The sequence below is a fragment of the Bacillus rossius genome, chromosome 3 (assembly GCF_032445375.1).
Source record: "Bacillus rossius redtenbacheri isolate Brsri chromosome 3, Brsri_v3, whole genome shotgun sequence".
NCBI classification, from domain to species: domain Eukaryota; kingdom Metazoa; phylum Arthropoda; class Insecta; order Phasmatodea; family Bacillidae; genus Bacillus; species Bacillus rossius.
This window is the reverse complement of record NC_086332.1, coordinates 118,310,135-118,598,492: the sequence shown is the minus strand read 5'-3', so window position 1 is coordinate 118,598,492 and position 288,358 is coordinate 118,310,135. Positions and strand designations below refer to the sequence as shown.

The window sequence follows — 288,358 nt, the reverse complement described above, 5'->3', positions numbered from 1 at the left end:
ACATGTCTGCAGTGTTACAATGGTTGTCAACAATTCCAGTGCCATTGATAAAGGAAGGAGCATCCAGCGGTGTTCCATCACCCGGCTGCACGTACTGTGAGAAGATCAAAAACTTGGAATTACGGGATCATGTAATACACGATTGTAGTAATAACTCTGAACGCATTAAATATCAGTGCAACAGGTGTTTAAGCAAGTTTTTACAATATGGAAGATTAAAACGGCACCTCAGGAATTGTGATAGACTGACTGTACATTCATCGGAATCAACCTGTATATTTTGTAACAAAACATTGGCAAATATTCAAAGTGTACAACGACACGAAATATATCACTGTTCTTTTAATGAAGTCGATAATTCGTCTTTGTGTGAAAATTGTGGTGTACCAATATGTCGACCTGATAAACTGAATAGACATTTACGAACATGTAAAAGACTTACTTCATCCATTAAGAAGACCATTTGAATCGAGGAATCCACAAAACTTTAGTACTTTGACTGTGTATTTTTTTTTTACTTATAGTAGTGTAGTACTTATGTAATAAAAGTTTTTTTAATAGAACTTGCGCTGTTTTTATTTTCTCAAACCTAACACTTTAGTGGTACTTTTTTAAAATATTAAAGTTGTTTTGTATCGGCCAGGGATCAAACCAAGGGCCTTAGTCGATCTATTCAATCAGTATGTAAATTAATGAGTGATTTATTGATGAATTTTGGAATTTTTCCCGAATCTCTAGCATTAAAATTACGAATATCCAATATGGTGGTCTTGATGTCTGATAGGATGATGGTAGTAGAGGATTTAAAGTCTCTTTACGAATGTTGAACATGGTTAATTGAAATTATTATTTTTTACATAAAATTAAACATTATTGCATCGATCGGGTATCGAACCGAGGACAGAAGCGGATCGAATCAATATGTAAATTAATGAGTGATTTATTTAATTAATTTTGGATCTTTTCCCGAATTTCTAGCTAAATAATCACGGATTTTCAAGATGGCGGCCAAATTTCAAGATGGCGGGTGTCACAGCAATAATAATAAATTATTACTGCACTCTAGCGGATAAGAATTAAACTAACATGGCGTCAGCGCACTCTCGCCGACGGTACAATGATGATGGCTTCCAGCATCGAAGACAAGATGTCGGACATGACGTCATACTAGGTGACGATATATATGCTTTGAAAAAAAGTGGTGGGAGTCAGTATGCCAGCAGCCACCGCGGGGGAAGGATCGGTCGTCATTTTTATTTTTTTGCCCTCACCGGGTTTGAACGGCGGACTCCGAGCTATGTGTCGTAAATGTTTGTTTTTTATAAAAACTTTATTACATTTTATTATTTGAATTTTTTTATAATTTTTAAAATTTTTTTTGTTAAAATCGGATAATAAATAAATATTTTAAAGATGGCGACCGTAACGGAAATTGTAACGGTGACGTCATCATCCAATATGGCGGAACACACAACGTCGGCATGTTCGAGAACAAAAATTGACGTCATCCAAAATGGTGGATCCAAAATGGCCGCCGTGATATAATTGTCCCGTTACAATGTGTCCTGTTACACGGTGTCCCGTTACACTCCTCCAAGATGGCCGCCGTGACGTCAGAGATGGACGTGACGTCAGAGATGTGGCTCGGCTCTCGGCTCCACACCCAGAACCCAGGGCTCGGAGCCCCATTTACACACTACTACTTTGAATTTTGACCTTAAACGTTTACCTCAGTCGCCATCTTGAATTTCGCCATATTGATATCGAGCACCCCAATCCCCAAATGCTGCACTTTTCGTTATGGTCGTCAATTTATATTATGATGCCACGTCCGCCATATTTCATCTGATACCACAGTCACTTTTTTCAATTCTGATGACACAACCATCATCTTGTTTTCGTATGCTGGAGACCAACATCTTGTTGTTTATGTTCTGCTGGAGGCCGCTATATTGGATACCAAGATCTTTGTTTCGGCTTTTTGTTCCTAGAGAGCACCAGCATCGCTCTGTCTCAAACACGTAACGTCGATGTCCCACCTTTGTTGTTCTGGGACTTATCTACATATTTAATTAGGTTTTTTTATACGAAATACATTGAAACCGAGGTGATTAGAACCATGACATGTTGGACCTCAGGGTTGGAAAACATATGCCTTTGAACACAAGGCCATCAGGTTATTTATCAGATGTAACCCTTGTTTGCAAAGACGTTGGGTTTTCCAAAACATTTGCAAATGCTAATATTTTTTTTTTAAAACGAACAGATTAAATTTTATTAATGCTCTAGTTTTGTAAAATATTATTTTTATTTTTTTAGTTATTAATTTTTCGTTTTTCCATACACCACAAAAAAGACATCACCACGAATAATAAAAAAAACAACAAATCTATATACAGGCCAAGCGAATACTAACCAAAAGATATTTTCGACGATAGAAGGCGATGTTCAATGTCAGGCATGTCTCCAAAGCACGAGGCCAATAATGGCTTGTCTAAAGTCTTGACTACGCACATTTACCGAAAATGACACACATTCAACAAAATAAAATTACACTCAATACCCACATTGGACACATAATGGACATTGCAATGCACACATTGGATACACAATGCTCAAGTAATGAACATGCAATTCTCACAATGGACATGCAATACACTCATTGGACACGCAACACACCCACTGTACAAGACTCGCACACGCAATGGACATACAATTTAACACTGGACATGCAGTGCACACGCAATGGACATGCAATTAAAACTGGACATGCAATGCACACGCAATAGACACGCTATGAACATCAATGGACATGCAATGCACCACTAGAAAGGCAATGGACACGCAATGGACATGCAATGCACGCACTGGACACACAATACACACACTGAACACGCAGTGAGCAAGCAATGCACACCCAAATACACACACTGGACATGGAATTGACACCAAAATACACATACTATTCACACAATGGTCACGCAATGCATACATTAGACACGCAATGAACATGCATTGACAAAACGGACACACCTTTGAGGCCTAGATACACAGTCAAGAGAACTCTGTCTTAGAAATCAGATTTCGAGAGATAACACAATTATTTTTGAAATCCAAAATATAACTTTTTTAATTTTTGTACTCTTGCAGGTCAAACAAGTAATTATTGCATGTCGGCTGCATATTTTAATTCACGAAGCATGGTGGCTACTTCGTTGAGGTGTGAGTATATGCCTGACATTGAACGTGTCCTGTTTAAAATGTTCACTTTGTATCGTCGAAAAATTCCTCTTGGCTCGGATTCTCTTGGCCTGTATGAAGATTTGTTGTTTATTATTATTCGTTGCGATTTATTTTACGTGGTATATGGTGGTTAGGGTTAGGCTTGATTTTAGATCACATGCCCCAAAAAGTTTTACGGTGCGCAAATGTTACTTTGGTAGGCACGTTTTCAACTTTTGTTCCTTTTTTTTTTTTTTTTTTTTTTTTTTTGAAGCGAATCCAACACGTAATTTTCAATTACTGGGTTATACTGTAAAATACGTTTATACTGTTAGCGGGACGGCCGGAATAACGCCCTATGTGACTTTAGCGAGCAGTCAGCTGGTCTTTTGACGTTTCTGCAAGCTTGCAAACCTCTCCCCGCGCGCATGCAAGGTCTTCCTGCACGCGCCGGCAGTTGGGGCCTTCGCTTGGCTTCGTTCAGCCTCTGCCTCTGCCTCTCGCCTTGAGGGCTTTTAAAGATCTTTGTGGTTAACGTGCTTGAATTTAGGTACTTTGACTAGATGTATGTGAATACATTATTTAACTTCGCGTGTATTCGAAGTTATTTTCTACGCAAAGCAAATATGAAATACTAAGTTTGTTCTATGCTTGAGGTAGGTTCTATCTAACACAATGTCCTTACCACACCAGTGACTGTCAGTTTGCATGTGCTAACTTCTTTCTCCCCTGTCCTGCTGTTGCATGTTATATTGATTTTTTTTTAGTTCTTGTATCCCGGATCTTAGACTGTTTAATATATAATAAACCAATATAATAAACTCTGCACTGCATGGTATTAAACGCGGACAGGAATCAATCTAATGAAACCGTAAATATCCTGCTGATTTATTTATTAATTTTTTAATTTTTCCCAATTTCCACATGGTGGCACTTATGACATAGTCTTACTGGAGGTTAGTATTTGAGAAATTTAAGGTTTTTTTTGTATTTTTAGTCATTTTATTAATAAGTGTTTATTTTTATCTAAAATTAAACTTTTTTGGTCGTCCAGGGATTGAATTATGTGTTGTAATGGGTGACGTAAATAATAATTTTAATAAGCAAATTTTTGATGGTTTTTGGATTTTTTTCCCAAACATTTCGCTAAAAAAATTATAGAATTTCAAGACGATGGCCAGACGACCGATAAGGTGGCGACACGACGGTAATAACTACTGCTGCACTCTAGCAGGAAAAAATTAAACTAATATGGCAGCAACGATCTCTTGTGGGTGTATAAGTGAGACTAGAGCTCTTTGTATGAATTACTGAAACAAGATGGCAGTAGTGCTCTCTAGAAGACGATGTGTGCACTAATGCCTCTTGTATAAATTACTGAAAACCAGATGACGACGGCACTCTCTAGCAGGTGATGTGTGTTAACTTTCGCTCCTGGTAGCAAGTATTGAAAATAAAGATGATGGCAATGCCCTCTAGCAGAAAATGCTATTATTCCTTTATTTAAAAATAATTACCACTCCGAATAAGTGCACCTTTTTATTTTTCTCGTTTTGGTAAATGTCGTGATGGCCGTACGGTGAAAGTCCATCCTGTTTTCCAACCCAGAGGTCCGTGCTGTCATGTTTCGATTCACCTAAAGTCCAATGATTTTTTATTAAAAAATTAATTTAATATCTCAATAAGGACCACATCAATATTGGTAGGTAATGGAACATAGACCTTACGTGCATTAGAAAAAGCGATGCTGGTGCTCTCTCTAGGAATAAACCGGCGAAACAAAGATGTATGTATCCAATATGGCGGCCTCCAGCAGAACATAAGAAAAAAAGATATCTTGACGTCATCCAACATGGTGGCTTTTAGCATGTGCCGGAAATTAGGTATTTCGGCACGTTTTTTTTTTAAATAGTTATTTTAATTTTAAATTGTTTTTGGAAATTTTATTCTCTACATAATTTAGTTAAAAAAATTGATTTACACTTTGTTAGGCTGGTGTACTCTACCTTGTTTAACTTTGCGCCAGTGGAACGAAGCACCTTTTCTCAGGGACCTATCTGATATTTTGCAAGTCGAATGTAGATGTTAGCAGCCCATATGACATTTCTCACACTTACAGTCACGTCCCCGGCCAATAACATTATTTCCCTGCGTGACTAAAACTCCATACAACAGCTCTGGACGAGTTGTTACCATTTCTCAGAGACGAGCTTACCATAGCTTTTACCGTCACGCATACCTCTTAGGTTCTCTCCTCGAAAGTCACGTTAGGAGGCTCGTTCCCAGCCTGGTTGCGTTTTCTGTCCCCCATTAGTCCACCTTCACCACCCCTTGATTCTAAGAATTTAGCCCAGGACCATTGACCTGACGTGAACCCCGCCAAGCGCTGGCCGACTTCAAGGACATTTTGCCATAGAAAAAATATGTGCAAGGATGGACCACCCACGACATCTAGTGGCAGAAACTGTAACGTCTTCTCTTGTCGCCAGCTCGTGGAGCTGACGCCCACGACATCTGGTGGCAACTTCGCTAACCTCCCAGCTACCTTCCCCTGGAGGCCGCCAGAGTACAGGCCCTATGCTTCCTCCTCGCGGCCTGTAAAAGTCGATTGTATGTTGCTTTCTGTGCCTGCCGGTAGAGACAGCAGCAGTCGCCCTTCGGCGTAAACAACTGAAGTCGTGGCTACGAACACCTTCGGTCACCTCCGAAAGTGTTCGGTCTAGAGCCGAACCTTCCCCCTGTTTTCCCTAGGGCCTACCACCCATTTTAATTAGGAGCTTTGTCCGCCACTGCGGCACTTAGCACTCTGACTTCGGCTACATACCGCGTCATCTCGGCGTCCTCTGTTTAAGAGGCTTTTCGCGGCAATGACGAACTCGTTCGAATCAGGAATGTAGTCAACTGTCTTAAGGGATGTGATCCCAGCTTGAAATTTCTGTAGTAGCCAGTCAGTAATAACTATTAGAACACAAGTCATTTCTTAGTTTAAAGTTTATTTAAATTTTTTTATCTTTCTAAGTGATGATTTCTGCCGCGTCATCCGCGCAATTCTCGGTCCGCGCCGTTCTGATGTCGACGCGAGACATCTCCTGAGCCCTGGAGCTACACCCTGTTTGGTGAGTTACTTCGGTTTATTTTTCCTCCCCGAATTCCCGTTTGTTGGCCTTTTCGCGCCGACGTGTTTGACTGTCTCGAAGCAGGTCTAATTCGTTTGGAATTTGGCTTGTGTTTCAGACAGGGTCCAACATTTGGGCACCGAAATTGCACCCATCATGTTGTCCAGGACCTCCGCCCACTAATACCAATGTATATATTATGGCAACTAGTAGGTATAACTTCACATACGCCATCTTGTTTTCGTCTACTAGGGGCCACCAACTTGGATTTGTAGATCACAGCAGCCATCTTGTTTTCAATTTCTGGACGCCGTCATCTTTAATCCACCATCTTGTTTTCATCTGCTGGAGACCACCATCTTGGATCAAGACATCACAGAAATAATCAGTTTTAGTCTGCTGGAGGCCGCCAACTTCTTTAAGTCTGCTGGAGGCAGCCATATTTATTTTTTTGCTACCAGGGAAGCTACTAGTTCTACTTATTACACACATCATCCGCCAGAGTGCACTGTCACCATCTTGTTTTCAGTACTAGATGGCAGGAGCACTCGTGTCACATAGTGCATATTCCATTTGCTAGAGGGTACCTCTGCCATATTTATAAAAAAAATTCCTGCTAAAATTCCAATCACCAGACCATATTAACATCCACCAACTTGTCGGCCATCTTGGCCGCCATTTTGAAAATCTGTAATTACAAAGCTAGAAATATTGACAAAATTTCAAAATTCATGAAATAAATCGCTCATAAATATGATTGATTCGATGGATTTCTGTTTTTGATTTGATATTTGATCGATACAAAAAAAATTAATTTTATGTAAAAATATAAATTTAAAAAATATGGTAGAAAATCATTAAAAAAATGTTTAAATTCCCCTAATTGCAGCCTCCAGTAAGCAGATAGTAACATATTGACCATTGTCTCGGAAATTTGCAGTTATTTAGCTAGAATTTCCGAGAAATGTAATAAAATCATCAAATACACTCACTCATTAATTTACCGAATGATTGAATCGATTCCTGAAATCAGGAGCACACTGAGAAATCCAAGAGAAGACTTTAAAAACCCTATTCAGTTAAAACATTTAAATGTGTACTTACATATGCAATTTTGTAACAGATATATTCTAAGCATATTATTATGCAGGCATATTATTATGAGCTGGACTTTCAAGTCTTCTCTTGGTTTTTTTCCCGAGTGTTGCTGATTATTTCTGGCAAGAATGCTGGTGCTCTCCGTGTGCTTCAAGTTATTGCTAAGAAAATAATTGTTGCATGCTTTTTTTTAATGAGACATGCAAGGTTATTCAGAGTTTCATTTGATTGTTTAAATCCAATACTAAATCAGCACAATATTTTTTTTCATCATGTGAAATACAAACGGAATAAGATACATTACTGAGTAGATCACTTTGCCTTGATATCGTCATCGTGGGCATATACAGGACGGTACTGTGACATTTCGTTCACTTATACCAGGCATGCTAGACGTCCTGAGAAAGGTAATTGTGCAGAGAGTCCTTTGCGGAAAATTTTACGTAGCGATAATTGCGGCTTTCAGTTTGAACTAAGTGATAAATTAAAATCAAAATCATCAGAATCTGTGAAGGTAGAATTTATTCCCCTACTGAGAAAAACTCAGTGTTTGGACCGAATGTATTTGGAGTTGGCATAAAACATCACACTTAGACTTCTGCATTGTCTGCATTGAAATGTAATGAGATTCCAACATCGAAGAAACTGAAACAAGATATCGTACTACAGGAAGAAAATGATGACAAGATTCCTAAGATGTGTAAATAAGGATTTGATCTTTCCACGGAATCCGCTGATGGATTTTCTGTAACTAGGGCTGAAGAATAAAATAATATTACTGGAAACGATGACAGCATCTACAGCTTTTCAGAAAATAAGAAAAAATTATAGAAATTTCGATTCTACAAAGCAGAAGATTGTGATGATGTAGTAAGGTCTAAACGATGGAAACGACTTGTTAAACTAAATTTTTCTGATCAAGTTTATCATGGTCACTGGGGTGATGATTATGGTGACTATAAGGCTGGTGTTGAAACGTAGACTTCAGAAATATTTAAAATAATAAACATTAATTGATCGATCGTCTGAGACTGTTGGTGGCATCGGTTCGTGGAGGAAACTACTTGCACATCAACGAAGTAGCCTCCAAACTCCGTGAACTAAGAAATGCAGGCTACATAATTAGTGTATAAATGGGGCTCCGGGGACAGGCTTCAGGCTGAGGATTGAGGGTGGGGTAAATGACCGATTGCTCTGACGTCACGGAAACCATTTCCTCAAAATTCTTCAAAAATTACACAAAATTTAACAAAAATTCCTAAACATTTTCCTTATTTCGCGGGAAAAAATTCTCGTTTTGAGAGAAAATTTCCAGTTTCTGTCCTTAAAAATGTCAACGGCTTGAAATGTCCATATTGAGGCTTAAGAATCCATATATACAGCCTCCGTTAAGCCTCTGACGACATAATGGATTATATCATAACCGTTGCAGTTTTCGTTACGGCCGTCATCTGTAAATCCAAATATTTTATGTAAGAAATTTAGAAAAAAATTTAAAAATATAAAAAAATAAATTAATCAAATTTTAATAAAATATTGTTTATAAAAAACACTTTCGTCATGGAGTGCGCGGTTCGAACCTGGTGAGGGCAAAATACAAAAATGGAGACAGTTCCTTCCTCCATGGAAGCTGCCGGCAGACTGATCTCACACCACTTATTCAAAAGTATATATATCGCCAGCTAGTATGACGTCATATCCGCCATCTTTAAAATCTGTAATTATTATCATATTTTAAAGGGAAAAATTTAAAAATTTATAAAAAATACTTAATTCATCTAAATTTGATAAGATATTATTTATTTATTTGCAAATTTTGTTATGGTCACCATATTGAAAATACATCATTTTTATGCTATAAAATTAAAAAAATATTAAAATTTATAAAAATATAAATTATCAAATTTTGATAACATATTATTTAAAACATTCACGATTTCCTAACTTCGAACCCGACGAGGGCAAAAAATAAAAAATGACGACAGATCCTTCTCCCACAGAAGCTACCAACAGACTGTCCTCCCATCACTAATGCCAAGAACACAAGATCGTCAGATAGTATGACGTCACGTACGCCATCTGGTTTTAGTCTGCTGTAGGCCACCACCATGTATTCAATACTTGTTACTAGGAACGATCGTGTCTCGTAGTACACATGTCATCTGGTAGAGTGTATTACCATCATGCTAGTTTAATTCTTAGCCACTAGGGTGCAGTATTATTTATTAACAGTCAGTTATCTCTCACGGTATCCGCCATCTTGAAATTTGAACGACATTTTGGAAATCCGTTATTAGTGACCTATAAATTCAAGAAAATTCCAAAAAACATTAAAAAGACATTTACTGAAATAATGATTGACGCGATTGCTTTACCTCTTTGTTCTATCCTTGATTGGTGCAAATCAATATAATTTCAGGTAAAAGAATACTAATTTAATTAAAATTATCATAAAGGTTACATGTTCGAGAAAAAAAGCAAAACAAATTCAAACAAAAAATTTATTACATAACTTCCACAAATACAAACAAGTAAATTACTAGCGTTTCTCGCTTTCTACAGTCTTCTTAGAAGGCGAAGCAGCCCTTTTCATACATTTACGTGTGTTTTTCAGTGAATTATACATAACAGTTGATAAACCAGGCATGCCTTATCAGTAGCCAGGCTCGTAATAGGCGGCCAGGCACATCCAGTCGGTGGTTAGGCACATTCAGTCCGTGGCCAGGCACGTATTTCAAGGTCAGGCACGTTCAGTAGGTGCCAAGGCTCATCCAGTTATTGGCCAGACATGTATATTCAGTGGTCAGGCATGGATGTAGCGTACAACCATATGCAGGCTTTAGGCTAGACATGTTCAGTTAGTGGTTAGACACTTCCAGATTGATGTCAGGCTAACACAATCTAGTGATCAGGCACATCCAGACACATCCAGTAGTTGTTGGGTACACCTCCAGTCTGTGGCCAGACATGTATATTCAGTGGCCAGAAAAGCACATCCAGTCGGTGACAAGACGTATCCAGTTGATAATTAAGCCTTTCTATTCACTATCCAGACACTTAATCAGCGTCCAGGTGCATTCAGTTTGTAGCCGACATGTCCAGTTATCAGCTAGGCATGTTGTTACACTCTGTCTCTACATTGGTGTAACGTAAATGTCTCCCTGGAAACATTTTGGGAGAATGTAGATATATTTAGTTTTAAAAGAATAAATGATAACAAATGCATGTTTGTCTATTACTGTGCCTCTATTTTTCTATCATAGTTACTTGGACAAAAGTAATCAAAATGTTATCTTAATGATCACAATTTGGTTTGATAAAGGAGATGATTACCTAGAATATATAATTGGACTAATACATTAGAAGTTACAATTTATAATAAAGATTAATACCTTTATAAATTAAAATTTTATAATAGAGCCGGCCCGTGCCAAATTATTAAGAGGTGCCTTACACCATAGCTAAAAATAATAATAAACAATCCCAGAGTGATAATTATAAGAATGTAGCATAATTAAAGTCCTGTACTTCCCACTTTAGTTTTCACATAAATAGTACAATATATTAGCTGGCGCTTAGAAATAACATAACACTGGCACGCTGTGTAAGTCTCGGGGATTTGGGGGTCGTATAGATGGAACTTGCTGGTCGGGAGTGATACATCATACTGTATCTGGGTTGCCAGGTGGTGTCTCAGTAGTTTCCAGATATTGAAGACGAGGAAGAACATTTGGCCGCAATTTCAGCGCCGGCTCTGAGACTCGGGGACTTTGGGATACCAATTATTGGACCCTGTCTGTGAACAAGCCAAATCCCAAAGAATTAGACCTGCTTCACAGCCAGTCGTTAAACAGGCAAAAATGCCCACAAAAACAGGGATCGTCGGGGAAGAGAAAGAGGGTATTGAAAACTCACCAAAACAGGGTGTTGTTCTTTATGCTTCAGGAGTGGTCCCACCGGGGTGCGTGTGAAATCCTGACCGACACAAGCGTGGTGGACGCGGAAGCACTCATAATTTAGATTTATTACAATTTATCAAAATATAAAAGTTTCTACATTGAAGCACAAACAAATTACTATCTAAAAACTTAGGGAAAACATCCTTTGACATGACGACTACATTCTAGTGGGTGTGTCGAAGTTGAATTTTGCTAGGGTTTGGCCCAGAAACGAAGTAGTCTGTCTGACGTTGCGCTAAGAAGTCCCTAGTAGGTTCGTGTGACGCTTAATTAAAAACAGGTGCTTTATTTAGAAAGAAAGGAATATATTTCGGTTTAAGGCCGAAAGGTTCCGAAAACTTCCAAGTTAGTCGTCGATAAATACCTGCTTCGATATCTCGACGTTTCTTCTGGCGCCTGATGGCAGCGCTATTTATTGGAACGTGGCCGAATCAGAAAATAAATCGACTCGCACATGTCGCACGAGGCTGCTTCTACAGCAAGGGGGCTGATGGAGGAGACTGGTGGAGCGCTCTTGTGGCTAAGGAAAGAACGACCGAAGAATGTTGGTTGCGTGAGTCGCTAGGGGGCAGGATGTGTTTGGCCAAGACACAGAGTAGTTGATACTTTGTTGCTAGAGGTCAGAGGCGGTGCATTTGAACACACGTGTCCAGACCTTGAGATCCACCATCGCTGGCTAGGGTTAAGCACTGTTCAATGCTCTGGGCGGTGATTTTTGAAAAAGAGTGTAAGGGGGGGAATGCTGGGTCGTGAGAAATGTCTTTCCCGGAGCGCCTATACGTGCTCGGGAGCTCTGGAACTGTAGAACCGAGCATGACAGTAAGTGCTCGGAGAGCTCTGAGAAACTCGGGGCCCTGGGAAGATGCAGGGATAAGCGGTCCTGATCATGGCGACAGGCCGTGTTTCAGTGACCAGTCGTGCACTGAAGCGAGGATAAGATGAGCCTGAATGCTGGCTCGAAGAGGGTTGGCAAAAATCAGATACGGCACTGGGAACGAATTCAGCTATCAGTTTAAATTTTATTATTTATTTTGTAGTGAAAGTTATACAAATTATCAAATATGATGGCATTTGGTTCTAAATTTCTTGCATGTCTACGTATTTAATTCAAAAGTCTCTGTTGGATTGGAATTTGATAACATCTCTCATGGAAATGAACTGAACATATGCGAACTGAAATTAAATCATAAGCACACTTATTAAAAACATAGTAAAAATTACCCGAGAAACTCATTTTAAAAACATAATTTTGTTCGGGTCTGAAAGGTTCGTATTCCTCAACTAGTTTTCCTTGCAGCTATTGTGATATGTCATTCAAATTTTCCCATGATGCACGAAGACATGAGCGGAGCAAATTTGTCAAGAATCCTACTCGTACGAAGTTTCGCTCCGATGAGTACCATGTTTGGTTTACTCGAATTAATCATTTGCGTCAACATGCAAAAAACTGTAAACGTGATGTCCGTCTGCCTACTGTTTAACGACCCGCAGAAATTACGATTCCTCAGTTCAGGTTGAACACTCGTGAGTGTGCAAGCAAAAAAAAACAGTTGAGCAGCAACTGACTGCTATGATCCCTGAACATGAAACTAAACTCAAGACCGTATTCGGTGCATTACAGGTGAATGGTAATGGCTTCTACTTGGTGCAGTCTGCATTTCGTGGGACATTGAAAGACTACTATTATCCAAACACAATTACTGAGTCAAAAGACATTTGTAATTTTCTTGAGGATATCAGGCAGAATATAATCAATGAGCTTACTGATGACGTAGTAGCAACAAAAGTTCCTTTAAAATCTAACTTGTGGCTGGACTGTGTATATAGCAAACCATATCCGTTCGATGACAAAGTGAAGACGTGTGCATTCAAGACATCGGCTGCAGTAATTTACAGTTCTAACGATGTGTAGCTAACTGTTAAACACGGTGTCCAGAAACTCTGCCAGGAATATGGTGACTATGTCAGTAAAGGTTCTGGCTGGTCTCTGGGCACTAGTCAACTTGTAAATTTTGAAATGACAACAGAACTGGAAATTATATTGAAAATTTTGAACAAAAAGAAATAGTAATAAAGATTTTAAATGTATTGCAGGGTAAATTGAATATCGATTTCGGAATAAATATACCCATCTTTGGGTAATCAAATCAGTGAAAATGAACTAGCAGACTGGCTACATCTCATTTCACGAAGAAGTTTATTGTATCCATATGAAGAGCTGATGACAGTTACAGCACAGCTTGAAACAGTGTTATAGTATACGTGGTAAAAATCTTTTGAATACAGATTCTTTATTTGACAAACAAACAATGGACGGTGCGTGACGTCAGTGGCCGTGCGTGGCGCGCATCTTACGTTCGTAACAATATATACCCGTTTTTAAGTCACAAAACGAGCTTTTAAACACGAACGAGTCACCGAAATCTGTTTTTGCGCGATGCTCGAACAAACAAACAGGCAGTGTTATAGGTAGAAGACTGCTGTAGTATCGCCGTGACTGCAGGACCAGAGGCCAAGCGCGCAGCCGCAGCACGCAGGAGACTGCAGAGTGCCGCTAGCAGCGCTGGCGCCGCTGTGTGGCCACGGTACACTGGCCTCAAGACTCGCTCTCACGCGCCACGTCCAGGTCATCATTAACTCGCCATTCTCGTCATTGAGGGACTACAAATAACATCCCTGAACTTGTGGTTCTGCAACAAACATTGTTAACAGATATTCACTAATTGGTGTAAAAAAAATCTCGTGAATTCTCGTAATTATAATCAACCGTGTGACTTATTACACCCATTGTATTAGGCTTAGAAAATATATGTTTAAATATTTGCTAAAAAAAACTACAAATACAAAGGAAGCGTCCAAATAAAATTTTAAAAATGGCCTCTAACTAATATGTCGAAAGAATAAAAGTATATGTAAATGTATTATTTGGCACAGGCGGCAGGTGGAGCATTGAAGATTGTCGATGCCATTTCGGATTTGCAACGTCACGGGGAACATGTTCGATGTCCTTGACCTTGAAATTTGACCTTGACCGTGACCTTCAAAATTTGCCCCAAATTCACTAAAATCCGCCAAATTTTCCAGTTTTTTGAAAAAAAATTCCGCCAAAAAATTTAAAAAAAAAATGGAGCATTCAAAAATTTCGAATTCTAAAAACTCTCAAAAGACCATTTGCCTTAGAAAAAACACAAAATCCTAAAAGTGGCTTAAAAGTCCTGAGAGCTAGCCGCTCTTAGTCGTCGAGGTCATGACCTTGAAAATTAGGATTACTTGTCCGTCATTTTGAATTCCGACATTTTTAATTATGACGTCAACGTTGAAATTAATATTACTCGACCATCTTCAAAATCTTTATTTATTTTCCCATTGTAATGAAAAAAATTCTCAAATTTATATAAAAAAAATTTAATAAAAATTCTCAAAAAAAAAAGCACTTACGCCTTGAAGTCCTCGATTTGAACTCAGTAAAATCAAAAAAATAAAAATGGCGACAAATCCTTCTTTCATGGAAACCGCTGGCAGACTGACCTACCACCAACAATACCAAACTGTTTAACATCATCTAGTATGATGTCATGACCGTCTATTGTTTACATCATCTGGAGGCCACCATCTTGTTTTCATCTGATACAGTGCGCTGCTACATGTTAGTTTATTTCTTGTTTGCTAGAGTGTAGTAATCATTTATTATTGCTGAGGCTTCCGCCATCTTGAAATTTGGACGCCATATTGTAATTGTGTAATTATTTATCTAGAAATTCGGGAAAAATCCCAAAATTCATGAAATTTATTTTCAATCAATTTATTGATTGATTAGATCGATTCCGGTCTTTGGTTCATCACCGGATAATGCAAAAAAATTAACTTTAATTTAAAATACCACAAAAGTGACAGGTTCAAGAAATAAAAAAAAACAGAAGTTATTTTAAAAACAAAAATTTATTACATAAATTCTACACCATTACAAATACAAATAAACACAAGCAATTTATTTAAGTGTTAAAATTTCTAATTTTAAACAGTCTTATAGTACGAAGTGTTCTTTACATGACATTTAATGTCTTTTCAGTTTATCAAAACCACATTTTGGTGCACCACATTTTTCACACTGAGAAGAATTATCGATTTTATTATAAGGACAGTGATATATTTCATTTCGTTTTGCACTTGGAATATTTGCTAATGTTTATCCACAGAATATACAGTTTGATTCTAATAAATACACAGCCAGTCTATCACAATTCCTGAGGTGTCTTTATAACCTTCCATCTACACTAATATTATAAAGAGGAAAGATAAGTATTTTTGTGTGTATGTTTGTAATGAATAAACTCAAAAACTACTGTGCCGATTTCAAAAAATTTTCACCATTATAAAGCTACATTCACCCAGAGTAACATAGGCTATATTTATTGCTAGAAATATAAGGAATCCTTACTAAAACTTTAGTAACGTAACACAAGGTGTAAAGATAATGTCATAAAACATCTTACATCACATGCGCTGCGGAAACTATTGGTGATAGAACTAAAGTATGTCCTACAATATTAAAGAACATATCAATAACTACAATAAACTTTGCGGTACTATATGTCCAACTAATATCGTTATGTCACAATAACCTCTTTTTAAATTTTAAAAGTTGATAGACCATGTTATTCATACTTCTGTTTAAAACGCTTTAATTGTTTTGCCATGGAGGTTGGAATGTCGCCTGGTACAGCCATGCTCGCGACGCGCGCTATGGTTATCTATAGATGATAGGTTTGTTTACGTTTGACGTGGCACGAGGCTCTTCCTCTTTATAATCTACACTACTAGCCGCCCGTCCCGTCTTCGCACGGGTGGACAAGGTTTTTTTTTAAATATGTTTACCTTTTATTTATATTTTTTGTTGTTTCATTTCTATATTTTTTTTTTAACACAGTAGGTATCACATTATCTATGTATACTTACAATCCGAATTTGTTAATTTTTTTTACTAAAGTAACTTATTTAATCTTGAGGGAGACATTTTACTTAGTACTTTTTTATTTACATTTTTACAACATTTTACATTTTTATCTGATCCTACCTAATTAAATTTCCTAATTTTTTTATTAATATATATATATTTTTAATTTTATTTGTTGTTTTAGGTTTGTGTATTTATTTTAAAGAGTTTTTCTAAGTCATTGTAATTTTTACATTTCTGTACTTACATTTTTATTTTAAACCTTTATTTAATTTTATTGGTTCTTACTTTTATTTTACAAAACGTCTACCTTAAAGCTTCACTGTACACTATGTTGGCAGTGGTATTTGTAGGTGATAACAAAACTTATTGATTTTCAGTAGATCATACTCGAGAAAGGACAACATATAATTTCCCATGAGAGAAGCACTCTTTTCTTAAGTCGATGCCAACAATCGAAAAAGTTTGTCCCTGTGATTTATTTATCGTAAGGGCAAACGATATCTCCACAGGAAACTGTAACCTTTTAAAGGATATAAGCAAATATTTTGGAATCATCGGGATTCGCGGAATGTGTGCGAGCTGTCCGGCCGCGGGCCCAGTGATGATTGTTGCTACAATCACATTGTCTCGTAATTCCTTTATCAAAAGTCTTGTGTCATTAAACATACTGGGAGGGCTTAAATTTCTCAATAGCATAATGGGAGTACCTCCTTTTAATTTTAGTTCGTGGGGTAGCAAGCCGGCAGGATTAAGGGAATTTAAAAATTCTTGTGGGCAGTGCATTGTATCTTCGATGTTGCACACGGTGTTAATAGATTTGTAACATTTAAAACCACCTGGTACTTTTTCCATAATAATTATTTTATCTCATTTACTGAATCGTTTCTCGGTGACACTATCGCCCTCGAACAGAGCCAATTGAAATTTCTTTCTCTGAGATTTTCGATGTCGGGATAGATTGTATCTATCATAATTTCTAGACTGTTAACAGCTAATCCATTGTCCGACAATACTTGGGGGCTATGTAAAATGTTGAAAAAATGTCAATAAAAAATACTAAGTAATATGTCTCCCTAAGATTAAATAAGTTACTTTAATAAAAAACGATGAACAATGAGGATTTTAAGTATACATAGATGTGATACTGTGTTAAAAAAATTATAGAAATGAAACAACAAAAAAATATAAATAAAAGGTAAAAATATTTACAAAATCATGTCCACCCGTGCGAAGCCGGGACGGGCCGCTAGTATTGTATAAACTGGTTACAACACCTGTTGCACTGATATTTAATGAGCTCAGAATTAATAATACAATTGTGTATTACATAATCTCGTAATTTCAAGTTTTTGATTTTGTCACAGTTCGTACAGTTAGGTGATGCAACACCGTTGGATGCCACTGGCACTGTTGACTACCATTGTTACTCCGCTGAAATGTTAACTTCGGAAGTCCTCAAGGTCTGCTCTGTGGAAGATGTTGCACCCGTTGAAATCTCCTGCTGCGCTGGGAGAGAAGATGTAACTGTTGACGTCGTTGTCATTGGGCTCTGCACTGTTGATGGAAGGCCTTCCATCGAGGTCGGTGTTAATAGATGTAATGATGCCATCGAGTTCTCAAGAATAGCTAGATACTGGTGTATTATGTTATACAAGTCTAACTATCCATTCCGCATAGCTCCACAGCCAGAGACGGACTGAAGTTCTCATCGTCCGGACCTCACTTATATTTTCTCATTGGCTGGTTCAATACATGTGTCCAAACAACAACCATGTTCATTATGCTTGCGTTAAACTTTCAAGGAGCATTTTTTATAATGTCAATGTAAGCTAACGAGACGTAAAATTAGTTTATTGCACTTGATGCACTGAAACAGTATTCTTTGAGCATTATTCGGACACCCACTTTTTTCATGTCTGCAAGCATTTGTAGGTTTAGAAAATGATGCACCAATGTATTTTCACTGTCACGATGAACGCTCGTCATTCATTAAAATCTGCAATGTTGATGTCAAAACTTCATTCGATGGAACACCACAAGTCTATACCGGTATCACAGTTTTCACCGAAATATCTGCAGTTGGTGGTACCTGCGACGTCAGGATCTCCGCAGCTGCCGACACCGCAGCCATTTAGCTCTCCGATGTCGCTGTAGTCGCTGTTGTATTCGTCGGTGCCATCAGGGTCCGTGATGTCAAAGATAGATCGTTCATCAAGGTCGACATAAGAACAGTAACTAAATCTGACGAAACGTACTGAAGAGAGACTATCTGTACTCCACCGCGACCAGAGGTGGACTGAGGGTCTTGTCAGCTTTAGGTGCTTCATTAAAGTCTTTGCTTTTGTCATCAGCGTCACAGTCTCCGTCGGCATCACCGTAGAAGGCATTGTCTTCAAAAAGATAACTGTAAGAATATAATATCGTTGATGTCGAAGCTTCCTCATCACCTTCAAGAAGGAGTCCATCATGTTTACAAATTACGAAAGAAGTAGAATGTTAAGTTTCCTCCTGCGCCAGGCTCCAGGCGGTGGTGCCATGGTGCCGACCGCCATATTGGAGAGTGACACCACGGCGGCCACTTTGGATGACCGTGACCTTGACCTTGACATTGACCTTTAAACTTTGACCTTCAATATTGGCCAAAATCTGCCCAAAATTTCCAGTTTTTTGGGGGGGAAAAAATCTCAAATATTTGAAAAATAAAATATTTCTCTTTCGGAGGGCAAAATTCCTGTTTCGAAATAAAATTTCCCGTTCTTAGTTCTCAAAACTAACATTGTATTGAAATGACCCATAGTGGCTTAAGAAACCATGTCTAATGCCTCCCATAAGCCACTGGTGAAGAGCTTTTACCTTGACCTTGGCGGGCATATTGGATTCAAGATCTTTGCACATTTCGTTACGGCCACCATCTTGAAAATATTTATTTTTCATCGGATTTTAATGAAAAAAAATAAAATTAAAAAAAATTAATTAAATTTTCATAAAAAATATTTTAAAAACATACATTTACGACATGGAGCTCGGAGTCCTCGGTTCAAACCCGGTGAGGGCAAAAAAAAATGGCGACTGATACTTCTCTCATGGAGGCCAACAGCAGACTGACCCCCACCACTTTTTTCATAGCATATATCATCAACTTTCCCACCCCCTACTTTTATTCTTAAAATTTGTTTTATTTTTTATCGTAACCCCCCCCCCTACCCGGTTACTAATGTAGTTGTTCTCCCACCCTTCCAAGAAAAAAAAATGTTCACCCCTCCCTCCCTCTGTTTACCGTCATTCCAAACCCTACCCCATCACCCATATATATATATATATATATATATATATATATATATATATATATATATTTAAGGTATAAATACTGGATGCCGGATCCAAGAAGTCTTCAGTTACCTGCAGTTCCTCGCGCGCACCAGTCGTCTACTGAGGGTGGCAATGTTTGCTTGTTGTGCGAGCGGAGCAAAGATACTTTCGGCAATCGTGGCGTACGGTAGAGTTTGCCCCTTAGGAGGTCTGGACTATGAGACTCTTGTAAATTCCTAATTATTGAGCTAGAAATGCGGGAAAAATTCCAAAATTCATTAAATAAATTTACAATCAATAAAATGATTGATCCGGTCAGTTCCTATTCTTAGTTAGATACTTGATCGAAAATTTTTTTTTTTATTTTATGTAAATAATAATTTCAATAAATCATGTTCAAAATTCTTAAAAAGGCTTAAAATCTTCTACTACCATCATCATATAAGCATCATGTCCACCATTTTGGAAATTCGTAATTATTTACCGATAACTTGGGAAAAAGTTAAAAATTCATTAAATAAATTTCCAATCAATAAACTGATTAATTAGGTCGACTAAGGTCCCATGGTACGATCCTATATGATGAAAAAAAATATAACAACAATTTAACATAATAGTGATAAGTTCGAGAAATAAAACAAGTTATTTCACAAAACAAATGTTATTACATTATTTCTATTCTACTACAGGATCACTTGCGAAGGTTAGTAATCTTATAAACATTTAGGTCTGCATAGGCGTGAAATGACTAATTCTTAGCTCCAATCGGTTTATACTAGACAGAGTTCAGCCAGAACCTTTACTGACATAGTTCTCCTCCTCTCGACAGAGTTTCTCGCCAGAATTATAAATTACTGCAGCCAATGTCTTGAATGCATACTTCTTCACTTTGACATCGAATGGATACGGCTTTCCATATATACAGTCCAACCTAAATTATATTTTAATGGATCGTTTGTTGCTACGTCATCAGTAAGCAGATTGATTAGGCCTCTCTGATATCATCAAAAAAATTACAAATATCTTTCGATTTACCTAACGTATTTAGATAATAGTAGTATTTCAATGTTCCACGAAATGCAGACTGCGCCAAGTAGAACCCATTATCATTCACTTGTAATGCACCGAACACAATCTTAGGTTTATTTTCATGTCCAGACGTCATAGCAATCGGTTGCTGCACATCGGTTTTCTTGCTTGTACGCTTACGAGTCTCCAATCTAAAGCGAGGAGTCGAAATTTCTGCAGTTAGTTCAGCAGTAGGCGCACGGACTTCACCTTTACATTTTTTCACATGTCGTCGCAGACTGTTAATATGTGTAAATCAAACATGACACACATCGCAGTGAAACTTCATACGAGAAGGATTCTTCATGCATTTACTCCACTAATGTCTTCGTGCGTCATGTAAAAATGCGAACAACATATCGCAGTAGCTGCATGGATGTCTAGTTGATGAAGTCGAACCTTTCAGACCCGAACTAGATGATGTTGTTGCAGCAGTTGTAGCAATTCCCGGTGTACTCTTGTGCACATCGATGCATCGTTGTTGTGTAGAAACCTTTACTTTCTGCCGCGCAGCAGGACCTCTGCATGTCTTCAAGTGTCTTTTCAACTTATCTTGCCTTGCAAACTGCTTGCGACATTGGTTACAGCTAAACATTTTGCGAGGAGGATTCTTAGCGCATTCTCTCCTCTCGTGTCGTCGAGCATTGCTGTTGTTTGAGAAAATCTTGTAGCAGTAACGACACCGAAACACGTTAGTTTTTGCCGAACCACCAGCCATTGAAGTCTCCATTGAGGGCGAAACAGCGTTTGTCGAGGTTTCCTGTGCAGCCAGCACTGCCGGTATAAGGACTCTTCTGCTGTTGATACCACGACTGTTAAAGACTCTTCTAGTGTTGTCGACGACGTTGTCAACGGGATCTGATCCATCTTCGACGTCGCTGACGTCAGGGTTCCCTTAGTCGTTGGTGCAACCTCCATCGAGTTCGACGTTAAAGACGGTAAAGATACCATCGAGTTCACAAGAACAGGTAATTACACGACTTATGCACCAGATGAAGAAAAAAACTAGAGGTGATCCTTACTCCGTCGACGACAGTAAAAAACTGAAAGTCCCATCGTTTAGGGGACTCGCTTATATACCTGAGACCGATCGAATAATTTAAAACAAGATCCATTTCCTTTAATATTCGAGTCCAGACAACATTTAAAAAAGAAGCACTCCAAAATAAGGTAACACATTTGGAAGCAAATTCGACAAATGAAATGGACACGCAATGCACGCACTTGCAGCTTTTATCACAAAGTTTACATTTAAATTTCATTTATAGCGAAGTATCAAGCCAATGTCACAACATATTAACATCCTTTTGGTCATACTATACACAAAATTTTACAGTCTTATCAATCACATCAGTTATAGAAGGACTTATAGTTTATAACACATATCATTTCAGTCATTGATCGTTAACACATTCGAATTAAAAAATGTAAAATAAAAGTACTTGTTAAATCGAAGAAACGGGTTTGCTAATAGGTTATATACTCCATGAGCACTGTAGGCACAAAAACCTTGAAAGCACATAAGTCAGAATGATATTTAATAAAAGTCGTACAAAATTGTATGTTATCAAATCAGCGCTTAAAATTTTTTTATCAGGTTTAAATAAAACAAAAACAAAAGTTCGTTAATCAGACGATTAGCAAGTCTTGAATCCACTGAGAAACACTATCACACACGAAGATTTCCCTTCCCATTGAGTTCTAGCGAAGCCCTCCTTCTGTTGCGATCGTTAGGGAGCATCCCGCATCCCACACAAAACATTGACTGCTTATACAGACAACAGAGACTGCCTATACAGAAAACTGATACATGTTGGTTGCTAATATTTGAATAGATTAACATGTGATTCTGGCTAGGACATGATATTATTCACTAATTTTTAAATGAGGTCAATGTTCTTCCTCTTGATATCTAGTGAAGCACACCTTTTCAACAGTTAGTGAGTGAGCATTCCGCAACCTACGACAAACATCGGTTGCTTTTACAACACATTGCATGAGGAAACATGGAGGTGAGTAGTAAAACTACTTGGGGCATGATTATTTCAAAATTTTAAAATTGTATATTTCTTCCCAACAATATACCTCACATAAAGAAATAATTCTTAGCAATGTTTCTTAGATGATGTTTAAATTTTCAGCATTTTGTGAACCAAGTAGAAATTTTATCACATACACCATACGTTCGGATTGTCTTTTGATGTACAATATGTCTCTTGTGCTACTAATTCCATCCTCTTTACATATGTGTTATTAATATTCTTAAAATCCCCGAGCTGATGTAAATATCACAGTTTCAAAGTCATCATTATCATTGTAGCTGTCAACAATATTATCATTAGTTGCATCAATATCACTCATTTTATGATATCGTTTCCACATTTCAGTTGTCAGAGATTTACCACAATCTATGATCTTGTGAGCTTCTCAATATCTCTATTGTTTTTAGACATGGTTAGCTCCATTCACATTTTCTTTAAAATCCTGTGTCCTGTTTTATTATTTAATCCTTCAACCCATCATCCCAAACACAATTAAATCATCGTAGTATATAGAAAAAAAAACAAAGTTCCTTTCATTTAATCTTAGGAACCGCATCATCCTTTCCACTTATAGTATAGTTTCTTGAGCGGAAGAGTCTTTCATTATATACCATGCAGTGTTTTTCAAGATATGTGGTATATTTTACTGATTTTACTGATACAGTCCATCCGGTGTACTAGCATCTTCGATAGTTCGGTTAATCGGTTACCATATTTATCGTTAATATCACCATCATAGTATACTTTGATATATGTCAGACTATGATTTTAAGGTCATACAATTCCGAGAGGTCTATTAGTTTTATTTCGAGGAGTAATAAATTATCTCATAGAAACAATAATAAAACAAGTTCCTATCAGGCTTGCTCTAATGCTTCGTTATTACCTGTTCCATCACTTTACCAGCTTCATCACACATTCACACAAAGTACATGCTTAACACTTGAGCCATAAATCGTCATATTCTCCTGGCTCATCTTTAGGCTTACCATAATTTAAATAAAAATATTAAGTATTTTTTTTCTGTAGCCATGTTACAGCCTATCAAATTTTTTATCCCAGGATTGTACTCTCCTACTTAATTTTGTCTCCGGCTGTTTCATCCACGGGCTCCCACACCACTCAAGTCCTGATTAAGCATCGTGTCATGTCTCCCCGCTCCTCTGCACGTACATGAGTGAAATTTCGCACCCCTTCAGTGCTCTGCGCACGTCCTGCAACAAGCTACCTAAGCTTCCGTCAGCCCTCTTAGGCACACCCGTAGCTCAAGCTACAGTTGACCGAAGCAACTTTGGTCAGGTTCGCCGGCACAGGTTACAGTCGGTCCCGACACGCCTCGGGAGTCCTGTAGGCGGCCTTTCCCACTACGCAGCACTACCCCCCCCCCCCTTCTCTTTTTTCCCCTTTATCCATTCCAGATCCTTCCATCTGGATAAACTCCCTCCCTCCTTCCTGATCTCTATAACAGACCCCAGGCCGGCGAACGGACAGCTTGCGCCATCTCCCGGCGGCACGGCAAACTAAAGTACCTTCTCTTAGGCGTCGGAGCGAGCGCTCTGGCGGCCGCGACCATACTTAATCTAAGTTCCTTTCCTCCCCGACAGAGCTCGCACCAAGAGGGCTCCATATGGTACTACCTTTCGCTAGTTCCCCCCGCGGGACTCTTGCAGACCAACACAGTCAGTTCCTGTTGTCCCCAACAGAGCGCTCTGCTTTGCACCTCTGAGGCCCATTTAAGTTAGTCAATGAGCCCTCTTCATATCTTTTTTTTGGAGGGCGGAGCAAGTACTCCGCCGGGCTTATTCTAGCCAATCAGAGGCCACTTCTCCCAATCCCTTAGACTCCGGGCCTCTCGCTCGAACTTAACTTCATGTCACCTGGAAGAGCAGGAGATTCTTCCTTCAGTGGTCACCGCGATAGCATCTCGGGCCGGAGCTGCATCGCCCGCGCCGTTTACGTATTCACCGCCGCAATCTAGTTAAGAGATGTGATCTCTCAAGTTCGGGAGTGTTCCCTAACATTTTTTTTTTTATTCTTCTGGTTGGCTATTTGCCATTAGTTTAGGCAAGTAGTAATTTCGCACTATGTTTCGCGACAGTTCACCGCGACTACCCGCGCCGCCTCCCTTCGGGGAGTGACTTCACTTCCCTTCACTTCACTTCCCTTCAACCCCAGATCGGTAAGTGGAAAAGTCAACGTCCTGTTTGACAATTGTTGCCTCCCAGTAGTATAATATAGGGCATACTGGGACAGGGTCCAGGGTGAGGTGCCGAGGTGCCGACCGCCATATTAGATTGTGACGTCACGGCGGCCATCTTGGATGGTTGTGACCTTGACCTTACACCTTGACCCCGGCGGCCATTTTGGATCCGCCATCTTGGATCCGCCATTTTGGATGACGTCATTGTGTTCTCGAAAATTCCGGCGATGTGTTTTCTGCCATATTGAATTATGACGTCACCGTTGCAATTTCCGTTACGGCCGCCATCTTTAACTTTTTTATTTATTATCCGATTTAAATGAAATTTTTTTTAAAAATTATAAAAAAATTAATTTAATAAAATTTTAATAAAATACTTATAAAAAACAAACATTAACGACACGGTGTTCGGAGTCCTCGGTTCGAACCCGGTGAGGGCAAAAAAAATGGCCACCGATCCTTCCCTCACAGTGGACGCATGCAGACTGACCCCTTCCACTTATGTCAAAGTATATATATCTTCACCTAGTATGACGTCATGACCGCCATCTTGAAAATCCGTAATTTTTATGTTAAAAAAACGGGAAAAATTTTAAAAATCATTTAAAAATTCAAATAATAAAAATTTAATAAAAAAAATAAAAAAAACTAAAAATGTTCCCCATAGTGGCTTAAATTCCCCATGGTCAAGCCGCTCTAAGCCGCATGCTGTGGGAAGCTTCGATCGCGACCTTGGCGACCATATTGGATTCTAGATCATCGTTTCATTTTATTACGGTCACCAACTTTAACTTGTTTATTTATAATACGATTTTAATGTAAATATTTTTAAAAATTATAAAAAAAATCAATTGATAAAATTTTAATAAAAAATAAAAAAAAAACTAGAAATGTTCCCCATAGTGGCTTAAATTCCCCATGGTCAAGCCGCTCTAAGCCGCATGCTGTGGGGAGCTTCGATCGTGACCTTGACGATCATATTGGATTCTAGATCATCGCCCATTTTGTTACGGTCACCATCTTTAACTTTTTTATTTTTTATCCGATTTTAATGAAATTTCTTTTTAAAATTCATAAAAAAATTAATGTATTTGAATTCTGTTTGATTATATCGATGTACGTCTTTGGTTCGATTCCCGACGAGAGTAAACAGTCGATCCTCCCTCCATGAAAGCTACCTAGACTGATCTACCACCACCAGTACCAAGGTATATATCATTAACTGGTATGACATCATGCCCGCCATCTTGTCTTCATCCGCTGGAGACCACCATCTTGTTTTCGTCTGCTAGAGTGTGCTGATACCATGTTAGTATAATTATCTGGTCACCATACTTTTGTCCTCAACTGTCGACATTGAACATTGACCTTGAAATTTGACCTTGACCTAGAACTTTGACCTTGACCTTGAAATTTGACATTGACATTGAAATTTGACCTTACCTTAAAATTTGACCTTGACCTTGAAATTTGCCCTTGATCTTGAAAATTGACCTTGACCTTAAAATTTGACCTTGACTTTGAAATTTGACTTTGTCCTTGCCGACCATCATGGTTCCGACATTTCAGTACATGCTACCAAAAGCTACCACCTGCTAGTGCTCATTGCCACCATCATGTTTTCGTCTGCTGGTGGCTACCATCTTGTGTGTACTAGTCTTACCATCATTACCATCATTACCTTCATGCTAGTTTTATTCTAACCCGCTAGAGTACGTAATCATTTATTATTACTGAGGTGCCCCCGCCATCTTAAAATTTGGATGTCATCTTGTAAATTCAAAATAACTAACACACAAAATAGGGTATAATACCAAAATTCATTAAATAAATTTACCAACAATAAACTGATAAATCAGGTCGACTTAGGTCCTTGGTACGATCCTAGTTGATAAAAAATTAAATATAAGAACGATTTAAAATAATAGTGACAGGTTCGAGAAATAAAACAACACAAGTTCTTTCACAAAATAATCTTTATTACATAATTTCTACTTTACTACAGGATCACTTGCGAAAGCCAGCAATCTTATAAACATTTAGGTCCGCATAGGCGTGAAATGACTAATTCTTAGCTCCAATCTGCTTACACTAGAAAGAGTCCAGCCAGAACCTTTACAGACATAGTCCTCCTCTTCGTGACAGAGTTTCTGGATACCATTTTTAACAGTTTGCTTCACATCGTTAGAACTGTAAATTACTGCCGCCGATGTCTTGAATGCACACTTCTTCACTTCGTCATCGAATGGATACGGCTTTCCATATATACAGTCCAACCACAAGTTATATTTTAATGGACCGTTTGTTGCTACGTCATCAGTAAGCTGATTGATTATGTTCTGTCTGATATCGTCAAGAAAATTACAAATGTCTTTCGACTCACCTAACGTATTTAGATAATAGTAGTCTTTCAATGTTCCACGAAATGCAGACTGCGCCAAGTAGAACCCATTATCATTCACTTGTAATGCGCCGAACACAGTCTTATGTTTATTTTCATGTTCAGACACCATACTAATCGGTTGCTGCACATCGGTTTTCTTGCTTGTACGCTTACGAGTCTCCAATCGAAAGCGAGGAGTGGAAATTTCTACAGGTAGTTCTTCAGTAGACACACTGACTTCACCTTTACATTTTTTCACATGTCGTCGCAAACTGTCAATACGTGTAAACCAACCATGACACACATCGCAGCGAAACTTTATACGAGAAGGATTCTTTTAGCATTTACTCAGCTCATGTCTTCGTGCGTCATGAACAAATGCGAACGACATATCACAGTAGCTGCAAGGATACCGTGGTGATGAAGACGATCCTTTCAGACCCGAACCAGATGATGTTGTTGCAGCAGTTACGCCATCTCCAGGCATACTCTTATGCACATCGATGCATCGTTGTTGTATAGAAACCTTTACTTTCTGCCGCACAGCAGGACCTCTACATGTCTTCAGGTGTCTTTTCAACTTATCTTGCCTTGCAAATTGCTTACGACATTTGTTACAGCTAAATATTTTACGATAAGGGTTCTTAGCGCATTCTCTCCTCTCGTGTCGTCGAGCATTGCTGTTGTTTGAGAAAATCTTGTCACAGTAACAGCACCGATGTTCGTTAGTCGTTCTTGAATCACCAGTCATTGAAGTTTCCATCGAGGACGAAACGAAGTTCGTAGAGTTTTCCTGTGTAGCCAGCACCACCGGCATTAAAGTCTCTCCTGCTGACGGTATCACGACTGTTGAAGTCTCCTCTTGTGATGACGTCTTCGTTGCCGACGGGATCTGTACCTTCTCCGCCATAGCTGACGTCCGGGTTCCCGTAGACGATGGTGCGTCGTCCATAAAGTTCAGCGTTTTAGATGGTAAAGATGCCATCGAGTTCACAAGAACAGGTAATTACGCGTCTTATGCACCAGAAGAAAAAAACTAGGTGATCCTTACACCGTCGTCGTCGCCAGTAACAAACTGAGCGACCTGCTGTCTAGGACTCGCTTATATACATGCACCGGTTTGAATAATACGCTAGTCAAATCAAGAACCAATTACTATAATACTCGAGTCAAAACATCATTGAAAGAAGAAGCACACCAAAATTAGGTAACACTTTTGGAAGAAAATTCGACAAATGAAATGGACACGCAATGCACGCACTTGCAGCTTTCATCTCAAGGTATCATTTAAATTTCATTCAAACAAAGTATCAAGCCAATGACACATCATATTTACATGCTATTGCTCATATCATCATATTTACATCCTATTGCTCATATCATCATATTTACATCCTATTGCTCATATCATCATATTTACATCCTATTGCTCATACCATCATATTTACATCCTATTGCTCATACCATCCTCAAAATTTCCCAGCATTATAAATCACATCAGTTATAGAAGGACTTATAGTTTATAACAAACATCATATCAGTCATTGTTCCTTAACAAAATCAAATTTAAAAATTCTAAATATACACGTTAAACAAAAAACCAGGTACGTAAATATTTTATATACTTTATGTACACTGTAGGCGTCAAGAGCTTGAAAGTACATATGTAAGAATGGTATTTAATAAAACTCATAGTAAATTGTATATGTATTCCCAACAATATACATCAGATCAAAAAAAATTAGGTTTTATTCTATAAACCATGCCTTTCTTAGTTTATGTTTCTTTGAGGACGTAAAAATTATCATCATTTGGATTGACTCTCGATGAACAATTGGTCTGTCATGCTACGGTTCCCATCGTCTGTACATATATGTTATTAATAGTCTTAAAATCTCCGCGTTCGTGTCACTATCACAGACGCAAAGTCACCATCACCGTAGTGACCAGTTATAATACCAGGAGCTGCATCAATATCACACATTTTATGATATAGTTTCCTCATTCCAGTTGTCAGAGATGTACCACAATCTATGATCTTGTGAGCTTTACAATATTCTCTATTGTTTTCTAGACATGGTTAGCTCCATTCTCATTTTCTTTAAAAGCCTATGTGTCCAGTTTTTTAATTAATCCTTCAACCCATCATCCCAAACTCAATTAAATTATTTAATTATATAGAACAAAAATCATCAAAGTTCCTTTCATTTAATCATAGGAAACACTTCATCCTTTCCACCTATAGTTTAGCTTCTTGAACCCAAAAGTCTTTCATTATATAACATGCAGTGTTCTTCAAGAGATGTGGTATGCCACCATTTCTACATACAAATCCATCCTATCAATGATTTGTTTACACATAAAAAAACCTTCACGTTATTTCTACGTGTTTTATTAAATTATCTCTTCGACTAAAATAATTACCACACATAGTAATTTCTACAAAGGACTCTTTAAACAAGATATTTTAACCATAATCTTTCTGAAAACAACCATGTATCATCTATATCACAAAGTAAACGAGGGTTAGTGGAGATAGTACACGCTACAAGTACCAGTCACCCATAGGGTAAGGATCAGGTGTTCGATACCTATCCAGACATTGAAGCAACTCTGTATTTTTCTTACCTCACGTAGAAAAATATCTTCCTATACATACGTTTTTAAAATTATTCACGTACGACTAAGCAAAAGTACCTAAATTCAAGCACGTTAACCTCAAAAAAATTAAAAAAATTCTCAAGGATAGAGACAGCAGTTGTCGAATGAGACATGGAGACAGGCAGCCGCAAATAAACATTGACCCCTCGCGCAGGAGTTGCAAGCTTGTTGATTGCGTCGACAGTCATATATTTGCTCGAGTCATACACACATCACGTCGCTAGCGTTCCAACACATTACACGTAAAACTCCAGTGAAATCGTAATCCAGCATACGTAAAGTACTTGCTGGAATCAGTTTAAAAGTGCTAAACACGGATCCAGAGCAGAAAATCAGCCCTAGAATGTATAACTCGATACCTACAAAAATAAATGTGTAGCACATATACGAGAGGAGTCGATTCCTACATACCATACTCAATACTCTGAAAATTATAAGCGCCAAATATTTTAAATCATGACCCCGGCTAGTATACATTTTTTTCGTGAACCCTAAATTCATGTTGGCAAGCAGCAACGAAGGAGTGAGTAAGTTGGACGAAGAACCGCTTACCAAGTATCCAGAATCTTACTGTTACAGCCCAGCCAGTGCACCAGATTACTTCGAAGTGTACGCAATTGATTAACATTATTCAATTTTTTAATATCACCACCATAGTGTACACCAATATATGACAGGTTACGATTTAAGACCATAGATTTCCCACAAGTATGTTATGTTTATTTCGGGGAGTAATAAATTAATATTTTAGAAATAATAAATCAAGTTCCTATCAGATTTTCTCTAATGCTACGGCATTACCTGTACCTGCACTTTACCAAAACATCTCCCATAAAAATCTTAAGATTACAGATGGCATACTCAGACTGAAATAATTTTAGCAAAAAAAAAAAAAACTGTCTTCAGCAATATTGGTAAACAAAATAATACTCACAAACAAGACAAAACGGACATTACAAATCCGACCTAAATTACGTGTCACATGTAGTTTAATACATTAAGATAAACGATGTAGGTTAAGAAAAATAAATAAAAAAAATTCTTTAATTCAATAATTTATTTTAAATTCTACATTCATACACAATAAGATCTGACACTGTATGTATATATATCGTATACATTTTCTCAGTCCTTGCAACATTCATTTCTATTAAAATAAATTATTATATTTCGTTTTAAGAGTGACAAAATACAACTAATTCATACAGATCACGATACATCAGATCAGGAGTGTAACACCTTAGAGGACCAGAGATGATGCTAGAAACCCATCTTTACAAAATTTATAATGTTTTTTCAAGTAAAATTTTCGTGTAACCTGTACACCGCACTTCTCACACAGAAATTTTACACGGTCAAGATTTCTTCTGCAGCCATTATTTTCATGGATGCGTGTACTTCGTAGTCGTTCAAAATGTTTACCACAGTAGCGGCACTGATACAGATATTTATCACAATTATCATCGCTTCCTCGATGTTCAACTTGCAAATGAACTTTGCTTTTACAATGCCTAATCAAATTACTTTTGTTTGTGAAATGTACACCACATGGGTCACACGGAAATTTCACACGATTAGCGTTTCTTCTACAGACATGATTTTCATGTCTTCTTGCATGTTGACGGTATTTAAAACTTTTTTCACAGTAACAGCACCTATGTTCGTTAGTCGTTCTTGAATCACCAGTCATTGAAGTTTCCATCGAGGACGAAACGAAGTTCGTAGAGTTTTCCTGTGTAGCCAGCACCACCGGCATTAAAGTCTCTCCTGCTGACGGTATCACGACTGTTGAAGTCTCCTCTTGTGATGACGTCGTCGTCGTTGCCGACGGGATCTGCACCTTCTCCGCCATAGCTGACGACAGGGTTGCGGAGTCGATGGTACAACATCCATCAAGTTCGTCGTTTTAGATGGTAAAGATGCCATCGAGTTCACAATAACAGGTAATTACACGTCTTATGCACCAGAAGAAACAAACTAGGTGATCCTTACACCGTCGTCGTCGCCAGTAACAAACTGAGCGACCTGCTGTCTAGGACTCGCTTATATACATGCACCGGTTTGAGTAATACGCTAGTCAAATCAAGAACCAGTTACTATAATACTCGAGTCAATACATCATCCATTGATATTACTAAAAAAAAAAAAGGAATTTCAAGGAATAAAAGTTTAAATTATATATTGAAACAACTAATCTCTCATCCTACATACACGGTTAATTAAGACTTAATAGAGGAGCAAGAGTCTGTAATCAATGGAACTTTCAGAAACCAAACATAGTTTCAACTACTGAAATTTAAATTTTATTATGTACAGCTACACATAACCTCCAACTGACTCCAAATGTCTACAACACATTTCTAAAATAATTTATACGATACCGGGCTAGGTCCAAAGTCAATTATTTTTGTACCTCTCATCTACAGTTCAGGAGTCCTTCAGTGTTGATATAGCTACAGACAAGACATGTCCAGTACCATACATCTTCAAAGCCTTCAGAGTCGATCCTTGTTAAGCCTTATGACAAAAGTCTCCGAAACAAGAGTCCTACTCTACAAGTTTACTATACACTTTTATGCTTTTCATAGCACACATCGATAAATATCTTCGTAAATAACCCAAAATATTATCAGACCACTAGCATTCGATTTATGCACATACAGTAGGACACCAACATATCCATCAACACAAGTCCATTCTACATTAAGCTCCTCACTTATTTTCATCAGTCTACACTCAGCACACAAAAACTAAATGAAGTCAATTAACAACCTAGTATTTATATACATCCAGTCATTTAACAGCATACCGATGGCTAGTTAAATAAGATTGACAGTGATCATGTTAGCAAAGTTTAAATTTATATAGGACAAGGGACCCATTGAACCTTCAGAACCGAGCTACACATACTCAGTGCTGGATACAAGTTAATTCTACACTCATTTGCCATCACTCATATTACATCATCGTCACTCAATTTGACACACATTTTCCATAATCGACTCTCTATTCGACACCCATTTTACATAATCGAAACACATTTTCCATCATCGACACGCAATTCAACACTCATTTTCCATCACCGACACACAATTCAACACTTATTTTCCATCATCGAAACTCAATTCGTCACTCATTTTCCGTCATCGACACTCAATTCAACACTCATTTTCCGTCATCGACACACAATTCTGCATACTCTTTCCTTCTTCAACACTCATTTTCCTTCATCTTCATAAAATAAAATGTAAACTTTCCAACACCCACACACATACACACACACATAAATATATATTAAAATATTCATCCGCAACTAAATTCTTTAATGTAGAAAACACATGAACTTTATTAGGGCATGAATAACGACACATTTTAATATCAATTCTTAAAATTATATTTATATCAAAAATACAAAAGTATAAAATTTCATCAGTCAATACACATTACTAACTTATTATATATACCCTGAAATTCTAAGTTCATCAAGAATAGTCCACGTTTCTTTGATAACTGATACAATTTCGTCATCTTGCGAAACAAGTAAAAGTCGCAACCTGTTCGTTAACACGTTCGGGTCTTTCCACGATATATAATCAATTTCACTTGATGCCACCATCTTCTTCGAATGGTTGCTGAACATATTCTGAAAATCGTTGTAATAATGATTATGATAATTTGTATCATCATCATCGGTGCTGTTCACATCTTTATCAAACACACTGACATCTTCATCTTGCATATCCCAGTATTCCGAATTTTTTGACATTGGAGTACCATCATTGGTATCAAGCGTACTTGCTAATTTTTCAAAAAAATATTCCAAAGTCCGTAGAAGTCTACTATAAAACGACTTGTCACTTTTTCTGGAGATGTTACTTTCATTATCTTCTACCTTACTTATATCTTCAACACCAGTTAAGCTATTTCCTTCCTCAAGACCTGGAGATATTTTAACACAATCGCTTTTAAGACTAGGTAGATCAATTTCATTGTAAGACATACTGTCCCCGAGCATAGCGTCTCCATCTACGTACTTTATCTCCTGCGCGAGCTTGGCTTTACAAGTTTTATCATGTCTTTTTAAATTATCTCTTCGTGTCAACCGTCTTCCACACTTGCCACAAATTAGTATTTGACGGTATGGGCTTTTAACACATTCGTTCTTTTCATGTCTACGAGCATTATAGATGTTATCAAAGTATTTGCTACAGTATGTACAATGTCCTCCAGATCGAGATCGATATTTGTGTATCGTACCTTCACTAGTCTGTACGTACTCCATAATGGTTGAATAGCAACTTAAAGTATTTTTTAGGCACTTCGTATTTTCATGTATGAACATTCATCAATTATTTACGAAAAAAGATTTTTTTCTTCTCATATTGAAGAAAAAATCATGTTCCACGTAGTTTTACTACCCACCTTCATATTTCCTCATATGTTATGTTGTAAAAGCAACCAAAGTTGGTTGTAGGTTATGGAATGCTCACTCACGATCTCTTGAAAAATGTGTACCTCCCTAGATCTCAAGAGGAAGAACATTGACCTTATTTAAAAATTAGTGAATAATATCATGGTCTAGCAAGAATCACAAGATAATCTATTCTCATATTAGCAACCATCATGTATCAGTAGTCTGTATAAGCAGTCAATGTTTTGTGTGGGATGCAGGATGCTCCCTTACGATCGCAACAGAAGGAAGGCTTCGCTAGAACTCAAGGGGAAGGGAAATCTTCGTGTGCGATAGCGTTTCTCAGTTTTTTCATGACGTAGTAAAGGTCTGATTAATGATCTTTTGTTTTTGTCTGATTTCCACCTGTTAAAATTCTTTTTTAAGTGTTGATTTGATAATATGACTTCGGAAATTTATACGAAACTCTGAATAAAATTACCTGTCTTAGACACCAAGAACAATACAGTTTGTCCTTCATGTTAATGCTTATCAGCTGTCTCAAAGCATATTATTTGTCTGAGTAAGGTTATTATTTTTTAAATCCACCTGATAAAAATATTGTATGTGCTGATTTATTGACAGAATTTTACTAATTAAATGTAACTCTGAATAGAAATGTCATGACTCATTAAGTAAAAAAATTCTTCATGCAGAGATAGATTTCTCACAAATAATCAGGAGCACTCGGAGAAAACCATCAGATGTCTAGCCAGGAATAATCAGAAACACTTGGAGAAAGCCATCAATAAATAATAACAAGAATAATCAGAAGCACTCGGAGAAAACCCTAAGATGTCTAGTCAGGTATAATCAGGAGCACACGGAGAAAACCACCATAATATTGACAAGAATAATCGGAAGCACACGGAGAAAACCGCCACAAGTTTTCTTTGATATCATAAAATTTCAGGAAAAAATAATAATAAATAAAAATTAATTAATAAAAAATTAAAAATAAAATACAAAAAATACATAAACAGATTCTGCTAGCTTGTACTAGAACTATATCTTTGCTCAACAATGAGAAGTTCACAAGCTAGCAGAATCTGTTTATGTATTTTTTGAATTTTATTTTTAATTTTTTATTAATTTATTTTTATTTATTATTATTTTTTCCTGAAATTTTATGATATCAAAGAAAACTTGTGGCGGTTTTCTCCGTGTGCTTCCGATTATTCTTGTCAATATTATGGTGGTTTTCTCCGTGTGCTCCTGATTATACCTGACTAGACATCTTAGGGTTTTCTCCGAGTGCTTCTGATTATTCTTGTTATTATTTATTGATGGCTTTCTCCAAGTGTTTCTGATTATTCCTGGCTAGACATCTGATGGTTTTCTCCGAGTGCTCCTGATTATTTGTGAGAAATCTATCTCTGCATGAAGAATTTTTTACTTAATGAGTCATGACATTTCTATTCAGAGTTACATTTAATTAGTGAAATTCTGTCAATAAATCAGCACATACAATATTTTTATCAGGTGGATTTAAAAAATAATAACCTTACTCAGACAAATAATATGCTTTGAGACAGCTGATAAGCATTAACATGAAGGACAAACTGTATTGTTCTTGGTGTCTAAGACAGGTAATTTTATTCAGAGTTTCGTATAAATTTCCGAAGTCATATTATCAAATCAACACTTAAAAAAGAATTTTAACAGGTGGAAATCAGACAAAAACAAAAGATAATTAATCAGACCTTTACTACGTCATGAAAAAACTGAGAAACGCTATCACACACGAAGATTTCCCTTCCCCTTGAGTTCTAGCGAAGCCTTCCTTCTGTTGCGATCATAAGGGAGCATCCTGCATCCCACACAAAACATTGACTGCTTATACAGACTACTGATACATGATGGTTGCTAATATGAGAATAGATTATCTTGTGATTCTTGCTAGACCATGATATTATTCACTAATTTTTAAATAAGGTCAATGTTCTTCCTCTTGAGATCTAGGGAGGTACACCTTTTTCAAGAGATCGTGAGTGAGCATTCCATAACCTACAACCAACTCTGGTTGCTTTTACAACATAACATATGAGGAAATATGAAGGTGGGTAGTAAAACTACGTGGAACATGATTTTTTCTTCAATATGAGAAAAAAAAAATCTTTTTTCGTAAATAATTGATGAATGTTCATACATGAAAATACGAAGTACCTAAAAAATACTTTAAGTTGCTATTCAACCATTATGGAGTACGTACAGACTAGTGAAGGTACGATACACAAATATCGATCTCGATCTGGAGGACATTGTACATACTGTAGCAAATACTTTGATAACATCTATAATGCTCGTAGACATGAAAAGAACGAATGTGTTAAAAGCCCATACCGTCAAATACTAATTTGTGGCAAGTGTGGAAGACGGTTGACACGAAGAGATAATTTAAAAAGACATGATAAAACTTGTAAAGCCAAGCTCGCGCAGGAGATAAAGTACGTAGATGGAGACGCTATGCTCGGGGACAGTATGTCTTACAATGAAATTGATCTACCTAGTCTTAAAAGCGATTGTGTTAAAATATCTCCAGGTCTTGAGGAAGGAAATAGCTTAACTGGTGTTGAAGATATAAGTAAGGTAGAAGATAATGAAAGTAACATCTCCAGAAAAAGTGACAAGTCGTCTTATAGTAGACTTCTACGGACTTTGGAATATTTTTTTGGAAAATTAGCAAGTAAGCTTGATACCAATGATGGTACTCCAATGTCAAAAAATTCGGAATACTGGGATATGCAAGATGAAGATGTCAGTGTGTTTGATAAAGATGTGAACAGCACCGATGATGATGATACAAATTATCATAATCATTATTACAACGATTTTCAGAATATGTTCAGCAACCATTCGAAGAAGATGGTGGCATCAAGTGAAATTGATTATATATCGTGGAAAGACCCGAACGTGTTAACGAACAGGTTGCGACTTTTACTTGTTTCGCAAGATGACGAAATTGTATCAGTTATCAAAGAAACGTGGACTATTCTTGATGAACTTAGAATTTCAGGGTATATATAATAAGTTAGTAATGTGTATTGACTGATGAAATTTTATACTTTTGTATTTTTGATATAAATATAATTTTAAGAATTGATATTAAAATGTGTCGTTATTCAAGCCCTAATAAAGTTCATGTGTTTTCTACATTAAAGAATTTAGTTGCGGATGACTATTTTAATATATATTTATGTGTGTGTTTATGTGTGTGGGTGTTGGAAAGTTTACATTTTATTTTATGTAGATGAAGGAAAATGAGTGTTGAAGAAGGAAAGAGTATGCAGAATTGTGTGTCGATGACGGAAAATGAGTGTTGAATTGAGTGTCGATGACGGAAAATGAGTGACGAATTGAGTTTCGATGATGGAAAATAAGTGTTGAATTGTGTGTCGGTGATGGAAAATGAGTGTTGAATTGCGTGTCGATGATGGAAAATGTGTTTCGATTATGTAAAATGGGTGTCGAATAGAGAGTCGATTATGGAAAATGTGTGTCAAATTGAGTGACGATGATGTAATATGAGTGATGGCAAATGAGTGTAGAATTAACTTGCATCCAGCACTGAGTATGTGTAGCTCGGTTCTGAAGGTTCAATGGGTCCCTTGTCCTATATAAATTTAAACTTTGCTTACATGATCACTGTCAATCTTATTTAACTAGCCATCGGTATGCTGTTAAATGACTGGATGTATATAAATACTAGGTTGTTAATTGACTTCATTTAGTTTTTGTGTGCTGAGTGTAGACTGATGAAAATAAGTGAGGAGCTTAATGTAGAATGGACTTGTGTTGATGGATATGTTGGTGTCCTACTGTATGTGCATAAATCGAATGCTAGTGGTCTGATAATATTTTGGGTTATTTACGAAGATATTTATCGATGTGTGCTATGAAAAGCATAAAAGTGTATAGTAAACTTGTTGAGTAGGACTCTTGTTTCGGAGACTTTTGTCATAAGGCTTAACAAGGATCGACTCTGAAGGCTTTGAAGATGTATGGTACTGGACATGTCTTGTCTGTAGCTATATCAACACTGAAGGACTCCTGAACTGTAGATGAGAGGTACAATAATAATTGACTTTGGACCTAGCCCGGTATCGTATAAATTATTTTAGAAATGTGTTGTAGACATTTGGAGTCAGTTGGAGGTTATGTGTAGCTGTACATAATAAAATTTAAATTTCAGTAGTTGAAACTATGTTTGGTTTCTGAAAGTTCCATTGATTACAGACTCTTGCTCCTCTATTAAGTCTTAATTAACCGTGTATGTAGGATGAGAGATTAGTTGTTTCAATATATAATTTAAACTTTTATTTCTTGAAATTCCTATTTTTTTTTTAGTAATAACAATGGATGATGTATTGACTCGAGTATTATAGTAACTGGTTCTTGATTTGACTAGCGTATTACTCAAACCGGTGCATGTATATAAGCGAGTCCTAGACAGCAGGTCGCTCAATTTGTTACTGGCGACGACGACGGTGTAAGGATCACCTAGTTTGATTCTTCTGGTGCATAAGACGTGTAATTACCTGTTATTGTGAACTCGATGGCATCTTTACCATCTAAAACGACGAACTTGATGGATGTTGTACCATCGACTACGGGAACCCTGTCGTCAGCTATGGCGGAGAAGGTGCAGATCCCGTCGGCAACGACGACGACGTCATCACAAGAGGAGACTTCAACAGTCGTGATACCGTCAGCAGGAGAGACTTTAATGCCGGTGGTGCTGGCTACACAGGAAAACTCTACGAACTTCGTTTCGTCCTCGATGGAAACTTCAATGACTGGTGATTCAAGAACGACTAACGAACATAGGTGCTGTTACTGTGACAAAAGTTTTAAATACCGTCAACATGCAAGAAGACATGAAAATCATGTCTGTAGAAGAAACGCTAATCGTGTGAAATTTCCGTGTGACCCATGTGGTGTACATTTCACAAACAAAAGTAATTTGATTAGGCATTGTAAAAGCAAAGTTCATTTGCAAGTTGAACATCGAGGAAGCGATGATAATTGTGATGAATATCTGTATCAGTGCCGCTACTGTGGTAAACATTTTGAACGACTACGAAGTACACGCATCCATGAAAATAATGGCTGCAGAAGAAATCTTGACCGTGTAAAATTTCTGTGTGAGAAGTGCGGTGTACACGTTACACGAAAATTTTACTTGAAAAAACATTATAAATTTTGTAAAGATGGGTTTCTAGCATCATCTCTGGTCCTCTAAGGTGTTACACTCCTGATCTGATGTATCGTGATCTGTATGAATTAGTTGTATTTTGTCACTCTTAAAACGAAATATAATAATTTATTTTAATAGAAATGAATGTTGCAAGGACTGAGAAAATGTATACGATATATATACATACAGTGTCAGATCTTATTGTGTATGAATGTAGAATTTAAAATAAATTATTGAATTAAAGAATTTTTTTTTTTTTATTTTTCTTAACCTACATCGTTTATCTTAATGTATTAAACTACATGTGACACGTAATTTAGGTCGGATTTGTAATGTCCGTTTTGTCTTGTTTGTGAGTATTATTTTGTTTACCAATATTGCTGAAGACAGTTTTTTTTTTTTGCTAAAATTATTACAGTCTGTGTATGCCATCTGCATTCTTAAGATTTTTATGGGAGATGTTTTGGTAAAGTGCAGGTACAGGTAATGCCGTAACATTAGAGAAAATCTGATAGGAACTTGATTTATTATTTCTAAAATAATAATTTATTACTCCCCGAAATAAACATAACATACTTGTGGGAAATCTATGGTCTTAAATCGTAACCTGTCATATATTGGTGTACACTATGGTGGTGATATTAAAAAATTGAATAATGTTAATCAATTGCGTACACTTCGAAGTAATCTGGTGCACTGGCTGGGCTGTAACAGTAAGATTCTGGATACTTGGTAAGCGGTTCTTCGTCCAAGTTACTCACGCCTTCGTTGCTGCTTGCCAACATGAATTTAGGGTTCACGAAAAAAATGTATACTAGCCGGGGTCATGATTTAAAATATTTTGCCGCTTATAATTTTCAGAGTATTGAGTATTGTATGTAGGAATCGACTCCTCTCGTATATGTGCTACACATTTATTTTTGTAGGTATCGAGTTATACATTCTAGGGCTGATTTTCTGCTCTGGATCCGTGTTTAGCACTTTTAAACTGATTCCAGCAAGTACTTTACGTATGCTGGATTACGAATTCACTGGAGTTTTACGTGTAATGTGTTGGAACGCTAGCGACGTGATGTGTGTATGACTCGAGCAAATATATGACTGTCGACGCAATCAACAAGCTTGCAACTCCTGCGCGAGGGGTCAATGTTTATTTGCGGGTGCCTGTCTCCATGTCTCATTCGACAACTGCTGTCTCTATCCTTGAGAATTTTTTTAATTTTTTTGAGGTTAACGTGCTTGAATTTAGGTACTTTTGCTTAGTCGTACGTGAATAATTTTAAAAACGTATGTATAGGAAGATATTTTTCTACGTGAGGTAAGAAAAATACAGAGTTGCTTCAATGTCTGGATAAGTATCGAACACCTGATCCTTACCCTATGGGTGACTGGTACTTGTAGCGTGTACTATCTCCACTAACCCTCGTTTACTTTGTGATATAGATGATACATGGTTGTTTTCAGAAAGATTATGGTTAAAATATCTTGTTTAAAGAGTCCTTTGTAGAAATTACTATGTGTGGTAATTATTTTAGTCGAAGAGATAATTTAATAAAACACGTAGAAATAACGTGAAGGTTTTTTATGTGTAAACAAATCATTGATAGGATGGATTTGTATGTAGAAATGGTGGCATACCACATCTCTTGAAGAACACTGCATGTTATATAATGAAAGACTTTTGGGTTCAAGAAGCTAAACTATAGGTGGAAAGGATGAAGTGGTTCCTATGATTAAATGAAAGGAACTTTGATGATTTTTGTTCTATATAATTAAATAATTTAATTGAGTTTGGGATGATGGGTTGAAGGATTAATTAAAAAACTGGACACATAGGCTTTTAAAGAAAATGAGAATGGAGCTAACCATGTCTAGAAAACAATAGAGAATATTGTAAAGCTCACAAGATCATAGATTGTGGTACATCTCTGACAACTGGAATGAGGAAACTATATCATAAAATGTGTGATATTGATGCAGCTCCTGGTATTATAACTGGTCACTACGGTGATGGTGACTTTGCGTCTGTGATAGTGACACGAACGCGGAGATTTTAAGACTATTAATAACATATATGTACAGACGATGGGAACCGTAGCATGACAGACCAATTGTTCATCGAGAGTCAATCCAAATGATGATAATTTTTACGTCCTCAAAGAAACATAAACTAAGAAATGCATGGTTTATAGAATAAAACCTATTTTTTTTTGATCTGATGTATATTGTTGGGAATACATATACAATTTACTATGAGTTTTATTAAATACCATTCTTACATATGTACTTTCAAGCTCTTGACGCCTACAGTGTACATAAAGTATATAAAATATTTACGTACCTGGTTTTTTGTTTAACGTGTATATTTAGAATTTTTAAATTTGATTTTGTTAAGGAACAATGACTGATATGATGCTTGTTATAAACTATAAGTCCTTCTATAACTGATGTGATTTATAATGCTGGGAAATTTTGAGGATGGTATGAGCAATAGGATGTAAATATGATGGTATGAGCAATAGGATGTAAATATGATGATATGAGCAATAGGATGTAAATATGATGATATGAGCAATAGGATGTAAATATGATGATATGAGCAATAGCATGTAAATATGATGTGTCATTGGCTTGATACTTTGTTTGAATGAAATTTAAATGATACCTTGAGATGAAAGCTGCAAGTGCGTGCATTGCGTGTCCATTTCATTTGTCGAATTTTCTTCCAAAAGTGTTACCTAATTTTGGTGTGCTTCTTCTTTCAATGATGTTTTGACTCGAGTATTATAGTAATTGGTTCTTGATTTGACTAGCGTATTATTCAAACCGGTGCATGTATATAAGCGAGTCCTAGACAGCAGGTCGCTCAGTTTGTTACTGGCGACGACGACGGTGTAAGGATCACCTAGTTTTTTTCTTCTGGTGCATAAGACGCGTAATTACCTGTTCTTGTGAACTCGATGGCATCTTTACCATCTAAAACGCTGAACTTTATGGACGACGCACCATCGTCTACGGGAACCCGGACGTCAGCTATGGCGGAGAAGGTACAGATCCCGTCGGCAACGAAGACGTCATCACAAGAGGAGACTTCAACAGTCGTGATACCGTCAGCAGGAGAGACTTTAATGCCGGTGGTGCTGGCTACACAGGAAAACTCTACGAACTTCGTTTCGTCCTCGATGGAAACTTCAATGACTGGTGATTCAAGAACGACTAACGAACATCGGTGCTGTTACTGTGACAAGATTTTCTCAAACAACAGCAATGCTCGACGACACGAGAGGAGAGAATGCGCTAAGAACCCTTATCGTAAAATATTTAGCTGTAACAAATGTCGTAAGCAATTTGCAAGGCAAGATAAGTTGAAAAGACACCTGAAGACATGTAGAGGTCCTGCTGTGCGGCAGAAAGTAAAGGTTTCTATACAACAACGATGCATCGATGTGCATAAGAGTATGCCTGGAGATGGCGTAACTGCTGCAACAACATCATCTGGTTCGGGTCTGAAAGGATCGTCTTCATCACCACGGTATCCTTGCAGCTACTGTGATATGTCGTTCGCATTTGTTCATGACGCACGAAGACATGAGCTGAGTAAATGCTAAAAGAATCCTTCTCGTATAAAGTTTCGCTGCGATGTGTGTCATGGTTGGTTTACACGTATTGACAGTTTGCGACGACATGTGAAAAAATGTAAAGGTGAAGTCAGTGTGTCTACTGAAGAACTACCTGTAGAAATTTCCACTCCTCGCTTTCGATTGGAGACTCGTAAGCGTACAAGCAAGAAAACCGATGTGCAGCAACCGATTGGTATGGTGTCTGAACATGAAAATAAACATAAGACTGTGTTCGGCGCATTACAAGTGAATGATAATGGGTTCTACTTGGCGCAGTCTGCATTTCGTGGAACATTGAAAGACTACTATTATCTAAATACGTTAGGTGAGTCGAAAGACATTTGTAATTTTCTTGACGATATCAGACAGAACATAATCAATCAGCTTACTGATGACGTAGCAACAAACGGTCCATTAAAATATAACTTGTGGTTGGACTGTATATATGGAAAGCCGTATCCATTCGATGACGAAGTGAAGAAGTGTGCATTCAAGACATCGGCGGCAGTAATTTACAGTTCTAACGATGTGAAGCAAACTGTTAAAAATGGTATCCAGAAACTCTGTCACGAAGAGGAGGACTATGTCTGTAAAGGTTCTGGCTGGACTCTTTCTAGTGTAAGCAGATTGGAGCTAAGAATTAGTCATTTCACGCCTATGCGGACCTAAATGTTTATAAGATTGCTGGCTTTCGCAAGTGATCCTGTAGTAAAGTAGAAATTATGTAATAAAGATTATTTTGTGAAAGAACTTGTGTTGTTTTATTTCTCGAACCTGTCACTATTATTTTAAATCGTTCTTATATTTAATTTTTTATCAACTAGGATCGTACCAAGGACCTAAGTCGACCTGATTTATCAGTTTATTGTTGGTAAATTTATTTAATGAATTTTGGTATTATACCCTATTTTGTGTGTTAGTTATTTTGAATTTACAAGATGACATCCAAATTTTAAGATGGCGGGGGCACCTCAGTAATAATAAATGATTACGTACTCTAGCGGGTTAGAATAAAACTAGCATGATGGTAATGATGGTAATGATGGTAAGACTAGTACACACAAGATGGTAGCCACCAGCAGACGAAAACATGATGGTGGCAATGAGCACTAGCAGGTGGTAGCTCCTGGTAGCATGTACTGAAATGTCGGAACCATGATGGTCGGCAAGGACAAAGTCAAATTTCAAAGTCAAGGTCAAATTTTAAGGTCAAGGTCAATTTTCAAGATCAAGGGCAAATTTCAAGGTCAAGGTCAAATTTTAAGGTAAGGTCAAATTTCAATGTCAGTCAAATTTCAAGGTCAAGGTCAAAGTTCGAGGTCAAGGTCAAATTTCAAGGTCAAGGTCAAATTTCAAGTTCAATGTTCAATGTCGACAGTTGAGGACAAAAGTATGGTGACCAGATAATTATACTAACATGGTATCAGCACACTCTAGCAGACGAAAACAAGATGGTGGTCTCCAGCGGATGAAGACAAGATGGCGGGCATGATGTCATACCAGTTAATGATATATACCTTGGTACTGGTGGTGGTAGATCAGTCTAGGTAGCTTTCATGGAGGGAGGATCGACTGTTTACTCTCGTCGGGAATCGAACCAAAGACGTACATCGATATAATCAAACAGAATTCAAATACATTAATTTTTTTATGAATTTTAAAAAGAAATTTCATTAAAATCGGATAAAAAATAAAAAAGTTAAAGATGGTGACCGTAACAAAATGGGCGATGATCTAGAATCCAATATGATCGTCAAGGTCACGATCGAAGCTCCCCACAGCATGCGGTTTAGAGCGGCTTGACCATGGGGAATTTAAGCCACTATGGGGAACATTTCTAGTTTTTTTTTTATTTTTTATTAAAATTTTATCAATTGATTTTTTTTATAATTTTTAAAAATATTTACATTAAAATCGTATAATAAATAAACAAGTTAAAGTTGGTGACCGTAATAAAATGAAACGATGATCTAGAATCCAATATGGTTGCCAAGGTCGCGATCGAAGCTTCCCCCAGCATGCGGCTTAGAGCGGCTTGACCATGGGGAATTTAAGCCACTATGGGGAACATTTCTAGTTTTTTTATTTTTTTATTAAATTTTTATTATTTGAATTTTTAAATGATTTTTAAATTTTTTCCCGTTTTTCTAACATAAAAATTACGGATTTTCAAGATGGCGGTCATGACGTCATACTAGGTGAAGATATATATACTTTGACATAAGTGGTGGGGGTCAGTCTGCATACGTCCACTGTGAGGGAAGGATCGGTGGCCATTTTTTTTTTGCCCTCACCGGGTTCGAACCGAGGACTTCGAACTCCTTGTCGTTAATGTTTGTTTTTTATAAGTATTTTATTAAAATTTTATTAAATTAATTTTTTTATAATTTTTAAAAAAAATTTCATTAAAATCGGATAATAAATAAAAAAGTTAAAGATGGCGGCCGTAACGGAAATTGCAACGGTGACGTCATAATTCAATATGGCAGAAAACACATCGCCGGAATTTTCGAGAACACAATGACGTCATCCAAAATGGCGGATCCAAGATGGCGGATCCAAAATGGCCGCCGGGGTCAAGGTCAAAGGTCAAGGTCACAACCATCCAAGATGGCTGCCATGACGTCACAATCCAATATGGCGGTCGGCACCTCGGCACCTCACCCTGGACCCTGTCCCAGTTTGCCCTATTCTATACTACTCCTCCCCGTTATCCTTTTGCCCTAACTTAATTAGTTTACTATTCTTGACCACTGGATTCCCTTTTGGTTCCAGTGGGGTTCAAGACTTGAGTCAAGAAATGTTTCAAGACTCGAGTGAAGTTTCCTTTCAAGACTTAGTCTGCAAAATTTACGCCGATCCTTCGGAGATTGAAGCCCAGAACCTCCTAATTATGCTCCGCCAGTGAACAGTCCGTTATACAACATTTTGAATATTTACTCCAGCACCAATCAGAGCAATTAATGTTTTTTTATAACTATTAAATTTATTAATGTTAAAACTATTATGGTTATTTTCATAGTCTCATTTATGAAATGTATCATAAAATTGTAACTAATGACTTCAAATGGCCCGGGCCCCCCTTTAAAATTATTAATTATTAATTCCAATAATGGTAATTTTGTAATTTCAAAGAGCATCAAAATAATATAATGTAGATTTTAATTAACAATAAAAAGGGTAAACTTTAAGCAAACATATTTGTTTTTCACTTTAAATACGATCCTTCTTCCTAGTTCCCATTGTGAGAACTATCTAATATTTTTGGTTGCTCCCTTGTGTCCTCTGAGTATACAGTTGTTACTGTTTCACCCTCTTCATACAGCTTCCAGTATTTTCATAACCATACATAAAGTTTCTTTATCTACACAAGGGGCACAGATTGGTAGCAGAGCGTGGTTTTAAATGCATTTAGAAAGGTTTGCTTATAAGTCTACCCTAGCGTTGAAGTACTACAAAAAATTAATAATAATTTTAAACCCAGATTTTTTTTTTTAATCTTTTAATTTTTTTTAATTGTAAACTGTGACTGGCAGATAACATTTTCCTTGGTGATACTAGATTTAACTCCCATACATAAAAATAAAACATAAAAAGATAGGTTTCTACTTATAAAAAATCGTCTCTTGTCTTCAAATTTTGGCGAATTTTCTTCCTAATTAGTAGGCCTTCTAAATATTTACGCTATCAACTCCCAACTAATGAGAGAGAGTTGACCTTTTTAATACAGTTGAACATGATTTATTGAAATTATTATTATTTACATAAAATAAAAATATATTTTTCGATCAAGTATCTAACTAAGAACAGGAACTGACCGGATCAATCAGTTTATTGATTGTAAATTTATTTAATGAATTTTGGATTTTTTCCCGCATTTCTAGCTAAATAATTAGGAATTTCCAAGAGTCTCATAGTCCAGACCTCCTAAGGGGCAAACTCTACCGTACGCCACGATTGCCGAAAGTATCTTTGCTCCGCTCGCACAACAAGCAAACATTGCCACCCTCAGTAGACGACTGGTGCGTGCGAGGAACTGCAGGTAACTGAAGACTTATTGGATCCAGCATCCAGTATTTATACCTTATAAAAAAAAAATATGGGTGAGGGGGTAGGGTTTGGAATGACGGTAATCAGAGGGAGGGAGGGGTGAACATTTTTTTTCTTGGAAGGGTGGGAGAACAACTACATTAGAACCGGGGGGGGGGGGGGGTTACGATAAAAAAAAAATAAAACAAATTTTAAGAATAAAAGTAGGGGGTGGGAAAGTTGATGATATATGCTATGAAAAAGTGGTGGGGGTCAGTCTGCTGTTGGCCTCCATGAGAGAAGGATCAGTCGCAATTTTTTTTGCCCTCACCGGGTTCGAACCGAGTACTCCGAGCTCCATGTCGTAAATGTATGTTTTTAAAAAAAAATTATGAAAATGTAATAATTTTTTTTAATTTTAAATTTTTTCATTAAAATTCGATGAAAAATAAATATTTTCAAGATGGTGGCCGTAACGAAATGTGCAAAGATCTAGAATCCAATGTTGCCGCCAAGGTCAAGGTCAAAGCTCCCCAACAGTGGCTTATGGGAGACATTTGACATGGATTCTTAAGCCACTGTGAGGACAATTCAAGACAATGGTATTTTTGAGAACTTAAAACGGGAAATTTTATTTCGAAACGGGAATTTTTCCCTCCGAAAGAGAAATGTTTTATTTTTCAAATATTTGAGTTTTTTTTTTGTTTTTTTCCAAAAAACTTGAAATTTTGGGGAATTTTGGGCAAATTTGGCAAATATTGAAGGTCAAGTTAAAAGGTCAAGGTCAAGGTCACGGTCATCCAAAATGGCCGCCGTGACGTCACAACCAAGATGGTGGTCGGCACCACGGCACCACCGCCTGGAGCCAGGCGCAGAAGGAACCAAAACATACTACTGAAAGATCTACTTGAATTCGGCTTGAATGTATTCTCACTTTTCACGTTAAGGATTATTCCATAGTCTTCATTCTTCCATAAATCATCAACGTCCTTCAATTTAAGTTCTTTGTCGAGATCGAAGAACCATTATTATAATCTCTTCCAAGACAAGGAATATTATTGACGTAATGCAGATCTCTCTTTTTAAGATTAGTAGAATCATCGTTGGCCTCTAGCTTGTACGCAGGCTTTACGATCCAAGTTATATGATTTTTTTTTAAGCTGTCTCTTTACATAAACGACTTGTTACATCGAACACAACTTATCATATTGCGTAGTGGATTTTTAACACAGTCATTCTTCTCGTGTTGTCTTCTAATATTTCTCAAGATAAATTCTTTGCTGCAAAACGTACACCTGTGTCCTTTCTATACAGCGACAGACACAGAATCAGGATCCAAATTGGTTACTGAGACTAATGTCGGATGCAAAATGAGAGTTTTAAATGATATCAATTACTTAATAGAACTTTTTAATATTTCATCAGCGAGAGTTAAGTTATATTATGCTAAAGAACGTGTTGCAAGTAGTCCCGATTCTTGTCAACATATGACGCCACGTGTTTCTTGCAGGTAAATATTATTTAGTTCTTTTATGTGGGATGCGGGATGCTCACTGACGATCGCAAAAGAAGGATGGCTTTGATATACACCAAGGAGAAGGAAGTTCTCCTTACATGTTAGTGTTTCTCAGATGGCTCAGAGCTTATTATTTGACAGAGTAATGGATGTTTATTTTTTGAATTCCACCAGGTAAAAATATTGCAAGTGCTGATTTAGTAGCAGAAATTCACTAATTAAATGTAACTCTGAATTAAATGTCATGTCTCATTAAGTAAAAAATCCTTCATACCGAGATCTGTTTCTCAGAAATAGCCAGAAGCACTTGAAGAAACCACAGGAATAATAATCAAGAACTCACGGAGAAAAAAAAAATCAAAATATTGACAAGAATAATCGGGAGCACACGGATAAAACGATGATAATATTACCAAGAATTATCAAGAGCACACGCAGAAAACCATTACACGTTGTACTTAAGGGCGTATGTCCCATTCCAGGTCATGATTTTAGATTTATATTAATCACTGATCAACTTTTAGACATTTTCAATCTTTTAACTTTCACGAAATGAAAAATATATATAGTTGCATACTTTTTGCATAATTAGCTCCCAAAGTTATATTTTTAACCTTTTTGGGTTGTACAAATAAGGAGAATTTAATTTATTGCAGAACGGAAACTTTTTAGGATTAACTGCAATGCCACTGGCTACTTCAAGAAATGGTTTGCATTTCTATCACAAAAACTCATTTCATGTTTCTTGGCTGTCAAGATCATAAAAATTTTGAGAATTTTGAAATATCAGGTAAAATTAATTAATGTTTTCTGAAAGAAATGCAAACCATTTCTTGAAGTAGCCAGTGGCATTGCAGTTAATTCTAAAAAGTTTCAGTTCTGCAATAAATTAAATTCTCTTTATTTGTACAACCCAAAAAGGTTAAAAATGTAACTTTGGCAGCTTATTATGCAAAAAGTATGCAACTATATATATTTTTCATTTCGTGAAAGTTAAAAGATTTAAAATGTCTAAAAGTTTATCAGTGATCAATATAAATCTAAAATCATGACCTGGAACGGGATATACACCCTTAATAAAATCACCACAGAAAAAATTTAAAATAAAAACAAAAAAGATTAAAAACTACAATAACAGTTTCCGCCAGCTTCTGATCTTCTCCGTTGTGGAGAAAAAAGATAGAGTTCTAGTACAAGCCTGAATTTTTTGTGAGGCTGATGAAAAAAGCAAAAACTGTGATGAAGCACCTAAAGCTGACAAGATCGAAGACTGTGATTGTGTCCTGAGACGGAAACGATAGAAACGTCGTAATAAAATAAATTATCATGGGCGATCTTAAATATATTAGTAACATACATTCCAGAAAGATGACGATAGTAGATCAGATTACAGTACACTCCCGATTATCCGCGAAAATAAGTGGCAGGGCCACCGCGGATAGTGAAAATCGCGGATAATCCGCAAAAGAGCCGAAAATGGGAAATAAAAAAAGGAAGCATTAATTTCAACTTAAAAATCTAAAAACGTATGTAAAGTAAAAACAACAATTAACAGTAAAAAAGTTTTAAATTATGCTAAAATTTTAGTATTTTACTGAATAATTAACATGCAATACATTTCAGTAATGTAAACATAAAAATGCTCGGTACTTACTTCCTCTTCAGTATGTTTCGTGAGATATAGTTACTGTTCCAATGTCGACCTTGATGAACGATCTATCATCAACATCGCGGACCCTGATGGTACCAACGATGACAACAGCGACTACAGCGACGTCGGAGAGCTCAATGGCTGCGTTGTCGCCAGCTGCAGATATCCAAGTTCTATTTTTTAAATGTAATGTCGATTCCTTCCTTATATTTGTTGTTTTACTGCCAATATTTATAACAAATATTAACTTATTTAAATTCAAGCTTTTTAAAATTAAAAGGCAAAATTATTCATAGTTTTTCAACATTTTTCAACTAAATGAATATCTATGAAAATATTTGTGGCAGAAGAACAAATGCAAGCTAGGTATTGTAATAGTAGCTAGTATTAGTATTAGCTACTCTACTATTTACATGGCGTGTTGTGTACTACTTTTTTGTAATAATACTACTCTTGTGGTAGTTGTAGTAGTGTAACACTGTTCACTTTGTGTACTCTTTTCCTCTATAATTTTGTTCTCCTTGGGAAATTTTATTACTGTAGTTATTTTTATTGGGCGCCTTGGTTTTATAATTATTTATCAATACTGACTTGCTAGTGATGTAGTATATTGGTAGTATTGCAAGACCCAGGAGATAAATTTTAGATGAGTGAGACAACTAACATAAATTTAACATAAACAAAATAAAACTGAGGATAAATGATCATAGGATGTAGTGTATAAATGTTGGAGAAAATGTATCAGGTAAATATGTAGAAACGTAATAACAAATATTATGATTTTAGGGCACAAAACACAAAACACATTTAATATCACAAGAACACTAAAATGACACATACATATACCCTTACACTATAACAAGATTAAATATACACACAAAAACACAATAATAAATGCAGTTAGCTTGATATGGAAAGAAGTTAAGATAATAAATAAAAATAATATGGATTTAATTTGGGGGTTATTAAGGCAGACCTGGTGATGTTTATCTGAATCAAACGTCTGGATTTATGGTGGGATACATTATTCAACAGTTCATTAAATGTATGTAAAGAAAAATAGTCCAAAAACGATTTCCTCAAATTTAAATGTTAAATGTTTTATTTTATGTCGTTGTATCTGAAGTGAACTTTAAATATTTACCGCGACTAGTTCGTTCATCGGGAGCATGATCCCTAGACACGCAGACCACTGGTATATTATTCCAGCTAAATTACGTAATTAACTCAAATATTAAATAGTCAGTGCTATTATAGACGAAATTATAATTATTCTGACACGTCGCACAGCTCGTGTTGCAAACAAAGTCTCCAACAAAGTTATGAAATATTATGTGGTCTTAGGAATCTGATCGTAGAGAAAATGTCGATGGCGTAAGCGTCATTCTAATTATGGTAATAACTTATTACCAACAATATATTTCCTGTCACATTTACTCACGGCACGCCCCGGCAACATGTAGAATTGGATGCACTATTATTTATTACCACTAGTAATAAATTAATTAAAATATATAAAAAATTGCTACACGTCGGCATCGGGCTAAGCCTTACGTCGGATGCCTCAGACATTTCTTTCTTCTTCTTTTTTTGCTTTCTCACTGTTGTACTAAAGTCTCATTGTTACCTTCAAAAATCAGATTAATGATTGGCTGATGTAACAACATAACATTAGGCCTTCGTACACATGTACGCAGCAAGATACAGGTAATTGAGATAATTATAATGAATTAATAATAAATAACAATCAAATATTAAAATATCATAAACAATTCCAAACTAATTCAGTTCAGGATAGATTTCAAATGATGTGCTGTAAGAGATGTAATGTCTATTGTTTATGAAATTGGAAATTAGAGTTTCTATTGTTCGTGGCTGTAGATTATTGACACTTATTAACCAATATTATATAACTATGACATTACAATAATAAAATATTACAATACAACAATTAATTAGACAATAATAATAAACAAAAATCTGAACAACTGTTGTTATCGTACAGTATAAACATACGATTTTTTAATAGTCCTTAAAGGAATATAATAATAAAAAAAGAAGAAATTTCAGCGAGACTGTGAGTACTTTCCAGTGATAATATGTAAATATATCTAACCTAGGAAACGAGCCAATTCATGTGTTCTGATGATACAAATAAACCTATCATATGAAACCCGTACACCATATTTAACATAGAATTTTTAAAAAAGTGTGATAAATATATGGAAAAAGAATTCATTTTAGGGAAAATCTGTAAAACATTTTTTCCCCTTTTTAAAACCTAGCTACAATTCCGTTTAACAATATGGTTCTATTAATTTCTCAGGGATAGCTGAATAACAGGAGTACCGAACGTGTCTCATGAAAAAACCCAAACGTTGAACCTGTGAAATTTCTTCCTATACCGGACTTATCATTGCCTGCGTATTTGAAGATATCCTTTTCTAGGAGGGTTGAGGGTTCAATTTTAGTATGCGCCAGAAATGCAATGAAGTAAGCGTGCTTTATTTACTCAACAAAAATTTTACATTTGGAAAGTCCAATGGGCATGCGTGCAGAAACTGCTATGGCCACGAACCGAAGTCGTCAAGATGGCTGACCCACGTGTGGAAACTTGCACCCGAACATGTTTGGTGACTATTGGAGGATGTACTAAGAGCATGGTGATGAAACTATTTTGGAATACATTTTGTTAACTTGAATAGTCTTGAGAAAATATTATAACAACTGTAAAAAAAACTGTTACGAAAGAGGATGACAAGGACGCTTGCGCGCCAGGCACCTGACGATCCCGCATGGCCAATGACGTCACGCACGCATTCCTTCGGAGATTACACCGGCCTGACCATTAACCCCCCCCCCCCCCAATTTCTGTCGCGCGCTCTTCTTCCTCTGCACTGTTATATATCCCCTGGCGCCCTGGAAATTCCGCGTGGAATGGAGTGAATAAGAGTCATTATTCTGGATGCTTCGGGTCGGCCCGGGATGATGCGGCACGTCAAAACCACTACAGCGAGTCCCAGAAAGACGGCCACGGGTATAAAAGCGGTGACGCCGGCCTCCGCGGGAGTTCCGGGAGTTCCAACAGGCGAGTGGAGTGAAGTGCGAGTTCGGTGAGGAGCACGAGAGACCCCCATTGCGAGTGGCGCGACGTGGAGTGACGGGGCCGTGCGAGTGCGACCGAGTGGCGCGAGGCTGTGAGTGGACTGGTGCGAGGTGAGGGGCGAACCACTGTTGAGCCTGGCTCCAGTGAGGAGTGCGAACTGTGGACTCGACAGATATTTAGTGATTAATGAACGTACTTTTTGAGTGCGAGTGATTTGAGAACAGACATTAAGTGTGGCGATATAATCAGTAATGAAAATATTAATAGTAAATAAAACTGCATAAATATAATTGGGCTATCATAACGAATCCGTTTTCCCCCACTCTTATAATTTGGTGTCACAAGTAACGATTTTGGATTAATTTACATAGACCTAAAGATAATAATAACCCTTAAAATTAGAATTTAGAGTTTCGAAATTTAAAATAGTGTAAGGAAATTTAGTTAGTTTGGAGTGCAGTTTTAGTAAAGTTAGTGTTAGTTTTGAGTAGAAGTTTAGGTTAGCTCATAGGTGAAATTATACTGTAGTAATAGGTCAGAAGTGATAGTGACATATTAATAACGTATGTGGACAATGAAGATGGCTGCCGACGAACCTAATAACATAATGGCACTCTTGGCCGAACTGAAGAGTGGCCAAGATCTTATGAAAATTTAAATGAAGCCAAATGAAGAACTGCCAAGAGGAGATGAAGAATAAAATTTATAATAGCCAAGAAGAGATAAATAATTAATTAAGAATGAAATGAAATACCGCCAAGAAGATATGGAGAATTCCATGAATACCGAGACATAAGGCATAAAGAAGAACAGAGAATAAATTAAGAAGGGACAGGAAGAAGTGCGAGACGAATTTTTAGCTGCTCGAGAGGAATTAAAGAAGATGGATTAAACCAGTATTTAGTTGGAAGGGAAAGAGCAGTTTTTAGAACAGAATCATGCCCAACAGAAGCAACATCTAGAAGAACATGAGGAACTGATGGCGCAACAGCTTGCTCTCAACTCTAGCAGGCCACCGAACAGCGAGTAGCGGCGGTAACTGAAGAATGCCAACGAATGATCAAGGAAGCTACATCTGCTACGAAACGGAGGAGTTCTTCTGGGGAAGTGTAGGTGGAAGGCAGCAAGTGCTGCAAACAGCTACCCAAAATTCAAGCCATCCACCTTTGATGAAAAATTGTCGTGGTTGTGTTTATTTTTTGCTCTGACAATTTTAGTCCACCAAATATATCCCAGGATGATTTCACTATCATAGAGTTTAGTTTGGCAGACCAAAAATTTTGGTATGTCCCCTAATATTGACGAAAGTGACAATATACGGGTTTATGTTGCTACACGTGGGTCCACCATTTTGGTTACACAATTCCGTTCATCAACTTCCGTTCCATTTCCACGAAATGAGTCCTAGGGAATGCGGTGATACCGAGGGCTAAGATGTTGCAGATGAATGGCGTGCGAGAGTGAGTCTGGGGGTGGAGGGAGGGATCTCGCCGAGGAGACGTCATGATTAGTCTCCGGCTGACGTGACTGCCTCGCCGGGGGGGGGGAGGATGGGGGAGGGGAAGTGGGACACGGCCGCTCGCCGCGTGGTGGCCGCGGGCAAGGCCGCGCGGCCAGAGCTGGCGGGCAGTCGCCTCGCCGCAGCCCCTGCAGCTGCCTGCCCTCGCTACCACCCGCACTGCTGGCTGCTCGGCGCCGTGCTCTTGCCGAGGACTCCCTGGGAACCCAGTTGCAGGTAATACTGCAGCTATGATATTGAAGCTTTGTAAAACACGTGGCTATGATTAGTTTTGCATACATTCAAAACGTTTCTCTAGATAAAACTGAAAAGATAAAATACGAAAATTGACGCATAATTATACCTTTTAATTGAATTTTCAATAAAGCACAAAATTTTAAGTAATAGAAACGCTAAACGAAAATTCTATAGTTTTACTTTATTTTGTTTTATTACCGTTATTAACGTGCGTCGTTAATACTGAGAAGCTATTCAGGAAACATCACTACATAGTATAAAACAATGTCGCTTCCCGCTGTCTGTCTGTCCCTATGTATGCTTAGATCTTTAAAACTACGCAACGAATTATGATGTGGTTTTTTTAATAATAGATAGAGTGATTCAAGAGGAAGGTTTATATGTATAATACATGCATATTATAGTAGATAAACACTGATAATTTTAGAGGTTTCTAATGTGATGTAAATAAACACTTTTTTTCCCCCTTACATTGCAAAAGCTGGCTGAACCCTACGAGATAGATCAAAATAATGTACTACAGTGTTGAACACCGTAAAAAGGTCTACAAAAAAAGGAACGCGATGGTATATGTATATCTCTTAGGGATAACCCACAATAACCATTTTTTATCCTTCACTTTTTACGAGAAATAATGGCTTATTTACGAATGATTTTAAGCAATGCAGCATTATTCCTTATCCAATAAGGTACCTTAGATACATTGTGCATTTAATATAGATCAATATGGCCCTTTACAGCATGTAATTTAATTGAATATTTTCGAAGATATTGCAGGGTTTCAAATGCAGGGACATAGCGGTTGCGGTGGTACCGGCCGGGGGGCCGGTGTATAAAGACATTCTGTAGTATATTTAGTATCAGCATTGCACCCGTGCGAAGCCGGGGCGGTTCGCTAGTTTTACATATAACTTTAATTATTAAAGGTACTGGAACAACACAAAGTATAAATACCCGGGTAAAAATGTGAACCCAGTATTACAGCGAACACTGTTTTGTAGTGATACAGTTGTTTTCGTGAAAATGTACGAATTTACAAATATTTAAAAATTTTCCTGAATGTTTTTGTTAAATTTACAAAAACAAATACGGTGTTTATCATGAACCTGTATTTTGTACACCGAAAGGTCCTGGACATAACAAAAATATTACAACACAAACAAATTATCTCAAGCCCTGAGGAATTTTGTGGAATTTTATTTTTCTATTCAACTAACGATCATTATTCATTATTGCATTTCAGGATCTATCGACGTACTAAATATAAAATCAGTAAAGAACGTTTTACTACAGAATTAATGTTTACAAACTTATGCCATAAGGATCAATGGATTAACTTGGATATACTCTTTTCTCAAGCACAGCGTAGTAGGTATTATACACACCAGTTGAACTACATGTAATTCAATTGTACTTTGCGATAAGCATTTATTCAAGCCCAGTTTTAGTATTAAATAGAGTAATCTTTAGGTTTAGCTTTTGGTTAATTCTATGATATTGTTAAAAGCAATATATATATATATATATTTATTTATTTATTTATTTATTTATTTATTTGGTTGGTCAGTATATCTGAACATCCTACTACGTGCTCATTTGAGAACTTTACTAATAATTAAGAAAATGCTTGGTTTGACTAGATTTTGCCTAATATTATTTTATTTTGTTTATTATTTTCGCATCACGTAATTAAGATATAATCATCACGGCCTGATATCCGATGGAGAAAAAATTTACTTCTATATTTTATTTTGTAATTCCTGTGACATTATGAATTTTTTCTGTTAATTATATTTTTTCTTATAATTAATCACTACCAATTACAGTATCATTAATTTGACATAGGCTAAAACAACCAAAACAAACAAAGGAATTAGTGTAAGGGGTATTAGGCTCGCCATCTTCCAATTCAAAGTATGTTGATACTGTTTGCAGTAATATTCCGTGCTATTTTTTTTTGACATACCATAGAACTTAGCTTTAGTTACTTGATAAAGTCAACTCTTGTGAACTGAGTTGATAATCACGATAGTTGTAGTTGCCGGCGTGAAAAATAATTTATTTCCTCCCGGCGTTTACAGATTATATACATTGTGGCAACCATACATTTTCTAGGTCGTGGTGATAAAATTTATGCCTTGGTATGTCAAAAATTATTATATATAGCTCAAAATTAGAATTATAACAAAAAGAAGTAAAAATCCATGATGGCAGGGCCTAATCCCCTTTATGATTATGATTGTTGTAGCCAAGTCGCTGTGCTAGTTTTGTGTTTTGTAATTGCTTATCTATGCAACTGTCACTATGTTTGATTGAGGCAGGGCGTTTACCTGCAATGCGCTAGTTCAAACTTTGGTTTTATTAAGATAACTAAATACAACTACCTAGGCCACATAAAGGTTTTGCGAGAAAACCTGACTTAAATTTAACTTTATCCAAAATATCGAAAAACTAACCCATAGTAATGATAGTGACAGATATATTATTGTCTCCTACATAAAAGGCCAATTAGGACATACTTTTTTTCAAAGAAAACAGTTAAAACCAACTGGTGTTAACATTATCATGTGTGTTTGTTTACAAATATTTCTTCGAAGATATGATTTGATAAGAAATTTTTTTAATATAATTATTTATTGAATTTAAACATGGATATAGAAATTGCTATGGGATTATATAATCTCAATGACATGCCATTCGTACCCATTGTTACACCCGCTTTTATAGTTAGTTTTGCCAATAAGCCTATAGTGTTGGCAGGGGCGCATCAACTAAATTTCCAAATGGGGGTGCAATATACCTTTTTATAAAGAATCATCGATCCCCCCTATTGAAGCGGAGGGTCCGGGGGTCCTCCCCCGGGAAAATTTGTATTTCAAGGTGGAAAATGGTGCTATTTAAGCAGTTTTATTATCTAAAAATTGATTACACAGCACTTTTTTTGCCCCGTTTGCCCCCACTTCAAGGTTTCAGAAAGGGGGGGGGGGCAAAATACCCTTGCCCCCCCCTGTTGTTGCGCCCCTGAGTGTTGGATACATGTTGTGCTGTGAAGCTTGCTACGCATTTCAGCTCCATCAAAGATTTATTTAAAGTTATATCACTGGAGTTATTGAAAATGACAATGGTGGCTCACAGGAGATCGGCCTGAGCTGTCAGATGGGGAAACATTCAGTGGAATCTTTGCAGTTAATCAAATTTCTGAATACTTTTCAACGTATATACTTAGAAGTATGTGTAATTATGTATATTTAAATTAGACATTTACATAAATATTAGTTCTTCAAAGTATACACTATACTCTACAAATTAATTTAATAAGAGAGTGTGAGTTTTTGTTTCTAGGCTGTAATTTTGAAATTCATGGGCCGTTTTCAAAAATTTTGTAACAGTTTTAAAACTACATTATCTGAATCTGTGTTGTATTTTAAAAAAAAATTATACTGTTGGCTAAAACTATAAATCTATTCAAAAAAGGAAATGAACGAACAAGTTGATTATTTTTACTTACGCTGTCCAGGCCGTTATAGACACAGATATAGATCTAGATACGTTATAGATATAGAAACGCCAGTACATGGTAGGTGCGCATGTGGTTGGACACTTCTCGTAACTATGTCCTAACGTACTGCAACAAAAATAACTTAAATAATTCTAATGAAACATGTTTATCATAAAGTGGAAAAATGATTTGTAATCATTTTTAAAATGATTTATAATACATTTTTACTAACATATATTGCTATAGGTTATATTTTTCGTTTCATTTCTACGTGGTTCACATGGAGGTCTGGTGCTTGCATCAAGTGTAGTCGGCCTAACGTTGCAGTTTTACGAGAGGTTTAAGGAAACCGGTACCGCGGTAGATCTACGTCTCACTTTTTACGTCATTAGTATTGCTTTATTGCCATTCCAACGGATGTTTTACGATATAAGCATTTAGATTTGATTTTTCAGTGACTTCTTTGCAACAGATAAAATATATATATTATTTCCTATGTGTAAAAAGTAAGAAAATTAATCAGTATCATAACTTTTGCACTTTAATAGTTGGATCATGATCACTAACTGGGAATTTATTTTTAGTGTTTTACACGGATGAGTATTGTAGTAAACTTTACTTCTTTTGTTTTAATTATTTCTTTATAACTTTCTATAATAAACACAAATAACAGGAAACACCACTAGCTGGTGTGTCCGATCGTTAATATGTATTCACTATATTGTGTGTACTGGTGATCTTACACGCAACTTTTAAAACTCGCCTGTCCCAACAGAGATTCCGTGGAATGATAATTTTACTTTTTTACTACATTTTAATCTAAATGTTTTCTTATTAATTTTTCTATTTTGTATATATTTTATATTAATTTTTTGTAACTTTCGGCTGCCAATTATATTCACTGACCAATAAACAAACAACAAAACTGAACGTGTTGCCAGGGAATCTGTGATGAATGTCTCTCGCGGAGCAAACCGAGCCACGTGCTGTCAGTCGCGGCAGCCAGCGACCCGTCAAGTGAGAGTCTAGTAGCCTCGGAGAGTGCAGTCCCCCATCAAATAAAAAAAAAATTGGCAGCTTTGATGAAAAATCTTCTCAAAGATCAACTAAGTGGGCAGATAAGCATTTATAGTGTCCGACATAATATCTGTGCTATCATTGAATGAGTCTAAGTCACTAACGAAACCAAACAATAAAAACAACCAAGTCCACCACAATACTTTAATGGGCTAAATAAACACGCATCATTAAATTTTAATGTAAATATCCAACACTTAGAAACTATTTAAGTATTTTCCGTACATACTTTAAGTTTGCACCAGTCTCAAACGGGCTGACAGAACAGAAGGTAATTGAATCTTTGAACATTAAACGATAATTTAACTCACGTACAAATCAAGCAAAGTATATAAACACTATATCAGAGTCGCAATTTATTTCAGTAAATTGTTTTTGTTTACAGAATTGTTGAACTCATGTATTTTATGTGTTATATTTTTCGTATTATTAATTTTATATTTTTAGTTTAATTTTTCTTTAAGATTTTTTTTTTTCGTTATGGACCCACAAATTACCAGTATTATTACAGATTTCATTACATCCATTACTTTTCGAGTTATATTTAAAGAAAAAAACTTTATATTCACAACAGCAACAGAAGTGAACAAAATATATGAATGATACAAAATAAGATGAATTGTAAAACACTCTTGACTATATCCCTTGTCGGTTGGTGAAGCCAGTTTTAACAATACGGCTGTTGAGTGAAGTCGGGGGGGAGATGTCGGACACGAAATGTTTGTCGAATTCTTTAAAATAATGTATGGCGTGGTAAATATAAACACAAGTAAAGACTATATTTCTTGACGCGAATCATACGTAGTTTCCACGCCCGCCACTAGAATTCGCTGCCAGAGCAGCTACGTCCATTATAGAATCATTCTATTTGAGAGTGAAATGTTAAAATATAAAATGAAAAGGCTCTGATAAAAGTGAAAAATACTTAAAAATTACTAAACCCTGGATTTGGACTTAATTTTTGACAAGGTTTTTTATTAAAGGACTGTCCATCATGTTAAAATTCATTAAACGGTTAATACTACAAAGTTTCCCTTTGACATTGTGAAATTAATTTCGCGCCATCTGCCACAGTTGGCAGCAACGTAGTTAAAAATTTCCGTTCCATATTACTTCTGTTCCATTCACAAAATTTCTCCTACAAATGCCGTATACCATAGCGTATGTACCAAATATTGCTCTGATGTCGCGGCGCTTAAAGAAGGTTTTGAATTGAAACATATTTACGGCCGATTACAGATGACAGCAGCAGCAAATGATTTCGTTTTAGTTTTGCTAAGACACGATATATATTATCTGAAAATTCAGCAAAATTTTTTAATCAGTTAAAATGTCTACTGCCTGCACAGCCAAAATCCCCAAAACGAGACCAGAATTGCCATAGCCGTGCAAACAGACAGATCAAGCACACTTTATAAAACCTATCCTGTAATAATCATCTAGTACATGTTATAACAGGAAGCAAATATTCAAGATAAACTAAAGATATAACACGTAAGATCACACATTTTCGCTATTGAAAACCTTTTCTGAACAAAACGTAATTTATTGATTAAATATTTTAAATGTACAAACAAAAATAATATAAGTAAAAGTTAACTATTTGCTAAAATATATGGCTGGAATATTCGTGGCTTTCTTTGATGTAATAGTTTATTAAAATTTCATCACTTTATGATAAAGCAGTAACCTGTAATTATGTTTGAATTTATTTTGTAAAGTATTAGTTCTAATAAAGAATATACATCTGATAGCTGGGCCTAATGCTCACTTATTTACATGAAGTCCTAATCCTTTTTAACTTTTTTTTTTCTTGAGATTCTTTTCGGTTCTTGTGCTTCTAAAATATATTTGGGTTCTCTACATTTCATTTTCATGCAGCTATCTATTATTTCATAATCATGCATTCTAAGTAGAATCGCGTCAGCTTAGGTAGCATCTTGTTCAGCCAAAACTATTCATATTTGAAAACTCTTTGAACAAAAAACATAATTGCTGTTGTAGTCCACGAGATCACAATACTTCTTGTTTTAAATGATTAATTTTTCACTGAATTTGGTGATGGAAAATGAACCGTATCTTACGCCAAGTTAAATTAGCTTTTTAGTCTCCATGTCAATAATCACAATCTGTAATAATAATGTTAGTATAAAACATTTTGTGATTTATAAAACACAATACGAACTGTCATAATACTATTTTTGAGAGAAAAAATTAATACTTTAAAGGCTGTTTAATGTGTGCTACTTTTGGGGACAGAATTGATTATGTTATTAAAAATTGTGTATTGCAGTTTATTTGGATAAGCGTTAAAAAAAAGTACTTGGTAACATGGCTTGATTCTAAAAATGTATTTTCAGCAGGAACTTGTTGCTATAGTATTTTTTATTTCTAAATATAGTCAACATTACATGATTAATAATTTTATTCACATGATTATTGAGTAGAACAACTTATTTTACTAATATTAATTTGCAATTATAGCTTTAAAGTCATTAAAATGAGTCTGACAAATGCTAGTTTACTAGTCTCAGCAAGAAAAATAATTTCGAGATTACCGAGTTCAAGGTGACATTGTCTTCACAATAACAGCTACAATTACCATTCGTCATACATCAATAATATCATTTATGTCAACACGTTTTCATAACATTGTAGCGACCTGCTGTTTTATTAAAATTGGATTGGATGATTAGATACTAATGACACATAGATGGCTGCAAACTAGTCACATCAATCCAATGTAAGCATGGATGTAGCTAAGTTTTTGTTATAACAGCGGGAAAAACATGTATAGGAACATGACACATATAAAATACTGAAAAGGAGGGAGGGGGAGACACATGTATGTGGTTTCCGACACCCATCTACCTGGTTAATTTCGATGACATGCCTTAGCAAAGATTGTAGTCTCCAGATTCAACACACACGTTTTGTAAACACGTTTTGTTTCTACCTTTAGTTCAAATAGTTCTGTATAGTTTCCCCTTCTGGCTACTACTTCCATGATTATAAAGTCTTAGAATTCTTTTTGTCCATCCAAATAGGAAATTAACGTCACACACAATATCATTTATATCCATGTTGTTTGAAAGGAAGATAAATCCATCTTCAACGTACCCACGTTACTTGATGCACGTTACTTGATGATGTTATTTGTGCACTCCCATTGCACAAATCTTTCAAAGATAGTACCCACGTTATCTGAGTGTATTACTTGGGTTTATAAGCTGCATTGCTTATTATAATGGTTTACATATTAACTTAAGTTGATGACCACAAAACAACTAGTCCCAGCTGGAATTCGAACCAGCAACCTCTCGCACCATTAGCTGGCATTCGACCGAGTACGCAATGATCGCCAGGCTCAGCATACTTATACAATTGTATTCATTACATGTAAAATTGAACACACATAGCTACAGTAAACAACAAAGCGAAATGCCAACTGAAATTTATAATTTAACACTTTTAAAACCGTATGGAAAAATAAGCTCTCACCTCAAAGTTTGAAGAAACACATTTCAATATTCAAATTCTTTAATATGTGAGTTTAACTTTACATTTTCAAACCAAGTTCGCATTCGGGAAGACACTGACTTCAATTTTTTTTTTTTAATTCTTACTTCGACAGAAGTCAAGCACATAAAATATAAATGTATTACTTCAAATATTTAACTGTATTTTTAATTTAAAATAAAATGTTATGTTATTTTTATTAATCTCAGCTTTTTAATATGTTTTAGCTAGATTCTTATTGTCAATATTAATTGCTTTTCTTCTTTTCCCTCATATCTCGTTCGCAGCTTTCGCATGTTTGTTTTGCTTTGTGGACGAAAAGCCCGAAGTTTACCCAAAATGTGTTTAACAATTAATACTTTAATTTATTTCAAAAATAATAAATTTTTATGAGTAATCTTAATACATAAAATTAAAATTGAATTTATTTCCACAAACTTCATATAACTTCTTCACTAATGTTCATTCTAAACTTGAACCTTGACAAGTTGTTTTGTGGCCCACCTTCAAGGTCAGAAACAGCTCGCCGCCCGAGAGAGAACAATTCCGCTTGGACCGATTGGCCAAGGGAAGAATGTTGCAGGCAAATGAAATAAAGTAAACTGAGTGTTGCAAAACTGGATGTTTTTTGGGTATTGTAAATTACTAGACAAACAAATAAAAATTTATTTCCAGATTAAGTTTCGAACTATAAACTAAAAAGATAAAAAATATTCTACCGAAATGTTGTTTGTGATTTTACCTTTATATTAATACCTAATTCAACGACACTCCGTACTACAACACACATTTTGCAACTGATTTAGGCTATCGCTTTCATTATATTTTTTGTTCTGCAATCTTTCATGTGTAATATTATGAAAATAAAATATTTTTCTTAAACATCTACGATTTTTAAGCATACTTGTACATCTCTTTTACATAGAAAAATATTAAAAAAAAATCTGTGAAATATGGTCCACCGTATTTCCGTTACGTTATTTCTTCCCATATTATTCAAATAAAATTATTGTCCTGATACTCCGTTAAAGATGGATTACATAAAATAGGTATTTCCTGTACTAAACATACTTATCAATCTGCATCTAGATCCAAACTGAGGAAAAATAAATTAAAATACTTTACAAAATTATATTTACATAAATAAAAGTAAAGATTAAATAAATATTAGTTTTAAAAACTAAAAAACACGCTTTATATATAAAACCAAACTAAAAAATAGAAAATAAATTTAAATAAATTTGAATTATGAATATTGTAAAAAAATTTAGTAAATATAAATTAAAAATAGTGTATATAAGAAAAAAATGTATTTTATTTATAAAAAAAGCGTGGGGTGCTTTTTAAGATATTATCGAAATGATAATCCTTCTACTCATATATGTTAATGAATTATTTATAACTATTGACACCATGCACCCCACGCTTTATTTTAAAAATAATTTTTTTTTTCTTATATACACTATTATAAATTTATATTTATTAAAAAAATTTACACTATTCTTAATTCTAAATTTATTAAAATTTATTTTCTTTTTTGGTTTGGTTTTCTATACAAAGCGTGTTTTTTTAGTTTTTTAAACTATTATTTATTTTCTACTATTTAGTTTGGTTTATTTATAATTTAAAGTGATACTTCTTTATCGATGTATGCAAGAAATTTTACAACAATGGAAAAAAACTTGATAGTTAATACATCAATTTACTATTAAAGAAGGTTTTGAATAGATTTTGGCTGCAGTTAAAATAAAATCGATAAATATTGTTTTATCTCAGAAGTGTCTCTAGATGTGGCTCAATTTTTTGTTTATTATATGACTTTGCTATTAAAATGAATTTGAGTAGATATTGGCTGCTTCTAAAATATATATCCAATATAGCGTGTTGAAGAACTATAGTACTCAATAATTTCAATATCCTGCTATGAAAATCAATATATTCGGGAAGTCATTGATGTTTATTCTAAGTCAGCATATCTGATGGGTGACCATACTTTGTTTGCAAATGTATCACTAAAAAGTTTCTCCCATTTGTTCCAGTCCGATTCCACTAAAAGTTTCCATTGCATACAGTTGTACCAAACTACACTGGAGTATTCTAAGAAACATTTTAACATTTCTATTTTCTTTTTGTCTTCTTTGATTAGGAAACGTTCACATTCCTTGTTGAAATCTTTAATCCACTGGTAAGCATTTGAGTTTCTGCCCGTGAATTTCTCAATCATAAAATCTTTTGCAATTTTCCCTAAATTTTGAGTTTCAGGTATAGTTTTTTTCCTTCAAGTAATTTTTCTAACAGTTTTTCTAATTTTTTATTTGATCTACTAGCTATAGATTCAGCACTTTTTTTTTCCTCAATTTCTTCCAGGTAAAAATCCTTGAACTGTAAGTTTTGCTCTCTATCCAAATATGTTTTGATATATCATCTGTCAAACTTAGCCATATTTTCCGTGTTTTAAGTCCTTTATTTAATGATTTACTGACCTTGGCATTTTTTGGAGTATTTGTAACTGCTTGGTGTAGATTTGCAGGTTGGTGTTCGAGTGGAATTTGAAAAATCTGCCCATCAGGTGTAGCTAATGAGGTTATGCATATGGTGTTTGATTTCCCATCTGCTGTTGGTTTCACAGCAAAATCAAACCTCAATTTTTCCATGTTTAGTGGAATATTTGCAGAAAATATTGTTTTATAATAATGTTTCAGTTAATTGGTAAAATGAAACAAAGACGTAATTGTGTTTCTCTATTTAACGAAAGAAACAACATTTAAAGCCCTTATTTTAGGTTTTTTTCTTCAGATTTTTACAAATATAGATAATATTCTCATCAAGAAAGTATATTGTTCACAATAATCATAACCCACTATCACTTTTCATTTAATTAAATGTCACAATATTTAGTAGGCTTTGTATATATCGCGCCAAAGACAAACTGAAAGAAAAGAGTTCGCACATTGTAAACAAAACCATTTCGGTCATGTGCGAACTCTTTTCTTGTGAAATCATATAAATTGACAAAAATCTTATTTTGCTAATTTAATAATGGAATAATCTTATTGTGCTGAAACATGACTGTCCCACGCACAGAAAGTGTTTTGTTTTATTTAAATAACATTTTTAATTATTATTATTATTTGTTGAAATTTTTATGTTTTGCTCTGTGGTTATGTATTTGGACGTATCTGCAACTACCATTCTCTATGGTGTAATCTGAGTGACGTCGAAGCTCAATTAGCAAGACCCCTCTAGGGAGCAATGGACTTAAACGGCAAATTGAACTTTTTATTCATAATTTGCATAACAAAACTTTCATTGTTGAAAAATCATATTTTAAATTTAAGGCATTTTTGTGTATTAATCTGTATTGTATATTGTCTGTGTTTGATTTTGACGTAGTAATTAAGTCAACAATCTTAGTGTCTCGGCCAATCAGAGGCCGTGTTACTTAAGATAAGCGTCACTACTGAATTAACGGTAAAGAGTCTTGGAATAACGGCGATGATGGCTACATAGCCCGGGTTTAAATCCCCTCAAAAATCAACGGAATTAAATAGCTGGGTAGATCATCCTACAACTAGGATGTTTAAAACGTCGTATGAACCTATATTACATGTTGTTTAATTAGGGCACGTCCCAATTGACGTGTATTTAGGAGTGATTTACCGTGAGTAAAATACCGACTCATGATGCTATCCTAATTGAACTGTTTTCCTACTTACAAGCATCGATATATTGATAACGAACTTATAAACATTCCATTTTATTGTTGAGCACGTTAAAGAACCTATTGAGACAAACATTTTATTAAAAACAATTACGTATCCTGTTTCTACACTTGATTTAGTTCAAACACCCAGAGGTGAACTGAGACAGATTTCTCACGATGCTTTACCGCAATCATCTTTTGAGTTCAGCCGCGGTATATAAAAATTAACTTTAATCACGAACACAACAAATAAACATTATTTTTCTCACGCTAATTTCTGATTATAAATCGAGATTTCAACAGGCATAATTAATTTGAACTATATGAACTTTTGTTTTATTCCATCATGTGTGCAACATAACTCCAGTAATTTCAGAAAATACGAATGGTATACCACTGGTCCAACCATAAATTAATTCTATTATTATTTGATTAAAGGATATTTGTGTTAACCATATGTTACCGTGTTGTTATTTTTCAGTGCATATGTATGTTTTCCCTATGATTTCCATTTGTCTGTTGTTTATTCTCATGCCCTGTTTAAAGATTTAAAGTGTGAGAATATTTAATCTTTCTCTTATGTACCACACTACATTAGCCTTGACATATTAGGAAATTAAGTCGTACATAAGGGTGGCGCCCAGATATCAATTTCAAATATTATATATATATATATATATATATATATATATATATATTTGACAGAGCAATAAATAGCTAAAGAGAACTATTTATTATTTAAACCTTATTACACTGAGAGCCTTTCGACAGAATGTAGGAGAGTGTATGAAATCTAAGAAATATTATTATTAAAAATAGTAAAAGTAAACTATTGTTCTCCCTAACAACAGCTCTTTATATCATTCTACCATTTCTTCTTTCCACTATATATACATATTCATTATCAAATCTACAAAGTTTGAATGAAATCTGGCCTTTTAAAGTGGGTCAAAATCGCACCCAAAGGAGTCGGTTACAAACATACAAACAAACATGCAGGTGAAGCTAATATAAAGCGTGTAAAAATATTACCTAACAAGTCATCTATTAACACACCACCATGGAGATAATAAGGGTATGGACAATATGGCATGCCTTTGGTGACAAATGTTTTATACTTGCTCATGCACAGAACACTGCAGCCATCAGACAGTCTGCCCGCGACGAAGTTGGGGCAGTTGTTCCATGTCGTCGCCTCGTGTGTGATCGTCACAGTTTAGTAGACTTGTGTCGCGCTGATTCTGTGGGTATGATTTTCATGTACATACATGGAGGTCAACTGCTATCAGACAAAATGTTTCGTGCCTCGTTCTGCGTGTGCCGGCCTTGTCAGCGGTGCTGCTGCGTGTGAGAGCCTTCAAGGACGCCTGCTAACGATCTGGTAGTTCAGGGACTGACAGCTGTATACCATGATTATCATACACACTATAATTACTTTCCTGTCCTAGCTTTAATGCTGCTTACCAACCAGCAGGCGCGGATAGAAGGTGAAAAAAGGGAAGAAATGAAGGACGCAATTTTTCAATCTCCATGGATTCAAAAAAAACTTATTAATTTTTACAATTAAATATCAGCTCGCATTAAAATTTTAAAGAATACAAATTTTTAATTTTTCCAGTCCCGAAGGAAAATTCCTTCGGAGGAAAAAGTTTGACATAAGTCATTACTACAGTAAAACCTCATTATAAAGTACCTAAAATGGATTTGTCATTTTAAAGTATACATTTTCAGGTCCCAACAAAATGTTTTAAAATTTAGTAACATTTCAGTATAAAGTACTTTCATCATTAAGTACGAAAAAGATAAAAAGTTTTTTTTTCCAGGTAAGTTTTAATGAGATTTCGCTATATCATTCGAATGAAAATTTAAAAATATATATATAATATCAAAAAATTAATATTTTTATGGTAAAAATTTGTTTTAAGTGTTTCCAATTTAATGTTTTTGTATACGATGAAAAATAAATAAAAAGTTTGTTACATAATTTGTTACTATATATATTTTTTTTTTTCCCGTACGCTCTCTGCTAAAAAATCATTTGAATGTGCTCTTTATGCTTTAATAAATAATATCCCTACAATTTTCACGATACAGAAGTACAATTTGACTTTAAGATGGTGAAAGTAATAGTGAATGTAGACGCTATTGACAGTGGTAGCAGTATTGATAGCGCAGTCTCGTCGGCAGAGGGAATGGATAGCATCGCACAACTCGCCAAGCACGAGTACAATATGTAAGTCAGCAAAGTAAAGGTTTCCTATGATCGTGCAGAGTCTGAGGCCCCCTTGCCGGGCCGCAACAGGCCAGGTCACTGGACGTGGCGTGCTCCAGCTCACAGGGGAGGCACGACAGGGCAATGACTTTGGCTTATAGTCCAAGATCCCGCCGCGAGATTACTACGTCCATCTGTTTTTTAATCCAACTACAATGTTTATTGTTTATTAATAGAAAAATAGGTTATTCTGGGTTGCCTCTAAAAATATGGCCGCAAGTATGTATTATTAATTTTTTTTAAATTTTTTAATTATTTCGTTTAATTATTATATAAATATTATATCATTCTTTCAAAGAGAAGTATGTAAAGAACGAAAAAGGTTTGGGTTGCCGCTTCTCAGTTGGCCGCAACCTCTTGTCAATCAGGTTTAAACACGTGTAACAACCTTGAATTTATACGTTCAAAACGTATTTGAATGAATCGTATATCAAATTACAGCTTTTTTTTCTCTATATGGTTGCCTGTGTAAATGTTCCCGCAAATAGGGGTTGCTAACTGTTAAAGCTACGTAAGTGCGAGTAAGAGTATGCGCACCACACTACTACAAGGAGACCATCTGTCGGTCGTTTCAAAACTAATCATGCAAATGCGGCGATAGGTTAGGTGCTCAACTTAGGCAGAAGCAGTAAGAATGAATTTAAAATACTCCAAAAAATAATAATCTTTTTTTTTCATTTGCATTCGAAATCATATCAGGATAATTAAATAAATGTTCAAGTCATGTAGTGTGAACTTACAATTAATAATTTCATATCAAAATGAAGACAATATAATGTTTATTACAAAATATATTAAACAACACATAGTTTCCATATTATGAGGCTCTTCAAGGATTTCGTGATAGAATTGTTAGATAATAGTGACCGTATCGTGTAAATTATTGATGCAAATGAAATGTGGGAAATAAATGTGTTCGTAAGGTATAGCCTAATTAATTAGTACAATTTTATTTTTTACTAGTGTGTACACAATTAATTTAATTAATGCACTCAAGATTTCTGTCCACAACAGTTAGTCTAACACTGGTCGTTGAAACATTAACACATTCCACTGCAGCTTGGCTCGACAGTGGTTCGCTCTTCTGTCCGCCTCTGTCCGCTTCCTTTGCACACTCACCCACCGCGCCGCAGTACAGTCGCCAACTATCGCTCGTCGCACCCGACTGGCTCACCAGGACTTCACCCGCAGGTATCGCCTCCCGATAGGTCCGGTTCGCTCAGCAAGGGCCACTTGCCCTCTTCACCTCTCGCTGATCGCACGGGTATCGCCAGTATCACTCCCCGAAGGGAAACTCCCTTCCCTACTCTTACAACTCTCCGAACCCTCGGAACTTTCGCGGAGGCCGGCATCGTCGCTTATATACCTGTAGCGTCCTTCTCGAACGGACGAGAGTGGCTGTGACGTGTCGCGTCATCCCGGGCCCACCCAACGCCCGAAACATCCAGAACAGTGACGCGTATTCACGCCACTCCTCGTGGAGGGTTCTGTAAGCCCGGAATGGACCACTTGAGGTTACCCGCTCTCTGACGTCATGGTGTCACGTAACACGCGAGGCGAAGGGTGTAATGTTTGAAACAAAAGAATCAGTCGCTGCCTAATGCTGCATATGACCGCAAGGAAGCATTAATTTTTTTTTCGTTCAAAAATTTAAATAATGGTACAGTTTTTGTTTCATCACTCGTAAAAGTTCATGTTTTACGCCTTAACCATCATTTCACACCATAAAAAAGAAAGTTTTATGTAGCGAAAATTTAAGTTTGCAGGGACTATATCTCAAGTAAAATTCTCAGTGCACGTGCGTGTGTGCTCTAAACACTTCGTCACTGCAGATTACAGAAAAGTTAATTGTAAAGTTAAATTATTATAGAATAATTCCATTCCCAGTACTTTTACATTCACAACGCCTAAAAAACTAAATCAACCCACGCAAAAAAAAATATTTTTTACAGATCAAATTTAAGTGGGCCTAGAACGTGAAAAAATAAGTTCTCAAGTCCGAGAACTATTTATTAAAACAAGACAGTATCATGTTATTACGGGATATTAACATTTATATCAATGAAGATTAATACAAGTAAAATAAAATCCGTGGTTTATACGGACAACATAAAGGACTTGCCACATTCGCACAGTCGCGTCTGTGCTAACTATCTAATTATATATAAAACATTTCGGTAATAAACAAAACCATTTTAACAAATAAGTTTGCAAGGTTTGAACGTATTTTTTATAGATCCTATAATTATACAGTGCATCAGCCGCATAAAACACAGCTAAATCGTGAAAATTGTACATGATGGATACCTGCAGCGCGACATAGGAGTTGTAAATATGAAGGGTACCGTCTTTTCCGTAAACCTAGAGATAAGTGGGTGAATAGTTTTTCTGAGTTCAATGTTACAACGCTTAGAATTATATTATTTTTAAATATTTTTCTCGTTTATAATGTTTTTACTTCAGTATCTCCCTGGACTTTATTGCCCTCCACACTTTTAGTATTTCAGAATCCACTAGGAATTACAACACCCATTTTTTTTTTTTTGGTGTTGGGGGGGGGGGGAAATCGAATAAGATTAGAAGAACACAGATGTTCCTTATTTCGTATTATTTTCTTTGGAAAGGCCGTGAATCTCTTGAATTACCTTATCATATTATATAAGTGCCTGCAAATTCACAACGGACAACGGGTAAAACACATTAAAATTGTGTAATAACATGCGCTTATCAGTAAACAAAATTATTGCAGGCAACATATTTGAGATATCAGAGCTAACTTCACTATAGAAGGCATACAGGTATTCTGAAATATTTACTGGCTATTTATTTTCAGTTTAGTAACAGACAAACCTATTTATTGTTTCTGGCTGCTGGTTGAAGTGATGTATCAGCCCGTTTAATCGAGCCTCAAAACGATCATCCTACTTGGTGGATGAGATACTGTTTTGCTCGTTTAATCAGATGTACTGGGTTGTTCGTCGGAAGCTATTGTACTCGGTTGTTCAGTGAAAGTAGGTGTTCTTGACTGTTCCTGGAAAGTACATTTAAAGCATTAAAAATATTATTTACAAAGTGGCTTAAATATTTACATATTTTTTTTTAATAGATTATCCCAAGATATACTAACTAGGTCACTTGTCAGAGTAGATGTGCTTTGTTCATAATGCTCCAATAGGAGACTAGGTACCTGTAAATAACAACAAACACTGCTTTAAAACTAAATGTAGTATGATAATTTAAGGACAAAACGTGAACAATAATTCCTGTATCATAATATTACTAACTAGCGTATGCCCGGCATGAGTTGCAATGCATCTTTGTAATTATTTTCTGTATTTTTTTAAGTTTGTACACACATACAAAGCATATATAGCTTTATCTCTCTGTAACTATATATATATATATATCTATTAATATCACTTTATCTCGTTTTATCATCACTCCATATCACACAATATCTCTCAATCTCTGTATCTCTGTACTTCATTGTTAGGGACTGGAAAAATTCGCGGGTTCAATGACCTGCAGGATGAACTCCATAGTTCTACGTACACTAGGTCAAATGCCACCCACTCATTGGCTGCTGTCTTGTGAGACGTTACAGCTTAGCAGCCTGTGATTCGATAAAGCTTTGGTTGGGTGTTTCTCATTGGCCCAGAGTCATCCAGGTGAGTTGTGAACCGCAATAGCAGAGGCAGCACTGAGGTATAACGATTTGTATTTTAGCCTATCGCGAAATGAATTCGCGAATTGTTCCTGTCTCTATTCATTGTATACCCATATCGGTCTATATATCTATATGTTTCTTTACGTTTCTCTTTATCTCTATATATTTTTCTATCTTTAGATAAATATAGCTGTATAATTCTCTATATCTCTAACTCTTCATCTTTATCTCTCTCATATATATCGTCTATGTATATATAAATATTCTCTTTAACTATATATATATATCACTCTATGTATCTCTCTAGTCCTATACCTCTTTGTATATCTCTATATCTATATCTCTCTCCATCACTCTGTATTTCTCTATCACTCTATGTATCTCTCTAGCCCTATACATCTTTGTATATCTCTATATCTATATCTCTCTCCATCACTCTGTATTTCTCTATCACTCTCGCTATCTCTATCTATCACTATCTCACTCAATCACTCTATGTCTCGCTATCTTTCTATCTCTCATCTCTAAATCTATCTTTCTTTATCTTTCTATATATATATATATCTCTCTCGACTCGCATGCCACCATTATTATTCTGACCATAGAAAAGAGTACTGACATAATATACTAACTGGTAACCATCCGATCCTACTAGCGCGCCACCTTAGTTTTGCTTGAAGGGTTGGTATTTTCGAAATCTCACCCTATCCGTGACCTTCGAGTTTTAAACAAGTTGGTAAGTAGTAAGGGAGTTGATGTATACAATCTTTGCCATTCTATTACTTGAAGTAAAGAAATGAGAACGACATGTAATCCCTTTTTTTTATTCTGCCTAGAAAACAATTTTGGTTTTAATGACATCCAAACATAATTTCTTGCAGACGTGTTTGTATTATGTTTATTTAGCAATACTCACTACATGATGGCGTATTTACGATTCTTCCTAGCGAGTTCTTTTCAAGCTTTTAAACAAATGTATGGTATATTAGCCATTATACAGCTACGATTTGTTTTGCTACCCAATTGCTAACCATTTGACTTAAACTCAGAACAGACAACCACATAGAGATCGGATGAACGATGCGTTATCAATGCAATGACGAAATTTTATCAAGAATTAATATTTTCTTTAGGATTGGTTTTATCAGAATCTCACCTATACAGTACGGTAATTACCATTACAACGATTTCCCGTCCATATATTCAAATGTTTCGTTCCCGCCAGTAATAAGTTAAATGTTATTTTTTATATTTTTTTCGGTGTAAGTTGTTGCTTATAAACTTCTTTTTTCCGTATAAAAAGATGTATTTTAAAGTCTAAAACTATTATTTGTAGGATATTACCAGTTATTTAATTAACAGAAATACGAAGTTAGCGATGTGTAAAGTTTCTTTCAATGACGTTTTCAATCGTATAGTCTTTATATGCAGCGTATTCATATTTGTTTAAGTTGATTACTGTATAGAGTGCGCTCGCATAGTCCAATATCGATATCGATAGCTCGCCGATTGCATGCAACACGCACGCTCTGTCTCGTGCCGAGTGTACTACATTTAATAGCCCGAATTATTTCGTGGTTAGTCTGTACTACGACAATGGAATGGCGAGATTTTACCAAGAATAATTAAATAATGCTTTAGGGCTTTGTTTTATCGAAATCTCACCTAGACAGTGGCCTTCCCGTTGTTTCGAAGGTCAAGTGTGCAAAGTTTCAACTCTATAGGGTGAACAATGCGCGAACGCATAGAAGACGAACACACAAACATTCAATTATATTATATTTATGCAAAAGATTGAAAATCAGCACCTTTTCAACGATAAGAATAAATAGAATTAGAATACAAACTTTAAGCCATACAATTATGATCTGTTGCACATAAATAAACAAAACAAAAGAAAATGTCATACTTTATTTAAACTGAATGTAGTTTGCAATAAAAGATTATATATGATAAAATTATGTATAATATAACATTATATATTATATAAAAATTGTAGAGAATGGGAAGGTGTACAAAGAAAATTAGTTATTGTTTTTCTATCTATGAAAATAAAATTTGATAGCCTTTAGGAATTTTATAATAAAGGATTTGAATACATTTGTAATAGCAAATCGAGAATTTACTTTCATATTTGAAATTAAATTTGCAACAAATTATAAAAATTTGAAGCATAAATTATTTTCTTATTATTGAATGTTTAAAGTAATATTGTGATTATTTTGATATTCTTACTTTATTAGTTTATAAATTAAATATAATTATTTAATTAAAAAGTTTAGTAATAAACTACAATGTAATAGAAACATAAACTATATTTATAATTAAATAATGAAATTGTTTCAACTAAATGTACTAATTGTTTAAATAATTTTTAAATCATTAACATTGAATTATTGGAACTAGACGCAACGAAATATATCGTTTAAGTAGTATTATGAACATAACCTATTTTACGTTTCGTTGACTTTATATACTGTTTGAGTTTTGCTAAAATCTGCCAATTATTATGTTTTTTAAGAGCTGTTACTTTTTTGAAACATTGTAGGCTAAGTCATAACTGTAATTTTTAATAGATTCCACTATTAATTCTATATCATGAAACATATATATTTTTTCCCGATGAAACAATGTCATTAGTAACACGTGTTAAAGGATGCATCACGAAAGTCATGAACATTGCCCTTCTCACGACATAACAAAAATACTTCTTCATTTGGTTTTATTGTTAACTTTACTTTTATATATTTTAAGTTTCATTGTTAACTTTACTGTTATGTATTTAAGTTTTATTGTTATTAATTTTTATATACTTAAGTTTTATTGTTAACAATATATTGTAAACAAAACAGCTTGGTGCATTAAGAGCTGGTGGAGCACCTTACCTATCGACGCATGCGCATTATTAGTTTCGAAACGACGGACAGATGGCAGACTAAATTGGCTTTAATTTGATATGCTGTAAGCATACGGCTAACTATAACATGCCCCAAATTATGGTAACCAAATTGCTCTGTACTATAATGAGCATACAATATTTAATAGGAATGGGCGATTTGTGTTATGATTAACATAACCTACTGATAATAAGTACCACATTAAAATAAAAATAACATTTATTTTTAAAGAATACTTGACAAGAATAATATACATCAACACAGATTTCTCTAATATGTCCAAAATAAAACAAATTTTGTCCAAATCTATGTTCAGTTAAGTTGGGCACATGTATATTAATTTTCAAAAGTATATTTATTATTTGCCTCCAGCTAGTCAGACAATAGACTAGGACTCCTAGGACTAGTGGACCTGTGTGCGACAGTTTGATGAAATAGTTCGTTGTTTCTAATAAAATTATTGAAAACACATTGATACTAATTACGTGCGTGATATTAATAGTGTTCACTGGGACGGAGCTATCGACTCACGGCGCAAACATCTCTAAATGATGGTGCAGCCAGCCATACCTGAGTCCTGGTACAAGGGAATTTCTCAACCTTATAATTCGCGGCAAAGTCATCGATGCGCGCTGCCCTCATTTGCTGACTTCCGTAGTTATTCGTTCTCGCGTTTAACTACACCTTTGTAGTCAAACACGACGCTGATCTGCTTCAAACGTCCAAATTCCGCACGGGAATTCTCGCCGAAACACGCCATATTCCCGGCGTCAGAAGCACCTTTTTCTTAATATTTAAAATTTTACATTGTCGGTATTATCCGGCCAATCCAAACGTAGATGCTAGGCGTCATTATTACAAGCGACCAATTATAATGTTATTGTTTCGAACCACGACCGAATGTTGTTGATTTCATGTGTCGTTATGGCAATGTCCGAGGCCGCTGACGCTTGTGGCCACGCCAAACAAAACACTGCCGAAAGTCCGGGAACGAAACAAAACAAAACAAATGAGCATTAAAAAAATAGTTGCAGTGAACATGTAAATGCCGTAGTTTTACAATGCAATTCATTCAAATACGTTATAAAGTATAAATTCGAGGTTGTTACACGTGTTTAAACCTTGTTGACAAGAGGTTGCGGCCAAGTGAGAAGCTACAAACCAAACATTTCGTGTTCTTTACATACTTCTCTTTGAAATTAATTATGTAAAATTTATGTAACAAATAAAATAAATAGTTAAAAATAATGAATAAAAATAAATAAATATATTTGCGACTATATTTTGATAGGAAATCCGGCTTAACCGTTTGTTCTGTTAATAATTATCTATAAATAATTGTATTTTGATAAAAAAAAAAACAGATGGACGTAATAACCACATGGTGGGGCCTCGTACTATTAATAGTAGGGGAGGGTGTTGTACCTTGGACCATTTATAATAAAAATCGGAATTCTCGAGTTGTAAATACGACCTTTGCTGTTTTCTTGGACGCAATTAACTCTTCAATGTGTTTTAGTTGTATCTGCATCGGTATGAACCCACGATCTATGCACAAAATATTTCCAGGAACAAAACAATAATATGTTGCATAGTGGACCATGGTACACGATGCTCGTGTACCTTGGGACAACCATCCTGTACCTTGGGCCACATTAATAAAGTAATAAATAGCCGAGCCTATATACCTAATGTAATATATTAGAACTGTAATAATTATAGTTAATTATTAATAATTATTATTTCATATACCTACTGTAGCAAAAAACAATACAAAAACACAAATAAAACATTTTACAAACATAGTGTTCCTTAAAAGTAAAACAAAATGCATTCAAAACAAAGTATTGCTTTCACTGTTAGTTAATCAAAGGCACACATCCATAACAGTAATGTAAATAATGTCACAAAATATACAAAGAAAAATTCGGAGAAGTATCCTTTAGGTTACCTTAAACAATTGTAAAAAAATGGCTTTAAAATTTTGTTTGAGAAGCTCTTATTTATATGACTAGGTCCTACTGTTAATTAAACAATGATAAACCTACAAAAATAACATACAAATAGGTCATTAGGTTTTAACATGAAACACAATAATCACAACCTATATTTTCCAGTCGTTGCCTTCTACCCCAGTGCACAGGAAATGAGCCCAGTGACGACATTTAATTCATTTGCACTACTTTTCGCCACTACAGTCAGCCTTCTAAAGACATTCTTCGTCAGCACTGTTCACAGTTGATTTATCGGTAGATTGTCCTACGTAAAGCACAGTGTCTTCATCTCCACTTTCAGATGACAATGGATCCAGTAGTTTCAGCTTCTTCGCCTTGTGTGGAGGTATCGATATCGATATCTTCTCAGAATGTTCGCTTTTAATGGCTGGCTTTAATTTAAGCACATCGCTTGAATCCTAGGCAATTTTAAAAGAACTTATGTGTTTTTTTCCTTTGCTGTTTACCTTTATGTTGCTTTATAGCTTATTTTTTTGGAGTGTCCGTAGCTATCATCGTCTTTCTAGATCTTCTTCCTCTGTTTGATATTTTCCTTGGTGCGGCCTTCGGATATGGCTGGATGTCTTCAGGGGTGACCAATTTTCTTTTCATCTCTTTTCGTGTCAGGTGTAACACAGTGAACACCATTATTATGAGTCACATGATCTGCTGGGTTTTGGTTCATTGAAAGCTGTAGAGGTTGATGCTTCCCGCCCCCTTGATTCCGTAATTTGGTTCTCTGATGTAGTCGTAAATTTTTCTGATGACGGGTTTTCTATGGCCCGATCAGTATCATATGCACTCAAAAAGTCGTAATCGGAGAAGATTCTTGAGTTTAATGGAAATATTCCTGATTTTCTAAACCCAAACAAAATGTTATTTGGTGTAAATGCTATTGGCTAAGCCATCCCCAAGGCATCTGCTACTATAAAAATTTCAAATGTTTTTCCCTTGTTGTTATACATCCATTCACTGACAGCCTGATTGTTATAGGTCTTCATTCGGCCAAATACAGATAGGCCTATGTCCAATAGCTGGAGCTTGTGAAATGTGTGTGGGGGAAATGTTACCATTGTTGGGATGCTGCAACCCCACACACGAGCATTTCTTCGCCATTAATGGTAATCTCTTGTACCATGGACCACTAATCCAAGGTACAAGATGCATTTGTGGCCCAAGGTACATGATGATGTATTTTTTAACACGAATGGCTACTGTCAGTCTAAAACACGACAGAAAGATAAATGCTTATCATTTTTCACTCGCCAAATAACGAGTTATTCAGTAGTGGTACACAACACAATGTTTATACATGTAGTTTCAATAAAAAACACATTCAACGGGAAACGAAAAAAATTACTTCACACAGCTTAAAAAAACATTTTACTGCAGTACGCGCGATTCTTATGCTAGAGCATTTCTACTCAACCTGGCGGGTGAAATCGTCACTAAGAACGACAAACTTCATCCAGACATCGATAGGTCGCAGGACAAGCACAATAATCAAACTGGCCCAAGGTACACCATGGTCAAGGTACAACACTAGTAGTTATATAATAAGGGCTCCTGAAACTGGCGCTGGCGCGTGGATCCGTAGCCGGTGTCCGCCATCTTGGATTGTGACGTCACGGCGGCCATCTTTGACTCAAAATTCCTCAAAATTCCTCAAAATTGACTCAAAATGACTCAAAATTTCCCGTTTTCGAGGGAAAATTTCCCGTTTTCGAGGGAAAAATTCCCGTTTCGAGGAAAAATTAGGATTTCGAAAAACCACAAATGTCTTTTGCCTTAGAAAGAACACAAATTCCTGATATAGGCTTAAGTATCCTTAACTACAGCCTCCGATAAGCCTCTTTTAGGATTATGACGTCACCGTTGCAATTTTCGTTACGCCCGCCATCTTGAAAATCCGCAATTTTTATGTTAGAAAATCGGGAAAAATTTTAAAAATCATTAAAAAAATTATTTGATCGAATTAAATAAAAATCTTAAAAACCACTGTTGCAGTTATCGTAATGGTCGCCATCTTGGATTATATAAATTTTGCATATTTCGTTAAACCCGCCATCTTGGTTAAGTACTATACCATCGTTACAATTTATGTTACGACCATCATATTGGATCCTATAAATGTTGCAATTACCGTTATGGTCGCCATCTTGAAATTTAGACGCCATCTTGGAAATCTGTAATTTTTATGTTATAAAATCGGGAAAAATTCCAAAATTCATCAAAAAATTAACTTATTAGAATTTTGATTGATTATATAGATTACCGTCCTTGGTTCGAAACAGGTGAGGGCAAAAAATAAAAAAAAAACTCAGATCCTTCCTCCACAGAAGCCACCTACAGACTGACATACCACCACCAATAACAAGGTATTTACCATCAGCTGGTATGACGTCATGTCCGCCATCTTGCCTTCGTACGCAGAAGACAGCCATCTTGTTTTCGTCCGCTAGAGTGTGCTGATACCATGTTGGTATAATTACCTGGTCACCATACCTTTGTCCTCAACTGTTGACATTGAACTTTGACCTTGACCTTGAACTTTGACCTTGACCTTAAAGTTTGACCTTGACCTTGAAATTTGACCTTGAACTTGAAATGTGAACTTGACCTTGAAATTTGCCCTTGACCTTTAAATTTGACCTTGAACTTGAAATTAGACTTTGTCCTTGAAATTTGACTTTGTCCTTGTCGTCCATCATGGATCCATCATTTTATGTTTAGTACATGCTACCAGGAGCTACCGCCTGCTAGTGGTCATTGCCTACATCTTGTTTTCGTCTGATGGAGGACGCCATCTTGTGTGTACTCATCTTACCATCATGCTAGTTTTATTCTAACCCGATACAGTGCAGTAATCATTTATAACTGATTTGCTCACCATCTTGGAAATTCGTAATAACTAATACATAAATTCGGAAAAAATTCCAAAAGGCTGCGAAAAAATCAATTATTAATTTACAAATTGAATCGATGGATTCGTGTCCGCGGTTCGATTCTTGACCAGTGACAGTTGTAACTAATTATTAAATAAATTTTAGATTCTGTATTCCATTACCTTTCGCGGAGTTTATTGTCCATTCACTCCTAAATTCACCTAAAAAATCACCCATTCAAGTAATGATTGATTCGATACTTGGTTCGATCTATGGTCAAAGCTAAAAATAAATTTAATTTAAATACCAGATAAGTGTAAGGTTCGAGAAATAAAACACCGCAAGTTCTTTTACAAACATAATATTTATTAAATCATTTCTATTCTACTACAGGATCACTTGCGAAAGCCAGCAATCTTATAAAATTTAACCCTGCATAGGCGTGAAATGACTAATTCTTAGCTCCAATCGGTTTATACTAGACAGAGACCAACCAGAACCTTTACTAACATAGTTCTCCTCTTCTTGACAGAGTTTCTGGATACCGTTTTTAACAGTTTGCTTCACATCGTCAGAACTGTAAATTACTGCAGCCGATATCTTTAATGCACATTTCTTCAATTTGTCATCTAACGGATATGGCTTTCCATATATACAGTCTAGCCACAAGTTATATTTTAATGGTCCGTTTGTTGCTACATCATCAGTAAGCTGATTGATTATGTCCTGTCTGATATCATCGAGAAAAGTACAAATGTCCTTCGACTCACCAAACGTATTTAAATAATAGTAGTCTTTCAACGTTCCACGAAATGCTGACTGCGCCAAGTAGAAGCCATTATCATTCACCTGTAGAGCACCGACCACAGTCTTAGGTTAAGTTCCATGTCCAGATACCATAGCAATCGGTTGCTGCGCATCTATTTTTTTGCGTGTACGCTCACGAGCCTTCAACCTAAACCGAGGAGTTGAAATTTCTGCAGGTAGTTCTGCAGTAGGCGCACGGACTTCACCTTTACATTTTTTCACATAACGTCGCAAATTATCAATTCGAGTAAACCATTCATGACACTCATCACAGCGAAACTTCATGCGAGAAGGATTCTTCATGCATTTGCTCCGCTCATGTCTTCGTGCATCATGGGAAAATGCGAACGATGTATCACAGTAGCTGCAAGGATACCGTGGTGATGAAGACGAACCTTTCAGACCTGATCCAGATGTCGATGTTACTACGATTTTACCATCTCCAGGCATACTCTTATGAACATCAATGCATCGTTGTTGCACCGAAACCTTTACTTTCTGCCGCACAGCAGGACCTTTGCATGCCTTCATGTGCGTTTTCATATTATCTTTTCTAGCAAACTGCTTATGACATTTCTCACAACCAATCATTTTACGATAAAGGTTCTTAGCACATTCGCTCTTCTCGTGTCGCCGAGCATTGCTGTTGTTTGAGAAAATCTTGTCGCAGTAACAGCACCGATGTTCGTTAGTTGTCAAATCAGCATCCATTGAAGTCTCCATCGAGGTCGAATCGTCGTTCGTCGTGGTTTCCTGCACAGCCAGCTCTGTAGTCATTAAGCTCTCTTCTGCTGGTGGTACCACGACTGATGAGGTCTCCTCCAATGTTGTCGTTCTCGTTGCCAACGGGATCTGCACCTTCTTCGTCGTCGCTGACGTCAAGGTTCCCATAGACGATGGTACAACGTCCATCATGTTCGTCGTTAAAGTCGGTAAAGATGCCATCAAGTTCGCAAGATCAAGTAATTACGCGACTTATGCACCAGATGAATCAAATTAGGTGATCCTTGCAACGTCGTCGTCAGTAACAAACTGAGCGACCAGATGTCTAGGACTCGCTTATATACATGCACCGGATGGAATAATACGCTAGTCAAATGAAGATCAATTTACTGTAATACTAGAGTCAAATCATCATTAAAAATAGAAGCACCATCAAAAAGTAAGAACATTTTGGACGCGTCGTCAATAAAAAGGAAGCACATTCTACAAAACGATAGCTCATTTAACGAAAAGGAGGTACATTTGCACTTACATTAAACTCGATAGGATGCGATCGTCAGTGTTAGGCTAGGATATAATGTCTCCATCAGTCTATGATTCCTCCAGTTAGTAGTTCTATAAGTAATTGGCATCAACAGTCTTTTGGCTCCAATATTCATTGTCTCCAATATTCGTTGACTACATTATTCATTGTCTCCAATATTCGTTGACTACAATTTTCGTAGGCTCCATATTCATTGTCTCCAATATTCGTTGGCTACAATTTTCGTAGGCTCCAATATTCGTTGGCTCCAATATTCGTTGACTACAATTTTCGTAGGCTCCAATATTCATTGTCTCCAATATTCGTTGGCTACAATTTTCGTAGGCTCCAATATTCGTTGGCTTCAATATTCGTTGTCTCCAATATTCGTTGTCTCCAATATTCATTGGCTCCAATTTTTGTTTGCTCCAATATTCGTTGACTCCAATATTCGTTGGCTCCAATAATCTTTGGCCCCAATATTCACGAGCTCCAATATCAATTGGCTCCAATTACTCAAATGCTCCAACAGGATCCAAAAGGCTCCATCAGTCTTTTGGTTCCAATATTCGTTTGCACCAATATTCATTGGCTCCATTATTCATTGACTCCAATATTCATTGGCTCCAATTTTCATTGGCTCCAATATTCATTAACTCCAATATTCTTTGACTCCAATATTTAGTGGCTCCAATATTCATTGGCTCCAATTTTCATTGGCTCCAATATTCATTAACTTCAATATTCATTGACTCCAATATTTATTGGCTCTAATATTCAATGGCTCCAATATGCATTGGCTCCAATAGACATTGGCTACAATAGACATTGACTCCAATAGTCATTGGCTTCAATATTAATTGGCTCCAACAGTATTTTGGCTCCAAAAGTCATTGGCTTCTAAAGTCATAGGCTCTAACTGCTTTTTGTCTCATCAGCACCAAATATATTTGGCTAGAATGCTACGAGTCTAAGAGACTATGAGCCGCAAGACTACAAGTCTAAAAGGATCTAGCTGGTTACGAGTTATACATGCCTGCGAGGCTACAGAGCTACGAAGCTTCTAGAACTCAAGTTTAAGTGACCGCGAGGATACAGGACTTCAAGTCTGCATGAGTACTTGACTACGAAGCTACTCATCTACAAGGCTCCAATTACCGCATCTGTCTTCGTCGGAATTATCTCTTTTGATCCATCTGCTCCAACAGCATTATGTTATAAGCATTACAAGGCTACTTCATTACGTAGCATCTAGTCTACAAGGCTCCATTGCATCATTACTACGAGACTACAAGCCATGAGGTTACGAGACTATGCGATTGCAAGTCTTAAAGGTTACGTGATCGCGAGGCTATAGGACTACGAAGCTTCCAGAACGCATGGTCACGAGACTGCATGACTAATTGGCCGCGTGGCTACGAAACGTCATGTCTCTAACTGACTACAATAGCAATATTCAGTGGTGAGAGTTAATTTATCTCATGCAAAGGTACTTGGTGCAAGTAGTTCCGCTTTTCAACATCAGATGACGTCACGTGTTGCTTGCAGGTAAATAATATTTCCTTTATGCGGGATGCGGGATGCTCACTATCGATCGCATAAGAAGGATGGCTTCGATAGTCTCCAAGGAGAAGGAAGTTCATCCTTCCTGCTAGTGCTTCTCAGATTTCTCACGGTCCGCCATATTGGAATGCAACGTCACGGCGGACATCTTGGATGGGTGTGACCTTGACCTTTGACAGAAACCGCAAGCTTGATCGCAAGCACACGGATTAACCATCAAAATATTGATAAGGATAATCAGGAGCACACGGAGAAAACCATCATAAAATTGGCAAGAATAATCAGGAGCACACGGAAAAAACCATCATAAAATTAGCAAGAATAATCAGGAGCACACGGAGAAAACCACCAAAATATTGTCAAGAATAATCAGAAGCACACGGAGAAAAACGACACACGTTTTCTTTGTTATCATAAAATTACAGGGAAAAAAAAATATTTAATAAATAACAAATAAATTAATAAAAAATTTAAAATGACAAAAAAATACCAAAAATACATAAACAGATTCTGCTAGCTTGTGAACTTCTCATTATTGAGCAAAGATATAGTTCTAGTACAAGCCAGAATTTTATGTATTTTTGGTATTTTTTGTCATTTTAAATTTTTTATTAATTTATTTGTTATTTATTAAATTTACTAATTTACTCCAAAGGTCATTGGCTAAAACAGTCATTGGTTCCAGTAGTCATTAGCTCCAGCAGTCATTGACTCCAACGGTTATTGGCTCTAACATTCTTTGGCTCCAACAATCTTTTGGCTCCAATGTTCAACAGCTACAACAGTCATTGGCTCCAACAATCATTGGCTTCAATAGTATTTTACTTCAAAAAGTCTTAGGTATAGCTGATATTTAGCTACTAGACTAGGAGGCTAAGAAGCTACGAGACTACATGACTACTAGACTACATGGTTTCAACAAGCTACGAGACTGCAAGTCTAAAAGGTTACGAGACTATGTAGATACAAGTCTACAAGACTGCACGTTTACGAGACTACATGGCTCTTAACTGACTTTGGCGTTGCTATTTGTTGTTCTGTCAGAAATATTTTCAACAGGCATTTTAACATAATGGGTGTAAAAATTCGCGCAAATGTCCATAATTATTATCGAGCGTGACCTTTTACAGCCCTGACACCGCCCTGACACGGCCCTGACACGGCCCTGACACAGCCCTGACACGGCCCTGACACGGCCATGACACAGCCCTGACACGGCCCTGACACAGCCCTGACACAGCCCTGACACGGCCCTGACACGGCCCTGACACAGCCCTGACACAGCCCTGACACGGCCCTGACACGGCCCTGACACAGCCCTGACACGGCCCTGACACAGCCCTGACACAGCCCTAACACGGCCCCTACACGGCCCTGACACAGCCCTGACACAGCCCTGACACGGCCCTGACAAGGCCCTGACACAGCCCTGGCACAACCCTGACACATCCCTGACACGGCCCTGACACGGCCCTGACACAGCCCTTACACGGCCCTGACACGGCCCTGACACAGCCCTGACACGGCCCTGACACAGCCCTGACACGGTCCTGACACGGCCCTGACACGGCCCTGACACAGACCTGACACGGCCCTGATACAGCCCTGACACAGCCCTGACACAGCCCTGACACAGCCCTGACACGGCCCTGACACAGCCCTGACACAGCCCTGACACGGCCCTGACACTGCCCTGACACGGCCCTGACACGGCCCTTACACTGCCCTGACACGGCCCTGACACGGCCCTGACACGGCCCTGACCCGGCCCTGACACAGCCTTGACACAGCCCTGGCACAGCCCTGACACAGCCCTGACACGTCCCTGACACGGCCCTGACACGGCCCAGACACAGCCCTGACACAGCCCTGACACAGCCCTGACACAGCCCTGACACACCCCTGGCACAGCCCTGACACGGCCCTGACACGGTCGTGACATTGCCCTGACACAGCCCTGACATGGCCCTGACACGGCCCTGGCACAGCCCTGACACGGCCCTGAAACAGCCCTGACACGGCCCTGACACGGCCCTGACACAGCCCTGACACGGCCCTGACACAGCCCTGACACGGCCCTGACACGGCCCTGACACGGCAATGACACAGCCCTGACAAAGCCCTGACACGGCCCTGACACGGCCCTGACACAGCCCTGACACGGCCCTGACACGGCCCTGACACGGCCCTGACACGGCCCTGACACAGCCCTGCCACGGCCCTGACACAGCCCTGACACGGTCCTGACACGGCCCTGACACGGCCCTGACACAGACCTGACACGGCCCTGATACAGCCCTGACACACCCTGACACAGCCCTGACACGGCCCTGACACAGCCCTGACACATCCCTGACACGGCCCTGACACAGCCCTGACACGGCCCTGACACGGCCCTGACACGGCCCTGACAGAGCCCTGACACAGCCCTGGCACAGCCCTGACACGGCCCTGACACGGCCCTGACACGGCCCTGACACGGCCCAGACACAGCCCTGACACGGCCCTGACACAACCCTGACACAGCCCTGATACGGCCCTGGCACAGCCCTGACACGGCCCTGACACTGCCCTGACACAGCCCTGACACAGCACTGGCACAGCCTTTGACACAGCCCTGACACGGCCCTGACACAGCCCTGACACAGCCCTGACACGGCCCTGACACAGCCCTGACACAGCCCTGACACGGCCCTGACACTGCCCTGACACGGCCCTGACACGGCCCTGACACTGCCCTGACACGGCCTAGACACGGCCCTGACACGGCCCTGACACGGCCCTGACACAGCCTTGACACCGCCCTGGCACAGCCCTGACACGGCCCTGACACGTCCCTGACACGGCCCTAACACGGCCCAGAAACAGCCCTGACACAGCCCTGACACAGCCCTGACACAGCCCTGACACACCCCTGGCACAGCCCTGACACGGCCCTGACACGGTCGTGACATTGCCCTGACACAGCCCTGACATGGCCCTGACACGGCCCTGGCACAGCCCTGACACGGCCTTGACACAGCCCTGACACGGCCCTGACACGGCCCTGACACAGCCCTAACACGGCCCTGACACGGCCCTGACACGCTCCTGACACGGCCCTGACACGGCCCTGACACAGACCTGACACGGCCCTGATACAGCCCTGACACAGCCCTGACACAGCCCTGACACGGCCCTGACACAGCCGTGACACAGTACTGACACGGCCCTGACACAGCCCTGACATGGCCCTGACACGGCCACGACACGGCCCTGACACAGCCTTACACGGCCCTGACACGGCCCCTACACGGCCCTGACACAGACCTGTCACAGCCCTGACACAGCCCTGACACGGCCCTGACACGGCCCTGACACAGCCCTGACACAGCCCTGACACGGCCCTGAAACGGGCCTGACACAGCCCTGACACGGCCCTGACACAGCCCTGACACGGCCCTGACACGGCCCTGACACGGCCCAGACACGGCCCTGACACGGCCCTGACACGGCCCAGACACAGCCCTAGCACAGCCCTGACACGGCCCTGACACGGCCCTGACACGGCCCTGACACGGCCCAGACACAGCCCTGACACGGCCCTGACACAGCCCTGACACAGCCCTAGCACAGCCCTGACACGGCCCTGACACAGCCGTGACACAGTACTGACACGGCCCTGACACAGCCCTGACACGGCCCTGACACGGCCACGACACAGCCCTGACACAGCCTTACACGGCCCTGACACGGCCCTGACACGGCCCTGACACAGACCTGTCACAGCCCTGACACAGCCCTGACACGGCCCTGACATGGCCCTGACAGAGCCCTGACACAGCCCTGACACGGCCCTGACACGGCCCTGACACGGCCCTGACACGGCCCTGACACGGCCCAGACACGGCCCTGACACGGCCCTGACACGGCCCAGACACAGCCCTAGCACAGCCCTGACACGGCCCTGACACGGCCCTGACACGGCCCTGACACGGCCCAGACACAGCCCTGACACGGCCCTGACACAGCCCTGACACAGCCCTAGCACAGCCCTGACACGGCCCTGACACGGCCCTGACACGGCCCTGACACGGCCCAGACACAGCCCTGACACGGCCCTGACACAACCCTGACAGAGCCCTGACACGGCCCTGGCACAGCCCTGACACGGCCCTGACACGGCCCTGACACGGCCCTGACACGGCCCTGACACAGCCCTGGCACAGCCCTGACACAGCCCTGACACGGCCCTGACACAGCCCTGACACAGCCGTGACACGGCTCAGACACAGCCCTGACACGGCCCTGACACGTCCCTGACACGGCCCTGACACGGCCCAGACACAGCCCTAACACAGCCCTGACACAGCCCTGACACAGCCCTGACACACCCCTGGCACAGCCCTGACACGGCCCTGACACGGTCGTGACATTGCCCTGACACAGCCCTGACATGGCCCTGACACGGCCCTGGCACAGCCCTGACACGGCCCTGACACAGCCCTGACACGGCCCTGACACGGCCCTGACACAGCCTTGACACGGCCCTGACACAGCCCTGACACGGCCCTGACACGGCCCTGACACGACCATGACACAGCACTGAAAAAAGCCCTGACACGGCCCTGACACGGCCCTGACACAGCCCTGACACGGCCCTGACACGGCCCTGACACGGCCCTGAAACGGCCCTGACACAGCCCTGACACGGCCCTGACACAGCCCTGACACGGTCCTGACACGGCCCTGACACGGCCATGACACAGACCTGTCACAGCCCTGACACAGCCCTGACACGGCCCTGACACGGCCCTGACACAGCCCTGACACAGCCCTGACACGGCCCTGACACGGCCCTGACACAGCCCTGACACGGCCCTGACACAGCCCTGACACGGCCCTGACACGGCCCTGACACGGCCCTGAAACGGCCCTGACACAGCCCTTACACGGCCCTGACACAGCCCTGACACGGTCCTGACACGGCCCTGACACGGCCCTGACACAGACCTGACACAGCCCTGACACAGCCCTGACACGGCCCTGACACGGCCCTGACACAGGCCTGACACGGCCCTGACATGGCCCTGACACGGCCCTGAAACGGTCCTGACACAGCCCTGACACGGCCCTGACACAGCCCTGACACGGTCCTGACACAGCCCTGACACGGCCCTAACACAGCCCTTACACAGCCCTGACACGGCCATGACACGGCCCTGACACAGCCCTGACACAGCCCTGACACGGCCCTGACACGGCCCTGACACAGCCCTGACACGGCCCTGACACAGCCCTGACACAGCCCTAACACGGCCCTTACACGGCCCTGACACAGCCCTGACACAGCCCTGACACGGCTCTGACACGGCCCTGACACAGCCCTGGCACAACCCTGACTCAGATCTGACACGGCCCTGACACGGCCCTGACACAGCCCTTACACGGCCCTGACACGGCCCTGACACAGCCCTGACACGGCCCTGACACGGCCCTGACACGGCCCTGACACGGCCCTGACACAGCCTTGACACAGCCCTGGCACAGCCCTGACACAGCCCTGACACGTCCCTGACACGGCCCTGAGACGGCCCAGACACAGCCCTGACACAGCCCTGACACAGCCCTGACACAGCCCTGACACACCCCTGGCACAGCCCTGACACGGCCCTGACACGGTCGTGACATTGCCCTGACACAGCCCTGACATGGCCCTGACACGGCCCTGGCACAGCCCTGACACGGCCCTGACACAGCCCTGACACGGCCCTGACACGGCCCTGACACAGCCCTGACACGGCCCTGACACAGCCCTGACACGGCCCTGACACGGCCCTGACACGGCCATGACACAGCCCTGACAAAGCCCTGACACGGACCTGACACGGCCCTGACACAGCCCTGACACGGCCCTGACACGGCCCTGACACGGCCCTGACACGGCCCTGACAGAGCCCTGACACGGCCCTGACACAGCCCTGACACGGTCCTGACACGGCCCTGACACGGCCCTGACACAGACCTGACACGGCCCTGATAAAGCCCTGACACACCCTGACACAGCCCTGACACGGCCCTGACACAGCCCTGACACATACCTGACACGGCCCTGACACAGCCCTGACACGGCACTGACACGGCCACGACACGGCCCTGACACGGCCCTGACACTGCCCTGACACGGCCCTGACACGGCCCTGACACGGCCCTGACACGGTCGTGACATTGCCCTGACACAGCCCTGACATGGCCATGACACGGCCCTGGCACAGCCCTGACACGGCCTTGACACGGCCCTGACACAGCCCTGACACGGCCCTGACACGGCCACGACACGGCCCTGACACAGCCTTACACGGCCCTGACACGGCCCTGACACGGCCCTGACAGAGCCCTGACACAGCCCTGGCACAGCCCTGACACGGCCCTGACACGGCCCTGACACGGCCTAGACACGGCCCTGACACGGCCCTGACACGGCCCTGACACAGCCTTGACACCGCCCTGGCACAGCCCTGACACGGCCCTGACACGTCCCTGACACGGCCCTAACACGGCCCAGAAACAGCCCTGACACAGCCCTGACACAGCCCTGACACAGCCCTGACACACCCCTGGCACAGCCCTGACACGGCCCTGACACGGTCGTGACATTGCCCTGACACAGCCCTGACATGGCCCTGACACGGCCCTGGCACAGCCCTGACACGGCCTTGACACAGCCCTGACACGGCCCTGACACGGCCCTGACACAGCCCTAACACGGCCCTGACACGGCCCTGACACGCTCCTGACACGGCCCTGACACGGCCCTGACACAGACCTGACACGGCCCTGATACAGCCCTGACACAGCCCTGACACAGCCCTGACACGGCCCTGACACAGCCGTGACACAGTACTGACACGGCCCTGACACAGCCCTGACATGGCCCTGACACGGCCACGACACGGCCCTGACACAGCCTTACACGGCCCTGACACGGCCCCTACACGGCCCTGACACAGACCTGTCACAGCCCTGACACAGCCCTGACACGGCCCTGACACGGCCCTGACACAGCCCTGACACAGCCCTGACACGGCCCTGAAACGGGCCTGACACAGCCCTGACACGGCCCTGACACAGCCCTGACACGGCCCTGACACGGCCCTGACACGGCCCAGACACGGCCCTGACACGGCCCTGACACGGCCCAGACACAGCCCTAGCACAGCCCTGACACGGCCCTGACACGGCCCTGACACGGCCCTGACACGGCCCAGACACAGCCCTGACACGGCCCTGACACAGCCCTGACACAGCCCTAGCACAGCCCTGACACGGCCCTGACACAGCCGTGACACAGTACTGACACGGCCCTGACACAGCCCTGACACGGCCCTGACACGGCCACGACACAGCCCTGACACAGCCTTACACGGCCCTGACACGGCCCTGACACGGCCCTGACACAGACCTGTCACAGCCCTGACACAGCCCTGACACGGCCCTGACATGGCCCTGACACAGCCCTGACACAGCCCTGACACGGCCCTGACACGGCCCTGACACGGCCCTGACACGGCCCTGACACGGCCCAGACACGGCCCTGACACGGCCCTGACACGGCCCAGACACAGCCCTAGCACAGCCCTGACACGGCCCTGACACAGCCCTGACACGGCCCTGACACGGCCCAGACACAGCCCTGACACGGCACTGACACAGCCCTGACACAGCCCTAGCACAGCCCTGACACGGCCCTGACACGGCCCTGACACGGCCCTGACACGGCCCAGACACAGCCCTGACACGGCCCTGACACAACCCTGACAGAGCCCTGACACGGCCCTGGCACAGCCCTGACACGGCCCTGACACGGCCCTGACACGGCCCTGACACGGCCCTGACACAGCCCTGGCACAGCCCTGACACAGCCCTGACACGGCCCTGACACAGCCCTGACACAGCCGTGACACGGCTCAGACACAGCCCTGACACGGCCCTGACACGTCCCTGACACGGCCCTGACACGGCCCAGACACAGCCCTAACACAGCCCTGACACAGCCCTGACACAGCCCTGACACACCCCTGGCACAGCCCTGACACGGCCCTGACACGGTCGTGACATTGCCCTGACACAGCCCTGACATGGCCCTGACACGGCCCTGGCACAGCCCTGACACGGCCCTGACACAGCCCTGACACGGCCCTGACACGGCCCTGACACAGCCTTGACACGGCCCTGACACAGCCCTGACACGGCCCTGACACGGCCCTGACACGGCCATGACACAGCACTGAAAAAAGCCCTGACACGGCCATGACACAGCACTGAAAAAAGCCCTGACACGGCCCTGACACGGCCCTGACACAGCCCTGACACGGCCCTGACACGGCCCTGACACGGCCCTGAAACGGCCCTGACACAGCCCTGACACGGCCCTGACACAGCCCTGACACGGTCCTGACACGGCCCTGACACGGCCCTGACACAGACCTGTCACAGCCCTGACACAGCCCTGACACGGCCCTGACACGGCCCTGACACAGCCCTGACACAGCCCTGACACGGCCCTGACACGGCCCTGACACAGCCCTGACACGGCCCTGACACAGCCCTGACACGGCCCTGACACGGCCCTGACACGGCCCTGAAACGGCCCTGACACAGCCCTTACACGGCCCTGACACAGCCCTGACACGGTCCTGACACGGCCCTGACACGGCCCTGACACAGACCTGACACAGCCCTGACACAGCCCTGACACGGCCCTGACACGGCCCTGACACAGGCCTGACACGGCCCTGACATGGCCCTGACACGGCCCTGAAACGGTCCTGACACAGCCCTGACACGGCCCTGACACAGCCCTGACACGGTCCTGACACAGCCCTGACACGGCCCTAACACAGCCCTTACACAGCCCTGACACGGCCATGACACGGCCCTGACACAGCCCTGACACAGCCCTGACACGGCCCTGACACGGCCCTGACACAGCCCTGACACGGCCCTGACACAGCCCTGACACAGCCCTAACACGGCCCTTACACGGCCCTGACACAGCCCTGACACAGCCCTGACACGGCTCTGACACGGCCCTGACACAGCACTGGCACAACCCTGACTCAGATCTGACACGGCCCTGACACGGCCCTGACACAGCCCTTACACGGCCCTGACACGGCCCTGACACAGCCCTGACACGGCCCTGACACGGCCCTGACACGGCCCTGACACGGCCCTGACACAGCCTTGACACAGCCCTGGCACAGCCCTGACACGGCCCTGACACGTCCCTGACACGGCCCTGAGACGGCCCAGACACAGCCCTGACACAGCCCTGACACAGCCCTGACACAGCCCTGACACACCCCTGGCACAGCCCTGACACGGCCCTGACACGGTCGTGACATTGCCCTGACACAGCCCTGACATGGCCCTGACACGGCCCTGGCACAGCCCTGACACGGCCCTGACACAGCCCTGACACGGCCCTGACACGGCCCTGACACAGCCCTGACACGGCCCTGACACAGCCCTGACACGGCCCTGACACGGCCCTGACACGGCCATGACACAGCCCTGACAAAGCCCTGACACGGACCTGACACGGCCCTGACACAGCCCTGACACGGCCCTGACACGGCCCTGACACGGTCCTGACACGGCCCTGACACGGCCCTGACACAGACCTGACACGGCCCTGATAAAGCCCTGACACACCCTGACACAGCCCTGACACGGCCCTGACACAGCCCTGACACAAACCTGACACGGCCCTGACACAGCCCTGACACGGCACTGACACGGCCACGACACGGCCCTGACACGGCCCTGACACTGCCCTGACACGGCCCTGACACGGCCCTAACACGGCCCTGACACGGTCGTGACATTGCCCTGACACAGCCCTGACATGGCCATGACACGGCCCTGGCACAGCCCTGACACGGCCTTGACACGGCCCTGACACAGCCCTGACACGGCCCTGACACGGCCACGACACGGCCCTGACACAGCCTTACACGGCCCTGACACGGCCCTGACACGGCCCTGACAGAGCCCTGACACAGCCCTGGCACAGCCCTGACACGGCCCTGACACGGCCCTGACACGGCCCAGACACAGCACTGGCACAGCCCTGACACAGCCCTGACACGGCCCTGACACAGCCCTGACACGGCCCTGTCACGGCCCTGACACAGCCCTGACACGGCCCTGACACAGCCCTGACACGGCCGTGACACTGCCCTGACACGGCCCTGACACGGCCCTGACACGGCCCTGACACGGCCCTGACACAGCCTTGACACCGCCCTGGCACAGCCCTGACACGGCCCTGACACGTCCCTGACACGGCCCTGACACGGCCCAGACACAGCCCTGACACAGCCTTGACACAGCCCTGACACAGCCCTGACACAGCCCTGACACACCCCTGGCACAGCCCTGACACGGCCCTGACACGGTCGTGACATTGCCCTGACACAGCCCTGACATGGCCCTGACACGGCCCTGGCACAGCCCTGACACGGCCTTGACACAGCCCTGACACGGCCCTGACACGGCCCTGACACAGCCCTAACACGGCCCTGACACGGCCCTGACACTCTCCTGACACGGCCCTGACACGGCCCTGACACAGACCTGACACGGCCCTGATACAGCCCACACAGCCCTGACACAGCCCTGACACGGCCCTGACACAGCCGTGACACAGTACTGACACGGCCCTGTAACAGCCCTGACACGGCCCTGACACGGCCACGACACGGCCCTGACACACCCCTGGCACAGCCCTGACATGGCCCTGACACGGTCGTGACATTGCCCTGACACAGCCCTGACATGGCCCTGACACGGCCCTGACACAGCCCTGACACGGCCCTGACACAGCCCTGACACAGCCCTAACACGGCCCTGACACGGCCCTGACACTCTCCTGACACGGCCCTGACACGGCCCTGACACAGACCTGACACGGCCCTGATACAGCCCACACAGCCCTGACACAGCCCTGACACGGCCCTGACACAGCCGTGACACAGTACTGACACGGCCCTTTAACAGCCCTGACACGGCCCTGACACGGCCCTGACACGGCCCTGACAGAGCCCTGACTCAGCCCTGGCACAGCCCTGACACGGCCCTGACACGGCCCTGACACGGCCCTGACACGGCCCAGACACAGCCCTGACACGGCCCTGACACAACCCTGACAGAGCCCTGACACGGCCCTGGCACAGCCCTGACACGGCCCTGACACGACCCTGACACGGCCCTGAAACGGCCCTGACACAGACCTGGCACAGCCCTGACACAGCCCTGACACGGCCCTGACACAGCCCTGACACACCCCTGACACGGCCCAGACCCAGCCCTGACACGGCCCTGACACGTCCCTGACACGGCCCTGACACGGCCCAGACACAGCCCTGAAACAGCCCTGACACAGCCCTGACACAGCCCTGACACACCCCTGTCACAGCCCTGACACGGCCCTGACACGGTCGTTACATTGCCCTGACACAGCCCTGACATGGCCCTGACACGGCCCTGGCACAGCCCTGACACGGCCCTGACACAGCCCTGACACGGCCCTGACACGGCCCTGACACCGCCCTGACACGGCCCTGACACGGCCCTGACACGGCCATGACACAGCCGTAACAAAGCCCTGACACGGCCCTGACACGGCCCTGACACAGCCCTGACACGGCCCTGACACGGCCCTGACACGGCCCTGGCACAGCCCTGACACGGCCCTGACACAGCCCTGACACAGCACTGGCACAGCCCTGACACAGCCCTGACACAGCCCTGACACGGCCCTGACACAGCCCTGACACAGCACTGACACGGCCCTGACACTGCCCTGACACGGCCCTGACACGGCCCTGACACTGCCCTGACACGGCAGTGACACGGCCCTGACACGGCCCTGACACGGCCCTGACACGGCCCTGACACGGCCCTGACACAGCCTTGACACCGCCCTGGCACAGCCCTGACACGGCCCTGACACGTCCCTGACACGGCCCTAACACGGCCTAGACACAGCCCTGACACAGCCCTGACACAGCCCTGACACAGCCCTGACACACCCCTGGCACAGCCCTGACACGGCCCTGACACGGTCGTGACATTGCCCTGACACAGCACTGACATGGCCCTGACACGGCCCTGGCACAGCCCTGACACGGCCTTGACACAGCCCTGACACGGCGCTGACACGGCCCTGACACAGCCCTAACACGGCCCTGACACGGCCTTACACAGACCTGACACGGCCCTGATACAGCCCTGACACAGCCCTGACACAGCCCTGACACTGCCCTGACACAGCCGTGACACAGTACTGACACGGCCCTGACACAGCCCTGACACGGCCCTGACACGGCCACGACACGGCCCTGACACAGCCTTACACGGCCCTGACACGGCCCTGACACGGCCCTGACAGAGCCCTGACACAGCCCTAGCACAGCCCTGACACGGCCCTGACACGGCCCTGACACGGCCCAGACACAGCCCTGACACGGCCCTGACACAACCCTGACAGAGCCCTGACACGGCCCTGGCACAGCCCTGACACGGCCCTGACACGGTCCTGACACGGCCCTGACACAGTCCTGACACAGCCCTGGCACAGCCCTGACACAGCCCTGACACGGCCCTGACACAGCCCTGACACAGCCCTGACACGGCCCAGACACAGCCCTGACACGGCCCTGACACGTCCCTGACACGGCCCTGACACGGCCCAGACAAAGCCCTAACACAGCCCTGACACAGCCCTGACACGGCCCTGACACGGCCCTGACAAAGCCCTGACACGGCCCTGACATGGCCCTGACACGGCCCTGAAACGACCCTGACACAGCCCTAACACGGCTTTGACACAGCCCTGACACGGTCCTGACACAGCCCTGACACGGCCCTGACACAGCCCTGACACAGCCCTGAAACGGCCATGACACGGGATTGACACAACCCTGACACAGCCCTGACACGGCCCTGACACGGCCCTGACACAGCCCTGACACGGCCCTGACACCGCCCTGACACAGCCCTAACACGGCCCTTACACGGCCCTGACACAGCCCTGACACAGCCCTGACACGGCCCTGACACGGCCCTGACACAGCCCTGGCACAACCCTGACACAGATCTGACACGGCCCTGACACGGCCCTGATACAGCCCTTACACGGCCCTGACACGGCCCTGACACAGCCCTGACACGGCCCTGACACAGCCCTGACACGGTCCTGACACGGCCCTGACACGGCCCTGACACAGACCTGACACGTCCCTGATACAGCCCTGACACAGCCCTGACACAGCCCTGACACGGCCCTGACACGGCCCTGACACGGCCCTGACACAGCCCTGACACAGCCCTGGCACAGCCCTGACACAGCCCTGACACGGCCCTGACACAGCCCTGACACAGCCGTGACACGGCTAAGACACAGCCCTGACACGGCCCTGACACGTCCCTGACACGGCCCTGACACGGCCCAGACACAGCCCTAACACAGCCCTGACACAGCCCTGACACAGCCCTGACACACCCCTGGCACAGCCCTGACACGGCCCTGACACGGTCGTGACATTGCCCTGACACAGCCCTGACATGGCCCTGACACGGCCCTGGCACAGCCCTGACACGGCCCTGACACAGCCCTGACACGGCCCTGACACGGCCCTGACACAGCCTTGACACGGCCCTGACACAGCCCTGACACGGCCCTGACACGGCCCTGACACGGCCATGAAACAGCACTGAAAAAAGCCCTGACACGGCCCTGACACGGCCCTGACACAGCCCTGACACGGCCCTGACACGGCCCTGACACGGCCCTGAAACGGCCCTGACACAGCCCTGACACGGCCCTGACACAGCCCTGACACGGTCCTGACACGGCCCTGACACGGCCCTGACACAGACCTGTCACAGCCCTGACACAGCCCTGACACGGCCCTGACACGGCCCTGACACAGCCCTGACACAGCCCTGACACGGCCCTGACACGGCCCTGACACAGCCCTGACACGGCCCTGACACAGCCCTGACACGCCCCCTGACACGGCCCTGACACGGCCCTGAAACGGCCCTGACACAGCCCTGACACGGCCCTGACACAGCCCTGACACGGTCCTGACACGGCCCTGACACGGCCCTGACACAGACCTGACACAGCCCTGACACAGCCCTGACACGGCCCTGACACGGCCCTGACATGGCCCTGACACGGCCCTGAAACGGTCCTGACACAGCCCTGACACGGCCCTGACACAGCCCTGACACGGTCCTGACACAGCCCTGACACGGCCCTAACACAGCCCTTACACAGCCCTGACACGGCCATGACACGGCCCTGACACAGCCCTGACACAGCCCTGACACGGCCCTGACACGGCCCTGACACAGCCCTGACACGGCCCTGACACAGCCCTGACACAGCCCTAACACGGCCCTTACACGGCCCTGACACAGCCCTGACACAGCCCTGACACGGCTCTGACACGGCCCTGACACAGCCCTGGCACAACCCTGACTCAGATCTGACACGGCCCTGACACGGCCCTGACACAGCCCTGACACGGCCCTGACACAGCCCTGACACGGCCCTGACACGGCCCTGACACGGCCCTGACACGGCCCTGACACAGCCTTGACACAGCCCTGGCACAGCCCTGACACGGCCCTGACACGTCCCTGACACGGCCCTGAGACGGCCCAGACACAGCCCTGACACAGCCCTGACACAGCCCTGACACAGCCCTGACACACCCCTGGCACAGCCCTGACACGGCCCTGACACGGTCGTGACATTGCCCTGACACAGCCCTGACATGGCCCTGACACGGCCCTGGCACAGCCCTGACACGGCCCTGAACAGCCCTGACACGGCCCTGACACGGCCCTGACACTGCCCTGACACGGCCCTGACACAGCCCTGACACGGCCCTGACACGGCCCTGACACGGCCATGACACAGTCCTGACAAAGCCCTGACACGGCCCTGACACGGCACTGACACAGCCCTGACACGGCCCTGACACGGCCCTGACACGGCCCTGACACGGCCCTGACAGAGCCCTGACACGGCCCTGACACAGCCCTGACACGGTCCTGACACGGCCCTGACACGGCCCTGACACAGACCTGACACGGCCCTGATAAAGCCCTGACACACCCCTGACACGGCCGTGACACTGCCCTGACACGGCCCTGACACGGCCCTGACACGGCCCTGACACGGCCCTGACACAGCCTTGACACCGCCCTGGCACAGCCCTGACACGGCCCTGACACGTCCCTGACACGGCCCTGACACGGCCCAGACACAGCCCTGACACAGCCTTGACACAGCCCTGACACAGCCCTGACACAGCCCTGACACACCCCTGGCACAGCCCTGACACGGCCCTGACACGGTCGTGACATTGCCCTGACACAGCCCTGACATGGCCCTGACACGGCCCTGGCACAGCCCTGACACGGCCTTGACACAGCCCTGACACGGCCCTGACACGGCCCTGACACAGCCCTAACACGGCCCTGACACGGCCCTGACACTCTCCTGACACGGCCCTGACACGGCCCTGTCACAGACCTGACACGGCCCTGATACAGCCCACACAGCCCTGACACAGCCCTGACACGGCCCTGACACAGCCGTGACACAGTACTGACACGGCCCTGTAACAGCCCTGACACGGCCCTGACACGGCCACGACACGGCCCTGACACACCCCTGGCACAGCCCTGACACGGCCCTGACACGGTCGTGACATTGCCCTGACACAGCCCTGACATGGCCCTGACACGGCCCTGACACAGCCCTGACACGGCCCTGACACAGCCCTGACACAGCCCTAACACGGCCCTGACACGGCCCTGACACTCTCCTGACACGGCCATGACACGGCCCTGACACAGACCTGACACGGCCCTGATACAGCCCACACAGCCCTGACACAGCCCTGACACGGCCCTGACACAGCCGTGACACAGTACTGACACGGACCTGTAACAGCCCTGACACAGCCCTGACACGGCCCTGACACGGCCCTGAAAGAGCCCTGACTCAGCCCTGGCACAGCCCTGACACGGCCCTGACAAGGCCCTGACACGGCCCTGACACGGCCCAGACACAGCCCTGACACGGCCCTGACACAACCCTGACAGAGCCCTGACACGGCCCTGGCACAGCCCTGACACGGCCCTGACACGACCCTGACACGGCCCTGAAACGGCCCTGACACGGCCCTGACACGTCCCTGACACGGCCCTGACACGGCCCAGACACAGCCCTGAAACAGCCCTGACACAGCCCTGACACAGCCCTGACACACCCCCTGTCACAGCCCTGACACGGCCCTGACACGGTCGTGACATTGCCCTGACACAGCCCTGACATGGCCCTGACACGGCCCTGGCACAGCCCTGACACGGCCCTGACACAGCCCTGACACGGCCCTGACACGGCCCTGACACCGCTCTGACACGGCCCTGACACGGCCCTGACACGGCCATGACACAGCCGTAACAAAGCCCTGACACGGCCCTGACACGGCCCTGACACAGCCCTGACACGGCCCTGACACGGCCCTGACACGGCCCTGGCACAGCCCTGACACGGCCCTGACACAGCCCTGACACAGCACTGGCACAGCCCTGACACAGCCCTGACACAGCCCTGACACGGCCCTGACACAGCCCTGACACAGCACTGACACGGCCCTGACACTGCCCTGACACGGCCCTGACACGGCCCTGACACTGCCCTGACACGGCCCTGACACGGCCCTGACACTGCCCTGACACGGCCCTGACACGGCCCTGACACGGCCCTGACACGGCCCTGACACAGCCTTGACACCGCCCTGGCACAGCCCTGACACGGCCCTGACACGTCCCTGACACGGCCCTAACACGGCCTAGACACAGCCCTGACACAGCCCTGACACAGCCCTGACACAGCCCTGACACACCCCCTGGCACAGCCCTGACACGGCCCTGACACGGTCGGTACATTGCCCTGACACAGCCCTGACATGGCCCTGACACGGCCCTGGCACAGCCCTGACACGGCCTTGACACAGCCCTGACACAGCGCTGACACGGCCCTGACACAGCCCTAACACGGCCCTGACACGGCCTTACACAGACCTGACACGGCCCTGATACAGCCCTGACACAGCCCTGACACAGCCCTGACACTGCCCTGACACAGCCGTGACACAGTACTGACACGGCCCTGACACAGCCCTGACACGGCCCTGACACGGCCACGACACGGCCCTGACACAGCCTTACACGGCCCTGACACGGCCCTGACACGGCCCTGACAGAGCCCTGACACAGCCCTAGCACAGCCCTGACACGGCCCTGACACGGCCCTGACACGGCCCAGACACAGCCCTGACACGGCCCTGACACAACCCTGTCAGAGCCCTGACACGGCCCTGGCACAGCCCTGACACGGCCCTGACACGGCCCTGACACGGCCCTGACACAGTCCTGACACAGCCCTGGCACAGCCCTGACACAGCCCTGACACGGCCCTGACACAGCCCTGACACAGCCCTGACACGGCCCAGACACAGCCCTGACACGGCCCTGACACGTCCCTGACACGGCCCTGACACGGCCCAGACAAAGCCCTAACACAGCCCTGACACAGCCCTGACACGGCCCTGACACGGCCCTGACAAAGCCCTGACACGGCCCTGACATGGCCCTGACACGGCCCTGAAACGGCCCTGACACAGCCCTAACACGGCTTTGACACAGCCCTGACACGGTCCTGACACAGCCCTGACACGGCCCTGACACAGCCCTGACACAGCCCTGAAACGGCCATGACACGGCCCTGACACAACCCTGACACAGCCCTGACACGGCCCTGACACGGCCCTGACACAGCCCTGACACGGCCCTGACACCGCCCTGACACAGCCCTAACACGGCCCTTACACGGCCCTGACACAGCCCTGACCCGGCCCTGACACGGCCCTGACACGGCCCTGACACAGCCCTGGCACAACCCTGACACAGATCTGACACGGCCCTGACACGGCCCTGATACAGCCCTTACACGGCCCTGACACGGCCCTGACACAGCCCTGACACGGCCCTGACACAGCCCTGACACGGTCCTGACACGGCCCTGACACGGCCCTGACACAGACCTGACACGTCCCTGATACAGCCCTGACACAGCCCTGACACAGCCCTGACACGGCCCTGACACAGCCCTTACACAGCCCTGACACGGCCCTGACACAGCCCTGACACGGCCCCTGACACGGCCCTGACACAGCCCTGACACAGCCCTGACACAGCCCTGACAAGGCCCTGACACAGCCCTGACACAGCCCTGACCCGGCCCTGACACTGCCCTGACACGGCCCTGTCACGGCCCTGACACTGCCCTGACACGGCTCTGACACGGCCCTGACACGGCCCTGACACGGTTCTGACACAGCCTTTACACAGCCCTGGCACAGCCCTGACACGGCCCTGACACGTCCCTGACACGGCCCTGAGACGGCCCAGACACAGACCTGACACAGCCCTGACACAGCCCTGACACAGCCCTGACACACCCCTGGCACAGCCCTGACACGGCCCTGACACGGTCGTGACATTGCACTGACACAGCCCTGACACGGCCCTGACACGGCCCTGACACGGCCATGACACAGCCCTGACAAAGCCCTGACACGGCCCTGACACGGCCCTGACACAGCCCTGACACGGCCCTGACACGGCCCTGACACGGCCCTGACACGGCCCTGACACAGCCCTGACACGGCCCTGACACAGCCCTGACACGGTCCTGACACGGCCCTGACACGGCCCTGACACAGACCTGACACGGCCCTGATAAAGCCCTGACACACCCTGACACAGCCCTGACACGGCCCTGACACAGCCCTGACACATCCCTGACACGGCCCTGACACAGCCCTGACACGGCACTGACACGGCCACGACACGGCCCTGACACGGCCCTGACACTGCCCTGACACGGCCCTGACACGGCCCTGACACGGCACTGACACGGCCCTGACACGGTCGTGACATTGCCCTGACACAGCCCTGACATGGCCCTGACACGGCCCTGGCACAGCCCTGACACGGCCTTGACACGGCCCTGATACAGCCCTGACACGGCCCTGACACGGCCACGACACGGCCCTGACACAGCCTTACACGGCCCTGACACGACCCTGACAGAGCCCTGACACATCCCTGACACGGCCCTGACACAGCCCTGACACGGCACTGACACGGCCACGACACGGCCCTGACACGGCCCTGACACGGCCCTGACACGGCCCTGACACGGCCCTGACACAGCCCTGACATGGCCCTGACACAGCCTTGACACGGCCCTGACACGGCCCTGACACGGCCCTGACACGGCCCTGACACGGTCGTGACATAGCCCTGACACAGCCCTGAAATGGCCCTGGCACAGCCCTGACACGGCCCTGACACGGCCCTGACACGGCCCTGACACGGCCCAGACACAGCACTGGCAAAGCCCTGACACAGCCCTGACACGGCCCTGACACAGCCCTGACACGGCCCTGACACGGCCCTGACACAGCCCTGACATGGCCCTGACACAGCCCTGACACGGCCCTGACACTGCCCTGACACGGCCCTGACACGGCCCTGACACGGCCCTGACACGGCCCTGACACAGCCTTGACACCGCCCTGGCACAGCCCTGACACGGCCCTGACACGTCCCTGACACGGCCCTGACACGGCCCAGACACAGCCCTGACACAGCCCTGACACAGCCCTGACACAGCCCTGACACAGCCCTGACACACCCCTGGCACAGCCCTGACACGGCCCTGACACGGCCCTGACACGGCCCTGACACAGCCCTATCACGGCCCTGACACGGCCCTGACACTCTCCTGACACGGCCCTGACACGGCCCTGACACAGACCTGACACGGCCCTGATACAGCCCACACAGCCCTGACACAGCCCTGACACGGCCCTGACACAGCCGTGACACAGTACTGACACGGCCCTGTAACAGCCCTGACACGGCCCTGACACGGCCACGACACGGCCCTGACACAGCCTTACACGGCCCTGACACGGCCCTGACACGGCCCTGACAGAGCCCTGACACAGCCCTGGCACAGCCCTGACACGGCCCTGACACGGCCCTGACACGGCCCTGACACGGCCCAGACACAGCCTTGACACGGCCCTGACACAACCCTGACAGAGCCCTGACACGGCCCTGGCACAGCCCTGACACGGCCCTGACACGGCCCTAACACGGCCCTGACACAGCCCTGACACAGCCCTGGCACAGCCCTGACACAGCCCTGACACGGCCCAGACACAGCCCTGACACGGCCCTGACACGTCCCTGACACGGCCCTGACACGGCCTAGACACAGCCCTGACACAGCCCTGACACGGCCCTGACACAGCCCTGACACACCCCCCTGACACACCCCTGGCACGGCCCTGACACGGCCCTGACACGGTCGTGACATTGCCCTGACACAGCCCTGACATGGCCCTGACACGGCCCTGGCACAGCCCTGACACGGCCCTGACACAGCCCTGACACGGCCCTGACACGGCCCTGACACAGCTCTGACACAGCCCTGACACCGCCCTGACACGGCCCTGACACGGCCCTGACACGGCCATGACACAGCCGTGACAAAGCCCTGACACGGCCCTGACACGGCCCTGACAAAGCTCTGACACGGCCCTGACACGGCCCTGACACAGCCCTGACACGGCCCTGACACGGCCCTGACACGGCCTTGACACAGCCCTGACACGGTCCTGACACGGCCCTGACACGGCCCTGACACGGTCCTGACACGGCCCTGACACGCTCCTGACACGGCCCTGACACGGCCCTGACACAGACCTGACACGGCCCTGTTACAGCCCTGACACAGCCCTGACACAGCCCTAACACGGCCCTGACACAGCCGTGACACAGTACTGACACGGCCCTGACGTGGCCCAGACACAGCCCTGACACAGCCCTGACACAGCCCTGACACAGCCCTGACACACCCCTGGCACAGCCCTGACACGGCCCTGACACGGTCGTGACATTGCCCTGACACAGCCCTGACTTGGCCCTGACACAGCCGTGACACAGTACTGACACGGCTCTGACACGGCCCTGACACAGCCCTAACACGGCCCTGACACGGCCCTGACACGCTTCTGACACGGCCTTGACACGGCCCTGACACAGACCTGACACGGCCCTGTTACAGCCCTGACACAGCCCTGACACAGCCCTAACACGGCCCTGACACAGCCGTGACACAGTACTGACACGGCCCTGACACAGCCCTGACACGGCCCTGACACGGCCACGACACGGTCCTGACACAGCCTTACACGGCCCTGACACGGCCCTGACACGGCCCTGACAGAGCCCTGACACAGCCCTGACACACCCCTGGCACAGCCCTGACACGGCCCTGACACGGTCGTGACATTGCCCTGACACAGCCCCTGACATGGCCCTGACACGGCCCTGGCACAGCCCTGACACGGCCCTGAACAGCCCTGACACGGCCCTGACACGGCCCTGACACTGCCCTGACACGGCCCTGACACAGCCCTGACACGGCCCTGACACGGCCCTGACACGGCCATGACACAGTCCTGACAAAGCCCTGACACGGCCCTGACACGGCCCTGACACAGCCCTGACACGGCCCTGACACGGCCCTGACACGGCCCTGACACGGCCCTGACAGAGCCCTGACACGGCCCTGACACAGCCCTGACACGGTCCTGACACGGCCCTGACACGGCCCCTGACACAGACCTGACACGGCCCTGATAAAGCCCTGACACACCCTGACACAGCCCTGACACGGCCCTGACACAGCCCTGACACATACCTGACACGGTCCTGACACAGTTTTGACACGGCACTGACACGGCCCACGACACGGCCCTGACACGGCCCTGACACTGCCCTGACACGGCCCTGACACGGCCCTGACACGGCCCTGACACGGTCGTGACATTGCCCTGACACAGCCCTGACATGGCCCTGACACGGCCCTGGCACAGCCCTGACACGGCCTTGACACGGCCCTGACACAGCCCTGACACGGCCCTGACACGGCCACGACACGGCCCTGACACAGCCTTACACGGCCCTGACACGGCCCTGACACGGCCCTGACAAAGCCCTGACACAGCCCTGGCACAGCCCTGACACGGCCCTGACACGGCCCTGACACGGCCCTGACACGGCCCAGACACAGCACTGGCACAGCCCTGACACAGCCCTGACACGGCCCTGACACAGCCCTGACACGGCCCTGACACGGCCCTGACACAGCTCTGACACGGCCCTGACACAGCCCTGACACGGCCGTGACACTGCCCTGACACGGCCCTGACACGGCCCTGACACGGCCCTGACACGGCCCTGACACAGCCTTGACACCCGCCGTGGCACAGCCCTGACACGGCCCTGACACGTCCCTGACACGGCCCTGACACGGCCCAGACACAGCCCTGACACAGCCTTGACACAGCCCTGACACAGCCCTGACACAGCCCTGACACATTCCTGGCACAGCCCTGACACGGCCCTGACACGGTCGTGACATTGCCCTGACACAGCCCTGACATGGCCCTGACACGGCCCTGGCACAGCCCTGACACGGCCTTGACACAGCCCTGACACGGCCCTGACACGGCCCTGACACAGCCCTAACACGGCCCTGACACGGCCCTGACACTCTCCTGGGCCCTGACACGGCCCTGTCACAGACCTGACACGGCCCTGATACAGCCCACACAGCCCTGACACAGCCCTGACACGGCCCTGACACAGCCGTGACACAGTACTGACACGGCCCTGTAACAGCCCTGACACGGCCCTGACACGGCCACGACACGGCCCTGACACACCCCTGGCACAGCCCTGACACGGCCCTGACACGGTCGTGACATTGCCCTGACACAGCCCTGACATGGCCCTGACACGGCCCTGACACAGCCCTGACACGGCCCTGACACAGCCCTGACACAGCCCTAACACGGCCCTGACACGGCCCTGACACTCTCCTGACACGGCCCTGACACGGCCCTGACACAGACCTGACACGGCCCTGATACAGCCCACACAGCCCTGACACAGCCCTGACACGGCCCTGACACAGCCGTGACACAGTACTGACACGGCCCTGTAACAGCCCTGACACAGCCCTGACACGGCCCTGACACGGCCCTGACAGAGCCCTGACTCAGCCCTGGCACAGCCCTGACACGGATCCTGACACGGCCCTGACACGGCCCTGACACGGCCCAGACACAGCCCTGACACGGCCCTGACACAACCCTGACAGAGCCCTGACACGGCCCTGGCACAGCCCTGACACGGCCCTGACACGACCCTGACACGGCCCTGAAACGGCCCTGACACAGACCTGGCACAGCCCTGACACAGCCCTGACACGGCCCTGACACAGCCCTGACACACCCCTGACACGGCCCAGACCCAGCCCTGACACGGCCCTGACACGTCCCTGACACGGCCCTGACACGGCCCAGACACAGCCCTGAAACAGCCCTGACACAGCCCTGACACAGCCCTGACACACCCCTGTCACAGCCCTGACACGGCCCTGACACGGTCGTGACATTGCCCTGACACAGCCCTGACATGGCCCTGACACGGCCCTGGCACAGCCCTGACACGGCCCTGACACAGCCCTGACACTGCCCTGACACGGCCCTGACACCGCTCTGACACGGCCCTGACACGGCCCTGACACGGCCATGACACAGCCGTAACAAAGCCCTGACACGGCCCTGACACGGCCCTGACACAGCCCTGACACGGCCCTGACACGGCCCTGACACGGCCCTGACACGGCCCTGACACGGCCCTGACACCGCTCTGACACGGCCCTGACACGGCCCTGACACGGCCATGACACAGCCGTAACAAAGCCCTGACACGGCCCTGACACGGCCCTGACACAGCCCTGACACGGCCCTGACACGGCCCTGACACGGCCCTGGCACAGCCCTGACACGGCCCTGACACAGCCCTGACACAGCACTGGCACAGCCCTGACACAGCCCTGACACAGCCCTGACACGGCCCTGACACAGCCCTGACACAGCACTGACACGGCCCTGACACTGCCCTGACACGGCCCTGACACGGCCCTGACACTGCCCTGACACGGCCCTGACACGGCCCTGACACTGCCCTGACACGGCCCTGACACGGCCCTGACACGGCCCTGACATAGCCTTGACACCGCCCTGGCACAGCCCTGACACGGCCCTGACACGTCCCTGACACGGCCCTAACACGGCCTAGACACAGCCCTGACACAGCCCTGACACAGCCCTGACACAGCCCTGACACACCCCTGGCACAGCCCTGACACGGCCCTGACACGGTCGTGACATTGCCCTGACACAGCCCTGACATGGCCCTGACACGGCCCTGGCACAGCCCTGACACGGCCTTGACACAGCCCTGACACAGCGCTGACACGGCCCTGACACAGCCCTAACACGGCCCTGACACGGCCTTACACAGACCTGACACGGCCCTGATACAGCCCTGACACAGCCCTGACACAGCCCTGACACTGCCCTGACACAGCCGTGACACAGTACTGACACGGCCCTGACACAGCCCTGACACGGCCCTGACACGGCCACGACACGGCCCTGACACAGCCTTACACGGCCCTGACACGGCCCTGACACGGCCCTGACAGAGCCCTGACACAGCCCTAGCACAGCCCTGACACGGCCCTGACACGGCCCTGACACGGCCCAGACACAGCCCTGACACGGCCCTGACACAACCCTGTCAGAGCCCTGACACGGCCCTGGCACAGCCCTGACACGGCCCTGACACGGCCCTGACACGGCCCTGACACAGTCCTGACACAGCCCTGGCACAGCCCTGACACGGCCCTGACACGGCCCTGACACGGCCCTGACACGGCCCAGACACAGCCTTGACACGGCCCTGACACAACCCTGACAGAGCCCTGACACGGCCCTGGCACAGCCCTGACACGGCCCTGACACGGCCCTAACACGGCCCTGACACAGCCCTGACACAGCCCTGGCACAGCCCTGACACAGCCCTGACACGGCCCAGACACAGCCCTGACACGGCCCTGACACGTCCCTGACACGGCCCTGACACGGCCCAGACACAGCCCTGACACAGCCCTGACACGGCCCTGACACAGCCCTGACACACCCCTGGCACGGCCCTGACACGGCCCTGACACGGTCGTGACATTGCCCTGACACAGCCCTGACATGGCCCTGACACGGCCCTGGCACAGCCCTGACACGGCCCTGACACAGCCCTGACACGGCCCTGACACGGCCCTGACACAGCTCTGACACAGCCCTGACACCGCCCTGACACGGCCCTGACACGGCCCTGACACGGCCATGACACAGCCGTGACAAAGCCCTGACACGGCCCTGACACGGCCCTGACAAAGCTCTGACACGGCCCTGACACGGCCCTGACACAGCCCTGACACGGCCCTGACACGGCCCTGACACGGCCTTGACACAGCCCTGACACGGTGCTGACACGGCACTGACACGGCCCTGACACGGTCCTGACACGGCCCTGACACGCTCCTGACACGGCCCTGACACGGCCCTGACACAGACCTGACACGGCCCTGTTACAGCCCTGACACAGCCCTGACACAGCCCTAACACGGCCCTGACACAGCCGTGACACAGTACTGACACGGCCCTGACGTGGCCCAGACACAGCCCTGACACAGCCCTGACACAGCCCTGACACAGCCCTGACACACCCCTGGCACAGCCCTGACACGGCCCTGACACGGTCGTGACATTGCCCTGACACAGCCCTGACTTGGCCCTGACACAGCCGTGACACAGTACTGACACGGCTCTGACACGGCCCTGACACAGCCCTAACACGGCCCTGACACGGCCCTGACACGCTTCTGACACGGCCCTGACACGGCCCTGACACAGACCTGACACGGCCCTGTTACAGCCCTGACACAGCCCTGACACAGCCCTAACACGGCCCTGACACAGCCGTGACACAGTACTGACACGGCCCTGACACAGCCCTGACACGGCCCTGACACGGCCACGACACGGTCCTGACACAGCCTTACACGGCCCTGACACGGCCCTGGCACGGCCCTGACAGAGCCCTGACACAGCCCTGACACACCCCTGGCACAGCCCTGACACGGCCCTGACACGGTCGTGACATTGCCCTGACACAGCCCTGACATGGCCCTGACACGGCCCTGGCACAGCCCTGACACGGCCCTGAACAGCCCTGACACGGCCCTGACACGGCCCTGACACTGCCCTGACACGGCCCTGACACAGCCCTGACACGGCCCTGACACGGCCCTGACACGGCCATGACACAGTCCTGACAAAGCCCTGACACGGCCCTGACACGGCCCTGACACAGCCCTGACACGGCCCTGACACGGCCCTGACACGGCCCTGACACGGCCCTGACAGAGCCCTGACACGGCCCTGACACAGCCCTGACACGGTCCTGACACGGCCCTGACACGGCCCTGACACAGACCTGACACGGCCCTGATAAAGCGCTGACACACCCTGACACAGCCCTGACACGGCCCTGACACAGCCCTGACACATACCTGACACGGTCCTGACACAGTTTTGACACGGCACTGACACGGCCACGACACGGCCCTGACACGGCCCTGACACTGCCCTGACACGGCCCTGACACGGCCCTGACACGGCCCTGACACGGTCGTGACATTGCCCTGACACAGCCCTGACATGGCCCTGACACGGCCCTGGCACAGCCCTGACACGGCCTTGACACGGCCCTGACACAGCCCTGACACGGCCCTGACACGGCCACGACACGGCCCTGACACAGCCTTACACGGCCCTGACACGGCCCTGACACGGCCCTGACAGAGCCCTGACACAGCCCTGGCACAGCCCTGACACGGCCCTGACACGGCCCTGACACGGCCCTGACACGGCCCAGACACAGCACTGGCACAGCCCTGACACAGCCCTGACACGGCCCTGACACAGCCCTGACACGGCCCTGACACGGCCCTGACACAGCCCTGACACGGCCCTGACACAGCCCTGACACGGCCGTGACACTGCCCTGACACGGCCCTGACACGGCCCTGACACGGCCCTGACACGGCCCTGACACAGCCTTGGACACCGCCGTGGCACAGCCCTGACACGGCCCTGACACGTCCCTGACACGGCCCTGACACGGCCCAGACACAGCCCTGACACAGCCTTGACACAGCCCTGACACAGCCCTGACACAGCCCTGACACATTCCTGGCACAGCCCTGACACGGCCCTGACACGGTCGTGACATTGCCCTGACACAGCCCTGACATGGCCCTGACACGGCCCTGGCACAGCCCTGACACGGCCTTGACACAGCCCTGACACGGCCCTGACACGGCCCTGACACAGCCCTAACACGGCCCTGACACGGCCCTGACACTCTCCTGACACGGCCCTGACACGGCCCTGTCCACAGACCTGACACGGCCCTGATACAGCCCACACAGCCCTGACACAGCCCTGACACGGCCCTGACACAGCCGTGACACAGTACTGACACGGCCCTGTAACAGCCCTGACACGGCCCTGACACGGCCACGACACGGCCCTGACACACCCCTGGCACAGCCCTGACACGGCCCTGACACGGTCGTGACATTGCCCTGACACAGCCCTGACATGGCCCTGACACGGCCCTGACACAGCCCTGACACGGCCCTGACACAGCCCTGACACAGCCCTAACACGGCCCTGACACGGCCCTGACACTCTCCTGACACGGCCCTGACACGGCCCTGACACAGACCTGACACGGCCCTGATACAGCCCACACAGCCCTGACACAGCCCTGACACGGCCCTGACACAGCCGTGACACAGTACTGACACGGCCCTGTAACAGCCCTGACACAGCCCTGACACGGCCCTGACACGGCCCTGACAGAGCCCTGACTCAGCCCTGGCACAGCCCTGACACGGATCCTGACACGGCCCTGACACGGCCCTGACACGGCCCAGACACAGCCCTGACACGGCCCTGACACAACCCTGACAGAGCCCTGACACGGCCCTGGCACAGCCCTGACACGGCCCTGACACGACCCTGACACGGCCCTGAAACGGCCCTGACACAGACCTGGCACAGCCCTGACACAGCCCTGACACGGCCCTGACACAGCCCTGACACACCCCTGACACGTCCCAGACCCAGCCCTGACACGGCCCTGACACGTCCCTGACACGGCCCTGACACGGCCCAGACACAGCCCTGAAACAGCCCTGACACAGCCCTGACACAGCCCTGACACACCCCTGTCACAGCCCTGACACGGCCCTGACACGGTCGTGACATTGCCCTGACACAGCCCTGACATGGCCCTGACACGGCCCTGGCACAGCCCTGACACGGCCCTGACACAGCCCTGACACGGCCCTGACACGGCCCTGACACCGCTCTGACACGGCCCTGACACGGCCCTGACACGGCCATGACACAGCCGTAACAAAGCCCTGACACGGCCCTGACACGGCCCTGACACAGCCCTGACACGGCCCTGACACGGCCCTGACACGGCCCTGGCACAGCCCTGACACGGCCCTGACACAGCCCTGACACAGCACTGGCACAGCCCTGACACAGCCCTGACACAGCCCTGACACGGCCCTGACACAGCCCTGACACAGCACTGACACGGCCCTGACACTGCCCTGACACGGCCCTAACACGGCCCTGACACTGCCCTGACACGGCCCTGACACGGCCCTGACACTGCCCTGACACGGCCCTGACACGGCCCTGACACGGCCCTGACACGGCCCTGACACAGCCTTGACACCGCCCTGGCACAGCCCTGACACGGCCCTGACACGTCCCTGACACGGCCCTAACACGGCCTAGACACAGCCCTGACACAGCCCTGACACAGCCCTGACACAGCCCTGACACACCCCCTGGCACAGCCCTGACACGGCCCTGACACGGTCGTGACATTGCCCTGACACAGCCCTGACATGGCCCTGACACGGCCCTGGCACAGCCCTGACACGGCCTTGACACAGCCCTGACACAGCGCTGACACGGCCCTGACACAGCCCTAACACGGCCCTGACACGGCCTTACACAGACCTGACACGGCCCTGATACAGCCCTGACACAGCCCTGACACAGCCCTGACACTGCCCTGACACAGCCGTGACACAGTACTGACACGGCCCTGACACAGCCCTGACACGGCCCTGACACGGCCACGACACGGCCCTGACACAGCCTTACACGGCCCTGACACGGCCCTGACACGGCCCTGACAGAGCCCTGACACAGCCCTAGCACAGCCCTGACACGGCCCTGACACGGCCCTGACACGGCCCAGACACAGCCCTGACACGGCCCTGACACAACCCTGTCAGAGCCCTGACACGGCCCTGGCACAGCCCTGACACGGCCCTGACACGGCCCTGACACGGCCCTGACACAGTCCTGACACAGCCCTGGCACAGCCCAGACACAGCCCTGACACGGCCCTGACACAGCCCTGACACAGCCCTGACACGGCCCAGACACAGCCCTGACACGGCCCTGACACGTCCCTGACACGGCCCCTGACACGGCCCAGACAAAGCCCTAACACAGCCCTGACACAGCCCTGACACGGCCCTGACACAGCCCTGACAAAGCCCTGACACGGCCCTGACATGGCCCTGACACGGCCCTGAAACGGCCCTGACACAGCCCTAACACGGCTTTGACACAGCCCTGACACGGTCCTGACACAGCCCTGACACGGCCCTGACACAGCCCTGACACAGCCCTGAAACGGCCATGACACGGCCCTGACACAACCCTGACACAGCCCTGACACGGCCCTGACACGGCCCTGACAGCCCTGACACGGCCCTGACCACCCCGCCCTGACACAGCCCTAACACGGCCCTTACACGGCCCTGACACAGCCCTGACACGGCCCTGACACGGCCCTGACACGGCCCTGACACAGCCCTGGCACAACCCTGACACAGATCTGACACGGCCCTGACACGGCCCTGATACAGCCCTTACACGGCCCTGACACGGCCCTGACACAGCCCTGACACGGCCCTGACACAGCCCTGACACGGTCCTGACACGGCCCTGACACGGCCCTGACACAGACCTGACACGTCCCTGATACAGCCCTGACACAGCCCCTGACACAGCCCTGACACGGCCCTGACACAGCCCTGACACAGCCCTGACACGGCCCTGACACAGCCCTGACACGGCCCTGACACGGCCCTGACACAGCCCTGACACAGCCCTGACACAGCCCTGACAAGGCCCTGACACAGCCCTGACACAGCCCTGACCCGGCCCTGACACTGCCCTGACATGGCCCTGTCACGGCCCTGACACTGCCCTGACACGGCTCTGACACGGCCCTGACACGGCCCTGACACGGTTCTGACACAGCCTTTACACAGCCCTGGCCCCTGACACGGCCCTGACACGTCCCTGACACGGCCCTGAGACGGCCCAGACACAGACCTGACACAGCCCTGACACAGCCCTGACACAGCCCTGACACACCCCTGGCACAGCCCTGACACGGCCCTGACACGGTCGTGACATTGCACTGACACAGCCCTGACACGGCCCTGACACGGCCCTGACACGGCCATGACACAGCCCTGACAAAGCCCTGACACGGCCCTGACACGGCCCTGACACAGCCCTGACACGGCCCTGACACGGCCCTGACACGGCCCTGACACGGCCCTGACACAGCCCTGACACGGCCCTGACACAGCCCTGACACGGTCCTGACACGGCCCTGACACGGCCCTGACACAGACCTGACACGGCCCTGATAAAGCCCTGACACACCCTGACACAGCTCTGACACGGCCCTGACACAGCCCTGACACATCCCTGACACGGCCCTGACACAGCCCTGACACGGCACTGACACGGCCACGACACGGCCCTGACACGGCCCTGACACTGCCCTGACACGGCCCCTGACACGGCCCTGACACGGCACTGACACGGCCCTGACACGGTCGTGACATTGCCCTGACACAGCCCTGACATGGCCCTGACACGGCCCTGGCACAGCCCTGACACGGCCTTGACACGGCCCTGACACAGCCCTGACACGGCCCTGACACGGCCACGACACGGCCCTGACACAGCCTTACACGGCCCTGACACGACCCTGACAGAGCCCTGACACATCCCTGACACGGCCCTGACACAGCCCTGACACGGCACTGACACGGCCACGACACGGCCCTGACACGGCCCTGACACGGCCCTGACACGGCCCTGACACAGCCCTGACATGGCCCTGACACAGCCTTGACACGGCCCTGACACGGCCCTGACACGGCCCTGACACGGCCCTGACACGGTCGTGACATAGCCCTGACACAGCCCTGAAATGGCCCTGGCACAGCCCTGACACGGCCCTGACACGGCCCTGACACGGCCCTGACACGGCCCAGACACAGCACTGGCAAAGCCCTGACACAGCCCTGACACGGCCCTGACACAGCCCTGACACGGCCCTGACACGGCCCTGACACAGCCCTGACATGGCCCTGACACAGCCCTGACACGGCCCTGACACTGCCCTGACACGGCCCTGACACGGCCCTGACACGGCCCTGACACGGCCCTGACACAACCTTGACACCGCCCTGGCACAGCCCTGACACGGCCCTGACACGTCCCTGACACGGCCCTGACACGGCCCAGACACAGCCCTGACACAGCCCTGACACAGCCCTGACACAGCCCTGACACAGCCCTGACACACCCCTGGCACAGCCCTGACACGGCCCTGACACGGCCCTGACACGGCCCTGACACAGCCCTATCACGGCCCTGACACGGCCCTGACACTCTCCTGACACGGCCCTGACACGGCCCTGACACAGACCTGACACGGCCCTGATACAGCCCACACAGCCCTGACACAGCCCTGACACGGCCCTGACACAGCCGTGACACAGTACTGACACGGCCCTGTAACAGCCCTGACACGGCCCTGACACGGCCACGACACGGCCCTGACACAGCCTTACACGGCCCTGACACGGCCCTGACACGGCCCTGACAGAGCCCTGACACAGCCCTGGCACAGCCCTGACACGGCCCTGACACGGCCCTGACACGGCCCTGACACGGCCCAGACACAGCCTTGACACGGCCCTTAAACCCTGACAGAGCCCTGACACGGCCCTGGCACAGCCCTGACACGGCCCTGACACGGCCCTAACACGGCCCTGACACAGCCCTGACACAGCCCTGGCACAGCCCTGACACAGCCTTGACACGGCCCAGACACAGCCCTGACACGGCCCTGACACGTCCCTGACACGGCCCTGACACGGCCCAGACACAGCCCTGACACGGCCCTGACACAGCCCTGACACACCCCTGGCACGGCCCTGACACGGCCCTGACACGGTCGTGACATTGCCCTGACACAGCCCTGACATGGCCCTGACACGGCCCTGGCACAGCCCTGACACGGCCCTGACACAGCCCTGACACGGCCCTGACACGGCCCTGACACAGCTCTGACACAGCCCTGACACCGCCCTGACACGGCCCTGACACGGCCCTGACACGGCCATGACACAGCCGTGACAAAGCCCTGACACGGCCCTGACACGGCCCTGACAAAGCTCTGACACGGCCCTGACACGGCCCTGACACAGCCCTGACACGGCCCTGACACGGCCCTGACACGGCCTTGACACAGCCCTGACACGGTCCTGACACGGCCCTGACACGGCCCTGACACGGTCCTGACACGGCCCTGACACGGCCCTGACACAGCCCTGACACATCCCTGACACGGCCCTGACACAGCCCTGACACGGCCCTGACACGGCCACGACACGGCCCTGACACAGCCTTACACGGCCCTGACACGGCCCTGACACGGCCCTGACACGGCCCTGACAGAGCCCTGACACAGCCCTGGCACAGCCCTGACACGGCCCTGACACGGCCCTGACACGGCCCTGACACGGCCCAGACACAGCCCTGACACGGCCCTGACACAACCCTGACACAGCCCTGATACGGCCCTGGCACAGCCCTGACACGGCCCTGACACGGCCCTGACACGGCCCTGACACAGCCCTGGCACAGCCCTGACACAGCCCTGACACGGCCCTGATACAGCCCTGACACAGCCTCGACACTGCCCTGACACGGCCCTGACACTGCCCTGACACAGCCCTGACACAGCCCTGACACGGCCCTGACACTGCCCTGACACGGCCCTGACACGGCCCTGATACAGCCCTGACACAGCCCTGACACAGCCCTGGCACAGCCCTGACACGGCCCTGACACGTCCCTGACACGGCCCTGACGTGGCCCAGACACAGCCCTGACACAGCCCTGACACAGCCCTGACACAGCCCTGACACACCCCTGGCACAGCCCTGACACGGCCCTGACACGGTCGTGACATTGCCCTGACACAGCCCTGACATGGCCCTGACACGGCCCTGGCACAGCCCTGACACGGCCCTGACACGGCCCTGACACAGACCTGACACGGCCCTGATACAGCCCTGACACAGCCCTGACACAGCCCTAACACGGCCCTGACACAGCCGTGACACAGTACTGACACGGCTCTGACACGGCCCTGACACAGCCCTAACACGGCCCTGACACGGCCCTGACACGCTCCTGACACGGCCCTGACACGGCCCTGACACAGACCTGACACGGCCCTGTTACAGCCCTGACACAGCCCTGACACAGCCCTAACACGGCCCTGACACAGCCGTGACACAGTACTGACACGGCCCTGACACAGCCCTGACACGGCCCTGACACGGCCACGACACGGTCCTGACACAGCCTTACACGGCCCTGACACGGCCCTGACACGGCCCTGACAGAGCCCTGACACAGCCCTGGCACAGCCCTGACACGGCCCTGACACATCCCTGACACGGCCCTGACACGGCCCAGACACAGCCCTGACACGGCCCTGACACAACCCTGACCGAGCCCCGACACGGCCCTGGCACAGCCCTGACACGGCCCTGACACGGCCCTGACACGGCCCTGACACAGCGCTGACACAGCCCTGGCACAGCACTGACACAGCCCTGACACGGCCCTGACACAGCCCTGACACAGCCCTGACACGGCCCTGACACAGCCCTGACACAGCCCTGACACGGCCCTGACACTGCCCTGACACCGCTTTGACACTGCCCTGACACTGCCCTGACACGGCCCTGACACGGCTCTGACGCGGCCCTGACACGGCCCTGACACAGCCCTGACACAGCCCTGGCACAGCCCTGACACGGCCTTGACACGGCCTTGACACGGTATGACACGGCCCAGACACAGCCCTGAAACAGCCCTGACACAGCCCTGACACAGCCCTGACACGGCCCTGACACAGCCCTGACACAGCCCTGACACGGCCCTGACACTGCCCTGACACCGCTTTGACACTGCCCTGACACTGCCCTGACACGGCCCTGACACGGCTCTGACGCGGCCCTGACACGGCCCTGACACAGCCCTGACACACCCCTGTCACAGCCCTGACACGGCCCTGACACGGTCGTGACATTGCCCTGACACAGCCCTGACATGGCCATGACACGGCCCTGGCACAGCCCTGACACGGCCTTGACACGGCCCTGACACAGCCCTGACACGGCCCTGACACGGCCACGACACGGCCCTGACACAGCCTTACACGGCCCTGACACGGCCCTGACACGGCCCTGACAGAGCCCTGACACAGCCCTGGCACAGCCCTGACACGGCCCTGACACGGCCCTGACACGGCCCTGACACGGCCCAGACACAGCACTGGCACAGCCCTGACACAGCCCTGACACGGCCCTGACACAGCCCTGACACGGCCCTGTCACGGCCCTGACACAGCCCTGACACGGCCCTGACACAGCCCAGACACGGCCGTGACACTGCCCTGACACGGCCCTGACACGGCCCTGACACGGCCCTGACACGGCCCTGACACAGCCTTGACACCGCCCTGGCACAGCCCTGACACGGCCCTGACACGTCCCTGACACGGCCCTGACACGGCCCAGACACAGCCCTGACACAGCCTTGACACAGCCCTGACACAGCCCTGACACAGCCCTGACACACCCCTGGCACAGCCCTGACACGGCCCTGACACGGTCGTGACATTGCCCTGACACAGCCCTGACATGGCCCTGACACGGCCCTGGCACAGCCCTGACACGGCCTTGACACAGCCCTGACACGGCCCTGACACGGCCCTGACACAGCCCTAACACGGCCCTGACACGGCCCTGACACTCTCCTGACACGGCCCTGACACGGCCCTGACACGGCACTGACACGGCCCTGACACGGCCCTGATACAGCCCACACAGCCCTGACACAGCCCTGACACGGCCCTGACACAGCCGTGACACAGTACTGACACGGCCCTGTAACAGCCCTGACACGGCCCTGACACGGCCACGACACGGCCCTGACACACCCCTGGCACAGCCCTGACATGGCCCTGACACGGTCGTGACATTGCCCTGACACAGCCCTGACATGGCCCTGACACGGCCCTGACACAGCCCTGACACGGCCCTGACACAGCCCTGACACAGCCCTAACACGGCCCTGACACGGCCCTGACACTCTCCTGACACGGCCCTGACACGGCCCTGACACAGACCTGACACGGCCCTGATACAGCCCACACAGCCCTGACACAGCCCTGACACGGCCCTGACACAGCCGTGACACAGTACTGACACGGCCCTGTAACAGCCCTGACACGGCCCTGACACGGCCCTGACACGGCCCTGACAGAGCCCTGACTCAGCCCTGGCACAGCCCTGACACGGCCCTGACACGGCCCTGACACGGCCCTGACACGGCCCAGACACAGCCCTGACACGGCCCTGACACAACCCTGACAGAGCCCTGACACGGCCCTGGCACAGCCCTGACACGGCCCTGACACGACCCTGACACGGCCCTGAAACGGCCCTGACACAGACCTGGCACAGCCCTGACACAGCCCTGACACGGCCCTGACACAGCCCTGACACACCCCTGACACGGCCCAGACCCAGCCCTGACACGGCCCTGACACGTCCCTGACACGGCCCTGACACGGCCCAGACACAGCCCTGAAACAGCCCTGACACAGCCCTGACACAGCCCTGACACACCCCTGTCACAGCCCTGACACGGCCCTGACACGGTCGTTACATTGCCCTGACACAGCCCTGACATGGCCCTGACACGGCCCTGGCACAGCCCTGACACGGCCCTGACACAGCCCTGACACGGCCCTGACACGGCCCTGACAGCGCCCTGACACGGCCCTGACACGGCCCTGACACGGCCATGACACAGCCGTAACAAAGCCCTGACACGGCCCTGACACGGCCCTGACACAGCCCTGACACGGCCCTGACACGGCCCTGACACGGCCCTGGCACAGCCCTGACACGGCCCTGACACAGCCCTGACAAAGCACTGGCACAGCCCTGACACAGCCCTGACACAGCCCTGACACGGCCCTGACACAGCCCTGACACAGCACTGACACGGCCCTGACACTGCCCTGACACGGCCCTGACACGGCCCTGACACTGCCCTGACACGGCACTGACACGGCCCTGACACGGCCCTGACACGGCCCTGACACGGCCCTGACACGGCCCTGACACAGCCTTGACACCGCCCTGGCACAGCCCTGACACGGCCCTGACACGTCCCTGACACGGCCCTAACACGGCCTAGACACAGCCCTGACACAGCCCTGACACAGCCCTGACACAGCCCTGACACACCCCTGGCACAGCCCTGACACGGCCCTGACACGGTCGTGACATTGCCCTGACACAGCCCTGACATGGCCCTGACACGGCCCTGGCACAGCCCTGACACGGCCTTGACACAGCCCTGACACGGCGCTGACACGGCCCTGACACAGCCCTAACACGGCCCTGACACGGCCTTACACAGACCTGACACGGCCCTGATACAGCCCTGACACAGCCCTGACACAGCCCTGACACTGCCCTGACACAGCCGTGACACAGTACTGACACGGCCCTGACACAGCCCTGACACGGCCCTGACACGGCCACGACACGGCCCTGACACAGCCTTACACGGCCCTGACACGGCCCTGACACGGCCCTGACAGAGCCCTGACACAGCCCTAGCACAGCCCTGACACGGCCCTGACACGGCCCTGACACGGCCCAGACACAGCCCTGACACGGCCCTGACACAACCCTGACAGAGCCCTGACACGGCCCTGGCACAGCCCTGACACGGCCCTGACACGGTCCTGACACGGCCCTGACACAGTCCTGACACAGCCCTGGCACAGCCCTGACACAGCCCTGACACGGCCCTGACACAGCCCTGACACAGCCCTGACACGGCCCAGACACAGCCCTGACACGGCCCTGACACGTCCCTGACACGGCCCTGACACGGCCCAGACAAAGCCCTAACACAGCCCTGACACAGCCCTGACACGGCCCTGACACGGCCCTGACAAAGCCCTGACACGGCCCTGACATGGCCCTGACACGGCCCTGAAACGACCCTGACACAGCCCTAACACGGCTTTGACACAGCCCTGACACGGTCCTGACACAGCCCTGACACGGCCCTGACACAGCCCTGACACAGCCCTGAAACGGCCATGACACGGGATTGACACAACCCTGACACAGCCCTGACACGGCCCTGACACGGCCCTGACACAGCCCTGACACGGCCCTGACACCGCCCTGACACAGCCCTAACACGGCCCTTACACGGCCCTGACACAGCCCTGACACAGCCCTGACACGGCCCTGACACGGCCCTGACACAGCCCTGGCACAACCCTGACACAGATCTGACACGGCCCTGACACGGCCCTGATACAGCCCTTACACGGCCCTGACACGGCCCTGACACAGCCCTGACACGGCCCTGACACAGCCCTGACACGGTCCTGACACGGCCCTGACACGGCCCTGACACAGACCTGACACGTCCCTGATACAGCCCTGACACAGCCCTGACACAGCCCTGACATGGCCCTGACACGGCCCTGACACGGCCCTGACACAGCCCTGACACAGCCCTGGCACAGCCCTGACACAGCCCTGACACGGCCCTGACACAGCCCTGACACAGCCGTGACACGGCTAGACACAGCCCTGACACGGCCCTGACACGTCCCTGACACGGCCCTGACACGGCCCAGACACAGCCCTAACACAGCCCTGACACAGCCCTGACACAGCCCTGACACACCCCTGGCACAGCCCTGACACGGCCCTGACACGGTCGTGACATTGCCCTGACACAGCCCTGACATGGCCCTGACACGGCCCTGGCACAGCCCTGACACGGCCCTGACACAGCCCTGACACGGCCCTGACACGGCCCTGACACAGCCTTGACACGGCCCTGACACAGCCCTGACTCGGCCCTGACACGGCCCTGACACGGCCATGACACAGCACTGAAAAAAGCCCTGACACGGCCCTGACACGGCCCTGACACAGCCCTGACACGGCCCTGACACGGCCCTGACACGGCCCTGAAACGGCCCTGACACAGCCCTGACACGGCCCTGACACAGCCCTGACACGGTCCTGACACGGCCCTGACACGGCCCTGACACAGACCTGTCACAGCCCTGACACAGCCCTGACACGGCCCTGACACGGCCCTGACACAGCCCTGACACAGCCCTGACACGGCCCTGACACGGCCCTGACACAGCCCTGACACGGCCCTGACACAGCCCTGACACGCCCCCGACACGGCCCTGACACGGCCCTGAAACGGCCCTGACACAGCCCTGACACGGCCCTGACACAGCCCTGACACGGTCCTGACACGGCCCTGACACGGCCCTGACACAGACCTGACACAGCCCTGACACAGCCCTGACACGGCCCTGACACGGCCCTGACACAGCCCTGACACGGCCCTGACATGGCCCTGACACGGCCCTGAAACGGTCCTGACACAGCCCTGACACGGCCCTGACACAGCCCTGACACGGTCCTGACACAGCCCTGACACGGCCCTAACACAGCCCTTACACAGCCCTGACACGGCCATGACACGGCCCTGACACAGCCCTGACACAGCCCTGACACGGCCCTGACACGGCCCTGACACAGCCCTGACACGGCCCTGACACAGCCCTGACACAGCCCTAACACGGCCCTTACACGGCCCTGACACAGCCCTGACACAGCCCTGACACGGCTCTGACACGGCCCTGACACAGCCCTGGCACAACCCTGACTCAGATCTGACACGGCCCTGACACGGCCCTGACACAGCCCTTACACGGCCCTGACACGGCCCTGACACAGCCCTGACACGGCCCTGACACGGCCCTGACACGGCCCTGACACGGCCCTGACACAGCCTTGACACAGCCCTGGCACAGCCCTGACACGGCCCTGACACGTCCCTGACACGGCCCTGAGACGGCCCAGACACAGCCCTGACACAGCCCTGACACAGCCCTGACACAGCCCTGACACACCCCTGGCACAGCCCTGACACGGCCCTGACACGGTCGTGATATTGCCCTGACACAGCCCTGACATGGCCCTGACACGGCCCTGGCACAGCCCTGACACGGCCCTGAACAGCCCTGACACGGCCCTGACACGGCCCTGACACTGCCCTGACACGGCCCTGACACAGCCCTGACACGGCCCTGACACGGCCCTGACACGGCCATGACACAGTCCTGACAAAGCCCTGACACGGCCCTGACACGGCCCTGACACAGCCCTGACACGGCCCTGACACGGCCCTGACACGGCCCTGACACGGCCCTGACAGAGCCCTGACACGGCCCTGACACAGCCCTGACACGGTCCTGACACGGCCCTGACACGGCCCTGACACAGACCTGACACGGCCCTGATAAAGCCCTGACACACCCTGACACAGCCCTGACACGGCCCTGACACAGCCCTGACACATACCTGACACGGTCCTGACACAGCCCTGACACGGCACTGACACGGCCACGACACGGCCCTGACACGGCCCTGACACTGCCCTGACACGGCCCTGACACGGCCCTGACACGGCCCTGACACGGTCGTGACATTGCCCTGACACAGCCCTGACATGGCCCTGACACGGCCCTGGCACAGCCCTGACACGGCCTTGACACGGCCCTGACACAGCCCTGACACGGCCCTGACACGGCCACGACACGGCCCTGACACAGCCTTACACGGCCCTGACACGGCCCTGACACGGCCCTGACAGAGCCCTGACACAGCCCTGGCACAGCCCTGACACGGCCCTGACACGGCCCTGACACGGCCCTGACACGGCCCAGACACAGCACTGGCACAGCCCTGACACAGCCCTGACACGGCCCTGACACAGCCCTGACACGGCCCTGACACGGCCCTGACACAGCCCTGACACGGCCCTGACACAGCCCTGACACGGCCGTGACACTGCCCTGACACGGCCCTGACACGGCCCTGACACGGCCCTGACACGGACCTGACACAGCCTTGACACCGCCCTGGCACAGCCCTGACACGGCCCTGACACGTCCCTGACACGGCCCTGACACGGCCCAGACACAGCCCTGACACAGCCTTGACACAGCCCTGACACAGCCCTGACACAGCCCTGACACACCCCTGGCACAGCCCTGACACGGCCCTGACACGGTCGTGACATTGCCCTGACACAGCCCTGACATGGCCCTGACACGGCCCTGGCACAGCCCTGACACGGCCTTGACACAGCCCTGACACGGCCCTGACACGGCCCTGACACAGCCCTAACACGGCCCTGACACGGCCCTGACACTCTCCTGACACGGCCCTGACACGGCCCTGTCACAGACCTGACACGGCCCTGATACAGCCCACACAGCCCTGACACAGCCCTGACACGGCCCTGACACAGCCGTGACACAGTACTGACACGGCCCTGTAACAGCCCTGACACGGCCCTGACACGGCCACGACACGGCCCTGACACACCCCTGGCACAGCCCTGACACGGCCCTGACACGGTCGTGACATTGCCCTGACACAGCCCTGACATGGCCCTGACACGGCCCTGACACAGCCCTGACACGGCCCTGACACAGCCCTGACACAGCCCTAACACGGCCCTGACACGGCCCTGACACTCTCCTGACACGGCCCTGACACGGCCCTGACACAGACCTGACACGGCCCTGATACAGCCCACACAGCCCTGACACAGCCCTGACACGGCCCTGACACAGCCGTGACACAGTACTGACACGGCCCTGTAACAGCCCTGACACAGCCCTGACACGGCCCTGACACGGCCCTGACAGAGCCCTGACTCAGCCCTGGCACAGCCCTGACACGGCCCTGACAAGGCCCTGACACGGCCCTGACACGGCCCAGACACAGCCCTGACACGGCCCTGACACAACCCTGACAGAGCCCTGACACGGCCCTGGCACAGCCCTGACACGGCCCTGACACGACCCTGACACGGCCCTGAAACGGCCCTGACACAGACCTGGCACAGCCCTGACACAGCCCTGACACGGCCCTGACACAGCCCTGACACACCCCTGACACGGCCCAGACCCAGCCCTGACACGGCCCTGACACGTCCCTGACACGGCCCTGACACGGCCCAGACACAGCCCTGAAACAGCCCTGACACAGCCCTGACACAGCCCTGACACACCCCTGTCACAGCCCTGACACGGCCCTGACACGGTCGTGACATTGCCCTGACACAGCCCTGACATGGCCCTGACACGGCCCTGGCACAGCCCTGACACGGCCCTGACACAGCCCTGACACGGCCCTGACACGGCCCTGACACCGCTCTGACACGGCCCTGACACGGCCCTGACACGGCCATGACACAGCCGTAACAAAGCCCTGACACGGCCCTGACACGGCCCTGACACAGCCCTGACACGGCCCTGACAAGGCCCTGACACGGCCCTGGCACAGCCCTGACACGGCCCTGACACAGCCCTGACACAGCACTGGCACAGCCCTGACACAGCCCTGACACAGCCCTGACACGGCCCTGACACAGCCCTGACACAGCACTGACACGGCCCTGACACTGCCCTGACACGGCCCTGACACGGCCCTGACACTGCCCTGACACGGCCCTGACACGGCCCTGACACTGCCCTGACACGGCCCTGGCACAGCCCTGACACGGCCCTGACACGTCCCTGACACGGCCCTAACACGGCCTAGACACAGCCCTGACACAGCCCTGACACAGCCCTGACACAGCCCTGACACACCCCTGGCACAGCCCTGACACGGCCCTGACACGGTCGGTACATTGCCCTGACACAGCCCTGACATGGCCCTGACACGGCCCTGGCACAGCCCTGACACGGCCTTGACACAGCCCTGACACAGCGCTGACACGGCCCTGACACAGCCCTAACACGGCCCTGACACGGCCTTACACAGACCTGACACGGCCCTGATACAGCCCTGACACAGCCCTGACACAGCCCTGACACTGCCCTGACACAGCCGTGACACAGTACTGACACGGCCCTGACACAGCCCTGACACGGCCCTGACACGGCCACGACACGGCCCTGACACAGCCTTACACGGCCCTGACACGGCCCTGACACGGCCCTGACAGAGCCCTGACACAGCCCTAGCACAGCCCTGACACGGCCCTGACACGGCCCTGACACGGCCCAGACACAGCCCTGACACGGCCCTGACACAACCCTGTCAGAGCCCTGACACGGCCCTGGCACAGCCCTGACACGGCCCTGACACGGCCCTGACACGGCCCTGACACAGTCCTGACACAGCCCTGGCACAGCCCTGACACAGCCCTGACACGGCCCTGACACAGCCCTGACACAGCCCTGACACGGCCCAGACACAGCCCTGACACGGCCCTGACACGTCCCTGACACGGCCCTGACACGGCCCAGACAAAGCCCTAACACAGCCCTGACACAGCCCTGACACGGCCCTGACACGGCCCTGACAAAGCCCTGACACGGCCCTGACATGGCCCTGACACGGCCCTGAAACGGCCCTGACACAGCCCTAACACGGCTTTGACACAGCCCTGACACGGTCCTGACACAGCCCTGACACGGCCCTGACACAGCCCTGACACAGCCCTGAAACGGCCATGACACGGCCCTGACACAACCCTGACACAGCCCTGACACGGCCCTGACACGGCCCTGACACAGCCCTGACACGGCCCTGACACCGCCCTGACACAGCCCTAACACGGCCCTTACACGGCCCTGACACAGCCCTGACACGGCCCTGACACGGCCCTGACACGGCCCTGACACAGCCCTGGCACAACCCTGACACAGATCTGACACGGCCCTGACACGGCCCTGATACAGCCCTTACACGGCCCTGACACGGCCCTGACACAGCCCTGACACGGCCCTGACACAGCCCTGACACGGTCCTGACACGGCCCTGACACGGCCCTGACACAGACCTGACACGTCCCTGATACAGCCCTGACACAGCCCTGACACAGCCCTGACACGGCCCTGACACAGCCCTGACACAGCCCTGACACGGCCCTGACACAGCCCTGACACGGCCCTGACACGGCCCTGACACAGCCCTGACACAGCCCTGACAAAGCCCTGACAAGGCCCTGACACTGCCCTGACACAGCCCTGACCCGGCCCTGACACTGCCCTGACACGGCCCTGTCACGGCCCTGACACTGCCCTGACACGGCTCTGACACGGCCCTGACACGGCCCTGACACGGTTCTGACACAGCCTTTACACAGCCCTGGCACAGCCCTGACACGGCCCTGACACGTCCCTGACACGGCCCTGAGACGGCCCAGACACAGACCTGACACAGCCCTGACACAGCCCTGACACAGCCCTGACACACCCCTGGCACAGCCCTGACACGGCCCTGACACGGTCGTGACATTGCACTGACACAGCCCTGACACGGCCCTGACACGGCCCTGACACGGCCATGACACAGCCCTGACAAAGCCCTGACACGGCCCTGACACGGCCCTGACACAGCCCTGACACGGCCCTGACACGGCCCTGACACGGACCTGACACGGCCCTGACACAGCCCTGACACGGCCCTGACACAGCCCTGACACGGTCCTGACACGGCCCTGACACGGCCCTGACACAGACCTGACACGGCCCTGATAAAGCCCTGACACACCCTGACACAGCCCTGACACGGCCCTGACACAGCCCTGACACATCCCTGACACGGCCCTGACACAGCCCTGACACGGCACTGACACGGCCACGACACGGCCCTGACACGGCCCTGACACTGCCCTGACACGGCCCTGACACGGCCCTGACACGGCACTGACACGGCCCTGACACGGTCGTGACATTGCCCTGACACAGCCCTGACATGGCCCTGACACGGCCCTGGCACAGCCCTGACACGGCCTTGACACGGCCCTGACACAGCCCTGACACGGCCCTGACACGGCCACGACACGGCCCTGACACAGCCTTACACGGCCCTGACACGACCCTGACAGAGCCCTGACACATCCCTGACACGGCCCTGACACAGCCCTGACACGGCACTGACACGGCCACGACACGGCCCTGACACGGCCCTGACACGGCCCTGACACGGCCCTGACACGGCCCTGACACAGCCCTGACATGGCCCTGACACAGCCTTGACACGGCCCTGACACGGCCCTGACACGGCCCTGACACGGCCCTGACACGGTCGTGACATAGCCTTGACACAGCCCTGAAATGGCCCTGGCACAGCCCTGACACGGCCCTGACACGGCCCTGACACGGCCCTGACACGGCCCAGACACAGCACTGGCAAAGCCCTGACACAGCCCTGACACGGCCCTGACACAGCCCTGACACGGCCCTGACACGGCCCTGACACAGCCCTGACATGGCCCTGACACAGCCCTGACACGGCCCTGACACTGCCCTGACACGGCCCTGACACGGCCCTGACACGGCCCTGACACGGCCCTGACACAGCCTTGACACCGCCCTGGCACAGCCCTGACACGGCCCTGACACGTCCCTGACACGGCCCTGACACGGCCCAGACACAGCCCTGACACAGCCCTGACACAGCCCTGACACAGCCCTGACACAGCCCTGACACACCCCTGGCACAGCCCTGACACGGCCCTGACACGGCCCTGACACGGCCCTGACACAGCCCTATCACGGCCCTGACACGGCCCTGACACTCTCCTGACACGGCCCTGACACGGCCCTGACACAGACCTGACACGGCCCTGATACAGCCCACACAGCCCTGACACAGCCCTGACACGGCCCTGACACAGCCGTGACACAGTACTGACACGGCCCTGTAACAGCCCTGACACGGCCCTGACACGGCCACGACACGGCCCTGACACAGCCTTACACGGCCCTGACACGGCCCTGACACGGCCCTGACAGAGCCCTGACACAGCCCTGGCACAGCCCTGACACGGCCCTGACACGGCCCTGACACGGCCCTGACACGGCCCAGACACAGCCTTGACACGGCCCTGACACAACCCTGACAGAGCCCTGACACGGCCCTGGCACAGCCCTGACACGGCCCTGACACGGCCCTAACACGGCCCTGACACAGCCCTGACACAGCCCTGGCACAGCCCTGACACAGCCCTGACACGGCCCAGACACAGCCCTGACACGGCCCTGACACGTCCCTGACACGGCCCTGACACGGCCCAGACACAGCCCTGACACAGCCCTGACACGTCCCTGACACAGCCCTGACACACCCCTGGCACGGCCCTGACACGGCCCTGACACGGTCGTGACATTGCCCTGACACAGCCCTGACATGGCCCTGACACGGCCCTGGCACAGCCCTGACACGGCCCTGACACAGCCCTGACACGGCCCTGACACGGCCCTGACACAGCTCTGACACAGCCCTGACACCGCCCTGACACGGCCCTGACACGGCCCTGACACGGCCATGACACAGCCGTGACAAAGCCCTGACACGGCCCTGACACGGCCCTGACAAAGCTCTGACACGGCCCTGACACGGCCCTGACACAGCCCTGACACGGCCCTGACACGGCCCTGACACGGCCTTGACACAGCCCTGACACGGTCCTGACACGGCCCTGACACGGCCCTGACACGGTCCTGACACGGCCCTGACACGCTCCTGACACGGCCCTGACACGGCCCTGACACAGACCTGACACGGCCCTGTTACAGCCCTGACACAGCCCTGACACAGCCCTAACACGGCCCTGACACAGCCGTGACACAGTACTGACACGGCCCTGACGTGGCCCAGACACAGCCCTGACACAGCCCTGACACAGCCCTGACACAGCCCTGACACACCCCTGGCACAGCCCTGACACGGCCCTGACACGGTCGTGACATTGCCCTGACACAGCCCTGACTTGGCCCTGACACAGCCGTGACACAGTACTGACACGGCTCTGACACGGCCCTGACACAGCCCTAACACGGCCCTGACACGGCCCTGACACGCTTCTGACACGGCCCTGACACGGCCCTGACACAGACCTGACACGGCCCTGTTACAGCCCTGACACAGCCCTGACACAGCCCTAACACGGCCCTGACACAGCCGTGACACAGTACTGACACGGCCCTGACACAGCCCTGACACGGCCCTGACACGGCCACGACACGGTCCTGACACAGCCTTACACGGCCCTGACACGGCCCTGACACGGCCCTGACAGAGCCCTGACACAGCCCTGACACACCCCTGGCACAGCCCTGACACGGCCCTGACACGGTCGTGACATTGCCCTGACACAGCCCTGACATGGCCCTGACACGGCCCTGGCACAGCCCTGACACGGCCCTGAACAGCCCTGACACGGCCCTGACACGGCCCTGACACTGCCCTGACACGGCCCTGACACAGCCCTGACACGGCCCTGACACGGCCCTGACACGGCCATGACACAGTCCTGACAAAGCCCTGACACGGCCCTGACACGGCCCTGACACAGCCCTGACACGGCCCTGACACGGCCCTGACACGGCCCTGACACGGCCCTGACAGAGCCCTGACACGGCCCTGACACAGCCCTGACACGGTCCTGACACGGCCCTGACACGGCCCTGACACAGACCTGACACGGCCCTGATAAAGCCCTGACACACCCTGACACAGCCCTGACACGGCCCTGACACAGCCCTGACACATACCTGACACGGTCCTGACACAGCCCTGACACGGCACTGACACGGCCACGACACGGCCCTGACACGGCCCTGACACTGCCCTGACACGGCCCTGACACGGCCCTGACACGGCCCTGACACGGTCGTGACATTGCCCTGACACAGCCCTGACATGGCCCTGACACGGCCCTGGCACAGCCCTGACACGGCCTTGACACGGCCCTGACACAGCCCTGACACGGCCCTGACACGGCCACGACACGGCCCTGACACAGCCTTACACGGCCCTGACACGGCCCTGACACGGCCCTGACAGAGCCCTGACACAGCCCTGGCACAGCCCTGACACGGCCCTGACACGGCCCTGACACGGCCCTGACACAGCCCTGGCACAGCCCTGACACGGCCCTGACACGGCCCTGACACAGCCCTGACACGGCCCTGACACGGCCCTGACACCGCCCTGACACGGCCCTGACACGGCCCTGACACGGCCATGACACAGCCGTAACAAAGCCCTGACACGGCCCTGACACGGCCCTGACACAGCCCTGACACGGCCCTGACACGGCCCTGACACGGCCCTGGCACAGCCCTGACACGGCCCTGACACAGCCCTGACACAGCACTGGCACAGCCCTGACACAGCCCTGACACAGCCCTGACACGGCCCTGACACAGCCCTGACACAGCACTGACACGGCCCTGACACTGCCCTGACACGGCCCTGACACGGCCCTGACACTGCCCTGACACGGCACTGACACGGCCCTGACACGGCCCTGACACGGCCCTGACACGGCCCTGACACGGCCCTGACACAGCCTTGACACCGCCCTGGCACAGCCCTGACACGGCCCTGACACGTCCCTGACACGGCCCTAACACGGCCTAGACACAGCCCTGACACAGCCCTGACACAGCCCTGACACAGCCCTGACACACCCCTGGCACAGCCCTGACACGGCCCTGACACGGTCGTGACATTGCCCTGACACAGCCCTGACATGGCCCTGACACGGCCCTGGCACAGCCCTGACACGGCCTTGACACAGCCCTGACACGGCGCTGACACGGCCCTGACACAGCCCTAACACGGCCCTGACACGGCCTTACACAGACCTGACACGGCCCTGATACAGCCCTGACACAGCCCTGACACAGCCCTGACACTGCCCTGACACAGCCGTGACACAGTACTGACACGGCCCTGACACAGCCCTGACACGGCCCTGACACGGCCACGACACGGCCCTGACACAGCCTTACACGGCCCTGACACGGCCCTGACACGGCCCTGACAGAGCCCTGACACAGCCCTAGCACAGCCCTGACACGGCCCTGACACGGCCCTGACACGGCCCAGACACAGCCCTGACACGGCCCTGACACAACCCTGACAGAGCCCTGACACGGCCCTGGCACAGCCCTGACACGGCCCTGACACGGTCCTGACACGGCCCTGACACAGTCCTGACACAGCCCTGGCACAGCCCTGACACAGCCCTGACACGGCCCTGACACAGCCCTGACACAGCCCTGACACGGCCCAGACACAGCCCTGACACGGCCCTGACACGTCCCTGACACGGCCCTGACACGGCCCAGACAAAGCCCTAACACAGCCCTGACACAGCCCTGACACGGCCCTGACACGGCCCTGACAAAGCCCTGACACGGCCCTGACATGGCCCTGACACGGCCCTGAAACGACCCTGACACAGCCCTAACACGGCTTTGACACAGCCCTGACACGGTCCTGACACAGCCCTGACACGGCCCTGACACAGCCCTGACACAGCCCTGAAACGGCCATGACACGGGATTGACACAACCCTGACACAGCCCTGACACGGCCCTGACACGGCCCTGACACAGCCCTGACACGGCCCTGACACCGCCCTGACACAGCCCTAACACGGCCCTTACACGGCCCTGACACAGCCCTGACAGAGCCCTGACACGGCCCTGACACGGCCCTGACACAGCCCTGGCACAACCCTGACACAGATCTGACACGGCCCTGACACGGCCCTGATACAGCCCTTACACGGCCCTGACACGGCCCTGACACAGCCCTGACACGGCCCTGACACAGCCCTGACACGGTCCTGACACGGCCCTGACACGGCCCTGACACAGACCTGACACGTCCCTGATACAGCCCTGACACAGCCCTGACACAGCCCTGACATGGCCCTGACACGGCCCTGACACGGCCCTGACACAGCCCTGACACAGCCCTGGCACAGCCCTGACACAGCCCTGACACGGCCCTGACACAGCCCTGACACAGCCGTGACACGGCTAGACACAGCCCTGACACGGCCCTGACACGTCCCTGACACGGCCCTGACACGGCCCAGACACAGCCCTAACACAGCCCTGACACAGCCCTGACACAGCCCTGACACACCCCTGGCACAGCCCTGACACGGCCCTGACACGGTCGTGACATTGCCCTGACACAGCCCTGACATGGCCCTGACACGGCCCTGGCACAGCCCTGACACGGCCCTGACACAGCCCTGACACGGCCCTGACACGGCCCTGACACAGCCTTGACACGGCCCTGACACAGCCCTGACACGGCCCTGACACGGCCCTGACACGGCCATGACACAGCACTGAAAAAAGCCCTGACACGGCCCTGACACGGCCCTGACACAGCCCTGACACGGCCCTGACACGGCCCTGACACGGCCCTGAAACGGCCCTGACACAGCCCTGACACGGCCCTGACACAGCCCTGACACGGTCCTGACACGGCCCTGACACGGCCCTGACACAGACCTGTCACAGCCCTGACACAGCCCTGACACGGCCCTGACACGGCCCTGACACAGCCCTGACACAGCCCTGACACGGCCCTGACACGGCCCTGACACAGCCCTGACACGGCCCTGACACAGCCCTGACACGCCCCTGACACGGCCCTGACACGGCCCTGAAACGGCCCTGACACAGCCCTGACACGGCCCTGACACAGCCCTGACACGGTCCTGACACGGCCCTGACACGGCCCTGACACAGACCTGACACAGCCCTGACACAGCCCTGACACGGCCCTGACACGGCCCTGACACAGCCCTGACACGGCCCTGACATGGCCCTGACACGGCCCTGAAACGGTCCTGACACAGCCCTGACACGGCCCTGACACAGCCCTGACACGGTCCTGACACAGCCCTGACACGGCCCTAACACAGCCCTTACACAGCCCTGACACGGCCATGACACGGCCCTGACACAGCCCTGACACAGCCCTGACACGGCCCTGACACGGCCCTGACACAGCCCTGACACGGCCCTGACACAGCCCTGACACAGCCCTAACACGGCCCTTACACGGCCCTGACACAGCCCTGACACAGCCCTGACACGGCTCTGACACGGCCCTGACACAGCCCTGGCACAACCCTGACTCAGATCTGACACGGCCCTGACACGGCCCTGACACAGCCCTTACACGGCCCTGACACGGCCCTGACACAGCCCTGACACGGCCCTGACACGGCCCTGACACGGCCCTGACACGGCCCTGACACAGCCTTGACACAGCCCTGGCACAGCCCTGACACGGCCCTGACACGTCCCTGACACGGCCCTGAGACGGCCCAGACACAGCCCTGACACAGCCCTGACACAGCCCTGACACAGCCCTGACACACCCCTGGCACAGCCCTGACACGGCCCTGACACGGTCGTGATATTGCCCTGACACAGCCCTGACATGGCCCTGACACAGCCCTGGCACAGCCCTGACACGGCCCTGAACAGCCCTGACACGGCCCTGACACGGCCCTGACACTGCCCTGACACGGCCCTGACACAGCCCTGACACGGCCCTGACACGGCCCTGACACGGCCATGACACAGTCCTGACAAAGCCCTGACACGGCCCTGACACGGCCCTGACACAGCCCTGACACGGCCCTGACACGGCCCTGACACGGCCCTGACACGGCCCTGACAGAGCCCTGACACGGCCCTGACACAGCCCTGACACGGTCCTGACACGGCCCTGACACGGCCCTGACACAGACCTGACACGGCCCTGATAAAGCCCTGACACACCCTGACACAGCCCTGACACGGCCCTGACACAGCCCTGACACATACCTGACACGGTCCTGACACAGCCCTGACACGGCACTGACACGGCCACGACACGGCCCTGACAAGGCCCTGACACTGCCCTGACACGGCCCTGACACGGCCCTGACACGGCCCTGACACGGTCGTGACATTGCCCTGACACAGCCCTGACATGGCCCTGACACGGCCCTGGCACAGCCCTGACACGGCCTTGACACGGCTCTGACACAGCCCTGACACGGCCCTGACACGGCCACGACACGGCCCTGACACAGCCTTACACGGCCCTGACACGGCCCTGACACGGCCCTGACAGAGCCCTGACACAGCCCTGGCACAGCCCTGACACGGCCCTGACACGGCCCTGACACGGCCCTGACACGGCCCAGACACAGCACTGGCACAGCCCTGACACAGCCCTGACACGGCCCTGACACAGCCCTGACACGGCCCTGACACGGCCCTGACACAGCCCTGACACGGCCCTGACACAGCCCTGACACGGCCGTGACACTGCCCTGACACGGCCCTGACACGGCCCTGACACGGCCCTGACACGGACCTGACACAGCCTTGACACCGCCCTGGCACAGCCCTGACACGGCCCTGACACGTCCCTGACACGGCCCTGACACGGCCCAGACACAGCCCTGACACAGCCTTGACACAGCCCTGACACAGCCCTGACACAGCCCTGACACACCCCTGGCACAGCCCTGACACGGCCCTGACACGGTCGTGACATTGCCCTGACACAGCCCTGACATGGCCCTGACACGGCCCTGGCACAGCCCTGACACGGCCTTGACACAGCCCTGACACGGCCCTGACACGGCCCTGACACAGCCCTAACACGGCCCTGACACGGCCCTGACACTCTCCTGACACGGCCCTGACACGGCCCTGTCACAGACCTGACACGGCCCTGATACAGCCCACACAGCCCTGACACAGCCCTGACACGGCCCTGACACAGCCGTGACACAGTACTGACACGGCCCTGTAACAGCCCTGACACGGCCCTGACACGGCCACGACACGGCCCTGACACACCCCTGGCACAGCCCTGACACGGCCCTGACACGGTCGTGACATTGCCCTGACACAGCCCTGACATGGCCCTGACACGGCCCTGACACAGCCCTGACACGGCCCTGACACAGCCCTGACACAGCCCTAACACGGCCCTGACACGGCCCTGACACTCTCCTGACACGGCCCTGACACGGCCCTGACACAGACCTGACACGGCCCTGATACAGCCCACACAGCCCTGACACAGCCCTGACACGGCCCTGACACAGCCGTGACACAGTACTGACACGGCCCTGTAACAGCCCTGACACAGCCCTGACACGGCCCTGACACGGCCCTGACAGAGCCCTGACTCAGCCCTGGCACAGCCCTGACACGGCCCTGACAAGGCCCTGACACGGCCCTGACACGGCCCAGACACAGCCCTGACACGGCCCTGACACAACCCTGACAGAGCCCTGACACGGCCCTGGCACAGCCCTGACACGGCCCTGACACGACCCTGACACGGCCCTGAAACGGCCCTGACACAGACCTGGCACAGCCCTGACACAGCCCTGACACGGCCCTGACACAGCCCTGACACACCCCTGACACGGCCCAGACCCAGCCCTGACACGGCCCTGACACGTCCCTGACACGGCCCTGACACGGCCCAGACACAGCCCTGAAACAGCCCTGACACAGCCCTGACACAGCCCTGACACACCCCTGTCACAGCCCTGACACGGCCCTGACACGGTCGTGACATTGCCCTGACACAGCCCTGACATGGCCCTGACACGGCCCTGGCACAGCCCTGACACGGCCCTGACACAGCCCTGACACGGCCCTGACACGGCCCTGACACCGCTCTGACACGGCCCTGACACGGCCCTGACACGGCCATGACACAGCCGTAACAAAGCCCTGACACGGCCCTGACACGGCCCTGACACAGCCCTGACACGGCCCTGACAAGGCCCTGACACGGCCCTGGCACAGCCCTGACACGGCCCTGACACAGCCCTGACACCGCACTGGCACAGCCCTGACACAGCCCTGACACAGCCATGACACGGCCCTGACACAGCCCTGACACAGCACTGACACGGCCCTGACACTGCCCTGACACGGCCCTGACACGGCCCTGACACTGCCCTGACACGGCCCTGACACGGCCCTGACACTGCCCTGACACGGCCCTGGCACAGCCCTGACACGGCCCTGACACGTCCCTGACACGGCCCTAACACGGCCTAGACACAGCCCTGACACAGCCCTGACACAGCCCTGACACAGCCCTGACACACCCCTGGCACAGCCCTGACACGGCCCTGACACGGTCGGTACATTGCCCTGACACAGCCCTGACATGGCCCTGACACGGCCCTGGCACAGCCCTGACACGGCCTTGACACAGCCCTGACACAGCGCTGACACGGCCCTGACACAGCCCTAACACGGCCCTGACACGGCCTTACACAGACCTGACACGGCCCTGATACAGCCCTGACACAGCCCTGACACAGCCCTGACACTGCCCTGACACAGCCGTGACACAGTACTGACACGGCCCTGACACAGCCCTGACACGGCCCTGACACGGCCACGACACGGCCCTGACACAGCCTTACACGGCCCTGACACGGCCCTGACACGGCCCTGACAGAGCCCTGACACAGCCCTAGCACAGCCCTGACACGGCCCTGACACGGCCCTGACACGGCCCAGACACAGCCCTGACACGGCCCTGACACAACCCTGTCAGAGCCCTGACACGGCCCTGGCACAGCCCTGACACGGCCCTGACACGGCCCTGACACGGCCCTGACACAGTCCTGACACAGCCCTGGCACAGCCCTGACACAGCCCTGACACGGCCCTGACACAGCCCTGACACAGCCCTGACACGGCCCAGACACAGCCCTGACACGGCCCTGACACGTCCCTGACACGGCCCTGACACGGCCCAGACAAAGCCCTAACACAGCCCTGACACAGCCCTGACACGGCCCTGACACGGCCCTGACAAAGCCCTGACACGGCCCTGACATGGCCCTGACACGGCCCTGAAACGGCCCTGACACAGCCCTAACACGGCTTTGACACAGCCCTGACACGGTCCTGACACAGCCCTGACACGGCCCTGACACAGCCCTGACACAGCCCTGAAACGGCCATGACACGGCCCTGACACAACCCTGACACAGCCCTGACACGGCCCTGACACGGCCCTGACACAGCCCTGACACGGCCCTGACACCGCCCTGACACAGCCCTAACACGGCCCTTACACGGCCCTGACACAGCCCTGACACGGCCCTGACACGGCCCTGACACGGCCCTGACACAGCCCTGGCACAACCCTGACACAGATCTGACACGGCCCTGACACGGCCCTGATACAGCCCTTACACGGCCCTGACACGGCCCTGACACAGCCCTGACACGGCCCTGACACAGCCCTGACACGGTCCTGACACGGCCCTGACACGGCCCTGACACAGACCTGACACGTCCCTGATACAGCCCTGACACAGCCCTGACACAGCCCTGACACGGCCCTGACACAGCCCTGACACAGCCCTGACACGGCCCTGACACAGCCCTGACACGGCCCTGACACGGCCCTGACACAGCCCTGACACAGCCCTGACAAAGCCCTGACAAGGCCCTGACACAGCCCTGACACAGCCCTGACCCGGCCCTGACACTGCCCTGACACGGCCCTGTCACGGCCCTGACACTGCCCTGACACGGCTCTGACACGGCCCTGACACGGCCCTGACACGGTTCTGACACAGCCTTTACACAGCCCTGGCACAGCCCTTACACGGCCCTGACACGTCCCTGACACGGCCCTGAGACGGCCCAGACACAGACCTGACACAGCCCTGACACAGCCCTGACACAGCCCTGACACACCCCTGGCACAGCCCTGACACGGCCCTGACACGGTCGTGACATTGCACTGACACAGCCCTGACACGGCCCTGACACGGCCCTGACACGGCCATGACACAGCCCTGACAAAGCCCTGACACGGCCCTGACACGGCCCTGACACAGCCCTGACACGGCCCTGACACGGCCCTGACACGGCCCTGACACGGCCCTGACACAGCCCTGACACGGCCCTGACACAGCCCTGACACGGTCCTGACACGGCCCTGACACGGCCCTGACACAGACCTGACACGGCCCTGATAAAGCCCTGACACACCCTGACACAGCCCTGACACGGCCCTGACACAGCCCTGACACATCCCTGACACGGCCCTGACACAGCCCTGACACGGCACTGACACGGCCACGACACGGCCCTGACACGGCCCTGACACTGCCCTGACACGGCCCTGACACGGCCCTGACACGGCACTGACACGGCCCTGACACGGTCGTGACATTGCCCTGACACAGCCCTGACATGGCCCTGACACGGCCCTGGCACAGCCCTGACACGGCCTTGACACGGCCCTGACACAGCCCTGACACGGCCCTGACACGGCCACGACACGGCCCTGACACAGCCTTACACGGCCCTGACACGACCCTGACAGAGCCCTGACACATCCCTGACACGGCCCTGACACAGCCCTGACACGGCACTGACACGGCCACGACACGGCCCTGACACGGCCCTGACACGGCCCTGACACGGCCCTGACACGGCCCTGACACAGCCCTGACATGGCCCTGACACAGCCTTGACACGGCCCTGACACGGCCCTGACACGGCCCTGACACGGCCCTGACACGGTCGTGACATAGCCCTGACACAGCCCTGAAATGGCCCTGGCACAGCCCTGACACGGCCCTGACACGGCCCTGACACGGCCCTGACACGGCCCAGACACAGCACTGGCATAGCCCTGACACAGCCCTGACACGGCCCTGACACAGCCCTGACACGGCCCTGACACGGCCCTGACACAGCCCTGACATGGCCCTGACACAGCCCTGACACGGCCCTGACACTGCCCTGACACGGCCCTGACACGGCCCTGACACGGCCCTGACACGGCCCTGACACAGCCTTGACACCGCCCTGGCACAGCCCTGACACGGCCCTGACACGTCCCTGACACGGCCCTGACACGGCCCAGACACAGCCCTGACACAGCCCTGACACAGCCCTGACACAGCCCTGACACAGCCCTGACACACCCCTGGCACAGCCCTGACACGGCCCTGACACGGCCCTGACACGGCCCTGACACAGCCCTATCACGGCCCTGACACGGCCCTGACACTCTCCTGACACGGCCCTGACACGGCCCTGACACAGACCTGACACGGCCCTGATACAGCCCACACAGCCCTGACACAGCCCTGACACGGCCCTGACACAGCCGTGACACAGTACTGACACGGCCCTGTAACAGCCCTGACACGGCCCTGACACGGCCACGACACGGCCCTGACACAGCCTTACACGGCCCTGACACGGCCCTGACACGGCCCTGACAGAGCCCTGACACAGCCCTGGCACAGCCCTGACACGGCCCTGACACGGCCCTGACACGGCCCTGACACGGCCCAGACACAGCCTTGACACGGCCCTGACACAACCCTGACAGAGCCCTGACACGGCCCTGGCACAGCCCTGACACGGCCCTGACACGGCCCTAACACGGCCCTGACACAGCCCTGACACAGCCCTGGCACAGCCCTGACACAGCCCTGACACGGCCCAGACACAGCCCTGACACGGCCCTGACACGTCCCTGACACGGCCCTGACACGGCCCAGACACAGCCCTGACACAGCCCTGACACGGCCCTGACACAGCCCTGACACACCCCTGGCACGGCCCTGACACGGCCCTGACACGGTCGTGACATTGCCCTGACACAGCCCTGACATGGCCCTGACACGGCCCTGGCACAGCCCTGACACGGCCCTGACACAGCCCTGACACGGCCCTGACACGGCCCTGACACAGCTCTGACACAGCCCTGACACCGCCCTGACACGGCCCTGACACGGCCCTGACACGGCCATGACACAGCCGTGACAAAGCCCTGACACGGCCCTGACACGGCCCTAACAAAGCTCTGACACGGCCCTGACACGGCCCTGACACAGCCCTGACACGGCCCTGACACGGCCCTGACACGGCCTTGACACAGCCCTGACACGGTCCTGACACGGCCCTGACACGGCCCTGACACGGTCCTGACACGGCCCTGACACGCTCCTGACACGGCCCTGACACGGCCCTGACACAGACCTGACACGGCCCTGTTACAGCCCTGACACAGCCCTGACACAGCCCTAACACGGCCCTGACACAGCCGTGACACAGTACTGACACGGCCCTGACGTGGCCCAGACACAGCCCTGACACAGCCCTGACACAGCCCTGACACAGCCCTGACACACCCCTGGCACAGCCCTGACACGGCCCTGACACGGTCGTGACATTGCCCTGACACAGCCCTGACTTGGCCCTGACACAGCCGTGACACAGTACTGACACGGCTCTGACACGGCCCTGACACAGCCCTAACACGGCCCTGACACGGCCCTGACACGCTTCTGACACGGCCCTGACACGGCCCTGACACAGACCTGACACGGCCCTGTTACAGCCCTGACACAGCCCTGACACAGCCCTAACACGGCCCTGACACAGCCGTGACACAGTACTGACACGGCCCTGACACAGCCCTGACACGGCCCTGACACGGCCACGACACGGTCCTGACACAGCCTTACACGGCCCTGACACGGCCCTGACACGGCCCTGACAGAGCCCTGACACAGCCCTGACACACCCCTGGCACAGCCCTGACACGGCCCTGACACGGTCGTGACATTGCCCTGACACAGCCCTGACATGGCCCTGACACGGCCCTGGCACAGCCCTGACACGGCCCTGAACAGCCCTGACACGGCCCTGACACGGCCCTGACACTGCCCTGACACGGCCCTGACACAGCCCTGACACGGCCCTGACACGGCCCTGACACGGCCATGACACAGTCCTGACAAAGCCCTGACACGGCCCTGACACGGCCCTGACACAGCCCTGACACGGCCCTGACACGGCCCTGACACGGCCCTGACACGGCCCTGACAGAGCCCTGACACGGCCCTGACACAGCCCTGACACGGTCCTGACACGGCCCTGACACGGCCCTGACACAGACCTGACACGGCCCTGATAAAGCCCTGACACACCCTGACACAGCCCTGACACGGCCCTGACACAGCCCTGACACATACCTGACACGGTCCTGACACAGCCCTGACACGGCACTGACACGGCCACGACACGGCCCTGACACGGCCCTGACACTGCCCTGACACGGCCCTGACACGGCCCTGACACGGCCCTGACACGGTCGTGACATTGCCCTGACACAGCCCTGACATGGCCCTGACACGGCCCTGGCACAGCCCTGACACGGCCTTGACACGGCCCTGACACAGCCCTGACACGGCCCTGACACGGCCACGACACGGCCCTGACACAGCCTTACACGGCCCTGACACGGCCCTGACACGGCCCTGACAGAGCCCTGACACAGCCCTGGCACAGCCCTGACACTGCCCTGACAGTCCCTGACACGGCCCTGACACGGCCCAGACACAGCACTGGCACAGCCCTGACACAGCCCTGACACGGCCCTGACACAGCCCTGACACGGCCCTGACACGGCCCTGACACAGCCCTGACACGGCCCTGACACAGCCCTGACACGGCCGTGACACTGCCCTGACACGGCCCTGACACGGCCCTGACACGGCCCTGACACGGCCCTGACACAGCCTTGACACCGCCGTGGCACAGCCCTGACACGGCCCTGACACGTCCCTGACACGGCCCTGACACGGCCCAGACACAGCCCTGACACAGCCTTGACACAGCCCTGACACAGCCCTGACACAGCCCTGACACACCCCTGGCACAGCCCTGACACGGCCCTGACACGGTCGTGACATTGCCCTGACACAGCCCTGACATGGCCCTGACACGGCCCTGGCACAGCCCTGACACGGCCTTGACACAGCCCTGACACGGCCCTGACACGGCCCTGACACAGCCCTAACACGGCCCTGACACGGCCCTGACACTCTCCTGACACGGCCCTGACACGGCCCTGTCACAGACCTGACACGGCCCTGATACAGCCCACACAGCCCTGACACAGCCCTGACACGGCCCTGACACAGCCGTGACACAGTACTGACACGGCCCTGTAACAGCCCTGACACGGCCCTGACACGGCCACGACACGGCCCTGACACACCCCTGGCACAGCCCTGACACGGCCCTGACACGGTCGTGACATTGCCCTGACACAGCCCTGACATGGCCCTGAAACGGCCCTGACACAGCCCTGACACGGCCCTGACACAGCCCTGACACAGCCCTAACACGGCCCTGACACGGCCCTGACACTCTCCTGACACGGCCCTGACACGGCCCTGACACACACCTGACACGGCCCTGATACAGCCCACACAGCCCTGACACAGCCCTGACACGGCCCTGACACAGCCGTGACACAGTACTGACACGGCCCTGTAACAGCCCTGACACAGCCCTGACACGGCCCTGACACGGCCCTGACAGAGCCCTGACTCAGCCCTGGCACAGCCCTGACACGGCCCTGACACGGCCCTGACACGGCCCTGACACGGCCCAGACACAGCCCTGACACGGCCCTGACACAACCCTGACAGAGCCCTGACACGGCCCTGGCACAGCCCTGACACGGCCCTGACACGACCCTGACACGGCCCTGAAACGGCCCTGACACAGACCTGGCACAGCCCTGACACAGCCCTGACACGGCCCTGACACAGCCCTGACACACCCCTGACACGGCCCAGACCCAGCCCTGACACGGCCCTGACACGTCCCTGACACGGCCCTGACACGGCCCAGACACAGCCCTGAAACAGCCCTGACACAGCCCTGACACAGCCCTGACACACCCCTGTCACAGCCCTGACACGGCCCTGACACGGTCGTGACATTGCCCTGACACAGCCCTGACATGGCCCTGACACGGCCCTGGCACAGCCCTGACACGGCCCTGACACAGCCCTGACACGGCCCTGACACGGCCCTGACACCGCTCTGACACGGCCCTGACACGGCCCTGACACGGCCATGACACAGCCGTAACAAAGCCCTGACACGGCCCTGACACGGCCCTGACACAGCCCTGACACGGCCCTGACACGGCCCTGACACGGCCCTGGCACAGCCCTGACACGGCCCTGACACAGCCCTGACACAGCACTGGCACAGCCCTGACACAGCCCTGACACAGCCCTGACACGGCCCTGACACAGCCCTGACACAGCACTGACACGGCCCTGACACTGCCCTGACACGGCCCTGACACGGCCCTGACACTGCCCTGACACGGCCCTGACACGGCCCTGACACTGCCCTGACACGGCCCTGACACGGCCCTGACACGGCCCTGACACGGCCCTGACACAGCCTTGACACCGCCCTGGCACAGCCCTGACACGGCCCTGACACGTCCCTGACACGGCCCTAACACGGCCTAGACACAGCCCTGACACAGCCCTGACACAGCCCTGACACAGCCCTGACACACCCCTGGCACAGCCCTGACACGGCCCTGACACGGTCGTGACATTGCCCTGACACAGCCCTGACATGGCCCTGACACGGCCCTGGCACAGCCCTGACACGGCCTTGACACAGCCCTGACACAGCGCTGACACGGCCCTGACACAGCCCTAACACGGCCCTGACACGGCCTTACACAGACCTGACACGGCCCTGATACAGCCCTGACACAGCCCTGACACAGCCCTGACACTGCCCTGACACAGCCGTGACACAGTACTGACACGGCCCTGACACAGCCCTGACACGGCCCTGACACGGCCACGACACGGCCCTGACACAGCCTTACACGGCCCTGACACGGCCCTGACACGGCCCTGACAGAGCCCTGACACAGCCCTAGCACAGCCCTGACACGGCCCTGACACGGCCCTGACACGGCCCAGACACAGCCCTGACACGGCCCTCACACAACCCTGTCAGAGCCCTGACACGGCCCTGGCACAGCCCTGACACGGCCCTGACACGGCCCTGACACGGCCCTGACACAGTCCTGACACAGCCCTGGCACAGCCCTGACACAGCCCTGACACGGCCCTGACACAGCCCTGACACAGCCCTGACACGGCCCAGACACAGCCCTGACACGGCCCTGACACGTCCCTGACACGGCCCTGACACGGCCCAGACAAAGCCCTAACACAGCCCTGACACAGCCCTGACACGGCCCTGACACGGCCCTGACAAAGCCCTGACACGGCCCTGACATGGCCCTGACACGGCCCTGAAACGGCCCTGACACAGCCCTAACACGGCTTTGACACAGCCCTGACACGGTCCTGACACAGCCCTGACACGGCCCTGACACAGCCCTGACACAGCCCTGAAACGGCCATGACACGGCCCTGACACAACCCTGACACAGCCCTGACACGGCCCTGACACGGCCCTGACACAGCCCTGACACGGCCCTGACACCGCCCTGACACAGCCCTAACACGGCCCTTACACGGCCCTGACACAGCCCTGACACGGCCCTGACACGGCCCTGACACGGCCCTGACACAGCCCTGGCACAACCCTGACACAGATCTGACACGGCCCTGACACGGCCCTGATACAGCCCTTACACGGCCCTGACACGGCCCTGACACAGCCCTGACACGGCCCTGACACAGCCCTGACACGGTCCTGACACGGCCCTGACACGGCCCTGACACAGACCTGACACGTCCCTGATACAGCCCTGACACAGCCCTGACACAGCCCTGACACGGCCCTGACACAGCCCTGACACAGCCCTGACACGGCCCTGACACAGCCCCGACACGGCCCTGACACGGCCCTGACACAGCCCTGACACAGCCCTGACACAGCCCTGACAAGGCCCTGACACAGCCCTGACACAGCCCTGACCCGGCCCTGACACTGCCCTGACACGGCCCTGTCACGGCCCTGACACTGCCCTGACACGGCTCTGACACGGCCCTGACACGGCCCTGACACGGTTCTGACACAGCCTTTACACAGCCCTGGCACAGCCCTGACACGGCCCTGACACGTCCCTGACACGGCCCTGAGACGGCCCAGACACAGACCTGACACAGCCCTGACACAGCCCTGACACAGCCCTGACACACCCCTGGCACAGCCCTGACACGGCCCTGACACGGTCGTGACATTGCACTGACACAGCCCTGACACGGCCCTGACACGGCCCTGACACGGCCATGACACAGCCCTGACAAAGCCCTGACACGGCCCTGACACGGCCCTGACACAGCCCTGACACGGCCCTGACACGGCCCTGACACGGCCCTGACACGGCCCTGACACAGCCCTGACACGGCCCTGACACAGCCCTGACACGGTCCTGACACGGCCCTGACACAGACCTGACACGGCCCTGATAAAGCCCTGACACACCCTGACACAGCCCTGACACGGCCCTGACACAGCCCTGACACATCCCTGACACGGCCCTGACACAGCCCTGACACGGCACTGACACGGCCACGACACGGCCCTCACACGGCCCTGACACTGCCCTGACACGGCCCTGACACGGCCCTGACACGGCACTGACACGGCCCTGACACGGTCGTGACATTGCCCTGACACAGCCCTGACATGGCCCTGACACGGCCCTGGCACAGCCCTGACACGGCCTTGACACGGCCCTGACACAGCCCTGACACGGCCCTGACACGGCCACGACACGGCCCTGACACAGTTTTACACGGCCCTGACACGACCCTGACAGAGCCCTGACACATCCCTGACACGGCCCTGACACAGCCCTGACACGGCACTGACACGGCCACGACACGGCCCTGACACGGCCCTGACACGGCCCTGACACGGCCCTGACACGGCCCTGACACAGCCCTGACATGGCCCTGACACAGCCTTGACACGGCCCTGACACGGCCCTGACACGGCCCTGACACGGCCCTGACACGGTCGTGACATAGCCCTGACACAGCCCTGAAATGGCCCTGGCACAGCCCTGACACGGCCCTGACACGGCCCTGACACGGCCCTGACACGGCCCAGACACAGCACTGGCAAAGCCCTGACACAGCCCTGACACGGCCCTGACACAGCCCTGACACGGCCCTGACACGGCCCTGACACAGCCCTGACATGGCCCTGACACAGCCCTGACACGGCCCTGACACTGCCCTGACACGGCCCTGACACGGCCCTGACACGGCCCTGACACGGCCCTGACACAACCTTGACACCGCCCTGGCACAGCCCTGACACGGCCCTGACACGTCCCTGACACGGCCCTGACACGGCCCAGACACAGCCCTGACACAGCCCTGACACAGCCCTGACACAGCCCTGACACAGCCCTGACACACCCCTGGCACAGCCCTGACACGGCCCTGACACGGCCCTGACACGGCCCTGACACAGCCCTATCACGGCCCTGACACGGCCCTGACACTCTCCTGACACGGCCCTGACACGGCCCTGACACAGACCTGACACGGCCCTGATACAGCCCACACAGCCCTGACACAGCCCTGACACGGCCCTGACACAGCCGTGACACAGTACTGACACGGCCCTGTAACAGCCCTGACACGGCCCTGACACGGCCACGACACGGCCCTGACACAGCCTTACACGGCCCTGACACGGCCCTGACACGGCCCTGACAGAGCCCTGACACAGCCCTGGCACAGCCCTGACACGGCCCTGACACGGCCCTGACACGGCCCTGACACGGCCCAGACACAGCCTTGACACGGCCCTGACACAACCCTGACAGAGCCCTGACACGGCCCTGGCACAGCCCTGACACGGCCCTGACACGGCCCTAACACGGCCCTGACACAGCCCTGACACAGCCCTGGCACAGCCCTGACACAGCCCTGACACGGCCCAGACACAGCCCTGACACGGCCCTGACACGTCCCTGACACGGCCCTGACACGGCCCAGACACAGCCCTGACACAGCCCTGACACGGCCCTGACACAGCCCTGACACACCCCTGGCACGGCCCTGACACGGCCCTGACACGGTCGTGACATTGCCCTGACACAGCCCTGACATGGCCCTGACACGGCCCTGGCACAGCCCTGACACGGCCCTGACACAGCCCTGACACGGCCCTGACACGGCCCTGACACAGCTCTGACACAGCCCTGACACCGCCCTGACACGGCCCTGACACGGCCCTGACACGGCCATGACACAGCCGTGACAAAGCCCTGACACGGCCCTGACACGGCCCTGACAAAGCTCTGACACGGCCCTGACACGGCCCTGACACAGCCCTGACACGGCCCTGACACGGCCCTGACACGGCCTTGACACAGCCCTGACACGGTCCTGACACGGCCCTGACACGGCCCTGACACGGTCCTGACACGGCCCTGACACGGCCCTGACACAGCCCTGACACATCCCTGACACGGCCCTGACACAGCCCTGACACGGCCCTGACACGGCCACGACACGGCCCTGACACAGCCTTACACGGCCCTGACACGGCCCTGACACGGCCCTGACACGGCCCTGACAGAGCCCTGACACAGCCCTGGCACAGCCCTGACACGGCCCTGACACGGCCCTGACACGGCCCTGACACGGCCCAGACACAGCCCTGACACGGCCCTGACACAACCCTCACACAGCCCTGATACGGCCCTGGCACAGCCCTGACACGGCCCTGACACGGCCCTGACACGGCCCTGACACAGCCCTGGCACAGCCCTGACACAGCCCTGACACGGCCCTGATACAGCCCTGACACAGCCTCGACACTGCCCTGACACGGCCCTGACACTGCCCTGACACAGCCCTGACACAGCCCTGACACGGCCCTGACACTGCCCTGACACGGCCCTGACACGGCCCTGATACAGCCCTGACACAGCCCTGACACAGCCCTGGCACAGCCCTGACACGGCCCTGACACGTCCCTGACACGGCCCTGACGTGGCCCAGACACAGCCCTGACACAGCCCTGACACAGCCCTGACACAGCCCTGACACACCCCTGGCACAGCCCTGACACGGCCCTGACACGGTCGTGACATTGCCCTGACACAGCCCTGACATGGCCCTGACACGGCCCTGGCACAGCCTTGACACGGCCCTGACACGGCCCTGACACAGACCTGACACGGCCCTGATACAGCCCTGACACAGCCCTGACACAGCCCTAACACGGCCCTGACACAGCCGTGACACAGTACTGACACGGCTCTGACACGGCCCTGACACAGCCCTAACACGGCCCTGACACGGCCCTGACACGCTCCTGACACGGCCCTGACACGGCCCTGACACAGACCTGACACGGCCCTGTTACAGCCCTGACACAGCCCTGACACAGCCCTAACACGGCCCTGACACAGCCGTGACACAGTACTGACACGGCCCTGACACAGCCCTGACACGGCCCTGACACGGCCACGACACGGTCCTGACACAGCCTTACACGGCCCTGACACGGCCCTGACACGGCCCTGACAGAGCCCTGACACAGCCCTGGCACAGCCCTGACACGGCCCTGACACATCCCTGACACGGCCCTGACACGGCCCAGACACAGCCCTGACACGGCCCTGACACAACCCTGACCGAGCCCCGACACGGCCCTGGCACAGCCCTGACACGGCCCTGACACGGCCCTGACACGGCCCTGACACAGCGCTGACACAGCCCTGGCACAGCCCTGACACAGCCCTGACACGGCCCTGACACAGCCCTGACACAGCCCTGACACGGCCCTGACACAGCCCTGACACAGCCCTGACACGGCCCTGACACTGCCCTGACACCGCTTTGACACTGCCCTGACACTGCCCTGACACGGCCCTGACACGGCTCTGACGCGGCCCTGACACGGCCCTGACACAGCCCTGACACAGCCCTGGCACAGCCCTGACACGGCCTTGACACGGCCTTGACACGGTATGACACGGCCCAGACACAGCCATGACACAGCCCTGACACAGCCCTGACACACCCCTGGCACAGCCCTGACACGGCCCTGACACGGCCCTGACACGGCCCTGACACAGCCCTGACACAGCCCTGGCACAACCCTGACACGGCCCTGACACGGCCCTGTTACAGCCCTGACACAGCCCTGACACAGCCCTAACACGGCCCTGACACAGCCGTGACACAGTACTGACACGGCCCTGACACAGCCCTGACACGGCCCTGACACGGCCACGACACGGTCCTGACACAGCCTTACACGGCCCTGACACGGCCCTGACACGGCCCTGACAGAGCCCTGACACAGCCCTGGCACAGCCCTGACACGGCCCTGACACATCCCTGACACGGCCCTGACACGGCCCAGACACAGCCCTGACACGGCCCTGACACAACCCTGACCGAGCCCTGACACGGCCCTGGCACAGCCCTGACACGGCCCTGACACGGCCCTGACACGGCCCTGACACAGCGCTGACACAGCCCTGGCACAGCCCTGACACAGCCCTGACACGGCCCTGACACAGCCCTGACACAGCCCTGACACGGCCCTGACACAGCCCTGACACAGCCCTGACACGGCCCTGACACTGCCCTGACACGGCCCTGATACAGCCCTTACACGGCCCTGACACGGCCCTGACACAGCCCTGACACGGCCCTGACACAGCCCTGACACGGCCCTTACATTGCCCTGACACGGCCCTGACACGGCCCTGACACGGCCCAGACACAGCCCTGACACGGCCCTGACACGGCCCAGACACAGCCCTGACACAGCCCTGACACGGCCCAGACACAGCCCTGACACGGCCCTGACACAGCCCTGGCACAGCCCTGACACGGCCCTGACACGGCCCTGACACGGCCCAGACACAGCCCTGACACAGCCCTGACACGGCCCTGACACAGCCCTGGCACAGCCCTGACACGGCCCTGACACGGCCCTGACACGGCCCAGACACAGCCCTGACACAGCCCTGACACAGACCTGACACTGCCCTGACACGGCCCAGACACAGCCTAGACACAGCCCTGGCACAGCCCTGACACGGCCCTGACACGGCCCTGACACGGCCCTGACACGGCCCAGACACAGCCCTGACACAGCCCTGACACAGACCTGACACTGCCCTGACACGGCCCAGACACAGCCCTGACACAGCCCTGGCACAGCCCTGACACGGCCCTGACACGGCCCTGACACAGCCCTGACACAGCCCTGGCACAGCCCTGACACGGCCCTGACACGGCCCTGACACGGCCCAGACACAGCCCTGACACAGCCCTGACACAGACCTGACACTGCCCTGACACGGCCCAGACACAGCCCTGACACATCCCTGACACGGCCCTGACACGGCCCTGACACGGCCCAGACACAGCCCTGACACGGCCCTGACACAGCCCTGGCACAGCCCTGACACGGCCCTGACACGGCCCTGACACAGCCCTGACACGGCCCTGACACTGCCCTGACACGGCCCTGACACGGCCCTGACATTGCCCTGACACGGCCCTGACACGGCCCTGACACTGCCCTGACACGGCCCTGACACGGCCCTGACACGGCCCTGACACAGCCCTGACACAGCCCTGACACGGCCCTGACACTGCCCTGACACAGCCTTACACGGCCCTGACACAGCCCTGACACAGCCCTGGCACAGCCCTGACACGGCCCTGACACGGCCCTGACACGGCCCAGACACAGCCCTGACACAGCCCTGACACAGCCCTGACACGGCCCTGACACGGCCCTGACACAGCCCTGACACGGCCCTGACACGGCCCAGACACAGCCCTGACACAGCCCTGACACGGCCCTGACACGGCCCTGACACGGCCCAGACACAGCCCTGACACGGCCCTGACACGGCCCAGACACAGCCCTGACACGGCCCAGACACAGCCCTGACACGGCCCTGACACAGCCCTGGCACAGCCCTGACACGGCCCTGACACGGCCCTGACACGGCCCAGACACAGCCCTGACACAGCCCTGACACAGCCCTGACACAGCCCTGACACATCCCTGACACGGCCCTGACACTGCCCTGACACGGCCCTGACACGGCCCTGACATTGCCCTGACACGGCCCTGACACGGCCCTGACACTGCCCTGACACAGCCCTGACACGGCCCTGACACGGCCCTGACACTGCCCTGACACGGCCCTGACACAGCCCTGACACGGCCCTGACACGGCCCTGACACAGCCCTGACACGGCCCTGACACTGCCCTGACACGGCCCTGACACGGCCCTGACATTGCCCTGACACGGCCCTGACACGGCCCTGACACTGCCCTGACACGGCCCTGACACGGCCCTGACACTGCCCTGACACGGCCCTGACACTGCCCTGACACGGCCCTGACACGGCCCAGACACAGCCCTGACACAGCCCTGACACGGCCCTGACACAGCCCTGACACAGCCCTGGCACAGCCCTGACACGGCCCTGACACGGCCCTGACACCGCCCAGACACAGCCCTGACACAGCCCTGACACAGACCTGACACTGCCCTGACACGGCCCAGACACAGCCCTGACACATCCCTGACACGGCCCTGACACGGCCCTGACACGGCCCAGACACAGCCCTGACACGGCCCTGACACAGCCCTGGCACAGCCCTGACACGGCCCTGACACGGCCCTGACACAGCCCTGACACGGCCCTGACACTGCCCTGACACGGCCCTGACACTGCCCTGACACGGCCCTGACACGGCCCTGACATTGCCCTGACACGGCCCTGACACGGCCCTGACACGGCCCAGACACAGCCCTGACACGGCCCTGACACAGCCCTGGCACAGCCCTGACACGGCCCTGACACGGCCCTGACACAGCCCTGACACGGCCCTGACACTGCCCTGACACGGCCCTGACACGGCCCTGACATTGCCCTGACACGGCCCTGACACGGCCCTGACACAGCCCTGGCACAGCCCTGACACGGCCCTGACACGGCCCTGACACAGCCCTGACACGGCCCTGACACTGCCCTGACACGGCCCTGACACGGCCCTGACATTGCCCTGACACGGCCCTGACACGGCCCTGACACTGCCCTGACACGGCCCTGACACGGCCCTGACACTGCCCTGACACGGCCCTGACACGGCCCTGACACAGCCTTGACACTGGCGGGACCAGTGTGGCCTTCCCCCTCATCACCAGCGCTCCGCGCCCTCGACGGAGCCTCGGGGGCGCTCACACGCTCACACAGGCACACAGGCACACACATAATACAGTTTTCTGTACTTGTACAAAATATTCCTTTGGAAACCAGTTGTAATACTACAAGAAAGACATTGTAACTTTGTACATACATGGCTATGTTTAATTTTGATATATGAAATACATTTTTCGAGTTAATACTGAATATTTCTTACAAAAGTTTTCTCATAATTTTATATTGTAATTGTGTTTCATTCATACATTTTTTTAACAATGGTATTATTGTACTTTCTTTTGTGCTCATTAAAGTGTGTAGTTAATACTGGAGTGATATTCAGGGATCGGTTTACAAATTGCTTTAACTGTTGGCGGCACTGGGATAACAGAAAGCTTCAATGTCCGGGTAAGAATCCGAACCCAGTATTACTGCGAACTCTATTTTGTAGGCATGCAGTTGTTTCTACGTAAATGTACAAATGTACAAATATCTGTAACTGTTGATGAATACTTCTGTTTCATTTACAAAGCAACTGACAGTAGGGCGAGCGCTGCGGCGAGGGCAGTCTCTGATGGCGGCGATGAGCGAGCGGGAAGGTGAAACGTCTGTCATTAAGGGAGATGAGATGGACCGAGTCTCGTCGCTGGATTCTGCGCTGAGCGCTGCACCGCAAATAAGAGGCGAGGAAGTGGTCGCTGCCTTCGCTTTCCCTTCAACCGCACAGCCGAGGGGAGGCGGATCAAACTAGGATCCTTATGAAGGAACCGTGATGTGCAAGCTAGAAAGTATTAAATTATAGTTTCCGAACTTAACAAAACGCCTCGTGGTTACAACATAGGAATCTAATTTATTCTTCAAAGTTACATATTTTTTGCTGATACCTTGATATTTTTATTTTCAATCAGCAACAAGATGCGTTTTTTTTCTTTAATTTTTTTTTGTTGCCGATCGTCAACTTTGAAACAGCAAATAAAAGTATTTTATCATTCTAAGTGCAATGTTCTTAATGAAGCTATTATTAATAAACTTTGTTGTTTATTCGTTCATATTTACGTCTACAAAATTGTTTGCAGAAACGCAGAAGTCGGTAACCTACGCAGTTGAATAATGAAACACACGACCTGTCGAAATGTTGATGACCTGTTGAGAAAACGAGCGGTCTGGTCGGCTGAAGGCCGACAAAAGTGGCCAGTGTAAGTGAGCCCCGAGGCAACACAGATGTTGGCGCGTGGCCTCAAATCATCCGACTGAGTTATGGTTAGTGCCTCGTCCCGCCTAGTTCGGCCTGTGATATTCCGCACATTTCCAGAGTTTACACGGTTCATTTTCATTAAGGGAAAAAAATGTCCCCGCCTTAAACAAGGAGGTTTAGCGAGGAACGGCTAACATACAAACTCTAAAGCATTCGGGACCGCGACTTTAGTGAAATGGTCGAGTTCTCTCTCCTAACAACCGGGACCGACCGATGGATGACATTTCCACGAGTTTCTGAAACACGCTGAGGTAATAATGTCACCGATCTGCCACACGGGAGCATCGCTCCTTAGAGAGGAAATAATAAAAAAAATTCATGGTTTCTCTATTACAAGGAACCTCAACGCACTCTTAAATACAAAACTGTTACAAAACTGTGAATAAGTTAAACTACCCTGATTTTCCATGTTTTAACAGTTTTATTTATAGAAGGTACACATAAAAAAATATTTACTCCTTTGTTTGTGTTTCACTTCTAAATATATGTCAGCAACTTAAATGATACATATATAAGCCATACTAGATTCTTTGAACAGCTGCGTAGACCAATCAGGTAGTCATTGAAGTGCAAAATATTCTATAAATTATACAAACAACATTTACGAAGAACGAAGCCTGTGTAAAATTTGTTTTCAGTGCAAATTAATACTTATGAGGCCTGCAGCAAAGGAGCTTTATGCAACTATGTCGACATTTCTGAACACTTTATAACCGCAATTATGAAAGTTTTTGAACAACCTTGTAACTTTCAATAAAATTCAGGAATATTCTGGAAACTTTGTGCATAAAATATTTGGCAAGTTCTCGAATATTCTATGCATTTTTGCGTTTTCCTTTGCAGCAAAAATAATTCGAATATTTGCTATTAACTGCATGTAGCATTTTCGTATGTTTACAAGAATATTCTCGATAACAATGACATGGTCATGAGCTTGGCATTGACCCGCGCAGGCAGCTGGGGTCGCTAGTTGATGCTCTCATGCAAATCTCTTAACCATTTACTCCTATTGGTTTAGCATTCACTCTTTATACTTCATTTTGTACCTCTGAGAAATGTATCAGCTAAAATATTTTAGTACCGAATATTTACAACACTTACAACAATTTTAAACAAGCTCAATATTATGCGTATCTACTAAGAATAATGATTTTTTATTCTAATTTACTTTAAGTCGCTTCGTAGATATAAGTTTTGGGTATTAAATTTTGTTTCAGAAATATGTATTAAGTAACATTTAAAAGGTTTAAAAATAACTTTAAAAAATTTTTTACCACATGCGTCATTCGATCTGAGTATGAGATAAAAACAATAGCAAATTGTGTAGAACTGTGCCGTTGTGTATCAAATTTGAGAGTAAATGCTACAAAAACGGCGGTGTTGCAGATGGGTGTCACAGAAGAAATTTTTGAACATGTACGCCCTTTAGATACATGGATAAGATTAAAATACTAGGTGTGTATTTTCAGGCGATATAGCTCGTACTGTGCAACATAATTGGGACGTCGTCACAAATAAATTGCGCACTAGTAAAATAAGCATGTGCTACCGACGTACGAAAATATTGCAAAGGGTATCACTAATAAATACCTTTTTACTTGCAAAGAAGTGGTATGTGTCACATATGTTTCCTCTACCAAGAGAATATAATGCTCGTGTTCTATCGTACGCAGGTTAACTTCTCTGGAAATCGTATATTTTTAAGTTAGCCCGGCCACAACTCTACCTACCTACAAACCAAGGGGGGCTGGGACTTGTTGATCATAGCGCAAAATGCGAAGCAATTTATCACGCAACAGTTATCGTCACTGTATTACGACAGACGGACATGTACGCTAATCTCCAAAAAGAACAGTCTGGGCGGAAAGAGGTTGACTGCCGCTCATATATCGAAGAGCACAAGAAGCGCTTGCTACTGTCGTACAAGCCATGCCTGAAGACTCAAATGCCTCAGTCAAAAATCTGTATCTCCGAACCGTACAATCACGAGAGATGGTGCCAGCTATAATAAGTCGCAAACAAAGTATCCACTGGATGAGGATTTGGAGGATTATTGCGGACAACAATATTTCTACAGATTTACGATCGGCAGCGTACAGTTTCTACAATAATCTCACAGCCACTGCAATGCGAAAGTACAGGATTCATCTAACAGACGACCCTACATGCGCGCTCTGTGGTAGTATTGATACAGGCTTGCACAGTATAAGAGACTGCACGTATGCGGTGCCGATATGGCACTAGAGTGCGACGACTAATCAAAGATGGGCAAGGTGACGTCAGCGACTGCACTGCGACTTCTTGTTTCCGTCAGTGAAGAGAAGAGCGGCGGCAAGATGTCCACTTCCTGAAGGACGTCACAGGGCCGGTGACTCTGCGAGACTTCGTGCAAGTCCTGCGACAGGAGCGGTGGAACATGGCCCGCCGGGGCACGCTCCGAACATGGCTTGGAACATTCTTATTTTCGTTTTGAAAGAACGTATGTAGTTCCATCTATCTCTTGACTGCATAAAGAACGACAAAATATAAGTTTATTTCTGTATTTCTGTCGATCTTTTTCACATTATTATATGTATTTTTTATTAAAGAACTAACTTGAAGTTCCATTTAATGATATTTAATTTATTTAGACTCTGTATGAATTTTTGTCTGAAAGTATTAAAATTTTTGATGTATTTTCTTAAAAAAATTTTTTTTTAACATTTTAAACGATCTTTTTTTTTTATTTTTTGGCACACAGGGAAAGCATGGAGTATGTAGTCAAACATGTAATAGAAAGTTTAAATTTGTGTTTGTCTGCATTATTTGTAACTAAATCTAAATAAATCCTATATAAACATTTTAAAAAAAAAGATGGCTGAGTGGACCAACGTATGTATGTTTTCCAGCCCAGTGCTCAAGCTGTTGTAGTTCGAATCACTTGGATTACAATGAATATTGGATAAAAAATTAAATGTTATATGTCGATATGGACCACAATAACATTGGTAGGTAATGGAATACCACCTTATGTTAATGATGCTGGTGCTTTCTAGGAAAAAACCGCGAAAACAAAGATGATGGTATCAAAGATTGCGTCTTCTAGCAGAACAGATAAAAAAATATGGCGGTCATGATGGCGTCCAAGATGGCGGACATTACGTCAGAATCGAAAAAGTGACTGTGATGTCATATCCAATATGGCGGACGTGATATTAGAATTAATTTTGGCCACCGTAACTAAAAGTGGTATGTTCGGGCTTAGAAGCACATGATGTCAAGATGACCGAAGCCAAGTTGGCCGCTGCAGTCAAAATCAAAGACTAAGGTCACGGTAAAATTCATAGGTCAAGATCATCCAATATGGCTTCTGTGACGTCACAATCCAAGATGGAGTACACCAACACCTCACTCCTGCTCCAGCGTCAGCAGCCGCTTTTATATACTATTGTCGCCATTGCTATTTTGCGCTTAATATCATAGTGAAAACTCGAAGTACGTACATAAAAAGAGGAATACACAAGCATTAATAGCAGATTCTTTCCCGGGCATTTAAGCTTTATGTTGTTCCAGTACCCCCAATAGTTAAATTTATTTTGTAAACCGTTCCCTTAAAAGCTTTCCAGTATTAACTGCGCACATTATTATTAATATTGATACATAAAAATAAAGTAAAATGGTTGAACATTTTATTTTATTTCCTATGGTTTAGAATAACATAGAATGAAGCAGATATATCATAATATAATATTATGTGCCAATTTTATTACAGAAACACTCAGTATTATCTCAAAAAACGAATTTCATATTTGCAAAAATAATCATAGCGATGTGTTGTAAACATTTACAATATATTACTTGTAGTGTTACAAAGAATTTTATGGCACCTGGTTTCCGGATGAATCTTTTTTAAAAGTACAGAATTTTGTTTCTGTGCAGAGTGTACTGCCACGAAGGAGAAGTTGATGAGCCAGGCTCGCAGCTGGATATCATCGTGCCCACCGCGGATGTAATCTACGGACCTCTTGAGAAAATTACAGGTGCCAGCTTTAAACAGCGTGTCATGAGCAGAGGCACCCTGTGTTGCAGCTTGTTTCGGGTCATGTTTACGTCAAAATAATACTTTCTCTCCCCAGAGAGAGAACTCTTTCGCATTATTTATTTGTTTAGGTTGGTGTGCACTCTCTCCATCACTCTTTTCCCATTTCGGTAACTGCTTCTCTTAGGTTAACAAACAAACGAAAATTGGATACGGTACAACAACTTCTGCAATATTTTTGAAAATAAAAAAAATTCCATGCACGCATTACAAAATCCAAAATCAGAGCTCCAGGGATGCTTCAACCTAATTTCAGAGTTTTATTTCAGTCGCTAAGGAATGATCGCACCAAAAAAAAGTGTTTATTATATTCTGTAAGTTTAAATAGGTGACACATAGGTTCTTTAAATTAAATTTTATGAGTTCGTGAATGTGAGAAATTGTTAAAGTTTATTCCACGAGTTCAGACTAGTTGTAACGCTGTGAAGTCAGAGTCACAACTATTAACTCTTTCCAGCAGCTAATATCGCTATTTGGCCACAAATAACCCAGTATAAATTTTTTCATCATATTCCAACTTCTGTCTAACTCTATAGCACTGGCTCTCTCATTTTCTTTTAGATGATAGGTTGACCTGCAGAGCTGCATATGACTATTGCTTCAAACTTCAACTATCATTGGTTCGAGGCGTCTGTGGTTTTGGATTCATGTCAAGGCAGTGAGTGTTGTTTAAAAAAAATTTTATAATATGTTCATCTTGCCTTACAAATCATTAACAGCGAGGATTTTAAGAAGCCCAATAAAAGAATCTAAATTGCATTTGTGCATATTAAACACATTAATTATTTTTTGTTAAATCATCGCATAACACAGAGTAATGAAAAATTCAAAGAGTACATTTTTGGGACGCTATATTGCAGCAGTTTTCTAGAATATTACTACACAGAAGCAAAATTTTGTTTCAGTTTCTTTATGCTACTCACAAATAAGTACAAACCAAAGCAACAATCGAAAATTTATGTTTGCAACAACTTGTATGTTTAAATTATAGACAGTAGTATAGTTTGGGGGCTCCGAGATCAGGCGCCAGGCGGTAGTGGTGGTGTCGGTGTCCGCCATCTTGGATTGTGACGTCACGACAGCAAAAATTCCTCAAAATTCCTCAAAAATGACTCAAAATGACTCAAAAATTCCCGTTTTGAGGAAAAATTTCCCGTTTTCGAGGGAAAAATTCCCGTTTCGAGGGAAAATTAGGATTTCGAAATACCACAAATGTCTTTTGCCTTAGAAAGAACACAAATTCCTAAAATAGGCTTAAGCATCCTTAACTCAAGCCTCAGTTAAGCCATTTCTAGGAATAAGGATATCATGGCAGCCATCTTGGATTCTGACGCCACGGCGGCCATCTTGGATAAGCATAACGTGACAATGTGCGTAACGTGACACTTTTTCGTGCGTGCAGCCGGCGTAACGGTACACAGTGTAACGGGACAAAACGTAACGGGTCAAGTATATCACGGCGGCCATTTTGTATCCACCATTTTTATTACGTCATTGTGTTCTCGAAAATTCCGGCGATGTGTTTTCCGCCATTTTGAATCATGACGTCACCGTTTCAATTATCGTTATGGTCGCCATCTTTAACTTTTTTATTTATTATCCGATTTTAATGCTAGAGATTCGAGAAAAAATTTAAAATTCATAAAAAAATTAAATATTTAAATAACAAAAAATCCTTTAAAACCACCGTTGCACTTTTCGTGACGGCGACCATCTTGTCTTCATCCGCTGGAGATCACCATCTTGTTTTCGTCCGCTAGAGTGCGCCGATGACATGTTAGTTTAATTATCTGGTCACCACACCTTTGACCTTGACCTTGAACCATGAACTTGGACTTTTGACCTTGAACTTGAACTTTGACCTTGAACTTTGACCTTGACCTTGAACTTTGACCTTGACCTTGAACTTTGACCTTGACATTGAAATTTGACCTAGACATTCAAATTCGAACTTGACCTTGAAATTTGACCTTGACCTTGAAATTTGACCTTGACCTTGATATTTGAACCTGACCTTGAAATATGACCTTGACCTTGAAATTTGACCTTGACCTTGAAATTAGACCTTGACCTTGAAATTTGACCTTGACCTTTTAATTTGACCTTAACCTTGAAATTTGACTTTGTCCTTGAAATTTGACTGTCCTTGTCGACCATCATGGATCCGAAATTTTATGTTCAGTACATGCTACCAGGAGCCACCACCTGCCGGAGTACGCCATCTTGTGTGTACTTGTATTATAGAGTACATTTCCATCTGGATAATTTTATTCTAACCCGCTACATTGCAGTAATCATTTATTACGGAGGTGCCCCCCGCCATCTTGAAATTCGGCCACCATCTTGAAATCAAGTATTAATGTAGCTAGAAAAGCGGGAAAAGTTCCAAAATTCCTTAAATAAATCACTCATTAATTTACATATTGATTCGATCGATTCCCGTCCTCGGTTCGATACCCGATCGATGCAATAATGTTAAATTTTATGTAAAAAATAATAATTTCAATAAACCATGTTCAACATTCGTAAAGAGACTTTAAATCCTCTACTACCATCATCCTATAAGCCATCAACACCACCATATTGGAAAATTCGTAATTGTAATGCTAGATATCCGGGAAAAAGTTCAGAAATCATTAAATAAATTTCCGATCAATATACTGATTAATTAGATCGACTAAGTTCCTTGGTACGATCTAGGATGACGCAAAAAAAATTAAATATAAAATCAGTTTAACATAATAGTAACAGGTTCGAGGAATTAAACACCGCAAGTTCCTTTACAAACATAATATTTATTGCATAATTTCTATTCTACTACAGGATCACTTACGAAAGCCAGCAATCTTATAATCATTTAGTTCCGCAGCGGTGTGAAATGACTAATTCTTAGCTCCAATCGGTTTATACTAGACAGAGTCCAGCCAGAACCTTTACAGACATAGTCCACCTCTTCTTGACAGAGTTTCTGGATACCGTTTTTAACAGTTTGCTTCACATCGTTAGAAATGTAAATTACTGCAGCCGATGTCTTGAATGCACACTTCTTCACTTTGTCATCGAACGGATATGGCTTTCCATATATACAGTCCAACCACAAGTTATATTTCAAAGGTCCGTTTGTTGCTACATCATCAGTAAGCTGATTGATTATCTTCTGTCTGATATCGTCAAGAAAATTACAAATGTCCTTCGACTCACCGAACGTATTTAGATAATAGTAGTCTTTCAACGTTCCACGAAATGCAGACTGCGCCAAGTAGAAGCTATTATCGTTCACTTGTAATGCTCCGAACACAGTCTTAGGTTTAGTTCCATGTTCAGACGTCATAACAATCGGTTGCTAGGCATCTGTTTTTTTGGTTGTACGCTTTCGTGTCTCCAATCTAAAGCGAGGAGTCGAAATGTCGGCAGGTAGTTCAGCAGTAGGAGCACAGACTCCACCTTTACATTTTTTTGCATGATGTCGCAAACTGTCAATTCGAGTAAACCATTTAAGGCACTCATCACATCGAAACTTCATGCGAGAAGGATTCTTCGTGCATTTGCTCCGCTCATGTCTTCATGCATCATGGGAAAATGCGAACGACGTATCACAGTAGCTGCAAGGATACCGTGGTGATGAAGACGATCCTTTCAGACCCGATCCAGATAAAGGCGTTGCAACAGTAGTACCATTTCCAGGCATTCTCTTATGCACATCGATGCATCGTTGTTGCGACGAAACCTTTACTTTCTGCCGCACAGCAGGACCTTTGCATGCCTTCATGTGCGTTTTCATATTATCTTTTCTGGCAAACTGCTTATGTCATTTCTCACAAACAAACATTTTACGATATAGGTTCTTGACACATTCGCTCCTCTCGTGTCGCCGAGCATTGCTGTTGTTTGAGAAAATCTTGTCACAGTAACAGCACCGATGTTCGCTAGTTGTCAAATCAGCATCCATTGAAGTCTCCATCGAGGTCGTATCGTCGATCGTCGTGGTTTCCTGCACATCCAGCTCAGTAGTCATTAAGCTATCTTCTGCTGGTGGTATCACATCTGTTGAAATCTCCTCCAATGTTGACGTCGCCGTCGTTGCCAACGAGATCTGCTCCACCATTGTCGTCGCTGACGTCAAGGTTCCCGTAGACGATGGTACAACGTCCATCCAGTTCGGCGTTAAAGTCGGTAAAGATGCCATCGAGTTCTCAAGAACAGGTAATTACGCGACTTATGCACCAGATGAAATAATCTAGGTGATCCTTACACCGTCGACGCCAGTAACAAACTGAGCGACCTGCTGTCTAGGACTCGCTTATATACATGCACCGGATGGAATAATACGCTAGTCAAATCAAGAATCATTTACAATAATACTAGAGTCAAAACAACATTAAAAATAGAAGTACCATCAACGAAAAGGCAGCACATTTGGAAGCACCGACAACGAAAAGGCAGCACATTTGGAAGCACCGACAACGAAAAGGCAGCACATTTGGAAGCACCGACAACGAAAAGGCAGCACATTTGGAAGCACCGACAACGAAAAGGCAGCATCGCTAACGAAAAGGAAGCACATTTGGAAGCACCGACAACAAAAAGGCAGCACCGCCAACGAAAAGACAGCACATTTGGAAGCACCGACAACGAAAAGGAAGCACCATCAACGAAAAGGCCGCACCATCAACGAAAAGGCAGCACCGCCAACGAAAAGGAAGCACATTTGGAAGCACCAACAAAGAAAAGGCAGCACCGCCTACGAAAAGGAAGCACATTTGGAAGCACCGACAACGAAAAGGCAGCACCATCGACGAAAAGGAAGCACATTAATTTGTCATTGACTCCAATATTCATTGGCTCCAATATTCATTGGCTCCAATATTCATTGGCTCCAATATTCATTGGCTCCAATATTCATTGACTCCAATATCCATGAGCTCCAATATCAATTGGCTCGAATTGCTCCAAAAGGTTCCATCAGCCTTTTGGCTCCAACAGTCTTTTGGCTCCGATAGTCATTGGCTCCAATAGTCATTGGCTACAATATTCATTGGCACCAATAATCATTGACTGCAATATTCATTGGTTCCAATATTCATTGGCTCCAATATTCATTGGCTCCAATATTCAATGGCTCCAATATTCATTGACTCCAATATTCATTGGCTCCATCAGTCATTGACAACTACAGTCTTTTGGTCCCTAAAGTCTTTTGGCTCCAAATATATTAGGCTAGAATTCTTCGAGTCTAAGAGACTATGAGACCACATGGCTACGAGTCTAAAATGATCTAGCTGGTTACGAGTTATACATGGCTTGCGAGGCTACAGAGATACGAAGTTTCTAGTACACAGGTTTACATGACTGTGAGGATACAGGACTACAAGTCTGCAAGAGTACTTGACTACGAAGGTACTCGTCTAAATGACTCCAGTTACCGCATCTGTCTTCGACGGAATTTTCTCTTTTGCTCCAACTGTTCCATCAGCTTTATGTTATAAGATTACAAAGCTACTTGCTTACGTAGCTTCAAGTCTACGAGGCTCCAATACATCATGACTACGAGACTACGAGCCATGAGGTTACGAGACTATTCGATTGCAAGTCTTCAAGGTTACGTCATCGCGAGGCTATAGGACTACGAAGCTTCCAGAACGCATGGTTACGAGAATGCATGACTAATTGGCCGCATGGCTACGAAACTTTATGTCTCTAACTGACTACAATAGCACTATTCAGTGGTGAGAGTTAATTTATTTCATGCAAAGGTACTTGCTCCAAGCAGTTCCGCTTTTCAACATCAGATGACGTCACGTTTTGCTTGCAGGTAAAATAATATTTATTTATTTTATGCGGGATGCGGGTTGTTCACTATCGATCGCATAAGAAGAATGACATTGATAGTCTTCAAGGAGAAGAAAGTTCGTCCTTCCTGCTAGTGCTTCTCAGATTTCTCACGGTCCGCCATCTTGGATTGCGACGTCACGGCTGCCATCTTGGATAGGTGTGACTTTGACCTTTGACCGAAACCGCAGGAATGATCGCAAGCACACGGATTAACCATCAAAATATTGATAAGAATAATCAGGAGCACACGGAGAAAACCATCATAATATTGGCAAGAATAATCAGGAGCACACGGAGAAAAACGACACATGTTTTCTTTGATATCATAAAATTACAGAAAAAAAATATTTAAAAATAAAAATAAATTAATAAAAAAATTTAAAATAAATACAAAAATACATAAAATTCTGGCTTGTACTAGAACTCTATCTTTGCTCAACAATGAGAAAAGATAGAGTTCTAGTACAAGCAAGCAGAATCTGTTTATGTATTTTTGTATTTATTTTAAATTTTTTTATTAATTTATTTTTATTTTTAAATTTTTTTTTTCTGTAATTTTATGATATCAAAGAAAACATGTGTCGTTTTTCTCCGTGTGCTCTTGATTATTCTTGCCAATATAATGATGGTTTTCTCCGTTTGCTCCTGATTATTCTTATCAATATTTTGATGGTTAATCCGTGTGCTTGCGATCATTTCTGCGGTTTCGGTCAAAGGTCAAAGTCACACCTATCCAAGATGGCAGCCGTGACGTCGCAATCCAAGATGGCGGACCGTGAGAAATCTGAGAAGCACTAGCAGGAAGGACGAACTTCCTTCTCCTTGAAGACTATCGATGTCATTCTTCTTATGCGATCGATAGTGAACAACCCGCATCCCGCATAAAATAAATAAATATTATTTTACCTGCAAGCAAAACGTGACGTCATCTGATGTTGAAAAGCGGAACTGCTTGGAGCAAGTACCTTTGCATGAAATAAATTAACTCTCACCACTGAATAGTGCTATTGTAGTCAGTTAGAGACATAAAGTATCGTAGCCATGCGGCCAATTAGTCATGCATTCTCGTAACCATGCGTTCTGGAAGCTTCGTAGTCCTATAGCCTCGCGATGACGTAACCTTGAACACTTGCAATCGCATAGTCTCGTAACCTCATGGCTCGTAGTCTCGTAGTCATGATGTATTGGAGCCTCGTAGACTTGAAGCTACGTAAGCAAGTAGCTTTGTAATCTTATAACATAATGCTGATGAAGCAGTTGGAGCAAAAGAGAAAATTCCGTCGAAGGCAGATGCGGTAACTGGAGTCATGTAGACGAGTATCTTCGTAGTCAAGTACTCTTGCAGACTTGTAGTCCTGTATCCTCGCAGTCATGTAAACCTGTGTACTAGAAACTTCGTATCTCTGTAGCCTCGCAAGCCATGTATAACTCGTAACCAGCTAGATCATTTTAGACTCGTAGCCATGTGGTCTCATAGTCTCTTAGACTCGAAGAATTCTAGCCTAATATATTTGGAGCCAAAAGACTTTAGGGACCAAAAGACTGTAGTTGTCAATGACTGATGGAGCCAATGAATATAGGAGTCAATGAATATTGGAGCCATTGAATATTGGAGCCAATGAATATTGGAGCCAATAAATATTGGAACCAATGAATATTGCAGTCAATGATTATTGGAGCCAATGAATATTGTAGCCAATGACTATTGGAGCCAATGACTATCGGAGCCGAAAGACTGTTGGAGCCAAAAGGCTGATGGAACCTTTTGGAGCAATTCGAGCCAATTGATATTGGAGCTCATGGATATTGGAGTCAATGAATATTGGAGCCAATGAATATTGGAGCCAATGAATATTGGAGCCAATGAATATTGGAGCCAACGAATATTGGAGCCAATGAATATTGGAGTCAATGACAAATTAATGTGCTTTCTTTTCGTCGATGGTGCTGCCTTTTCGTTGTCGGTGCTTCCAAAAGTGCTTCCTTTTCGTTGGCGGTGCTTCCTTTTCTTTGTCGGTGCTTCCAAATGAGGTTCCTTTTCATTGGCGGTGCTGCCTTTTCGTTGATGGTGCGGCCTTTTCGTTGATGGTGCTTCCTTTTCGTTGTCGGTGCTTCCAAATGTGCTGTCTTTTCGTTGGCGGTGCTGCCTTTTCGTTGTCGGTGCTTCCAAATGTGCTTCCTTTTCGTTGGCGGTGCTGCCTTTTCGTTGTCGGTGCTTCCAAATGTGCTGCCTTTTCGTTGTCGGTGCTTCCAAATGTGCTGCCTTTTCGTTGTCGGTGCTTCCAAATGTGCTGCCTTTTCGTTGTCTTTGCTTCCAAATGTGCTGCCTTTTCGTTGTCGGTGCTTCCAAATGTGCTGCCTTTTCGTTGATGGTCCTTCTATTTTTAATGTTGTTTTGACTCTAGTATTATTGTAAATGATTCTTGATTTGACTAGCGTATTATTCCATCCGGTGCATGTATATAAGCGAGTCCTAGACAGCAGGTCGCTCAGTTTGTTACTGGCGTCGACGGTGTAAGGATCGCCTAGATTATTTAATCTGGTGCATAAGTCGCGTAATTACCTGTTCTTGAGAACTCGATGGCATCTTTACCGACTTTAACGCCGAACTCGATGGACGTTGTACCATCGTCTACGGGAACCTTGACGTCAGCGACGACAATGGTGGAGCAGATCTCGTTGGCAATGACGGCGACGTCAACATTGGAGGAGATTTCAACAGATGTGATACCACCAGCAGAAGATAGCTTAATGACTACTGAGCTGGATGTGCAGGAAACCACGACGATCGACGATACGACCTCGATGGAGACTTCAATGGATGCTGATTTGACAACTAGCGAACATCGGTGCTGTTACTGTGACAAGATTTTCTCAAACAACAGCAATGCTCGGCGACACGAGAGGAGCGAATGTGTCAAGAACCTATATCGTAAAATGTTTGTTTGTGAGAAATGACATAAGCAGTTTGCCAGAAAAGATAATATGAAAACGCACATGAAGGCATGCAAAGGTCCTGCTGTGCGGCAGAAAGTAAAGTTTTCGTCGCAACAACGATGCATCGATGTGCATAAGAGAATGCCTGGAAATGGTACTACTGTTGCAACGCCTGTATCTGGATCGGGTCTGAAAGGATCGTCTTCATCACCACGGTATCCTTGCAGCTACTGTGATACGTCGTTCGCATTTTCCCATGATGCATGAAGACATGAGCGGAGCAAATGCACGAAGAATCCTTCTCGCATGAAGTTTCGATGTGATGAGTGCCTTAAATGGTTTACTCGAATTGACAGTTTGCGACATCATGCGAAAAAATGTAAAGGTGGAGTCTGTGCTCCTACTGCTGAACTACCTGCCGACATTTCGACTCCTCGCTTTAGATTGGAGACACGAAAGCGTACAACCAAAAAAACAGATGCCTAGCAACCGATTGATATGACGTCTGAACATGGAACTAAACCTAAGACTGTGTTCGGAGCATTACAAGTGAACGATAATGGCTTCTACTTGGCGCAGTCTGCATTTCGTGGAACGTTGAAAGACTACTATTATCTAAATACGTTCGGTGAGTCGAAGGACATTTGTAATTTTCTTGGCGATATCAGACAGAAGATAATCAATTAGCTTACTGATGATGTAGCAACAAACGGACCTTTGAAATATAACTTGTGGTTGGACTGTATATATGGAAAGCCATATCCGTTCGATGACAAAGTGAAGACGTGTGCATTCAAGACATCGGCTGCAGTAATTTACAGTTCTAACGATGTGAAGCAAACTGTTAAAAACGGTATCCAGAAACTCTGTCAAGAAGAGGTGGACTATGTCTGTAAAGGTTCTGGCTGGACTCTGTCTAGTATAAACCGATTGGAGCTAAGAATTAGTCATTTCACACCGCTGCGGAACTAAATGATTATAAGATTGCTGGCTTTCGTAAGTGATCCTGTAGTAGAATAGAAATTATGCAATAAATATTATGTTTGTAAAGGAACTTGCGGTGTTTAATTCCTCGAACCTGTTACTATTATGTTAAATTGATTTTATATTTAATTTTTTTGCGTCATCCTAGATCGTACCAAGGAACTTAGTCGATCTAATTAATCAGTATATTGATCGGAAATTTATTTAATGATTTCTGAACTTTTTCCCGGATCTCTAGCATTACAATTACGATTTTTCCAATATGGTGGTGTTGATGGCTTATAGGATGATGGTAGTAGAGGATTTAAAGTCTCTTTACGAATGTTGAACATGGTTTATTGAAATTATTATTTTTTACATAATATTTAACATTATTGCATCGATCGGGTATCGAACCGAGGACGGGAATCGATCGAATCAATATGTAAATTAATGAGTGATTTATTTAAGGAATTTTGGAACTTTTCCCGCTTTTCTAGCTACATTAATACATGATTTCAAGATGGTGGCTGAATTTCAAGATGGCGGGGGGCACCTCCGTAATAAATGATTACTGCACTGTAGCGGGTTAGAATAAAATTATCCAGATGGAAATGTACTCTATAATATAAGTACACACAAGATGGCGTACTCCGGCAGGTGGTGGCTCCTGGTAGCATGTACTGAACATAAAATGTCGGATCCATGATGGTCGACAAGGACAGTCAAATTTCAAGGACAAAGTCAAATTTCAAGGTTAAGGTCAAATTAAAAGGTCAAGGTCAAATTTCAAGGTCAAGGTCAAATTTCAAGGTTAAGGTCAAATTTCAAGGTCAAGGTCAAATATTAAGGTCAAGGTCAAATTTCAAGGTAAGGTCAAATTTCAAGGTCAAATTTCAAGGTCAAGGTCAAAGTTAAAGGTCAAAGTTCAAGGTCAAGGTCAAAGATCAAGGTCAAGGCCACAGTTCAAAGGTCAAGGTCAAATATAAAGGTCAAGGTCAAATTTAAAGGTCAAGGTCAAAGTTCAAGGTCAAGGTCAAAGTTCAAGGTCATGGTTCAAGGTCAAGGTCAAAGGTGTGGTGACCAGATAATTAAACTAACATGTCATCGGCGCACTCTAGCGGACGAAAACAAGATGGTGATCTCCAGCGGATGAATACAAGATGGTAGCCGTCACGAAAAGTTCAACGGTGGTTTTAAAGGATTTTTTGTTATTTAATTATTTAATTTTTTTATGAATTTTAAATTTTTTCCCGAATCTCTAGCATTAAAATCGGATAATAAATAAAAAAGTTAAAGATGGCGACCATACCGATAATTGCAACGGTGACGTCATGATTCAAAATGGCGGAAAACACATCGCCGGAATTTTCGAGAACACAATGATGTCATAAAAATGGTGGATACAAAATGGCCGCCGTGATATACTTGACCCGTTACGTTATGTCCCGTTACGCTGTGTCCCGTTACGTCGGCTGCACGCACGAAAAAGTGTCACGTTACGCACATTGTCACGTTACGCTTATCCAAGATGGCCGCCGTGGCGTCAGAATCCTAGATGGCTGCCATGATATCCTTATTCCTAGAAATGGCTTAACTGAGGCTTGAGTTAAGGATGCTTAAGCCTATTTTAGGAATTTGTGTTCTTTCTAAGGCAAAAGACATTTGTGGTATTTCGAAATCCTAATTTTCCCTCGAAACGGGAATTTTTCCCTCGAAAACGGGAAATTTTTCCTCAAAACGGGAATTTTTGAGTCATTTTGAGTCATTTTTGAGGAATTTTTGAGGAATTTTTGCTGTCGTGACGTCACAATCCAAGATGGCGGACACCGACACCACCACCACCACCGCCTGGCGCCTGATCTCGGAGCCCCCAAACTATACTACTATAGACCTTTGCACATTCTACGTTATATACGGTGAAAGGATATAATATAACGACTTGAAAATAAACGTAGACGAGGGCTGCTGAATCTTCGGTGGTGTTGGTAGCTAACGCGCTACGCTGTAGGGGAGACCGGGGCTGGTTGTTTACACTTTTTACAATTCAAATTTTTATTTCATTTTCGTAAGTAATAATGACGTGATCTTATAGGAAAACAAAAATATGAACTTTTTCACATCTTATGAAAAATAAGCATCTTTCTGTGAAACTTTTAAGGCTAAGAATTTTTAATTTAAAAAAAAAAAAATTGTGGCGTGTGACTTCCGACCCCACCCTGGGGATTGTTGTCTCAAGTGTCGGGGTTGGTTGTCCCAACTTTTTTTAATACAAGGAAAATCAGAAAACACAAACAAATTATGTTCTTAACATTGTTAAAATAAAAGGTAAGGGTTTAATAATGATCTTAAAACATTAAGCATGAATTATTTATTATTTCACTAAAATACATAATATTCCCACATTCCAGATACTTATATTGTGAACATATTTATCTATGCAGTAGCAAAAAAATATAAAATTGAATAAAATGTCTGCAAAATATGAATATCATACACAATACTGGGTACTTTATTGCAATTAAAGTATTTTAAAATATTTTCCAACATTTTTAAAAATTTAAATTTGGTATATTTATAAATTTCAGGCTGCTCCTAATTATCACCACTTGACACATCAGAAAAACAGTTACGACATGTGTAAAAAAGATTTACCGAGGTACATTTTTCATGAGACCATCCCTGGCATTCTACACACTGGACCCACGTGTCTTGCGGCTTACTTTAGGAAAATGGCTCGATGCAGACTAGGCAAAAACATTCTCGCGGCACTCGCTTGTATCCCTACGCCGCTTGCTAGTTGTATTTTTTTTAGTCACGTTTTGAGCTTGGTTTTCTTTGAATAGTGGCCTTTTGGAACATGTCACCTTCTTGCTTTTTTCTTCTTCTAATAATCTCTTTACTGGCGTGTCTGTTAAAATCGACGTTTCCCTTTTTTTAGCATTGTTGCGGACTGTTTTTCTCGCTCCAGCCTTAGGAAATGGCCGAATGACTTTGGAACTGATTGTTAACGCTTTGCTCATACCACTGCAAGAAGGGACTTTATCAGCCTGATCTTGGTGCGCTACTCCTCGTTTGTTGGCTTGTATTTCTTCAACATCTTCACTGGTGCTGGTTTGACGATTTGTTTTTGTTGGAGTTGGCGTGACTTCATCAGCGACTTGGTTGCTAGGATGTGGCCGATCGGTGATGAAACTGGGTGCAAAATAAGATTCTGTAAAAATGTCTCGGTTGAAGGGGAAAATTCCCGTGCTTCTAAACCCTGCACAAATATTACTGGGAGTCACCGCGAGTTAAAAGAACTGGCTTATCACGCCAGGAATATCATAAATCGTCATGGTCTTACCTGCATTATTTATGATCCAACTATCACAAGCTGAATTTGTGAATTTCTTTAATGGCCCATAAACTGACCTGTCCAAAGGTTGCAATTTGTGACTGCAATGCGGCGGGAAAGAAAGCATTACAATACCATTTTATTTTGCATAATTTAAACCTTCAATGCTAAAATGAGTGTTATGATTATCTAAGAGAAGCAAAACTGGCTTCTTAGGAGTAATATGGTTACCGATTGCTGACACCGCGCATGCGACTGTCACAAGACTACCCCTCTCAGCAGAAACAATACTACCAATCTGTTTAAATCCTCGTCGAGCTACAAATTTGTCGGGGACCTGCACTGTTGTAACTCCGGTCTCGTCCATATTCCATATTTCATGAGCATGGAAATTATGGCGTTACATGACTCCACCCAAATTAGAGAAAAATGATTCCACATTTGTTATATTAAAACCAGAGGCTCTAGCAAGACTAGTTGCTTCAGGTGTTCTAAGTGACATTGTTCGATGGCGCTGTAAAAAACTGGAAAACCAATCAGCGCCCGCCATTTTAATTTCAGCCCAAGATTGTGGAATTTTTATGCCATTTGCTAAATCTACCTAGTATGCAAGTTTTCTTACTTCCTTGGGAGATAGGCCAAAGTAAATGTCAGATGCTTGTAGTATATAACATACAAGCTCCTTTTCCTGAAATTCATTGAATACCTGACGATTTCTTTGGTATCCGACAGGAATCGATGGGAAAATTTGCTGGTCATCATTTAATTCTCTTGGGGGAATTTTTTTTGCAATATCTAGCAAGCGTATGGTAGTTGATTTCAAATTCTCTTGCGGCTTGCTGATAGACTTGTGTTCTCGAAAAACAGATCTCGCTGCTGCCAACATTACATTGGCTGTAACTTCTCCACGTTTAGTTTTTTTTAAAGTTCCGAACCATTTTTCGTGTGTCAGAATCTGTAAAGAAAAAAACGAAACTTCATTGGGGTTGGTTGTCACATGTGACAACCAGCCCCTTCTTACTTGAGACAACCTGCCCCGTTCCGCCATTTTATGTTCATAGTGGTGTATGATTTGAACTAAATACCTTAACCTGTACATAATTATCGCAAACGGTAACAAACAGCACCCAGTTTACTACAATACATCTTCTATCAGTAAAATACTACAGACAATATCACAGGGAAAAAAACCTTGATTGATAAATTTTACTCACCGACCGACTTTGTAAAATTTCACTTATAACTGCCAGAAAACTCGTATTACCTTCGCTCCAACAACAACAAACTACTACGTATGAGGGCGAACGACAGTAGCGCGTTAAACTGCCTGTGAGCTCTAGCGGCGTAGAAATGAACTTTGTGACAACCCGCCCCGGTCTCCCCTACGTGGTAAGAGTCGCAGGTTCTAACCCTGTCCTCGCAGCGTATATCCGTACCCTAGGTTGGCTCGCCGACACGTGCCTGAACTGCGCTCTCATTGGCCTCACATCTGGCGGGAGAGAGGAGGGTATCTAGACGAACCGTGCAGAGGAAGGGAAGGGGTTGGGTTGGTCACAAGAAGGGGATCGAGTAGGAGCAATATGACATGAAAGCGAGAATTTAACAATATTTGTGGTTGTGTATGTGTGCTCTTTTTTATTTTTACTTATTTACAGGTCATATGTTAGTGATCTCTAGGGTCATGTCGCCAGCTCCCCCCCCCCCCCTTCCACCCCCCCCCAAACCGCCGATCACGATTAAATTTTGTCAGTGCTTTGTGCTGAGTTTGTGCTAGTTTGTGCCGCAAATTTAAGAGTTTGTACTAGTCTGGTTAATGAGATACTAATTAATTAAAGTGGGGGCTGGCGACAAACTAGCACTCCCACCTCCGTCGATCTCGATTAAATTTTGTCAGTGGTTTGTGCCTATTTTGTTCTAGTTTGTGCCGCAAATATTAGAGTATTTGCTAGTCTGGTTAATTAGCTATTAATTAATTAAAGTTGGGGTTGGTGACATGTTAGCGCCTCCCCCCTACCCCCTTCCTGGCCAATAAAGATTAAAATTTGTCAGTGATTTGTGCTCAGTTTGTGCTAGTTTGTGCCGCAAATGTAAGGGCTTTTGGTAGTCTGGTTAATGAGCTATCAATAAAGAATTTTTTTCAGTGATTTTTTTCTCAGTTTGTGCCGCAAATTTCGCAGTTTTTCCCTGTCTGGAAGACTTTTAATCATGCGTTGATTGTAGATATTCTAGTGTATGACAATGTCTTTAAGGGATTATAAGAATGAATCAATTTGTTTATGATAGCTAAAAAAATATATTAACTCTATTGGAAATTTCTATAATACTGTCACAATTTTAATGTTAACACGGACCCAACTTTAGAGTTGCGAATTACGAGTTGCGATATTATGAGAAAGAAGACAAAAGTATGCATTCATATGAGAAAGTATGTAAACGTTTACAAAAGTATTTTAAAATATATGAAATCATATGCTTCAAGGCGCGTTGATGATAACCCTTTATTGGCTATTGGTAAACTTAAATATTCAGCCGAGTATCACAGCAGTATAGTGGAAATGTTTATTACTGGACACCAGCACAACTTTTGGTATACCAAGAGTACGGCAAAATTAGTTCGAACCCATCAAATATGACAGATGCAACAGAAGGGTTAGTAAGTAAACTTCAGCGCCCGTTTGGAAATGTTTCAGGTGTAGTGTTGCAGTTCATGACTCCACAGCTGGTTCGCAGTACACAGTTGCAAACATGCTTTCAGAAAGTCATCATAATTTGAGAGTTCAACATTTCCTACAAATTTGGCTACGAAGTGGTGCTCCGACTCCAAAAGAAACTATCAGTGATCACTGACTAGCCCTTCGGTCTGGACTAGTACAAAGCTTCACTCATTTCGGTTCTCTTGCAAAATACGTGGAAATCTGTTTTAACAGCATTTTTTGTTCCGGCTATTATGATATTCCTGACTGTTTCGTACGTTGTGATGTAGCGCACACAGTAGTATATAATAGTTCCTCCGAGATCTGGAGTCGGAGTGTGGTTGTGGTGTGTGACGTCACCGCAGCCATCTTGGACTCAAAAATTCCTCAAAATTCCTCAAAAATGACTCAAAATGACTCAAAAATTCCCGTTTTGAGGAAACATTTCCCGTTTTAGTCCTTAAAAATACCAGCAGCTAGAAATGTCCATATGTAGGCTTAAGCATCCATGTCTACAGCCTACGATAAGCCTCTGACGTCATCATGGATAATGACATCACCGTTGCAATTTCCGTTATGGCCGCCATCTTTAATATCTTTATTTATTATACGAATTAAAAAAAAATTAAAAATTATAAAAAAAATTCAATTAATAAAATTAAAAAAAACATAAATCTACGACACGGAACTCGAGGTCCTCGGTTCGAACCCGACGAGTGCAAAAAAATAAAAATGGCGACCGATTCTTCCTTCCGTGGTGGGTGCTGGCATACTGACCCCCACCACTTATGGCAAAGTATATATGTAGTCAGGTAACATGAAGTCACATCCGCCATCTTGTCTTCATTGCTGGAAGCCATCATCATCATTGTATCTTCGGCTAAAGTGTGCTGACGCCATGTTAGTTTAATTCTTACCCGCTAGAGTGCAGTAATCATTTATTATTACTGTGACACCCGCCATCTTGTCATTTTGACGCCATCTTCAAAATCCGTGAATTTAATGCTAGAGATTCGGGAAAAAGTTCAAAATTCATTAAATAAATCACTTATTAATTTACAGATTGATTTGATCGATTCCTGTCCTTGGTTGGATACCCGATCGATGCAATAATGTTTAATGTTATGTAAAAAATAATAATTTAAATAAACCATGTTCAAAATTCTTAAAGAGAATTTAAATCCTCTACTGCCATCATCCTATCAGATAGCAAGACCACCATATTAAAAATTCGTAATTTTAATGCTAGAGATTCGGGAAAAAGTTCAAAATTCACTAAATAAATTTGTAATCTATATAATGATTGATTAGATCGACTAAGGTCCTTAATTCGATCCCTGGATGATGTAAAAAAAATTAAATAGAACAACAATTTAACATAATAGTGACAGGTTCGAGAAATAAAACACCACAAGTTATTTCACAAACATAATATTTATTATTACATAATTTATATTCTACTACAGGATCACTTGCGAAAACCAGCAATATTATAATCATTTAGTTCCGCATCGGTATGAAATGACTTATTCTTAGCTCCAAGCGGTTTATATTAGACAGAGACCAACCAGAACATTTACGGACATAGTCCTCCTCTTCTTGACAGAGTTTCCGGACACCATGTTTGACAGTTTGCTTCACATTGTTAGAACTGTAAATTACTGCAGCCGATGTCTTGAATACACACTTTTTCACTTTGTCATCGAACGGATACGGCTTTCCATATATACAGTCCAACAACAAGTTATATTTTAATGGTCCGTGTGTTGCTACGATATCAGTAAACTGATTGATTATATCATATCTGATATCATCAAGAAAAGTACAAATGTCCTTCGACTCACCTAACGTATTTAAATAATAGTAGTCTTTTAACGTACCACGAAATGCAGACTGTGCCAAGTAGAACCCATTGTCGTTTACTTGTAATGCACCGAACACAGTCTTAGGTTTATTTTCATGTTCAGACATCATAGCAATCGGTTGCTGCACATCTGTTTTTATGCTTGTACGCTCACGAGTCACCAATCAAAACCGAGGAGTCGAACTTTCTGCAGGGAATTCAACAGTAGGCGCACGGACTTCACCTTTACAGTTTTTCGCATGTTGGCGCAAATTATCAATTCGAGTAAACCATTTATGACACTCATCACAACGAAACTTCATGCGAGAAGGATTCTTCGTACATCTACTCCTCTCATGTCTCCAAACATCATGCGCAAATGCAAAGGTCATATTGCAGTAGCCACAAGGATGCCTAGTTGAAGACAAACCCGAACCAGATGTCGATGTAACTGTAGGTGTACCATTTCCAGGCATACTCTTATGCACATCAATGCATCGTTGTTGTGTAGAAACCTTTACTTTCTCCCGCACTGCAGGGCCTTTGCATGTCTCCAAGTGATGCTTCAAATTAGCATTTCTTGTAAATTGATTGCGACACTTAATACAACCAAACATTTTACGATAAAAGTTCTTAGCACATTCTCTCTTCTCGTGTCGGCGAGCATTGCTGTTGTTTGAGAAAATTTTGTCGCAGTAACGACATCGATGTTCGTTAGTTGTTGACGATTCACCATCCATTGAAGTCACCATCGAGGGCGAAACAGCGTTCGTCGAGGTTTCCTGTACAGCCAGCACTACCGGCATTAAAGTCTCTTCTGCTGGTGGTATCACGTCTGTTGAAATCTCCTCCAATGTTGACGTCATCGTTGCCAACGGGATCTGCTCCTTCTCCGTCGTAGCTGTCGTCAAGGTTCCCGTAGTCGATGGTACAACCTCCATCGAGTTCAACGTTAAAGTCGGTAAAGATGCCATCGAGTTCGCAAGAACTGGTAATTACGCGACTTATGCACCAGAAGAAACAAACTAGGTGATCCGTACACCATCGATGACAGTAAAAAACTGAGCGACCTGCTGTCTAGGACTCGCTTATATACATGCACCGGATGGAATAATACGCTAGTCAAATCAAGAACAATTTACTATAATACTAGATTCAAAATAAACATTAAAAAAATAGAAGCACCATCAACAAAAAGGAAGCAGATTTTTGAAGCCCAATAAAATGGCAGCCTATTTGTAAGCACCATCAACGAAAAGGCAGAACATTTGGAAGCACCATCAACAAAAAGGCAGCACATTTCAAAGCACCATCAAAAAAGGCAGCACATTTTGGATGCACCATCATAAAGGCAGCACATTTTGGAAGCACCATCAAAAAAGGAAGCAAATTTGGAAGCTCCATCAATAAAAAGGCAAAAAGGAAACAGAAGTTACAAAAACTAAGTCTTAGTTAGAAATCAGAATACAAGAAATAAAAACATTAAATATTTATAATTTAAATTATTTATTTTATTTCTTTACATTATACAAATGCAAGTAAAACAAGCCATTATTGTATGTAGCCAACTTCCCTCAGTTCCTTGAGTATGAAGGATATTTCTTTGATGCACGAATAGTTTCCTGCACAAAGCGAACCATGTAGAAGTCTTAGCCGGTCAACCAATATGTTTGGATCTTTCCATGATGTGTAATCATTCTCTTCTACCACCATCTTCCTTGCACCTTTATAATAAATATTATGATCTCTGGTGTCTACCGTTTTACCACCAACCTCAGGGTAACTTTCATGTTTGAGACGGTGATCATCACAAGCTTGATCAGATTTATTTAATATATCACGTCGTCTCCACCGTTTCGGTCTCAGGACACCGCCACATTCTTCGATCTTGCCTGCTTTAGGTGCTTCATCACAGTCTATGTGTTTGTCAACAGCCTCAGAGTCACTGTAACAATCACCGTAGAAGGCATCGTCTTCACCCAGATTACCGTAAGAATTCGATGTTGATGATGTCGAAGTGTCTTCATCGTCTTCATGCTTCCTTTTTAGGAGTCCATCATTTTTACAAAGTAGGAAAGATCTACTTGAATTCGGCTGGAATATATTCTCACTTTTCACGTTAAGGATTCTTCCATTGTCTTCATTCTTCCATAAATCATCAACCTCCTTCAATTTAAGTTCTTTGTCGAGATCGGAAGAGCCAGGAAAATTATTGTCGTAATGCAGATCACTCTTCCTTAGTCTAGTAGATTCATCGTTGTCCTCTAGCTTGTACACAGGCTTGGCGTTACAAGTTCTGCCATGTCTTTTTTAACTCTCTCTACTCGTAAACGTCTTGCTACATCGAACAGAACTTATCATATTGCATAGTGGATTTTTAACACACAGTCATTCTTCTCGTGTTGTCTTTTATTCTTTCTCAAGATAAACTCTTTGCTACAAAACTTACACCTATGTTCTTTCGATACAGCGTCATATCCCAAATTGGAATTCATATTTGTTACTGAGACTAATGCCAGATATCAATTGAGTGTTTTAAATTAGATCCATTACTTAAATAGAATTTTTTTCATATTTCATCAGCGAGAATTCATATATCTCATGCAAAGGTACTTGATGCATGTAGTTCTGCTTTTTAACAACAGATGTCGCCACATGTTGCTTGCAGGTAAATAATATTTAGTTCTTTTATGTGGGATGCGGGATGCTCAATAACGATCGCAAAAGAAGGATGGCTTCGCTAGACTCCAAGGAGAAGGAAGTTCGTCCTTCCTGTTAGTGCTTCTTAGATTTTTCAGATATTATTATTATTTGACTGAGTAATAATATTTTTTTTTTAATTTACACCTGATAAAAATATTACAAGTGTTGATTAAGTAGCAGAAATTCACTAATTAAATGTAAGCTTGGATAAATTAACATGTCTCATTAAGTAAAAAAATTCTTCATGCAGAGATCAATTGCTCATCTGTAACCAGAAGCACTTGCAGAAAACCATCAAAATATTGTCAAGTATAATCAGGAGCACACGAAAAAAAACATCAAAATATTTACAAGAATAATCAGGAGCACACGGAGAAAACCACCATAATATTGTCAAGAATAATCGGGAGCACACGAAGAAAACCACCATAATATTTGACAAGAATAATCAGGAGCACACGGAGAAAACCACCATAATATTTACAAGAATAATCGGAAGCACACGGAGAAAACCACCACAAGTTTTCTTTGATATCATAAAATTACAGAAAAAAAATTAATAAAAAATTAAAAAAAAAAATCACAAAAAATTCAAAAACTGATTCTGCTCGCTTGTGAACTTCTCATTGTTGAGCAAAGATAGAGTTCTAGTCAAATCTTGGAAGTCAATTTTAACCTACTTCTAATTGTCGTGTCACTTTTAAACTTTGCAAGTATATGTGATCTGGTTGACAATACAATAATTTAATGACTTTGACAAAGAAATCAAAAGGGGGGAGGGGCAAGGGGCAAAAAAAAATTTTTTTCTATGGGCAATAACCATGCTTTTTGTATATCCATAAGTCCGGGACATGGCAGGAAATTTATCCGAATTTAACTGCCCCCCCCCCCCCCCCACCCTTAATTGTGAAAAAAACGGGGGGATATGTCAAAACCCAAAAAATTTTGAAAATGGATTATTTTTCGATTTGGGGTGTTTCCAAGCCATTCAGGGTCCTCAAATCCCCCCCCCCCCCCCCCGCAGAAGAGAAGTCATTTTCCCTCGATTTTTTAAAAGTCTAGACAATGAAGATACGTTGTTAATTTTGATTATAATTGTCGTATGGATTTGAAACTTTGCAAGTATATGTAATTCAGAAGACAATACAATTTTTTTCGTGACCCGAAGAGTGAGGTATACACAAAAACACTACATTGGTGCTATGAGCAATAACCATGCTTTTTATATATCCGTAGGTCCGGGGCATGGTGGGAGATTTCTTTGTCAAAGGTCGACTGCCCCCTCAATTGGAGTGAGGGGGAGGGGGTAAAAGCCCAAAAAATTTGACAATTACAAAAATTTATTATTTTTTGATTTGTAATGTTTCCAAGCCATTCGGAGTTTTCCGTTTCCCAATCCACCATCCCCCTCAGAGAAAATGTCATTAGAACCCGATTTTTTAAAGTTGGGACAATGAAAGTACATTAATTTTAATGTGCTTCCGGGGCCTTCGGGCACTATTGGACTTCATTGGTTGGTGAGGGGTGGATTGCCTCCGAAATTTTCGGAACTTTGAAAACATTTTTGTAAGCATTTCAAGTAATTTATAAAAAAAAATTAATTAAATTTTAACTAAAAAGTAAAAATAAAATTATAGTTTTAAAAACTAATAAAACACACTTTCATTAGTATCTACATTAACCAAAAATTAATAAAAAAATTTAATTTAAGTATGTTATTTAACAGCGACAGAATGAACTACAACTCTGTTTTACGAAAAAAATTTAATAAGCTTAAAATAAGATTCAAGAAATAAACCAAACAATGAATTTTAATTTTAAAAAAGGCGTAGTTGTCATTAATTGTTTACCTTTAGTGTCTATTCGTTCAGGCAAGGTCATTATAAAATGAAAAAAAGAGAGCACCCCGGGCTTTTTTTCATTAAAGTTCATTGTTTTATTTATTTCGTGATTCTTATTTTAAGCTTATTAAAAAAAAATTATGATACATAGCTGTAGTTAATTCTGTCACTGTTAAACAACAAACTAAAATTTAAAGAATATTTTTACGTTTTAGTTCATATTTAATGAAAGCATGTTTTATTTAGTTTTTAAAATTTAATTTAATTTTATCGATATTATTGCCAACATCCATTGCAATTAGCCACGCTGCAATTAAACGATATTTGTATTTAATAATTAATTAATAGCTCATTAACCTGACTAGTACAAACTCTGATATTTGCGGCACAAACTAGCACAAACTGAGCACAAACCACTGACAAAATTTAATCTAGATCGGCGGTGGTGGAGGGACTGGCGACATGCACCTGTGATCTCTGTAGCTTTACGGTAACAGGATAGATTGCCTGGTTATGTTCGGTGTTCAGACATTGACCAATATTACAAGCTACTTAAAACCATTTTAAGTGATTTATTCATGTATGCCCCAGCATTAATGTAGCAGTTTAGCACTGAACTAAATGTAGTATTTCAACGCACAATATTTCAATTTTCGAATGAACTAATCACCGCAGGCTTCATGAGGGCCGAGCTCCCTCGCTGCCAGCACAGCCCTGCCGCGACTCCATTCCTCCACAGAGTAGCTGGCTGTCAGCATAGAGGCCTGTCATTACGCTTAGCAGCAGTCTCAATGAGCAACAATTACCGCAATTATAGTTAGAGGTTACGAGTAGACAATTGGTTCTGTAACTCATTCAAATACCACTTACACAAAATCTTAATTCTGTACCCAATATACAGACGTCTCAATAGCGTGATTGTTGCAAATTATTTCTTGTAAACCAAACTGCCACAGTTTTAACTCAAAGCGCGCCAACTGGGTTGTCGTGGTGTAAGCTGACTACTTCATAGAATTTACTTGAAATATTTAGAACGAATGTGTTCAATAACTAATCCAGTGTCTTCTTTCAAAATTATCGATCTCGTATTGTAAACAAACATCTGTTCGCAGTTAATAGAATTTTTTAAAGAATCGTATTATTTTAGGATATGGTGTTTTGTTAACTGTCCCTGTGATTGGTATTGTTTTAAATGATTTTAAATGTTTTAATATGTAATTTTTAGTACTACACTCCCTGTAGGCGACTAAATTGCCTACATATGATTGATGACTTGACCCATGGGAATATCTTATAATAAGTTTTATGTGTGTACACGTTATAATTTACATCACAAAATATTTTTGTTAGACTTGATGGCAGTAATATAACTAATTAAAATAATAATTTTAATTGATATATACTGCTATTTTGCATGTAATTCAAAGGTAACATTTTATATTCTGTCAACAAACACGCCAAATTGAACTGAAAATTTATTTATGAATATAGGATAATAGAATTGGTTAATGTTGTGTTTTTCCTGTCTTGTCAACATCTTTGTTACCCTTCACCTTCCAAGATCAAAACAACCGTTACCATCATAAACTTGGCCAGGGCGCCACAGCCTTCCCTCTCCAAGGTCACCCGAGCCGCCACGTCACTCCTCCTCCCCCCTCCCCCAGCCAGAACCAATCCCAGCGGGCTGCAGGGGGTAGTCAGTGAGTCAATCTAGGGTAAGGAAGTACGCGTCCTGGCAGCACTCGCGGTTTTAAACACCGAGTCTGGTTGGGAGGGTAATGATCTTATAGCACTACTTATTTCTTTCTTTCCAAGCTATTCACCTAATTTCACCACTTAAGAAAACTGGTCCTTTTTTTATCCCGAAAAAATATTTGTCTGTACTTTTACAAAAGGTTCCTTTGGAAACAATTTGCCAAGCAATAGTTTGTAATACTATAAGAAATATATTGTAAATATTTACAACACATAGCAGTTATTTTTGCATATTTGATATACCTTTCTTTGAGATAATACTGAGTATTTCTTATGAAAATTGTATTAAAGTTTTATATTTTAATCTATGTTTCATTCGAGCAAAATTATTTATGCATGGAAAGGATAATAGTTAATATAATAAAATAGGTATATAATAAAATATCCAAAAGTTTATATTCATTTTGTTGTATCAGGATTATTATGCGCGTAGTTAACACTAGAAAGCTATTCATGGAACGGTTTTTAAATAACTTTAATTATTGGAGGTACTTGGACAAATAAAAGCATAAAGGCCCTGGTAAGAATCTGAATACAGTATAACTGCAAACACTATTTTGTAGTGATACAATTGTTTTCATGTAAATGTAAAAATTGCAAATATATGTAATTTTACATGAATATTACTGTTCCATTTACAAAAAAAAGTTCAACATCTCATAAAACATTATCCCTTATTTGGCATTTTCTTGTCAATCATTGTTATTAACAAAATAAAAGTAACGGAGTGAGAATTTCGGAACCCAAAATTATGGTTTCTTTGATATAAAAATTACAGTTGAATAAATGACAGACGTTTGAAAATAATTGGGTATTTATCAACATAGTAACATATAATTTTAATTTATATCTAAACATTTTAAATTCTTACTTAATTATCGCCTTTTCTAAGCTCAATAATACCTGTTTTATTAAACTTGGCATACTATTAATAAATCCTTTTGAAATGAAAGTCACTAGTTTATGTAGCTACTTGCGAAGACTTAAGGAATTATTTTTTTTCCTTCTCGACATTACAAAACATACAAATTTACCGTTTGCTTGCTGCAATTCTATTTTATATTTTTAAAAAGTACAAACTTACAATGGCAAATATGAAACAAAAGTAATTGCAATTAATTTTTTTTACATTTACATGTTACTTAATACATAATTTCACACATTGTATTTCTCACGTAACAAATGTGCGTTTAAAATAAGATTATGCTCAAAGGATATTTTGTTAACTTTTTTCTTTCTTTTTGAATTTAATGTCTCATTTAAATTAATTGTATTTTAGCCACTTTATCTCAATAGATCAGGTCAGCAGCGAATTACTGCCCATTCTAACTCAGCTCTCGCGTTAAAGACAGTTTGCGCTATTATCTGACCAAATACCTTAGAATCTCTCTGAAAATTTTTAACAAGTCTAGCATGACCACTTACCCTAACTTCGAAATAAGGTCACTATAAAAAGTTCTTGCGCGGACCCCCAGTGATGCCAAAATACTTTGTTTAAATGTGAACCAGCTGCCAGCCGATCAGCATGACAGCGTAACATAAGCAGAGGGTAGAGTGCACGGTGACTCGCCCACAGTTTGTTTTCAAGCCCTCTTCTCTCTTGCGAGGAGTAAAAAACACTTTCGCAACAGTTCATTTAAGCTCATACGAAAACGTTTGTAAAAAATCACTGCTCATAGACCGTGAATGAAATAAATTTCTCACGAGCTGGCATACAAAATGTTAGGTTGGCAGTGCGTCACGAACATAGTTCTTATCTTTATTTTGTCTTTCATAAAGTTTTTGTTTTTGAAATTTATGCCTTGTAAAATTAGTTTATTTACGCACATTAGAATAAGACGAAGTCCGATAGCAATATTTAATGTTTCCAAAGATGTAAGTTTTGCTTTGCCTTACGCAGGCCCAGAGTTCACTAGTTACGTGATAATGCTATATCGGTGTAAGATAGTTGAGTTCCCAATCACACTAATTTAATCACTTACCAGCTCCAGATATAGCAGTCATTTAATCAAGTCAAAAATGCATGCAACTCATAATGGATTTTAAAGGCGAAAGTAAAGTTTTATGTCATTCGTTTAGGCACAAAGGCTTAAGGCGCCGGCATTTGGAGACTATGTCTGTCTGCAAACTACTGAGACAGAGAGTTAACACCAACACATTGGAGAAACGTCTCTGGTTAAAATCGAACTTGTGACAATCACCATGCGAGGGTGTCACGTTGCGGCCAGACAGGACATGGTTACTTTTTATATAAGTTCATTTAAGGTAAATCCGGAAGATATGACGCACCTTTTAATTTATGACTTTTAAAAATACAAAATTAATTATACCTTAACACAAACACGATGTAAAAAAGTTAGTAGTTTTGTCTATTTAAAAACAAATTATAAAAATAAAATTATGATGCTAACGTAGTCAAAAGCTGAACACATATCTCATATCATAGCTGGCCATATCTCCCATGGGGATGGGTGATTTTGTGATGAATGGATGGGAGATATGGCTTATGGCTTAACAATGTTAAACTTCTCTACTGCAATAGAAATTTATTTTGAACTTTAATTTTCTATTTGGTTTACTTGTGTAACAAAATAAAATTGTTCTATAAACTGATATATATTTATATTCTGCTTCCTTCACTATTCTCACAAACTTCAAAACAGACTTTTAAATACAAGATCTCAGGAACACATTAGCCACATAAACAACAACACACTAATGAAATCCAAAACAGAGGATGATATGCAGAAAATGTTTAACATTTTTTGCAGTTCTTCGCATTTATTATGTTAATTTTTTCTTGCACTTTTTTTCTCTCTAATTTACCACACATGTTGCAAATTTGGCCATAAAGGTTTCGTGTTTCATGTAGCCAGCTATTACATACTGTACATTTAATCCAATCAGCTCTTGATAAAGTGTCTCCATAGTTCTCAAAACATTCACAGCACTCATCTTCATTATAACTGTCAGTATCTTCACTTGAGGCATATTCCACCATGTCACTATTTTCTTCACTGGAAGATGAATAGTCAAGTGGTTTTTTTGTAGATTGTTTCGATACACATTTACGCGTATTGCGCTTCTTAGGCCTATCCAAGTCCTTTGTTAATTTTTTTTCATCCTTTCCAGCAGTACGTTTTTTTCGCATCCACCCTCTTCCTTTTCTTCTCTTTTATTACACCAGGACTGGTAACTAGTTGCGTACGTTGTTTTCTTGCTGGTAGTTGTCCTGGAGCTCGGTTTGGTATGGGAAATACCACATGTAGAAATTTGGTTGGTGTCATATCTTGTCTGGGGATGCAGGGAGCAGGAGAAGCAGGAAAAACAGTGGCTGTTGACCTCGGTTTGAAAGCAGAAGATGTGGAAGGATAATCATTGGATGTGGAAGGACGTTCAGTAAGTTCGCGTACCGAATGAGACTGGGCAGTAGCAACACCTGCTCGAAGTTGTGGGATACCATTGTCCTCCATAGGAAGAGGATCGTCATGACCACTTTCGAAGGAAGCATTACTTTCTTCAGGAAGGAGCTGGTCAATTGGATCAGACTGTCGTAAATATGCATAATCTGGAATGGCTGAGGGGTTCAGCGGTACTATCCCTGTAGCCCTGAATCCTGAAACATCATTTTCTACAGTAGCGAGCCGAGACCAAGCACTCTTCAGGAGAACTCCGAAGTGGTGGCGTTCAATGCTGGTATGACTTAGCATCCAGTTGTTACATGCATCTGCCCAATAGGCCTTCAATGGTTTGAAGAAGCTCCGATCAAGAGGCTGGAGGTAGTGTGTTGTGTGGCTTGGCAGACACAGAATGGAAATATCTTTATAAACAGCTTTTTGAAGTATATCTGGAGAGTTGATATGCGAACCGTGGCATCCAAAAGAAGAAGACATTTCCCTGCATTCTTGCGTGGAATAAAGTGGTTTTCAAGCCAGTCCATGAATATGTATGCAGATTTCTTCCTCATCGTTATGACTCCTCCAGGTGGCATACTTTCTTCCCAAATTGCATTCTTGTTTACCCATTTGAAAATGCAGTAGGGTGGTAAAAATGAGCCCTCAGCATTACAACATGCTAGTACAGTTACTGTTTCGCCCCTTTCCTTTGCTTTTCTTACATGAAAGGTTTTTACTGCCTCGCTCAGCAACAACGTTTCCTAGCTCATTCGTTAATGATAAACCCGACTCATCCATGTTGTAGATGTTGCTTGGTTTACACAATAGATGATCTTCTGTGAAGGTTTTCTGCAGTAGCTCAAAGTAGGCTTTAACGTCTTCCTCGTTCATCCCTTCTGCACGATTGTTTGATATGCCTTGAGATTTTCTAACACATAAATCTGTGTTTCTCTTCATAAATGACTTGTACCAATAACCGCCTGCCAACCCCGTTTCCTGGTTGAATCTCTGTGCCTTATTCATTAAAACCGCTAAATTATATGCGATTCTTCTAAGGTTTTTCCTAGTTGGAGCGAAACCTGCTGCCTGAAGCTTTTTTACATGGCTAGAAAGCTTCCCTTCAGCATCTTCCCCTAACAATGGAGGTTCACCATGTTTCCCTTTTACGAAACGTCCTGTGGTTAATCTAGTGTGCAGTGATAGCCTTGTCAAGGTCTTTCTGTGTCCATGCTTCCCGACTGCTTTTCCTAGGTCCATAGGTCGTAGGCATTTTCAACCATTGGAACTGGAAAGAGAGAGAAAGAATATAATTACTTACCAGTCCAAATACTTTTAAGTATTTGTACTTATTTTTAACAAAATTAAGAGAACTGTCTACTTTACCACTTTTAAGACAGAATATCTAATAATTTCTTAGCAGCAAGCACCCCGAGTAACGTAACCTAGAATAATGTAAGCACTGACAAATATACAGACGAAAATCGTGGTAGCATTGTCTCTATTACTAGCACACGGTACACAAGTGTGTGGCTCACATCTGCTTAGCTGTCCGTGTAACCTTGACAGCCATAAGTTCACTAGCGTGTCTATTACACAAATTACTAAGTGACATATCATTGTCATGAGAACAATTTTTGTTTTAGGACGTTTTTATGCTTCGTCATATATGATTTTACTCATTATTAAGTAAGAACGGTAAATAGCATCAAATGACTATTCATTTATTATGCACTGCATTAAATTATATGATGTAAATATTGCGTTTGAATGTAATTTTTGTTTTTAAATTTACGCACATGTGAACTATCTTATATTGTTTCAACTGTACAACACATACCAAAACATTTAATTATATGCACTCCACTTTAAATATTTCAATTTTAAAATCGGCTTTAAGTAGGCATCATCATAAAATTCGACTCAAAGCAACATACGAGTTACGCAGATGATACCAAAACATTTTTGAGTGCGTCGGGATGTTATTGCATATAGATATACCAAAGCAAAAAATATTATTTAAATTAACACTGCGTCATATCTCCCTTTCACTGAATGCGTCGTATCTCCCAAAGCAGTGGGAGATATGATGCAACCCGTAACTGTGGTTTAAAATGGCGGAAATTGCACGAGGCGGCGTGAACACAAGGTCAGTTAATACTCTTCCGAACCACACACCACAACTTTCTTCAAATTACATAAATAGTGGATATAATATATTTGAGCTAGAGCACGACGAAACTTTCAGTACTGACCAATGGCGAATTCAGCAAGAAAGTGCTGTACTATTTTAAAAACAAGCAGGAAATACTCGAAAACCCACACGTACACTCCCACAGACTAATGGAGACTGGTGCGCGCGATGACTGGGCACCGGCTGTTTTCCTTGTATGGAATTCTGGGAACGCGTCATATCTCCCGCCGCGTCATATCTCCCGGATTCACCTTATCTCGCAAGTTCCACTGTTTTATAAGAAATTATTAAATCAGCGCACCACAATAATGTAGTTTTTCATCTAAATGAAAGCCTTTTGCAGCTCAGAATCCTAGTTACGTACCCTGAGCAAGGAGCTAGACAACGCAACCTTGTTACGTCTCATCAATAGCGAGACTGTAAAACAGACAATTATGTACAACACAATCCATTGTGAGACTATCGCATAATCTTCTGGGGATGACAAATAAAAAACATGGAGAATATCAGTCAAAATTGAACCACCAAGATTCAAAGCCAGGATTTTCCGAATGTAAGTAAAATACGCTTTAGGAATAGCTCCAAGCAAAAAACAAAGACTTAGCGCATCCTCGCTCGCATCCCGTCATGCTCAAGGCACGATAGCATCATCCTGCACAACACAGTCTCGGCTTTCAAGGTTAGCTTCAGAGCGATACTGTGTGTCGTGTTTATCAACATTAAACAGAAAGTTAGGTACTGTGAAAAAAACCAAACAGGTTTAGGAATTTGTCTGTATACGATCATTCACAAAGCAACGTGGAAGGCCGATAGATTTTGTTCATTTGAAAAAAGATTAAGTTTTATTTTTATTTTGTAATGCGTAAAAGATCTAAACAAATTGTAATATTTCTTTCTAAAAATTCTAACTGCTAACGCACTGCAAAGTCACAGAGTCTGCTTTTGAAGTTATTTTGTTTCAGAAATATTTGAAATTGTTACAATTTTTAACAAGAGTGGTCTATATATAGTTTTCCCTTAGAGTCATGTGGTAATGTAAGTATCCTATTACTACCTGACCTTATGACCTTTAACTTGTCAGTTACCACAGTTCTTCGGAAAACACGTTTGTGCAATTTAGGTAATAATTATGTAGCCTGTGAAACTGACAGAAACAAAACAGATGTTAAATCCTATTTATAGTTGAGCTCATAACTGACTTAATGATCACGTAATGCTGTAGGCTATAAAAATTTATTGCTCTTTGCTAACCTGTTCCTCCTAGCATTGCTGCTGAGTCCGTGGCGCAATTCTGTTTTCAAGCGCTTACAGCGTTAAAAATTGCATTGCTCTTTGCTAACCTGTTACTCTAGCATTGCTGCCGAGTCCGTGGCGCAAATATATTTTGAACTAGCTGACCCGGCGAACTTCGTACCGCCTTAGCGTAGCAATGATGCACTACTTTATTTTGTATAGCTGACCTATCTTAGGTATGAGTACCTATTCAATTTGCTCTGAACTGTAATCAATTGCCACATTATAACTGAATGCAGCTCTGTGGGGATTAAACACAACATTCCTATCTTGATATCGATTCCGTTCAAGTTCATTTCGCGCTTCGCGTTGCTCATCACTTTGATTTGCTCGTATATTTCTTTGACTTGCCGTATTTCGAGTTCTGCGGCCTAAGCTTGTACGTCTGGTTGGTGGCATTGTTAAAAACGAAAATCCAACTGAAAATAAAAAGCTCTCATACATTTTCTGTATAACCATGTATACCAAATTATAGTATTGTGTAGTCACCAAAAAGTTCTAAAAATCAATATGAAGCTGTGAACTTACCATGATTAACAAACACTTATTAACGAAAAAAAATCTTCTTAGTCTTTAAAACAATTATATGTCAAACGACATAAAGTTACATTAAAAAAGTTCAAAAATGAAAATTCAACTGTAAATTAAAGAAAACGGTTGTATTCTTCTTTATAAGCAAGTATATCACACAAAAACAAACATAGAAAATGTTTACATAATGTATTGATTTGTTTTTCTATTTTTAAACTGCAACACAGTAATAACGAATTATGGCATGACAATGGCCTAGGCAGAATGTACACAGCCAGAATAGCCTGCGCCAGCAGCTCTGTACCGAATGTACCGGTACAATATGTAGTAAAACGTTAATGTTGATAAATATTTCCTAAACGATACAGTTTCTTTACATCCTCTTTGAAGATATTTGCAGCAAACATTCTTTCAATTCTATGTCAAACGTCATAAGGTTACTTTAAAAATATTTATATTGTACAAAGTGTTGGGTTAGTTTGGAAATAATTTTATATATGGTGGTTCAGTATTCTTAAATTTTCTAATTTTCCGTGAAATTTTTTCTTTCATAAGAACCTTCTCGTGACAATAACAAACACAACAAAAAAAGAATTAGTGAAATCGGTTCAGTCATTTACGCGTGATGGCGTGACCAAGGGAAATAGGAATTCATTATTCTTAAATTTTCTAATTTTCCGCACAATTTTCTTAATTTTTTCTTTCATAAGAACCTTCTCCTGACCATAGCAAACACAACAAAAAAAAATTAGTGAAATCGGTCCAGCCGTTCACGCGTGATACCGTGACCAAGGAAAACGGGTTTCATTTTTATATATTGTCACGATCCACCTTCAGAAGGGGGGGGCGAGAATCGTAGCTCTTTACATAGAAACAACTCGCTTGGCATCAACTAGTCTTAACTTCATAAAATACTTTACTGTACCTAGGATCATAGGTTCGTCATCCCGTACAGGATGTCTGGTGAGAGCTGAACTAAGGAGATTTTGCAAAATAACATAATACTTAATTAAAATTATTTTATTCTTAAAGTCAAATACTCAACATCATTTTAAAGAACATTTAAATAGCGGGATTACAATTTAAAACAATAATCTCTTTACTTCCTTAACGATTGAACGACCTTACAAGAGAGAGAATGAGAGAACTTCACTAAACACTTCCCTAGTCCTTCCGAATACCTCAAATCATAATTAATACTTAAAATTAAAACAAAGATAAGTCCATACTCACATTTTCCGAAAAGCCTTTCTTGATCGATTACTTAAAACTAACGTAGGGGCCTCTCCTGCCCTTAAAATCCGAACGAACATTACATTTTAAAAATTATAACTAAACGACTAGTGACGAGGGCCATTGCCTCCGCCCGAAAGCTTGAAGATGACTACATTATGACCTAACTTAAATTAAACGACTCGTGGCCTCTGGCGTCGACCATAGCTTCCGCCCGAAAGCTTGAATTCCTACATCACGAACGAACTAACAACTCGTGACCACAGGTGAGACGCATAGCCTCCGCCTGAGTGAGCCCCGAGTCACCAATCACTTGCGCTTAAATTCGCGCGCCCTGCCGCGCCTAGCATAACAAAAGCTCGTTATTGAAGTCAAATTTACTAAACAACTAACTAGAACATCTGGGAAGACTACCCCCCCTCTACCCCGATGTGCAGGCCACACCGCGCGGCTTGTTACGACAGCGCGCCCCAGTAACTGCGGCCCGTGGCTGCGCCAGCGCGCGGCCAAACAAACAAACAAAATTCTGCAAGCCCGCAGCGCGCCGCGCCGGCCCCGTGCCCCAATTACATGGTCACGCCACTTGCGCTGACGAGTGAACAGAGCAGCCAGCCCAGAGTCCCGTCAGTAAAGTCCCTAAATTTGATTTCAACAACCCTGCAAAATTTCAACCCGCGACATAACCCTCCCCTCACAGAGCTCGAGCCCCATCGAGCTACCTCAAAATTACAAATTGTCTTTTTCCATTAAACCATAACTATAAATTCCTCATTTCACAAAAATAATAATTTTCTTAGTTCCTTGCTGTCTGAACATACATCTAGATTCTGCATAAGATTTATTTTAAAACAACAAGTATTCATAAAATTAAATGTAAAACTTTTATCTGGTTTGTTCTCACAGGAACCTTCAGAGGCTCGAGTTCTCAATTCAAAAAAAATTGTTCTGTTAGTGAAGCTCTCTTTACAAATTAAATTACTGTTCTTAGTTTCTCAGTATTCGTTAAACAATGTGCAAATTCTTGATAATTATTATTATTTTTTTTTTTCGGTTTCCGTTTATTACCATACTTCTTTCGTTCTTCAAAAAAAATTAAGTGTCCTTACAGTGTTTCAATTAATTAAACTCTTATCTCGTGAAGGTTGGTGCAACTCCTCGAAGTCAGTGTTGTCGAGAAGAGTAGCTCCCTGGGCTGGCCATCAGCAAACACCACTCAACTCCAACAGCTACTGGACTGGCTTCCAGGGCAGCTCACAACTTCTCCCCACATCTGCTTCGGAGTTGTGCCATCCTCATCACGAACAGATTACAATTCTGAAACATCATCAACAGGCATTACCATCACGCCTGACAAATACAAAACTAACTACTAAACTGCAATCGATGGGCAAGGATGCAAACACACAAAAAAATAAAATTAATTAATTCAACTGCTAACATAAAGTATCCCACCCTTAGCATAATCTAATCAGGCAAATAATTTGATAGGAAAAACTTAAGGAAGGGAAACATGACCTCCAATAATTTTCCCTAACTCTTGAGTCTTGATCTTCTCTATACAGCAAATAGTCCCCACGAAGTAACTGGGTTGAAGGTCAGTTCACATGACCCACCCATAACCTCTTCTACTCTTCTTTTCTTCTGGGGGCAACCACAATGCCCACCAATCTCTCTCCATGGTGCCGAACCAGCTATCCCATGAGAGTAAACAACGTAGTCAATAGGAGCGCAGAGGGGAAACACCAATCTCTGGCTTGTCGAGTCATAAAACTGCTTTATCTTCTTCTTCTTCTTCTTCTGAGTAAAACATCTGATTAATCTTGCTACTATTCTTCCCAACAATAAAAAAAAAGTTCATCAGGTATCTTCATAAAAAAACATTCTAACTAATAATAAGTCTTCTTTTTCTTCTTTTTTTTTTCTGTTAGATGTAATAGAAGGCCATGTTAGGGAGGTTATAGGGAAAAAGAGTGGCCAATTCCCACCCCATCACCCACCTAGATCATGACTAATTAACTTTTAAACTTTCTATTTCAAACAAATAAAAAAAAAACATTTTTTTATTCAAACTTTTAAATTATAATTACTTTTACTTCATAACCTCAAAAGCTAATCAATAATTCTAAATGAAATTGTGATTTACTGCATCCTTGTTCCATCCGATCTGTTTGTTTATAACCTTTCTTGTAAAGTATAAAATTTTCAAACATTACTAATTCAAAAAAAAAATTAAATTCTGGTGTCCTTTGAGTTACAATTAACTTTACTATTTCTTAGCTTGAAATAATTTAAGTTTTCAGAACTATTTCATTGTCTAATTCACAACACCTAAAAATCAACTCAAAACAACAAATCATCAAAATCAATAAGATCATCTGACCTACCTATCAGTACTGTGAACTTGAACTGTTCGTACACATTTATAATAAGCTATTGTATTTAAATTCCAACCTAAATAAGGTTTAAAAAAAACTACTAATCCCTCTGTAAATTAAGAAAATTAACTTTAAAAATTAAACTTAAGGTATTAGTTCTTTTTGACAGCTACCACAACTCACTAGTTCCATTACATTACTATAACCTAAAAAGTTCTGTAAATAATGTTTATAACAAAAAAAAACTCCAGTTACTGTCTTCCATAAAAAAAATAAAACTTTACATGACCTTATTAATCTCCACTTGTAAGTCCATGGCTGCCAGCTTTCTCTTCTCTTGAATCTTCAGTCTTGGCTCTTGTTTCAGTGATCTTGTATCTTGTCTCTCGAACTCTTGTCATCTTGTAAACTGGACTGCTGCTCAGCTCATCTTAAGGAATCTGTAACAGTTTCAAAAATACATGTTAATTTAAATTACATAATTCCTGTTCTTTGGTCCTAAAAAAAAAATTGTATTATTAGTACACATTACCCTGAAACAACATTATTATTCATTGTTTATTACTTAAAAAAAATGCTTTACCATAAAATCCTTTTTTGTTCTTTTCATTAGGCCTATTTATTTTCCTTCTTCTTAATTAAATTCTGCTTCAAATGTTAATCCTAACTTAAGACCTACCATCTATTTATTATTCATTACCTACATTATTTATGTTACCCTAAACTTCCCATAAGTTTCTAATACTTCCTATCAAAGACATTCTCTCTAAAAAAAAAATTTACTTGTGACTCTTAACTTAACAAACTTAAAAAAAAACTTTTACACTAGACTTAACTTATTATTCATTCTTAGTTACTAAATTTCTATATGTAAACTTTAGTACTTACAAACAAAAACTGCCTATTTCTCTCTACCTCTTAATCTCTTTCAATTATTACAATAATAATGTTACCTTGCATCTTTAAACTTTCTTCTTTTCAATTAAATTAGACATCTCATAACAATAAAAATTCTGCCTATACTCTTCTTATGGGTGTACAAACCAACAACAAAATTTCAAATTCTCAAGTTTCCTTATATTTAAATTATGCAATACAAATAACCTCTGTGGTGCCTGTACCCTTTAGGCCTACCACCTTCTCCTCTCACAGCATAACTCTTATTCCTCGGGGTCTGTATTCACTGTTCCAAATCAAATATCTCAAATAAATTAAAAACAAATTTATTATTTTAAGAAAACAAAAATTTACATTGAATTTACTATGGAGCCTGGAAATCTTAATGTCTCACAGCAGCTAACATGACTAAATCCCATGGAACCCCAGGTTTACATAACCTGTGCCCAAAAATTTAAGCATACCAGGCTTTCTCTGCACTGGTTTTACAGCATCACACACTATTTAGGGCCCCTGATCTGCCATCAGTCCCAAGGAGTTTTCCCACAACCCCTCTCTACACAAGCGCCTACCGCATTCCTCTCAATTGGCTATCGGTTTTACGGCATTCTTTTGGGATCCGACCATCAAGTTAGGGCTAATCGAACACTAAACCTCCATACTTCCAAACTAATGTAAATCAATTAAATTTTCTCTGTAATTTCTTAAAATCCAAATAAAAATTATTCAAACATGCCCAAGAAACTTTCAAAAAAAATTCATAATCTTATCTTCAAACCATTAAAATAAAAATAAATAGATTACTCTGTTTTCTCCTTAATAACTGTAAACTGTCAACAAATATCATGTCGTAAATTTTAACTATGCTTACTGACTCTTAATCAAAAAATCTCATTTGTCCTAATTAATAAACAACCGATTTCCTTAAAATCTCACTGTATCTCTCACACTCAAACTTCACTGGCTGAATATCTCAATAAATTCAAAAACAATTATCTAAACTCTTAAAGAAACTCCTCCCCAATTATTCAAATTACTTCACCTTATTTTATTTCATTACTTAAAACACCTTACTCAAAAAAAAATTAATTAATTATCTAGCTATCTTCCATTATTATTTATTTACCGAACAAAACTTTCTCCTAAATTAATTTAGTAAAATTCAATTTCACATTAGGCAAGTACACTAACTCTCTACAGCAATGTTTCTCATTTCCCTCCTTCCTAACTGAATCCAATCTTACTTAACCTCCAGGGAATTTACCTCACAAAATAACCAAATTCACTGTAGTGCCTATCTGCTATAGGCCCACTACACAGGGGGCTCTAACCCCACCAACAAACTTCATTGAAATGGTACCCTATCCCATACAGGATAGCCACTTCGGTACTACCATGGGGAACTCCTGCCCCAAACTACTCACAACTCTCAGGATTCTCCTGACCCTTAATTCCGTAGTCAGCCCATCTCCTATGGTCTGCGCTACAATTCCCTTTCTTCCCAGGGACACAACGCCTCACCTTAGGGTCCCTCGCCCTAATGAAAACATTAATTTTGTCTCTCTGTTCTTTTGGAGTAAATTCCCTCTACACACAAAATCTAGCCTTCCCAGTTTTCTCAATGCTTATCGATTTTATAGTGTACCTCCTTAATAATGTTTACAAATCCCAAAAAAATATTTTTAAAACCGAGGTAGAATTTAACTAACAAAAACATAAACAACTTACAACGAAACACTTCTAGCCTATACATCATACACTTCTTAAAATAAATTACTTACATACTGAAAGTTCCTCTTCTTCTAAAACACACTTAAATTTAAATTTATTTAACCAATAGTCTATTTTCTTATCGCTAAGTTACCGTACAGCTGATCAAAACAAGGTCACGGCCGTCCACGGTCCCCGTATGAGCCCGTGACGTCACCGAATTCCATCAGGTGCGCCAACCCTCGCTTGCGGTTCCTCCGTTCTCCGCTAGGTCTCAGCACCTCCCCGTCACGTGTTCACTCTGCCACGTCCACTGACGTGTCGTTCTGAAACAACTCTCAACATTTTTCTAATTAAAACAAAACATCACTATAAATTCTATAACTCTCTTTTACATAAACTCTCGTTTTCTTTTTAATTCCTTTCTAACGTTTATCCTTCCCTCGACTGATTTAATTCGTACGTCTCGTCTCCTAAGCGCACGACAGCAAAACAAACTTGACTTGAAAATAATTCCTATTTACGAAAAAAACTTTATTTTAAATTTTAACTCTCTTAACCTACAATCTTAAAATGAACTTCAATTAAATTAAACCACTTGCATTATCTCTAATAAGCATTTAACTTATAACGTATTCTCCTCACGTAATAATCCCCGATATAAATCTACAATAAATTCAACGACTTAAAACAACTTATCACTATAAACTTTATCCTTACAATTATCCTCAACTAAACATCTGTTACGTCAAAAAAAAAATCTCAAAGACTTCCTCCACTTAGATTAAATTCCGTAATCCTCTCCTCAAGTAAACTCTTAATAACCTGCTATCAGAAGCTGAAACTAACTTAATAATAAACATAAAAATCTACCTCTCTCTCTCTCCAGAAATAGAACCTATCCGGCGAACTCTACCATTTCTGTCACGTGCACCTAGCCGGTGCCACCGCCATTTCTGTCACGATCCACCTTCAGAGGGGGGGGCGAGAATCGTAGCTCTTTACATAGAAACAACTCGCTTGGCATCAACTAGTCTTAACTTCATAAAATACTTTACTGTACCTAGGATCATAGGTTCGTCATCCCGTACAGGATGTCTGGTGAGAGCTGAACTAAGGAGATTTTGCAAAATAACATAATACTTAATTAAAATTATTTTATTCTTAAAGTCAAATACTCAACATCATTTTAAAGAACATTTAAATAGCGGGATTACAATTTAAAACAATAATCTCTTTACTTCCTTAACGATTGAACGACCTTACAAGAGAGAGAATGAGAGAACTTCACTAAACACTTCCCTAGTCCTTCCGAATACCTCAAATCATAATTAATACTTAAAATTAAAACAAAGATAAGTCCATACTCACATTTTCCGAAAAGCCTTTCTTGATCGATTACTTAAAACTAACGTAGGGGCCTCTCCTGCCCTTAAAATCCGAACGAACATTACATTTTAAAAATTATAACTAAACGACTAGTGACGAGGGCCATTGCCTCCGCCCGAAAGCTTGAAGATGACTACATTATGACCTAACTTAAATTAAACGACTCGTGGCCTCTGGCGTCGACCATAGCTTCCGCCCGAAAGCTTGAATTCCTACATCACGAACGAACTAACAACTCGTGACCACAGGTGAGACGCATAGCCTCCGCCTGAGTGAGCCCCGAGTCACCAATCACTTGCGCTTAAATTCGCGCGCCCTGCCGCGCCTAGCATAACAAAAGCTCGTTATTGAAGTCAAATTTACTAAACAACTAACTAGAACATCTGGGAAGACTACCCCCCCTCTACCCCGATGTGCAGGCCACACCGCGCGGCTTGTTACGACAGCGCGCCCCAGTAACTGCGGCCCGTGGCTGCGCCAGCGCGCGGCCAAACAAACAAACAAAATTCTGCAAGCCCGCAGCGCGCCGCGCCGGCCCCGTGCCCCAATTACATGGTCACGCCACTTGCGCTGACGAGTGAACAGAGCAGCCAGCCCAGAGTCCCGTCAGTAAAGTCCCTAAATTTGATTTCAACAACCCTGCAAAATTTCAACCCGCGACAATATATAGATAGATACATGTTGGTGTTGGGTAAGCCATTTTCCTGCACATCATCAGTGAGTTAATTATCTTAAATGTATGATTCTATATGTTAATTGATTTCTAAAATTCTGTTTGTGAATGATTTTGTGTTTGACCATTATCTTCTCATATATATGAAAATTATTTTTCCATATTTATGCCCATTATCTTCCCTTATGTCGTTCTGTCATTGAATGTTTAATGGTCTTCACTTATTTGGGTATCACCTTTATATGCAACGAACTAAGAAATAGATTTTTTATTCCTCAATATAACTTCACACGACCAAATATATGTGGCTTTGTCACAATTAAGATTTGCAAGTCAAGTGAAAGTGTATATTGAATCCATTAACAGCAAGGAAGATAATTGAATCACCGGAGAAAATTTATGCGAAATTTAGATTTTGAAAAGGTTCTTCATTTTAAAACATTTTTTGTAATTTTTTTATAATTTGATAATATATGACAATAATTTTTTTTATATATATTAAAATAATTTAAAATAAATTTAATTGTTAGAAAATATTTATTTTGTATTAAATTAAAGTGGTTTTTATAATCATCATTTTTCAACGGATGCCTTAGGTGCCTTACAGATAACTAAAATTACGTCGGAAATTAAATATTAAATTCAAAATAATCTAAATGTTTTTTTTTAATTACACTTCTTTGGGCGCATTATTCAAAAATAAGAGACAAAATTTTTATGATGAGCGCGTAGCATGCAAAAAAAAGGTGAAAACAGACTACATAAACTTATACATAAGTGAGGTTATGTTATACTACTTTACGCACGTTATACGATGCGTGCGTTGAATGCAACGAATAATTGATAACTTGAAAAATAGGCTACTTACCATTTAAATAAAAATAGATGTGATTTTAAATCATGTACCTGTTTTAGTAAATGATATTGAATACCGGTCCAAATAATTAAAAGCATTTAATAATTGTGAATATTAGTGATAGAAACTGTGTTTATGATTTATTTAAGTGTATTTTTAAGGGTATTTATAGTGAGTTTATGTTGTTACCGTAAGTATAATTTATTTTCATTAGTAATTATATATTATTACAGTAGTAAATTATAATTCCTCCGGGCACTGGGTTCTGGGTTGTGGAGCTGGAGCTGAGCCGCCATCTTGGATTTGTGACGTCATGGCAGCTATTTTTGACTCAAAAATTTGTCCAAATGACTCAAAATTCCTATAACTCCTAAAAATGTCCCATTATCGGGGGATAAAGTCCCGTTTTGAGGGAAAATTTCCAGTTTTCGTCTTTAAAAATGACAACGGCTTAAAATGTCCACATTGAGGATTAAGAATCCATCTCTAAAGCCTCCAATTAGCCTTTTCAAGATGGCGACCGTAACGGAAATTGCAACGGTGACATCATATTCCATGATGACATATTCCATTATGATGTCAGAGGCTTATCGGAGGCTGTAGACATGGATGCTTAAGCCTCTATATGGACATTTCTACCGCTGGTATTTTTTAAGGACTAAAAACTGTACATTTTCCCTCGAAACGGAAATTTTTCCCTCGAAAAGAGAAATTTATTATTTTTCAAATTTTTTGTAATTTTTTGGCGGGATTTTTTTCCAAAAAACTGGAATATTGGCGAATTATGGTGAATTTTGAGCCAATTTTGGCAAATTTTGAAGGTTAAGGTCACTGTCAAGGTCAAAGCTCAAGTTCAACGTCAAGGTCATCCAAGAATGCCCCCGTGACGTCAGAGAGGTCGGTCACTGACCCGGCTCACGGCTCCAGCGCCTGGCGCCTGTGCCCGGAGGTACTATTACATACTACTCTTGGTGGTATCAAAAATGGTTTAGATAAACTTTTTGATAATATTGTTAATATTTACAATCAATCTTAACGGGTTTAATAGCGTACCTAATAAGGAAGATATCATTTTTTTGTCATTCAAACCTTTTTTTCTCCTCCTCCCTTTGCTATAATTGTTAGTCTTTTAAAAATTATTTCAGATGAAAGCTGTATATAATATATTAAGGTTTCACACTGATAGGAACGGATTTAATAATGTACACTTTGTACGGAAACTATGATTTTTTTAATCTACAGTTTACCAACCATTATAGCGAATTCGTTAGTTGTTTACTAATGGAGGTTAGGACGAATTGTTTTTCCTTTAACCCTTTTTATCCCATCCTTTTCTATAATTGTTGGTCATATGAAAAATTATTTCGAACAGAAGTTGTAGATTATATTGTAAGGTTTTACAATAAATAATAATGGATTAATAATATATGTAGTACACGAATTGAAAATCTATATATTTTAAAATAATACCTTTTTATTCATCCAGTTGCTGCAATGGTTCATTTTATCAAAAATAGTTTCAGACAAAAGTTTTAACCAAAAATAATACGATTTTGAAACAATTCAAATGGATTCAATGGTGTGCGCACCAAGGAAGTTATTATTTTTTGGTACCCCAACCCTATTTTTTTCCACCCCTTGCAGTTATGGTTGTTCGTATCAAAAATGTATTTATACAATTTTTTTTATATTTCTCCAACGAGTTATAATACGTTCAAACGGATACGGTATTTGTCATGTAATGGGAGTTATAGTAATTTTCAGTTTTTTCAAAACACCTTCATTTCTACCCCTGCGTAGAATTTTGCCCATTAAAAACTCGACCGAAATGTTTCATTACTTTATTTTATGTGTCATTTTGTAAGTGAATTGGCTAAATTACGGCAATTATCGTGTCCATAAAAATGTGATATATGGGTATATATATAAACCTTTTTTGTGTTGACAATGATTTTTGGGTCAGTGGACCATGAAACAGAAAACTATATAAAATGTTTCCGGAAGTCGCACCATGGTAACGGCTACAACAGGTAGTCTTTCTTCGAAATCTACCTAAAAGTATGCTTTGAATATTTTGGTGTAGAAATCGATCATCAAGAAAAATGTTAGAGTCCTCACAAGGTTTATGTTTGTGTCGAGAATCTCAGGAAATGTCTGAAACAGAAAAAAAAACGCTTTTATACTTTCAGTATCCATGGTATGGAGAGAGCAAAAAAAAATAATTCAAATAATTGTTATTTTTGCAGCGTTGATGTTTCTGGACGTAAATATAAAATCTTCCTGTCTTGAGCCACCTCAGTCTATTGATGACGTTTTCAGTCCAGTGAATTCGAGTCTAATGAAAGTGAACCAAGCGAAGATGCGTTCCAATGCTGTACAGAAAATTTAGAATCTTAGTTGATTACACTAGCTGAGTTAAATGATTTCGTAAGTGATATGGGTTTGGCTAACGAAAAAACTGAATTGCTTGGTTCTAAGCTGAAAAAAAAAAACATTTATTGGCATCTGGAACATTTATATACCAATATTTAACAATAGATCAACATTTTACTCAGTTTTTCAAGAAGGAAGAGGATTTGGTTTATTGCCATGATATGGATAGTATAACGAACGAATTCGGCATATAGTACAAGAAGGAAGATTGGAGGCTTCTTATTGACTCTAAAAATATTTTAAAAGTAGCTCCTTTACACAATGGAAATACTTATGCTTCACCGGATGTTCTTAATTCATTCCATATGAAGTAAATTTACAAAAATATTGATATAAGTTGTTTGCATGATCCTTGGTTAACAAATAAATTCACAAAGTTTCAGTGTTTTATATGTGAATGGGACAGCAGAACCAGGTATCTACATTGGTCCACAAAATAACGTTCCGTAAGAAAAACTTCAACACGTGGCGAGAAGAACATTTTGAATAACACTTTAACAGATCCAAAAATAATTCTTCTATCACCTCTACACATCAAGTTAAGCTTAATGAAACAATTTATAAAAGCCGTGCTTAAAAATCGTGAATGTTTTAAATAACAGTGTGAATGATTTCCCCCACTTATCAGAAGCCAAATTCATATAAATGGTTGTCGTTGGACCTGTTATTCATAAAATTATGTTCGATTCCAACTTTTAAGTAAGACTGATTACAATATAAAAATGAGGCTTGGATAGCATTTAAGAAAGTTGTAACTAAGTTTTTGGGCAGTGTGAAAGACCCAAACTTTGAGCTTAGCGCAGCTAATATGAGAGACGAATATAAAAATCTGAGAGGTTTTATAAGCCTTAAAGTTCACTTCTTGCACAAAATATCTTAACTTTTTCCCTGAAAACTTGAGCGATGTAAGTGAAGAGCAGAGGAAATGATTCCATCATGACGTAAAGGTGTTAGTGAAATGGTACCAGGGACGGTGAAATATCAACATGATATGTGATGAATGTTGATCCTTTCATCGAGAACAACAAAATGTATCGTATCGAAAAAAATTTGAAATAAAAAGCTTTATAGACAAAAGGGAAAGAAAATAAAAATATTAGCACCTAAATTGTTGTATAGAAGTGGTATGTTATAGTAAATAAAAGTCTAGTCTTATTAAATAAAAGTCCGTTTTGAGTAAAAAAATTTCATATGTATAAAATATTCCCCTTTTTTAATAAAAAAAAAGATGTCATATTCTGAGAGAATTGTGGGTGATACAAAAAAAACTGATACCAAATACGGCTTCAGCACCCAAAAATACATAAGAGTTAAATGTAGATGTTAAAAAGTTTTTTGCAATTTTTTTTTTTTGCGTTTGTAGTTTGTAACTCTGGCCTAGAGCAAACTCTCTTCTACTTTCAAAAGTGTGTATTTTAATTCGTCATATGAAATAATTAACGAAGTTAGAACAACAAAAAATAAAAAATTAGCAGAATGTAGGAAATTTTAGACATGTAGGAAATTTAACATGTGATTATCCCGAAATAACTTAAATTAACGACTTTCATTAAGGAGTTACATTTAATTATCACAAGCTTTAATTACTCTTTGGGGGAATAAATACGAAAGTTTGTTTCTAAATAAAAGATAAAAAGGAATTAAATGACGAAATAAACACCCAATCACATATCGTGAATGAAAAGTATAAAAATAATAAAAGAATCAAAAATATATACCATAATATTTTGAACGTGTTACAGAAATTGTTGCTTACGAATAAGTTAGGTTTTTTTCAAAGTAACTCAATTAAAGTAAAACTTTTACACAAGACAGTATATTCCCAGATATTCAATCTATAAAAATAATAAACAGTAAGATTTTATGCAAGGAATCGTTTTCCAAATTAATGTACTGCATTCTTACTCTTCCGATTCTTCCTGCATAAATTCGAGTGAACTAAGCTTAAATAAATTCGATGTTTGTGTGTAATTTCTGCATGAATTCTTACCTGCGTGTGTGAACAGATAACATTACAATAGCGCGCGGGTCTGTGCTCTGCCCGCAGGACCCTGAGCAGAGATGAAGGACCTCAGCAAGAAGTCGAGGCAGCCGTTCCTGCACGGGCTGCCGCAGGTGGACCTGCCCAAGAGCCGACAGGACAACATGGAGCATGTGCGGAGCTGGCTGGATTTCCAGCCTCACCTACCAGAACTGACAGGTGAGCACGGCTCCGGTGCGCCATGTGTTTTAACCGGGCCTCTTCTGCACGTCGAAGCAGAGATAGGCATATGTTCGTTTTTTTTTATGTTTAGAGTGATGCATTAAATATTTCCAACTAATCCTCTTCCGCTCGTGTAGAGAATACCTAAGCATTACTGTCTTAGCTATTAATTAACTTGGCTCCTCTTATTAAAAATGCAGTAACCCTGCCCAAGGCTTTCATTATGCCTGTACATGCCTTGTCAGAACACAGTACAATGCCTGGCTTTGCGATTAGAAGAATCAGTAGTTGTCCCCTAGGTAAATCTTCAGTTATAAAAGAACCAAATGCATCCATACAACTATAAATTCTTTCTATGAGCTCTAGAATTGGTTTAATAACTAAGAACTATAAGGTAAAAAAAATTTGGATAGCCCAATAGTGGTCTATAAACAAACACCGATTAAAAATGTTAATCCATAAATATTCATTAATATCTGAGTTTAAGAGTAGATAGTAAATGAGTATAGGCACCTTATTTAAATAATAATATTAACTTTGCTTATAAATTTTTTAATAAATTAAAATATGTAATTTTTTGTAAACAAACAAGCTCTCTCTATATTTTTTTAAGTAGGCTAAACAATGCAAAAAAAATACTTTCCTAACCATTTTGCATTCTTTCATCTTAATAATTCGTTTAATTAATGCATATTTGGATAAGAAACTTTTGTTAATTTTTCATCTTCATATATTTCCGATTCAAAATTGCATTTTGTGTAGTGCGAGTCGCCCTCAAAACACTGAAGATGGCATAATGCTAGGCGAGAACGCCTCACGAAGTTCCACGTCTCACCGCAAGGATGCGACCACGTGAATTACCATGGTTGGTAACACATGACTTAATAAAACAAATTGTTTAAATAATACATAGATGGAAGGTTACGTATCCATTGGTAAATAATTATTATATTAAGAATACCATTATTTATTTACTTTGTTACACATCGCTCTTTACGTTGGTGTAACGTAAATGTCTCCCTTAAAGCCTTTTGCGAGACTGTGAATCTTTAATTTAAAAAGAATAAATAACAACAAATGCAGGTTCGTTTATAACTATGTCTCTATTTATTTTTTTATCATAGTTAATTGAACTAAAGTAAACAAAACATCATCTGATAATGTTAATACGAAGATAACCTTTACAAATGGGGCTAATACATCAGAAGTTACAATTTATAATATAGGTCAATACCTTTATAAGTTCAAATATTAAAATAGGGCTGGCCCATGCGAAATTATTTAAAGATGCCTTAGACCATAGTTAAAAATGAAAATGATCGATCCCAGAGTAATAATTTTTAGAATGTAGCGTAATTAAATTCATGCACTTCCCACTTTAGTTATCACATAGTATATAGAACAATTAGCTGGCACTTAGAAATTGCGTAGCACTGTCACGCTGTAGAAGTCACGGGGAATTTGGTGGTCGTTTAGTTGTTACTTGCTAATCGGCAGTGATGCATCATACTGTAGGCGGGTTGCCAGGTGGCGCCTCAGTAGTTTCCGGTTACCGAAGACGAAGAAGAACATTTGGCCACAATTTTGGCGCTGCTTCTGGGATACCAATTCTTGGATACTGATTCTTGGATACCAGTTCTGGGATACCCGTTCTGGGATACCAATTCTTGAATACTGATTCTTGAATACCGGTTCTGGGATACTGGTTCTTGAACCCTGTCTGTGAACAAACCAAATCCAAACTATTATACCTGCTTCACAGGCAATCGCTAAACGGGCAAAAATGCCCACAAAATGGGGATCGTCGGGGAAGACAAAAAGGTTGTAGTCCTTGCGCTCAGAAGGAGGGCCGCTGGGATGCGCGTGAGATCCTGACCGAAGCAAGCGCGGTGGACGCGGAAGCACTCATATTTTAGATTTATTAACATTTAACAAAATTTGAAAATTTTTATTTTGAAACACAGAATGACTAATTACTATCTAAAAACTTAGGGGAAACATTCCCTGACGAGACGACTACATCCTAGTGGGCGTGTCGTAGTTGAATCTTGCGGAGTTCTAGCCGAGAAACGACTTAGTCAGTCTGACGTCGCGCCAAGAAGTCCCTGGTAGATCGGTATGGTGCTTAATTAAATCAGGCGCTTGATTTAGAAAGAAAGGGGAGATACTTCGGCTTCAGGTCCGAAAGGTTCCGAAGACTTGCGAGTGAGGAATCGAGAAATACTGACTTCGCTATCTCGACGTTTCTTCTGGTCATTCCTGTGGTTTCTCCACGTGCTTCTGGTTATTTATGAGGAATAGATCTGTGCATGAAAATGGTTTTACTTAATGAGGCATGCAATTTTATTTATGAGTAACATTTAAATTGTGAATTTCTGTCACCAAATTACCTAAATAAAAATTTATTTAATCAGTTGTAATCCAAAGAAAATAACATCCATTTCTTAGTCAAATAATATGCTTTGAGAAACTTGAGAAACACTAACATTCAAGACGAAATTCCATCTCCTTGGTGTCTAGCGAAATCTACTTTATTTTATGATCGCAAGAGATCATCACGCATCCCACATAAAATAAATAAATAATTATACTGACCACTACGCAACACTTAGCGTCATATGTTGTTAAAAAGCAGAACTACTGGCGACAAGTTACTTGTATGAGATAAAAAAACTCTCTTTGATAAAAAATTTAAAACATTCTGTTTAAGTAATTGTTCCAATTGAAAACTCTCAATTTGTATCTAACATTTGTCACAGAAGCTACCATGGATCCTGGTTGGTTGTCTGCGTCTGAATCGGAAGGAGGCCTTTGTAGATACTGCAGCAAGAATTTTGACCTGATAAGGAATGCTAGACATTACGAGAAGAATGATTATGTTAAAAACCCACAATGCAAAATGTTGCGCTTTAATCGGTGTAGCAGGTTGTTAACACTAATTGACAGTTTAAAACGACACGGTAGAACATGTAAAGCCAAGCCCACTTAAGGGATAGAGAACATGGATAAAGATAATATACTAAGGAAGAGTGATGTCATTAGCTTTCCCGATCTCGACGAAGAACTTAAATTAAAGGATGCTGTAACACACGATATCTAGATTGATGTAACGTGAATGTCTCCCTGGAAACATTTTGGGAGACTGTGGATCTTTAGTTTCAAAAGAATAAATAACAACAAATGCAGGTTCGTCTATAACTGTGAGTCTATTAATTTTGCTATTATAGTTAATTGAACAAAAGTAAACAAAACATCATCTTGATAATTGTAAATTGTTTTGGTACAGGAGTTAATTACTTAAATAAAGAATTGGACTAATACATTAGAAGCTACAATTTAAAATATGTGTTAATACCTTCATAAGTTATACTTATATAATAGAGCCGGCCTGTGCCAAATTATTAATATGTGCTTTACACGATAGTTATAAATAACAATAAACAATCTCAGAGTAATAATTATTAATACTTAGCGTAATTAAAGTCTTGCACTTCCCACTTGAAGTATCACATATGTACTACAATTAGCTTGCACTTAGACAGTGCATAGCTCTGGCACGCTGTGGAAGTCGCGGGGAATTTGGAACTTGCTGGTCGGGAGTGATATATCATACTGTGGCCGGGTTGCCAGCTGGCGTCTCGGTAGTTTCCGTATAATGAAGATGAGGAAGAGCCTTTGGCCACTATTTCGGCGCCGGCTCTGAGATACCAATTCTTGTATACTGATTCTTGGTTACTGTTTCTGGGATACCAATTCTTGAATACCGGTTCTGGGATACCGGTTCTTGAACCCTGTCTGTGAACATGCCAAATCCAAACGATTAGACCTGCTTCACAGCCAGTCGTCAAACAGGCAAAAATGCCAACAAAAACGGGGATCGTCGGGGAAAAGAAAGAGGGCGCTGATAACTCACCAGAACAGGGTATTGTCCTTGCACTCAGGAGGGGTCCCGCCGGGATGCGCGCGAGATCCTGACCGAAAAAGCATGTGGATGCGAAAGCACTCATTATTTAGATTTATTAAAATTTAGTAAAATATAAAAAATTCTACATTGAGACACAGACTGACTAATTACTACCTAAAAACTTAAGGAAAACATTCCTTGACGAGACGACTACATCCTAGTGGGTGTATCGTAACTGAATCTTGCGGAGTTCCAGTGGAGAAACGACTTAGTCTTGACGTCGTGCCAAGAAGTCCCTAGGGGGTTTGTATGATGCTTAATTAAAATGGCGCTGGATTTAGAAAGAAAGAAAGAAAGAGGGGGACTTCACTTTCAGGCGAAAGGTTCCGAAGACTTGCAAGTGAGGGATCGAGTAATACTGACTTCGATATCTCGACGTTAGTTTAAGTGCCCGATCGCAGCGCGATATACTGGCAAGTGGCCGAAACCGCGAAGGAGTTGACTCGATCATATCGCACGAGACTACTTCAAAAGCATGGGGCTTATGAAGGAGACTGGTGGAGCGCTCTACTGGGTCGGGAAAGAATGAAAGTCAGTTGTTTGTTGCGTGAGTCACCAGGGGACAGGCTGAGCTTGACAACCACTCGTAGTAGTTGATAATTTCGCCACTAGAGGTCAGAGGTGGTACTTTTGAACACTTGTGTCCAGACCATGAATTAGGTCATTGCTGGTCAGGGATAAGCACCGGTCAATGCTGTGGGTGGTCATTCGTGGAAAACAGGAAAAAGAAGAGGGGGGTGAAAATTTGCTTGGGCAGTGGGAACATATTTCCACTGAACCAGGAGACAGGACTGTGGGTTTTGTAAAATGACATGTTAGCATGCCTTGGAGTGCTCACCTCAGTAGAGCTCTGAGAAGCGGGGGGCCCCTGCGAAGATGCAGAGTGGAAAAAATTTCAATAATCGCTATAAAATTACTGCTAAAAATTAATTTTAAAATTCAAATTTACAATTGTGCCGAAAAATGCTAATTGGCGGCACAATGCTGATGGTTTAAGGAAAACTGAAAGTAATGGAAGTATCATCACTGTGAAAAGTGAGAATACAATGAAGCCCATGTCATTATCTCCTCCATACTTTGGAATAATGATGGACGCATAAAAAATAAGATTTCAGACGATAAAGAAGCTTCTACATCAACGATTTCGAGTTCTTACAGTAATTCGGGTGAAGATGCTGACTTCTTTGGAAATGTCGACAGTGACTCTGAAGCTGGTGACGCGGTCGAAGACTGTGCTGAAGCACATAAAACATAAAAGATAGAATACTGTGATGAAGCCGTGAGACCAAAACGAAGGAAACGATATAATAAAATTAATTATTCTGATAAAGCTTACGATGATCTCTGGGACAAAAGTGATTTTAAAAGTATTTATAATAAACGTTCATGAAAGATGACAAAAGAAGATATTAATTACTCATCAAGGGAATATCCTAACATATTGGTTGACATATTAAGACTTATACATGCTTCATTTTGTGCAGGAATTTATTCGCATATCAAAGAAGTAGCCCTGGATACATAATATAATTACTTTTTTACCTGCATTTGTATAAACAAATATAATTCATTATATTAAACATTTTAAAAATGATCGTTGTTTTTTCACGATTTATGATTTCTAGGCCTGAATTCACGCTACTGCATGTTCAATGTCTGCATTACATGCCCATTCCATTTCCTGTGTGTACTGTATGTACTGTGTGTTCATTCTGTTTCCTGTGTGTACTGTGTGTTCATTCCATTTTCTGTGTGTTTTGTGTGTAGTGTGTGTTCATTCCATTTCCTCTGTACTATGTGTTCATTCTGTTTCCTGTGTACTGTGTGTTTATTCCGTTTCTTGTGTGTACTGTGTGTTCATCTGTTTCCTGTGTGTACTGTGTGTTCATTACATTTCCTGTGTGTACAGTGAGTTTTTTCTTTTGTTGAATGTGTGTTGTTGGGTTAAATGCGCGTAGTCAAATCTATAGTAGCTCCGTAGTACTCTGAATATTTACTGGTCCAAAACCTCTTTGTCTTGATAAAACCTTTTTCAAAGATTCTTTGTCCTCTTATAAGCGTAAAAAGATTACCCGTTGGTCTAAATGCTTGTAATTGATTTTATCGATACTTAAGGTCTGACAGTTCTAAGATTTTGTCTTTACTGGCTGAAATTAGTTATCTCAGCTATCGACGAAGATGGTCATTATGTTTGTAAATGTCTGGACCATAAGACTGACATTGTTCATTACCTGGTCTGGTTGTTCGTAAACACTTGGCCTATATGTTTAAAATTTTACATGAACTTGACGGAATGTATTCTAAATATCGAAAAAATATATATACTTCCATGTTAGGCATAACGGCAATGCCCTTAATTCGGTGGACAGGTATTTTGTATAGAGTCGTTTTTCTTACAGTGAATGATTATTAAACTCCACGTAATGTAATGGGAAACAAAATCTAAAATTTATTTTAAGCTTTAGTTGTCCTTATCACTATCCGAGAATCAAACCAAGGAGGAAAATCAATCGCACCAATCTTTATTTATAAAATAAACTGGTTTTTTTTTATTTTTCCTAATTTTCTAGCTACATAATTACAGATTTCCAAGATGGAGAACATAAATACTTACTGAAGGTTGGTTTATGTGAAACTTTGGCTACTTTTAGAATTTTGAACATGATTTATTAAATAAGTATTTTTAAAATAAAATAAAAACATATGCATCGGTCAGTGATCGAAGCTAGGACAGGAAATAATCGTTTCAATCAGTATATTAATTTGCAATTTATTTAATGAATTTTTGAATTTTTCCCGAATTTCTAGATTAATTATTACGAATTTCCAAGATGACATCCAAAATTCAAGATGGCGATGTCAGAGTAATAATAAATGCTTACTACACTCTAGCAGACAAAAATTAAACTAATATAATGGTAACATACTCTAGTATATGGCATATGTATTACATGATACTAACGCTCCTTGTTTCTATTACTGAAAACAACATGGCAACAGCATTTTCTAGCATAGACCATGTGTGTTAACATGCCATACTGGTAGCAAGTACTGAAAACAAATATGGTGGTTCTGTCTCGAACAGACTGCTATTAATCCTTCAAATAAAAAAAATTACAGTCCGAATTTTTGTATTATTTTGCTATGCCTTTTTTTTAATTCTCAATCTAGTAAATCCTGCGATGGCCGTACAGTTAAAGGCATATGTTTTCCAGCCTAGAGGTCAGAGCTGTGATGGTTCGAATCACAGTGCTTCCAATGTATTTTATAAAAAAAAATTTAATATGTCGATAAGAACCATAATAGCTTTGGTAAGTAATGGAACATCAACCTTATGTGATGATACAGAGCGACAAAGTCGCGCTCTAGGAGTAAACAGTAGAAACAAGATGTCGGTATCCAAGATGGCGGCCTATATGGGATCAGAAAAAACCAAGAGGGTGGATGTGTCATCATACAAAATTTCGACCTCCAGCAGATGGAAACAAAATGGCGGACATGATATCAGAATATAAAAAAAATACTAAATCAAATTCAAGATGGCAGACATGTTATAAGAATTCAAGATGGCAGACATATTATAAGAATTCAAAATGGCGGCCATGATGAAAATTGCAACGTTTTATAATTCATGATGGCGGCCGCAACGAACAGTGCAACGATGACGCCATACACGTCCAAGATGGCGGACGTAACGAAAAGTGCAGCAATAGTGAGTGGGGCGCATTATTTCTTGATGGTGGATCCAAAATGGTTGCCGGGTAATAGGTCAAGGTCTAAGTAAAGGCCATCCAAGATAGCCACCATGATGTCAGATGTCGGTCGGTCATTGACCCGCTCCTTTCTCTTCTGTCTAGAAGCCTGTCCCAGTAGCTCCCAAACTATACTACTGGCAATGCCAGTCAAATATGTTTGCTTCAAAAAATGATATATTAATTAATTTTAAAACCGAAAATTATTATAAATTAAAATCCAAAACAATATTTTCAAAACCTTTTTTTTTTAATAATAAGATAAAAACATTTTAAAAATGTAAAGCCATTAAATTTAATAACACTATTTGAACAATCAAATTAAAAACATTAAAAAACATTTTAAGAGAGAATATATATTCAGTTATAAAATATTTTAAATGAAGGGTAAAAAAAATATAATCGGAAATTCTAGAAAACACAAAATAACAAGAAATGTATTTAACTCGTCATATAAATTATGTATATTGAAAAGGTGGCCGACAATAGTTGGCACAATGAGTGACTGTCACGCACCTGCAGCCTACCTGGGGCGTGGACACCTGACACGTGACATGTGAATGGAAGGGTGACAGCATATGTTTGTTGCAAGAACAGATTTCCCGAACCAACCTCACCAATTTGCCATAGTTTATTTGTTACTTGCAGATATTCTAACATTTAATGTTCGTGATTGAAACAGATATTTTGTTTCTATTTTGGATATTTTCTTATTATTTTATCAATTGTATATTAACACATAATTTTCATTATGTCATAGAGAATTATCTGCACGTTCACGTGTATTACTGTTACAATAAAATTTAAAATCGTTAATTGTGTTTTCGTAAAGGGAAATAAGAAAGTTTTTACTTTGAATTGCAGACATGAATGTGATCAAATTAAAACCAGGTAAAAATAAATAGAACATTAATATTTGGGTCTTAGTTTTATGCATATAAGTGGGTAGCATGTTATATCAACAAAAAAAGAAAATGTGATTTGGAAAAGAGATTTATTGTTTTCTTTTTTTAAACAAAATGATGTCTGACAGATAATTAGCATACCTCTTGAGAGGCGCAGTTTATCTTGCACACTTTGTGCCCAGTGTGTTTATGACAAACACACAGCGTAACCACCAAGCTTATTAAATTTTTTATTTCACTATAGTGAAGACACTATATGTATTATGTCTTCAAATAAACAAATTATATTGTGTTGTGCATTAATTTTTTTCTTTAATTTGCACAAGTACGTTGTGTTTCTTGTGGTCTTAAGCTAGATTCACAATGCAACGACGAACACGACACGACAGACCTGAAAAACCGTCGCACAGCGTTTCAGCACGAAATATTTAATAGCATAGGGTCACAATACCACGACAAAATTAATCGGCGGTTTCTGATTTGTGTGTCGGAAAATAATTCCAAGCCAAATACTTCCATTAAATGCAGTGTAGAATAAACTATAAACAGTGTATAGAGAAAAAGAAAATACTATACCATCCCATACTATTATTTTAGCAGATTTCTGTAGTCCTTCAACCCAATTTCATGCAGAATACCATGATACTTAAATTGGTTAATTAAAAATTCTTCATTGAACTCATCCATTATTAAAGTTAATTTTCACCATTCTACAATAACATTGTCCACAAACACGATGATATCCGTTTATCTAAACAGATGAACTCAATCTGCAAATATTAAAATGTATGTACACGTAAAACAAAATTTCATTTTCCAGCATAAAGATTTACCAAGTAGGTAAATATTTTTTGAAGTTTAGTTCTGTAAGGTTTCCTTTTCGGCTTCTATAGAACCTATTCCACGCGGGCCGTCGGGGCGCGTATTGTGTCGTGCTGACGTCACGGCTACCTTGTTTTTTATTGGCTGTTGAGCGCGCCGTGCCCTTCAAGACATTGTGACTCCAGCTTTACAACAGTGACCTTGCTGCTTAGGCGATTATTGTTGCCCATGACCTTCATCATATGTCACATTAAATGCTTAAAAAAATGGCACATTCATAATCTGTCATGTTGAACAATAAGAAAAAGAGTTCGATGCTTTCAGTGTTAGTCATTATAGCCATCCAGGAAAAAGAAACATTATTACTATAATAATATTGAACGTTCACAGATCTAAGGTTTACTATCACAACAACAAAAACCTGCATGAAAAAAGTTTTATGATCTTCAAGAATACACTTTCATATTTTATCTTGTTAAATTATTGTTGGTAGTGACAAAATTAATTTTTACAATAATAACATAAGCGGCTAAGTGCAAACCTTGTTATATTATTCAAGTGTATGAGTGAAAATGTCGCATGGTTTTCAATAGAATGGATTTGTAAGAATAAACCTTTAACATTTCGATAACTCAATATCACATGTTAAACAACTACATGTTGAGAAATTACTTATGGAATCACCTCTGTGATAGACCATCGTTGGCCCTTCTTTAATGAGAAATTTTGGAAATAGTGTGCCCTCAAATATGTCCATTGATCCTTTAAATATTTGATTCGCTGTTCACTGCAGCAATTTAAAGTCTAGCTAAGTGTTACTTTCATTCAATCTCAATATTTAATATTATAAATAAGTACTTGCATGTACATCTATGTAACTTCTGGAACTCGACCACAGTTTACCTCGCAGATACTAAGCGCCAATAAAAACACAGTAGCTAAATAGTTACACATTGATATGGCTCCGAGCCTAGACTTATCTTACACTCAGTCGTCAGTAAACTGTCGGCTTCAGCCAAAGTTAGTATCGTATTTTGGACACTCGCTTCCAGGCAGTTTGTTTCTTTTACTAGGTATGTTCCCCCTTGTTCTATAGTATTTTGTACTACAACGGGTGCACTACTAGGTTTGATTGATTCTATGGCAGTTTGTGAAATGTGACTTCGAGTGTTTACAAGACGTTTGTAATGCCTAACAAACCGGCCCGACAACTTTGCTTGATGTTAAGGTGTAGAAGCCACGGGGCCTTGATCCACGGGAGCCACAGGAGGTCTTTAAACTCGCTTGGAATCAAAGCATGGCTACTTCTACCTGTGGCCGTGGGCACTAAGGCACCCGCTCTCAGGCGAGGGTCCTGGGTTCGACCCCAGCGACTCAGTGAAACTCAAACTCATGAGTGCTGAGACGATACCCGAAAGTTTTGGAGAACCCGTGGTCCTAACTCTCAGTGCACTAAGAAAAAAAATTTGTTTGCCTCAACAAAATAATCTTTTATTCATGGTGAACTAATTATATTATTTTTATTAAAACAAACATTTTGTAGTAGGAAAAATTTTGTACACCCAACAAAATAATTGTTTCAACTCAACTGCACATTTTGTTACGTATAACAAATCAATTTGTTACCAACCAAACTTGGTTAAGCCAATAATTTTTTTTTTACATCAAGTAAATATTTGTTTCGCCATATGCAAACAAATATTATTTTGATTGATACGAACCGTTTTTCTCTGTGAGCATGGGCGTGTGACGCAAGCACCCGTCAGACATGCCTCTGCTCCCGATCTACTTGTCCACCCCTACTTCCCACGGACGTAACCAGGGGGGGGGGGCAGATGCCACATTTGGGGAGCGCTAAACTGGCAGAGGAATTTTTGCTATAAATATATACTTGAATATCATAGTGCTAGAACATATTAGAGGGAAGATGAACAACAGATTTTTTTTATTGAAGAATACGTGTGTGTGTGTATATATATATATATATATATATATATATATATATATATATATCGTCAAATATTTAACCCTGGTATTTTTCGCGTACTGTCCTACTTTATATTTATTAAAAATGAAATAACTGCAAACAAATCGATTTATTTACCATCTGAGTTGAATCAAAATTATTTGAAATAGTGGAATTAATATGTGGTGGAGAAATGAGGTATTGTCAGGAAAGGTTTTTGTTTGGTTGATTTGAAGAAAAAAAAAGAGGCATCGCCAAGATGAGATTTTTCCACGGGTGGAAACTAGTATAGTTACGTCCCTGGTACTGCGAGCTCACAACCCGAACTGAAATTGACTGGCCGTTTGATAAATATCTTCAAGGATATCAGCAGAATTGAATAATCGGCTAAACTGCTTACTTTCGAAACGATGCCTTATAATTATGTAACTCAGAGGTAAAGAACACAATTTGCAATAAGTTCCCATCATGTACATGATGTAGCCTACATTTCTTGCTTTTTGTATTGGTATAGAGTACCCATAATCTGATTTCCGAAGTGAAGTTTTATTTAGTGGCAGGCTTCTAGCTGATGTTTGAGGTGAGGTTAATGACCGACCGACCTCTGATGTTACGGCGGCCATATTGGTGTCAAATTTCCTCAAAAATCTTCAAAATTCTTAGAAATTTTCCTATTTCGAGGGAAAAATCCAAAATTTGAGGAAAAATTTTCTTTTTTTTCCCTCAAAAATTAAAATATTGGGAAATCGAAAAACATCAACAGACATTGGCCTTGAATAAAAAAGAAAATTCCCCATTTAGGTTTAAATTCCCCATGGACAAGCCTCCAATAAGCCTCTGGTGGTTACTTTAACCTTGACCTTGACAGTAAACATGAAATCTTTAATTCTCGACCAAGAAATATAAACAAACTGCTTACTTCAAATTTGTTGTTACTTAATCGATTTCTGTTCTCAGTTCGATTCCCGTCAAGAGTAAACATGTAAATTATTAATAAAAAATTTAATAAATCTTAATTAAAATTCATTCAAATTAGAAAAATATTTGCTTACGTCGCCCTCGTTATCTTGCATTCTAGAACGTTTCACTTCTTTTTCTGGCCGCCATTTTGAAAATTCGTAATTTTTATGCTATAAAATCGAAAAATAAATTAAATATTCATAAATAAATTACATATTATAATGTAATAAAAAATTATGACAATTGGTTCTCAGTTTTTACCCACGAGGTTAGTGGATTAAAAAATAGCAACGGATCCTTCCTTCACAGAAGCCACCGGCAGACTGACCTCCCTTCACTAATGCCAAGGCAGATATTACTTCAGCCAGTATGACGTAATGGTGGCCATTTTGTGTTCGCCTGCTGGAAGTTGCTTCTGACATATTGTTTCCGTCTGCTAGAGGGCGCTGCCGCCATATTAGTTTCATTTTTGCCCGCTACAGTGCAGGAATTATTTACTGTGGGGTTTACCTTATAGTCATTAGGGTGTCATCTTGAAATTCTCTAATTATTAAGCTATAAATTCTGGGAAAATCATAAAATTAATAAAAAAAATCATTTGTTAAAATAATGATTGATTCGGTTGATTTCTGTCCTTAATTTTACCCTTTATTAATGTAATAAAAGATAATTTGACTAAAATTACCAAAAAATTCCAGATACGAGAAAAAACTAAATTATAAATAAAGAATTTATTACAGAATTTCTACAAGTACAAAAACAAATACTAATGTTTCTCGATGCCTACTGTCTTCTTAGAAGGCGGAGCAATCTCTTTGCATGCCTTGACATGGGGCATTTCTACATGTAATTCGATTAACCAGCTACGTCCAGTCGGTGACCATGCTCACCAGTCGGTTGGTCAGACACGCATGACCAGTCGGTTGGAAAGGCTATCATGTCCAGCTGGTGGCAAGTTACGCCAAGTAGGTGGCCAGACACGTCTATTCAGTGTTCAGAAACGCATGTCCAGTAGGGGTCAGCCACATCTAGTTGGTAGCCAGACGCATCCAGTAGGTTGTCTGAAACATCCAGTCAGTAGCCAAGAGGTAATTTTCGTCGATACTCGGCGAACACTTTGAACAGTTCTTGTACAAAATCAGCCGCATAGGTCAAGGTAATGCTCAATGTTAGGTGTATAGGTGAAGCGTCTCCGAACCAAGATGTGCTGTTCGCTGATAAGCGAACAACATTTTTAACCGTTCATGTTTAATATTAGGCGTAAAAAAACAGGTATCTCCGAACCACGAGGCCAATCATGACCTAACTGCAGTCTTGAGTAAGAACACTTATCAAAACGGCACACATTCAACAAAAGAAAAGAACACACAATACATTCAATGAACACGCAAAGAACACGCAATACACACTTGACACGCAATGATCACGCAGTGTACATACCGAACACACAATGTATACGCTGGACACGCAATGTATACGCAATGTATACACCTAACATGCTATAAACTCGCAATGAACATGCAATTCACACACCGAACACGTAATGAACATGCAATGTACACACCGAACACGCAATGAACACGTAAAGAAAACGCAATTGACACGCAATTGACACGCAATGTACACACCGAACACGTAATGAATACACAGTGGACACGCTGTGTAACACCGAACACGCAATGGACATGCAATGCACACCGAACACGCAATGCAAACACAGAGGACACCCATTTAAAAAACAGTATGTACATGTGCACGAAAATTCCAATCAGCGGGGATACGTTCTCACCCCAGCGATACTATCTGGTCACAAGGATACGATCTCGTCGCAGGTATACGTTCTCACCCCAGGGATACGATCTGGTCACAAGGATACGATCTCGTCGCAGGTATACGTTCTCACCCCAGGGATACGATCTGGTCACAAGGATACGATCTCGTCGCAGGTATACGTTCTCACCCCAGGGATACGATCTGGTCACAAGGATACGATCTCGTCGCAGGTATACGTTCTCACCCCAGGGATACGATCTGGTCACAAGGATACGATCTCGTCGCAGGTATACGTTCTCACCCCAGGGATACGATCTGGTCACAAGGATACGATCTCGTCGCAGGTATACGTTCTCACCCCAGGGATACGATCTGGTCACAAGGATACGATCTCGTCTCAGGTATACGTTCTCACCCCAGGGATACGATCTGGTCACAAGGATACGATCTCGTCGCAGGTATACGTTCTCACCCCAGGGATACGATCTGGTCACAAGGATACGATCTCGTCGCAGGTATACGTTCTCACCCCAGGGATACGATCTGGTCACAAGGATACGATCTCGTCGCAGGTATACGTTCTCACCCCAGGGATACGATCTGGTCACAAGGATACGATCTCGTCGCAGGTATACGTTCTCACCCCAGGGATACGATCTGGTCACAAGGATACGATCTCGTCACAGGTAGGCCCTATACGTTCTCACCCCAGGGATATGATCTGGTCACAGGAATATTTCTCGTCGCAGGGATACTGTTCTCGTCACAGGGATACGATCGGTTGCAAGATGCTGTATGATACAATGCCTCTAACAGTCTTTGGCTCCAAAAGTCATCGGCTCCAGCTGTCATAGCCATAACTGCTCCAGTAACATTTGGCTACAAGGCGACTTGACTACGAAGCTACAAGTCTTTGAGACTACAAGGCTGCAAGGCTACGAGGCTACATGGCAACAAAGGCTACAAGACTACGAGGCAACAGGACTATGGGACTACGAGTCTACGAGGCTCCAACTAGTTACGAGACTATGAAGCTACGAGACTACGAGAGTACGAGGCTAAATGGCTACGAGGTTACAAGGCTACGAGGCAATATGACTATGAAACTTCAAGGCTGCAACTGGCTACAATATTTCCATTCAGCAGCAAGAGTAACTTATCTATTGTAAATAACTTGTTGCAAGAAGTCCCGATTCTTGCAACAGTTGGCTCCACGTGTTGTGTTAAGGTAAAACTATTAATTTTTTATGTGGGCTTCATGATGCTCACTCATGATTGCAAGAGAAGCATGGCTTCGCTAGAGCATATGGTGAAGGAAGTTCGTCTAGCATGAGAGTGATTGTCAGCCGTCTTAAGGCAAATTATTTTACTGAGTAATGATTATGTTTGTTTGAATTCCACCTGATAAAATTATTTTAATTGTCTATTTAGTAACAGAAATTCACTAATTAAATATAACTCTTAAAAAAATTCCATTTCTCAAAAAAAAATTTATGCAGAGACATATTTTTCAGAAATAACCAGAAGCACTCTGAGAACCTCAGCAGAAGTCTTGCCAGGAATAACCAGGAGCACATGGATAAAACCAACTGAAGCGTCGTCATGAATGATCAGAAGAACTTGGAGAAACTAACAAAATATTTGCAGAAATAATCAGGAGCACATGGAGAAAACCAACAAAATATTGAGATAAACAATCAGGAGCACACGAAGAAAACTTACGAAAATTTTCTAAAATCAATACCAGTGAATTATCAAAAAATAGTATTAAAAAATCAATAAAAATCAATAAAAATCAATAAATAAAAAATTACAAAAACATTTTGGCGTGTGCTAGAACTCTATACTTGCTGAACAAAGGAGAAGTTTACAAGCTGACAGAAACTGTGTTTGTAATTTTGTCATTTATTTTCATTTTCATTAGACTGTGACCCACTGCAAGAAGTCATCACAGCTTGGCTGGAGTAATCTCTAAGAACTATGGATAACAGAACCGAAAGGGCTGGAGCGGTGTTCGAACCCGATTCTCTGGAACTCGAGATCAGTATTTAACAACTGTACAACCTTGCTCAATGGTTCAACTGCTGTGTTGCTGCGAGTGATGATCTGCCTGGCCGACTAGCAACCTTCCAGGAATAGTCAACCTTGGTAGAATACTCCGCAAAATTTCAACTCCGTGTTACAAAACCATCTTCACTTGGCATTGTTTGCACAACCTTTTTATTTTTATTTGATGCGCTGTTATCTTCCAGAATGACTTCTCTCGCGAATAGTTTTTTCTTCTTTATTCTTTTCATAGTCACGAACTCATTACCACGTGACAGGCAACCTCCAGATCATTCCTTCACGGTTTAGTTGAATATCTTTAAAACTTTAAACTGCATTTAATACGGTTTTAAATGCAAGCAGACCAACCGTTCCATTTTACCTTAATATTGATGAAAAATATCTTTACCAAACTGGTTACTAGTTAATTGATTTCTTTTACTTCTAACTTTAATCCCGTTATTATGTTCTGGTCATTCATGCTAAACAAGCTGACCTTTCCTGGCAGGCTTCGTAGGAGAAAACCAAATGTAACATTCTGTTCTATGTCACACGTTTATGCACATAGGCTTTTAACGACCCTACCTCCTGGGTTATAGTGGGTTTCGAAAAACATCCGTGGTTATTAAATTGTGTTTCATCGGAGTAGTGGTGATTAAACCCGTAAACATTACACATCTAACGTCACAACATTTAAAGTTTTAGTTCTATCTCGAATGAACAATGGTATAAATATATCGTTCAAATGATCTTGTGAACGCAATTCATTTAAAATTGCATGTGTAATAAATTATCACGCTTGCATATGGTTCCATATTTCCATGCTATTTACGATTAGCAAGTGTCCTCAATGCTTAGAGGTGTGATAAGTGGTCGAGGTATATACACAAGAGAACAGTTATTTCATGTACAACTCTATTTTGTAACGGAGTTTTCAAAGTAAAAAAAAAAAATGTTGAAAACACTCTTTCGGACCTTTTCACCATTACAATACCATCATTAGAAACAAAAAAGAAAGAAATTGAAGTGAAGTGGGTGCGTGGGAATATTTTTTATAAATATTTTCATTAAACATAATCTAGAAAGCTTGAGAATCAAGTTTTAATTTGGGTGACTATCACTATAGAATGTAGTGTTTCATTTTTATATAAGCCAATTACGCTTATGAATATTGAATTTTACACTGTGAAAACAACTAGGGTTCAAATACTATGAAATTAAACTTTTCGGTGCCAAAAAGGGGGGTGGGGTTTTTATGTTTTATTGCCAAGGTAGGTTTATTATAAAATAATTTTTGCACACTTAGAACTACCTGTAAGTGTTCAAAAATGCATTAAAATTTAACATTTAAACATACATAAAATATGCGTTTTATTATTTCTTAATTTTTTTTTATTGTTCCTTAGTTAAAATGTAAATTGTGAGAAGCATTAGCGTGTTTACAGTGAGAATTAGGTTTGTTCTGTATTACATATTAAACTTCCTTTAATATAACACTAATAAATAATTGAAATATAACTCTGATGACGTCCTACTTTGCTAAGTGTATTAGCGGGCATTCATTTGTAATCCTGATTGGCATAAATTATTCCAAAGAACATTTAATATTCTAATTGGACTACACTTTTAATGTGTAACATCTTAGCTCTCGGTATATGGTATTTAGTTGGAGTTATTTCGTGAATGGAACGGAAGTCGCATGGAAAGGAAATATGTAATCACGGTGCTGCCATCTATGGCGGATGGCGAGAACCAAAGTTCGCAAAGCCAAAGGGAAACATTTTATTTTTAACTGTTTACTTTACAATATTTTAATAAAACCACTTGTCTAAAACAGGGATTTAGTTAGTTTTTTTTCTCAAATCTTTTTCGTTTTTATCGAAGTTGTTTTGTTACAAATTGTTTAAATTTCGCTCTGTAAATGGAATGATTCGATAGTCGACGTAGCTGCTCCGGCAGCGGGGTCTAGCGCCGGGTGCGGAAACTACGTGTGATTCGCTTCAAAGTATTGAAGTTTGAAAAAATTGTTTGTATAGTTACCACGTTCGGCATTATTTTAAATAATCCTATGTTAAATATCGCGTCCGAGTTCGTATTGCAAGTGTACTTGCACCACGAGAACACATAAACCTGCACTGAATGACGCGCTCACGTGTGTTCGGTCAGTCCAAGGCGGCTCAGTGGTCCTCGCCTGAAGACAGGCGCGCGCTGCGTGTGTGGCGCTAGCCTTGAGGGGGCCGGTTACCAATCACACGGCTCCGTTCTCTCTGGCCGCCACCCGCCTGGGGGGAGCTGCCTCCACACGACCTCACAGGCGTGCGTTCAAACTGAGTCAAGCTAGTGTAGCCCTGTTTAAGTGTCCTGCGCTTATGCCATTTGACATTACACGTATGCTTATTGATTTGTAACATCTCAGCTCTCGGTATACAGCATTTGGTAGGAGTAATTGCGTGAAAATGGAACTGAAGTCTATGAACGGAAATGTGATACGAAGATGGCGGACCCACGTTGCAAGAAATTTTGCTTTACTTAAATTATAATACAATTCTAATACAATGCTCCTACTAAATTGTTAAGAGGCGTAGTATAGCACAGTGATAGAAGCGCGCGCTTGGAAACATTAGAAGGGGGGGTGGAGTGGGAATCAAATTTATTTTACTTTTGTTAATAACTTTATAATATCATAATAATGTTGAATCAGCTCAATACTTTGAAGGTTTTTTTGAAGGACATATTCACAGACTGATTTTTATTCGTTTAGTCAAAAACAAATATACAATCATATACTTAATGTTATATGTGTTTTAAAATGTTTCAGGTTTATATTTCAGTAATGCCCTAGAAGCATAACTTCTATCGTGTGAGGAAACGTTATGGTATTAACTATTTAGTGAAGTTTAACAATATGGACAGTATTCAAATATATACCATGTCGAAAATTAGGTCCAAAGCCGAGTTTTAATTCGAGCCGTTTCTAATAGTTTCAATACCGTTTTGTTCATGATACTAAATGCTATCTACGTTTGATGGTGTCAAAGCAACGTTTACGATTCAGGTAGCGATTTCTAGCTGTGGGCGCATAAATTATGTATTTTATTCGCATCCAGAAATGTTGGCGTTTAATAAGCAACTTATTTTATTTGACAGTTTTTTCATCACGCTCAGCATTATTTTAAAGAATTCTACGTCAAATTTCGTGTTCAAATTTCGTATTTCAAGTTTTTTTTGCAAAATGAGAAACATAAGAACACAAGAGTTTGCTCGTTACTGAGAGTATATGCTTACATAGCACTGGCAAGTACTGAAAGACATGCTCACTTTTATTTAAATGGTACTCGACAAACGCACCATGTCATTTAAACTACAAAATATTCAGTGGTTATTTCAAGCTCAAACAACTTTTGAATTTAAGTTTACGCATAAAACGTGCTACAAAATGTAATAATCTCGGTTATGTGCAAGCTGTACCCACCTTGTAAAGTGTGTTTATAATTTCAGTTGGGAAAAAAAGTATTTAAATTGTAACGACACATTGTTTTGCTGTGTATCTTACCCGCACGTTCAATCCCGTAAATATTTAATGAAATCATTTATAGCAATCAGATACGATGCTTTACAAGGGTCTACCAATGTTTACCATCATCAAAGCCTGTATTTTATAAACTGAAATTCAAATTATTCAAATTTAAAATAAATTCTTAAAATGATATATACAAAGGCTTCGTTATTTCATTGTCATGTCGTGTATTTAACAATCTAACACAGTTAGTGTAATTTTATACAAATATTTCTAGAAAACCAAATTATTATACAGGGTTCTGTAAAAATACACCAATGTAGATCAGTTATATACAAATACTAACGTGTTAAATTACACATTTGTATGTATATCGGAAATTACGAGTACAGCATGTAAATAAATTCGTGTCCGATTATGTTTGTTTTAGTATACTGTAGTTGTAGGTACACACATGGTTCCATTTTAAAGTGAAAAATATTTTCCTCAGTAACTATATAACTACCAAAGAACTGCAAAAAACCTATTTGCAATTTAAAATGATAACGCCCCTTTAATTTACATTCGGTTACGAAATGTTATATTGTAAATATTGACTTAATGGATTTCATAACGTATTTATTTATTTTTTAATAATATTATCCCTTGTTACAACTTAAGAGGTGATATTTCGGAGAACGTTCAATAAGAGAAGATATCTGAAGGGATGATGGTTTCATCTTACACAAGTTGGTACATTTTTTATGTAAATGTATATAAACGAATGTTTGTTTATTTATCCCGTATGGGTTCCTAAACCATGCATTCTAATATGATGAATATTTGCACACATGTCCTTCGAAACACGAGAAAGGTCACTGTTTTCATAAAAAAAAACACACCCTATTACTCGTTCTAACACTTAAAAGGAACTTCAACGCTACATTACGAAATTTTGTTCAATTTGCATTCAAAATAAGGGTAAAATTACCGTCTATAATTGATTTATTAAAAGAGGTGGGTCGCTGTGTACATTAAATATTAAAACCACCCCATCCCCATTTGTTACCCACTTAAACAATATTTTTGTATTTTCGAATGAAATTTAGCACACTTTGCGATTACATGAAAGTGAAACTATTGTCTTGAAATGATTTAGAAAAGAGAGAAATGTCGAAAAACCACCCCCATCCCTTTAGGGCAGAAATTATGTATGTCTTGATGAGAATTCACACGCAATACATTACAAATAAGAAGAAAATTAAGATTCAACACATAATTTAGGAAAAAGTGTTAGGCCACTGCCTATAAGTGATTTTAAAAAAAACCACCCCTTTCCCCTTTTTTCATTTGTTAAAGCACAATGTTGGTACATATAAATAAAATTAAGTAAAATTTTTATTAAAAACAAGAAGATATTTTACTGAATTATCTGACTTTAAAATAGCCACCCTCTCCCTTTTCCTATCGTAAAATATGATATTGGTATTTATTTATGAAAATTGGTACATTTGTCATTAATAAATATACGAAAAAATTGTTAAAAATTCAAAAAATTCTCCCATTCCTCTTTTTACGTTAGATTTTGAAAAACCACCCCTTATTCCCCTTACTACTTCTAAAGCAAGTCCATTTGCACCCCATTTTCGAGGCATAATGTCTGAAAATTGGATGAAATTATGGAAATGACTATTTATTTTCTTATAATTATGGTTCAGGCCTAGACAATACACTTATGCATATTAGTAAAAATTAAAATAAAACCATAATTTATGCACGTTTTTGAAGAAAGGGGCTTTGATAAGAGCATCGTTGTCTTACATCTCAAGCAAGCATCATTTCGAAATCTATATTAGTTAATAAGTTATAAGCAAAATGAAAATAGCATTGAATCTTATGAAGTTAACGCGGGTTGCGTAGTGCCCCTGAAACACTGGAGTGGCCTCTTAAGGGGCGATTACGATTTCAAGTTAACTAATTATACCTCTAAAATTAATAAAGCATGAGAAATTAAAAACAAAATTAACACAGGGAAAATACCATACCATTCGACCCCTAAGGTTAATAAAGGTGTACTATTTTTAAGGATTATCAAAACAATAATCGTCGAGGGAAAACTACTGGGTTCGTAAATGGATACCCCAATTAAAGATTTTACTACACAGTTTTATTGATTGCCAATATTTACATCACTAACAAATAATCTTCTAAATATATCTAATAACCATTTACACTTAAAAAAAATTGTTTATTCCCCAGTCACTCGGTTTTTACACACCGCACACCTCGCTGGGCCGCACGTCTGGCGCAACTCTCGCCGCAGCACCCCTCGTGGACCTCCGTCGCGGGACTCCACCGCCGCACTCCGCCGCCGCCGTCGCACTTACCTTCGCCGAGAATCTACTCGACGCTTTGCTCGGAACTTCACTCGGGACTCTCGCCGCACCCGCAGCACTCTCGCTGAGACACTCTCGCCCGAGAAAAACTCTCTTTCCGAGGAACTCCGCCACACCCGCGACACTATCGCGCAGACTCTCTCGCCCTGGAACTCTCGCCCAAACTATCGCCCCGGAACTCCGTCGCACCCGTGGCACTATCGCCCGGACTATCGCCCCTTTACTCCGCCGCACCCGGGGCACTATCGCCGCGGGAAAAACTCCACTCGGAGGCCGGCGTCATGGGCTTATATAGGCCCAGGCACCACTTCTAGAAGTCACGAGCGTACCTGGGGCCAGTCACGTCATTCCGCGCCGACCTGACGCCAGAATTATCGAGAAAGCCGTTGGCAGCTCGAGCGACGGCACGCGGAACTCCCACAGCTGCCAGGTGTCAGGTAACAGCGCCGTGGCAGAGTGCCGCGCGGGAAGCGGTGGGGAGGAGAGGGGGAGCGACGACCTCTGCAATCCACTAGGCGCGCGCGGCACGTCTCACGTTTCGTAACAGTATGTTGTTAAGATTAATAATTATATCTACGAATTTAATTAAGTGTAATATTATTTTGGGTACCAATAATAAAAATACAAAAACTACCAACGGCAAATATTATATTCTTCGAAATTCAACTTTTAAGGGATGAAACAAGAGTAATTATGTTTTTTTTAAGTATTACAATTATTTCTCTGAATTTAATAAAACATAATAAATGATTTTTTGTTCAATAATTTGCGTACGAAAACTACCAACCAAACCGTAAAAAAAAAATTCTAAATTCAACTTCTAAGGGATGAGTAAATGGTAAGTATGGTTTTAAGATTAATAATAATATCTCTGAATTTAATCAAGCGTAGTAAATTATATTGAATACCAATAAAAAACTTACGGAATATACCAAAAACCAATTTTTAATTTTTCGAAATTCAACTTCTGAGGGGTGAAAAAGGGGTACTTTATTTTCAAGATTGATACTTATATCTCGTAATTTAATTAAGCCTTTCAAATGATAATGGGTACGAATAGGTACATACGAAAACTACCAACCACAATTTTCCCGTTTAGCGAAATTCAACACCTTCGTTTTAAAAAAGAGGTTAATATGGCTGGAAGTTAATTATATCTGCGAAACAAACCAAGGCTACCAATTAACAAATAACAATGGTTCAGATTATACGGAATTCCAGACCTAAGGGATCAAAAGTAGGTGATTGTGGTTTTTAAATAAATAATTTTTAACTTCAAGTGAAATCAAGCATAATAAAATAATTGGGTACTAATAATAAACATCCGATAACGATCAACCATAATTTTACCATTTTTATACCATTTTTATATATTCGACCGCAAATGGGGTGAAGAGGTGGCCATCTTTTTTAATTATAAAAGTTGTATCTCTGAAGATAATCAAGCGGGATGTAAGTCATGTGGTACGATTCATAAAAATGCAAAATATACCAACTTTTTTTACAACTTGGTAAAGTTCTACTATATAAATATGATAATAATATGAATATGGCTTTAATATTCAAAAATATCTTCTGATAAAATCAAACTCAATTTAACATATTAGAAATAATAAATAAACATATCTTAAACTACGCTCCCTTACTCAACTTTCTCTGAACTTTCACCTTTTATGTGGTTAATATATTTAAAATATTAAAAAGTTATGGAATATCAGTATTGACAAGCTAAAATTAAACTCATTATTAAACTTATTATTGTTTTGGATTTCACCTCTGCAGTTAATTTAAAAAAAATCTGGTTTTTATTTCTTCGATAAGGGATATTGCCATATTACTTAGGTTTGAATTTTTACATTGGCATCCATGTGGGAAAAGAGGAGATGTGTTAAATCTTAGGAATTTTGTGTAAGTAAAACTAAGCAAACTAACGATCAACTTTTACGTTGGAAAATAAATTTTATACCTGTACTCTAAATTTCAAATAAAATGCGACTGTATCCAATGGCCTTAAATAATGATAGGTATTTGTAATAAAGTGAGATTATTAAATTATTCTAAGCATATTTTTAACCATAGTAAATGAAATATCATTGCAAATGATAGCCCAAACATAGTTAAAATGAGAAAAGTGAGTGTTGAACCATTTTTTTTAAATTGTCTACCTCATGAAATGAAAAAAAAGGTAAGTATGATTCCAACAAGTAAAATATATTTTTGAACACTCTAAATCAGAAGTATCAAAATCAGATACTTCATCAATATTAAAAATTAAAAAGGCCTGCATACAACCACTTAAAAATTATTATTGTTACAATTTACCGCGGGTTCGTAAAGGATAGCCAAATTAAAATTTTTTATCACACACACAGTTTTATTTATTACCACTACTTGTCACTTACAAATAATCTTCTAAATTGGCAAATAATTAACTACACTTAAAGAAATGTCTATTCTCCAGTCACTCGTTCCACACACCTCGCTGGGCCGCACCTCTGGCGCAACTCTCGCCGCAGCACCCCTCGTGGGTCTCTGCCGGGACTCCGTCGCCACACTCCACCGCCGCCGTCACACACTTCGCCGAGATCCCACACGACTACTCGCTCGCCACTTCACTTGGGACTCCACCGTGCCCGCGACTCTATCGCCCGGAAACTCCCGACTCCACTGAACTCACTGGGGGGAAAGCGACAATCCTTGTTATCTTCCAGGCGCGCGCGGCACATATCATATTGCGGCAGTCGCCAGCCAGCTCTGCACCTGCACATGTCCCGGCCAATGTCACGGTCGTAACATTATTATACTGTGTGTTATAAAATAAATATTTTATGCACTTGACAATTTTGTGGCTATTAATTTACAAATAATGTTTGGAATTAAACATCCTTTTTATTCAGGGGTAAGATTTTAACAATACCCTGAAACCACGCGAGTCAAACCGCTGGTTATTTATGTGAAATTTCGAAAAACCACGCCCGTCTACCTTTCCATCACTTAGTATACTACTGGTACAACTTGATAACATCATGCACACTTTACGTTCAAAATAGGAGGAAAAGAACTGCCTTCATGTAATTTATATAAAAGTAGGTTATTTAAATACACGTTATTTCGAAAAACTACCCCAATCCCCTTCTCACCATCCTTTAAGGGAAATTTTACTCATTGATGTTATAAAAAAAAATTACTGTTATACTAACACGTTATCCCAACTACATGACGTTTATAGTAACTACCCCCAATCTACTTTACTACCCCTTAAAGAAGATATTTCCTTTCTTTGGTGAAGTTTAAAAAAGTTCACTTACAAGATAAGGGGAATTTATCGTCAAAATCCAACTTTAGTAAAGACGTTCACTGAAAACATGAGATTACGAATAACAACACCCATTTCCCTTTCCTACCACTTAAATTAGTATTTAGGCCTTTCTAGATGAAATTTTGCACACATGACGTTAAAAATGAGAACACAACTAAATACATATGATTATAACAAATAGTTTATTGAAGACATGACATTTTTAAACACTACTTTGCTCCCGCTTCTCAACCCTCCCTTCCTCGTCGCGTGTTTCTATCCCTTGAATAAGAATTTGGGCAACTTTTGATGACATTTGCACACTTGACATTCAAATTAAGAAGATAATTACTGTCTACATCCAATTTCTAAATATATATATATCCCCTTTAACCTGTGTTCAGCCCGGGCAACGCCGTCAGGTACTTCAGCTAGTGTCTTATTAAATTTAAGTCCCCTTAAAATAATTTCTTAATTCTTTCTGGTTTAGATTTAGTAACAAATTAAGCTTTAAGAGACTATAAGTAATTATGTGGTAGCTAGTGATAAAATACTCAAAATTGCGTCGGCGTAATTTTTATTATTTAAGCTTTAGACTCACCGATAAAGAACTATCTTGGTTTTAACAAGCAAATAAAAATTACTGGATTTAAAATGGAATTTTAAAACCTGTATTATATACTGTCAATTCTCCTCCTAATATGGTTATCTCTCTTCTTCGGTAGTGTTTAACTATTGATAAATATGCCGGTTGTCCGAATTACGTTTAAAATTATCCAATTTTCAGCGAAGCCAAAATCGTACCTGAAGCTGACAAAAATCCTGGAATACTCTATAATTACTGAACAAAACATAACAAACCATCAAATATTATGAGACACTCAATCCAAGAACTGGCACATAGGTTCTTTTGGCACTTTGATCAGTATAGGTATTCAGATTTCTACTAAAATAAACTGAAAGTTTCACAACGTAATTTAACATGGAAATAAAATAAAACTTTATCTTCTGGGAGCAAGTATCCGTACAGCTTTAACGTGTATACAGCCAAATTCAAATTACCATCTTATATTATTTTAGGTTAAAACTGATTGTTAGCATGCAAGAAAACAAATTTAATGCGTCTTACCATTAAAAACTCAAGAACTTAAAAATATTTTACGAAATATTAGGTTAATTTCAAAACACAAAAAAAAAATAGAAAAAATTACCATTCTTATTTAGTTTCGTAGTTTCATCATAGATTTTAAAAAGTTAAAAATATATATTTTATAACAGTGAACGGAGAGAACCGACAGCTTTCAAAGCTGTCGAGTGTCAGTCTGGATAATGAAAAACAGTACCTACTCAAAGTATTCTGAATTCATGTCATGAGGCACTGTATATTTTTAGGACTCAATTATTTAAAAGTCATTTAACAATGCTACTTTATATTGTGAGTATTTAAGCATAAAAAAGCAAAATGTAATGTCTTCTTTCAAATAAATACTCTACTAACTACTAACTTTTATACGGCTATATATCCCTAACTATCTTTACTTATCCTGTATTTTGAAATGAAGAGTACGCCTACTTAACAGCTCGCTGTTTATACCTGCAAGTAACGAGCTTACGGATTGCTCTGTCTCTCGAGTTTCGTCGTGGAACTGGCTTCACCCTCACTCCCGCCATAGGCGCTCCAGACTTCATGAACTTTGCTAGTCACCTTGCACATGCGAGCAGTGATAGTTTATTACGGAGAATAAGCTCAAGGTGCTCAGAACAGGTTTGAGTTACGTTACATAAGAGGTTAACTGCAACCAAATTAACAAACGAACATCCAAGTACAAGTGCCAACCAAACGCAATATTTGCAAGCCTTGTTCAGCCGTGCGGGTTAGAACCACTGTATGCAGTACAGATGACACGACAACACATGCCAGCTCCAGTTTGTTAGAGGCTCCAGAAACCATGCCTAAGACGTGCCCCAAGTTCTGCCTAGAAGAGCGTAAGGTTCCAAAACTTACATCGTTTTGAAGATTGTAGATGCTAATATTATATACTATTAAATAATTTAAGACCAAAATAAAACCTTCAAAATTTTTCATGTGCAGGACACTACAAAAATGCAATTAATATGTTCATTTGACTGATAGACGAGTTAAAATTTTCTCCTCTAAATAATATTTTTCAGAGAAGATGGAACGTTTTCTATTTATTTTTATTTTATGAAAAATATAACGTTTCACTGTTGTTAATCATGACTTTTCATATAATATAAAATATTTATTGCTACCAGTGGAGAAAACGGGTCCGAAAAAATGCCGAATTAATTAACTAGGGTTTTAATGATTAACTCATTTTACACAATGAATTAAATTATAACAATCTAATCGTCCACTTTTAATAACACCTTAATTAAGTCAATTATTCACTCTCTACACTGGAAATCGGCTCGATAGTGTCTCTCTCTGCTGTTCGTCTCTGGCCACACACCTCGGTCTCAACTCGACTGCCTCGAACTACTCACTCGCCCGCCGCGCCGCGACACCGTCCCTGATTCTCCGATCCTAGCGCACGAGGCCCGTCTCTCGTCGCCCTCTATCGCTCGCCAAGCGGTCACTCACCTCTTCACTTCACTGCTCTCACGTTTAAATACCTCTCAGCCCCGCCCTGTTAATGTCTCTTTGGCATCCGAATGTCGCGTCATCTGAATCCCCGACTTAACACTCAAAGAGTGCAAGAATTTTGCTGAACCCTCGGAGGAGGTAGAGTGGCATCACGCTATTCGCATTACCGCAGAGAAAAGGGCGCTACCTGCGTCGCGCCCCTCCCGCAGGCTGGCTGGTCAGCTTCGTCGCTAGAGTCATCGTAACAATATGCATACTAATGATTGTAAAAGCACTATAGCCATTTAAAAATAATATAGTATAAATCATTAAAATAATATTTAAATATATTAAAACATTCAACTAACATGTAATAATTACTTTGCACCAAATTATATAGCATAATTTAATATAATTTATAAAAAAAATCACATGAATAATAGCTGTAGTAGTTTCAGAAACACAATAAATTATTGCCGAATGTCATGCTGCCAGAGTTTTAAATAGAGATGTTAAATACATATCAGTTACGAAGGGAACAAATCTGGTTTTTGTAAGGCTGTATGCAGAAACTGTTGGTTCAGTAAGAGGGGGAAGTGGTCGTTGAGCGGGGGGAAGGGGGAAGGCAACGTGGCACATGGGCCCACGACTACAGATAGTAATCACCTATCTCAGGTGTGTCGCAGCTTATATTACTTTTGAGAAAATTAAATATTCAGGATTATATGTGAGTCATTAACCAAATTTTTAAATTCAACGTTAATAAGCTGTATAAACAGTTTTGTTTGTATATTTAAAACAATGAAACGAAGTTTGTTAATATAAGTGATAATCTCTGCTTAGTATATTTGATTTTTTTTTTTTTTTTGTGAAATTCACTTCTTCTAACACTTGCATTTGTATGAAAGCATTACTGACATAGCTCAAATATTTTCCTTCATTACTTCTTGAGCAGTCACTAGCTCACTCCGCATGTATTGTGCCGCCACCAGCTCTTTTCCCAATATTTCTTTGTTTTTTTTTTCCCTTGTCTTTTTGGCCCTATTTTATATTTTCATGACAGTTTTTGTATATATATTTTTATTGGTTCTAATTCGTGTCCCTAATCTCGGTCGTTATTCAATATTCGCTGGTTCTAGGACATTCATAATTTCATTCTTCATCTCCTCTTGGCTACTCTTCATCCCCTCTAGGTTACAACCAATTTTCTCCTGGTACTTTTTATTTCAGTAGAGAAATGCCTTTTTAAGTTCATCGATCGCCCTCTTCCTCGTCAGTAGTATATAAAAGGGACTCCTGCGGCTAGCTTCTGGTTGAGGTGTGAGGTGACGGAGTCCGTCATCTTGAATTATGACGTTACGGTGGCTATCTTGGATGACCTACTAGCTGACGATATATTTACCTTGTTATTGGTGGTGAGAGGTCAGTCTGCAAGTGGCTTCCATGGCAGAAGGATCTATCGATTTTTTTTTAGTTTTGCTCTTAATGGGTTTGAACCGAGGACTCCGAGCTCCATGAGATAATTTATTCTCACTGTTGAATGGAGATATTGTAGCCATTTGAAACCTTGTAGACTCACATCCTCGTATCTTTGCGTTCTTGTAGTCTGGTAGTCCTGCAGCATCGTAGTTTCGTAGCCTTGGGGCATTGTATCCCCGTAGAATTATAGCTTCGTAGTCTTGTAGTACTGTAGCATCGTAGTCTCGTAGCTTTTGTTGCCTTATTACCACGTAGTGCTAAGGCTTGTAGTCTCATTGACTTGTAGCTTCGTAACCAAGAATTCTCTAGCATGTTGTTATGTAGCCTCGTAGTCTCATACCTTCGTAGCTTCGTAGTTGGATCCTCGTAGACTCATTGTCTCATAGTCAATTTACCTCGAACTCTTGTGGTCATGTAGCATCGTAGTCTCATAGACTCGTTGTCTTATAGTATTTTGGCTTCGTAGCCAAGTCGTGTTTTAGCCAGATGTTATTGGAGCAGTTAGGCCTAAGACAGCTGGAGCCAAGGACTTTTTTTATACATAGACTGTTGGAGCCAAAGACTGTAAAAATCAAAAACTTTTGGAGCCAAATACTGTTGGAGTCAAATACAGTTAGAATAAACGACAGTTGGAGGCATTGAAGCCTACCTTAAATTGGCGATCGCATCCTTCTGCGTTGAATGTTCGTGAAAATGTTCATCCTTTTTGTTAAAAGTACAGATTCAAGCCTGAATTTACGTATCCTACAGATGAGATCGTATCCCTGTGGCGAGTTTGAATCCCTGTGACGAGAACGTTTTCCTGTGGCGAGAATGTATCCCTACTATGAGATCGTATTCCTGTGGTGAGATCGTATCACGCAAAGATGAATTTTCTTACAAATGTGCTTCATATTTGTCAAATGTGTGTCCAGTGTTTGTATTGTATTTTCACTGCGTGTCCTGTGTGTGTATTGTGTGTTCAATGCCATGTCCTGTGTGTACTGTGCGTCCATTGCGTGTCCATTACATGTTCTGTGTGTGCTGTGTATACAGTGTGTCCTGTGTGCACATTACATGTCCTTTGTGTGTATTGCGTGTTCTTTGCGTGTTAATTGCTTGTCCAGTGTGTGCATTGTGTGTTCATTGAATGTCCTGTGGGTACTCCGTGTTCATTGCATGTCCAGTGTGAGTATTGCGTGTTTTATCCGTGTTCTTTGCGTGTACTGTTTTTTTTACTGTGTGACCTTTTCGTGTCCAGTGTATGTATTGTCTGTTCATTAAATGTCCTGTGTGAACTGTGTGTTTATTGTGTGTCCTGTGTGTAATTTGTGACCAGTGTGTACTGTGTGTGTGTCCAGTGTATACCTACATGCATGTTGTGTGTGTACTATGTGTCCATTTTTGTTCTGTATTTAATGTGTGTCTACTGTGTGCACATTGCATGTCCAGTGTGTGTATTATGAGTCCTGTGTGTGTATTGTGTGTCCTTTTCTTTTGTCGAATGTGCTTTCTTTTTTGAAGGTGCTTCCTTTTTGATGAATGTGCATCATTTTTGAATGTTGTTTTGACACTCGTATTAATATAAATGAATCGTCTTTTGACACACATATCATTCCAGAGGTTGTGGGTGTAAAAGTGAGACACCGACAAACGGATTCTGAGTCCACCTCTGGCCACGGTGCAGTGCGAATCAGCTAGTTTAACTCATCTAGTGTATAAGATACGTAATTACCTAGGCCTGTCAACTCGATGGCATATTTAACGTCGACCTGGATGGACTGTCTACCATCAGCATCACAGACCTCAATGGCAGTGACGCTAACAACTGCAGAGACAGATTACTGCGAAGGCGATGGGAGCGGAGACATCGAAGGCATTGGCATCGACCGCGACGGAGATCCCGACTGCAGAGGAGGCATCGATAGGTGCTGTTCCATCAGTTGAAGTTTCATCAGAAAAATCTCGGAGCCTTCAATGTACGACGGACGTTTATCACGTCAGTACAACTAATGTGGTACGTCATTCACTAACACTCCAAACGCTCACAGACATGAAAGAGGCGGATGCCGGAATAATGCACAAAGAATACTGTTTCAATAAAAAAATGTAGTAAACTAATTCCACGACTATATAGTCTAAATCTACATTACAAAACCCGCACGGTGTCAGTTAATTGCAAATTAGAACCTGTTTGTAAAATTAAACTGTCTGCTGTTTTGACTCGCGTCTCATACCAGTCGCTGCAAGTATATAGGCTAAGCCTAGGCGATGAGTCTCTCAGTCCACTTCTGGCTCTGGTACATTTCGGATCAACTTGTTTGACTGGTTTGTGTCATAGGTCTTGTAATCGTCAATTCTTGAGAACTAGATGACGTCTTTACCATCTTTAACCACAACTTCGATAGAAGTTGTATCATCAACAGTTAAGACCTCGATGGTAACGCTGCTGACAGCTCCAGACATCCCGATGCTGACGACGACGCGACGACGCAGATCCTGATGGCAAAGACTTCAACAGCGGCACCTACTGCTCCATCGGAGCAGAAGATTTAAATTCCTGCAGTGACTTCAGCAGCAGGACAGTAGCAGTCAACAGTGCCGGTGACATAGATCAAGGAAACTGACAACTGACGGTGTTCCATCACCTGATAATTCGTTATTACATAATACACAGTTGTAATAATAATAATAATACTGAACGCATTAAATATCAGTGCAACAGGTGTTGTACCCAGTTTCTATGCTATGGAAGATTAAAAATACACATCAGGAATTGTTAAGGACTGGTTTTGCATTCATCGTGATGAAAATGTATCATCAGTGGCAAGACCTGTGTGCACATGTTCAGTGCGAGGCATCGTGTAATAGATCACTGTTAACTCAATAAAACTGAGTACTCTGTAGTTGCACTATATTTGTTAATCATCTGCCGTGTGTAGATGCCCTTAAATTACATTCCAAGGTAAACAAAGGACTTCTTCGTACTCTGAAAAGATAAAAGAAAACGAGAAACTTTCCTAATTTGCTTGTTTTTTGTTGGTTTTTTTATTTGTATAATTTCTGTAATAAATTTTTCTTTGTATATTTGTTGTGTTTTTATTTTTATAACCTCTTTTTTTTGTTATTTTAGTAATATTAATATTTTATTTAATCATGCAAGGATCTAACTGAGTCGATTGAATCAATCATTATCTTAACAAGTGATTATTTGAATGATTTTTGCAATCTTCCCTGAATTTCTAGCTTATAAATTACAGAATTACTAGACTGTGGCCAAATGACAAGATGGTGGATGTCATGGTTTACTACTTCGCTCTAGCAGGTGCGGTTTTTAATTAAAATTTATTACGGACTTTCAAAGTAGCGGCCGCAATGAAAATTGCAATGTAGGTACATGATTACAAGTCATAGTGCAACGATGACGTCAAATAACATTTAAAATGTCCACCGTAACGAAAAGTGTAGCATTCTAGAATACAAGATGGAGGCCATAACGAAAAGTGCAACCTTGTGGATTGGGGTGTTAGATGACGAAATGTTCTAGAAAACTATATGGTGGAATATTCTAAAACACAAAATAGCCGATCAAAAATTATGTAATCCAAAATTGCATCTTTTGTCAAAGGTCAAGGTTAATTTCAAGGTAAAAATCAAAGGTTAATGTTAAGGTAAAATTTCAAGATCAAGGTAAATGTCAAATTTCATTGTCAATGTCAAGTTCATCCATGATGGCCGCCGTGATGTCAGATTTTAAGATGGCGGACTCCACCACCTCACACCTCAATTAGAAGCCAGCCACAGGAGCCCATTTTATATAATACTCTCATCAACTGAAAACTGAATCTGAAAACTTTTAGAATACTAAAAACTCACTCATAACAATACTGGAGGTAGACTAATTAGGTAGCTGAGTTCCTTAAACTTCATAGCCCACACTATCGTTTGTCAATGCAAGAATGTGCCAAACCAAATTAGTTTACCTAGCCCAATGGCAAATAATGAAATGAGCTGACATGGGAATAGCTAAAGGGGCCTTGAACTCGAGTATAGCCTAGGAATTTCAATTTTTTACTTTACATATTTTGTGATATTTCTCAAAACTTCCGTCAGGGTTCGCCCTTTGCACCTGTTCGGAACCAGAGCTCACGTGAACTGGCCATCGTTCCAGATGAACACCTCCACCTGTACCTACACGCCTGCTATGACAACCTGGAGAAGACGAAGCAGATGATCGAGTCCTGCTACACCTTCAGGACCCTCACTCCAGAGCTTTTCAGCAACAGGGATGTTTATGGACATGACTTCCAAGGTGTTATAGAAACATGGTATGTATATTTTTCGTTTGTTTTCTATAGTTACAGGAAATTATATGAACAACTGTTCCATGATAAAGCTAACTACATCTACCACTGAACTCACAGCATACACCTACCACTGAGATCACAGTATACATCTACCACTGAGCTTACAGCATATATATACCACTGAATTCACAGCATGCATTTACCACTGAATTCTCATCATACATATATCACTAAACTCACAGCACATATCGATGATGTGCCTCGGAGGTCATCAGTGGCTGTGATCACTACCGCTTCACACTCACGAGGCGAGGGTGTTGGGTTGGATTCCCATCCCCGCCACGGCTCATATTATGAAATCTGAGTCAGTAGCCAAGTGGTTTGGATTCCACTAGAGTATTGAAGATCATATCTCCTTAAGCCTCCGGACAAAACCATGCGATTTAAAACCCTATAAAATCAAACAAATCTTCTCGAATTCATAATTATTACTTGGCTATCCAAATTTACATATATATCTCATTTGTGGAGGTCACAAATTGTTTTGATATTACATACATCGAGAGTAAGGTTCTTAGAAAATCACTCATCTTTAACTATGGGTCGATTCTGAATGATTCCTGGTTGACTATGGATATTTCTCAAGGAACTTTAGCTCTATTACACACATTAATTCCTCCACCAGTGAGGACTGGAGAAGTTCTGGAGTACGGAGCAGAGAGCAACTAAATTACGGAAACAGGTGTCCACCATCTGGTGACATTGACTTTAAACACTGACCTCAACTTTAGCTCTGACTCCGAAATACAGTACCTCGACTGAGATTTAATACTGCGACTAAAATATGGCAGCCTGATTAATTTTCATATTGGTAACCATATGGAACATTATATTGGTATATTTTGTCATCTTATAGAGTATGCTAGTGTTTAATCTAGGCCTTATTAGTTAATTAATTTTAATAAACCATTTTGACATCGTGATAGCTTAAATCATCATGAGAAACCTTGCACAGGACCAGATACCCTAAGCCAGAACTCTGTAGCAAGACCTTTATGCCAATTTCTGGAACATCATGTAAATGTGTGTGTAAGGGCTTTAGCAGTATCCCTGTGATAGCGATTCAGAAAGAGGAATATATAAACATGAAGACCACGTAAAAACATAGATTATCACTAATCTCTTCAATTAATTAACAGTGCATGGCTGAGCAATAAAGTGGAAAGTACTCCAGTTACATATTCAGGGACGATCTAAATGTATTGGTGGATGACTGAGACTGATAATTGCTTCACTAAGTGCAGGAAAATTTTCGTACACGAACGAAGCTGTTCTTATACTTGAAGAACTGAGAGAAGCAGGCTAAGATATGAGTCTAACTGGAAAATACTTTCGTCACAATACTGTAGTGCATGGATTTTACGATTCATTCCAGGCAAATATTTTTTAGACGATTCCATATTATCGAATGGACAAAGGTATCAAGTACATTGTTGAAATTCATCAAGGTGTATAGCAAGTTCTCTTGGGCCGAATCTGTGAATTATAAGAAAGCAACTTATGTGACCACATCCATAGAAGAGATTTTGCGCGATGGACGCTGCCATCACACCTATAAACTGACCTCTAAAAAGAATTCTACAATAGACTTTCACGTTTTTTTTAATAAATATGGCATATTTAACCACTCTACGTTTAGCAGTGTCAATGCTTTTGTAGTCGAAAAGTTTAACAAAACTTTGCGCACCAAGATGTGGCAAAAGTTCTCATAGAATGAAAATTATTTCACTGTACGCTCTACTACGAAAATTAAAGCTAAAAATGTAAAGGATAATCGTCTGCTTTGGATTTGTACCTCTTTCTGAAGAAGCCTTCGTCTTCAATGCAGCTAGAGCTTACAAACCATGAAACTTCGTGTTGTGTTCAAATATATATGTATAGTTTAATTTTTATTTGAAATGCAAGATGCTCCCTCACAATCACAATAGAAGGTGGGCTTCTTCAGGTTTCGAGGACGAAAATCGTATTTCGTCTCCCTATTGCATTAATTCCAAATCATCGCATTACGACATCTTCAATATATACAATGAAATATAATAAGATTTCATCGTTGAAGAAATATGAACGATACATCATACTACAAAAATAAAAGGTTTATGTGTTTTCTGAGATTTATTGTAGAGGAGTTTGCCTTCCTTTATAATTCAGTAACGGATTTTTTTTGTGATGTAAGTTGAAGGATTAAAGAGTAATATTGAAAACTATGACAATAACAGGTTTGAAGAAAAAGTGAATGCACTTAAAGAGTTATATAGAAATAACAGTGAACCTGAGAACATTACAGTATATGTGAAGTAAATAATAAAAAGGCTGTGATGAAGTTCTGAGGCATAAAATGGGGAAACTTTACAATAGATAAATGTAAATTAAAGTCCTCGTGTTTATGATGTTAACGATAATCACTGGGATGATGGCGAGTATTATATATTTTAAAAGTTTTAATTATAAACATGTAAGGCATATCACAGCAGCAGAAAATATTAATTACTCATTGTGGGAAGATCCAAATATATTGGTGGGAAAATTTACCTATCACCAAAGACACATGGAGTGTAATTGACGAACTACGAGGTGCGGAATTTATAGAATAAAAACTATAAAATATTTTGAACGTATACATATGTTGAATAAAAACTAATATTTTTAGATTAAATTTTTATGAAATATTTTTAATAACATTCTAATATATAATCATTAAAATTGTTGGTTCCTAAAGTGACTATAAATGATATTAAATACTAGCGTACTTGGTTCTTGGAGTGAAAGTATATTTTACGATTTAATCCCAATGCTACAAAGACTATTTTTGAATTAAGAAGTACTCTGCAAGTTATCAAATCATAGCTCTGCTCTAAATTGTTGTTATGTAATGATTGTAATATTTTAAGGATACTATTAAGTATGGGAAATGATTTTAGAAGGATTGGCTTGGATCAATTTGATACGATAAACGTAGATCGGTAGTATACATTGTTTGACTGAGCTCAATAGGATACATCGAGAAAGCGAACAATTGGGTACTTTGCTTGGTTGAGATTAGTAGGATACTATGATAGAAGAATCAGTGGAATATGATGGTATTATAAGATGGAATACAATTAGAATATATCGGTTGAATACTATCCGTGTGGTACTGTGGGAATATGATAAGGCATGTTGAGTAGGCTCTTTAATTTTTTAAATGGGACATACATGCATGTAATACACCCTATAGTAATACATGCTTATAATACACTTAAAAGCAATACATGCTCATAATACACCTTTTAGAAATACATGCTTATAGTACACCTTATAGGATTTTTTAAAGACATTTGGCTATGTTAGGCCTGTTATTTCGGAAACTTTAGTCAATTATGCTCGACATTGGTATTGGCTTGGTTGAAAGATATGCCAAGTATCGGTACTTGAAGCATCGTTGTTTTGTAGATGTTCGATCCGGGTGTTTGAAGTTGACACTTCAGTAGTCATCTGATATTTATTCAATCTGGTAACTGCCTTGTATAAAATTCGTTTTCGTAGTAAGGATGGCCAAAGAAAAGTATAAAACAAAATGTACTTTAATATTTTCTGAAGCTTTAGTTAATATTTCAACGAATTCAAGATCGAACTCATGACGCGAATCGATTAAATTAGTCAATGTGTTTTAGGTAAATTTCTTGGTTATGTTAAATTATTTTTTTCGATTATTAAGTGCTTTTATCGACCAAACGAAACCTCCGTAATAACTACAGCAATCGGCGTTTGTATAAATGTATCATTGTACTGATATTAACCGTCGATATATTATGGAACATGAATCGGATATTCATATAATTTGGAATTACAAATTAAATATTTAAGTTAATGTATGAGCCAAAAAGGTACAAAGTTTTTTGCTATATTTAAAAAATTTACATTTAACATTAAAAATAAAACTGATTACTTTAATTGCTTACTTGGAATCAAAGGAGGATAGTGTCCATAGAGATCATCATACTATATGTATCATAGTGAACTAAATAAAATAACAAGGAATTGTATGTAATTGATTTATATCTACAGCTTCTTGCGTTAACATTTAGAAAACTTGTACAATTATCTACAGTTTATATTATTTTGTCAGTAGGTTTTAGATTGAATTGTGTTCACTAGTTTTAACATTTTTGTGTTTATAATGTTTCTAAAAATGGAACATCTGAGGTTTCAGTTCGTGGGAACTACTAGTACTTTTTTTTTAAGATAACAGACTAAAATTCTTCAATTTGGCGGATTCTTTATTAGCTAACGTTCTGGTTAATTTACACTTGTGTACTCTGGCAGGTAACAAGTGAAGTAAATAGCGCTATACACTAGTGCACTCTATAAAACTAACATTGAATCCAAAATGGCGGCTAATATGAGTACCATTATGTCAAATTGACAGAAATAATATTTAGTTTGTTTAATATTTTTAATAAGTTTTATATAATAATCTTTAAAATTTGTAATCTGAATAATTACTTAGTTTATATTTTTATTATTTATTTGTGTAGTTTACAGGTAAAAACGTGATTAAGATGTCTGATTTCACAGAGGTGTTACATTTCAGTCCAGGTGACGGATTAAGATCAAGGTCCAGATCCAGTAGCTTGTTTTTTTTTTATATTTTTAAAGAAATTTATATAAATTTTTAAGAATGTTTATGCCACCAGCATCTTTATGAAACAAAATGGATAGTTTTTCCTCTAAACTGTGATTTGTCCATCTAAAGAGTGAAGTTTTGAGTCATTTGAGTCATTTTGAGTCATTGTTGTATTTTCAAGGTCAAGGTCACCGGGATCCAATATTGCAGTTGGTCATTGACCCGTTCTTAAGGTTCAACCTAGAACCCTGCACCAGAAAATACGTAATTATGCTGCCAACACATTTTTTAACAAAATGCGTAAATGTTTAATATTATAGTATCAAAGTTAGTCAACACAGAAATTATTACAAAAATCTGTAACAATTGGCATTTTAATTCCGGCAGTTTTGATAAACCATTAATAATTTGCGGAGAATACAGATATAACGTTTTGGTAAATACTTGTATAAAATGCTTTACACTATAAATTAAATAAATATTGACACAAACCATCAAGGTAACTAAACGGAATAAAATCTGAGATATTAAAATGATTGATCTCAAACAGTTATTCACATGTATATAAAATCTCTTTTTTGTTGTTATAACGACAATCACTAACGATTTTGGCAAACATTTTGTAACTTCTCTTTCATTATTTCTTGCTGAATTCCGAAATGTTTTTCTCACTACTGGCTGACTGATATACAAAGTGGCAACACAAGATATCTGTTTACTCTCATGAGTCAAGACCGGAAAAATTCGCGGATTCATGCCGCAATACGCTAAAGTGCAAATAATTATAACTTTGCGATAGTGGCGCTGTTGGCTCATGGTTTATCTAGAGGACTCCGGGACAGTGGGAAACCCTCAGTCAAAGAAGAATTGAATCACGTCTCGCACTTCAGCAGCCAATGAGGGTGTCCTGTATTGGCTGGAGCAAGCAGAGAACCTTGGAGGTCATCGAAATCGCGAATTTTTCCGGTCGTGCCAGGAGTTCTCTGCGTGTGACCTGCAGCCCGCAGCCGTGTGAGCGCCCTGTGCACTTGTGGGTCGCGCAGCGAGGTGATGCTGCTGCCGCGCGCCACGCCGGAGGGCCATCAGGTCGCCATGTTCCGCTTCACCGACTACGACGCCTCCAAGCTGGTCTACGTGGACGGCCTCAAGGCGCTCTTCATCGCCATCGACGTCTACCTGTCCATGCACGGCCTGAGCAGCGGCTGCATCTGCGTCATAGACGTGAAGGGCGTGAACCTGGGTCACGTGGCCAAGATCCACCCGCTCAGCCTGCTGAAGAAGAGCCTCTTCTTCATCCAGGTCCGTCGCCGGCCAAATCTATTTACTTATCGACTTTTTTTACGTGGCGAATCATTATAAGATTAGATGTAAAGTTATAACAAAACAAAATAACATAACATGGCTAACCGAAAAAAAGAATAACAAGATCATGATAAACTACTTACAATTTACAATACAAACTTAATAAACAAACCAATTACTAGCAAAGTAGTATAGGAATGGGGCTCCCAGCCCAGGTTCCAGGTTATGGAGCCAGTGGAGCCGACCACCATCTTAGATTGTGATGTTACGGCGGCAATCTTGGAGGACATTGACCTAGACCCTAGACCTTGACCTTGATCCCAGCAGCTTTTTTGGATACGCCATTATGTTTTGTCTCCAATTTGATTACCGCCAATTTGTATTGCCGCAATTTTGTTTTACAGCCATTTTGAATCCTAAAACTTCCACCATCTTGAAATCGAATAAAACACTCCCAAACGTTGCACTTTTCGTTAAGGCCACCATCTTGAAAATCTGTATTTGTTTATCTAGAAAATTAGAAAAAAATTAAAATCATAAAAAAATTAAATAATAGGTACAATTTAATACAATTTCATCCCCCGTCTTAAATTTTATAATGTTTCACTATTTTTTATGGTCGCCATCTTTAAAAACTGTATTTTAACTATAAAAATGGGATAAACCATGTAATTAATAACAATTAAACTAATAAAAAAATCTTATTAAATTTTTTTTAAATCATTCAGCCATCTTGAATTCTAGAACGTTGCACTTTTCATTACAGTAGACAGAACCCGGCTATGTCTTTCAATTAAAAAATTATAATGGATCCTTTCTCCATGAAAGCCACCGGCAGACTTACATCCCATCACTAATGTTAAGGAATATATTTCATCCAGAGTGTCATCATACCGGCCATCTTAGATTCTCCAATTTGTTTTCATCTGGTAAAGGGTGATACCACCATGTAAGTTGAATTTTTAACCATTAGACTGCAGTATTAGTTATAACCTAGACATCCGACATCTTGTCGGCCGTCCTGGCAGCCATATAGAAGTTACGTTATTATTAAGCTAGAATTTCGGGGGGAAAATTATCAAAAATCACTTATATAAATGATTGATTGTATCGCATTCAATACTTGGTTTGAACTTTGACTGATGAAAAAATATATATAATTTAATCAATATTACAAATAAAGGTTAGAAAAATTACCATCAATATTAAAGTAATTTTTTTTACAGAGTGCAGATTTCATAATGTCGATTTCGGCTATCTAGCCATGAAATTAGTTTGCAACATTTCATGCACTAAAACAGTATTATTTTATAATTATTACAGCAGCCGCCTCTTTCATGCCTGCGAGCATTTGAAGTAGTAGTGAATGACGTACTTATCTCCACTGGTGTGAAAAAGTCTATTGTTCGTTGCAGTCTACGAGGTCGCTGGTTAAACTTCAACCGTAAAAATCACATGTTGATTTCTCCTCTGCAGCTGTTAACACATGGACCATAGAGATCTGCGCTGCCTTCGGCGCCTCTGCTATCAATGTCAATACTGCCATCGAGGTATCCGATGCCATCGAATTCTCTGCTACCATCGAGATTTCCACTGCCATTGAGGTCTCTATTACCACTGAGGTTTCTGCTGCCATAGAGGTATCAGCTGCTGATGGTAAACTGCCCAACCAGATCGAAATTGGAATATCAATTAATTTTCAGGTAACTACTGAAGGGAGTAGATCCACATTGCACTGCAGTCAGGGTAGGACTGAGGTAACCATTGTCTGAACAAAACATACATACTCGAAGCGACGGATATAAGGGTATAAGGCTACAAGACACCAATGGCTCCAAGTGCTCCAACTGATACAACTGCTAAAATGCTTCAAATGCTTCAAGTGTTCCCATTGCTCCAAGTGTTCCAACTGACAAAGTACTCTAATTGCACCAATGACCAAGTGTTCCAATGCTCCAAAAGCTCCAATTCTCAGATTGCTCCCGAGCTCCAATGCCCTAAGTACTCTAACTTCTCCAAAATATCCAATGCTCCATATGCTCCGATTGCTCCAAAACCTCCAATGCTTCGAACTTGAAATACATACATCAATAGCTCCAAAAGATCATATGTTCCAATTTATCCAAATGTTCCAATGCTACAAATTCTGCAAGTGCTCCAAAAGCTCAATATCTCCAAGAACTCCAAGTGCACTAATTGCTCCAAAAACTCTAATGTTACATGTGCTCCAGCTACTTTAAGTGCTCCAACTGTCCAAATGCTCCAATTACCCAATCCTATATGTGCTCCAATGTGCCGATTGCTGTAATGGCCCAATTATAACTCTCCATTTTGTTATACTTTGATGCTCATTTAAAATTTTTATGTTAGAAGTTGTATTACGAAAACTCAGTTTTAGTTAAAAATCATACTTTAAAAAAAATGTCACATTTAAATCCAAAATATAATTTCATTTTTCAATTTTATATGAATGCTGGTAAAACAAGTAATTACTACGTAGACATCTTCCCTCAGTTCTTTGAGTACTGTGGCTACTTCGTTGATGTGCGAATAGCTTCCTCCACTAAGCGAAGCCAGCAACAGTTTTAACCCGTCGACTAATATGTTAGGATCTTCCCATGATGTATAATTAATCTCTTATACTGCTGTCATCTTACATACATGTTTATAATTAATATTTTAATATCTCCGAAGTCTTTCGTTTCAACACGCGCCTCAAATATATTTTCATCATCATCCCAGTTATCATCACAAACTTGATCACAATAGATTTTTTTAGCACATAGTTTCCATCATTTCAGTCTAAGTTCTTCATCACAGTCTTTGATCTCTTAAGCTTAATATACTTCATCAAAGTCTTCGATCATTTCTACCTGAGGTGCTTCATCACAATCTTCGATCTTGATAGCTTCAGGTCGTTCTGTATTGTTCACAATTTCATTGAGGTGACTAGAATTCGAACTTAATATTTTTTTCATTTCCCATGAAGATGCTACTTCCTTCGTTAATATTTTCAATTTAAATATTTTAGATATTTGGGATAGTATTGTTAAAATTAGCACTTTCACATTCTTTGCGATCATTACAGTCGTCTAATATTTTGTTGTCATTCCACTTTCTTGGTGTTGTAGACCTGTTCACAGTTTGTTTAGTCACATTAGTTGTACAGATCTTACGATGGTTATTCAAGAATTATCTTCGACCAAATGATTTCTGGCATTGACTGCAAATAAATAATTTTTGACAAGGACCCATGATGTTTAGTTTTTTTTCTCAATGTAAACTCCTTGCTGCAGTATCTACAGCGGTGTCCTTTCGATAATGCTACAGACATCAAACCAGGTTCCACATTAGATTCTGCAACTAATACCAGATGCTTACTGAGAGTTTTAAATTGGAAGAATTACTTAAATATAATGTTTAATATTTCTTTAGTGAGAGTTCATTTAACTCAAACATAAACTTGTCGCAGGTAGTTCCTATTCTTGCCAACAGATGTCACCACATATCATGTTGGATGTATATTATTTTTTATTTGGAATGTGGGATGTTCACTCATTATCGTAAGAGAAGGACGGCTTTACAAGACCTAAAGGAAAAGGAGATATGTTTTGAATAATAGTGTTTCTCAGATGTTTTAAGGTATATTATTGGACTCAGAAATTAATTAATTTGTTTTAGTTCCACTTGATTAAAATACTCGTAAGGGCTTATTTAGTAAGAGGAATGCACCAACTAAACGAAACTCTGAATGCAATTCCATGTTTCATTATGAAAATAATTCGTGCGGATATTGTTTTTTCAGGAATAATTATAAGTACATGGAGTACACCAGCAGCAGTCTTGTCAGGTGTAATCATGAGCACACAAAGAAAACCAAGAGAAGTCTTGAAAATCCAGCTAATTGAATCGATTTATATTTATGCTTGCATATTTAATGTTATAATATTCCTAGCATAGCTATTTACATGTTATGCATATGCTTATTTGTTAAAGATCTATGCTAAGCTTATTTTAATGCCAAGCACACTGATTTATCGTAATACCAATTCTAACTTAAAAATTTTTAATGGGCATCAAAATCTAACAAAATGGAAAGTGATAATTAGGTCATTCCAGCAATCGGGGCATTGGAGCACTTAAAGCATGGCGTAATTTGAGCCCTTGGATCGTTGGAGCACTTGAAGTAGTTGGAGCACATGTAACATTGGAGTTTTTGGAGCACTTGGAGAAACTGGTGCACTTATACCTTTTTAATGTTTGGAGCAATTTGAGCACTTGGAACAGTGGAGATTTTGGAGCAAAATTGGCACTGTGGCACCGGAGCTTTTGGAGTAATTGGAGCCTTGTAGCCTTGAAGCCGTAAACCAGACACTGGGAATAATAATGTGAATATACTGTGGTGCATTATTCACTACTATTTCAAATGCTTGTAGGCACAACAAAAGGAAGATGCCGGAATAATACACAAAGAATACTGTTTCAGTATATCCAATGTAGTAAACTATACTTACTAGATAGTCTAAATTGGCATTATGATATCTGGTCTGTGTCATTTAAGTGCAAACAATAACCTGTTTGTAAATATAAAGTAGCTGTTGTTTTGACTCATTGCTCACGCCAGTCATTGCGAGTATATAAGTGAGGACTGTGATTCTCAGTCCACCTCTGGCTCTGGTGCAGTGCATATAATGTTGACTCATATTAAGTATTAGTCCGGTATCTGAGAATTCTTGAGAGCTAGACGGCATCGTTACCATCAATAACGTCGTCCTGGATGGAAGGCCTTACATCAACAACGCGTACCCCAATAGCAACTTTGCTGGCAGCTCCAGAGTTCCCGATGGCAACGACGTTGACGACGACGACAAAAATTCTGTTGGCAACGGCATCATCAGTTTCACCTACTCTTCCAGACCTGCAGGAGATTTCGACACGTGCAGTATCTTCAGCAATGCAGACTTTGGAGACTTTTATTTTGATGTTTTACAACTGTTGCCAAAAACCTCGGAGATTTTAACATGTGCAGTTTCTTCAGCAACAGGACAATGAATGTCAACAGTGCCAGTGACATTGACAAAGGACACTGAAACTAACAGTGTTCCATCATCCAACTGTATGTACTGTCAAAATATAACAATCTTTAAAATTCGCGATTACATAATACACAATTTGTAATAATAACTCTGAACGTATTAAATATCAGTGAAACATGATTTACAGTCAGTTTATTCACTTCGGTAGATTAAAAAGACACATAAGGAATTGTGACGGAATGGTTGGCAATTGATTAGAATAAAACATTATATTCTGCAGCAAGACTAAGTATGCATAGAACATGCAAGTCATAATGAAATGTATCATTGTCCTTTTAACTAAACTGAGAAATCTGTGCTGTGTAAAAAAAAAAGTGGTAATAAATACATGTTAAGGTCTTGCTTCGTACTTTAACAAGACTGTATAATTCGAGAAATTCAAGTGTTTTGATTTTTGTTTTGTTTTTTAATGAAGTAAAAATTATGTAATAAATTTTCTTGGCAGTTTTGTTATATTTGTCGAAAAAAAATTTAATTAAATTATATTTTTTCATCAGTCAAGGATCAAGCTAAAACCTTTTTGCAATAAAATCAATCATTGCTAAAATAAGTTATTTATTTGATGATTTTTGGAATATTCTCCGAACTACTATATCCATATTTAATTTCATGATAGCGTTTGGACGACCGACAAAATGGCGTATGTCAAGGTTATAAATAATACTGCAGTCTAGTGGGTAAAAACTAAACGAACATTGTGGCAGTTCCCTCTGACAGATAAAAAGTAAATGGACAATTCAAGATGGCCGCCATGATCTCACACTGAATGACATAATATATTCCTTAACATAGTGGTGGGTGGTCAATCTGCTAGGGGCTTCCGTGGAAGAAGGATACATCGTCATTATTAATCGAATGATTTTGTCTTGTTCGAACCCAAGGACTTCATAAAAAAGGTACGTTTTTTTACTAAAATTTTAATTAATTTTTTATGAATTTTTAAATTTTTCGTTTTTTTCTAGCATTAAATGTACAGATTTTCCAGATGGCAACCGTAACGGAAAGTGCAACAATTTAAAATTCAAGATAGCTAGATAATTCATTATTAAAATTTAAATAATTTGTTTAAGACCTTTAATTTTTTTCTTATTTTCAAATTTAAAAACGTACATATTTTCAAGATAGTGGTCGTTACGAAACGTGCAACGCTTGGGAGTGGGCATTCGATTTCAATATTGCGGAAAGTTATAGAATTCAAAATGGCGGCAATTCAAAATGGCTGTAATACAAAATGGAGGTACAAATTGGCTGCTAGTGTAAAGGTCAAGATCTTCTAAGATAGTCACAATCCAAGATTTTGTTCCGCGTCACAGGCTCCACAACCTGGAACCTGGGTAGGTTAGCCATTCCTCTACTACTAGCAAGTATTGAATCATGATTCACGCATATTAAACTACTTGTTATTCATGTCACAATTCAAATATTTTTTTAATAAAAAACATGACAGAAATGTATTTTAAAAATTAATTAACTCATTCCAAATATACAGACAACTTAAAACTATTCTTCATTAAACTTAAAATTAACAATTTTAACATAATTTTTTTTTTTAAAAAAACACAGATGAGAATGAAATCTTCGACTCATGCATTGGTAAAATCGAAGCCAAAAATAAGTAATTTTGAAGTATTTTTAACATAAATATTATTTTTTTAGTATCCATAGTTTTTTTAAAGAATTTTTCCGTCTGTGAAAAGTAAATGCAAAGTAATAGGATGTATTCTATGAAAGTATGAATATCGATGTTTGTGTGGTTTTTTTATTTGTATGGCGTTTCACGTAATTTCCGTTTTTGAAACATGAAATTAAAATAAAAGAATGTATTCCATAAAAGTATGAAAACAAATGTATATTGTGAGCTGATAAAATGATTTTAACGTGCATGAAGAACATAATTAATTCTTGAACCTTTATATGTGCGATATAGCATCCTTAAAATGTTTAGGTAAGGTTTCAGACTAGTTCATTCATTAAGTCTTTCTTACGTGTAAATAGTTGAGTTGTAGCATAATTTTTCAACATTGTAGTGTGTTCAAAAAAAGAATTAAATTTTAATTTTGGTGCTTATGCTTTTGCTACGTATTTGTAACATCATAGATGCTGGCCACGCAGCTCAGCAACAGTCTGCATCTATAAACACTTAAACTTTACGGCTCTTGTTAAGGGACCTACCTACTTTGACCTAATAGTCTATTTAGACACCGGAGCAAGGCTGGGTTATAGCATAATGGTGTTGAAGCGGTTTATCAATATAATCCATTACCACTACGATTAATACACCAGACCAATATACAGTTATGAAACCTATAGTTATGGTATTTTCAGGTGCGACACAAAATGTTATTTATGTGTATTTAATTATGGTATTTCCATGTTGTCTGAAATAGTTAACATAGAAACTTCTTAAATATTTGTTTTGGATGTAAACTACACAAAGAATCACTAAAACGCTTAGTAAATAAACTATACTTCGTATGACGGTTCATAAATGCTATGTGAAGCCAAACGCACTATGTCCAGTAGCTTTCCTGGTTTTATACGTCTTCATAAATCTCTCCGTGCCTCTTTGCCACAGACAAAATATATATATATATATATATATATATATATATATATATATATATGATCTCCTTGATATAACAACTATAATGAAACATTCGTACTGCGAAGCACAATTTTTATTCTTTGTTGGGTGGCGTGTTAATGTACTGAGGTCCAGGGGCCGCTAGTAAGGCGTGTATTTGTGTCATTGAGGCGGAATAAGTGCGATGCTCGCTGGTGCTTCTAGCGCGGTGTGACCTCTAAGTACAAGGCTGTGCCTGGCGCAGTCTTCTCGTCGTGCACGGAACAGCTATCAGACCTTAGCAGTCACAATGCAATTATATGGCGAAGAAATGAAGATAGTGTCTAATGCGGGGCCCTTGAGTGCTTTCAAGGATATCTACGAGATGTTCCATGCCAAAAAATTACTTCAAAAACACGTGTTTTAGTCATATTCACTGATCTAAAATCACAGTTTAAAAACAAAATACGGGAACAGAACTAATTATCCTGCCTCAGCGTATTCTTAAAGTTTTTCGTACACAGACACCTTTCTTCTCTGGCAGTTTTCTAATCGCGGGGTTTATCCTGAAGCTCTACACTCCGTGTGTGTCCAGGTAGGTAGGAGCCTTAAGGTAACACATTTTCTAAGGTAAAAGTAGGATTCGAAACTCTTGTCATTTCTCATAAATTGAGTCGAGCTGTACTTGGGACCTAATTCCTGACCGTCACCTCAGTGCGTAAAGCTCATACATCATGACCACCGAGAATTCTGTTTTACTCACATAAGCTCATAAAAAAATTTCAGCCTAACTGGACGGCGTTGTTTGAAGACAGAGGTCATGGATTCGATGCCAGAAAGGGTCCATTATACGAGACCAACGGGCACTGTAAGAGCATGGATGACCACAAGGTCGATGTACAAGCTAGCACTCAGCTCATGTTCGCCCTTGAGACTGGTGGGTGCATGTCCCTGGCAGTGACACATGCGCTCGTGGAATTGAAATTTGGGGAAATGGGATATTCAGATCACTTTTTTAATCTCAGTAGTATACTAGGGACATTGAAAAAAAAAAGTTATTTTATAAAGGGAATATTTCTGGTGATCAAATGCGGATATAAGACGATGAAACAAATTTTAAAACGGGTTTTAGCGCAATAAACTGGTCTGTATTGTGAGGTATAGTCTGACGGTAACTCAAGATGAGGTTTAGTTTCGCCGCTGGAGCCGGTATGCTCACAACATGCTTCTGGGTGCTATTGGGTTCATTTTCAGTGTCAGATGCAGGAATTTTTGCCTTTACAAGGGGAGAGGGTGTTAAAAAGATATTTGCAAAATTAAAATTTGGTACACATATATTATAAAATCTCAATACTAGTGACACTAACACACTGACAGGTGGACCTAGAAGAAGCCGTAGCAGTCTAGGCTTCTGTAACAGCTCACCTTGCATCACCCAAACTAACATAATGCATTCACTGATATAATTTGCATTATTTCCCAACTTTGTGTCTGATACTGTTAATTTATTACTTCGTAAGCATGATCAAGCAATTTACCAAGCTAGTTCAATGGTCGGGAACGATGGTATGTTCAAAAAACGTACATAAAGCACAAACAATTACCGCCTGCTGATCAACTTTCGGTGCGGACAGACACGTGGTGTCTCGTGCACAGAAAAAAACAGTGTCTCCATTTTTCTAAAAGATTCCTTTGGGAACTAGATGCCTGGAAGTAGTTTGTAATACTAAAAGAAAGATTTTGTAACTTTGTGCAACACATGGCCATGGTTATTTTGGCATATATAATATACTTTTTTTTCGAAATAATACTGAGAATTTCGTACCTGCACAAAGACTGGCGCATAATTTTATATATCAATTGATGTTTCATTAAAGCTAATTTTTTTAAACCATGACAAAGATGATCGAATATTCAGTAATTTGAATTTGTTTTGTTTTTTAATGTTTTTTAGGTGCACATTTAACACTGGAAAGATATTCAGGGAACGTTTTACAAATAACTTTAACTATTGGAGGTACTGGGACAACACAAACCATAAATGCCCGGGTAAGAATCCAAACCCAGTATTACTGCGAACACTACCTACTTTGTAGTGATACAGTTGTTTTCATGTAAATGTACAATTCACAAATATCTGTAATTGTACATGAATATTACGTGTGTTATCGGACAGGCACGCGGTTAGTCTCTGACTGTAGGTACAGTCGCCTCTAGCCTGTGTGTATCTTGGGGCTGGCCAGAGGACGACCCACGAGGCTTAGGGCCGAATTCAGAGAGCTCTTTCGACGGTTATCCACACACCGAAAGGCTTTTCAATTGAAGCTGCTCGGCAGAGACGTTTTTCAGTGGTTGGTTGACTGCTGGATAAGGAGAGCCAACCACTTGAAAGTGAATGTGGTCTGAAGCTCATTCGAATGCCTGTTCAGTTGAAAATCGGCGGAGCAGTTGATGGTTTTAATATATAATTCCCACATAAAAACGTGTTCGCGTATGATTGTAATTGTTTAAAACATTTTTGTCATATGGCAGATATGTAAAATATGTTTTGGAATTAAATATGCGTTTTCAAAGAAATAGTTTCGCCCGCAAAGTGTGCATCAGACACGTGTTTTGTAGCGATGGCAGAAGATTTGGATGAATTTCCAAATCACATTGACGAGGTTTTTGAATTTTTTTATGATCTTAAAAATGAAAATCCAGTTTTTGATTTTTGTCGGGATCAAGAGTTCGAAACACAATTTTTTTTCTCTGTAAGAAACTGCATCTGTTTTTTTTTTTTGTTTTGTTTTCGATTACGGTTTTGTGCTTTCTCACGAGATCAAAAATAATCGCTTTTTCATCTGGAGAAAACACTATAATTTTAGGCAACGTATCCATCTTAAGAAAATTTCTCAACCTCGTGTAGGGTTACCAGACGTCCGGCAAAAGGAGAACATGTCCTCCTTTTTATGTATTTTTTTGCGTCCGGCCGGATTTTCCTTAATGCTCCAAAATTTCCGGCTTTTTTATAACGTGAGATAATTCCTGCAGTTACACTCTGGGCAAAGCGCGCGCTGTCCGCAGAGTCATCCCACTAGTAAGTAGTACTATGACAGCTTGACAGGTAGCAGCACATGCAGAAGCACGTGTTTTTAATATGCTGTATATGCGTAGTTTGTTTGATTCTTTATACTGAAACTGTATTAAATGCCAAAACATTTTAAAATATCGTACTCCATTGTAATTAATTCATGGCTTTTTTAATATATATATATATTGTCCTTTTTAGTGAAATGTCCTCCTTTTGCGAGATGAATGTCATACTTTTTTATTATCAGTGTCTGGTAACCCTAACCCAATCCAAACAAAATATTATTTTCAGTGGGAGAGCAAACAAAATACAATCGAAATGAAATAGGGCGCTTTTCCACACACACTCCAAGTACTTGATCTAAGAAAATTTGTGTGCCATGTTGCCAGATCTTCACTGAAAGTGGATGGGAACAAGCTTTCAGCTGGCAGTCATTCGAAAGGCGTTTTTGAAGTATGAGAGGTGGAGAGTCTGCCAGATGAATGAGAGTTGGATGCGCTTTCGAAGGTCAACTCTGAATTCGGGCCTTAGTGCCACTCTCCTAACAAGTATCGGCGCTACCTAGTTCAGCTATTATGAGAGAGAGTGTTTGTTCTCTCGCGCACCCTTCATACGTCGGTTACTCAACTAGCTTGTTTTGATACTCAGCAAAGAAACGTAAAACACAACCAGACACAAAATGCATATGTATCTCGGTTTTTGAGTTGTGCGTACAGGTCCCCTCCTTATTTTTTATGTACTGTCTTAGTTATTTTATTCAATTTTATCATCTTTATTCGTCCTTTTTATTGTGAGTTTTCTGGTTTGTTGACTGTTTTTTCTGACTTTATTTTTTCTGTGAAATTCCTCGTTTGCTGCTTACATTCATCTACTTATCTCTTGGCTTTATTCGTCTGATTTTATAAATGCTGAAATTATCATTCCTTAGTTTTGTGGAAAATATAATAAATATATTAATGTTTCAATGTTTCAGATATATATATATATATACATATAACCGCCAGATTTTGTTCTCTGTGACAAATTTTAGCGTTCTACTTTTAGGTCCCAAAAATTAATTCAGGTCTGTGTGAAGCAGTTTTAGCTACAAACATATATCTGTACCGTGATTAAAACCCAGGGGAATCATTCTGCTAAGTCCTTTGTCACGTCATGTTTATTTATCTCCTAAAGTGATTAAAGGCAATCTTAGATATTTTTTTGCCTAGTTATTTCATCGTTACTAGTATTATTGTCATTAAGTAATTGTAAAACCTCTAATTTGAATTTTTGGTGGTACATTTGTAAATTAATCATGTTTTTTTCTACTTTGCTAACCTTTTATTCCGGACTTTTTAATAGTATTATGGCTTTGATTCATTCGCCATTTTGTTTTTTTTTATTTCCTGTTATTCATGAATTTATGTTTTTGAAATAGTTAAAATGTAAGTTAATTTGTAAGCATTACCAACTGTAAAATTACATTATATAATTTGTGATGGATGGCTTGTGGATAATTAGGTATTTAAAATTTAAAATATTGATATCTGCCTGACTTTTATAACAGCAGATACCATGTATGTCGCAAAAGTTACCAACATATAGTAATAAGCAATGCTAATATAGTGAATCAGATTCATATAAAACAAAACCAATGACGGGGAAACACAACATCCCAACGAACAGGGTAAACCAAGCCGTGTATGATTGTTTCAGGAATGCATGCCAAGCCTTGCATGATTGTTTCAGGAATGCATGCCTGTCAGACTGAAGGGAGTCCACGTCGTCAACACTGGGACGATAATAGAGAAGGTCATGACGCTTTGCAAGCCTTTCCTGAAGGAAGACTTGGCGAGGCTGGTACGTATATCTAAACATAAGTCATGCCGATAATGCTTACAATTATATGTAGTGAGTTGGAGTTTATGTATAAACTTATAATATGTATAAACTTAGAATCTCATCAAAAGTAATTGTGGTTATGCAAGGAACTGTTTCATCACCAGAGTTTAAGAGTTAGTAGGAATCCTAGGTTACATTTCATCGGGAAGAATGGCTTCAAATAACTGTCAAATAGTTTTAAAAAATATTTAGAATAATTCAATTCTAGAGTTTATAAAATCATTTTTCAAAAAGATTTTGAACATTATTATCTGATATGAAGTTAGTGGCATGTTTCCTGAGAGAATAACATGATTGTTCAGCGAGCTCTGTTGTCTGCGCGGACATTGCAAACTCGTGCAGCGGCGACGTGTAAGCAACACGTGGATTGTTGCCAACGCACGCTCTACGTCACGAGCCTCATGTCCAGCCTCCTCCGTGAACACACCTGCGCCAGTACGATCACGAACTATCATCTCCTCCGAGTTCACGCACACACGACCATCATACCACCATCACCATGACCATCACACCACGGTCACCATGACCATCTCACTGAAGACCTGGACCTTCATTTAAAACTGTGTTTGACATAGGTAGTCCTTAGTTAATTTAGCTCTTTTGGAATACCTGCTTGAATTTTTACTATTTTGTCCGTTGTGAATCATTCCGCCACACATGAAAAGTCAACATTTGTAATGCCTCAACGACACTTGCCCACCATATGTCGACCACGTGAAAATGTGAAGGCGAATTCAGTGTTGCTCGTTTGCATAGAACAAGAATATCCGAGGTAAATGCCGCCAGCACGAACATTTAACCTATGTAAGAATTACGTGTCTCACTTGACGTGTCACAAACCCGGCCAATTGCTACCGTCTCGCTGGCCGAGCTGGGCTCATCCCGCCCCCAAACGTGAGTGACGATGCGACGACAGACCAGCGTGGCTCGGTGCGTGGGCATCAGCAGTCCCTGCCTCACCGCGCCGCTGGAGTTACCGAGGTGTCTGGTTCCACAGTAATTAACCTCAGTAATTGCCTACCTGACGTATTTCAAGCATAAAAACATTCCCTTTTAACTATTTCCAAGAAAAATTTCCGTATTTTGGTTCATAAAATACTTGACTGCCTTAGAAGTAATAAAGACAATCTTTATGGGTATTTTATAGTTCTTTTGTTTAATGTAATCCTTTATGTGCGGTGGTTATTCGCACTTGAGAAATGATTTCTGCTGAAAAAACCCAACGTTTTTACGTTTTCCCAAGATGACATTAGACCCGTTCTGTGGTTTCCTGAATCTTCCCTGGAAAATGCTTGCAGCGAGGCAGACATGTGAGGTACTGGTAAGCACACCCTTGACCAGCTCCACCCAGGTTGTAAGTATGTTCCCTGTGAGGTCCGCGCGCTCTCGGGGCTCGGTAATAAAACAACGCCGAGGAACTGCCCTCCCTGGAACCTGTTTCCCGCGACCTTGTGCTTCGCACAGCAGCGTCCGTCGTTCCTTCGTCATCCATCATCTCGTCTGGAATAACCTTGGACCCGGTCGTCAACAGCCTGACAGTTGAGAGTTCTGAGCTAGAGACCCTGTCATTCCCACGAATATCAGTTTGCATCTACGCTAGTTGTGTTGGTAATTCAACCTTCGAGCTGTGGAAAGGATTGTAAAACCTTTACTTAATCACAGCGTGTTGGGAAACTTTGACCTATCACAGCGCCCATTGCTGATTTATACATGTACTAATATGGACACATTTGGTCAAATGAGCAAGAAATTCATTAGTATGCTTATTAAATAATTCGCTATTTTACTCAAATTAATTAGAGTTGTACAATGTAACAATATCTTTCTTGCATTATTACAAACTATTTGTTGGCAACTGGTTTTCAAAGGAATATTTTGTGAAAGTACAGTAATTTATTTCTGCGTGTGAGACAGTATTTTGTAAATATCTGCTAAGAAAATTGGAAACTAAACATAATAAGCAAGAGAGCTGTCGTAATAAATTTAGTGATAAATCCATAAAACAATAGCAGGTTTAATGGCAAGGAAATTGTATTCGATACTTTTTTGTTGAAGCGTCTCCAATCAGTCCCGAGTCCTCCATATTAACACTGAACCAATACCAGAAGCAGATCGAAGGTCCAAGGAACGATTTTCGGGAAACGACCTAGCGCTAGAACAGAAAGTGGGTAGTTGAACCAGATTGAACTATTTACCACCAAACCCTGCATATTTCGCTCAGAGAAGCTGAATATCGCCTCAAATAGATAAGCCCAGTCAGAAGTTGCAACTAGGCCACTGGAATAATTAATCAGCCATAAGGATAACGACTCAGATTACATGATGATGACGTAGGCGTTTTGTAGCATGATCAGTAAAATGTTTTATGTGGTTGGCAGCTGCACTTCCATGCTGCAGTGGACAACCTGGGCGAGCACTTGCCCCTGGACATCCTGCCGGAGGAGTATGGCGGCAAGGCTGGCTCCTCAGCGAGCATTTACAGTGAGTGTACCACCTGCACACGAGCCAGGGCGATGCCGCATGGGCATTACAAGCATGCCTGTTGGATGGCCATATTACTAGACTTGCGATTCGATACCAAGTATTTAAAGTAAAGAGAAAATAAAATCCAGTTCTTTAGAGCATGCTAAGAAAGTTAAATTAAATAATTTTTTATCAGTATAACTCATCCATTAAAGAGTACTTCGCCACATAATAATTTACAAAATATAACTATAAAGTACAAAATAAAATCATACATTTTTCTCATGTAATTTCAGTGGTAGTTCATGTAAAAAATGCTCAGCATGCAATATCGATATTTATTTGTGTTATTAGTAATGATTTTTAAAGTGAAACGTCTTTGGGCGGGATGGAAGTAAAATTCCAAGGCCGAATTTTAATGCAACGTTTTCGTGAAACATTGTTGTGAAACGATTTCTGACGGTAAAAAGTTACGGACGGTGCAGAGAACTCGTTCCCTTGAGTGGACTCCACGTGGCGGCGTGCGGCTCAGGTTGAACCCCGCCATGCTGCAGGGATAGGCGGGTAGCGACGGTAGGGACCCGCCTGCGCCTGACGCCATCCGACTTGCTGGCATTTAGTCAGGGAGTATTTGGGCAGAGTGCAACACAATGGGATTTTAAATTATTGTTATGCACCGCACCACGGGCCATATTCGCAAGAAAATGGTGTTCTTTTAAGTACGTATTATTTTAATTACTTGTAAAGGTCAGTAGTGTTAAACGGTGTTGTATGATTATTTCTTAAGCTATGTAAATAAATATTTTTTTGCTGGTAGACTGCCAATGGATGGTATGTCAAAGCACTTATCTCGCTCGTTATTAGAAACTGCCGTCTAGTGTTGCATCTCTTGTGGTACAGCACTGGGCAAGAATGTTATTAATTAAAATTAACAAAACTTGAAAAATCCCCTTAAAATCAAATGCCTGTACCAACAAGGGGATGTTCTCGGAAACAACGTGTTGGAAGGTCCTAAACAAAGTTTATGAATGCAAGTAATCAGACAGGAGTGTTGAACTTTATCATGTTAACTTTATTCACCAAATCAAATATAACTCGCTTTGCTGTATTTTGAATGTACACACACACACACAATTAGTTGGCTGTTCACGTACAGCTGATACACCAATCACGTCAGTTCCCCTCTCTTCACCCCCTCTAGTGGCTATTAGCGAAACTACTTTGCTAGGTTATAAAAAAGTCTTTAAGTAGGTCTCAAAAAATCCTTATAATTTTTTTTCGTAGACTTAAATTACTTAACATATTTTAACCATTAATATTATAAACCATATTAAAATAAAATTAAAATACAAATATAAAAATATTTTTTTATCATTTCCAACTTCATTTAACTTGCCAACCTCACAAATCAAAAAATTGAAAATTAATACCATTAAAATTTTACTAAATTGAGTATCAACAAAAATTCGTGTCAAATTGATAAAAGAATAACATAATTTGAAATAACTTTCTTCTAAGAGTCTTTTAAGAGACAGTTTTGGGGGAAGGGGACTCGTAACCTCAATAGTATCCTCAACAGTTTACGACACAACGCGCCAGTGTTTCAGCGCCTTAAACGCAGATTGGAAGTGTGACCCGCTAAGCAGAGACAACTTTAACAAACGCCTAATATTACTGCAAACTCGCAACCCACGCTGATATTGCAGGTTGCATATATTGTGGTTAGCAATCGGCTGATTCGAGAACAGGCCTCAGCACACGCCGTGTGATAGGCAACGTAAAATACAAGTGGGAGTGGCAGGTTGCGTCTCCTCGCGCGTAAAGTAGGGGGGGGGGGGGTCAAGCGCTTGTACTTGGCTGGGTAACGAGATACATTTAACACGGATAGCACTTGTTTATACCTAATTCCATAAGCATGTTTCATTTATGTACTTAAAATACCGTAAATGTTCGCTTTTTCACATGCGATTTCCATCTTCAGTTATTGTAAATGATTCTAAAGTTATTTCAAATGTAAACCTGCTTACGTTTTACACGCTTCCCTCTTTATTGTACTTTGGTGGCGGGCGTGTCTCGGCATAAATGATATTATGTTTCAAGTGGGAACAATGTTAAAAGTAACATAATAATATAATATCGAGGATGAAATCTGCACTTGTTGTTGTTGAATGGTTAAGTATCAGCACAGATAAGACGAGGACAAACTTAAACCCTAAGAGATATAAGTCTATGCAGTGTGTCTCTTATATGAAGTTGAATTGGACTGGTTAGCAATTGGATAGCAATACAAATTGTAACTGTATACAGGCTAATATGCTTCAAAAAATTTTAGTAGCTTGAAAAGAACTCGCTAGGAATAATTGAAAAATGCCATAATGTAGTGAATATTGGTAACAAACATAAAACCAACTCTAATAAAGATCGCAGGACTTTAAGGTCATGGTCTGAAGTAGCTTGGCTTCTGGGTTGTGGCCGCTTCCAAGGCGAATACATCATCAACTTTCGGTGGACGTTGCAGTCGCCATCTTCAGGGTAGAGTTACCTTAAAAGTTATTACAAGTTATTCTGCCTTTAATAGTCTCCTCTCTTAGCCAACATTTTAATGGCCGAATTTGAGGAGAAAGCAATAAGTACCAGCCAGCTTAAACCCAAGTGCTGGCGCTGGTATATAGATGGCACCTTTGTGATTTGGAGTCATTGTAAAGATAAGCTCCAAGACTTTGTGAAACACCTGAACAGCATCCACCCTAATATATATTTCCTCATGTATGTGGAAGTGAAATGAAAATTGCCTTTTCTGGATGTCTTTGTCACAAGAGGAGAGGATAACCACATCGGCCACAGTGTTTACAGAAACCAACCCACACAGACAGGTATCTAGAGACGAGTTCACACCAGCCTCCACCTTAGAAGAGAATAGTTATCTCAACTTTGGTTAACCAGAGCTAGAGCCATTTGCGAATAAGACAATATTGAGAAAGAAAATAAATATCTAACAAGTGCTCTTCAAGCAAATAGCTATTCAAAATCATAAATTAGGAAAGCCATGAAGCCACCTCAACAGCAAAAGAAAGAGCATCTTACTAATTAATATTTAATTCCTTACCTCAAAAGAATTTCAGACCAAGAGGCAAGAATTATTAGGAAGCATGAAATTCATACAATTCTCAAACCTATAAACAAGATTGAGGTGTCTCTGACATCTGTGAAAGACAAAACTCCAGCCAAAAACCTAGCTGATGTGTACATGATTCCGTGTTATTGTGGCATGGTATATATTGTACAAACTGGCAGATGAATAATCTCAAGGGTTAAGGCTGTATGACCGAAAATATTTTATTCGTGATTTTAGTGTTTAAATAATGTTTACATATAAATGAATTTCTATAAGTGAAGAATTGTCTCTAAAACTGGTAGTTTGTGATCTACACGAGCTCAAAGATAAGTTTTGTAGCATTTCTTGCAATACGGGTCTCAAAAAATACTTGATGAAATTTGCTAAGTTTTTATATAGTGCAAGTCATATACGTGAACTATTTAATGACATAATTTAAAAATATTGAAAATTGACCATTAGTATTTGTGCACGGTCATAAAATCAGCTAATTTCACGTTAATATAAAAACTGCAAAAATTCACTTGAAGTAAAAATCAATATAAACTTTAAATACATATAACCATATACTTTTATAAAAAAAAAGTGTAATAATCTTAATAGTAATACAGATCCAAAATCAAGAGGTGAATGCATGTTTTCTTGGTGCCTGGAATTCCGAAATATATCAAATGCAACCCGCTACTCACTTGGCGCCGTGAAGTCTGGCTGAGCATTAGCTTACCAACACCCCCCTCCCCCCCCCTCCCCCCGAGCGAGCAGGTAAACAGCCTGGCTGCCAGCCGCAGGGTTGCCAGACCTCAGCTACCCTCCACCCTGGGCTGGCTTCGCCTACCTGACTGTCGCGTTCGCGTGGTGTACAAATGCCAATACGTGGGTCGCTAGTTTTATACAAACAAGTGCTGGTTTTAGATTCAGGCTTTGTCAGTCTTCGGAAATATATCGTACCGTTTTACATTCACTGATTTTTCTTGCAACAATGGCTTCCCAGAAATTAAGGAATGGTAAACGATATTCAAAAACTAAAAGAAACATTTTATAAGCAAGAAAACCATACCAAGCTGCTCAGCGATTGTTGTGTGAAAATGCAGGTGGTTTGGAAGAAATCCAGCCAGATTCATTAATTTGTTCGGCAGAATCTGGCCATCAAGTCCGGGAAGAATTTCAGAAAGTGTATTTTATTTACATTATGCGTGAAATAAATTTTTGCTTGCGTATTAGTACAATTTTACAACAGCTTAATGAAAATGCATATATATGTAGGTATATTTTAATGTGTATATTTGTTTAAAAACATGTTCTCATGCATATATTGTGTGTGTAATGTAAGCGTGAGTACGTATGTGTATGTTTGTTTGTCCAGTCGTTTGGTCTGTGGTTAGAACATCCCAGCTTGCTTGCTACCTGAGTTGAAAATGTTTTCGATTGAGATTTGGTGTTATATCCTTTCATTCACGTGTCACCTAAGGCATTCGCAGGATCACTTTATCAAGAAATGAGTCAATTTTGAGGAATTTTGAGGAATTTTTGATTTCAAGATGGCCGCCGTGACGTCAGAGCAATCGGATATTGTCCCGGCACCCGGCACCAGCGCCTGGCGCCTGTGCCAGGACATACATTCCTATACTACTAGAGAGTAACACCATTTTCTTCTTATATAAGTTTTAACACTCTTCCACAAGTGTTGCGGTTCACACTGAAAACCAGTCTGGCAGGTCTAGCAGCAAAGAGTAAGTTAGGTAGCTGATGTCTTCGAACAACACGGGACTTGGGAGATTATCTTACCCGGGAATGCCCAAACCTAACATAAAGAGAGGTCCCACGCGCGAGAGAGACGGAGATACGAGCGCTCCTTGTTACCTGAACAGTACCACTAGCGCAGACATGCGGAATTCTCCAACAGTCCAGCGAACCCCGCGCTGTTAAAGAACATATCAGCGACTATAAACATTAAAACTATGATCAGCAGTAGCAGAACACTCCTTGGAAACCAGACAAAGCATTGATTTCGACCAATTCCACACTATAGCCAACACCCGACAATATAATAAAAGATACATTCGAGAATCAGTAGGAATATTAACACACCCAGCAAATATAAATAGAGAAGATGGTTACAAATTAAGCAGAAAATGGGATCCTCTCTTCAGTAAACCTCAAAACCTAGCTCTGCTTCTAACAAAAGACAGGTCGCCTCTGGTTGGCCAAACATCCTAGCCAAACAGAAGAGAAGAGGCCACTTATTTGCCAGCATCCCCAGCTAATCACAAAAGTCCAGCTCCGATTGGCCAAACCAACCGGCCAATTAGACGAAAAGAAGGATGTAATTGGCCCACAGCTGCAGTTAATCAGGAAACACTACTCTCAGGTGAGAGTATTAAAGGCAGGAGAACTTGTAATAACCTCAGTAGGTAGCTCTACCCTGATGATGGCGACTGTAATGTCAACCGAAACGTCGGTGATATATTCGCCTTTTACGCGGCTGCAACCCAGAAGCCAAGCTACTTCATAATACCAACACATCTGCAAAAAAAATACCGCTAAACTTGATTATAACCAAAATTTGTTTTGTAACGCAGAATGTAAATGGGGGTGGGGGAATTTCTCATGGCAAAGATTGTACACACCAATTCTCTTACTTCTTACATCCATGCTTTAACCATAGTTATTTGGACAGTTTTATATTATTTTGTACTTGTAGAAAAGGAATAACTCAAAATGAGTTAAAATGGCTTATTAGTGTAATTAATGCGGATAGGTAATGATGTAACCAAATAAACTCTTCACAGCTTACTGTGTAACCGTGCCTTTCACTCTCCTGACGACAGAATTTACGTTTAAAAGGAAATTCGTCCCTTACACTGGGATGTGGTATTTAATTGCAAATATTTGTTTGAGAGACCAAAACATTTCTCTCACGTATCCCGTATAGAAAAAATTTAATAACGCGCTGCTTGGAAGTATGTATGCGGAAAACACATTTCCCGCTTGCTTTGGACATTCATTTTCTTTCAAATTCATTACATATTTTAACTAAGATTAAATAAATTTTATCAGCAATGTAACATACACTGCCAAGTTATTTAAAAAGTAATCGTTAATTGTGCTACTACAGTTGTAACTAGGTATAGTTTTTAAAATTTTTAACCGACTTCAAAAAAGGAAGAGATTCTCAATTCGACTGTATTTTTTTTTTTTTTTTATTATTTTCAATGGCTTGTTAAAACCAAAGCTGGAATTTTCAATAGGGTCGGAAATATTTCATATGTAATAATTTCTTTCTTTCGATTAAGACTGTGTTTTTGATTTGCCCATTCACTTCTACTCTGTAGATGACAATAGTAGAGCACTGAGGTATATTTCTGCCTAGTAAGCATAAAACAACATAGACTTATCCGAAATAGTATACTTTTATTGTCATTTACATTCAGCCTAAATAATTTATCTTCTATTTTTCTATTATTAGCATTTTTTCGTAGTTTCGCTTAGTTAAATTTCTTTTACATGTTTTTTCCGTCCAGTTTTGGAACTTTTGTCCTTTGTTCAAATATTAACTTTATTTACACCTACTACGGTGTGCAGACTTTAAGCAAAACTACAGATTTTAAAACTGCTTAAGATATTCGAATAGGATCTGTTTAAAAAATCATTTTTAAAAGCGCTGAGAGTGGATGAGTAGTTGTATTTCTGTATTTCATTTCCTAAATGTATTTTTAAAATATGAAAAAGACTAATCCGTAATTTCAAAATAATTTCAAGGAATGAAACACTCGGTGGAGATTTTTGAAAGCACTTAAGGGACTTGCATTACACCTTTGTCTTTATTGATCCGCCATATAATGTTATAGTTACCGCTCAAATCTCGTAGTTCTCCTATGCATGACAAGTCTACAGTCTTGCGCTCACAGGCGATAACGCGCTGGAAACACCAGCAAGCGTAGAACCTTATCATGCCACATCATCAACACAAACACACCCCGGACCAGGGGTTACCAGTTGTTCTGCTGCTGTTCCAGACGAGCTGAAGAACATGCTGTTCACGCACTACGTGGACTGGCTGGGCGAGGAGGAGGGGCTGAGGACGGACGAGTCAAAGAGGGTGGGCCAGTCCGCCGTCAAGGACACTCTCTTCGGCGCTGAAGGCTCCTTCAGGAAGCTGCAGATAGACTAGCTGCTCGAGAGCCTGTGCTGGACATACACGTCTACACTTCAGTTGGGCTGTCGGATATACCGTGAAGTGGACTATCGACCAGCAAAGTTTACGACATATTTCTCGCCACTTCGCTTAGTCAAGAGTTGTTCCTGAAATGTTAACCTATCAGGAAGGGAAGCTAGAGCGACTGAATGCATTTTCAACCCAGCTTAGTATATCTTGGGGCACCGCTATGTACCTGTTGAGGTTTTTTGGACAATTTTTTTACAATTTACGTTATTAAATAATGATAATTTAAATAAAATTCAACAAGAAATTTTATTCCAATGAAATTTCTGTGAAAAGGATTTGATGTTTGCTACCAAAATGTCCTTGATAAAGATGTATGTAGTTGTTTCTTGATGAAAAAAAGCGATTGACCAAGGTTTTAAAAATATTTTCAAAGCTATGTGGATAAATATGTTTTCGTAAACAAATTCCAATTCTTGAAGCATTACCATATTTTATATTTATGTATTCGAAATAACTTTACTTTTGGTTGATAAAATAAAACCTCAAGGAATGCAATTTAGCTGGTAGTGTCATACTATATTTTCAAATTTAAAGGAGCAAAACGTTTATGAACCCATAAATAAAACATTAAATGGTAGACACTTTATGTAATTTCACTCATAATCCCATCTAGTAAAAAAAACTTGCGTTATTCATTTAATTTTTAAAGTATCACTTTTCTGTGTAAATATATTTTTTAGATTAAAATTTTATAACTTTGCTGAAACACATTTTTCTTTACTTCAGTATTCCTGAAAGTACTTGATATTTACGTTGATTTTCAAGAGAATTGTATGACATCAGTAAAATATTAATAGAAAAGTTATTTCTTAATTTGATACGAAGAGCCATGGGACTTAAGTCAATTATTATTTTATATTAACCTCGGGAAATCGGTACCATTAGAAAAAAGTCTTCTTTAGAACCATTGTTTAATGCCACCTTCAGAGTAGCGGTTTTCTTAACAAAGTCATCATTTACTGCATAGTGTGAAACGAAGTACAATATTAATGTTGCAGCAATTTCATAACAAGAATAGACGTAAATTTACTTTAGCATATATCTGAACGTCTGTAGGTAAAAAAAAAATTATCCTGGCTATATTATTACTGCACTGAAAAGGAGTGTCAACGTGTTTCGTCAAATAAGTGAAAAATGACGTGGTAAATATGCAGTACATATATTTTAAGTTTTCTATAACACAAATACTTCTGTATATTTATACAATTTTTTCTTTGCATCTGAAATGAGGTTTATGCAGCTGTAATTAAGTAAATTATGTTAAATCCCAGGAAGAATCTTCAATAAAAACTGTTTCAATGGCTAATTGTTCTGTGTACTTATGTTTTCTAATATATGTAAGATCCCAGGAAGAATATTGAATCAAAACACTGTTTCAATGGCTAATTGTTGGGTGTAGTTATGTTTTCTAATAAAGTATTCGTTTTCAAACAAGGAAAACTTAAATTATTTTGAAAGTACATAGACATAAGTTGTTTCAATTATGGCAAACCGGATTATGATCCTTTAAAAAATGCAGGTATGCAATAAAAAGGAATTGTAGTTCTAGTAGGATGGACTGAGTCATTCTACCAGCTTTGATAATACTCGTATACAATTCTGAAAGAATTGTGATATAAAGTAATTCAAACTCTTATTTGTCCCATAAAAATTTTAAGAGAGAAAGCAAACAAATCTTTCCTTAACACGTTAGAATTTAAGTGACATAATAAAGTTAAAATATTTAAATTATCTTAGCACATAATAATATATTATCCATATATTTAAAAGTGAATATTTGTTTGTTAATTGTCTGTCCCTCATTCGTTCTATGGAACTACTAACTGTGTATAGTTTATATTCATAGAAATAATGATATTAAATATATCATATTAAGCCTCTAAGAGGAGCAATCAGTTTCTTTAAGTAATAATATAAATATTAAAAATAATAAAAGTGGTGTTTCTGATATGTAATTTGACTCTCTTACAAAACTCTACTAGTGATTTCAATATCTATGAATGAATAGAATTTAAGAGTCATAGTGTTTAAACAGTGTTGCAGCGAAAGTTACTTGAAATTAAAGAAAAATTGTTTAAAATTATTTTACTAGTATCTGAACTCGTGTTTCAATGGTGACAATGTACTTATTTACATTAACATTTAAACTTACATTGCACAAGACAACTATTCTCACCTTACACGTATTACAGTATATCATACGTTAGTGATATCATTGGTTTTATTTATTAAATTATATCTCTGGTATTTGAGTCTTTAATTTAATTCAAGTAAACTCAACATCAATAAAGTAAATACTTTTTGGTTAGATTAACAAATTTGACGATAAATTACAACTTGTTATTCAAATATCAATATTTTGTTGTTATTAAAAAAAAAACAATATTTATGCCAACTAGTGCCTCAGTCTTTACTTCAGTGCAAAAGGGATCCTCTGGTCTTGGAACTGATTATTATTGTCATGACTCAATGGGCTCATTAACATTGTCCTTTACTGAATATCAGTTAAATAAGAAAATATCTCAATGAAACAAACTGTGGTGACTTTCTACGACATAGCACTTAAGACATCATCATTTACTTATGCAAAATTTCCTTTTGATTAGCTTGTTAGTGAAATAAGGTACTTAGTGTCGTAATTTTTACTCAATTATTAAAACAGACTCCTTGTTGGGCAACTTCGAGTAATTTGGGGTTGGAAGAAAAACCTCAGTGATCCATGTCTCGATTTGTAACTGATCGAGAAGACATTACGTATCGGTGGTCTCCTTCAGTCTTACTGGTATGGCAATCACCGCGGTCTTTCCCTAGTCACGGCTCTGGTTCTCTCCTTTTCGTAACAGACGTTGATCGACCCGCGTTGTCTTTGTGGATGCGGCACTCCAGCGTCCGGGGTTCGCGTTGTCTCCTCTAGAAAACCGACATCCTTCCTTCAGCATTTGGGTGATGTGGGCGCTGAACTCGGGTCTCCTAATCCGCAATGTCTCTTTAAGTAGCGGGCATCCTTCCTTCCGCGTCGTGGGACTGATATTCTTCGTTTTTACTTCGTCGGATTTGAATATACTCTCAAATATAGGGCCAATTACTGTTGCCTGTATCACGTCGATCTTGAAGTATAATTCGTCGAGGACGGTCACTACCTCTTCTCAAACATCGTAGTGCCGACAAAAATTAAATCATATAAAATATATTAAATCTCTATTGAAACTCCTTTACCTTAATCTTGAAGTTTTACGATGATCTTTCCATTTAACTTTCTCTATCTTCTGGAGCTTAGCTATTATGAGTCTAGCTCGGACGAAAGTCGAACAAAAAACAGACTTTCCAAATTTAAAACAGTTCAACATTCTGTGTCATTCCACATCTAGCTGCCAATGAATTGCAATCTATTAAGTGTTATATCGTAGAGACAATACAGAATTGTAGTAACGTAATTTTTCATTGGTCATTACCAAACAAGGCATTAATAATATTTTACTCCGAGAAAGTAATAAAATTAAAGTATAATACAAATTGAAATACTCATAGAGAAAAAGTTTGCAATTAACTTGCATAATAAAGCAAAGATATATTTATCATAGAGAGTGAAAATAAATCATGTGAAACCAATATTATACTTCTATGGGTGCTTTCCAAAGTACCTCTACAGTTCCTAAATCATTCATCCGATTGCGATGAAACTTGGCACACTTAACCTTTGAAAGACGAAGAAGGTTTCTCTCTAGGTGAGATAACGTACAATACACGGCGCGCGGGTTCTATCAGGTAATTACCAGTAAATATTTAATGGTCCGAATAACAATGGTGGTACGCGAATCATATCCATGGAGGTATAAATCTATTTTGCATCAGTCTGTTCTGAAGTAAAATTCAAATAGTTATAGCAATTGGATAGCAAAATAAATTGCTGCTGTATAAAGGTTTATCTATAAACTAGCTGCAATACCCGGTGTTGCTCGGGCTGAACACAAGGTGTAGTTAGTAATTGTATTCTTAATTTGAATGTAAAGCGTGAAAATTAATTTATATCACTTTCAGATCTCAACAGACGTTGTTCTGCCAGTTTATAGTTATTTACCTGGTCTGTATGTAATTTATACTTTATAAAGCAATATAGAAAAAATCTGAAAAATAAGAGGTTACTAATATTGGAAAGATTACATTATCTAGATAATGCTCGGCCTGCATTGCAATGCCTCATTCAGTTTTGTTTTGTAATATGTTTGAAGTAGTTCCACATATACCAATCATCTATCCATCTCTCTATATATATTTATCTCTATCTACATCTATATACATCTATGTATCTCTCTATCTCTATTTATCTCTTAATATCTACATATATACTTCCCACTATATCTATATATTCTATATATAAGTCTCTATATAGCTCTATACAGCTATAGGTATATCTCTTTATCTAACCCATTTCATTCTCTATACCTCGCTCTATCTCAACTTATATCTCTATCTCTATCTCACTCTATATATATCACTCTATCTCTGTCTCTCTTTTATTATAAATAAATTGTGTCATGCGTGCGCACTTGTACAACAAAAACAGACAAAGTGCCGCTATATAAAATGAAATAAACACACTTTTTGACACGATTCGTGCTCCAACTATTGAAAAATAGTTATACCGTCTCAGTAACCTTCATGGGCATGAACATAACAAATCACCAAAATTTCATCGCAATCGGATAAATGGTATAGGAACGCATACGGCACAAACAAACGAAAATTAAAGACATGACAAACGCATCAAACGATGGTGCGTTTAAAATTCAAGGCAACTCTATCTATTGACGAAGTTATGAACAAAACTGTTATTAGCGCCTTTATTTTGCTAGCCGCTGTGAGCTCCACTAAGCGGACTGGTCTCACCAAGGAGAAAAATATTAATTTGCCAGACCTTACTATGTGTATGATCGTGTGTCAGACATAGAGAAATGGCACTCACTCACTATTTGTATGTCTATGACCCATGATTTTGCTGTTAAATGAAATTATCACTTTTTCACTCCCTTAGGGATGGAATTTCATATTAATATGGGGTCTATGTGTTAATCCAGGTTATAAGCTAGCTGTAGGCCAAATTTCATTCAAATCCATTCAGTAGTTTTTACGTGAAAGAGTAACAAACATCCATCCATCCATACTTACAAACTTTCGCGTTTATAATATTAGTAGGATAAAAACTAAATGTTTGTTTGTTTGACCCGTATGCGTTTAAATAAAATTCATACGATTTCGATAAAACATTGGTGAGTTATTATACGCATGACCGCAAAGTTTTCTGAATTAGTACAACCATTTTGCAACAGATGGTGCGCGACCCGTTCCACAAACGTGTCTTTTTCATACAATTTAGAGGTAGTTCTTGTGTTTTCGGTGTATGAGTGCGTACGCTTGACAGAATTGAATTAAATATAAAACATAAATATAGTGTTAGAGATATATATGTGGTGATAGAGATATAAAGATAGAGATAGATAGCGAGAGATATATTGATAGTGAGAAATACAGATATAGGTATACAGAGATAAATATACATAAAGATAAAGAGGTATAGAGAATGCGATTAAAGTAGAGGGATATAGAGAGTTAGAGGTCTATAGAATGAGACAGATAAGGATATATATATAAAGACACTAGCTGAAGTACCAGGAATTGCCAGGGCTAAACACACACACATATATATATATATAAACAAAGTCGGGTTAGTTACACCATTTATAACTCAATAACAGCTGGACCGATTTTAATGATTTCTGATTTGTTGGATTCGTATCTGCCCCGAATAGCAGATTAACTATTAAAATATTGATAAAATTTACAGAAAAAATTAATTTTAAAATAAATTAGGTTTAGAACTCCGCCATATTCCGCAAATTGACAGCTCGTGTCACGCAGGTTGGCCATAGACAAACAAAGTTATAAACGTACGAACTGTGAGTGTTTTTTCTCTATGTCATAATAGCCGCGAAGCTATTCTAACGAATAAAGTAGAGAGAGTAAGAAAAACTGAAGCTCTAAACGTTTGACATCGCCATGTTTGGGACAATTGTTTTCTTTCCAATTTTGTGATTTATTGTTTACTTTTATCATTAAAATTATTTAAAATAATCACCCAATCACATTAACACTACAGCACTACCACAGGGGAAAAAAATAATAAAAAATATTGACAACACAGAATGTATGAGAAACTCTAGGAACATTCCAGTGCCGCTGCCTGTCAATATATAAGCTGTTAGTCGTGAAAGTGTAAGTTTTTTTATCATGTTGTGTATGATTTGTTTTGCAAAAAAGCATATAAAGGTTACTGGTCTTTTGTTTGTTTTGTGCGAGTGTTATTAATAAATCGTATTGTTCGAGTATTATTATTAACATGCAGCGAAAAGACAAGATCTAATCTTTCCCAACAAAGCTGTAATGCAATTAGGCTTCGGAACATTGCGAATCAATCTACTGAAGAAGAACGAGAAATCACAAGAGAAGAAAGAACGCCGCGTTAGTATGGCTCGACTTCGTGCTTCTCAAACACAAGAGCAAAGAGAGGCAGCCCGTGAAAAGGCTCGGTTGGCAATGAGAATTCATCGAACGCTTATCGCACAGATCAACAACTAGATAATCTTCGACGCGCAAGAATCAAGCAGCGTTTCTATACGATTGCACAATTGGTTACAGCTCGCATCCTTTAGTTCGCATTTGTACAATGGACATTGTTTGCAAACATTGTGGAGCATTGAAGTTTGCTGTAGAAATGCCTGGATTGTGTTGCATTAATGGAAAAGTGAAACTGCGATTATTGACACCACCACCTGAGCCATTCCATTCGTTGCTTCGTGGCAAAACACCAGAATCACAACATTTACTAGCGAACACTCGAAAATACAATGGCTGTTTTCAAATGATTTCATTTGGGGCAGACATTATCGAAGAACAGTGATTTAATCCAACATTCAGGGTGCTTTATTTACTCTGTATTTGCCTATCAAATAAATAAGGCATGCTAACATTTCAACAAATTTATGATTATAAATCAGTAATACTGACTTTGCTTTCGACTTTACAGATTCAAGGCCAGATTCACCATCTAATTGGCTCATTGCAACCCCTTGAAGATGCACAGCATAAATTCTTACAAATATACAATTAGAAAGTGATAGTGAATATGATCGACATGAATTAGCCCAATCAGTTCAAACTATTGTTCCCCTGTTGAGACCTCAACAGAAAGAAGTGTATGATACATTAATGAAGGCAATTGATGATGGAAATAGTGGCTATTTTTCCTGGATTCCCCCGGTGGAACTGGGAAGATATTCCTCATGTCATATATTTTGGCCACTGTTCGTGCGAGATCCAACATTGTGGTTGCAGTTGCTTCTTCTGGAATAGCAGTCACATTGTTAGAAGGATGGGGTAGGGCTCATTCAGCTTTAAAATTGTCGTTAAACCTTCGAACTACTGAACAACCGACATGAAACTTTGCGAAACACTCCGTAATGGCCAAAGTTTTAGTAGCATGTAAAATTATCATCTAGGCCGAATGCACAATAGCGCTAAAACGCGCATTGGAAATACTTGACCGAACATTCAAAGATATGTGCAATGACTCAAGATGTTTTGGAGGCGCAATAATTTTACTGTCTGGCGATTCCCGCCAAACACTGCCAGTCATTACAAGATCGATTGCTGCCGATGAAATAAACACTTGCCTCAAATCATCAAATCTGTGGCGTTATGTGATGAAACTTCAGCTGGCAGCAAACATGAGAGTTGCATTGCTGAACAATCCATCTGCTGAAGATTTCTCCAAGCAATTGCTGACTATCGGTAATGGCCGTGTTCCTGTCGACGAATCAAGTGGATTTTCTCCAATTTTTTTCCATTTCGTCTCATCAAAAGACGAGCTTATCAACATCATTGCTAACCACAAAAATAACACATGGTTGAGTGAGTGAGTAATTTTGGCGGCTAAGAACAAAGGTGGGGATGTATTAAACTTCTTAATTCAGAATAAAATCGTTGGTACTCTGAATTCATTCAAATCTATTGACTGTGTTACAAACGAAGACGAAGCCATCAACTATCCAACAGAATTTTTAAACTCCTTGTATCTGCCTGGCTTACCACAGCACAATTTATAATTTAAGGTTGGCTCGGTAGTCATCATGCTTCGAAATCTAAAGTAACCAAAACTATGCAATGGAACGCGTTTGGTGATAAGAAAACTGATGATCAATGTGATTCACAAAATGATACTCAAAAGAAAATTTAAAGGTGAGGAAGTTCTCATTCCGAGGATTCCGATGATCCCAACCGATATGCCCTTTGAGTTTAAACGAATTCAATTTCCGATTCATCTTGCATTTGCCATCACGATTAATTAACAAATCACAAAGCCAATCCTTAAGTGTTTGTGGTCTGTATATAGAAAATGCATGTTTTTCTCATGTCCAATTGTACGTGGCAAGTTCATGTGTCAGCAAACCATCCGTTTTATTTGTTCTTACGCCTGATAACAAAACGAAAAATGTCATATACCACAAGGTGCTTCACTGAAGATAATCAACCTGAGTTCAAACCATCCAGCAAAATACATAGCTTCAATAGAGCAAATGTATTGCTGTCACGCCATTCAAATACTTGATTTTTGTACTTATATTGAATTTTTAGTATTCATTTTATTACATTAATAAAATCCTAAATTAAGTTTAGCTAGAAGTTAACACGACATTCATTAACTGTTATGCGGTACGAAGTTCGCCAGGTCAGCTATTCGTAATATAAGGGACATCACTACCGAGTTTCAAGTCTGTAGGTAGCATACACTTGAAAAACGAGAAATTTTAATTTTAAAGACCCATTGATTACACAATGTCGGTGCATCAAGCCTACACATCAGCAAAACCGGGACGCCAATCTTCAGCTTCATTTTGTGGGAAGGCAGGTAAAACGTAGGCAAGACGTGACGGACGCACCAAACGATTGCGCGTTGCAAACGCTATATATTGAAAAAGTTATGAACTAAACTATTATTCGCACCTTTAGTTTGCTAGCATCTGCGAGCTTCACTAATGTGTACCTGCTTCAAACAATATACAAAAATAATTAACGAGGCTTTGCATTCCATGCCGGGCATTAGCTATTATAATATCCTAATTTATTGTCTTTAAATTTTATGACTTCAATATCGTTTTCAAATATAAGATCGCTTGTTACTTCTATGAACATTAAATTTTTTAACTGGTTGAATCATGAATGGCAATTCTTTTTTTTTCTCATGATAAAGCTGTCAATAAAATTATGTAACATTACCCATTTTTTTTTTCATTATTTCTTAAATATATGAAAAAAATTCATTACCTAAAATAATATTTAGAAATAAAATGTTTTGTCATAAATATTTTTTTTTGTTTTTATATAATTTAAATACCTTGCTAAGGTTCCTAACCACACGTATAATTTTATCTATTTAATTTTTGTACAAAATAAATAATTTTTTTCTCTGCACAGTTCAGTCCAAAGTTGATTTTTATATGAAAAATTGTTACAAATTTATAATTTTAATAAGATAACTTTTCAAAAATCTTTTTTTAAATATTTTGCAGAAAAAAATGTCAAAGTCAATTTTTTGATTCAGATATAGGAATCCTTCCATTAGAAGAACCAAATGTGTTACATAAATGAAACTTCCAGTGTTAAAATGTGACGAAACTTGCTGATTTTTTACGTTATTACAAATTTAAAGTCAATAAAGTTCGTTTACGTAGGAAATATCCTTCAATGAGGGAACTGAGAAATACAACGAAACTTAAATGCAAAAGAAACATGTTATTAAGAGTTGATATTTTGAATACAACATTGTAACAACATTTTTATTCGTTTGCAGCAAAACACATAGTTATGATAAACGATTCAAGTGTTTTCCTTTGCAAAACGAAAGTCAAAAATGTTCGCTCGGTTCGATTACCAAAAGGCGACGTCACCTTTACGGTGGATAACCACAGTAAGACGTCACCAAAATGCTCAATGTATCTGTATGAATTTTTCCCCATTTCTGCCACAGATAATACTGTAGTTGTGGTGCGTTTCGGGGACGATGCTGGACCATCTTCCTCTTACAAGAATCCTCCGAATATTCTCTATAGGAGATGGATCCGGTCTTTCTGCTGGCCACTCTAAAACAGGGACACGTTTCGTACGTGTGTGGCCGTTTGTTATCTTGTTGCAAAAAATCGTCGTTTTCTGCCAAACAATCGCTGCACTGAAGGGCGTAGCGTCACGTCAAGAACGCGTGTACAGTCTGCAGCCCTTATCGCCCGTGCAAGATTGCAAGTTTCCAACCCCATTCGCTGTCATGCAACCTCATTCCACGCGTTCGTTTGCTTCATCTGTCTTCCTTTAACCTTTCGACCAACATTTTAATATGAAACCTGGAAAATGGATTCATATGTCCACAGTGCCTTGTTCCTGAGATGGAGTCCGGCTGAGGTGAGGTTTGGCCCACGCAACACGCCGACACTTACTTCTCGCTTTGTAGAAAGCGTAGCCACACTGTTTGACATATCGAAGTGTAGATGCTTCGGAAATATTTATTCCAAAACTTTGTTAGGAATGTGTCAACGAATCAGGCGTACTTCCAGATCCGCCAATGTTCGCTTCCGACCGGAAGCCTTTACAAGACAGCTATTTCCAGTTGTAATGAAACGTTTTATAATACTACACACTGTGTACAGTGTCAAGCGGAATGTTCGGCCAGTTTGGAGCTGCTGTTGTATGATTGGATTGAGTACCACAACATCCGTAGTTCGTCCCTTTGCCACGCTTCCTTATCACTTATAACGATCGCCTTATATTATGTTTGCTTCCTCTGACGTCACTGCCTCAGAATTGTGCGTGAGACGGCTGGAATATTCTCGTTCTTTCTACTGAACGAACTTTATTGCGAAGCGCTGGATTTCAGAATGCAATTTTTTGGCCAACTTTCCGTTTTTTTCTTTGTTTTTTTTTTTTTTCAGTAGTGAGACTTTTACATTGTGTACAACTACATATTAACTATGCATTGTAAACAGTTTCGATGACCCCACATTTTCTTTTAAACCTTAGTGAACGAACTTCATTGGCGTTGACTTTTTATAAATAAATGTTCTTTAATTACTTTATTTTCATACACATTTCCAAATATTGAAAGTATTTCGAACCTAAAATAATTTTAGATTTATTCCACTTTAGGCAACTACCATTCATTATAAATCAGTGAGAGGCACCTGAAAACCCTAAAATCAGGATTTTATTTACTTTTCCTAATGGTGTGTCTAAAGTCATCACAGCATTGACTTAGGAAGCTGAATAGGCAAACAAATGGGCGCGGGCTCAGACATGTCGCGGTAGGTGAGGTTCTCGTGCCAACTGAACGATCTATTCTCAATTTTTAAACTGCATTTTTTTTAATGGAGCAGAAATATTCATTAAAATTTCAGTATTTATAAATTTTCACATTCACGTGAAAACAACTGTATCACTAATACATTATAACCCGGGCATTGTGCTTTGTGTTTGTTGTCTTAGTATTAAATATATTTGTAATCGTTCCCTGAATAGCTTTCCAATATTAACCGTGCGCATTATTAAGCAAAATTAAACTAAATAAATTAAATATTATTGGATAATAAATTATATTTTTCCTGGTTTAAAAACCATTATGCTTGAATGAATCATTAATTTAAAACATAAACATATTGGCAAATTTTCGTAAGAAATATTCAGTATAACCTCGAAAATAACCATGACCATGTGTTGCAAAAAGTTACATTTTTTCGTAGCGTTACAAACTATTTCTTGGCAACTGGTTTCCAAAGGCGTTGTTTGTAAAAGTATATAGTTTTATTTTTATGTATGCTGGAGGTGGGAAAGGCCTTCCCCGCTTATTATTTCTGCTCTCCCGTAGCCCTGCGATCACGAGCTAGATTAGGGAATCAGGGTTCCCTTTGATCCTTCTTTTCTGCGCCATGCCGTTTTCTTTGTTAATGCATGTATTTTTATCGCACTCACACTGAGCTTCTTGCATCATTTATTTGATTTATTTTTAATGCTAACGAGAAAATCATGAAGCCGCAGGCTTTCGTGGCCATTGTCTGAAGTTACTTGGCTTCTGGGTACTGGTCACTACCACCCTGAAGATGGCACGGCGAGGTCAAACGAAACGTTGGTGGAATCTTCTCCTTCGACGCGGCTACTTATAAAAATCTTGAATTTTTTTTTGTTCTCAAAGGCTTTTAACACCGACACCTCGATCGGCGTCGTAGCTCACGCGGTCGCGAGGTGCACGGCCCTATAGGCTGTTAGTACCCTACTCTCCACTCACCGCTTATCCAGGGGAGAGGCAAGGTAACTCGAGATGTAAAAAAAGAGGTTCATTTATGACAAGTTTGGTATGCTGTGTAAAGGAGCAAAACATTATACAATATGACCACAAACTTAACTTGATTACAGATAATATGTAAAATAATTAACAAAGAGAGCACAGCAACAGTTAACATTTAGAGCTCTCCGAATAAAATCAACTCGACTTACAATATTTTCTTTACTCATTGTCCACAATAATTGGTGCAACATAAATTAAGGGTAAGGGGCTGGAGAGCGGTACCACAGGCCACACCACTGCAATCATACCACAGAGGTTTCTCAACATCACCTCAGAAGCTAAGTCACTGCTGGAATACACACTCTTCAAGATAATAATTATGCCAGCATAACTCTAAACACCCAATACCACAGTTGCCACTTTCTCTAATAACTTATACAGGTCCATAGAGTAAATATTACATATATATATATATTCTTAAGTGCCCATATTATTTATTTCCTCACTAAGAGCAAAGTTCACTTCCATTTGGTATGAGAAAAATATTTGATCACATTAATAAACTATAGCTGCTTATATCATTAGAGTAGGGGGAGTAAGACATTACTGAACCAATGTAAACATAGAAATGTAAACACAGCCGCCATCTTGTTTCATGGGGGCCGCCATCTTGTCTCACGGAGACCGCCATTGTTGTTGACATTGGTTACCAGGGCGCGCCACTGTCGCCGCCATTGTTGTTGACATTGGTTACCAGGGCGTGCCACCGTCTGCTGGAGACCGCCATCTTAGTTCAGCCTTTAGTTACCGGAGCGCGCCACCGTCGCTCCGAAGGCAGGAATTGTATACAAAAAAACCTGGGCGCTGGGTGGATTCGATCCCGGGGACACACCAACGTCGTGGTTACGAGACGGACGCCTTGACCACTAGACCACGGGACCAAATGAAGTATGGGGAATTAAATAACGAACATATGCTTTAAAGAATCTATGCTTAAATCAAGCTATATCTTTAAATTCCGAAAAAATATGGTTAAATTTCGAAAAAAAGATATGTCTATAAACCACACCCCAAGTATGTCTGAAACCCCGCCATACTAGCTATGCCTATAGACCCCACCACTCCACAATCACCGCCATGTTTAAATTTCGAAAAAAAAAAATATGTCTATAAACCCCCCACCACCCCAAGTAGGCCTAAAACCCCCGCCATTATGCTTAACCACCATGTCTTTAAAAAAAAAGCTTAAATAATACAATCATTTTAGCTATGTCTATAAAACCCCACCGCCATATTAGCTATGACTAAACCCCTCCAACCCACCACTACAAGTATGCTTAATCGCAATGTTTAATTCCCAACCATCAAATTTAAAAAAAAATGTTTAAACGATAGTCATTATAGCTATGTCTATATAAAACCCCACCACCATATTAGCTATGACTAAAACCCCTCCAACCCCCACTACAAGTACGCTTAAAACACACACCCCACACTAGTTATACCCAAACAATCATATATAAATTTCCAACAGCCATATTTAAACTCGAAAACAACCCGCCATATTAGCTATGACTAAAGCAACATAACCTCAAAAATCCCGCGCAGAGAGAGCGAGATGTTGCCTGCTGGAGCATCACTTGTAAACTGCGCAATTATAATCTACACATCATATTAGAAGCATAATAATATCTTTAAAAAAATGCTTTAAGTAATAAGCATAGAAATGTGTTAAGCATTACTTTACATCGAGTAAAATAAATATTATAAACAAGCATATTTAAAAGTTTTTATAATACTAAGCATATTTAAATTTAATAATATTTTTACAGGCCAATGTGTTAAGCATTACAAACGCCGTGCTGGAAGCGTGCGCCGGCGACCAGGAATGTGTTTACCTGCTGGGTGACAGTGAAAGTGTTTACCACAGAGGAGCAAGGTCAGGCCATCGCTGTGTACAGGAAAGGAGCAAGCACAAGGAATATACAGAGGTGGAAAAAGAACAACACACGGGTAAAAAAGAATGTTGGTTTTATTTAACTTTATGTATAAAACACGTGTGGCGGACAACTCCAACCCCGAAGGCCCCGCCAACTCTTCAACTCCCTCGGCGCGCGGTCGAGCCATCGCTGCAGCCAACTTCAGGCTCACGTTCCCGCGGTGGCTGTGGCCCACCCTCCTCCGTAAAGAACAGCTCGGCTATCTCTTTCGGTATAAGGGCCGACATATCAGCACAAGTTGATACAGCCATCTCGTGTTGGGGAGATCTGCAGAACAATACATACGCAGTAGCTACAGCATAACCCAAGTGTGTAAAGAGAGAAAATACATATGGGAAAATAAATTACGTTAAGATTTGCAAATAGAAAATACGTTAACGTTTGTATAAAATATGTTAACATTTCTTTTTTGTAAAAGAAATTACGGTAAACACATTCTAACGTGAAATAAAAAAATTACGTTAACATTTGTATAAATTACTTGTGTAAAAGAAATAAATGTAAAATGCATGAAAATAAATTACATGTTTAAAATAAACTACGGTAAGACTTGTAAAGAAGAAAATAATTACTTGTGTAAATTAAATTATATAAACATATGTAGATAATAAATTTCATGTTTAAAAGAGATTATGTTAAGTCTTGTAAAGAAAAAAAATTACATTAGCCACTGTAAAAGAGGAAAATGAAATTATATAAATACATGTAGATAATTAATTATGTTAAAATCATTCTAACTTTAAACGTGTATAAAGTACGTTAAAATCATTCTATCTTTAAAAAAGTCGTTAACATTTCTTTTTCGTACTGTGACATACCAATAGGTTATTCTCCACGTGCAATGGTGGGAGGATCGAAGCGCTAGGCCACACATTCACTCGGGGACGACAGCATAGCTGAACGTAACAATAGGAAAGGGCTAATCATGGTCCGGGGAAAGGCGTAGGTCCTTATGTCCCCAAGGTAGAGTGCTGACACCGTCTTCAGAAAGCCAACGCTTATCATCTCCTGAAGACAATGCTACCTTGGTCACACACTCCGTAAACACAGTGTGGCCTCAAGATCGGAAATGGTGTTGGGTCGCGAGAACCCGTGAATTTTGAAGCAAGCATTCCAGGTATTGAGGAAACAGGAGTGAACACAGTGCGCTGGCCTTGATTCCCTTTGCCTTACGCGTAGAAGAACCGTCCTCCATCTTAAACGCGTAAAGCTTCGGGCGAAGACCAACAAACTCCGTGATGATATTGCCAGGGGCCTCATCCTTCATCACCCCCGTTACACCCTTATTAACCAAGGGGAAGCATTGCCCATTACCTGGCGCATAATTGGAAGTGTCGAAACGTGAAGCTAAATCGGGGCGAATCGAATCGTAAATGTTGTCACACACAACGTGGTAAATTAACGAATCCGTATCCGTGTACAGGAGATGCAGAGACTGTGGAGGGAATTTCTTTTGCATGTAATTATAGTGAAAATCGTAGAGAACTAATTTTGATAAATCCAATATGGCGACACCTGTGTACAACGGTCTATCAAAGGTAATCGTCCCTTTTTGCATCTCTATGAGGACTAAACTCTCATCGATGATTCGCCGAGCCTTGAATGTCGGACGACCAATCAGCTCAGCCGCCCCAAAAATGGAATCGTATCGGGAAGCAATGCGTATATCCTTATGCTTTCGTGTATTTTCCAAACTTTTTCTGTAAACCGAGTTCGACAGTAATTTAAAAAACGAATTCTCAAAGGGGTTCGCAGCCTGGGCACGACGCTCAGCATTAAAGGCTATATAGTCCCTCATCCAGACCGCCTGCGCAAACCGCAGCACGCGGTGAACCTGGCCGATGACCGCCCCATACTGAACGTAGTGCCGCAGTGTTTTAGCATGGACAACATATTTAGTACGCGGCGCGAGAGTTAACAGTAATTTACTCATACGCCCGTTTGGCAGTACGCCATTCACAGGGGCCAGAGGCAGATCTGATAGGCGATCGTGACAATCATTGGGATAGGTCAAATCTACTTCCGCGAAAAATGATGTATCACCATCGATGTCAATGGTGTTGAAATCCCAACTCGTATAATCATCCCTGGGAACCCATTGGAAATTACCCACAGGAAGCTTATCCAACATTGTGTGAGCATACAGTGCGTTAACATCGAAATAACAGATGTACGAAGACGGAAGGCTCGGGTCGTGACTGGACATGTACACATTGTTAGCTTTCGCGTGACGTCGACTAAAGTTTGTAATACCTCCACGAACGGCAGACTCTAGGAAGAGGTATATGTCCGGGTCGGTCACAAGTTCAAGACGCACACTGGTTTTAATTAAAAGTGCATCCCATGCGAGCGAGGGAGCGGTAATGTAATGAGCGGGATCAAGCGAATAATGCTGTAGGCAAACGAAACGGAAAGATTCGAATATGTCGGCCAGCAAACAAGTATCCACCTTAAGGTAACTAAGTGCATACTCTTTCAATGTGGCACAATGGAATACGTCCCAAGCCCTTTGAGCGTGAGTATAGTCCAGATCACTCACGTCCGTGCCACTCATTACATTATGGAACGCATCCTTTGGTGGTAGCGAGGCAGTCTGCAAATGTTCACTAGACTTAACAAAGTCATAGGGAAACACACCTTTACGCGTAGCTAACTGAAACTGTGCATCATCTGGAAACATTGAACGGGTGAGTTTCAACTGATCAGGCGTGAGATTGCCAGCGAGAGTTTCCAGAGATGAAGTTAAAAAGTTAAGTGAATCAATAAATCTAAGACGCACAGCGCGCATGCCTCCTTGCGCATTACCTGAGACAGGTATGTATTTAGTAATACATTTGTAACTCTCTAGAGTTACGCCTAATACTTTGACCTCGCCGGGATTCTCCACATCAAAGGAGCCGTCCGGCTGTGCAATCCGCTGCGAAACTAAATGCTTCATTAAAAAGTGGGCATCATAATTTTGCAAATTATGGAATACCGCGACAAGCTATTTCTTTTGCATCCTGAAAGCCAGGTTGCATTTCGAATGGGCATAACCACGTATCTCACCAGTCAAATGGCAGTGATCGAGCACCTTCTGCCCAGCCAATACCTTCTTACAGATATGGCAATGCGTTTGACTCGCAAGCCTTGCAGAGACGGCTGGAGTCGGCGTCTTAATAGGAATGGTCTTTGAATAAATATCACATACCCACTTTGTCATTGAAACTAATTCTGCGACCATTTCAGCAATACAATTATCACCCTCGAATTGCACATACCTGGTCAAAGAGCTATCGTATCCACACACTAACAAAATGCTGCATGCGTATGGTACATGTTCATTTACCCGTGTGGTATTAGATATCTCATCACCGGGTAAACAGGTGGATATCGGCTTAAGGTATGACTCGGTGTCACAGTACGCAATAAAGCCGAGGCGATCCTGTTTTGAAATATTCGTAAACTGTAAATATTTATTCTCCTCTGTAGGGAAACAGGAACGCACCGCTTGATGCTGGCTGCAGAGAATAGTGTGTGAAGTTAACCTGTCTTCACTTGTAAAGTATTGAAGACAGCGCTCGCAAATCCATTTCTTACTAGTAGACTTTGACAGTTGGGAACGTAATAATCTGGACAGACTCTTAATTGTTACAAAGTGTAGGTGCTCTGCCGCGCCACTAGAACGAATCGCTAAAATATTTACATGTCTCTCTCTTCGCTCAGAGGATACGCGAAGAGGCTGGATAGAGGATTCAGACTTGCCACTAAAACATTCATCAACAATACCCCCCTTACTGTCTACGCAAGCATAAACGTTAACGGAAATATTATTGTTCCTCTCGAATGTCTTAATCTGATGGAGAGTGGACGGGAAACTCAAACCAGACGTATTGAAAGCCACAAGTGGATCCGGATACGAACTGGTTCGGTTAACATGGGCATCCGCCGGCATCACACCTGCCATAACGGCATACAGAAAGCAATGCTGCTCGGGACATTCAATATTGACACAAGCTTTCCTATTGGATAAAAAGGTCAGTAATTTCGTGTGCGGCGCGCCAACAGTGAAAGCCCTATAGCTTGAAACATGTACATCCATGTTAATCAATCGCTGTAGAGCCCACCCACTGCCACGAGCAGCGAATTCGCTAACGTTCCTATTGACTTCCGGAATGAATACTGAATCGTAGATTTCCCCTACCTCATCAGAGAGCAGTACCGCGGCTGAGTGGGTTGTAAAATGAAATGTCTCACTCTCGCCTCCCTCCACAGATTCCTTAACAAATGAAGCCGAGAGTGAAATGTAGACTTTAAAAGGGCGTACCAAGACGGAAGTTAAGGCCAGAAAGGGAACCCTACATCTCTGTAGAAACCGGTCCAAATCGGGATCAATAGGCTCAACATCATTTCCGATCCGAAAGTCCACTATCCGGTTAGCAAAAGCAGAGTCCAAGATAACACTCTCCAGGGGAGGCAGGTCGCCAGCTTCACGCGGCTCCACCCCGGACGCCCGCACGCTGTCGCGAGTGTCCGACGTGGAAGCCTCACTGGGACGGGGTCGCTTCGCCTCGGGGGGAGTAGACATGGTGAGGAGGGGATAGACGGGAAGTTACGTTCAGCGGTACAAATAACGTTCTGGAAACATAAAATAAACATTTGTTAATATTAAAGGAAAGGATCTTGAGTGAAGCCCAAGCTACTTGAGCGCAAACTATGTGTCGCCGTAAACATGACTGAGCGACTGTGAACTTGCAACGCCGTAAACGCGACTGATCGCACTCCCCTCCGCTCCGTGTTGTCATGGCAACGAACCTTTCCCCGCCCCGCAGTTGGGGAGGGGAGCCCGGCCCCGCGGTCGGGGAGGGAGTCCGCCCAGCCAGCGGGAGGGGGTTACGCCATGCGTAGAGATGTGATTAACAGAAAATGTGTAATACAATTAACACTAGCGGATGAGACTTACCTCACGTAGCATGCGCCGACATCAAATGCAAGCAATCACCTCCCGATGGCGGTATTTATACATGCCCAGCTAGGTCAGTCCGGGTTGGACACACTTTCACCACACGTCCGTAAACATGTACGTCACACGGACGTTTTCCATCTGAACACATTTTAAAAAACATATTTATGTGGTTTGCAAGGTCAAGTGTGAACACATTAGTTATTTATGTGGTTTGCAAGGTCACGAGTGGACACATTAGTTATTTATGTGGTTTGCAAGGTTAAGAGTGTGGTTGTCAGGGTCAAGTAGAAAGAAAAATACATCGAGTCATTTTTTTTCTTCTGTTTTTAATAGCCCACACCCGTTGGAATAGAGTTACAAACTTATTACGTATATAAAAGTTACATTGAAGACAATAATACGTATAAACAATTTACGTATAAACAATTTTTACGTATAAAATAAAAGTTACATTGAAAACAATTTACGTATAGATATTACACTGAAGACGTTTTTACGTTTAAATGATATTACACGGAAATTAAAAAAATACACTGAAATCAATATAACGTATAAAAGATATTACGCATAAATGATATTACGTATAAAATAAAAGTTATGTATAAAATAAATTATATTTTCTTTAAAAGGTCTGTAAGTACTTTGCGCAGTGCGGTTCTGGCAATGTCTAACACTCTCTCGTCCATTGCTTGGTCACTGCTCACCGCTGGACCCAGGTCGCCCTCATCGAGGCCTCGCGCTCTGCGGGCGGAAGGGCGGCGTCGGCGTCTCGGCTCTACCGGCGGCGGTGAAGTCTGGCTGCAGGCGGGCAATGGCGGCTGCGTCTCGAAGGCGTGTGCGTAGACCTCTGCACTTGTTGCGGGTAGAGTTGTATCGGTGCGTAGCATACTAACGCAGCACTCGCCGAAGCCGGGGCAGGGAATCACTTCTAGAGGCAGGTCTTCCGGTCTTGGGTTGTGAATATGTTTCGAGTGCACGGTAGAGTCACATTCTTCCGTAACATGTCTCAACGCGCCCTGACTCCACTCGCTATACTCTACACTGCCTACGCTTGGAGTTACATCTGGATACGTGTTCCGGGGCTTAAAGCTAGCCATCTTTACACTGTCACTGTTTCTGCACGACTGTTCACGCACGGACCTGCGGGTCTATTTAAAACAATATTTACCAGATGAATAATTAAATGTATTATGCAATCACGGCATTCGGAACAGTTCATTTCAGGAGGAGGAGTTGCATCAAATGGTAACGTTTCGGGGTACGACCTGTTACTTGGGTATTTAGATGCGAAGGCATTGGGATGTTGTTTAATCTGGACCACCGAGCTATATTTATACCGACATCTCACCGCTTGCGGTGATCTTGAAGCCTACCCCTCCTCTGACATTTCCGCCTTCTCATTGCTCTCGGCAATGTTTTCAATCATCCATGCTCTGAGCAGCGCTGTGTTGTGGCGCGACGATACCGGTCTTGTGCCTCTGCGGTTGTTGCTGTACGTTTTATCTAATAACTTTAATGATGGGCAGCCATATTCACTTTGAACGTCCACTATGCGCACATGTTTGCGACAATGTTTAGCTAGCCAACGTTTCTGTTCGGCTCCGGCGACCATTATAGTTCCACTCAGGTGCGCCATCAATATGTTTGGCAGGCTTGTGTAGGGAAATATTCCGTCTTCCCATTTCAGATTGTGGAAGGTGTTGGTGAGCCACGTGTTTGTTTGTTGATGTTTTCTAATTAAATGTTCCCACGCAAATGGTGGTTGAAACGAGCGCGTAATCACGTTCCCTTCCGCGTCTGCGATGCTAACTTCCTTAACGATAAACCCGTGCTGTGAGAAGAAGCCTTGGAGGTTAACACACTTCGCCATGGCGGCTGAGACACGAGTGAACATACATCGCGTTTAGCTCATTATTTTAATACTTTGATCCCTCAGGTTGTACGATATTAATCTATCGTGTAGAATAATTGCGTATGCCTGTGTTAGCGGCGGTATATTGTTTGCTGCGGTAATGTCTATTTTACAATCTATGACGGTTGAGGTCAGTTTTTCGTTTTGACATGACACGTCGAATACAAAGAGAGGGGCCTTATCTTTAAATCCCTCTGGGTCAAGTAGAGGTGTATTTAGTCTACCGTAGTAGCTCGCTTGAAAGTCCGAGTACATATTATATGCAAGTAGGTAGTATCCATTCGTAAAGTTTATTGCTAGGTCCGAATATGGATACGCCTCGGAATTAAGATAGACCTTGATATTTTGTAAATTACAATGGTCGAATTTAGATTTGTTTGCGGCTAGAACATTATGCCTGCCGGTTTGAAATGCCACTATTATATAATGAGGGCGTTCGCTGGAGAAACTAGATTTTACAGCCCAACTGATGCTC

At 43.8% G+C, this 288,358-nt stretch overlaps 1 protein-coding gene and 1 long non-coding RNA gene across 2 annotated transcripts; one reads left to right on the top strand and one right to left on the bottom strand.

Annotated features, from left to right (window-relative positions):
* Positions 1–55,176: 55,176 nt before the first annotated feature.
* LOC134531195 (alpha-tocopherol transfer protein-like) lies at positions 55,177–268,215 on the top strand. The gene is made up of 7 exons (XM_063366839.1): positions 55,177–55,319; positions 204,381–204,533; positions 238,131–238,287; positions 243,973–244,228; positions 256,692–256,802; positions 259,223–259,325; positions 266,439–268,215. The coding sequence occupies exons 2-7, from the start codon at positions 204,395–204,397 to the stop codon at positions 266,591–266,593; spliced, it is 921 nt and encodes a 306-aa protein (XP_063222909.1). The 5' UTR covers positions 55,177–55,319; positions 204,381–204,394; the 3' UTR covers positions 266,594–268,215.
* Positions 193,038–197,170, bottom strand: LOC134531194 (uncharacterized). Its single transcript, XR_010074963.1, has 2 exons — positions 197,054–197,170; positions 193,038–194,815 (listed from the first exon to the last, which is right to left on the bottom strand). It is a non-coding gene; the product is annotated as an uncharacterized LOC134531194 (long non-coding RNA).
* Positions 268,216–288,358: the final 20,143 nt, after the last annotated feature.

Coding starts and splice junctions, on each gene's coding strand:
- LOC134531195 (XM_063366839.1), top strand. CDS start 204,395: ATGAAGGACCTCAGCAAGAAGTCGAGGCAGCCGTTCCTGCACGGGCTG. Junction 204,534..238,130: donor TCACCTACCAGAACTGACAG/GTGAGCACGGCT, acceptor CCATCGTTCCAG/ATGAACACCTCCACCTGTAC. Junction 256,803..259,222: donor AGGAAGACTTGGCGAGGCTG/GTACGTATATCT, acceptor TGTGGTTGGCAG/CTGCACTTCCATGCTGCAGT.